This window comes from Rattus norvegicus, chromosome 2 (genome assembly GCF_036323735.1).
Source record: "Rattus norvegicus strain BN/NHsdMcwi chromosome 2, GRCr8, whole genome shotgun sequence".
Classification (NCBI taxonomy): domain Eukaryota; kingdom Metazoa; phylum Chordata; class Mammalia; order Rodentia; family Muridae; genus Rattus; species Rattus norvegicus.
In genome coordinates, this window is record NC_086020.1 from 67,888,040 (window position 1) to 68,176,397 (window position 288,358).

The following is a 288,358-nucleotide window of genomic DNA, read 5'->3' on the forward strand; positions in this document are numbered from 1 at the left end:
CCTTCTGAGAAGGGGTAACAAAATACTCACAGGAGGAAATATGGAGACAAAGTGGCACAGAGACTGAATGAAAGACCATCCAGAGACTACACACCTAGGGATCCATCCCACACACAGTCACCAAACCCAGACACTATTGTGGATGTCAAAAAGTGCATGCTGACAGCAGCCTGATATAGCTGTCCCCTGAGAGGCTCTATTAGAGCCATACAAATATAGAGGTAGATGCTGGCAGAACAGGGTCCCAAGGAGAGGAATTAGAGAAAGGCCTGAAGGAACTGAAAGGGTTTTGCAACCCCATAGAAAAAACAAAAATGTCAACCAACCAGACAGAGCTCCCAGGGAGTAAACCACCAACCAAAGAGTATATGTGGAGGGACTCATGGCTCCATCTGTATATGTAGCAGAGGAAGGCCTTTTAGAACATCATTGGGAGGAGAGGTTCTAGGTTCTGTGAAGGCTTGATGCAATTGTGAAGGGGAATGCCAGGGTAGGGAGATGGGAGGGAGTAGGTGGGTAGGTGAGGGAGTACCCTCATAGAAGCAGAGGGTGATGGAATAGGGGGTTTGTAGAGGGGAAACCTGGAAAGGGGATAATATTTGAAATGTAAATAAAGAAAATATCCAATAATAGACAAAAGAAGAATTGGATATTCTTGATACTGGCTGCTCTCAGCTGCCCTACAGTTTTACTGGATGGAAAGGTAATTTAACCCCTTTGCTGCTGCAACCTTCATGAATCTAAAACCAGAACTACATGGCTAACAATGCCATATTCCATAAACAACATTGTTTAAAATCTGTGATCTCCCATCTCATTAGTTTGTTGTTGCTTTTTAAGAGAGAAAAAAATCTCCTGGGGGTACTCATAATCTTGTCCCACTACAGATCAGGCCTCAGCATCATCTTAACTCTTTCAGCACACAATGGCTCCAACATTAATTGTCTTTGTTTCTTCTCTTCAAACTGATTGTTTTACATAACTTCCCGTCACACTGGCTGTTTATCACTATAGACCTGTTTAAGCGTGATTATTAAAAGCCACTCTTCAAAGTTGACATTACATTGTATTAGAATCCCCAAATGTCAAGAAATGAGCCCATTACTATTTGATTTAGACTCACACAAATTCATAATAAAAGGGTAGAAAGTTGAAAAATTCTTTGACAAAATATCCCCCCAAATAGTGTGTTTATCAGTCAGCAATATTATTCCCTGTTAAACCTCTTGAGCTGGGGCCACTATGGTCCAAATAACTCTTACAAATTTTGCCTTCCAAACTCTTACTAGGATGGCCCATTAATCTCTACTTACCACATTCAAACACCTTGCTAGTTGAAAGACCAAAGTCCATATTCCACTCAAATCCTACAAGGTCAGGCCTGTCACAAAAACAACCATTTCCCTGGCACCAATTTCTGTTCCTGGTTTCTATATTGCTGTGATAAAGCAGCACAGGGAATTTATAAAATAAAGCATTTAATTGGATATAGGACTTTATAGACCCATGATGGCAGAGCAAATGTATGGCTGCATGCCTCCAGTGACACATCTCTCCTAATAAGGCCACAGCTCTTCATATTTCCCAAACAATTCTACCAGTTGGGGACCAAGTATTCACTTCCATGAGGCTATTAGAATATTCTCATTCAAACCACCACACACAGTATTAACAATAAGTGGAGCTGGGTTAAACAATAACCCAAACAATTCTTTAAAATTCCATTTTTTTCAAAAAAATTAAGACAGTAAAATTATATAAGCATCTATTTACATATCAATTACTGTTCATTCAAAAAAGGAACATATTTGATTTCAGTAATATCTTTATATGGTTTCAGGCTTCAATTTATGTTTATGTAGAAATATGTTCTAATATTACAAATGCAAGCAATGTTTTGAGATGTCATTAAATTGTTTGATACTTAAATGACATATTTGACATATTTTCCAGGAAATAATTTACCTCATAATATTAATATGACTTTAAGACCAATATTACAAAATTATTTTCAAGTAATTTGATTATATATTTTATTTTTTCAATGGTGAATATCACACAGTATTTGTTTCACATGACATGACATTTTGTTTTGATACGTATATTTAAATGAATATTGAAATAAGAAGTGTACATCTTCATATATTTAACCTTACTGCATAACCATGTCTACAATCCTATGGTGACAATTCTATGCTTGGTTTCAAGGCAAAATCACATGGATTGGATTCAATTCCATGTTTTGGGTCAAACATCTTGTAAGTGGGTTTATGTCCTTATCTCTTCACTGGGGTTCTGGATTGACTACAAGAGGTGGCCTTTTCATGTTACATATGCCCAATGCTCTGAGTCATAGCTAAGGTTGATCCTATCGATTCCTGGGTGCTTCACTTATCCCAGGTCTCTGTTTCACATGGAAATGAAGCATCCCTACCTCCCCTGCCCCACCAGTTGTACTTTTCCATTCATTCTCATGGCCATTTGCCTGACTCTTCAATCATGTCCTCCTCCTGATCCTGAACGATCCCCTTTCCCTCTTCATCCCCTCTCTCACCCAGTTACCTTTCTCCTTGTAGCTTTTAAGGCTATATTATCAACCCCTTCTAAATAAGTTTCTAGCATTCTACTTGGCACTTCCTTTCTTGTTTAGCTTGTTTGCCTCTATGGAACATAGCATGGGTATCCTGTATTTCAGGGCTAATATCCTTTTAGAAGTGAATACATATCATTGAAGTCCTTTTGGGACCGGGTTTCCTCACTCAGGATGATAGTCTCAAATTCCATCCATTTGCCTGCAAAATTCATGATAACTTTGCTTTTAACAGCTAAACAGTATTTCATAGTATACATATACCTAATTTTCTTTATATGTTCTTCAGTTGAGGGACCTGTAGGTTGTTTCCTTTTTCTGGCTATGACAAAAGCTGTGTTGAAAAGAGTTGAGCAAGTGTCTTTGTAGCACGGCAGAGCATCTTCTGAGTATATGCCCAGGAGTGGTATAGATGGGTCTGGAGCTAGAACTATGCACAGTTTTCTGAAAAAATCATCAAGTTGATTTCCAAAGTGTTTATACAACTTTGCACTCCCATTGGCATTGTTCGTTCCCCTGACTCCACATCCTCAATCAGCATATGCTATCTCTTCAGTTTTTTATCTTTACAATTATGATGTGTTTTGATTTTAACCATAACGATGGAATGTCAGGGTTGTTAATTTGCATTTCCCTGATAACTAAGGACTTTGAAGATTTCTTTTAGTGCTTCTTGGCTATTTAAGATTTCTCTGTTGAGAATTCTGTTTAGCTCTGTACCTCATTTTTATTTGTGTTATTTGAGTTGGTGGTGTCTAGCTTTTTGAACCCTCTGTCAGATATAGGAAATTGATGAAGATATTTTCTCTACCTGTAGGCTGTCATTTTGTTCTATTAACAGAATTTTCCTTACAGAAGCTTTGCAGTTTCATGAGGTCCCTATTATTTGTTGATCTTAGTACCTAAGAATTTTACCATGTTAATTCTCCTAATCCATGATCATGAGAGATTTTTCTATCTTCTGATATCTTCTTCAATTTCCTTCTTCAAAGACTTAAAATCTCTCTCATATAAAACATTTCTCTTGCTCTCATAGAGTTACCCCAAGATATTTTATATTATTCAGGCTATAATGAGAGGAGCTGCTTCTGTGATTTTTTTCTCAGTTGGTTTAGTTTTTCTGTGTAGGAGGACTACTGGTTTGTTGTTGTTTTGGTTTTGTTGTTTAAAATAATGTATCCAGACATTTCACTGAAAGTATTTTTCAGCTTGTAGGAGGTCCCTGTGGAATTTTTAGAGTTGTATACTATCATTTCATCTGAAACACTGAATACTTTGATTTCTTCTTTCCTAATTGTATGTCCTTGATCTCTCTCATTTGTTTTATTGTGCTAGCTAAAATTTCAAGTTCTAAGCTGAAAAAATATGGAGGGAGTATACTACCTTGTCTTGGAGGGGAAATTATTTTGAGTTTCTCTCCATTTAATTTGATATTGGCTTAGGAATGCTGAAAAGTGTCTTTCTTATGTTTTATGTATGTCCCCTATATCCATAATGTTGCCATGAGTTTTGACATAAAGGAGTGATTCATTTTGTCAAAGGATATTTCTGCATCTAATGAGATGATCATGTGGCTTTTTCTTTCATTTTTGTTTATATGGTAAAGTATATTTACTAATTTATATTTGTTGAAATTTTGTTATATTTCTGCGATGAAGTCTACTTAATCTCTGTGAACCATCTTTTTGATATTCTCTTGGATTCAGTGTGCAAATATTTTATTGAGTATGTTTGCATCAATGTTCATGAGGGAAACTTTCTGTAATTCTTTTGGAGGCTTTTTAGGTGACTTGGATATCAGGTTAACTGTGAATTCATATAATTTTATTTCTGATTCTAATTTGTGAAATAAATTGATGGTATTGGTATTAGCTCTTCCTTGAATATCTGGTTGAATTCTGACCTAAAACTCTATGGCCATTGGCTCTCCCTGCCCACTAGGCTTTATAAGTCTATTTAAGTTGTTATATAAGTATATTTAAGTTAATGGGATCTTTATTTAAATTGAGTGAGTGGTATCTGACAAGAAAACTATTCATTTCTTTTTATATTTTCCAATAGTATAATATGTGCTTTAATAGTTTGTCATTATACTTCTCTGCATTTCCTCCCTTTCAGTTGGGGTACTGTTTTTTTTTTCTGTTTTTTTTTTTAATCTTTATTAAATTGGGTGTTTCTCATTTACATTTCTTTTTTGTTATTCTTTCTTTTATTAACTTAAGTATTTCTTATATACATTTCTTTTTTTGTTATTCTTTTTTTATTAACTTAAGTATTTCTTATATACAATTCTTTTTTTTACTCTTTTTTTTTTATTAATTTCAGTATTTCTTATATACATTTCGAGTGTTATTCCCTTTCCCTGTTTCCAGGGAAACATCCCCCTACCCCTCCCCTTCCTTATGGGTGTTCCACTCCCCATCCTCCTCCCATTGCCGCCTTTCCCCAACAATCTAGTTCACTGGGGGTTCAGTCTTAGCAGGACCCAGGGCTTCCCCTTCCACTGGTGTTCTTACTAGGATATTCATTGCTACCTATGAGATCAGAGTCCAGGGTCAGTCCATGTATAGTCTTTAGGTAGTGGCTTAGTCCCATGGTAGCTCTGGTTGCTTGGCGTTGTTGTACATAAGGGGTCTCGAGCCCCATCAAGCTCTTCCAGTTCTTTCTCCGATTCCTTCAACGGGGGTCCTATTCTCAGTTCAGTGGTTTGCTGCTGGCATTCGCCTCTGTGTTTGCTGTACTCTGGCTGTGTCTCTCAGGAGCGATCTACATCCGGTTCCTGTCGGCCTGCACTTCTATGCTTCATCCATCTTGTCTAATTGGATGGCTGTATATGTATGGGCCACATGTGGGGCAGGCTCTGAATGGGTGTTCCTTCTGTGTCTGTTTTAATCTTTGCCTCTCTATTCCCTGCCAAGGGTATTTTTGTTCCCCTTTTAAAGAAGGAGTGAAGCATTCACATTTTGATCATACGCATACGTCTTGAGTTTCATGTGTTCTAGGGATCTAGGGTAATTCAAGCATTTGGGCTAATAGCCACTTATCAATGAGTGCATACCATGTGTGTTTTTCTGTGATTGGGTTACCTCACTCAGGATGATATTTTCCAGTTCCAACCATTTGCCTACGAATTTCATAAAATCATTGTTTTGGATAGCTGAGCATTTTTCCATTGTGTAGATGTACCACATTTTCTGTATCCGTTCGTCTGTTGAAGGGCATTTGGGTTCTTTCCAGGTTCTGGCTATTATAAATAAGGCTGCGATGAACATAGTGGAGCACGTGTCTTTTTTATATGTTGGGGCATCTTTTGGGTATATGCCCAAGAGAGGTATAGCTGGATCCTCAGGCAATTCAATGTCCAATTTTCTGATTTCCAGAATGGTTGTACCAATCTGCAATCCCACCAACAATGGAGGAGTGTTCCTCTTTCTCCACATCCTCGCCAGCATCTGCTGTCACCTGAGTTTTTGATCTTCGCAATTCTCACTGGTATAAGGTGAAATCTCAGGGTTGTTTTGATTTGCATTTCCCTTATGACTAAAGATTTTGAACATTTCTTTAAGTGTTTCTCAGCCATTCGGCATTCCTCAGCTGTGAATGCTTTGTTTAGCTCTGAACCCCATTTTTTAATAGGGTTATTTGTCTCCCTGCGGTCTAACTTCTTGAATTCTTTGTATATTTTGGATATAAGGCCTCTATCTGTTGTAGGATTGGTAAAGATCTTTTCCCAATCTGTTGGTTGCCGTTTTGTCCTAACCACAGTGTCCTTTGCCTTACAGAAGCTTTGCAGTTTTATGAGATCCCATTTGTCGATTCTTGATCTTAGAGCATAAGCCATTGGTGTTTTGTTCAGGAAATGTTTTCCAGTGCCCATGTGTTCCAGATGCTTCCCTAGTTTTTCCTCTATTAGTTTGAGTGTATCTGGTTTGATGTGGAGGTCCTTGATCCACTTGGATTTAAGCTTTGTACAGGGTGATAAGCATGGATCGATCTGCAATCTTCTACATGTTGACCTCCAGTTGAACCAGCACCATTTGCTGAAAATGATATCTTTTTTCCATTGGATGGTTTTGGCTCCTTTGTCAAAAATCAAGTGACCATAGGTGTGTGGGTTCATTTCTGGGTCTTCAATTCTGTTCCATTTGTCTATCTGTCTGTCTCTGTACCAATACCATGCAGTTTTTATCACTATTGCTCTGTAATACTGCTTGAGTTCAGGGACAGTAATTCCCCATGAGGTCCTTTTATTGTTGAGGATAGTTTTAGCTATCCTGGGTTTTTTGTTATTCCAGATGAATTTGCAAATTGTTCTGTCTAACTCTTTGAAGAATTGGATTGGTATTTTGATAGGGATTGCATTGAATCTGTAGATCGCTTTTGGTAAAATGGCCATTTTTACTATATTAATCCTGCCAATCCATGAGCATGGGAGATCTTTCCATCTTCTGAGGTCTTCTTCAATTTCTTTCTTCAGAATCTTGAAGTTCTTATTGTACAAATCTTTTACTTGCTTGGTTAAAGTCACACCTAGGTACTTCATATTATTTCGGTCTATTATGAAGGGTGTTGTTTCCCTAATTTCTTTCTCGGCTTGTTTCTCTTTTGTATAGAGGAAGGCTACTGATTTATTTGCGTTAATTGTATACGCAGCCACTTTTCTGAAGTTGTTGATCAGCTTTAGTAGTTCTCTGGTGGAACTTTTGGGATCACTTAAATATACTATCATATCATCTGCAAATAGTGATATTTTGACCTCTTCTTTTCCGATCTGTATCCCCTTGACCTCCTTTTGTTGTCTGATTGCTCTGGCTAGAACTTCAAGAACTATATTGAATAAGTAGGGAGAGAGTGGGCAGCCTTGGCTAGCCCCTGATTTTAGTGGGATTGCTTCAAGTTTCTCTCCATTTAGTTTAATGTTAGCAACTGGATTGCTGTATATGGCTTTTACTATGTTTAGGTATGGGCCTTGAATTCCTATTCTTTCCAGGACTTTTATCATGAAGGGGTGTTGAATTTTGTCAAATGCTTTCTCAGCATCTAATGAAATAATCATGTGGTTTTGTTCTTTAAGTTTGTTTATATAATGGATCACATTGATGGTTTTCTGTATATTAAACCATCCCTGCATGCCTGGGATGAAGCCTACTTGATTGTGGTGGATGATTGTTTTGATGTGCTCTTGGATTCGGTTTGCCAGAATTTTATTGAGTATTTTTGCGTCGATATTCATAAGGGAAATTGGTCTGAAGCTCTCTTTCTTTGTTGGGTCTTTGTGTGGTTTAGGTATAAGAGTAATTATGGCTTCATAGAAGGAATTCGGTAGTACTCCATCTGTTTCAATTTTGTGGAATAGTTTGGATAATATTGGTATGAGGTCTTCTATGAAGGTCTGATAGAATTCTGCACTAAACCCGTCTGGACCTGGGCTCTTTTTGGTTGGGAGAACTTTAATGACTGCTTCTATTTCCTTAGGAGTTATGGGGTTGTTTATCTGGTTTATCTGTTCCTGATTTAACTTCAGTACCTGGTATCTGTCTAGGAAATTGTCCTTTTTCTGCAGATTTTCAAGTTTTGTTGAATATAGGCTTTTATAATAAGATCTGATGATTTTTTGAATTTCCTCTGAATCTGTACTTATGTCTCCCTTTTCATTTCTGATTTTGTTAATTTGGACGCACTCTCTGTGTCCTCTCGTTAGTCTGGCTAAGGGTTTATCTATCTTGTTGATTTTCTCAAAGAACCAACTTTTGGTTCTGTTGATTCTTTCTATGGTCCTTTTTGTTTCTACTTGGTTAATTTCAGCCCTGAGTTTGGTTATTTCCTGCCTTCTACTCCTCCTGGGTGTATATGCTTCTTTTTGTTCTAGAGCTTTTAGGTGTGCTGTCAAGCTGTTGACATATGGTCTTTCCTGTTTTTTTCTGCAGGCACTCAGTGCTATGAGTTTTCCTCTTAGCACAGCTTTCATTGTGTCCCATAAGTTTGGGTATGTTGTACCTTCATTTTCATTAAATTCTAAAAAGTCTTTAATTTCTTTCTTTATTTCTTCCTTGACCAGGTTATCATTGAGTAGAGCATTGTTCAATTTCCACGTATATGTGGGCATTCTTCCCTTATTGTTATTGAAGACCAGTTTTAGGCCGTGGTGGTCCGATAGCACACATGGGATTATTTCTATCTTTCTGTACCTGTTGAGGCCCGTTTTTTGACCAATTATATGGTCAATTTTGGAGAAAGTACCATGAGGAGCTGAGAAGAAGTTATATCCTTTTGCTTTAGGATAGAATGCTCTATAAATATCTGTTAAGTCCATTTGGCTCATGACTTCTCTTAGTCTGTCTACGTCTCTGTTTAATTTCTGTTTCCATGATCTGTCCATTGATGAGAGTGGTGTGTTGAAATCACCCACTATTATTGTGTGAGGTGCAATGTGTGTTTTGAGCTTAATAAGGTTTCTTTTATGTATGTAGTTGCCCTTGTATTTGGGGCATAGATATTTAGGATTGAGAGTTCATCTTGGTTGATTTTCCCTTTGATGAATATGAAGTGTCCTTCCTTATCTTTTTTGATGACTTTTAGTTGAAAATTGATCTTATTTGATATTAGAATGGCTACTCCTGCTTGCTTCTTCCGACCATTTGCTTGGAAAGTTGATTTCCAGCCTTTCATTCTGAGGTAGTGTCTATCTTTGTCTCTGAGGTGTGTTTCCTGTAGGCAGCAGAATGCAGGGTCCTCGTTGCGTATCAAGTTTGTTAATCTATGTTTTTTTTATTGGGGAGTTGAGGCCATTGATGTTGAGAGATATTAAGGAATAGTGATTATTGCTTCCTGTTATATTCATATTTGGATATGAGGTTATGTTTGTGTGCTTTTCTTCTCTTTGTTTTGTTGCCAAGACGATTAGATTCTTGCTTTTTCTAGGGTATAGCTTGCCTCCTTATGTTGGGCTTTACCATTTATTATCCTTTGTAGTGCTGGATTTGTAGAAAGATATTGTGTAAATTTGGTTTTGTCATGGAATATCTTGGTTTCTCCATCTATGTTAATTGAGAGTTTTGCAGGATACAGTAACCTGGGCTGGCATTTGTGTTCTCTTAGTGTCTGTATGACATCAATCCAGGATCTTCTGGCTTTCACAGTTTCTGGCGAAAAGTCTGGTGTAATTCTGATAGGTCTGCCTTTATATGTTACTTGACCTTTTCCCCTTACTCCTTTTAATATTCTTTCTTTATTTTGTGCGTTTTGACTATTATGTGATGGGAGGTGTTACTTTTCTGGTCCAATCTATTTGTAGTTCGGTAGGCTTCTTGTATGTGTATGGTTATCTCTTTTTTTTAGGTTAGGGAAGTTTTCTTCTATGATTTTGTTGAAGATATTTACTGGTCCTTTGAGGTGGGAGTCTTCACTCTCTTCTATACCTATTATCCTTAGGTTTGATCTTCTCATTGAGTCCTGGATTTCCTGTATGTTTTGGACCAGTAGCTTTTTCCGCTTTACATTATCTTTGACAGTTGAGTCAATGATTTCTATGGAATCTTCTGCTCATGAGATTCTCTCTTTCATCTCTTGTATTCTGTTGGTGAAGCTTGTATCTACAGCTCCTTGTCTCTTCTTTTGGTTTTCTATATCCAGGGTTTTTTCCATGTGTTCTTTCTTGATTGCTTCTATTTCCATTTTTAATTCCTCCAACTGTTTGATTGTGTTTTCCTGGAATTCTTTCAGAGATTTTTGTGAATCTTGTCTATGGGCTTCTACTTGTTTATTTATGTTTTCCTGGAATTCGTTCAGGGATTTTTGCGATTCCTCTCTGTAGGCTTCTACTTGTTTATTAATGTTTTCCTGTGTTTCTCTAAGGGAGTTCTTCACATCTTTCTTGAAGTCCTCCAGCATCATGATCAAAAAGATTTTGAAACTAGATCTTGCTTTTCTGGTGTGTTTGGATATTCCCTGTTTGTTTTGGTGGGAGAATTGGGCTCCGATGATGCCATGTAGTCTTGCTTTCTGTTGCTTGGGTTCCTGTGCTTGCCTCTCGCCATGAGATTATCTCTAGTGTTACTTTGTTCTGCTATTTCTGACAGTGGCTAGACTGTCCTATAAGCCTGTGTGTCAGGAGTGCTGTAGACCTGTTTTCCTGTGTTCTTTCATAACCCGTCCCAGTTATGGGGACAGAGTGTTCTGCTTTCGGGCGTGTAGTTTTTCCTATATACAGGTGTGCAGCTGTTCCTGTGGTCCTGTGTCTGTAGTTCACCAGGCAGGTCACTTGCAGCAGAAAAGTTGGTCTTACCTGTGGTCCCGAGGCTCAATTTTGCTCGTGGGGTATTGCTTATGAGCTCTCCGTGGAGGCAGCAACCAGGAAGATCTGCGCTGCCCTTTCTGTGAGCTTCCGTGCACCAGGTTTCCAGATGGAGTTTGGTGTTTTCCTCTGGCATCAGAGATGTGTGCAGAGTGCAGTCTCTTCTGGTTTCCCAGGCGTGTCTGCCTCTCTGAAGGTTTAGCTCTCCCTCCCACGGGATTTGGGTGCAGAGAACTGTTTATCTGGTAGGTCCCTTCAGGTTCTGGCGGTGTCTCAGACGCAGAGATCCTGCTTCTCCTGGGCCCTCCCCCACGGGAACCCAGAGGCCTTATACAGTTTCCTCTTGGGCCAGGGATGTGGGCAGGGGTGGGCAGTGTTGGTGGTCTCTTCCGCTCTGCAGCCTCAGGAGTGCCCACCTGACCAGGTGGTGAGGTCTCTCTCCCACGGGGTCTGGGAGCAGAGAGCTGCTGCATCTTATTTACATTTCAAATGTTGTTCCCTTTCCTGTTTTCCATGCCAATGTTCCCTAAACCCTCCCCCTCCCTTTCTATATGGGTGTTGCCCTCCCAAACCTCCCCCTATTGCTGCCCTCCCCACAACAATCCCATTCACTGGGGGTGCAGCCTTGGCAGGACCAAGGGCTTCCCCTTCCACTGATGCCCTAACTAAGCTATTCATTGCTACCTATGCATTTGGAGCTCAGGGTCAGTCCTTGTATAGTCTATGGGTAGTGGCTTAGTCCCTGGAAGCTCTGGTTGGTTGGCATTGTTGTTCATATGGAGTCTCAAGCCCCTTCAGCTCTTTCAGTCCTTTCTCTGACTCCTTCAACGGGGGTCCCTGCCCCACATTTGGTCCATACATATACAGCCAGCAAACTAGATAAGATGGATGAAGCAAAGAAGTGCAGGCTGACAGGAACCAGATGTAGATCTCTCCTGAGAGATTCAGCCAGAATATCGTACTGTTTTTAAGTTCTGATTTTGTTAATTTGGATACTCGCTCTTCATCTTTTTGTTAGTTTGAAAAAGAGGTTGTGCATTTTAATTTTCTCAAAACAAAAACAAAAATAATTCCACAACTCTTTATATTATCCATTTCTTTTATTGTTCTCTTCATTTCTAACTTATATATTTCAACCTTTCCTTTGAGTATATCCTTCTTACTACTTTTTGTTCTAAATCTTTTAGATGTACTCCATTTTTTAATGTAAGGACTTAGTACTATAAAATTGTCCTTTTTGCACCAGTTTATTCTGCCCCATATGGTTGAGTATGTTGTGCATTATATTCATTGAATTCTAGAGAGACATTAATTTATTTTTTCATTTCTGTCTTGATCCAATTTTTATTCAGTAAAGAGTTGTTCACTTTCCATGCATTTGTACAATTTATTTTTTTTCTCTTGTTGTTGATACCTTGCTTTATTTCATGGTGGTCTGATAGGGTGCAGGGATGTATTTCAGTTTTCTTGTATCTGTTGACACTTGTTCTTTATCTGAGTATGTATTCAGTTTTGAAGAATCTTCCATGAGGTACATAGAAGCTTATTTAGTGTTTGGGTGAAATGTCTATAAATATCTGTTAGTTCCATTTGGTTTGTAAGATCTGCTGTTGCCAGTTTTCCTCTGTTTAGTTTTGGTGAAAATGACCTGTTTTCAATTTGGGTGTTAAATTATCTCACTATGAGTATGTGAGGATCAACATGTTGTTTTAAGCCATAGAAGTGTTTCTTTTGCAAAAGTGGATGCCCTTGTTTTTAGTGCACAGAAGATCAAGAATCGACAAATGAGATCTCATAAAACTGCAAAGCTTCTGTAAGGCAAAGGACACTGTGGTTAGGACAAAACAGCAACCAACAGATTAGGAAAAGATCTTTACCAATCCTACAACAGATAGAGGCCTTATATCCAAAATGTACAAAGAACTCAAGAAGTTAGACCACAGGGAGACCAATAACCCTATTAAACAATGGGGTTCAGAGCTAAACAAAGAATTCACAGCTGAGGAATGCCGAATGGCTGAGAAACACCTAAAGAAATGTTCAACATCTTTAGTCATAAGGGAAATGCAAATCAAAACAACCCTGAGATTTCACCTCACACCAGTAAGAATGGCTAAGATCAAAAACTCAGGTGACAGCAAATGCTGGAAAGGATGTGGAGAAAGAGGAACACTCCTCCATTGTTGGTGGGATTGCAGACTGGTAAAACCATTCCGGAAATCAGTCTAGAGGTTCCTCAGAAAATTGGACATTGAACTACCTGAGGATCCAGCTATACCTCTCTTGGGCATATACCCAAAAGATGCCCCAACATATAAAAAAGACACCTGCTCCACTATGTTCATTGCAGCCTTATTTATAATAGCCAGAAGCTGGAAAGAACCCAAATGCCCTTCAACAGAGAAATGGATACAGAAAATGTGGTACATCTACACAATGGAATATTACTCAGCTATCAAAAACAATGCCTTTATGAAATTCATAGACAAATGGTTGGAACTGGAAAATATCATCCTGAGTGAGCTAACCCGATCACAGAAAGACATACATGGTATGCACTCATTGATAAGTGGCTTTTAGCCCAAATGCTTGAATTACCCTAGATCCCTAGAACAAACGAAACTCAAGACGGATGATCAAAATGTGAATGCTTCACTCCTTTTTTAAATGAGGAAAAAGAATACCCTTGGCAGGGAAGGGAGAGGCAAAGATTAAAACAGAGACTGAAGGAACACCCATTCAGAGCCTGCCCCACATGTGGCCCATACATATACAGCCACCCATTTAGACAAGATGGATGAAGCAAAGAAGTGCAGGCTGACAGGAGCCAGATGTAGATCTCTCCGGAGAGACACAGCCAGAATACAGCAAATACAGAGGCGAATGCCAGCAGCAAACCACTGAACTGAGAATAGGACCCCCGTTGAAGGAATCAGAGAAAGAACTGGAAGAGCTTGAAGGGGCTCGAGACCCCATATGAAGAACAATGCCAACCAACCAGAGCTTCCAGGGACTAAGCCACTACCTAAAGACTATACATGGACTGACCCTGGACTCTGACCTCATAGGTAGCAATGAATATCCTAGTAAGATCACCAGTGGAAGGGGAAGCCCTGGGTCCTGCTAAGACTGAACCCCTAGTGAACTAGATTGTTGGGGGGGAGGGCAGCAAGGGGGGGCAGGATGGGGAGGGGAACACCCATAAAGAATAGGAGGGGGAGGGATTAGGGGGATGTTTGCCCTGAAACCGGGAAAGGGAATAACATTCGAAATGTAAATAAGAAATGCTCAAGTTAATAAAAAAGAACTGAAACATCATTTGGTAGATTTTCTCTTTGATGAATATGAAATGTCCTTCCCTGATCTTTTTATTAGTTTCGATTTAAAATGTATTTTGTTAGATATTAAATTGGCTACACCTTGTTTTCTAGATCCATTTGTTTGGAATATAAAAGTTTGTAGACATAAACTTTTACCTTGAGGTATTATCTATCCTTGATGTTGAGGTGTATTTATTGGAAACAGCGAATCTTAGTTTTACAACCATTCTGTTATTCTGTCTTTTTAATTAAGGAAATTAATATATTGATATTAAGAGATAAAAATATGCATAGATTGTTGATTTTTATTATTTCATTGTTTAGGATGGTGGTTTTGATGATGAAGGTGGTAGTGGTTGTGGTGGTGATGGTGGTGATGGTGGTGATGTGTGTGTGTGTGTGTGTGTGTTTGTTTACATTCTTTTGGTTTATATGAGATTATTTATTTCCTGTGTTTTCATGGTTGTTGTTAGCATCATTGGGTTGAAGATTTTCTTCTAGCACTTTTTGTAGGACTGGGTTTGTAAGAAGATATGTGTTATTTTTGATTTCATTGTAGAATACTCTATTTTTCTGACACTTAAGATGTCAGAAGATTAAATTTTTTTTTGGCTTTTAGATTTTCCATTTAGATATAATTCTAATCATTCTTCCTTTATATGTTACTTAGTTATTTTTCCATTTCAACATTTCATATATTATTGTTGTTGTTCAGTATATTTTGTATGCTTACCATGACTTTGCTGGCATCTTCTATTTTAGGTTAGGAAATTTCTCTTCTATAATTTTGTTGGAATTATCTCCTTGATGTTTGAGGTAGAATTCTCCTTTCTCTATTCCTATTATTCTTAGGTTTATTTTTTTCACAGTGTCTCAAATTTCCCAGCTATTGTGTGTCAGGATTTTTGATTTTTAAGATTTGACATATTCTTTGACAGATGCATCTATTTTTTATTATATATTCAATGATGCCTCTACTTTTCTAGTCTGTCTCTTATATTTTGTTGGCAGAGTTTGTCTCTTTAGTACTTGGACAAATTACTAAATTTTTCAGTTCCAGAAATCTCTCAGGGTTGAAAAACCCCAGCAGTATGACCACCTTGTGTAAGTCAGCAACAGCCGTTATGCCACCATCAGCTGCCAAAGGATATCCCACTTACACATTTGTCATAAGCTGTGTATTCTCCATAGGTTTAGGTGCTCTACCCCTTTATAGAAAGACATTGCTTTCTCTCTCTGCCTTCCTTCCCCCCCTTTCACTGTCACTCACAGTCAGCCTCCATATACCACACCAGAAAACCTCTCACATGAGATCCCTTGCCAGGTGTAATCTGTTTGTGGCACACCTTGGCCCCTACTTGCCACAAGGTATTTCTGCTTATAAATCCTAGCAATTTTTTTACATTCTTTATTGCTTCTGTTTCTGTTTGCAAGTCTTGACAAGTTTTATTTGTTTCTTTCACCTTTGGTTGTGTTTTTCTGGCTTTCTTTAGGAGTTTATATTCATATACTTCCTTTGTCTATGTTTTTCTGGATTCCATTAATGGATTTATTCATGCCCTCTTTAAGGACCTCTATCATATTCATGTTGCTGGTTTTAAGGTCTTTTTTTTTTCTTATACTTTAGCTATTTTGTTCTATTCAGAACCTCCTGTAATAGCATAGCTGTGCTCTAGTGTAGCGATATTGTTCTTCATGTTTTTGGTTATGTTCTTAAGCAGGCATCTAGACATCTGGGTTTGAGATGATTTTAGTCCTGGTGATGATTTTCTATTTGCTTGTGTTGGATGCGTGTTTGTTCCTTGATTTCTGTTTCCTCTCTGGATTTTCAGAAAGTGTGGTGACTGTCTAGTGCCTGTTTCCCTGCCTTTTACATCTGGTGTGTTCACAGAGAATGCCTACTGGTGTTAGAGGCTGAGATGTGTTGACCTGTTAGGGAGGGAAGTTAAGCAAGCAGGGATGGTCTCCTTGTGATTTGTAGGATATGAGCAGAGGAGGAAGTCTAGAGCTGGTAAGATATTGCAGATTTAGGGAAGAAACTGATGAATTGGGTTTAAGTAAACAAAGAGAGCATAGATGGTGTGTGGTTAGCCCATCTCATTTTCTGGCAGGTGTGCCCTATGGTGGAGCAAACAGCATTTGCTTGAGCTGAGCCTAGAATACAGGAATGAGTGAGGAGAGTGAGCTTAAGGAGCTATGATCTGTGGGATCCATACGAGGTATGTACTAAAGGGTATAGAGACAGGATGCACTTGGTGATCAGTTGCAATGCCAGGGATGAGCCTAAAGCATTGGGTCTAGGGGTCCAGAAAGAGTAGAGGAGATCTTTAGGCAGGGTACCTAATCTTCTGATGTCTGCCTGAGTTGGGGGCTGGGAAACAGCAATGAGTGTTGTGAGGAAGTGTAGGGCATGGACTGGGTCTGTGAAAGGTACGCTGATTCCTGGCCAAAATAGATGGAATCCCATGGGACCATAAAAGGGACAGCAAGAGCATTCCCAGTCTCCTAAGAGATCAGACCCTTCTCACATGGCTACAGTCACCCACAACCTGATGTGTTTGAGACAGATCAGTCATGTAGGGCAATGCCCAAGTCTGTCATCCATAGGTAAGGACATGACCACAGGTCATGTAGGCTCAAGGCAGACCAGAAATAGAAGCAAGACCACTCCCCCAAATATGGAAATATAGATGAGGTCTTCCCTAGTTCTCAGACCAAACTAAAAGGAAGTACCTGCTGTCAGACACTGACCCGTCCAAAACTGTATTTAGGAATCCTTTTCAGAAGAATTAAAGGTGTGCAGGAATTATTCCATTGTCTGAGAGCTTCTATCATAAGAGCTGTAACACCACCGCTTGGGGAAGAGATCTGCCTTCCCAAACTCTCTGTCAGAAGCTCCTGCACCCCTCACTAGCTAGTCAGTCTCCCTCTGGCTCTGCCACGCCCTATGTCCACTCCTGCAGAGCAATACCAGCAGTGGAGATGGTGAAAGCAGTCCACCCTCCTTGTCGAGTTCTCCCCCCTTTGCCTGAACCAGCACACCTAGCCAGACCGGAGATTTCTGTGGAGAGCCTCCAGCACTCAGCTCCACAAGGAAGGCCAGGAAGGGATGATCTGTGGGATCCACAGGATTCAGGGATGCTGCACCTGGTGATCTCCTCCAGTGCTAGAGAGGAGACTGAGAGATTAGGTCTGGAGAACAGGGAGATAGGAGAAGGTCTGTAGGCCTACTACCTGGTCTTCTGACTGGTGTAGTCTGTCATATTTTATTAATCTTAAACAGACTTCAAGTAAATGTCATATTTAAAATATTATTTTCTTATTGTATTTAATATTAATACATTTTATGGAATCATGTTTTAGACACAGTTTAATAAATGTAACCACTGTTCTTTTATTTCAAGATAATATAAATTTCAAACTAATTTAGAAAAATACAATGGATTTTATTTTATTTTTTTGGAATTGTCATATTATAGGACATTAATATATCCACTTAATAGCTATGTAATTATTTGAGATCTTTTTTGGCTGATAAATTATTCAGATACCAGAAAGTATCTGAATATGATTCTGGTACGTGAGTCTGGTACAGATTTGGAAGATTTCAATATAAACCTTTCAAACACAAAGCCAAAAATGCAATTACTGAGGAGTTCATAATCTTCCAAATTATTTAAAAAGTCGTAATTCTCTGTTAATGAGCATAGATTCCTGAGGTGTATTTATTTCTTTTTTTATCAAAATTTTCATTATTACACCTGCTTTTTCAAATAATTGGGTTGTTTCATTTTGAATCATGACAGTTAAAATTGGAATATCATAGGCTAAGAATATCATAGATAATAAAATATTTTCATAGATATATTTGTTCTTTACCTACTAGTATCATGATAAAATATATTATAAGCTCCAATACTGTTAGTTTTTACTCAAATTAAATAATAATTGAACATTTTTATTAAAAATAAGTTGTTTTAAAAAATTCCATACTGAAAAGGTACATATATGCCCAACTCAAACTTAATGTCACCTATTAATATCTAGTTTTTAACTACAATTGAAATCTAGATGGCTGATTGTTCTGCAAAGGAAAATTATTTGAAGAATACGTAGCAACTGTACCTCACACATCCATTGCAGAGAGGATAAGGGAGAAAATGGGTTCCTTTGAAAGATACAATTTTATAGTTTAGTTTATATGTGTTCTATTTTTTAAATCTATTTAGATTTTATTTGTGACAATCCTTGGGTTTATCTCCAAATTAGGTTATGATGGGGGTGATGATTAAAATTAAGTTGAATTCATACCTATAAAATACATTGATAATCATTTGGACGATTAATGATTCTTGCTTATTGTACTCTATGGTAGTTCTTGATATTTGGATTTTTTTCATTTTTCATTTTATTTTAAATTATTATTTGCTTAATAAATGATTATATGAGAATATTTTAAATGTTTCAATTATAGAGCAAAAGTAAATGACTTCTTTATTAAAGTCATCAAAAATTCTGTATGTTTTCTCAGATATTAAAATTTAAATCACTATTAGTATTGAATGATACAATATTGGAATTGAAATTAAAGTATGAGTATATTAGAATGTCTATGCTAATAAACTAAACTTTCAAGAACAACTTGCTAAGAGATGATTGGACCATAGATTTCTATTTGCTGAATCCATGTTCATTATATCTACTCCAAAAGGTTTTATTTGAAGGAAACAGAAGTTGCTCAGTCACTGTCTTACTGCAGGTATTAAGAATGGAAATCATATAGATGTAGTCATATGAAAATATGTAGATATATTAGTATATTTATAATATGAAATTATTTTAATAATTTCAAATGGATGATGTTTTATAAGCTGTCTTATAAAATAATTAATAAAAATGGTATAAATTTTGTTTGCTTTAAACATCTGAGAATTAGACAGCTATGGTGTTAGGACAAGAGCAAAATGGGGAGCCATAAATATGAAGGGGAGGGCTGTAGATAGAAGTTTCAACTCAGAACAGAAGATAAATTAATCCTAATCATTTTAATTGTGACTTTCCACATTTAGGGTGTTATCTACCATGCTGGATAGACATACCAATTCAGATGACAACACTTTCAAAATAACCCACATAGAATTATCCAGAATGTACTTTAATGGCTATGTATCAGGTCACTAACAAGTTATTTTGAAATAAAAACTTAGTCATCCCAGAGGCATGACTGTTGAGTTAACTGTATTAGATGGATTTGTGTGTCAACATGACACAAGCTAGAGTCATTTGAAAGGAAGGACCCTCAATTGAGAAAAAGCCTCTGCAAGATCCAGACATTAACTATTTTCTCAATTTTTGACCAAAAAGGGAGGGTTCAGGCTATGTTGGGTGGTGCCATTCCTGGGATAGTAGACCTGTCTTCTAGAAAAAGGCAGGATGAACAATCCAGGTGAAGCAAGACAGAAGCAGCATCCCTCTATGGACTCTGCATCAGCTCCTGCTTCCAGGTTACTGCCCTGTGTGAGTTCCTATGCTGACATCGTTTTATGATGAACAGAGATATAGAAGTATAAGTTGGATAAAGCCCTTTCTCCCCAGCTTGCTTTATGTTCATGGTGTTTTTGTCAAAGCAATAAAACCCTAACCATGACATTAACCACAGATTGAATGGAAGACCTCACATATTGATGTATAGTTTACATTTAATTTTCCTGTGTCAAGGAAAGGCACATAAAGATACTTTCACAGATGTACTTGTGAGTATTTCAACATACAGGGAATGTGTTTCTTATATGATTATTATGTCTGTTCTATTTTCAGTGATGATTATACTCCATGAGAAATACTTCAGACCAAAAGAGGATAATAATTCATACATTTTTTTATTAAGAAGTGTATGATTGGGCTGGAGAGATGGCCCAGCCATTAAAGGCAAGGCACACAACCAAAAATAAAAGAAGCTTATGATTACATATTTCTGTATGATGTTTATCTCAGTTTGGGTTTCTTTTGCCATGATAAAGCATCATTCCCAAAAAGCAATGTTGGAAAATTTTATTTCATTTTATACTTACAGGTCACAATCCATTAGTGAGGAAAGTGGGAACAGGAATTCAAGGCAGGAACATTTAAGCAGAATGCATAGAGAAATGTTTCTTCCTGGCTTGCTCATCATTGTTTTCTCAGTATGCTTGTTTTAATATCCAGGACAATAAGCTCAGAATTTGTACCACCCACAAGGGGTTTGGCCCTCTAACATAAACCGTTAATATAAAAATCATCTCAGGACTTTCCAGTCATCAATCTATTCTGGCAATTTGTCTATAGAAGTTCCGTTCCCCAAATGGCACTAGTTTATTTCAAGTTGTCATTAAAATAAGCACAATAATATACGCAGTCAGATATGTATATTGATAACAAGCCAAAAGGAATACAGAGAGATTAAAAAGCTGAAATAACTATTACTGCCATCAAGTACCTTCAAACTCTTTGTGTAATAGTACTAAACCTTAGTAATTGGCATCATAAAATAATTTAGCAAATATACATCTATTAAACGCAAATCTATCATTTCTCATTCACACAAAATGCAACACTTTAACTTAAAAATTACTTCCCCAAAAAACTCAGGCTATTTTATACTTTATTTAGAATTTCAAATTTTTGCATCAGGATTAGAGGTACATTTATTTCCATTAATTACAACCTATTTTAATAGTCAATTGAATTATTAATATTCATATTACAGTCTATTCTTATTATAATATTCCTCATTCTAATTAGAATATTCAAATCTTTGGTAATACTCAGTGTTAACATCTCTTTAACAAGTCACTAGGGAAGCACAGTTCCTTAGTGCATTGAGAGTGCATTTTGACATTGGGGTTTTCGTGCTTGTCAGACCTAATATAAGTGTTAATCTCAGTAATCAAAAGTGGTAAGTTATCAAGAACTTTCCTTTTCTCTCAAAAAACTATATGTACAGAATATTGCTTTGTTAAATGCATACTCAGGCAATATACCTAGCTATGAATAAAAGGTTTATTATTTATAAAATCATTACCAGTAATTTACTCCTTAATTAGAACTTGGGAAAATCAGTCTATCTCATGTAAATTTATCCCAAATGCACTGTAAATGCTTATATTAGTGCATGATCATGAAGCTTGGATGAATCTTAAGAGTTGTCCACAAATTGGTACATTAATTTTCTCATAGATTGTAAACCTTATGAGAGTTTCATTTTACACCATGAGAAAGCAATACAAATGATAGATGACCAAAAAAAATGGCATTATTTATTAGTTCATAAGCAAATACTTTACTGATTTTTATTAATGTCAGTGGAGTCACCCACTTAAAGAATTCACTTCATGCTAATACATTATATTTTCCCAATTATTTTCCATAGTAGCAAATTTAGACCCATGGAATGTTGCATTTATGGTTTATGTTCCCAATAAACATCAGATGGAGATTTTAAAAGGACATTATGGAATATAGTCTTCTGAATTACAAGTTTCTTACCAGCACTATGGTGTTACTCTTTGCATAACCATGGTTTTCCCCACACACCTCTCAAACCCTCACTTCCTGTATTAAATTTAGTTTTATATATCTTGACGATGTTGAAGTACATTTCCACTTTTGTATATTATTCCTGACCCAGATTATGTGGTTTAAAGCTTCTCCTATGTGGACATATGGATTAGAAATGTCACCCTTAGGGTTCAGCATTTGACTACTCTGTTAGTGGTGTTTGGAGAGGTTATGGGAACAGTACAACCTTGCTGGAAGCAGTATAACAATGAGGGAGGGTTTTGAGAGACTAAGCTCCATCCCACTTGTGCTGTGCTCTTAGTATCATGTTTTATGTTAAACATATTGCCCAGCCTCCTGTTTCTGTGAATATTCTTGCTTCTTTCTGCCATTTCTATCAGAGCATGATGGGGTCTTATAGCTATTAAATCATAAGCTAACTGTTCCTTTGCTTAAGTTGTTTTGTGGCCTTCATGCAAAGAAAAAGAAACCAATATACTTTCTTAATTATTTTCTTTGCCAAATAGTTTAGGACAGAATCAGTTACCATACATAACGTTTCATACAATCTGCTTTGAAGATTTTTCATCAGTGAAGGACCCGATATTATTGTTATTTATACCCAATAAAATATATCCCTTCCATTTAAATTTCAATATATTACAATGCTATCAGTAGTTATTGTAAAACTACTTATTGGTTTCAATATACCTCCAGTTCTAGAGCATCAGTGCCCCCTTTTTTTTCTTTCTTTCTTTTTTTTTTTTGGTTCTTCCTGGCACCAGGTGTCCAGGTAGTAGACAGATACCTGTGTAGGCGAAATACCCAAAAACGTAAAATAATAATAATGACCATAGAGTTAGCAATCTTTGTCTGCAGGCTTAAAAAGACATTACTAGCTAGTTTCAGCATGATTCCTTCAAGGATTATCTCTGAAATGTACAATAAATTCAGGAATAGTGACATACTTCAATGTTCTGGAAGGCAACCAAGGATAATAGCAAAAGTCTATATTGTTTTGGGTCTCTTAGACTCCAATGTCCCACAATTAAAGGCAGTTCCCCATATCTGGTGCTGAGGGTTTTGTCAGAAAATTTATGTCTCTCAGGTATAACATTATCACTCTAAGTGTAAATCTTAGCAGGAGAGACCATTGGTGAAGATACAGGCTTGGTTGCAGTAGAATACACACAATTGAAAGGATCACGGATGAAAGCAGAGGATTCGTATTCTACAGCAGAGTCAGACAGAGTCCCTAAAGAGAGACCAAGATGCCACTGGTAAAGATGCTAATTGCAGTGCACACACTAACACTGTGATGATGACAAGACTGTAGAGCAACCAAAAGGAACAGTAACAGCTATGGAGGATCCAGCCTAACCTGTGAAATGTGCTGTGCTTAGGAGAAGAGCCTTGAAGGTAGAATGGCCAAAGCCCTTTGAGACCCAGGCTATCACGAGTGAATCTTAAGTGCAGAACACTGAGCTGTAGCTTTGATTTATACTACTCTTTGTTGGCGTTGCGTTACTTTGATTATTGCTATACATCCCAGCTCCCAAAGTAAGATTTTGTTTGTGTATGTTTACTTGTTTGGCTTTTTTTGGGTAGGACATTGCAAGGGCAAAGGACAGCTGTGAAAGGATGGGGAAATGAGTAGGATAGTGGTGCTTGATGTCAAATAAATAAATAATAAAAGTATTTAAAAATTATAACAGTTGCATAATTATCATTATGAAGTAACAGCAAAGTAACTTTTATTTTTTGAGGTCATTATAACATGAGGGTTGCAGTATTAGAAAGTTTAAAAAACACTGAAACGGAGGCCATAGGGAATCACGGGAGATAATAGAATTGGTAGATAGTGAGGTATTCTATGTGAAAACTAATGATATTAAATAGGATGCTATTAAATATTTATGCTATTTAATACTGTGTCATGTTTCTTTTCTTTTTCTTTCAATTATCATTTAGAACACATCATGACTGCTTGATTTTGTCAACAAACTATGTGTTAAGCAAGAAATTTTATGTTCCAAAGAATTTTGAATATTTTCTTAAACCAAACCAAACCAAACAAACAAAATCCTCTACAGTGACCATTGTTGCTGATTTCTGTTTCCTCAGAAAGCACTATCCAGGAAATTCTCTTATTTTGTCTAACACTGAAACCAGAAGCCACATAAGATTACTGAGTATATTAATAAATCAAGCTAAATAGGCTAAGACACTGAATTATATGTTATTTTACTTAAACTAATTTTAAAATAGCTGGATTGTATTTTGGAAAAAAAATACGGATAGTCTATTGTTTCAGTCACTTTGAATATTGTTTTATTATGCCCCTTGCCATTTACTTTCTGGTATATATTCATTCAAGTGTTATTTCTGGATGATGTTTTAGATATTGTAGGCTTTATTTTAGAAAATAACATCCTACATCATATGCTGGTGCTTAACACGAACTTCCAAAGACTACCTCCCTCAGGTCTCACTACTCACTTCTGCATTGAGTATTGTCTTCTTAACTACGAATTCTTTCTGCTGCCTATCTGCTTTGTTGTGATCAACCATTCAGCATGTATAATGTAAGGTTTGTACCTTGAATTTTTAAGGCTATTATCTTGTAAACTTAAGAAATACCAGTCAGGTTATCCACTAATCTTGTCAATATGTGATCACTCTCATTCAATGCAAGGAACATAATTAGTCATTCATGTGCCTAATTGTTCACATTCCTATTATAATGTGTTTGCTATTAGATGTTTCTCCATTAATTGTTTTTCAACAGTATGTCAAAGATTTTCGTAGTGCAGCTGTATAATCTTGATTGCTCAGTATTAAATTGAACATTTATAGCATTTCTGTTTCTGTTAAGACTCAAGAAACACCATGGGAGATGGGTGCAGATAGAACATAAGGAGATAGGTAGGAAGACTGGGAAATGATGCCTTCTGAACACAGATAACGCTGTCATGGGCTCCCAATAGTAGTGGTGGACAGCAATGAACCTACGAAACTGGGTCTATCCTCATTTGTCCATAAATCAGAGGGGACCAACTGCTTTCTGATAAAATTTATGGCTGAAGCTGAGAATCTACAAGGCTACAATAGATTATTTCATACCCAGGGTCCCACAAATGATCCTGTTCAATCTCAAAGGCTTTGGTTAAAAAAATAAAACAGAATATAAACAGCAACATTAATACTCATTAATATTGGAAAGTAACTAGTATGGAAAGAGGTGTCTATCACAGGATTAAGAGGGATTATAGAAGGAGATTATAATAATCAGAATGATTGTTATACGTATATAATTTTTAGTGGAAAACCTCAGTAACAGTTAAAATTATATCTTTGTTGAATTAATCTAAGTTCTAACTACAGTGTGTTACTAAAACAACATAGAATTTTTTTTAAATGGAATAGACATGAAACGCCATAGAAAAAGCAAACCAGATGTGCTTTAATGATAGAGACTAAATAAGTGTGAATGGAAAAGACTACTCAAGAATTACAAGGGGTTGGGGATTTAGTTCAGTGGTAGAGTGCTTGCCTAGCAAGCGCAAGGCCCTGGGTTCGGTCCCCAGCTCCGAAAAAAAAAAAAGGAAAGAAAAGAATTACAAACACAGAAAGAAACAGGTAATGCGCAAATCTATAGGCTTGGGGAGAAGAATCAGTTGTATGGCATGTAACAGGAACAGACAAAAGGTATAATTTCACTCACTGCCATTATTTAACTTAACCCTTCTTTTTAAGTGATTAGTTTATTGTTTGATTGATGAAAGCAGAGGTGGCAGCGAGAGCTGAAAAGTATTTGAAATCCCAAAGATAATGTAGTCCTTGAAAAGAGATGAAAAAAATCATATAGAAAAAGCACTCAACTAATATATGCAAATGTATTTGAATTGCTGAAGCGAATATGCTCTGAACCTCTGTTTCTAACCTCCAGTTATTTATATACAGAAAATTATGAGCACATTAAAATCAGCCCAAAGAAAAAAATCATAGACAGCAGTTCAGTGTCCAAGCTAATTAATACTGGTATTAAGAAAATGATGGTTCAGTGAATATCCAGATCAGTCTATTAAAACAGCTTATGTCCATTAGACTATGATGGCATAAACACCAAGCTGATACATTGTTCCCTTTTCTACACATATCTATCTCTGAGTTTATCATCATTGCCTTCCAAAATACAAACTGCTTCCCAAACCCCACATGCTTAATATTTAATCTCTACCAGATGTTACCAGCTCAAGAATAAGAAAGTTTTGATTAATTTTTATGTCTTCATATTTCAAATCATTTTCCAGCATAAAATATATCTTCACCTCATATAACAATATAAAAATAAATGATATTTGCTGATATAATGATGCACAGTATTAAAGTAATTGATGTTTCAGTTACTATTTGAAAATCAGTTCATATGTTCAAACCCATTATATATTAATAATTCATTTGTAAAACGGTTCCTGATAGGAAGAGGAGAAAAATTAACAGGTGTCAACTGATCATGATAGACAAGGAAGTATTATTGAAGACTTGAACATCTATGAAAAGCAGAGACACATAGTATAACATAGCATTATTTAAAAAAATTCTCTGGAAATGAGCAGAATAAAACAGCAGATATTTCTCGAAATTAGTTATAGAATCAAAATTTAGTAAAGGATACAGAAGTAACTAGCTTCTCTGGTTTTAGGAAATTGTAATGAAGGAAATGTTCGACTCAGGTTGGGGAAACAGTAAGTAATAAAAAGAGTTGAGATTTGTAGAGCACTAAAGCTGTCACAGAAATGCAATTTAACTTTGTGAAAAAATATTCTCCAAAGGATAGTGAAAAAGAATTCTACAAGTGTTCCTGCCACAGATTTCACCAGAGTAAGTTTTCCTTTTTCTGTTCCATTCCACATCTTGTTACAGTAACTCATCATTAATTACTGGTCTCGAATCATAAATAAAAGGGCCACAGAGATATGTACTTTGTGTAATGTCTCATGAGGAAAAGAGACACTAAGTTATAGAATATACGAGTGATCCTGTGGGAAAAATATTGCATATATCAAGTTCCTGTCAATTCTTCAACCACACACTATTATTTTCATTGTACTTAATTTAAAATATATTATAAAATACAATTTTACCCAATTTAATAAAAATTATTCACTATTGAACTAAAGATGTATTTCACCAAATGGAAACCCTTGGTTCCATATTTATTCACATCAATATGAGTGATAAATATATGCTTAATCTATCAATTTATCATTCTCTGTGTGCATGGTTATTAAATATTCACCTTACTAATTAAAGGAAAATGTATCCAGACCAATGTTGATGTAATAATCTATAATTCACATAAGCAGAAAGAATATTCACATAATTATTCTCCTTATCAAAACATTGTGTATTGATTTTATTTGTGAATTTTTATTATTTTTGATTAATATTTTTCCCTGAGTTTTGGATATGCTTTAATATTAATAGCCATACTTATGTTCACAATCTTTTTTTATTATTATCAGCTTTTGCTCTAATATCCACATATATTTTACTATATATTTTGATTTTCTGGGCTAAACGTGGTATGTTATATGCTGATAGGTAACTCATACTGCTTTGCAGAAATGTGCACTTCATCTGTGTGAAGTCCCATTCCTTCTCTGTCATACCTGAGTCAATAACAAATCATCCTTTCTGGAGAAATGCTTTAGGCCAAGGCACATATAAGCATTTTTTCAAATTTCTCTGAACCTATGCATAACTTTCTCACTTTATATATAATGAATGATTTGGTCAAAAGTGTTATCCAGATGTTACTAAAAGCTATTGTGGAAATTTGGAAAGAATTATTGTTAACCATAAAGACAAATAAGCCCAGAAAAGCTACAGCTGTTCTTTCTAATTACAAGTCACTTTATGTCTACAAGGAAGGGTTCACATGTAATTAATATCCTTCCTTATAATAAGATGAAACCTGAGTGAATATTGGGATGCATGGTCTCAGTTTTGTTTTTTGCTAAATAAGACAGTAGAACAACTGTTGTTCTTATGGGGTTGCAAAACCCTTACCCTGTTCTCAGTTCAGTGATTGGCTGTGAGCATCGTCCTGTGTATTTGTCATGCTCTGGCAGAGCCTCTCTGGACACAGCTCCTGTCAGCATGCACTTCTTGGCATCAGCCATATTGTCTGGGTTTGGTGGTTATATGCATATAGGCTGGATCCCCAGGTGGGGCTGTCTATGAATGGCCTTTTCTTCAGTCTCTGCTCATACCTTTGTCTCTGTATTTCCTCCTATTAATATCGAAAAATGACCGAAGCATCCACACTTTGGTCCTCCTTCTTGAGCTTCATGTGGTCTGTGGATTGTATAATTGGATAATCTAAGCTTTTGGGCTACCAACCAGAGCTCCCAGGGACTAAACCACAATCCAAAGAGTAAACATGGACAGACCTGCTACACATGTAGCAGAGAATGGCCTTGTTGTGCACCAATGGAAGAAGCCCTTGGACCTGCCACAGCTCAACCCTCCAGTCTAAGGGAATGTCAGTGTGGGGAGGTTGGAAGGGGTGGGTGGATGGGTGAGGGAACACCTTCATAGAAGAAGGGGGGAGTGGAAAGGGGGCTTATAGACCACTGAGAAAGGGCTAACATTTGAAATATAAATAAAAATAACCCAATTAAAAATAAACAAAATATATGAAAAAACACAGTAGAATAAATCACTGTTTCTGGCCAAATTTCTTTTGATAAAGATTGATATGTTTTAACAGAATACCATAGATATGTCTTTGCTTTTGGTCGCTAATAAAAAAAAAACTCATAAGTTTGTTAATTAGATTATTATTTTATGCTAACAATTGTGTAAATGTTGTCTAAGCCTCCTCTAAACTACAAAGAAGCCCCTAAGTAACAATTATTTGTAATGTTGGAATTCCATTTATAGTGTGACAGCAATATTACAAAACGTCTCAACAAACACTGCAGACAATGGCGATTCAGACAATGGCGATTCAGACAATGCTATTTTGCTGTAGAATGTTATTGTCTATCCCTTCCTACCGGCATGTAAACCATCCCTATTAAGTGTTTGCCATTGTGATATACACTATCTTCCTTTCTGTTGCTGATCTGGGTGTTCTCTTTGAACATTCTTGTTATCTACTCGCTATAATAAAGGTGATGTGGAATTAAGAGGAATTAATAGCCAAAACTGATCAACAACAGAAGAAAGACCTGTAATAGTTCATTGAATTTGTGTTGAACATTTTTCTGAGCAACATATTTGGAAATGCATATTTTCCTAGATTATAAAATTATCTTAAATGAATAGTTTTCCAAGTAGTTACAGAGGTAATATGAGTGATGGGAACCAAGTACAGGACAGTTTTCTTTCTTGGCCTTTATTCTGATACACACAATTAAGATGACTTATAAGTTACTTACAATTAAATTGGAGAAACATGCTTTGTGTAATAATGACATTTGAGACACAAAGGAAAGAAAACACCCATTAAAAGTTTCTGTCTCGAAGTAGAATGAAGAAAGAGGAAGAGAGGAAGGGGGTATACAAAGTTTTAAGTGTAGCTCAGTGGTATAATTCATGACAAACAAGAGTGAGCTCATTGGCTTCATCTCTAGTGTCCCCATCGAATGAATAAAAGCTAGAAAGTATAGTATATTGATGGTGTAATCAAGCAAAATATGCTCATTTCTCCAAATTTCTTCATGTATAAATGAATCTGACCATATTTTCTTGGTTATTTTTGTTTATTTATATTTCAAATGTTATTCCTCCCTCTCTGTGCCCCCCCTCAAACTCCTCACTTCATCACCTTCCCTCTGCCTCCAAAAGGGTGCTCCCCCACCCACCCATCCACCCTTACCCGCTCCACCTTCCTATCTTTCCCTATCAGTGGTGCTGGGGCATCAAGCTGTCACAGAACCCAGGGCTTCCAATGATGCCAGATAAGGCCATCCTCTGACACACATACAGTTGGACTCATGGGTCCCTCTGTGTGCATTCTTTAGTTCATGGTTTAGCCCCTGGGAACCCTAGGAGGTTTGGTTGGTTGATATTGTTTTTCCTCCCATAGGGCTGCAAACTCCTTCAGCTCCTTCAGCTCCTTCAGTCCTTTCTCTAACTCCTCCATTGGGTTCTCCATACTCAGTCCAATGGTTGGCTGAAAGCATCCACACCTGCATTAATAAGGATTTGACAGAGCCTCTCAGGAGACACCTATATCAGGTTCCTGTCAGCAAGCGCTTCCAAACATCAGCAAGTGTCTGGATTGGGTGGTCGCACATGGGATGGATGCCCAGGTGAGGGAGGGGCTAACCACATTACTGAATCAGTTTTAAGTAAGAATAGTTTAATAATTTGTTTTGTTTTGGAGAAGCAGAGACCACATAGACAGAAAGGCCCAGGAACAGAAACATTGTTTTACTATAGAGATATACTTGGGAATAAGAACAGTCAATGTGATAGTTTATATGTGTAGCATCCATTGCTTTATCTTTGTGTATTCTTACAATTGGATTCTCATGGGCTTTAGCCAAACCAAGGTTTTGTTACTATAAGGACAATTTCATTTTCTAGGTATATCAATTATTGGTGTTTGTATAATATAATCTTGTTAATATTTTACCTTAGTAAAAAAAATAATGCCATATCAAAGGAATTAGAAAATATCTTTTTAAATGTTTTATGTAAAATTAAGTTATCACAAAAGATGTTATGACTTCATGGTTGCGTTTTAGGTAAAAGTAATGTTTTTCAGGTGAGGAGGCAGTTCAAGTCAAAAGGCACAAAAAGACCAAGAGTAAAAATGGAACCAAGGAAGAGAAAACCATGAGAAAGACAGGGGAAAGAGCAAAGTGGTAGTGAATGACACATCTGCCCAAAGAGATTTGATACAGTGTCAATTACCTTAAAAAGCCAATTTGACAGAAGCACAGCCTCTATGTGCCTGGTGAGTGAAGTGTAGAGAGCCATTGCCAGACTGCCTGTCCGCTCCTCCAGCTTAATCAGTGGTATTATATAATGGCATCTCAGGGTACTGAAAACCAGAAACCATTTTGACTTAATGACTGTGTGATTGATAAAACCTGCTTGAAACAGAAATGTAATTCTATTGTCAAATGCAGTATCAGCGAGGAGTCTGGCCTGCTTCCTCTGTAGATAGAAGATATGTTATTCTGCCAATTGTCTCACTCTGCACTTCATAATTAAGTACATTGTCACAGGTGCCTTCTATGCTTTTAGATTAAAAAATAATGAAAAGAGGGGCTATTTCTACTTGGCATAAATTGGCATTCAAACCAAGTAATTCTTCCTATCTCTATGTATAAATCATTGACACTTTACTTTTAATGAAAACTTAGTTTAAAATTTTTCCCGTGTTTTATAAAGACTATGGCATTTGTTTTGGTGTCTGATGTTGGTCTATAGTTGATTATGTGTGTTGCGTGCATGCGTGTGTGTGTCTGTGGGGGGGTGTGTGTGTGTGGGTGTGTGTGTTTGTAAGTTGTACCTGTAAAGGCTAGAGATAAATATCAGGCATCTTCCTAAATCACTTTACATCTTATTTTCTCAAAGAGACATGAACTCCGTGTGATTTTGAAGCTCAATGCTTTGGGTGTGCTCACTGGTAAATTATTTCCAAGGACCATCTGGTTTCCATCTCCCTAGACCTGAAATAACACGTGGATACTTCCGTCCTGGCATTAACATTGGTTCAAGTGATCCAAAGTCAAGTCCTCAAGGTTGTGGAGTAAGCACTTTATGGACAAAGCCATCTCTTCCAGCCATTAGTATCATTTTATGCAAAAATATCTTATATATGTACCTGATTTCAGTAAAACTTTAACCATATTGCTGTTCTTATAGTTTCAGAGTATTATGCTAGTCTTTCTCTCTTTTGTTTATTCACTTTACATCTGGATCACAGCCCCCTCATTTCTTCTCAGCCTGACACTTACCAGTCTCTCCAATCATTATCCCCTCCCCTTCTCCTCAGAGAAGAGGAGACCTTTTTTGTACCAACCCTCACTGGGATATGTGTACACAACCAGGCAGTCCATGTAGGGAAGAGGATCCAATGGTAGGTAACAGAGACTGAGATACATCCTGTTCCACTTGTTAGGAGACTTACATGAAGACAAAGCTGTACATTGACTACATTGGGGGTTTAGGCCTAGCTCCTGCATGCTCCCTGGTTGGTATCTCAGGTTCTGTGATAACCTTTGTTCCGAGGTTAGTAGATTCCAAGGTGGGTTTTCTTGTGGAGTCCTTAATCACTGAGACTTGGAACTTCTATTCCCTGCTCTTCCTTAAGACTCCCCATGCTCTGCCTGATGTTTGCCTATCCATCCCTGCTTCTGAGTCAGTACAATGCTGGATGTAGCCTCTCAGGAGACAGTTATATTAGGTTCCTCTCTGCAAGCATAACTTGAGTATCATTAATAGTGTCAGGTGTTGGCTTTCTGAAATGGGATTGGTCTCAAGTTCAGGCAGTCATTGGTTGGCTCTTCCCTAAGTCTCTGCAGAATATTTATCCCTGCACATCTTTTAGGCAAAAAGAAATGGGGTTGAAGGTTATGTGAGTGGATTGATGTCTCCTTACCTCCTCTGGAATTAATGCCTGGCTAAAGCAGGTGACCATTTCAGTCACTGTATCACCTTCTGGTAGGATTATTAGATGGGGTCATCCTATTCAATTTCAATTACACAGTAACTACTGTAAAGCCTAGGACATAAAACAATGATCAGTATCATAAGATATCTCCAGCGGTGCTTTTATATTGGAGAAAATGCACAACTGTCTAATTTGAAATCTCAAATATATTTTGGCCTAAGCAAGTCTAGGCCAATGATACTCTTTGACATGCCAATACAAATGGAGAAATTTCACAAGTTCCCACCCCTAGATAAAGTGTGACTTGGAACTAATGTCTACTAAGGGTCATATGTTTCCCTTAGACCCATGGTACACTAGTCAATTCCAAATAGTCAGCCCTAAACACACATACTGAAACACAGCACAGAATGAACATGGTAAGTTTTCAATATCCGTGGATGTGTGCAGCAATAATGATTAAATATGTAATAATTAATGTCCGAGAAATAAAGGTGATAGAGAACTTGCTTGGCAAAGAGAAAGGGGTATAAATGATAACTGTGTCCTTGTGTACAGTGTACACTCTAACTTGTTTTGATAGTTATTTTCTCTTGCCCTCTATTAATTATATCTACTTTAAATTTTGAGTTTCCTTATATCTTACAAGGGCATTTTTACAGTGTAACATAATACATCTGTGTTACAATATCAATAGTCCGCTGCTACTTCTTCTTAGAATATTGACTGTAGAAACACAATTTCTATTATGAATTCAGGAGCAGTAGAATAAGGATTCTTGTGCATAAACAGAGTAGCTATTATTGGAACTGTTTAAAATCAGTTCTTGCTGTTGCTTGATTTTGTCCTGTTCAATATTACAGTCATTGGAGGTTATGAGGAAAATCAGTTACTTCATTTAATGTAGTAAATGTCTCATAATGATTATCAAAAGCATGATTTTTTTCCATATACTAATTTATTTTCCACCAAACTAATATGTCATTCCATCCTATCTGAGTAAGAGTAGAGGAGAGAAGAATACAAAGATGAAGAGAACATAATTTTAAAGACAATAAAATAAATTTTTTCTTTATTACCTTGTGTATTTCTTATTTACATTTCGAGTGTTATTCCATTTTCCCGGTTTCCAGGCCAACATCCCCCTAACTCCTCCCCTTCCCCTTCTTTATGGGTGTTCCCCTCCCCATCCTCCCCCCATTGCCACCCTCCCCCCAACAGTCACATTCACTGGGGGTTCAGTCTTAGGAGAACCCAGGGCTTCCCCTTACACTGGTGATCTTACTAGGATATTAAATGCTACCTATGAGGTCAGAGTCCAGGGTCAGTCCATGTATAGTCTTTAGGTAGTGGCTTAGTCCCTGGAAGCTCTGGTTGCTTGGCATTGTTGTTCATATGGGGTCTCGAGCCCATTCAAGCTTTCCAATTCGTTCTCTGATTCCTCCAACGGGGGTCCTGTTCTTAGTTCAGTGGTTTGCTGCTGGCATTCGCCTCTGTATTTGCTGTATTCTGGCTGTGTCTCTCAGGAGAGATCTACATCCAGCTCCTGTCTGCCTGCACTTCTTTGCTTCATCCATCTTGTCTAATTGGGTGGCTGTATATGTATGGTCCACTCTGAATGGGTGTTCCTTCTGTGTCTGTTTTAATCTTTGCCTCTCTATTCCCTGCCAAGGGTATTCTTGTTCCCCTTTTAAAGAAGGAGTGAAGCATTCACATTTTGATCATCCGTCTTGAGTTTCATGTGTTCTAGGCATCTAGGGTAATTCACGCATTTGGGCTAATAGCCACTTATCAAGGAGTGCATACCATGTGTGTTTTTCTGTGATTGGGTTACCTCACTCAGGATGATATTTTCCAGTTCCAACCATTTGCCTACGAATTTCATAAACTCGTTGTTTTTGATAGCTGAGTAATATTCCATTGTGTAGATGTACCACATTTTCTGTATCCATTCCTCTGTTGAAGGGCATCTGGGTTCTTTCCATTTTCTGGCTATTATAAATAAGGCTGCGATGAACATAGTGGAGCACGTGTCTTTTTTATATGTTGGGGCATCTTTTGGGTATATGCCCAAGAGAGGTATAGCTGGATCCTCAGGCAGTTCAATGTCCAATTTTCTGAGGAACCTCCAGACTGATTTCCAGAATGGTTGTACCAGTCTGCAATCCCACCAACAATGGAGGAGTGTTCCTCTTTCTCCACATCCTCGCCAGCATCTGCTGTCACCTGAGTTTTTGATATTAGCCATTCTCACTGGTGTGAGGTGAAATCTCAGGGTTGTTTTGATTTGCATTTCCCTTATGACTAAAGATGTTGAACATTTCTTTAGGGGTTTCTCAGCCATTCGGCATTCCTCAGCTGTGAATTCTTTGTTTAGCTCTGAACCCCATTTTTTAATAGGGTTATTTGTCTCCCTGTGGTCTAACTTCTTGAGTCCTTTGTATATTTTGGATATAAGGCCTCTATCTGTTGTAGGATTGGTGAAGATCTTTTCCCAATCTGTTTGTTGCCATTTTGTCCTAACCACAGTGTCCTTTGCCTTACAGAAGCTTTGCAGTTTTATGAGATCCCATTTGTTGATTCTTGATCGTAGAGCATAAGCCATTGGTGTTTTGTTCAGGATAAATTTTAAAATATTTAAGAGACTGTGCTCAAAGGTTTCTTGCAGCAGCAGGTAAAACATTCCTATTTTTCTTGATTAAGAAGAGTATATTCAGAGAAAGTAGAATTTGAGCTAAATCTCAGGCATTGAATATGCATTTTTTTGTGACGTGAATCTGGAGGTCAAATGTTTTACAGAAAAGATTTAAATGAATAGGAAAGTGAACAGAATATGAGGTAAACAAATGTGACATATTTACTTACAATAAAGTTAGAACGACTGACTCAGACTCAGTCAAATGCAGAGCAAAGGAAAGTTCCTAGAATGAGGTATCATAAAATCCTGGTGTAAAGAATAGAAATAGTAGTGTGCCAAATACTTCAAAAGGTGCCAAGATTTTAATCATAATTGCCCTATAGAATAACATATTGAATATTTAATACAAATTAGTGGAACTGTTTTGGGAAAGATGAGGAACTTTGGTTTTATAGGTGTAACATAGGAATGGGTTTTTGTGATTTTAAAAGATACTGCCAGGGCCAGCTGTTGGTTAGAACAATAATATGTAAGTGTATTTGTGTGTGTGTGTGTGTGTGTGTGTGTGTGTGTGTGTGTGTGTGTGTACAGGTGCGTGCATGCTAGTGTGTACGTTTTAATTTGTGTGTGTTTGTGGATATGTATGTGTGTCTGTGTAATACATGCATGTGTATCTATTTAACAAGAATGTTATAATGTGATTACTCACAGTGTAAATGTGCTTTGCTATCTAATTTAAACTTTTGGTAAGTATTAAAACTGAGACCCAAGAAGTCCTATTTTTGTCTATGTACCATTTTCTGAACATATATGGAAAAGTTCTGTGTCATAGATGAAACACAATTTAGAAACCATAGCAATGGGATAGATAGGTAGAAAATAGAGGACATTGGGAAATTAGACTCTTTGAACAAGGAATGTTTAATATTCCCATTAAATACAATATGTTTTTAAGGTAAAATTTGTGGTAAATAAGCTCAGATTCAGGCATGAAATGGCAGTCACATTTTCTAGGCTACATTGCACAAAACATTTTGTTGTATGGATACATATCAAAATGTAAAAGGCTAAAGATTTTATTTATTCAACTGAGTTATTGAAAGACATTAAGAAAGAGATCAAACAGAAATGATCTGCTCTAAAGACGTTAAAATCAAGTCTCCACAGGTTAAATAGATCAGTGAAAGTTAACAAGACACATAGCAACAATCTTCATAAACAGCCTAAATTCTTTTTTTTTTTATTAACTTGAGTATTTCTTATATACATTTCGAGTGTTATTCCCTTTCCCGGTTTCCGGGCAAACAGCCCCCTCCCCCCTCCCCTTCCTTATGGGTGTTCCCCTCCCAACCCTCCCCCCATTGCCGCCCTCCCCCCATAGACTAGTTCACTGGGGGTTCAGTCTTAGCAGGACCCAGGGCTTCCCCTTCCACTGGTGCTCTTACTAGGATATTCATTGCTACCTATGGGGTCAGAGTCCAGGGTCAGTCCATGTATAGTCTTTAGGTAGTGGCTTAGTCCCTGGAAGCTCTGGTTGCTTGGCATTGTTGTACTTTTGGGGTCTCGAGCCCCTTCAAGCTCTTCCAGTTCTTTCTCTGATTCCTTCAATGGGGACCTATTCTCAGTTCAGTGGTTTGCTGCTGGTATTCGCCTCTGTATTTGTTGTATTCTGGTTGTGTCTCTCAGGAGCGATCTACATCCGGCTCCTGTCGGTCTGCACTTCTTTGCTTCATCCATCTTGTCTAATTGGGTGGCTGTATATGTATGGGCCACATGTGGGGCAGGCTCTGAATGGGTGTTCCTTCAGTCTCTGTTTTAATCTTTGCCTCTCCCTTCCCTGCCAAGGGTATTCTTTTTCCTCATTTAAAGAAGGAGTGAAGCATTCACATTTTGATCATCCGTCTTGAGTTTCGTTTGTTCTAGGGATCTAGGGTAATTCAAGCATTTGGGCTAATAGCCACTTATCAATGAGTGCATACCATGTATGTCTTTCTGTGATTGGGTCAGCTCACTCAGGATGATATTTTCCAGTTCCAACCATTTGCCTACGAATTTCATAAACTCGTTGTTTTTGATAGCTGAGTAATATTCCATTGTGTAGATGTACCACATTTTCTGTATCCATTCCTCTGTTGAAGGGCATCTGGGTTCTTTCCATTTTCTGGCTATTATAAATAAGGCTGCGATGAACATAGTGGAGCACGTGTCTCTTTTATATGTTGAGGCATCTTTTGGGTATATGCCCAAGAGAGGTATAGCTGGATCCTCAGGCAGTTCAATGTCCAATTTTCTGAGGAACCTCCAGACTGATTTCCAGAATGGTTTTACCAGTCTGCAATCCCACCAACAATGGAGGAGTGTTCCTCTTTCTCCACATCCTCGCCAGCATCTGCTGTCACCTGAGTTTTTGATCTTAGCCAATCGCACTGGTGTGAGGTGAAATCTCAGGGTTGTTTTGATTTGCATTTCCCTTATGACTAAAGATGTTGAACATTTCTTTAGGTGTTTCTCAGCCATTCGGCATTCCTCAGCTGTGAATTCTTTGTTTAGCTCTGAACCCCATTTTTTAATAGGGTTATTTGTTTCCCTGCGGTCTAACTTCTTGAGTTCTTTGTATATTTTGGATATAAGGCCTCTATCTGTTGTAGGATTGGTAAAGTTCTTTTCCCAATCTGTTGGTTGCCGTTTTGTCCTAACCACAGTGTCCTTTGCCTTACAGAAGCTTTGCAGTTTTATGAGATCCCATTTGTCGATTCTTGATCTTAGAGCATAAGCCATTGGTGTTTTGTTCAGGAAATTTTTTCCAGTGCCCATGTGTTCCAGATGCTTCCCTAACCTAAATTCTTAAAAACACACTCTACACAATGTCTAGTATAAAATAAACTAATGTTGTCATATTGAGGAATAATACTGTAAGATGGCAAATTGAAGGCAATATTGTCAGGGAAATTACTAATATATATATATATATATATCTCATATAAATATATTTTACATGTATTTATTTCAATACATATATTTAACATGCTTGCACACAAAATGGATACATTTATTATATTATATGGTATATATTAATATAGTAAATATATTAAGAGGAGTTGGAGGTGAATGTATTATTAATATGTAATATGCATTTAATAATTTATAAAAATTTAAAAATTAAAACTAAATTGTAAGAGATCTGAACACACAGAAGTGTGGAAAATCCTGAGACCACAAGACAGACTGCCACTTCTGCCCACCTTTGGCCACATCCTTGGCCCAAGAGGAAACTACATAGTGCTTCTGGACACCGGAATATAGGAGGAGTTAGGAGCAGGAACCCATGGTCCTGGTCTGCACCCTGAACTGAACTGAGCCTATCAAACAGCTCCCTGTACCCAAATCCCATGGGGAAGAAAGCTGGACCCTCAGAAGTGCATACACTCTTGAGAATTCAGAGATTACTCTCTGCCCTTATTCCCTAACCAAGAGGAAATCTCCTAGTGCCATCTGTACTGTCTGGGCCTAGAGACCTAGGAGGGGTCAGGGGCAGGAACCTTCCAGTTCCTGCCTGCACTGAAAGCTGAAAGCCAGCCTCCAGGAGCAACTACTTACGTGAGAGCAAAACACTCTGTTCCCAGAACCAGCTGAAAGAAAACAGGAAAACAGGTCTACAGAAGTGCTAACACACAGGCCTACAGTAGGGTCAAGCCACTGTCAGAAATGGGAATATAAGCTAAGACCAGAGACAACCAGATGGCAAGAGGCAAGGACAGGAACCTAAGCAGAACAAATCAAGACTACTGGCATCATCAGAGCCCAGTTCTCCCAACAAAAAAATATTGGATATCCAAAAACACTAGAAAAGCAAAATTAAGATTTAAAATCACAATTTAAGATGAGGATAGAGAACTTTAAAAAGAACATAAATAACTCCCTCAAATAAATACAGGACAACACAAGTAAACAAGTAGAGGCCCTTAAAGAGGAAACAAAAAAATCCCTTAAAGAATTAAAAAAGAAAAAAAAAACCCACAAGCAAACACGTCAAGGAATTGAACAAAACCATACAGGATTTAAACATGAAAATAGAAACAATAAAGAAAGAACACAGGGAGAGAACCCTGAAGATAGAAATCCTAGGAAAGAAATCAGAAGTCATAGATGCAAGCATTACCAACAGAATATAAAAGATAGAAGAGAAAATCTCAGGGGCAGAAGATACCATAGAAAACATCGACACAAACTTCAAAGATAATGTAAAACCCAAAAGATCCATGAAATCCAGGACACAATGAGAAGATTAAACCTAAGGATAACAGGTAAAGAAGAGAGTGAAGACTCCCAATTTAAAGGGCCAGTAATATCTTCAACAAAATTATAAAAGAAAACTTACCTAACCTAAAGAAAGAGATGGCCATAAACATACAAGAAGCCTACAGATCTGCGAATAGATTGGACCAGAAGAGAAATTCCTCCTGTCACATAATATTCAAAACACCAAATGCACAAAACACAGAAAGAATATTAAAAGCAGTAAGGGAAAAAGGTCAAGTAATATATAAAGGCAGACTTATCAGAAGCACACCAGACTTCTCACCAGAGACTATAAAAGCCAGATCCTGGACAGATGTCATACAGACCCTAGGAGAACACAAATGCCATCCCAGGCTTCTGTATCCAGCAAAACTCTCAATTAACATTGAGGGAGAAGCCAAGATATTCCATGACAAAACCAAATTAACACCATATCTTTCTCCAAATCCAGCCCTACACCATATAATAAATGGAACAGCCCAACACAAGGAGGTAAACTACAGCCTAGAAAAAGGAAGAAAGTAATCTACTTGCAACAAAACCAAAAGAAGAGAGACACACAAACATAATTCCAAGTCTAAATATGAAAATAACAGGAAAGAACCATCAATATTCCTTAATACTCTCAACATAAATGGAATAAATTCCTCAATAAAAAGACAAAGACTAACAGACTGGATACAAGAAGAGGACCCAGTAGTTTGCTGTATACAGGAAATATACTTCAGAGACAAAGACAGACACTATCTCAGAGTAAAACACTGGGAAAAAAATTCCCAAGCAAATGGTCCAAAGAAACAAGCTAGCCTAGTCATTCTAAAATTGAATAAAATTTACTTTTGACCAAAATTCATCAAAAAAAATCCACCAAGGTGAGCTCTCAATCCTAAAATTCTATGCTCCAAATGCAAGGGCAACTACATTCATAAAAGACAACTTACTAAAGCTCAAATCATAAATTGTACCTCACACAATAATAGTAGGAGATTTTAACACCCCACTCTCACCAATGGACAGATCATGGAAACAGAAATTATACAGAAACATAGAGAAACTAACAGAAGTTATGAACCAAATAGACCTAACAGATATTGATAGAACACTCCATCCTAAAACAAAAGGATATAGTTTCTTCTCGGCACCTCATGGTATGTTCTCAAAAATTCACCATAAATTGGTTAAAAAACAGGCCTCAACAGATACATAAAGACAGAAATAATCCCATGCATCCTATCAGGTCACCATGGATTAAGTCTGGTCTTGAATAACAACAATAACGACAGAACACCCATAGAATACATGGAAGTTGAACAACACTCCACTCAATGGTAACTTGGTCAATGAAGAAATAACGAAACAAATTAAAGACTTTTTATAATTTAGTGAAAATGAAGCTACAACATACCAAAACTTATGGGAAACAATGAAAGCAGCGCTAAGAGGAAAACTCATAGCTATTAGTGCCTGCAAAAAGAATGAGGAGAGAGCATACATCAGCAGCTTGACAGCACACCTAAAAGCTCTCAAACAAAAAGAAACAAACACACCCAAGAGGAGTAGAAGGCAGGAAAAAAAATCAAACTTAAGGATGAAATCAACCAAGTAGAAACAAAAAATACTATAGAAAAAAATCAACAAAACCAAGAGTGGTTTCTTTGAGAAAATTAACAAGATAAATAAACCCTTAGCTAGACTTACCAGAGATCATAGAGATAGTATCCAAATTAACAAAATCAGAAAAGAAAAGGGAGACAGCAACAGACTCTGGAGAAATCCAAAAATCATCATCCTACTACAAACGACTATATTCAACAAAACTGGGAAATCTGGAGGAAATGGACAATTTTCTAGACAAATAACAGGTACCAAAGTTAAAACAGGAACAGATAAACCATCTAAACAACCCATAACAGTCTCCCAACCAAAAAGAACAAAGGACCAGAAGGGTTTAGTGCATAATTCTATCAGACTTTCCTTGAAGAACTCATATCATTTCTGTCCAAACTTTTCCACAAAATAGAAACACACTGAGCACGACGAAATTCCATCTATGAAGTCACAATTACTCTTATACCTAAACCATACAAAGATGAAACAAGGAAAGAAAACTTCATACCAATTTCCCTTATGAATATCGATGCAAAAATACTCAAAAAAATTCTTGCAAACTGAATCCAAGAACATATCCAAATGATCATCCATCATGATCAAATAGGCTTCAACCAAGGGATGCAGGGATGGTTCAATATATGGAAATCTATCAATGTAATCAACTATATAAACAAACTCAAAAATGAAAACTACGTGATCATTTCATTAGATGCTGGAAAGCATTTGACAAAATTCAACATCCCTTCATGATAAAAGTCCTGGAAAAATCAGGAATTCAAGGCCCATACGTAAACATAGAAAAAGTAATATACAGCAAACCAGTAGGTAACATTAAACTGAATGGAGAGAAACTTGAAGCAATCCCATTCAAATCAGGGACTAGACAAGGCTGCCCACTTTCTTCCTACTTATTCAATATTGTTCTTGAAGTCCTAGCCAGAGTAATCAGACAATAAAAGGAGATCAAATGGATACAAATTGGAAAGGAAGAAGTTAAAAAATCACTATTTGAAGATGATATTATAATATATTTAAGTGACCCCAAAAGTTCCATCAGAGAACTACTAAGCCTGATAAAAAACTTAAGCAAAGTTGGGTATAAAATTAACTGAAACAAATCAGTAGCCTTACTCTACTCAAAGGATAAACAGGATGAGAAAGAAACTAGGGAAATGACACCCTTCACAATAGTCACAAATAATATAAAATACCTCGGTGTGACTCTACCCAAGTAAGTGAAAGATCTGTATACAAGAACTTCAAGTCTCTGAAGAAAGAAGTTGAAGAAGATCTCAGAAGATGAAAAGACTTCCTCATGCATTGGCAGGATTAATATAGTAAAAATGGCCATTTTGCCAAAAGAAATCTACAAATTCAATGCAATCCCCATCAAGATCCCAAGTCAATTCTTCATAGAGATAGAAAGAGAAATTTGCAAATTCATTTGGAATAACAAAAAACTCAGGATGGTGATAGCTATAATCAACAATAAAATAGCTTCTGAGGGAATCAACTCAAACAGTATTACAGAGCAATAGTGATGAAAACTGTATGGTATTGGTACAGAGACAGACAGATAGACCAGTGGAATAGAATTGAAGACCCAGAAATGAACTCACACACTTAGGGTCACTTGATTTTTGACAAAGGAGCCAAAACCATCCAATGGAAGAAAAGATAGCATTTTCAGCAAATTGTGCCAGTTCAACTGGTGGTCAACATGTAGAAAAATGCAAATTGATCCATTCTAATCTCCCTGTACAAAGCTTAAGTCCAAGTTGATCAAGGACCTCCACATCAAACCAGATACACTCAAACTAATAGAAGAGAAAATGAGGAAGAATCTTGAACACATGGGTACTTGGGAAATTTTCCTGGAAAAAACACCAATGGCTTATGCTCTAAGATCAAGAATCTACAAATGGGACCTCATAGAAATGCAAAGCTTCTGTAAGGCAAAGGACACTGTCATTAGGACAAGATGACAACCAACAGATTGGGAAAAGATATTACAAATCTTACATCTAATAGAGGGCTAATATTCAAAATATACAAATAACTCTAGAAATTAGGCTCCACAGAGCCAAATAATCCTATTAAAATGGGGTAGAGAGTTAAACAAAGAATTCTCAGTTGAGGAATATCGAATGGCTGAAAAGCACCTAAAGAAATGTTTAACATCCTTAGCATAAGGGAAATGCAAATCAAAACAACCCTGAGATTTCATCTCCTACCAGTCAGAATGGCTAAGATAAAAATCTCAGGCGACAGCAGATGCTGGCAAGGAGGTGGAGAAAGAGGAACACTTCTCCATTGTTGGTGCTATTGCAAATTGGTACAACCACTCTGGAAATCGGTCTGAAGGTTTTTCAGAAAATTGAACATTCCACTACCTGAGGACCCTGGTATATCTCTCTTGGGCATATATGCAAAAGATGCTCCAACATACAGCAAAGATACATGCTCCTCTATATTCCATAGCAGCCTTATTTATAATAGCCAATTGCTGGGATGAACCTATATGCCCTTCAAATGAGAAATGGATACAGAAAATATGGTATATCTACACAATGGAGTGCTACTCAGCTATCAAAAACAATGAATTCATGAAATTCATAGGCAAATGGAAGGAACAAGAAAATATCATGCTGAGTGAGGAATCCCAATCATAGATAAACACAGATGGCATGCCGTGACTAATAAATTGATATTAGCCCAAAATCTCGAATTACCCAAGATGCAACCCACAGACCACATGAATCTTAAGAAGGATGACCAAAATGAGGCTGTTCCACTCCTTCTTAAAATGGGGAACAAAAGTATTTATAGGAATGGATGTGGAGACAAAGTTTCGAGCAGAGACTGCCGTACATATGGCCCATTTATAAACAGCCACCCAAACTAGGTTAGATTGATGAAGCTAATAAGAGCATGCTGACAGGAAGTGGATATAGATCTTTCCTGAGAGACACACCCAGAACATGTCAAATACAGAGGTGAATGCTAGCAGCAAACCACTGAATTGAGAATGGGACCCCCGTTGGAAGAAGTAGAGAAAGGATTGAATGAGCTAAAGGAGCTTATAACTCCATAAGAACAACTATGCCAATCAACCAGAGCTTCTAGGACTAAACCATTACCCAAAAACTATACATCGACTGACCCATGGCTTCTACTGCTATGTAGCTGAGGATGGTCTTTCTAAGCAACAATGGAAGGAGAAACCCTTGATCCTGCCAAGGTTGGACCCCCAGTGTAAGGGATTGTGTGTGGGAGGGATTGGTATGGTTGGGTGACTGGCGAAGGGAACAGTCTTATTGAAGAAGTGGAGGGAGAGGTGATAGGGGGCTTAAAGACAGGAAACAGGGAAAGGGAATAACATTTGAAATGTAAATAAAGAAATATCCAATAAAAAAGTAAAAAAAAAAACAACTAAATTGCATTCATATGCTATATATAATGTATATTATCAATAACTGATCTGTATAAGATATAGATAAAAGTATTGACTTAATAGATCTAATGTAATACTTAGCCTTGTTCTACATATTATACAATCTATCCTGTTGACCATAATGATATAAATGTAATTTTTTTCATACTAAAGTGTATATTTATTCTCTAAGGAAACCATCAGAAGATTTTAATAAGAACCATAACAAAAAAATCTAATCTAAGTGAGGAAAGGAACTGATAAAAGGGGCAAATACGTAGAGCGCTTACCTAGGAAGCGCAAGGCCCTGGGTTCGGTCCCCAGCTCCGAAAAAAAGAACCAAAAAAAGGGGGGGGCAAATACAAAGGATGCAAAAAGAACCAAAGGAGCAAATGGTACAAGAAATTGAACAACAATAAAGAAGTTTTAGAACCAGCTTTACAACCAGTTGTATTAAAATCAAATGATCTAATCATTACAAGTCAACACAGTTGCCCTTTGATAGCAGATTGCTGATACACAGCTGATAACATCGTAATTATGTATTATCAACACATTGATCAATCATGAGTCTCTGCATGACCCACAGCAAAAATAATCTCTGACAAAAGAGCATCCCGTGTCTATAGGTTGAAAGGTAAATATTTAAAATGTAGACCAAGAGCATGACTATTTAACAAAACAACAGAAGCTTCTCCTTTAGTACCTCAGGCTTCCTCAGGCATCAATCTTGTCCAGGTTTACATAAACAGGAACAGCTTCGCACCCAACTGAAAAACCCATAAGCTTCGCGCCACTATTTCAAAAGGGAGCACACCTTGCCTGCATACTTGCACTATTCAAAGCTCAGGGGACTTTGTATTTTAGGGGTCAAAAAGAATATAATCATTAGAATGTGGTAAGGAAAGTGTGAAATGTTGACTGATTGACCTGGTATGCCTGTTGTACACAAATCAACTCACAACAACTGCTGCTGATCCGAACAAGATTTGCACAAAATCAAGCTAGTTAAACAATTCCAGCAGAACAGAGGTACAGAGGCTGCATCCCTACAGGGAAAGCTCTTGCCACTGTTGGCTTCTGAGGGAGGGTAAGCACTCTCCTTTGAGGTTGCAGCAGCTGGCAGCTTGATCCTATTCCAGCCAATGACTACACACCCATGTGCATGTGGGTGGTACTAATTGGACTCAGGTGGTTTTTGACCAGAAAAACAAATAAAAAGAGGACATGAAGCTGGGTGAGAGATGGGGGTGGCTTCTAAGAGAAGTTGGAAGGAGAAGGTAGCCAGATATGAATAACATGTAGCATACATTGAATAAATATATGGAAAATTTAAAGGCATAAAATATTATTTAACATTTTAATTCAATTTCCTCAATAATTTATGACATAAAATGGATAGTCTCAGTTAATATAATTATAGATAAATAGAAAATGTGGAGACATAACCACATTTAAAGTCAATAACATCAAGAACTATGTGCTACTGCAAAAAAATGTACTGCCATAGAGGACTTGGATGTTTAATATAATTAAAAGCAAAAGAATATGAATGAAATAAAATGCAAATTGAATGCTGATGCCTAACATTGCTGTCATGAGTTTTTCTTTTTGAACCCTAATTCTATATAAGCAAGACAGCATACTTTCATATTGTTTTTTACAGAGACTCCCCAAATAATATTTGAATTTCTTATTTTGGCTTCCTGATTAACAATTTTCTGAGATTCCATTCTTACCATGCAGAGTTAATGATATTTTGAATTATGCATCTCTTCCTTCATTTGTGTTATTGAGTTCATATTTCTTCTAGTCTTAACCAACGTTGCCATTTGTCCTGGTTAATTTTATTCTCAAGTTGATAAAATCTAGGATCACAATTCTCCAGATAAGAAAGGTATATGATTAAATTCATTGTACATTTTCATATTTATTAACTGATGTAAGAGGGACTAGCTGGGTGGATATGGTCTGTAAAAGAAAACTAGTCAGACATGAGCAAGAAAGAAATCCAGTATCTTTCCTCTGTTTTCTGCTGAGGTTCTTGCCCTGACTTCTTCCCTCATTGGTGGACTGTGACTTCAGCAGGCTTAAGCTGGAGTAAATCTTTCCACTCCTCAATTTGCTTTTAGTCATAGTGTTTGCACAGAAAAAGATAAGCAAATTACAATGCAGTTTAATGCAACACCAAATTTGAATATGATCTATCCATGGTATTGTAACTTGGTGTGAACAAATTCTAGCACTGTCCAGGAGACACACTATAAATGTGCACAGTATAATATAAAGTAATATAAGCAGCTAATAGAACTAAAATAAAGTTTAACCTTTTCCTTTGAAGAAACACATCTACCATTTGAAAAGTGTTATCCTGTCTTTATCACCATTTTTTTAAAACTTTTATTGATTATTTTATTTATTTACATTTCAAATGTTATCCCCTTTCCCAGTTTCCCATTCGTAAACCCCCTATTGCACCCCCAACAAACCTGATTCTATGAAACTGCTCCTCCACCCACCTACCCACTCCCACCTCTGCCCAGGCATTCTCTTACTCTGGGGCATCAAGCCTTCACAGAACCAAGGGCCTCTCCTCCCCTGATGCCAGACACGGCCTTCCTCTGATACTTAAGCAGCTAGAGCCATGAGTCCCTGCATATTTACTCTTTGGTTGGTGGTTTAGTCCCTGAGAGAACTGGAGGTTCTGGTTGGTTGACATTGTTGTCCTTCCAATGGGGTTGCAAGCCCCTTCAGCTCCTCAGTTCTTTCTCTAACTCCTCCATTGTGGTCCCAGTGCTCAGTTCAATGGTTGCCTGTGAGCATCTTCCTCTGTATTTGTTGAGCTCTGGCAGAGCTTCTCAGGAGACAGCTATATCAGGCTCCTGTCAGCAAGCACTTCTTGTAATCAATAGTCCCTGGGTTTGGTGGCTGCAAATGGGATGGATCCCCAGGTGGAGCAGTCTCTGGATGGCCTTTCCTATAGTTTCTGCTCCACTCTCTGTCCCTGTCTTAGCCAGGAGCTATGCTGGGTTAATCTTTTTTATTATTTTAATTTTATTTTTCTTGGATATTTTATGTATTTACATTTCAAATGTTATCCCCTTCCCCCCTCCTATACTCCCTCTCACATGCCCCTGCTTCTATGAGGTTGCTCCCACTCCCACCCACCAACTACCACTTCAAAGCCCTGGCATTCCCCTACATTTGGGAAACAATGTTTCACAGAACCAAGGCCTTTTTCCTCCTCTTGATGCTGGGCAATGCCATCCTCTGCTACATCTGTGGCTGGAGCCATGGGTCCCTCCATGTGTACTCATTGGCTAGTGGTTTAGTCCCTGGGTGCTCTGGAGGATCTGGTTGGTTGATATTGTTGTTCTTCTTAAGAGGTTACAAACCCCTTCAGGTCCTTCAGTCCTTTCTCTAACTCTTCATTTGGTTCTCCATGCTCTGTCCAATGGTTAGTTGCAAGCATCTACATCTGTATCAGTGAGGCTCTGGCAGAGCTTCTCAGTAGACATCCATATCTGACTCCTGTCAGCAATAATTTCTTGGCATCAGCAGTGACTGGGTTTGGTAACTGGATATGGAATGGATCTCCAGGTAGGTCAGTCTCCGAATGACCTTGTCATCAGTCCCTGCTCTATCCTTTCCATGTATTTCTCCCTGTGAGTATTCTCTTCTCCCAAGAAAGACTAATGCATCCACATTTCGGTTTTTCTTCTTCTTGAGCTTCATATGATCTGTGAATTTTTTTCTTAGGTATTCCAAGCTTTTGGGCTAAAATCCACTTATCAGTGAGTGCATACCATGTGTGTTCTTTTGTGACTGGGTTACCTCACTCAGGATGATATTTTCTAGCTCCATCCACTTGCCTAAGAATTTCATGAAGTCATTATTTTTAATAGCTGAATAGTACTCCATTTTGTAATTGTACAATGTTTTGAATATCCTCTAACGAAGGTCATCTAGGTTCTTTCCAGCTTCTGGCTATTACAAATAAGGCTGCTTGGAGCATCTTTTGGGTATATCCCCAGGAGAGTTATAACTGGGTCCTCAGGTAGTGCAATATCCAATGCTGTGAGGAACCTCCAGACTGATTTCCAGAGTGGTTGTACCTGCTTGCAATCCCACCAACAATGGAGGAGTCTTCCCTTTGCTCCACATCCTCATCAGCATCTGCTGTCACCTGAGTTTTTTATCTTAGCCATTGTGACTGCTGTGAGGTGGAATGTCAGGGTTCTTTAGATTTACATTTCCCTGATGTCTAAGAATGTTGAACATTTCTTTAGGTGCTCTTCGGCCATTCAATATTCCTTAGCTGAGAATGCTTTGTTCAACTCTGGACCCCATTTTTAATAGGATTATTTGATTCTCTGGAGTCTTACTTCTTGAGTTCTTTGTATATGTTGGATATTAGCCCTATATTGGATGTAGGATTGGTAAACATCTTTTCCTAATTTGTTGGTATTAACTACTGCTGCAATAAACCTGTAAGCACAGTCTCTTAAATTTATTTTAAAATTTGTATATTGTTTTTAAAATTATGTTCTCTTCATTTTTGTATGCTTCTCTCTTCTACTCTTACACAGATAGAATGGAATGACTTATATTAGTTTGGTGGAAAGTAAATTAGTATGTGAAAAGAATCACAATTTCAATAACCATTATGAGACATTTACTACTTTAAATGAAGTAACTCTGATTTTTCTTATACCTTCCAATGACTGAAATATTGAACAGTACAAAATCACGCAACAGCAAGAACCCAATTTGTTGATTGCTCTTTAGTGTCCTTTGCCTTACAGAAGATTTGCAATTTTATGAGGTCCCATTTGTTTATTCTTGATCTTAAAGCATAAGCCATTGGTGTTCTGTTCAGGAAATTTTCCCTTGTGCCTATGTGTTCAAGAATCTTCCTCACTCTCTCTTCTATTAGTTTCAATGTATCTGGTTTTATGTGGTCTTTGATCCACTCGTACTTGAGCTTTGTACAAGGAGATAAGAATGGGTCAGTTTACATTCTTTTACATGCTGACCTCCAGATGAACCAGCATCTTTTGTTGAAAATGTTATCTTTTTTTTTTCTATTGGATAGTTTTAGCTCCATTCTCAAAGATCAAGTGACCATAGGATAAAGGTGGGAGGCCCCATACCTCAACCACAGACCATGCTTGACCTCTGGATTTGGTCTCTAAGATTCACTCTCCCCTTTGCTTGGCATTTCAGCTAATGTCCTCCCTGTTGGGTCCTGGCAACCTCTCACTTTCCTGGCATCTGGGACTTTCTGTGTTATCCCAAGTTCCCAATCTTGTATTGCTACACACCTCTGTTCAATTTCCTGACCCTCTGGACATCTCTGTCTTTTCTAACTCCTGATCCTGTTCCCCCATTTCTTCTTCCCTTCCGCCATTCCTTTCAGGTCTCTCCTACTCTCTATTTCCTGTGAAAATTTTGTTCCCCCTTCTAAGTAGAACTGAAGCATCCACACTTTGGTCTTCCTTCTAATGCTTACATGAATAAAATCAACACAGTGTATCAAAAGCATATTTATATGTGAACATTTATGCCAATTAAAATAAAAAATGCTAAAAATAATAAAAGGTTATTGTTTTATATTTATTATTTTCAGTTACTTATATCCAGATGCTCAGCTGGGCTTGGTAGCTCAAACGTTAAATTCCCAAACTCTAGAGAAAAAAGTACTGGTATTTCTCTGAGTTAGATTGCCTGTATTGTGAGAGCATGTAGTGTGGTAGGGATGTGTGGAGATCAGAGATGAGTTTGGCGAAGGGATGGTGAGTGAATACAATAAAAATGTTATATGACACTTCCAATGAACTAATAAGATTTATCATTAAAACAAACAATTGAGCAGAAAACACATAAAAAAATCAGATTTTTATAGTATGATGTTGTTTCCTCATAGAAACCTCATGTGTTCTCAACACTGTTGAAAGAAACAAAGAATAATCTTGGTATTATACACATATACAAAATATTATACAGAACCAAGAGAAAATACCGCAGTTGGGCATTTCATCAAAAAAAAAGGAAAGATAATGACCAAGCAAGGTTAGTAAGCGCACAGGGACAGAATGGTCACAGACTTTTATTCTAAATCTGGGTTGAACATTTCCTTTCCCCATTAGCTGTGGTCTGACCACAATCTTTAAAAATTAGGTAATTCTAGTAGAAGAATCAGAGAAAAGAAAAGAACAAAATGTGAATATTTTGACCACTTAAATCACTCAAACTCCTAGAATGCAAAAGGGCATTTTTTTTAACATAAGGTTTATAGATATACATGGAATTAAACCACTGACTTAACATTTTTACAAATTGGGAAAAATAACATTAACAGGAAAGTCTAACAGTTGGAGGAGATAAAACCATTGAATTCAGAGTTTTAAACGTTGAGTTCTAAAAAATAATTAAAAGAAAATGTATAGTATTTCACAGAAAAGACTGCTCTTTGATGTTTCTTACATCGATTCCTTCTCTGTTGTGTGAAAGACAGGTTGTGGAAAATAAAAAACCACTTTGGACCACCTAGCTTGCAAGAAACAGAATTTTGAATTATGTACATTAAATTATCAATTTTAGCTTTTCTAAAAATTACAATTCAAAAGCAAAATCAAATATTTGTGCCTGGAAGATGAAAGCTGATATTCTTTACATAATATGGTAAAGCAGTACATCATTAGTTTCAATAATTTCTGTGCTGTATTAATGGCAATTTATTCTTTGTATGTTATCATTCTAAATCTAACTATTCATTTAACAAAATAAATTATCATCTATCGCATTAGGTTTTCTATTGGACTCAAATGACTTAAACTTATATATAATGTAACTAATATCATGTTTGGTATTTAAAGTTGGTATGATTTTGTTTGTATTTATTTTCATATGTGTATATTTATGTGCATGGTACAAATGTATATGAATGTGTTTTTGTGTGTGCACATCTGTGTCTATAAGCACTCCAAATATTGCAATACATGCGGGTCAACACATGTACCCAGATTTTATAGAGGTTTGGGTTCTGAATTTCAGTTATTATTTTCTGGATTGCTTTCCTCCCATCTCCTTAATCTCATAGAATTTGTATTATTTAAAAGTAACATACCAGTTATGATCCAAAAATTGCAATATAAATGTTTTCCATTCCCACTGCATTTTTAGGATCTGAAATTAATATGCAGATATAAGTTTATTGACATGATTTACAAATAGCTAAAATTTTAAAATAAATTTTGACCAATAATACATTTCCTTGTAAAATGTGTTGGTGATATTTGTTACATTAGCTTTTTCTGTTAACCTTTGATGTTGCACAGATTGGTTTAGTTTTTAATCTACAGATAATTAGATGATTACAGATAGTCTGTCTTTTAGGATAAAAGATTTGCACCCATATTTATAAACCAAATGACATTGAAAATTAGAAATCTCTGCTCTCTGAGCTCTGGTAACTATCATCTATGTAATTTGGGTGCTGGTAACGTTACAATGAGTGTCAAGGGCATGCAACAAGAAATACACAAGAGGTAGAATTAAAAGCATGTTCGTGAGAGAAGCCTGGATAGGGGGGGGGAGAAATGGTGTCTGGGAGTTTACCTCAGTTTACAGCCGAGGCAGTTACATTGTCCTGAAGGATTAAAAAAAAAAATAAAAGAGATAGTAGTAATTTTTGACCAAGGAAAAGTTTATGCAAATAAATGCATAAAATTATTTAAAAAATGATCATTGAAATTCTAAGACCTGTGAAGACTGCACGTGAAGATGGGAAAAATGAAACTCCCAGATCACGTGTTCCCTTTCCCCTGAACACAACAGAAGCTGATACTGTCATCAGTTAGATTAAATGGACCGCCTACCTGTAGTTATCCGGCTAGGTTATCTCAGGTGTCTACCTGTTGTTTGCTGTTACAGATATGCTGGCAGCACTCTGATAGACATAATTTTGCAAGAACTGTGATTTACCATAAAAATCACATTCCAAATTTCTGAACAACTAGACTCATGTCACACTACAATGTTTCATCAAGACCAGAGGCCAAGAACCACTGACCTTGTCATTGCAAACTGGCTTATGCTGATACGTGAACTAGACAGGGAACACAAGAGTCAAGAGTTTGTTCTGTTAGTTGGTTTAAAAAGAAATCCTCAGGGCCACTTTCACTTTGCAGGCTAGAAATTATACCTTTAGTGATTTAAAGAAAAACACAGAGCCTATCAAGTTTGTCTGTCAGTGTTTTTCATAGTATGCTGTATGCATGAATCTCTTGTTTGTGTGTGCTATGATATTACCTGGTATTTAAGTTAGAGGTTGGATCTGCTTACTTCAGACATATCTCTAGCTATATGTTTATGTATCCTTTAAAATATGATCATCCTAGTTTAATATAATGCCTTGATATAGTACATATATTTAAACCAAATAAAACTGTGAATTCATTTAGATAATATATATTTGATTATATTATATATTATATATAAATATTTGAGTGGCTCATATCTGTACTCCTAGCAACTGAGATATTGAAGTAAAATTGCTATGAATTTGAAGCCAGTCTCAACTATGTATTGAGACACTATCTAAAAAACAAAACAAAACACATTCATTTAAACTGAAAATGTAAATGTAATGGACTGATTAACAAAGCTCATGTGGTAAAAAATGAAAGGTCAAAGCTAAAATGACCTTTGGCTGAGATCTTGCAATGTGACTGTCACAAATAGGTATTGTACTACCTCATAGTGCTAAACTAGCAAATACTATGGAATAAATAAATCATCATGCTCACAGAGGTAATTACTAACTTATTTGATGAATATTTATTTTCAGGTCTCTTTTTGCAATTTTTTTTACTAATGTGCATTTGGAGGGTCCTTTATAAGATGTGAAATAAAATCTTTAATTTTTTTAAATTAAGTTGTTACATTTTCTAAAATATTGATAAAGTATAAGCAATAAATAGGCCATAGACCAATCTGAGAGTTGATTGTAAGTATTTAATTTAACTCATTTGTAATAGTTTAGAATACTATCAGAAAAAAATATCAAAAGAAAATGCAAAAGTGTTATACTAAGAACACTTACTGAATTGAATTTACAGTTACAGACAATGATAATGATCAGTCATTCCTTTCCTAAATGACGTTTAGAAAACTGAGGAAAAGAGATATTATGGGAGAAGCATAGTAGGTAACATTAATGCTCAAATATAGTTTGAACTTAGATGTTCATTTTAATACTGTGTTCTAAATTATTTCTTGTGGTTATTATTATTTTTAAATACTGAGGATTGAAACCAGAGATTTCTGCCTATCTGAAATATCATTTTTAACCTTATACTGCTTTTAAGTATGAACTTTTTAAATTAATGAATCAACATTTAAATCATAATCATATCTTATCACATTAGCCCACTCCAGATATATATTTTGAACCTACCTTGAGAAATCAGATTTGTGAACTTGATTGTAATGTAGAAAATAAGACACAATGACAGAGAATTCTAGTTCTTTATGGCTATCAGTTCAGTTATCTTGATTATTAAGCTGTGATGGGATAGCAGCATAGACAACTTCTCTGTGAGTGATACTCTAGGCTTTAAGTAATCCTATGGTCAGTGCTAGGACCTTAAACCTTATTATACCCTAGCATGGAAAGGAATAAGACTACTCTAATTTTATAATGTTTGTAGAATTTCTAGTTGTTTCATAGTCAATAAAAACAAATACATAAAAGGAGATCCAGCTCAAGGGGAGGTCCCAAGGCCTGATATTATTACTGAGGCTATGGAGTGATCACAAAAAGGAGCCGATCATGACTGCCCTCCAAACGACCCACCTAGCTGCTGAAAAAGTCAGATGCAGATATTTACAAGAACCCCCATGGACAGAAGCTGCTGCCTACGATGGTTGAATTAGAGAAAAGCTGGAAGAAGCTGAGGAGGAGGACCAGCAGTTTCAATTAACCTGGACTCCCAAGATCTCTCAGACACTAGATCACACACAAGGCAGCATAAACCAGCTGTGAAGAGGCCTCCAACGCACATACAGCAGAGGACTTTCGGGTCTGTGTTCAGTTAGAAAAGATGCGCCTAACCCTCAAGAGACTGGAGGCCCCAAGAAGTTTAGAGGTCTGGTGGGGAAGGTGGGTGGGGATACCCTCATGGAGAATTGGGGAGGAGTGGGGAGGAGATATGAGGTGTGGAACAGTCTGAGGGTGGACTGGGAGGGGAATAAAATCTAGAGTGTAAAAAAAGATTAAATAAAAAAATTATGTCAAAGTGTATATTTAACATAATCCTTGGATGATCATGCTACCACCAGTTCTTATTAAGCAGGAACATATTTTTATTGTTACAATAACACTCCCTATCATGGTAGACCTGGCACAGAAAGGAGACTCCAGTGTTTATAAGTTCCTGATTAGAAACGAGTTTAAGATATTATGGACAAGTTTAAGGAAACAATAGAATCGTGCTCGCTTCGGCAGCACATATACTAAAAAAAAAGGAAACAATAGAATTCGTGACATACCACTTGAACCAATCAGTAAGCAGAGTCATTCTGATGCATTTCCTGAAAAATTTTAAACTCTCGAAGGTCTAATTTCACAGAAAGGGGTTAAAAATTGTAGCATTGATATTAATGTTTTTTGGTGGGGGAGCAAAAGGAATGTATAATTTCCTTGGTTTCTAGTATAATTTGATATTCTTTTTTTCCATCTTTATTAAATTGGGTATTCATTATTTACATTTCAAATGTTATTCCCTTTCCCCATTTCCAGTCTAACATCCCCCTAACCCTCCCCCTCCCACTCTATGTTGGTGTTCCCCTCCCCATTCTGCCCCCATTGCCGCCCTCCCCCCAAGAATCCTGTTCACTGGGGGTCCACCCTTGGCAGGACCAAGGGCTTCCCTTTCCACTGGTGCCCTTACTAGGCTATTCATTGCTACCTATGCAATTGGAGCCCAGGGTCAGTCCATGTGTAGTCTTTGGGTAGTGGCTTAGTCTATGGAAGCTCTGGTTGGTTGGCATTGTTGTTCATATGGGATTTCAAGCCCCTTCAGCCCTTTCAGTCCTTCCTCTGATTCCTTCAACTGGGGTCCCATTCTCAGTTCAGTGGTTTGCTGCTGGCATTCACCTATGTATTTGCCCTATTCTGGCAGTGTCTCTCAGGAGAGATCTAAATCCAGTTCCTGTTAGCCTGCACTTCTTTTTTTTTATTTTTTCATCCATATTATCTAGTTTGGTGGCTGTATAGTATGGTGGCTGTATAATATTTCCAGTTCCATCCATTTGCCTATGAATTTCATAAAGTCATTGTTCCTGATAGCTGAGTAGTATTCCATTGTGTAGATCTACCACATTTTCTGTATCCATTCCTCTGTTGAAGGGCATCTGAGTTCTTTCCAGGTTCTGGCTATTATAAATAAGGCTGTTATGAACATAGTGGAGCATGTGTCTTTGTTATATGTCAGAGCATCATTTGGGTATATGCCCAAGAGAGGTATAGCTGGGTACTCAGGTACTGCAATGTCCAATTTTCTGTGGAAACTACAGACAGATTTCCAGAATGGTTGTAACAGTCTGCAATCCCACCAACAATGGAAGTGTGTTCCTCTTTCTCCACATCCTTGCCAACATCTGTTCTTGCCATTTGATCTTAGCCATTCTGACTGGTGTGAGGTGGAATCTCAGGATTGTTTTGATTTCCATTTCCCTATGACTAAAGATGTTGAACATTTCTTTAGGTGCTTCTCAGACATTCAATATTCCTCAGCTGTGAATTCTTTGTTTAGCTCTGAACCACATTTTTTAATAGGGTTATTTGTCTCCCTGTAGTCTAACTTCATGAGTTCTTCGTATATTTTGGATATAAGGCCTCTGTCTGTTGTAGGATTGGTAAAGATCTTTTCCCAATCTGTTGGTTGCCGTTTTGTCCTAAGCACAGTGTCCTTTGCCTTACAGAAGCTTTGCAGTTTTATGAGATCCCATTTGTCGATTTTTGATCTTAGAGCATTGGTGCTTTGTTCAGGGAATTTTTCTCCATTGACAATGTTTTTGAGATACTTCCCGGCTTTTTCTTCTATTAGTTTGAGTGTATCTAGTTTGATGTGGAGGTCCTTAATCCATTTGGACTTAAGCTTTGTACAGGGTGATAAGCATGGATCGATCTGCATTCTTCTACATGTTGACCTCCAGTTGAACCAGCACCATTTGCTGAAAATGCTATCTTTTTTCCATTGGATGGTTTTGGCTCCTTTGTAAAAAATCAAGTGACCATAGGTGTGTGGGTTCATTTCTGGGTCTTCAATTCTATTCCATTGGTCTATCTGTCTGTCTCTGTACCAATACCATGCAGTTTTTATCACAATTGCTCTGTAATACTACTTGAGTTCACGGTTAGTGATTCCCATGAAGTACTTTTATTGTTGAGGATAGTTTTAGCTATCCTGGATTTTTTGTTATTCCAGATGAATTTGCAAATTGTTCTGTCTAACTCTCAGAAGAATTGGATTGGTATTTTGATGGGGATTGCATTGCATTTGTAGATCGCTTTTGGTAAAATGGCCAGTTTTACTATATTAATCTTGCCAATCCATGAGCATGGGAGATCTTTACATCTTCTGAGTTCTTCAGTTCCTTTCTTCAGAGGCTTTAAGTTCTTATCATACAGATCTTTCACTTTCCTGGTTAAAGTCACACTGAGGTTTTTTTTATTATTTGGGACTAATATGAAGGGTGTCATTTCCCTAATTTCTTTCTCAGCTTGTTTGCCTTTTGTGTAGAGGAAGGCTACTGATTTATTTGAGTTAATTTTATACCCAGCCACTTTACTAAAGGTGTTCATCAGGTGTAGTAGTTCTCTGGTGGAACTTTTGGGATCACTTAAATATACTATCATATCATCTGCAAATCATGATATCTTGACTTCTTACTTTCCAATCTGCATACTTTTGATCTCCTTTTGCTATCTGATTGCTCTGGCTAGGATTTGAGAACTATATTGAATAAGTAGGGAGAGAGTGGGCAACCTTGTCTAATCCCTGATTTTAGTGAGATTGCTTCAAGTTTCTCTCCATTTAGTTAAATGTTAGCTACTGGTTTGCTGTATATGGCTTTTGCTAAGTTTAGGTATGGGCCTTGAATTCCTGTTTTTTCCAAGAATTTTATCATGAAGGGGTGTTGAATTTTGTCAAATGCTTTCTCAGCATCTAATGAAATGATCAAGTGGTTTTTATCTTTCAATTTTTTTATATAGTGGATTAAGTTTATGGTTTTCCATATATTAAACCATCCCTGTACCCCTAGGATGAAGCCTACTTGATCATGATGGATGATTGTTTTGATGTGTTCTTGGATTTGGTTTGCAAGAATTTTATTGAGTATTTTTGCGTCAATATTCATGAGGGAAATTGGTCTGAAATTCTCTTTCTTTGTTGGGTCTTTGTGTGTTTAGGTATAAGAGCAATTGTGATTCCCTAGAAGGAATTTGGTAGCGCTCCATCTGTTTCAATTTTGTAGAAATTGTAGTTTGGATAGTATTGGTATGAGGTCTTCTATGACGGTCTGGTACAATTCTGTACTGAACCCATCCGGACCTGGGCTCTTTTTGGTTGGGAGACTTTTAATGACTGCTTCTATTTCTTTAGGAGTTATGGGGGTGTTTAAATTGTTTATCTATTCCTGGTTTAACTTTTGTTAACTTTTGTACCAGGTATCTGTCTAGGAAATTGTCCATTTCCTCCAGATTTTCAAGTTTATTTAACATAGACTGTTGTAGTAGGATCTGCTGATTTTTTTTGAATTTCCTCTCATTCTGTTGTCATGTCTCCCTTTTCATTTTCGATTTTGTTAATTTGGATACACTCTCTGTGTCCTCTGTTTAGTCTGGCTGAGGGATTATCTATCTTGTTGATTTTCTCAAAGAACCAGCTTTTGGTTCTGTTGGTTCTTTGTATAGTCCTTTTTGTTTCTACTTGGTTGATTTCATCTCTGAGTTTGATTATTTCTTGCCTTCTACTCGTCCATGGATGTATTTGCTTCTTTTTTTTTTTTTTCTAGAGCTTTTATGTGTACTGACAAGCTGCTTATATATGCTCTCTCCTGTTTCTTTCTTTGGGCACTCAGAGCTATGAATATTCCTCTTAGCACAGCTTTCATTGTGTCCCATAAGTTTGGGTATGTTGTACCTTCATTTTCATTAAAGTGTAAGAAGTCTTAAACTTCTTCTTTACTTCTTCCTTGACCAGGATATCACTGAGTACAGCATTGTTCAACTTCCATGTATATGTAGGCGTTCTTTCCTTATTGTTATTGACTAGCTTTAGCCTGCGTTTGTCTGATAGGACGCGTGGGATTATTTTTATCTTTCTATATCTGTTGAGGCCTGTTTTGTGCCCAATTATATGGTCAATTTTGGAGAAAGTACCATGAAGTGGCGAGAAGAAGGTATGTTCTTTTGTTTTAGGATAGAATGTTTTATAAATATCTGTTAAATTCATTTGGTTCATGACTTCTCTTAGTCTGTCTCTGTCTCTGTTTAATTTCTGTTACATGATCTATCCATTGATGAGAGTGGGGTGTTGAAATCTCCTACTATTATTGTGTGAGCGCACTATGTGCTTTGAGCTTCAGTAAGGATTCTTTTATGTATGTAGGTGCCCTTGTATTTATTTATGCATAGTTATTTAGGATTGAGAGTTCATCTTGGTGGATTTTACCTTTGATGAATATAAAGTAACCATTTTTATCTTTTTTGATGACTTTTGTTTGAAAATTGATTGTATTCGATATTAGAATGGCTACGTCCAGCTTGCTTCTTCAGACCATTTGCTTGGAAATCTGTTTTGCAGCCTTTTACTCTGAGGTTGTGTCTGTCTTTGTCTGTGAAGTGTGTTTCCTGTAGGCAGCAAAATGCTGGGTCCTCATTACATATCCAGTTTGTTAATGTGTCTTTTTATTGGGGAATTGAGTCCATTCATGTTGAGAGATATTAAGGAATAATGATTGTTCCTTGCTGTTATCTTAGTGTTTGTGGGTGAGATTATGTTTGTGTACTTGTCTTCTCTTTGTTTTGTTGTAAAACAATTAGTTTCTTGCTTTGTCTAGGGTGTAGCTTGCCTCCTTGTGTTGGGCTTTACCATTCATTATCCTTTGTAGGGCTCGATTTGTAGAAAGATACTGTGTAAATTTGGTTTTGTCATGGAATATCTTGGTTTCTCCATCTATGTTAATTGAGAGTTTTGCTGGATACAGTAACCTGGGCTGGCATTTGTGTTCTCTTAGGGTCTATATGACATCTGTCCAGGATCTTCTGGCTTTCATAGTCTCTGGTGAGAAATCTGGTATAATTCTGATAGGTCTGCGTTTATATGTTACTTGACCTTTTCCCTTTACTGCTTTTAATATTCTTTCTTTGTTCTTTGAATTTGGTGTTTTGAATATTATGTGATGGGAGGAGTTTCTTTTCTAGTCCAATCTATTTGGAGTTCTGTAGGCTTCGTGTATGCTTATGGGCATCTCTTTCTTTAGGTTAGGGAAGTTTTCTTGTATGCTATGATTTTGTTGAAGATATTTACTGGTGCTTTGAGTAGGGAGTCTTCACTCTCTTCTATACCTATTATGCTTAGGTTTGATCTTCTCATTGTGTCCTGGATTTCCTGTATGTTTTGTGCCAGTAGCTTTTTCCGCTTTACATTATCTTTGACAGTTGTGTCGATGATTTCTATGGAATCTTCTGCTCCTGAGATTCTCTCTTCTATCTCTTGTATTCTGTTGGTGATGCTTGTATCTATGGCTCCTTGTCTCTTCCTTTGGTTTTCTATATCCAGGGTTATCTCCCTTTATGCTTTCTTTATTGTTTCTATTTCCTTTTACAATTTCTTCACCTGTTTAATTGTCTTTTCCTGGAATTCTTTCAGGGATTGCTGTGTTTCTTTTCTAAGGGCTTCTACGTTTTACTTGTGTTTTCCTGCATTTCTCTAAGGGAGTTCTTTATGTATTTCTTAAAGTCCTCCATCATCATGATCAAATGTGATTTTAAATCTAGATCTTACTTTTCTGGTGTGTTTGGATATTCAGTGTTTGCTTTGGTGGGAGAATTGGGCTCTGATGATGCCATGTAGTCTTGGTTTCTGTTGCTTGTGTTCCTGCGCTTGCCTCTTGCCATCAGGTTGTCTCTGGTGTTACCTGGTTTTACTCTTTCTGACAGTAGCTTGATATTCCTATAGGCCTGTGTGTCAGGAGTGCTATAGACCTGTTCTGTTTTCTTTCAGCCATTAATGGGAACAAAGTGTTTCTGCTCTCAGGCATGTAGTCATTCCTGTCCACTGGCTTTCAGCTGTCCCTGTGAGCAGAAATCAGAAGTGCCTGTTCCTACTTCTCCTGGTCCATGTGTGCAGGGAGCCCAGATGGTGCTAGGCCTTTTCCTCAAGAGTCATAAATGTGGGCAGAGAGTAGTCTCCTCTGGTTTCCCAGGTGTGTCTGCCCCTCTGAAATTCTAGCTCTCCCTCCCACGGGAGGGTGCATGGAGCTGTTTGACCAGGTCAGTTCAGATCCCGGTGCTGTCTGGACTGCAGGGCTACTGCAGCTTGACTGCCCCCATCTTCCTGTGCCCAGAGGCTCTCTATATACTTTCCTCTTGGGCCAGGGATGTGGGCAATTGTGGGAAGACATGGTAGTCTCTCCTGCCCTGCAGTCTCAGGATTGCCCAAACATCTGGGCAATGAGCTCTCTCTTCCAAGGGGTTTGGGAACAAGGAGCTGTGGGCCAGGATCAGCAAGGTTCGGGCACCAGCTAGAAACAGGAAGTGTCCAGTCCCAGAGGAATTTTGCCTTTGTGTGTCCTGAGTCTACCAGGCAGGTCACTTGTAGCAGAAAAGTTGGTCTTATCTCTGGTTTTGGGCCTGAAGTCGCTCCTTGGGGCTAGGTTTCAGCTCTCCATGAGAGCAGCAACCAGAAGTGGCTGCCCCTAATTCTGGGTCCATGTGCACAGGGGGCCCTGATGGTGCTAGGTGTTTTCCTCTAGAGTCAGAAATGTGGGCAAAGTGTAGTTTCCTCTGGTTTCCCAGGTGAGTCTGCCTCTCTGAAGGTCTAGCTCTCCCTCCCACGGGATTTGGGTGCAGAGACCTGTTTGACTAGGTCCATTTAGATTCAAGTGCGGTGTGGACCACAGGGCTCCTTCAGCTTGACTGCCCCTATCTTCCTGTGCCCAGAGGCCCTATACAGTTTCCTCTTGGACCAGGGATGTGGGCAAAGGTGGGCAGAAGTGGCAGTCTTTCCTGCCCTACAGTCTCAGGATTGCCCACACGTCTGGGCGATGAGCTCTCTCTCCGACGGGATTTGGGAACAGGGACTAATTTGATATTCTTAAATTATGAGTTTGCACATGAAGTGGCGTAGTGTTGTGCAAAGCTTCTGTGAAAAAGCATCTTTGTTTGTTTTTAAGCTTATTTCGTGTGTGTGTGTGTGTGTGTGTGTGTGTGTGTGTGTGTGAGTGTGTGTTTATCCCAGTACACAAAAGCCATTGTACTAGTATAAAGATCAAAGAGATTTTCCACCATGTGGGTATATGGCTACTGTGGATCAAATTTAGGTAGTCAATAGCAAGACCCTTTACCCAACAAACCATCCCTCCAGCCCAAGCATTTTAAATGCAACTGGCAGGTAGTAAGCATGCCTTGAGAGATAACCATTGCCAGATGAAAAGCAACAACAACAAAATCAACCTACAGAATATATATTTCTGAGGTTAATGTTTCAAATTCACAATATTACAGAAAGGTTAATTCATAGTAAGGTGAACCAGTATATCATATTTGAACATAGCAGCCCAAGATGAGGAAGATTACCAGAGCAGGCACAAGTGTGAGAGAAGAACCATTCATTCTCACATTCAGGTTCCACTGAAATGCTAAGCTACTATACACAAAAACCTGGTACAGATCCATGTAGGCCCCATGGTTGTTATTTCAGTCTATGTGAATTCCTATGCACCTGCTTAGTTGATCCACAGGGCTGTGTTCTGATGTCCTCCATCCTCTCTGGTTCTTACCATCTTTCTGCTTCCTCTTTCCTGGGATTGACTGAGCTCTAAGGAGACAGAATTGATGGAAACATTCAATATAGTCTCTCTGTCTCGTCTTTCTCTGTCTCTCCCTGTCTCTCTCTGTCTCTCCTCTGCATGATGTCTGGCTGTGGGTCTCTGCATTTGTTCTGCTCTGCTGTGGATGAAGCCTCTCTGATAATGACTGGATTAGGAACTAATCTACATTTTTCCATGTTTGGATATTAACCCTTAAAAGTCCATTCTTTTCTAAGGAGATAGAAGAGGAGTGGATTTGGAGTGGAAGGGAAGTGGAAAGGAGCTGGGGAGAATAGAAGGAGGGGAAGCTGCAATCAGGGTATATTTTATGCAAAAAGAAACTATTTTCAATAAATGCAAAAGAGGAAAAAGAATAAAATATTTAAACATCTATTTGTGAAGGTGACAATAACCAACCAGATCTCCCAGGGAATAAACCACCATCCAACATGGACTGACCATGGCTCCAACTGAATATGTAGCAGAGGATGGCCTTGTTGGGCACCAATGGGAGGAGAAGCCCTTGATCCTGCTAAGGCTGGACCCCCCAGTGTAGGGGAGTGTCAGTGTAGGGAAGTGGGAAGGGGTGGGTGGATGAGTGGGAAACACCTTTATAGAAGAAGGGGGAGAGGGAGGGAATAGGGGTTTGTAGATGGGAAGCCAGGAAAGGGGATAACATTTGAAATGTAAATTAAAATATCCAATAAAAATAAGGAAGAAAAAAATTAACTTAGCTAATTAACATGTGTAACATATAAAATTACCATTCTCATCCAGGTAATTGGTGGTTTGTTGGGTTCTGGCAAACTTGACTGAAACCAATGATTGTGAGTATTTCACTTTAGGTTTTATTTCAATAATGCAGAAGTGAAGAAAAAAGAAACTGAGCCAGTGTATGAGCAAGAAAATGCAAAAGGAACTATGTACCACTTGGACTAGTGGTGACTCTATCTATGGGATTTATTTATTCTTTTCAGACAAAGCAAACGACTTTACAATAAAATCCTATAATGAGTGCCTACTAAACATTAAAGACTCTTCTTGAAGAGCAAAAGGAAAATAATTAAATAAGCACACAAACAAATAGTAAATGGTACAAATTATGGTATGCATAATACTTGTGCACACAGCTGTTTTCTATTTACATTCATGTCTTCAAGCATTAGAAGCCAATCTGGAGTTATGTCTTACCTTAGATGCAGTACTCTTGTTAGCATTTATGAGGTCTGGTGTTTATTTCATCCTCGGTAACTTAAATGAGAAAGAAAAGAGAAAGAGAAACAGAAACGTTTCATACATTCTCTACGAGATGCTGTGCAGTGGTATTCTTTGGACACGGTAGAGCAGTTGTTTTCTTGAACTCTTCACAGTTGTGATAGAGCAAAGAAGAATGTCACAAGGTCAGAAGACTGGGCCCATTAAACTAACAATTTTAAGAACTGGGGAAAGGCTTAGTAATCACCACCCCTCTTTAAGGATGAGTGGTCACTTAATAGAAATTACTGATGGGATCTTTCCTGGCTCCATATTTTATGCAGGGTTTAGGTTTTTTTTTTTTTACCTTAACCATTCCATTTGTTTACATCTCAAATGATATCCCACATTCCAGTTACCCCTCCACAAGCCACCATTCCACGTCCCCCTTTCCCCCTCTGCTTTGCCTACCCACCCTCTCTTGCCCCACTGCTGTAGCACTCTAGTATCTCCTTACACTGGGGCATCGAAGCTCCACAGGACCAAGGGCCTCCCCTTCCATTGATGTCAGATAAGACCATATTCTACTAAATATGTATCTGGAGCCATGAGTCCCTTCCTGTACACTCCTTGGTTGGTGGTCTAATTCTTGGGAGCACTGGGTGGTCAGGACAGCTGATGTTGTTCTTCCTATTGTGTTGCAATTCCCTTCAGCTCCTCTTGTCCTTCTGCTAGTTCCCTTACAAGGGGCCCTGAGTTCAGTCTGATGGTTGGCTCCAAGCATCCACATCTGCATTGGTCAGTTGCTGGCTGAACCTCCCAAAGAGCAGTCATACCGGTTTCCTGTCAGCAAGTGCCTCTTGACAACAGCAAAGTCTCTAAGCTTGGTGTCAGCAGACAGGATATATCCCCAGGTGGGGCAGTCCCAAGATGGTCCTTCCTTCAGTCTCTGCTCCAGCTTTTTGTCCCTGTTCTTCCTTTGGACAGGAACATTTCTGGGCTTAAAGCTTTGAGATGGGTGTGTTGCCCCATCCCTCCACTGGAGTTGGTCTCTATAGGTTCAATTTCCCCTTTGCTTCAGTCCTGCATTGAAGGAGGAACAGGATGATCCTGGTGGGTTGTGGTGGTGGTGGGGGGATGGGTAGTTGGAGGGAGGGAAAGAAGAGGAGGAGAAAATAAGGGGGACAGGACAGGAGAGAAGTACAGAGGGTCAGGAAATTGAATAAAAATATGTAGTAGTGGGGAATGAACTAGGGAGGGTCCCAGACTCCAAGGAAATGATAGGCTCCCAGGATCTAAAGGGAATGATTTTAGCACAGAAGGGGAGAGTTTAGAGATCTTAAGGGAATGCCTTAAGGTTTCACACCACTCTTTAAGCATAAACAGACATTTAATAATTTGTATTTTTTTTCCTCTTCTGGGGTGTAGTTTCCCGTACCTTGCCCACTTTCCTATAAGCAACCCACTTGAAACACATTAATTTTCAAGATAAACTTCAATAGAACAGTTTCTTTGTTCTTTGCCCTGTCTGCTCACTCTGATAGTGACTGTTACCTATATTTGAATACAAAAGTACTTAGGGATTTGCCGCATATTTTGTATGTGTTTGGACAGTTACAAGTTAGATTCTCTTTTCAGGGCATTTCCACTAAAGAGTGAACGCACTGCTGGGGGTATTAGTATTTTTTTCAAGCCTGGTAATACTTTCATTTTGTGTTTTCTAGGATTAGTAAAAATAGCTTGAAATTAGGTTACAGAATACTCTGTTGGATTGTAGATTTCTCACAAAACAGGTTTTTCCTTACAGCAATATTTCACTGGGGGTGGGGGGCTAAGTTTGCACAAGAGAAGGGATTTAAAAGCTTTATACCTGTGAATATTTACCTTAAACTATGATAAAATATTCTGTTCAGTTCATTTTCCTAGACTTACATCCAATAGTTTATCTCTGTATTAGCAATGTGTTCTCTTTAAATTACAGTTTTACTTAAAGTAATATGTAAACTGGCTGAAGGAACTTGTGAATTTTTCATTTCTTTCTTTCTTTTATTCTTTGCCTCCAGAAAGTAGGCAAGGTCCATGAAGAATTCATTAAGTCGCCGTAAACACCTAAATGAATTGAAATATGGTAATTTATTTTTTCTCCAATTTCATTTTTAGATAACAAGACACTAAAACTCACTTCTTTTACCTGACTTCTACATATTTAGTTCAGTTTATCTACCACACATTTGCAGTGGGACAGTTTCCTGGGGACATGTAGCTTTATGCCTTCTCAATACTTTGTGTCGTTTCTTCAGACATACCTTTTCATAAGGTCTTACATAGGCGACTTCATAGTCTGCACTGCATTCATGAGATGAGCTTTTCTATTGGAAGAAAAATGTAGAAAGTTTTTTCCCCCTCTATTATCTGTTTTTCTTTGAAGCATCAAATAGGATATTGATATTTTTTGGCACTTAAGCTATTTACTTACAGTGACTTAACGAACCATGATAAAGTGAGACATACTCCCACTGTGCATTTCATCCAACTATTACTAAAGTTCTTTTCAGGAGGATTTATCTACTCATCAATACTGTTCTTACTGTGCCATTGCCAGCAGTACTAAAGAGACTTCCCTTCTGAAACAGGTCTACTCTGAGGGTTTACCTTCTCTCAGAGTCCTGCAACATACCTCCAGGGTTTCCACAGATGGCTCATGTAGTTTTGTGAGGTAGCTAGGATCACTATTATTTTTTAACATTGCCCAGGGAGTACAAACACTCTCAATTGTGGATTTAAGTAGAAGAAGGAGTGCTCTTGAAATTTCAAATGGTGTGAAACTATTCCCCTTTACAGAAAAAGAACGTGGCAAGACACCAAGTATTAGGCATTTTTAAATTACCTTTTTTTTTGTGAGAGCTGATTTATGCAATAAGATAAAGATACTGATGAAATTTCCTGGTTATTGATAATACACGTTTTCAGGATTCTTTCTCTTTTGTTATTTAGACTTAGAATTTTGGCATTGCCTTGAAATAGGGATCAGGGCATTGTGCAAGGAGTACTCACTCGCAGAGCAGACTCCTTGAACAGCAGCAAGCGCCACGTGATATACATATTCCGCAGATGATTTATGGGTTACAGACGAGCTGTGACCTTTCCTCTCCCAACTGCAAACAGATTAAACAGAGCTGATTAACCGAGCCTAAAAGCACTGGGTTATTTTCTCTTATGACGGTCTTTAGCAAACGCTCCCTTAGCCCTTCCACTTTATTCACTTGCAAATCGCCCTGCCCAAAGGGGTCTGACCAGCCTATCCTCAAACCTGGTGCCCTGCAGCGCCATCAGCTGCAATATCTTCTTATATGAGGGACGTTTCTTATTAATCAGAAATGCGGAATGGAAGCCAATCAGAGAGTTCCTTTGGTTTCAGATTCCTGCCTGCCTGAGTTAAAAGTGGTGCTGAAAGAGAGGCACAGTGAGATGCATGAAGATTCGGCTGGGAAGACACCGTGAAAAGAGAAGGGAAGGAATGAGACAGAAGCAACAACAGAATCAACCCTGCTGAACTAGGCTAACTCCGTTTCATAGCTAAACAAGGTAAGTGTTATTCATTTGCTGACAAACAGAAGCCAGGCAGTTTTTGCTTTCTTATAAAGTAGGATAGATACTGCTATTCTCCTCTCAAGTATTTTTGATGCTGCTCTGTTCTCTTCTAATATTTGGTAGCAGGTAATATGTTTTATAAAATTTGAAAAAAATATTGAAGTGCTCAGTCTCCAAATATGAAAAGCTTCATCCCCACTCGACTTTTTAAAATTCCTAATGCACACCAACCTATTTTTATAGTCCATTAAATTTGCTTTTGGTTTACCATTGTAAAAATAACACCAAAGTTCAAACGGCAATAGTTCATTGTAGTAGCTTTGAATTCCCCCTTTAAAAAAAAGTGATCATTTATACTCTTATGTATGTGAATTTGAAATGTTCCTCTAGTTTTCTCATAACTTTTGTTAACTACTTTGAGTCAGAAAGGTGAAAATGTAAAAGCACCATAATTCATAATTTAATGTGAATTTTTGTAGATAAGAAATGAGATCCTAGACTTAAAATATGTCTCATACGACAATGACTTTCATGCTTTAAGAGTAACATAATAATTTTACCTGATAATAGACATTACTTTAATGTATGTGGCCGTCAATGCTGGAAACATTCTAAATGTATATACCTGTTGGCTGCAATTGAACCATTTAATAATGTTGAAACTGAATGAAAATTAAAAAAAAGTCTGCCAAAGGGAAAATTTGGCATTTGTAAGCTTGGAATGATATACTGATTTACAAGGAGTAATTTTTGTTCTGCTTTTCCGTGCAGAATCGATATCAGTGTTCACCTTTTAAGTAATTTCTTGAAAGCTCCATGATCTTATGAATAGGCTAGATTGTTTCTTTTTTTCTCTCTCAATGTTGTCTATAATGTCTCCAGGATGATGTAGAATTTAGCCACTTTAAATTGGGTGAAGTTCTCAGAGACTGTTCTGTGTCAAAATGATATAATGAAAGTTACCACCTGTCACAAATAAGTTTGTAATAATTTGTCTGATCTATGCTTTGATGAAAATATAATGGATCATAGATTTGTGAACACTTGCTCTTTTTTGGAGATTTATCAACATTTCATGAGTTATGTTGTCAGAAAGATATTTCTAAGGATCCTTTTTTTTCATAATATACTGAAATCATGTAATCTGAAAAAATATGATTTTTATATATCAACAAAAAGTGATAACTTGAGAATCTTCATTTGGCTTTCTTTTGTGATTTCTGTAAAATTTGATAGATTTTTATGAAATCAATTATCTATCATTCATGTTCTTTATTTGATTTTTTAAAAAATCTCCTGTATTTGGTAAAAGATGAAACATATTTTCAGATTCGCACAGTGATCTCTTGCCTAGGCAATGCTGTGTCAAGTGAGGAATGCATCTGTGTAATCATGAAAGTGAATGACAGTTTCAACAGATATTATAAGAGATAAAAGGACGATCAAATAGCAGGCTGCTCCGTCCTGTTCCACGACAGAACTTGGAAAGAAATGAGCAGCATGTGTTTGTATTCTGTCACCGAATTTATCATCAGATGGGGGCAAGTCTTCTGCAGTGTAGAGAACACAGAATATTAGATTCATTGAGTAGAAGAGACTTAAATGTTAAACAATAACTGATATTTATACACTTTTAAAACTGGGAAAATTTAACTTATTAGTTATAAGCAAACTATTGTAATAATAATGAATGAAGTAATACTTTAGAGAAATCAGACTGCAATATTAGTTTAAAAGTGATGAATCTAACTTCAAGGTAAGGATATCTAACAGTTCTAATAAGGCAATAGTTATATAATATAACACAGTTTTTCAAATGTGAAAAATATTATTTTCTAGTGTCTTACAACAAATTACCTAAAAGATAGTTTGAACTGGTTTATATTTGTTATACCAATAATTATACCACCATTATCTTATATGCACAATTGAAATAAAAATTTATTGGGACAGTTGTGTGTATCCAGGTCCTAATTCAAATTAATAGGAAATTATGCTTTTAAATGATGTGTTCCTTAAATTGTAAATCTATCAGAACCTCTTCTGAATGTCACCTTGCATGGTATGCGGTCACTTTTGCACTTTCTTCTGTTCCTTTCCACACACCACTCATTCCGTACAGTATCCTTTCCATTATATATTCCCCAAGTGAGAGAGATTATTTCAATAGTTTTGCCTGTATGTATTACCTTTCCTTTGGTATCCTATAAGCAGACATTACTTTCTACAGTATATATTCTGATATATAAGAGGGAAGTCAACCTCAGTGTTTTGGCAAGTGCTTAAAATTATGTAATAAAAATTGTGTGACTAACATGACAATTCTAATACTTGCAAGAAAAACATCAAGTGAAATCAAAGTTAATTTAAAGAATACGTGCAAATGTGTCATCAGCAAATGTTGGCAGTGACTTGTTCTCTGTGGAAGGGAGCAGCATTGCTGGGTCATTATCTCCCTTTAAAACAGATGCTTCAGTGTATCTGATTGTTAGTTTGATCTGTTTTCATGAATTTTTCTGTTCACTTCAGTGAACATTTAAGTATACTATAGAATTAAATTGGCACTTGAAAAAGTATGATTCTTTTTAAAATGCAGAACATTTTGAATATTTATACTTCTGAGTTTATGTTTTTTATGTATCTCCCATTTTTCATCATTCCTTCAGAATAAGTGCACAGTGTGTTTATTGGAGTAAGATATTTATGAAAAACTTCATACTTTTCTTCTTGTGTATTTTACTACTGAAAAGAAAGCTACTTAAAGCTGAGCTTTTTGGAGGAAAGAAAGTATTTGATACAAGAATAAAAAAAAGAGAAAGGACTGAAATGAACATTCTCTATCTGATACTGTGCGTATGAGTAGTACCAGTTTTAATTTTGGACAATGAAATATTATCTAATTTGTCTTCTCTTCTCTGTGTCTTTAGTACGTGTTGAAAAAGTAGATTATCTCTTAAATACATCCCACATTGTTGAATAAAGAAATGCTATTTCAATTTCCAGTTTATATAAGAGTTTGGAGCTTTAGATCTAGAATTGATATTTTGACTGCACCCAGGAGAAAACCAACATATAAAAGTATCATTCAAGAGTTAGGTTTAGGAAAGGGTTTAATTACTTAAAAGATACTGGTAATGATATCTGTAGAAATATGGTAATGATGGAAAGTTGATCAGAAAGATGGACAAAGATACGTAGATAGATAAGTAGATAAATTGATGACAGATAAGGCTTGATAATTTATATAGATGATAGATATACATAGGTTATATAGATAGGTTATAAAGATGAGAGATTGACAATAGACATTGTTCTATGTGGTAAATACTAGGAAGATGAGAAAAGATTAGAAATATGATAAATAGATGGGTAATAAATAGACAAAGACAGATCAGACAAACACACTCACACACACACACACACAGAGAGAGAGAGAGACAGAGACAGAGACAGAGACAGAGAGACAGAGAGACAGAGAGACTCTAATGGAATGGATTAACTCTTTTGTGGCTTTAACCCATCCTGGCAAATATGAACTTGAGGGTTACTTTAGTTCTCTTCCTGGAATCACCATTATGTTCATCACTAAAGTATTCCAAGGATTGCATGGGGATAGAAGTCTCCTTTCATTTTTAAACATTCCCATTGCATTTCTAATGTGTTACTGTGCTTATTTCTAAACTTAGCACTCTTAGAGATGGTCTTATAGTTGCATTACAAATACAAAGTGCTCAAATAGATGACTACTGTGGAACCTGACTAAGACATAATACATGAGCACAAGCACCATACACCTCCCCCAACGTAAATGTTCTAATATGGAATTTTAGTACAGCTTTGTTTATTCTTCAGAATTTCATATGCACAATGAACAGTGATCATACCTGTACTGTTTCCATCCTCCAGTCCCCTCATATCTTCCCTAATTATTTTCTTCCCAATTCCACACATCTCGTGGGTTTTTGTTGTTGTTGTTTTTCTTTTTGATTGCACACTAAACGCAATTCATGACGCACATAAGTGTTTGGTCAACACTTCATGGGTTAAAGTGCTTGTTTTGTAAAAACTGATAATATTGGATGAGAAATAATAATACAAAGAGTAATCTAAATTTTAGTGTGGTCTCTGTGTGTGTGTGTGTGTGTGTGTGTGTGTGCGCGTGCATGTGGGTGTTGTGCATGATGTGTGTGTGTTGTGCGTGGTGTGTGTGTATGTGTTTGTTTGTGCATGTGAATATGTGTCTATACTTTTTATTTTATTACACTTTTAGGACAGAAGGTGGAAAATAAAAGAATCAAGTAATTGGATAATATTAAATGTTATTATTTTTATTGAGCAAATTAGTATCAGTCATATGATGAATTAATGCTCTCATTTCTTCGATTTGTATCAATAAAAAATAAGTTCCTTGCATTTTTGGATAAAGAACTTCAAAGTTGTACCATAAATATGCATTTAAATGTTTACTACTTATACTGTTTGGAGATTGATTCTGTATTTGTGAAGAGCAAAGATGATTTAATTTTAGTTTATTGTATTTTCAACTCAAACACGTATTATAAATTTTAATGGAAATGCTAGGTAGCAAGATTTGCTATTTGAAGTTTCAGTTAGAAGTTTAATATGTCCTCAGCTACACTTCAAGAAGGAACTCTGTTTGGTAGAATTTATGTTAAAGTAGAAAGCACCTATAACATTCTCTGATTGCTAAAAGTTCCAACTCAGGGTGGAACTTTATCTTGTATTTTTGACAGAATCTCACAAGGTCATGCTCATCAGGAAACAATGACCTCTGGAAGGACTGCTAACATGGAGAGAGCTATTGCATGTAGTGAAACATGATGCCCTATGTTGTCTAGGCAAATGAACACTGGTAATACATTTATTTAGTAAATAGAAAGATAGAGCTGCCTCAGCCTGCAAAGGTATTTTTCTGAAGTTGACCCTCAGAGCCCATACATTGGAAGGTGAAAACATTCTCATGCATATTGTCCTTTGACCTAGAAACACACGCACACACACACACACACACACACACACACACACAAACACACACACACAAACTAGTGGCTCAATGTTCATCCTCTCAACATCACTCAAATAAATAAGTACATAAACAGCTATTTTACAAAGTAATGACAAAATATGTATTACTTTGTAAAAATGCAATATTAGCCATGATCATTCTTTAAGGGATAACTTTTTTTTTCCCCTAGAATCCTTTATAAGATATGTGTCTGTTCTACAATCTGGATACAGTAGAATTCTATGCAATTGCCAGAAGTGTTTTACCACTTATTCACATCTTGTGTTTTATTACTAATAATCTATAACACATCTAATAAATCAAATTTTAATTTTAAAAGATAAACCATCTAGTACAAATTACATAGTTAAGTCTTTGTGTCTTCAAATGTTTATGTTTTTACAGCTGAGTCTTCATTTAAACTTATATATTTGCACGTATTGGTACTTAATTACATGAACATGTTTGTATGGACCCAAAGTATTTACAAAAGGTTGAAGGAAATAATAAAATTATTTCTATGTGTTCATAACAGTTAATTTATTACTTATAATGATTAGTATGGTAAAATATAAAGCAAATTAACATTTTGGAACAGATCGTTTATAGGTAATAGATCACATAAAGTAATGAAAGTTTCATTAGGATACTTTTATTTTTCCAAAAGTTAAACTGAATTATACTATATGTTGTACATTTAAATAATTTAGTGAATAGTGTGCATTAGACATTTTGAAAAGCTGTGACTAGAAATAATTGTTGTCATTTAATTTTCATGGTTCTTGAGGACTGCAAAATATAATCTCTTTTCCCACACATATGGTGGGTGGGGAAACTATTACATAAAATACAGATTATAATGAAATCAGAAATCCTATTTATATCATGTTAGAGGCTTAGCAAAAAATACCTTAATAATTTCACATTTGTCAGTACAAAACTTTAATATTCCATTGTGGATTTCAAATTAATTGTCTGACCACTTTACCTACTTCAGGATCATCTTAATAGACACTTGACATTTTTTACATTCATAGAGGGAATTGATAATCTAAGAGCACATTTATTTTATATTGAAAATGTACAAAGACTTTAAAATGTTGTATTTCATATAACCATATACACACAAGTACTAATAAAATATCCAAAGAAAATTAATTATCTTATCATTAATATTTATAGACAGTAGCAGTTTATTATATTCTAAAGTAGTATTGACTGAGCTCCTAGTAGAATAAATTAACTTTGTGAAAAAAATTTAAAAAAAAATCTCAGATCTAGTTCATCTGATTCAAATTGGTAAACTTAAATCTTTTTGTCCTGTCTGTATCTGTCTGTCTCTGTGGGTGTCTCTCTCTCTTTTTCTTTCTTTCTTTCTTTCTTTCTTTCTTTCTTTCTTTCTTTCTTTCTTTCTTTCTTTCTTTTTCATTGTGTGTGTGTCTTTAAAAAGTACTTTATTTTTAAAAGATATTTTATTGGATATTTTATTTGTTTTCATTTCAAATATTATTCACTTTTCCAGTTTCCCCTCTGAAAACCTCCCTATCCCATCCTTCCTCCCCCTTCTTCTATGAAGGTGTTCCTCCACCCAACCACCCTCTTCCTCCTTCCCACCTGGACATTCCCCTAAACTGGGGCATTGAGCCTTCATGGGACTAAGGGCCTCTCCTTCCCTTGATGTCCAACAAGACCATCCTCTGCTACAGATACAGCTGGAGTCATGTTTCACTCCTATGTGTAGTCTTGGTTGTTTCATCCCTGGGAGCTCTGGGGTGTCTGGTTGGTTGATATTATTGTTATTCCTGTGGAGTTGCAAACCCCATCAGCTCCTTCAGTCCTTTCTCTCACTTCTCCATTGGAGACCCTATGCTCAGTCCAATGGTTGGCTGAGAGCACGTGCTTCTGTATTTTTCAGGCTCTGGCATAGCCTCTTAGGAGACAGTTGTATCAGGCTCCTGTCAGCAAGCATTTCTTGGCACCCGCAATGTCTGGGGTGGATCCCCAGGTGGGGCAGATACAGAAAATGTGGTACATTTACACAATGGATTACTACTCAGCTATTAAAAAACAATGAATTCATGAAATTCTTAGGTAAATGTATAGAATTGGAAAAAGTTATCTTGAGTGAGGTAACTCAGTTACAAAAGAACCCACATGGTATGCACTCACTGATCACTGGATATTAGACCAAAAACTTGGAATACCCAAGATACAATTCACAGACCACATGAAGCTCAAGATGAAGGAAGACAAAAGTGGGTATGTCTAAGTCCTTCTTAGAAGGGGGAACGAAATACTCAGAGGAGGAAATATGGAGAAAACGTGTGTAGCAGAGACAGAAGGGAAGGCCATTCAGCGATTGTCTTTCTTTTTAAAATAAACTTTTAAAAAGTTTTGTGCTATTTTACTATGCACCTGCCCCTCTGAATGATTCTTTAAACCAGGCTTTAAATTTGTCTCCTTTTTCTCTTACAACTATACTTCAAAATATCCAGATTTTCATATTTCTGACAGTAAGCTCAACCTCAAGAATTAAATAAAAAAACCCTAAAGTTATGTGGATACTTATTTATAAAAGAGTATTCATCTATCTTGTATTAGTTTATTCAGAATTCAGCTGTTTGATGTAAATTTTGACAATGAAGAGAGTTATTAGAGTTTCAAATCAGCATAACTTTGCTTTGTAATGAGTTCTATAATATGCAAATAGTGAATGCCTGTAATGAAGTATTTCTTATAAATATTCATATGTTATGTTCATGTGAACAATTAAAGAAAAAATGTATTCAAGTTGCAAAGACACATCTATTTGTTCTTATATATGTGAATCTTTTTTTTTTTATTAACTTGAGTATTTCTTATATACATTTCGAGTGTTATTCCCTTTCCCGGTTTCCGGGCAAACATCCCCCTCCCCCCTCGCCTTCTTTATGGTTGTTCCCCTCCCCATCCTCCCCCACTTCCCGCCCTCCCCCCAACAGTCTAGTTCACTGGGGGTTCAGTCTTAGCAGGACCCAGGGCTTCCCCTTCCATTGGTGATCTTACTAGAATATTCATTGCTACCTATGAGGTCAGACTCCAGGGTCAGAAGCTTTTTTTTAAATTAATAATACCAAGGTCTATATTTAATCTAAAGATTCAACATATAAAAATAATTGATATATTTTAAGCTTACTCTTATGATTTCAAAGCACCTACTGAGCTTGATTTCCAATAGTAAGTCTGTTACCTAATTTTAATTGAATAAGAAAGTTGTAACATTAAAAATGTCTTATGATTCAAGAAGAATAAGGAAAAACTTGTTTCTGATTTTATTCTTTTGAAGTTTTGAATCTTGGAAAGTTACTTAGATTTTACAAACATTTGTATTCAATAATAAATATGGAAACTTTCTGAAAAAAATGAAAATCAAGAAGATGCATGCTTGCATAGTGGACTGTCAACAAAACTTATGCAAAGGTCTCAATTGAACAGGTGGTTCGCATAGACACTGGCTTCTGTACAGTGTGAGGCAGCAAGCAGAGATGCTACCTCACAGATGGGCACCACACTTTTTATTAATACATGGATCCAGGGAACTACCTTTATAACATAGTCAGAATCTATGAGGGGGCCATAAAACTTTATGTCATGTATTTATGTCTTGAATTATCATTTTTGTCTCTAAAGTTGTTTTGAAACATTAGAAAACTATAAAAATAAAATAGTCACATGGAATTTGAGAAAACTGTACCCTATGTTCAAATTATTTTCACATAATAAATTTGATATATAAGTAAGATTTTGATATCCTAATGGCATATCAGTAATATTTTGCTCATTAAAATATACTTTAGAAAACCGGCTTTGGGAAATAATAATGCAAAATTAAAGCTCTATCTGAATATATCTATCTATCTATCTATCTATCTATCTATCTATCTATCTATCTATCTACCTACCTACCTATAACTAAAATAGATTAGCTCTCCACAAATGTGAACTTTTGTACACAGTGATTAATATTTATTTTTATGTTAATTCCACTTTTGTCCTAATAAAATGTCTTGAGCCCCCCCCCCCACACACACACTTGGATTCCATCAGGCAGAATTATAAGAATGAAAATTTTTACTAATTTTAAGAGGAAAATTCAATTCTCTGAAATATGTTTTTAAGAGGTTCAACAAATAGTATAGAAAACATGTAGAGTCACAGGTCTTTTTATTTAAAATGTGTTAACCTTTGTTTCAGAACACACAGAACAATGAGATATATCAAAGAACACTATAGTGATCCTGGGCAATGCACTGTAACTGCTTCCTCTGATTGGTTTGTCTCCCTGGGGTTTCCTTCCCCCACCAAGTGTAGAAGTGCAGTGGCTGCCTTCTATCCATACCTAGAGTGTTGCATCTTCCCCATTATCATTATTCCCACCCTTCTTTACTTCCACTTCAAAGACGCTATGCATTTAAGGGTAAGCATCTATGCTTTTTAACTCGGCTTTCATTCTGGGAGATGATTCAATAGGTAACAGGAAGTACCATTTCCAACATGAGAATTCATTACATGCCGGGAACTAATGTGATTTTGTCAATATCGCCCACCACCAATTTTAGAAACGCATTTGCTCTCTCCACTGCCCTGCTTTCACTGACTGAGTGGAAAAGAATCTGAGAGGTAGGTAAGTGTTACCAAAGCTACAGAATTTGAGAAGAGATTGCTGAACAAGCGTAGCACTTCTTTAGAAAAGAACAGGTACAGGAGAAATGTCCCCCCAACCTCCACAAAAAGCGTCAACCTGTGGACTGAAAAATCCAAAGCAAAACATAAAAATCAAGAGCTAGAAAATAAAGCCACCCTTATAAACTTAGTGCTCTTAAGGGAGATAGATTGGGGGAAATTAGTTTTCAACATGTTCTCATATTGGCTTTTGGCCTCCAGAGAAACATACTTAATTAATTTTATTTTTCAAGTTTAGAATAAACTGCACCATTGATCCTGTTCTAGTGCTTTAGTATAGAGTGGCAGTAGGTGAGCATTGGCATGGGTGGTGGACGCAAAACTTATCATACACCCACTGTCCTAGTTAGGGCTTCACTGCTGTGAACAGACACCATGTCCAAGGCAAGTCTTATAAAGGACAACACCTTATGGGGCTGGCTTACAGCTTCAGAGGTTCGGTCCATTATCATCAAGGCAAGAACATGGCAGCATCCAGGCAGGCATGGTTCAGGAGGAACTGAGAGTTCTGCATCTTTATCTGAAGGCTGCTAGTAGAATACTAACTTCCTTCCAGACAGCTAGGATGGGGATCTTAAAGCCCACATCCACAGTGACACACCTTCTCCAACAGGGCCACACCTTCTAATAGTGCCACTCCCTGGGCCAAACTTATACAAACGATCACACCCACACTATAAGGATCCTGCATTAACAATTCATTTCCATTATTTGGTCGATTATTAAAATGGGTTTTATATTATTTTATATTACTCATGCGTTGGCTGGTTAATTTATTTGCTCATATTTAGAATTACTCCTCATTAAACTTATGCTGCATGGAAAAAGAACGGTGTAGCAAAGTAGTAATATCTGCTATCCTAAGGTGATAATATCCTAAGGTGATCATGATGGTAGACGCCAATGCTCTAAATACTGTCAAATTTCAGGCATTCCTTTCAGCTAATGATGATGACAAATCTCTACCCAGCCCACCCTCTGTGGGAACCATATGGATATGTGTGTGCACTCTCACACAAAAGCGCACAAACGTAAATGAACACCTTATTTTTAACTGTATAGTTTAGTAAATTTAATAGTATCACATGTCTACTAGATCACATTAAATTCATTCAAACCAAATTTTGTCCAGTGCGCGTTTCCTCTCTATTATAAATATTCTGCATCACGTCAGCTATGCCCTTAGGTTTTTTTAGAACATTCAGGTTACTCTGGGAAATTGTTACTGATAGTGAAAATTGATACATTTATTAGTTGATTCTCATTTAATATATTCATATGGATAGTGACTCTTTTTTTATTAGATTTTTTTTATTTACATTTCAAGTGTTATTCTCTTTCCCTGTTTTCCTGTCCATGAGCCATTTATCCCATGCCCCTCTCCCTTCTTCTATGATGATGTTCTCCCTCCCCAACCACTCCCCCCTTTCCACCTCCCTGCTCTTATATTCTCTACACTGGCGGGGGGCAGGGCCCAGCCTTGGCAGCACCAAGGGCTTCTCCTCCCGTTGGTACCCAACAAGGCCATCCTCTGCTACATATGCAGCTGAAGCCATGGGTCTGTCCATGTTTAGTCTTTGGGTAGTGGTTTAGTCCCCAGGAGCTCTGCTTGGTTGGTATTATTGTTCTTATAGTGATTTTTAATTTTTGAAATATTTCTTTGAAATATTGATATTAATATCATAGCATCTATTCCCCTTTCTTTTTCCTTCCTCTAGAAGTTTCCCATGGAACCCTTACTTTTTTCTTTTCAAACCTTTCTCAGTTTTCTTGAATGTATATTCCTAGGCTCACCATTTATTTTTGGATAACCAGTTGGTGTCTTCTTCCCTTAGGAATACTTCTATTCTCAGTATTCCTTAGTTGCTTGTAGTTATTCCTGTAGGGTGGAGCCGTCTAGTGAATTCCTGTCCAACTTAGCATGTTTATTGTTACCCTTAATCAGTTCACATTTAGACAGTCTTGTTAGTGGGTGTAGCATCTAACATTTTCAGGAGACACAGTCTCATAATAAGCTCTCTGATTCTCTGGCTCCTAGAAACCCTCTGCCTCCTCTTCTGTAATCACCCCTAAGCCATGGGTAAAATAGTTTTACCGTAGATGCAAGTACTAGGACTAGACCATATAACTCTGCATTTTGATCACTTGTGATTTTCTGTAAAGGTCTCCCTTTGTTGCAAGTAGAAGTTTCCTTGGGGAAAGTTTAGGGTTATACTTATCTGCTGCTATACAGACAAATATTTTGAATGTAGCTAGGGGCTATGTTGGTATAGTAAAGTGGTGGTCATAGGTTCTCCTCCAAGGTTCAGGATTTCACTAATTCTGTGTAGGTGGCTAGGTTTTCTTCTTGTTGAGCAGGCCTTAAGTCTAATTAGAGAGCTATTGTGTACAGCCAATATACTATACTTTGCCCTTAGGTTTATTTTGTCATGCTTGCTTTGCTATAGGTTCCTAAGTATCATTAGCTCAACAGGACTGCTTGTTGCTTCCCTTTTGGGATACTTCCATGGATACGGGTAGGCTTTCCAAGAAAGCTACTCCCAAGGGAGGAGGGTTATAAACCATTGCCAGCCCAGTAGTCTCTGGGAATCCTGTATAAGGAACACGAAATATTCATCAACAATGATAAACTCTCCACCCCTATGGGACAACAACTTGCCATAATTACAGCTTGTACTGTTCTGGGATTCTCTTGGATAACCCTACCAAGATCTGAAAACAGCATTTCTCATGACCTCTCTTCTGGCATTTAATAAATAGCTTTTGGCCCATGGTGGGAGTATTTTCAGCTCAGATAAGAAATTTCTATTTGAATTACACATGTGTATTTATGTATCAATTTATATGTGTCATACATATTTTTAGGTAGACAGTTAATATAATTTGTTATGGCATCTTGCACATACACTCACATATGCATATATAACAATGAAAGAACATGTTCTGAAATTTGAACAACAAAGTGTGAGACAGTTGGAAGGAATTGGAGAAAGTAAAAGAAAGAGGGCAATGACAGATTTATTATAATTTCAGAAACAAAAACAAATTATAATGCATTTTATAATTCTTCTGATTTGAGTTCCTGGATATGTGCTTTCTAATATGCTTTGCTATGGTAACAAATAAAGTAGAGGAAAATATGTTAGCTTAGTGACTGTTTCTTTGTACCCACTAATTTGTTTGGTCCATTCAATTGGCTGGTAATTTCCCCTTCTGATTACAAAGTGTCTCTTTTGAAAATATAATAAGGAAGAATTTAAAGTGGTTGGCACTATTTTTTGGCAGCAAAGACATGAAAAACATCAGAGTCAGACACCATAGGTATAAGAGAAATTTGCTGTGTAGATCAAGAGTGAATTTCAGGCATCTTTTTAATAATTTGATGCTTCAGAAAATTTGTGTGAAATTTTGAACATTACAATCATATTTTAGAGTATCCTGAAGAAAGAAATAACTAATACTATCACTATTTTGATGTGATAGTATTTTAGAAATGTTGTGCTAAATTTAATTAGAACTGGTTAACATGCCTTGGAATCCTCTACAAATAGAATAAGGAGACAAGCTAATCCTAAAAACTAACCTAAGGTTTCTGAAACCTTGTTGAAGAGAGTTTTGATGTTATATATTTACACATTTTATCACGTCCTAGGTTGACACTTCATATGATGAAATGTTTGTTTTTATTTTGAGAAGTATGTGTTTTATAAGCTCTTGTTACCTGCAAATTAATTTAAAATGTTTTAGATTACAGTATATTGAGTTAATTTTTAAACTTATCTTTAATCTTTATTTTCAGTCTAGTCATTATCCCTCTCCCAGTCCATCCTCCAACAGTTCTTCACCCCATCGCCAACCAAGAGGATGCTTCTACTCCCCCCTCAACTCCCTATCTTCCACCCCACCCTACCAAACCTGCCCACTCCACGGGGCCTCAAGTCTCTCCAGGGATAGGTGCATCTTCCCACACGGAGGCCAGACAAGGCAGTCCGCTGCTGTATATGTGTCTAGGACCTTTGTCCAGCTAGTATAGGCTGCTTGGTTGGTGGCTCAGTATCTGGCAGATCTCAGGTATGAAGGTTAGTTAAGACTGCTCATCCTCCTACAGGGTAGTCCTCCTTTTCAGCTTCTTCCAGCCTTTCCCTAAATCAACTACAGGGATCCCAAGATCTCAGTTCTCTGTCTGTCTTGTTGGGCCTTTCATAGGGCAGCCAAACTAGGCTCCTGTCTGTAAGCACACCACATCCTCAGTAATAGCATCAGGCCTTCGGGCTTTCCCTTGAGCTGGATCCCAATTTTGGCCTGTCACTGGACCTCCTTTCCCTCAGGTTCTTCTCCATTTTTGTCCCTGCAGTTCTTTTAGACAGTAACAATTCTGGATCAGAGTTTTTGGCTGTGGGATGACAACCCCATCCCTCCACTTGATGCCCTTTCTATTGGAGGTGGATTCTACAAGATCTCTCTCTCTCTCTCTCTCTCTCTCTCTCTCTCTCTCTCTCTCTCTCTGTTTTCTTTCTCTCTCTATTGTTGGGCATTTTTTCTAAGGTCTCTTTCTTTGAGTCCTGAGAGTCTCTCATCTCCCAGGTTTCTTGTACATTCTTGAAAGTTTAAACATGACTTAGTCTTGGGGCTTAGAGATGCAGGTGATCTAGGGAAGTCTTTTAAATCAATGATGGAATATATCATTTTCTCATAATTAACTGTGTCAGATATTTGACTCTCTTTCATAGTTTTTTAATAATTTTAATCTTTTATTCTTTAAGGTTTTTTTTTTCTTTATGGCTAAAAATAAATGGCCTTCTTGACTTGAACATAAAGTGGTTGCCTCTAGTGGTGGTTTGTTTTCAAAAGATTTTAATGAGCTTGTTTATTTTTTTTTTAAACAAAAACATCAGTCATGGTTATATACATAGATCCTTCAAAAAATAACCTTAAATGTAAAATTTTCTAATAATATTAGGATCTCTAGCTTTTGTAGAAATGTTTTAGATTCACATGATGATCTTAAATGAACTATTCAAATTATATAACAGTGTAAACTTATAAAAAAGCATTAATGCTTAATATATATTCAGTATGAGTGCAAGACAGTACAATTTATATAAATGATTTATTAATACTTTTAATATTCTTTCCTCAAATAAGTGGCTCAACTGAAATGTTCATCTTTTTGTGAATGCAATGGGAGATTTTTCCTAAATATTATTCATAGGGAAATGATAATATAAAAAGTAATATTAACTCTGATTGTACCATTATGCCTTTATTTATTCCTGGATTCATGCAAAAGGCTCATTTCAGCTAAGGGAAGGCAGGTAAACAACCCGAGGACCAACATGTCCTCATAGATCTGTGTCTATCTCCATAACTTTATTTGTAATGCTAACTGGAAATCTTAGCACTCTCTAAAATACAGAATTCAGTAAGAGATTAAACTTTGTCTTAGTCAGGGTTTCTATTCCTGCAGAAAACATGATGACCAAGAACCAAGTTTGGGAAGAAAGGGTTTATTCAGCTTACACTTCCATATTGGTTTTCATCTTCAAAGGAAGTCAGGACAGAAACACATAGGGATGGAACCTGGAGTCAGGCACTGATGCAGAGGCCATGGAGGGGTGCTACTTACTGACTTGTTTCCCTGGGTTACTCAGCTTGCTTTCTTACACAACCCAAGACTACCAACTCAGGGATGGCACCACCCACAATGAATGGGCCCTCCCACCCTTGATCACTAATTGAGAGAATGCCTTACAGCTGGATCTCATGGAGGCATTTCCTCAAGGGAGGCTCCTTTCTCTGTGATAACTCCAGCTTGTGTCAGATTGACACAGAAAACCAGCCAGTACAAGCTTTTTTATATAAAAATTTATCTTACATCACAAATTATTTTACATCAAAAATTACATCAAAGTTAACCCTTGTCCACCAAAATGTGTGCCTTTCTGTAAAACCCAAGAGAATAAACAATTTGTTTTTCTAGAATTCTCTCAAATGTCTCCCACTAAAATTTTCCCCTAAATTTGTGTCATTTTCACTTGAATTATAAGTTGAATATTCTTGTAGTTTCCATAAGGAACATTAATACCCATAACTACAGCTCTTCTCTCCTTCATATGATCAGGTTTCTAAGAATGTTCTGTCCTATCACATACTCTAGCACCATACTAGGGTATGTTTTCAACATTTTTTTGCCATTGGCTTTTCATCTCTTTTACTGGCTTTTCTCTTTGATGCCCTCCTTTGATTTGGTATTCCTCCTTTGATTGGTCATTCCAATGCAAATCATGCTCTAGGATTTCAGAGCTTCTGTGCTTACCATTCAACAAACTTCTACACAATGTCTGAATTAGGAATGTAAGCACACAATGAGATCACTGTCAATACCCACCTTTGAGTTCTTGAAGGAACTGTATAGAAATTCAGTTTTAAAGCTATATGACAACAGTGCATTGCAAAAGGTCTCATCTGGATGAAGTGGCACTGTTGTTTTCCAGAAAAAAACGTGTAGCGTTATCTCACTCTGATAGAGAACTAAGTGTACTTTTCTAAAATGTTAGAAAATATAATTTAAAATAGAACTCAATTTACTTATTTAATAATATACCATAAAATTATTTGATATACTTTCCAGGAGTAAATAAAACGTGTTTATCATTTTTGAGTAAGGTGTGCCCTGCTAAATTAATAAGTGATGCATTTTTCAATTGTCAAATGTTTCAACCATGACATTGGCCATAATAGGGTATGTATGAGTTTGGTGAGATGCAAAATTTATAGGCCCTTACTTCCAACATCTCGTGTCCCAAGTTGAGTTAATTCCCCATTGTATTGTCTTAGGAACTGGGAGAATAATTCCTGTGTTTATATTTCAGTCCAAGAATAAAGAGCTGAGGTTTGAAGTCAGAACCTTTAACCACACCTCCTACTTCCCCTTTGGTTTCAGCTTATTTTATCTCCACAATTCTCACTTAATGATAATGAAATATGTATATAACTATGATTCTATAGCATGCAGTCATGATAACATTTATAATAGATACCCAATAGATAACCCATTTATCATGTTAATGCTATATTTAAAATAAGCCTTAAAATTTCTAGTATTATCTATGATAGATTCTGATGTTCTTTTGAAAAAGGTAAAAAAAATACTTTATACATCTGAGAGAGTTCATGCTGAGACTTTGTGTGTTAAGGCAGTTTGTGCCCACAATAAAAGCAGGCTACTGAAGAACATTATATCACCGTGGATACTTGGAATGGGGACAATCATAATCATGAAAACGCATCTGAAATTTGCAAAATGTTGCTTACAGTGGTTTTTAATGACACAGAACCCAAAACATTATCTCTCATCATATTTGAAAACATAACTGGAAATACACAAAAATTCTTTACTTACATTAGTACTGAAGCAACTGTATTCATAGTCTGATTTTATTAAAAATAGACTCACATAATATTTATAATGATACATAGAATTTTAAAATTAAAAAAAGACCTGTAAAAGAAATCTGATCTCTGCATTAGAAGAATAATTTTAAGTAGAAAGAATGATTCAATAAGTCAAGGATTATCTATGCAAGAAGAAACCTGGCATTTGATTTAATTGCCTCATCTTAAACCATGACAAATAGCTAAAAATGATCCTGGCTCTAAAACACCCGGAGTGAATAAAGGTCTCTTTAGAATAGATCAGATGATCAATGGTGCTTTATCAGTTTGAATCTATATTTTTACAGAATCATTTTAATTCATAAATATACACACATAAAACACGGGAAAACATTAATCATGGATAATTCTAATGAACAAAGTACTTCCAGTTTAATCACCATTGCTATTGGACTGGCTTTCTTTGAAAACATTACTGAGAGAATAGAACGAATAATAACACCCTTCCATTTATAATAGAAAGACCTGATTAGCACAAAGCTTTCCTGTGGTTTTTGAAAATCGATGTGGGGTTAGCTAATAGGTTCCTGAATTCTGCAGAGAGGAATACAACTCCACTAGAGTTCATTAAAGAAAGTCAAGGGTGTTCGAGACAGCTTCTGAACACCACTCATCTTTAATGTTTTTTCATTTTAAAATGATAGAAAGAATCAATATATTTAAAGAATTGATTAGCTTGGAGTCATTTCAATGTTTGAAAGGTATCTTAAACTTTCAATCAGTTCTTTATCTAACATCTATCTTCGAGAAAAAGAAAATTTAACAAGAAAGAAACTGAGATTCAAAATATCTGATACTGTTTTTTAGACTCACACACCTTACCTTGTAAAGAACTTACTGAGACAAATGTCCCCATGTCAGAGTTCTCTGAAGTCAATTTGTTTGCTTTTTTTTTCTGTTTGTTTTTGTTTTTCTATTTTCTGACTTCTAGACAACAGAAGTTTCTCACTATTGTTTCCATGAAATCAATACAATTTGGGTTTCTCAAGTTGTTACACTTATTCAGAAAAATATTATTCTATCAAAGGTACCATCCTGTCTTCAGTATTCCATCAACAAGTTTATAGCTATCCTAACCTGGTAAAAATCCAAGTATCATTCACCTAAAATTGATTTAATTTCAAGCATTTATTTAAAATCATTTTCGATAGTATCTATTTCAATGTGTATAATAAACTTATTGACTGAACTCATTATATGTTTCTAGAGCTATAAACTAGCTCTTATTACTATAATAGCATAATTTATTTTTAAGAATATCAAGACATTGATACAGAGAAACATTACAGGGAGTGCTCAGTTCAATGTTAACATTCGCTTTGATAATGAAGATTAATATTAGATTAAGCTAGGTAATTCTAATGTCCACAGATTAATGAGTGACCCACAATTTATAACAGACACAATTTTCTGTGATCTCCTATTTATGACTCTGTCTATTGGCATATTTTATTTCTCTGGTTGTTATTGCATTAGTTTATGTGTTGGATGAAGAAAGTAATCCCAGGCACTTTTCAAAACAGATTCATCTGTTAAAATGGGATGAGGTTGGTGTTCTTGACCCTGTCTTATCAGGTGTGTTTGGGGATAATGAAAACATGAGTGTAGAAGATAAGCTCCCCTAAAGCACACAAGAGCCCTGCCCTCTGCTTCCAAGTGCTGTCTTAAGGAAGCGTAACAATTGAGGTGTCTGATACTCAATTAAACATTTTGCCTTCTCAGGCTATTTACATGAAAATTAATTATTTACAGGCAAATTATCTTTTGTCCTTGAGATTTCCTCCAGGAATTGAAGAATTCTTTCTGATGATCTAAAGGAGGAAATTAATCTATTCACTAATTAAATTAATTCAGTTTTGCGATGCCACTGTCGGTAAAGCACTATAAAGTCAGGTCTTTTTGAAGTCGACCTTTATTTCTGCATTTATCTTAACTGAGTTGAAAGGGAACAAACTTTGCACCTGTGTTAGAACAACTACAAACAGAAGGAACTAGGAGATGACTCAGCAGGGAAAAATGCTTGTTGTATAAACATTCTCAGAACCAAACTAACAGTTGGGTGGGCAGGAAGGAGGACTGCCTGTCACTCAGTACACAAAAGTGAAAACAGTGAATCGCTGGGTCAAGCTACCCACGCAGACTAGCTGAAAGGGTGAGCTCTTGGGGCTCAGTGAGAGGCTTTGTAGGATATAGGTGGAGAGTGATCAAGAAAGCTTTCCTATAACTTAAGGTGTCTACATGCAAGCACATACCTGAACACATAGACACACATACATGCCCACATATCTGCAAACATATACTCAGTCATACACATGCAAACACATACAGACATGCATGTAATGCTATATTTTATTACTGTTTTCTCAGAGATAAAATATATTTGTCTAGCCTTTATTTTGTAAATAATTTAAACCCACACATAGTTTTGGATTAGACAGTAATGGTTACTAATTATAATATAGCATAATAATAATTTAATAATTGAGGAATAAAACCAATTCCCTGACTTAAACATTTTAGACCGATGTACTTAAGCAGAAGGTCCATTATCACACTGTAGATAATAGCTTCTGATGAGAATGTCACCCTTGTATGTTCATCTGCTAGATAGCATGCCAGGACAGAAAAAAAAACTCATAAAATAGGATTCATTGTAGTTTTTAAAATGTGTTAAACATCCTATGATTTATAATGCTACAGGAAAATGGATAAGGTGAATTTTAAAATGAACAAAACCAAAAGTCAAGTTTTATATGAATGTGAAGACTCCAGAATGGGTCAGTATAACCCACAAGTATGTACATCATAATTTCTGTTCCAACTTTGAAATTATCTGTCTGTCTGATTGTGTGTGTGTGTGTGTGTGTATGCTCTCATTTATAATAATGGATGTGAAACTACATTTTACCCCTTATTACATGTTCTTCAGTTTTCCTTTTCATGATTAAAGAACCTAAACTGAGCCCTACAATTATTACTTTAAAAATTCTAGAAATATTATTTCCAATATTCCTTTTTGTCTTTTTACATTTTGTGGGAAAATATTTTTATGTTTGTTGACCAGTTTTAAGAACACAAGGCTATAGCATATTTGCAAAATAATTAGAAATAATAAAAAGTTAAGAAGTCAATTATGCTAGACCCCTGGGAGCTCCCACAGTCTATTTCCAAAATTCTTAATTTTACTTGCTACATTTTCACAGGATGTTTGTTCATATTTCTCAGTGGACCTAGATTTCTAATACAACTTGGATTTCTTTTGTTTCCCTTAATGTTACTAACATGGACTGAATAATAAACCATTAAAGAATTTTCAGAATATAACAATTTGATGTTTATCTTCTAAGTATAAAGTCAACTTTCAATCACACTTATAGTTACATATAGTATTCACATTTTTATTAAATTACAATATAATTAATATTAATTATTTGTTATATAAAATAACTGTGAAGGCATATGTTTTAGAAAATATAAGAAAACCTTTATTCATAAGAGATACTTAGTTATCTTTGTGGTCTGTTAGAGGCAGTTTGTTGTGGTTGTTGCTGTTATGAAAGGAGACTTATAATTAAGGAGAGAACCTATACTTCAAAACCATTGCTTTTACCCATACTAGAAGATGATGGGAATGCTAAAGTGTTAGTTACAGCTCTAAAAAATTTCTTTAGCTGTAAGCACAGACTCATATGTGTTATGGGTACTCAATCACTTCTCTTACCTACTTCATTTGTAATGATGTTGTTAATGATGGATTTTCAGTGGATTAAAATGGCAAAATCATTAGCTAGAGATTATATTGCACCTATGTTATTACCAGCAGATAACGGCATGTAAGTGTTCTAAGTATCACCGCTAAAATCTAAACTGCTTGTGCTTAGTAAGCATGCTCTTCTGAAAAGATTGCTGTAAAAGGCGGTGACTCACTTGCAAATGCTTTTGTTTCAAGTGCTTGGTTGAGTATGTGATTAGAATACTACAAAGAGAAATTAACCTTAGATAATTCTGGGAGTCTTTATTACTGCTCAGGATTCTACATCTTATATTTTAGAATATGTAGTCATTGACAACTTCCTAAGAGGAAAATACTTCAGACTCTTATTATATTTTACAGTTACTGAATGCATTTCATTCTCATCTCTAATGCCTAATGAAGTTTCTGCAGCAACAATGAATGTTACCTGGGTAAATATGCACTGTTTATGACAGCTGAAATGGCTTCCCACACAAAAAGATCAAGATAGAGCATGAGGGGCAAGTAATTTTAGAGAGGCATGGTTATACATTAGGATGCGTTTCTGCCTCTTAGCTTCTTCGAACAGAGGAAATAACTCCCATTATGTATCGATGAATCTATAGCAGGAATGTACCAGTGTTTTTTAAAAATCTTATTGGGTTTTGTAATAGTTCTACATTTTACATTTTAAATATTCTTTAAATAAATTTCATTTTTGTTCAGTATATGTAAAGTTAAATATAATGTGGATAAGTGCCCTACTTGTTCTATGGCGATGTGCAATGGCTCCACGTTGAAGAAGCACAGACTGAACATAAGAAATCGAGCTTTTGATCAATTAAACCTGCCACAAATCAGTTCATAGTTCCACATTAACCTCTTGGAAGATTTTAATGAAACTAATTGTATTATACAGATTTTCATTGATGTTTATTTATTTATTTAACAATCTTGGGAGTATTTGATCTCAGAAAAAGAATAAAAGTAAAACTGAAATGAGGGAAGGTCTTTGTATTATAGTCCACAAATTGGGAGTGAAGTGCTTTAGTCCTCTGCAAAATGTATCAGTGAGTAATTTTTCTCATGAAACTAAGTCGTTTTATTTACCTGCACATAACATACATCTCATCCACCTATACCAATACTTCTGAAAAACTTTTTGTATATTGGAGAATATATATCTATTTTCATAATGCCACTGTAACAATCCTGTGTTGAATGTGATGTTTTCATCATATTCCTTAATCTGCAAGTCCACTGTACTCAAACACACAGACTCATACATTAATGTACATTAAAGCAATCATCTACTAAAATAATTTGATCAATTCTAAAAACTAATACTGCGTTATTTGATTACAGCATTTTTATTATATGGGGGGATAACTGATTGGTTCACTTTTCAAAAGATCACCTCGATCCTCAAACCAGGTATAGGATTTTGCCCCTAGCAACACATAATCTCCACTATGTGGGAGTCAGAATTTTTCATTCTGTGACATAATTTAATGGTTATATTACAATGTTTAAGATCTTACTCATTGAAGAGTTTGTTTTGAAAAATCAGGGCACATCACAAGACTGAGAAGTACTAAACTGGTTAAGAGTTCTTTTAAAGCTTAGTTTTATTTATGAGTTTGGAAAAGAACAATTTGAAATTGCCATTGAACAGTAAGCTCATGTGATCAAGCTAAAGTTCCTTTGCTTTCTTTACACTTTTGGTTCTTAGGTCTACTCAGGTTTTTTTTTTTTTTCACACATACTTCTTTTGTGATGAGGATGGGAATGATGAAGTCTTATTAAATTAGAACAAAAAAATTGATTATTTTTGTCCAAAACTTTTAATTGACAAGTTCTTATTTATGGATAACCCATTTGGGGTGTATCATATTGGTTGGGCCGGCTACAATATAGAATTTATTAGACTGAGTTTTTGTATCTTCTTTCAATACATATTATTATAGTATGTTTAACTGCTCTGAACTTGTGGGTATATGTGATGTGCAATCAATTAGAAATGAGTCCTTCATCAAGTAGGTATGAAGAGTAATCCATTGTTTGATATATATATCAATTAGTGGAAATTTTATAATACCAATGCAGAAATTTGAATCTTTTTTTCATCTTTATTAACTTGAGTAATTATTTACATTTCTTCTTCTTCTTCTTACATTCATATTCTTATTTGCATTTCAATTGTTATTCCCCTTCCCAGTTTCCAGGCCAACATCCCCAACCCCTCCCCCTCCCATTCTATATGGGTGTTACTCCCCATCCTCCTCCCATTACCGCCCTCCCTCCAACAATCACATTCACTGGGGGTTCAGTCTTGGCAGGACCAAGGGCTTCCCCTTCCACCTGTGCTCTTACTTGGCTATTCATTGCTACCTATGCGGTTGGAGTCCAGGGTCAGTCCATGTACAGAAATTTGAATCTTAACTTCAAACAAATAATAAACAAAAATGTATCTTTGTATCAAAATTCCTGTTCCTCATACAAATGTATTTGGGTGTGGAAATAATTCTGTCTTTATTTGAAGAGGTAGACTGGGAAGTGTATTCTGGAAAAAATACATAAAAATATTATGAGTTGCTCACAAGCCTATATTCTCGAACTAATATGATATCCACACAAGTTTCACTGAACAAAAGCCATTGTACTGGTATGAACATGGCTCTAATCATTTACCTATCTGTCCTTTACATGTAGAATAGTGAAAAAGCAAGTAGCTCATTGTTAGAGGAAAATATGGCTCTCTTGTACCATTCTGCTAACAATTGGAAAGTAGTTTCACATTAAAAAAAGAGAAGAAGTAAACCTTTTTCTGGATCTTTTTAGTATTGTCTAATTGTCATGTGCTTTTTGTTCTTGTGATTTCTTATCCTGTTTTTGTCATATAATTTTCTCCTTCCTCCCTCTCGTTTTCAAGTCATTTCTAGGGACCTTTAAATAAACCTCATAAAGGTTACAAACAGGAAGCCATTTGATCTTGGACTTTCATCTTCCAAACCTGCGAGCTCCATCAGCCATTTTCCATTGTTACTTCCCAACACTAAGCATTTTGTCATTGCTGAAAGCCACACATTGAATTAAGATTGTAATGGAGTGTTATCCTCTGAGAGAGTGTGAGATTTGCATGGGACTGAAGAAGAAGAAATGATACATTTTAGAGAAGCTAACTGCATTTAAACTGATTTGAGCATTACCCAATCAATACACATCAAACCAGTAAATTTTGATGTTCATTATTATGTACAGTGTTTTGTTTCTAAAATTCAGTTAAAATGAGTTCGTAAAAGAAAGAGATACAAAATATACTCAGGTATATTAAAATTCTAAAAATGTTTATTTAATCAGACAGTGATTTATGGATTAGGCATCACTGCATTGCAAGTATTTGGTTTCCAGTAAAGAAACAATATGGGATGCATTTTAAATGTATCCAGGAATGTGAAAGGAAGTTTTGAATACTTAAGATGGAATGATAGCATTCTGAGTCCAAATTATTGATGAGTTGAAACTTTCACTTTTATTATTTCTGTTTCATTTCCTAGGATATGACTATTTAATCTAGAGGCCCACATGCTCCAACACTTTAAAACTATTACCTTCACAATTAATTATTATTTTTAGTGAATTAATACAATGTCCTCTCCACTCTTCCTCCCTTTCTTTTTGGAAAAAGGCAGGCCTGCCATGAATATCAACCAAGCTTGGCATATAAAGATGCAGTGATATATTTTTCTGGTCAAATTTAATGACATATAAATTATTATGAAGTTGCCAAATGGCATATGATATGAAATATTATGCTAGAAACTTTGTAGAACTAATTGAAAATATTTCCATGGCAATTGCTATAGTAACATTTGGACTGGCATTAATGCCAAGAAATCTGTGTTATTGATCTGCTAAGGTTGATTCAAAAGTAAAGCTATAGAATGCAAATTGAATTTTGGCATTTTTATGACAGTAGGCTGAAGAAAAGAAAAATTTTACATTTTAATATCTACATACACACGTGTATATAAATTAATACCATAAGAAAATACATTAAAATATCTGTTAAAATTTAATCATGACACTTTATATCAATATTAATTAACATATACAATCCTTTACATATCGCATTATATTTTCATTTCAAAATTTTAAAATAACTATTAGTCATCTAACATATAAATCAAAATACTGAATCCATATGTGACTCTGTATATCACTTGTCTTTTATATTTTTAAAAACATGTTCTGAGGACTGGAGAGATGTCTCAGTGGTTAAGAGCACTGACTGCTCTTCCAGAGGTCCTGAGTTCAAATCCCAGCAACCACATGGTGGCTCCCAACCATCTGTAATGGGATCTGATGTCCTCTTCTGGTGTGTCTGAAGACAACTACAGTGTTCTCATATACATTAAATAAATAAATAAATCTTAAAAAGAAACATGTTCTGAGAGTCCCAAGATGCTATCTACAGATCTGAAAAATTTCTGAACTATTTTGACTCTATTGTGGAAAGAGCCATATGGAGATTCAAAATTCAAAATTTCTTTCTTTAACTGAGCAGTTTTCTCAACTTATGAGAGAATTAGCCGTTAACTCATATTAATATTAAAAACACTCTAATTTTACAAATTAAAGAAAATAATAAACTGAGTCAGGGATATTAGTGTCTAGACAAAGTGTATCCATTTAGCAAGTAGCATCATAAGTCTTCCATATTAATGATACTTATTTATTCTATAACCATATTACAAACTATAATACTGCTTCCTAGTTGAAGCATTTCTCACCTTGTCTTGGTAAAGAATAGAGAACATTAGAATGGATAATAAATAAGAACCCTTAATTAAGTGTCTGTTAGCTTCTTGGCATGTTCTTAATTAAGAAAGAAGAACTGTATAGTTTAAAATAATAACAATATTATTCAGTCATACGATCTGAGAATGAAGTCTGATTTTCATGACTGTTGGGGCGTGCCGTTCCCATTGATAAACTATAGACCATGGGTACATCCAATTCCTAGTCATTTGCATCACAGTAGACTCTCTGCCATGTTCTCATACAAATGCTTCTGCCTTTCTGTGTGTCAACTTCCAAAACCAGGTGGTAAAAATACAGTGGGTCCTGTGTTAATGGAGTTAATCCTCACTTCTGAAGGATTATATTATTTTATTTTATTTTATTTTATTTTATTTTCAAGAAAGGTCAAGAATGCATGTGTCAAAGTTGGAACCAATTATGGCCTTTAAAAATATATAACCCAGCTTACCGATACTTGAATCAGTTTCCAGAGCTGTTGAGAAAATGCTTCTGTCTTTCTGTCACTTCAAGATGTTGGGAGTCTGATACACAGCTCAGTGACAAAGCCTCACACAGAAGGCCTTGGCTTTGAACTTCAGCACAACATAAAACAGAAAATGTTGTCTAAAAACCTCATGGACAGTATTCCAATGTCTGCAATCATGTGATGCACTTTCCTTTGATGTGACTGTGAGTGAATGTGTTTTCTCGGAGTGGAATGTGAACAAGCCAGGAACTCTCCATGTCCTCAGTCTTCTCTTGGGAATCATGAAACTTAAATGATGAAGCATTTTTCTTACCTAGAAATCATTACCTAGAATAACAAAGTTTGCTTCAGCCTCTTTGCCCTACGTTCATCTCATAACAAGTACCCGATTCAAACTTCTCTGTATATTGAGTACATAATATTAAAGCACCCAAAAGGATTTTATTCTAAGCATTCTTGCAAAATTTCTGTTCATGTGGATTGAAAATAAAATTAAATTATACTTTCATAAACATCATGGGTTTAGGGTTTATGTATGACCTCATTATTGATTCTACTGGAAGCATCTCATAATTATGACACTGTATTAAGAAATAATGAGAACAAAGTAGGGCTAGGTGGGTAGTTCAGCAAATGTGCACCCCGCCAAAGTGTGAGTTCCAATGTTGCACATCTCCCTTGCTCAAATGAAGTCAGATGCAGTAGCGTGAATCTGTCATCCCAGAGTGAGGACAACAAGATGGCAGGTGCTGAGGGGAGGATTGCCAGAAGTTTAAGAGGAACAAGTTTGTTGTATGTAGCAGTGAAGAGCAGGAAACTGTGTCCTAAGTAAACTGAAGGTGACAAACAATTCCCAGAGGTTGATTTCTGACCTCCATACATGATACATGAACTATGTCTCTCTCTCTCTCTCTCTCTCTCTCTCTCTCTCTCTCTCTCTCTCTCTCTCTCTCTCTCCTCTCTCTCTCCTCTCTCTCTCCTCTCTCTCTCCTCTCTCTCTTTCCTCTCTCTCTCTCTCCTCTCTCTCTCTCTCTCTCTCTCTCTCTCTCTCACACACACACACACACACACATACACACACACATGCACACAGATATAGACACACACATTGATGTGAACACATACATACATATCACAGATACACCGGGAAAGGGAATAACATTTGAAATATAAATAAAAATATTCAATAAAAGAAAAAATAAGTGAAAATACAAATGATTTTCATCAGCGAACATCTTGGCTTTCCAGCTTTGGAAACTTCCTGGTCAACAATTTAAGTTTTCCAGGTATATTATTTTATAAAACTTTTGCTTAGAAGGCAATTTGGGGCATACATGGGAAATGCAGGTTGAAGTTTTAACATTTTGATATTTTTCAAAGCATATAATTCATTGATCTAGATATAATTTTATTGGTTGTCTGGCTAAAATGTACAGGCTTGAACAAGAGGTATGGATGAGAGTCTGAGAATGATGTGCCTTCTTTGAACACCCTTACTAAAGGATTGAGATGAGAATGCTTGTGTGTAGCTGACTCATTTCTCTTTAGCAGAAGAACAAATTCAGGCAGTACCTAGAGCGTCATGTTCATACAACAATAAGTACAATTGTGATTCTGAAGGAATAGATTGAATACATTTGTGCAAAATACTTTAAAGCCCTACAGTGGTAAAGTACTAATGCTAATTCTATATGTGTTATATAAGCAGATTAAAGAATGTTAAATCCCTTTATTTGCAATTTTTCTCATTATAAAATTGTGGAATACCCAATATAGTTCAATAAGCCTAGAGAGCCCATAATTAATAGACAGAGTAATACCTGTCTACTAGAATTATGGGAATACTTGTAGAAGACTTATGCAGGCTTTAACAGGTCACATATCTTTGGTGCCTCTTGACACATAAAATTTACAGGTGTCAAATGAAGAATCTAAGGGGATTTTAAGATAGTTATCCTACAAAAGAGACCAAAAAGTGTGAGTTTCGCAGAGGTTGAAACGATCCTGAAACCAACAACATTTGCAGCTAATGAGCTCTCAAAGGAAACATTTAAGCTCTCAAACCATGTGAGCATTTCATCCTCTGCCTTCTGGAATGTGCAGTAAGTCAACAAATAAGGATTATTTCAAAAAAGTTTAAGAGACAAATAGAAAAAAATGACAGAGAGGCCACCTCGGTGAGCTCAGGTTACGGGTTAATTATTGACTCCTGGGTTAGGAATATGTGTAAAAATCAAATAAAATTTCAAAATTAATGTTGCCACAAGAAAATCAGGCTGAGTTTTATTACTGGTAAGTAAATTATAGCTAGGATCATGGGAACTGGTTCACATAATAAAGTGCTTGTGGTGCAAACATACGGGCTTGAGTTTGAATTCCTAGAACCCTTTTACAAGCCAGGAAAGGCAACATGCAACTCTTATCCCAGCACTGGGAAAGAAGAGACAGGAGGGTCCATGGGATTTGCTGCACAGAGTGCCTAGATAATTGGTCAGTTCAGGTTTAGTGAGAGACTCTAGCTCATAAAGATATAAATAAGTAAAGGGTGCATAGTGATCAAGAAAAAAATCCAATGTAAGTATCTAGTCTCCATGTGTACAAGACATGCATCCAAACACATAAACATGTATATACAAATATGCTATGGTTATATTGTAACAGGAAATATATGCTATCATGTATATCAAGCACACATTGGTGACTAGGCCGTAATCACATTCTGCATTTTTTTAAATTTAGGCAAAGTATAAAAGTGAATATCATTTCTTTTCCCCTCAAATATGAATTTGTGTACACAGAATATTTAACTTAAATAATGCAGAAATATGTAACATATATTGGAAATATTAAGTAATGGTACTTAAATGCATTTACACTATATTTTATGCCTCACTTTAAAATAAACTTACTTTTTTATTACTTCTTCTGTTTTGGGAGATTATAATATGAATAGAAGATTTTCCTTCTACCTTTTTTATACTTAACTGTTTTTCTAATTAATTAATTTATATATTCCAGATTTTATTCCCCTCCTGGTCCACCCCCTGAGGGTTCCACATCCCATTCCTACTCCCCCCTACACACTAGCCCCTGTCTTCACAAGAATATCCCCACCACCCCCCACCATCCCCACCAGACCTCTAAACTTCCTGGAGCTTCTAGTTTCTTGAGGATTAGGTGCATCTTCTCTGACTGAACCCAGATCCCAGAGTCCTCTGCTTTATATGTGTTGGAGGACTCATCTCAACTGATGTATGCTGTCTGGTTGGTGATCCAGTGTCTAAGAGATCTCAGGGGTCTAAATTAATTGAGACTGCTGGTCCTCCTACAGGGTTGCCCTTCTCTTTACCTTCCACCAGCTTTTCCCTAATTCAACCAGAGGGATCAGCAGCTTCTGTTCATTTGCTGGGTACACATATCTGACTCCTTGAGCTGCTTATTGGGTCTTTTACAGAGTAGTCACGGTAGCTCCTTTTTTGTGAACACCCCATAGCTCTAGCTCTCTTTCCAATTCAATGCTTCTCTGATTTTCACTAAATTTTGTTAAATGCATGTTAAATGTGTGTGTGTGTGTGTGTACACATTTTTCTATGTGAGTAAATAAATCTAAATATAAATGCATTAATTAAAAATGCTCAATCTTTGTAATAATCCATGTATGCTTTCAAGTTGTTTATTCACTGGGAAATACACTTAATTTTGGGAAACAAATATAACTGGATAGACCTTTGGCCATGGCTAAACCATCTCCCTTCTTCCTAGCTTTATTTAGTTAACTATATGTCTTTGTATGGGGTTAAATTCTCATGGTCTCTTCCCCGCTTCTTTTGGCATGTTGATTTATATTTAATTAAAAAAAAATCAAAGAGTTTCTTGACACTGCATCATGTTTTAAAATTTTTGTTTAGCTAATTTGGACAAGAAAATATATATCATGATTCCCACTCTCCTAGAGTCTCTGCTATTTCTTGCATGTGAAGGACATTTACAATTTTGAGAAGTTAACTGGTTTGCCTAATTAGTAGTACTGCACGGCTAATTCTCAGTCGAGGTAATAGTAGTCTGGAGCTAGAAAGACTGCAAAGATTTCAGTTTATTCCTCATCACCAAAATTGGAACAAATATTTTGGAGTGTGTGTGTGCTGCCTTTGTATTAAAACAGTGAGTGGTAGAACAGGCTTGAGTGATGGATAAAACATGACCTAGCCCAACCTGTGCTCCGTGTATCAGCATTTGTTATTCCCTGCCTGTGTGTAAATATGATGAATTTTTAAACAATGAATTTATTTTTTTCATTTGCGTGATTTTATTGCATATTAGAATTGGTTTAATTAAAATATTTATATATGAAATGTATATCCTTATTTTTTTGGACTTTCCTACCTACTACTTCTCTTCAATTTTTTCTAAATTCTCAAACCTCTTTTAATGTCATATATAAAATGTTTTCGTGTGTGTGCATGGAACTAAGGGTCAACAAATGGGACAACATTATCATTATTTTCTTTAGAAATAATACTAATAAGCATGTGTAGCAGGTTTTATTTATCTGTCCACTGGCTGGCATTTACCTAGGTTTATCTTTAATTTAGGAATTGCCAGAGGTGCTGCAGCAGGCAAGAGCATGCAGCATTTTACGTAGTTTGGGTAGGCTGTTCTGTAGGTGTTAAGTCCATTGGAACCAGAAGATCATTTACCTCTGAAGTTTCTTTGTTGACATTTATTTAATCTGTAGTCTGGTGAGAGAGAAATATTGCAATCACCCATTGTCATTGTTTTCGAGTCATTTTGTATTTTTAAATCAAGTTTTGACTTTGGGAAATAGATTTTTTTATGATGTTGAATGCATATGTGTTTAGGATTTACCTGCCATCTTTTTGTCTTGTCTCCTTAAATAACATGAAATGATCATTTTTATGACTATTGACTATTTGAGTTTGAATACTATATTATCAGAAACTCATAGAGAAACCTGCTTTATTTCAAGTTGTTTGCTTGTATGACAAGTCTTTTCATCCAGCTTCCCCAATTAAGGTAGTGATTGTCTTGAGAGAGTAATTTGTTGAAGATAAAGTATGTGGATTCTCTTTTATAATGTGATCTGCTATTTTTGATATTTTTCCTTTGATTAGAGAACAAATTCTGTAACATTCCCATTTTGTTATTGAATGGTGCATGTTGATCCATAACTTTGTGGGATTTATTACGTTATATACTTTATTAACATTGAATATATAATACACTTACCTTTCACATTTCCCCCCTGTAACATTATGCTTGTTATATATTTTTCTACAGGATGTAGGATTCTTTTATCAATCTTTTTGGTACTGGCTTAGCTGATCTTAAATTTTTATAATTAGTATTCATCTCGTAAAATTTACTTTCTCCTTCTATGTGAGGAATAGTTTCCTGGATACAGTAACTTTGAGTTAGCACTTGCTTTCTTTAAGAGCTTGAAATAAGTAGATAACTCCCGCTTGGTTTGAGAGTGTATGTTGAAAAATATAGTATTATGCAAATGGGTCTTGCTTTATATTTCACCTGATCCTTTTCTTTAATTTCCATATTTTTATGTGTCTGCTTACATGCATGCGTGTTTATACAAGTGTATGTTTACTCAGTGTTTCCCCTGTAATCAGTTATACAAAGATACATTGCTATTCTTTTCTACTTGGCATTTCTGCATGATTCCTAAATTAAAATGACCAGTTTCTGTCCCTCGATTTTGGAAATTGTATACATTGATTTCATCATTAAATATGTTTGATACATTTGACCATTTACTCGTGTCCCCAGAATGTCATAAGTACTGAAATAAAGTTATAGCCAATTAACATAATTATTCAAATCTACTATTTTTGTGGGAATAAAGGAACAATAACAGTAATTGATGTATGAAAGTACTTATAATAGTCTAAGGTGCTGTTAATAGGTGATAAGTAGAGGAATACAGATAAAATTAGATTAATAAGACAGCCAATTAACATTAAAACAATGAAGGAGATCAGGAGGGAAATGGCTAGAAGTGAGAAACAATAAGATGAGAACAGATACAGTAGCTTCATATCGAGGTAGAACGAAGAGGGAAATGAAAAAAAAATGCCTTTATACAGCTTAACTATATCACCTCTCCATCCCATTGCTCTTCTTAGAGCCTTTCTAAAATGGACCAATCAAAGAAGCAGGTCAGTATAACATAGTCTAAAAGCTTATAATCATATGTGTAATAGCTCTGACCTTTATCTCACCACCCTCGTGTGGGCAGGCTCAGATTTTCTTCTCAGTGTCCCACCTGAGTTGAGCTGCACACTCTCCATATTGCAGAGAAAAGTGAAGACTGTTTTCAAACTACATTTCTTTTCATCCTTTCCATTTCTGTATGGACATCTTTCCGTAGGAGCAGAATGTTTGTGGTATGAAACTTTCCTTGCTGTTTGTAAGGTTTATCTTGCAGCACGAGGGTTTTGTGTACCCCTAGACAGTGGATGTGTAAGTAGAGGTGGGTTTCAGCCTAGCTACACTGGAAAAGGATGTCAATGAGCTTTCCATTGGTGAGTCTTGGACTGCAACACCTTTTTTCTTTTTATTTCTCAATTTAGATTTTGTTTTCAATACATACTCATGACAGCTCCACCCTTTCCAATCCCTCCACCCTTTTCTTAGTCCCTTGTCATCATATCTTCCTCCTCCCCCTAAGGCACAAGTACATTTCCCTTCAGAAAAGAACATCTCCCTCCACCTGCACCTGGAGATATCAACTGAGCATGGTTAAACAAAATGCAGTAAGACTAAGCATGAACCCCTGTATCAAGGCTGGGTAAGACAACTCTATAAGAGGAAGAGTCCCTAGAGCAGACAAAAGAGTCAGGGAAGGATCCACTTCCATGCTTAGGAGTCTCACAAAAACTGTAGGTTAAGAATCATAACATACATACATAGGACGTAGGTCAGATATGTAGTTTCTTGGATGCTGCTTCAGCCTTTATGAGCTCCTGTGAGCCCTACTTTGTTGATGTCTGGTGTCCCTAAACCCTCTGGATCCTAGGTGCCAAATGGAGATCTCCAATTTGGGATTTTTGTCTGTCTTTGTCTCTCTGTCTGTTTCTGTCTCTCTGGCTTTCTCCGACTCTCTCCCCTTCCCTCCTTCCTTTTTTTCTTCCCTCCCTACCTTCCTCTTTCTCCCCCTAATGTTTCTCTGTGGATCTCTGAAGCCAGCAGACAGAGCAAGCTGTCAAAACCAGAGCCCAACTATCCTTCTACATCAAGCCCTGAATGTTTCAACAGTGCTGTAGACCCTAAAATGAACTTTCTGAAGACTGAGGCCCTGAAGCAGGGTAGGAATAAATCCCTCAAATAAATCCAGGAAAAGTCAAACCAACAATTGGAAGAAACCAGTGAGGCCCTCTTTTTTTTCTATACTTTTAAGAAAGTACTAGAGTTTGTCTCTACCCAGGAGCTTCCAAGAGTCTCACTGTTTGCTATGGCTCAGGCCCAATTCCCATCACACTGAGAACTTGTATCAATTTGTTTACTTTGGTTCAACTTTTTGTATCTGTCTTATATTGTTAATACTTGTTTGTTTTGTAAAGGTAGACAAAATTGTGTGGCTCCAGATGAGATGGAGGTGGGAAGGAATTGGGTGGCATAGGAAGAGAATTCATAATGATCATATATCATATTTAAAAATCTATTTGCAGCTAAAAAAGCAATATCTTTTAAAGTAAATATTAAAATAATTCAGTTCTGCTAAATCAGATCTTCTCTTCTCTAGTAAGGTCTTCTGCAAGGCAAGACTTGGAGAGAGGTGCTTTGAACTTTCCCTCTGTTCTCAGATAGTACTGTGCATAGAAGAAACACCATCATGCTAGCAAAAGTCCTGGAAAATGGCTTTTCTCTATAAGTTTTTGGCAATTATGCTGCACATGTTTAGTGAATATCAGACAAGGCAGAGTTGCACAGAGGCAGGTAGACAGACAGACAGATAAATAAGTACATACGTACATACAATAAAAAACAAGTAAAATGGCTTCTTGTTACCACAGTGGTTGAGATGAGAGAGGATTTTACACTCCCATGTATGGTATCTATTATAAATCTACTAACTCACATATTCTGTGCTGAATGTGCTACTGAAATCTCTGGAGTTTCTTTGTTGTTATTTGTCTTATTTTTCTTTTGTTGTCTATCTCTCCCTAAAAAAGCATATGTGATTGTGCTGTCTCCTTCCCCTCGCTCTCTCTCTCCCTCTCACTTAACTTTTCTGAGGCTTTTAAAAAGCAAGAGCTGCAACCCTCTGCAGGTGCTTTCTGTTCCCAGTGGGAGAAAATCATTCCCTAATTGGGACTGAGCTCCTCTGGATGAACCCAAAGAACCTTCTGTTTCTTTCTCTAACGCTTTCTTTCATTCTTAACTATGCAGACTAGTGTTTTTCCATCACAGCACCCGTCCTAGGATAGCTCTTCTCCAACTATTCCTGGTCTATTCCCTGAAGATTCTAACACTTGGCATGTGGGTGTCACCCGCCATTTTCTGACTTGTGAGTGTTCGGTGAGAAGCAGTTACCAGAGAGTGACTCATGTGGTGGATTCATTAACATGCAGCTGACAGACTCTGATGTTCATTTCTGACGCTGAAATCTGACATGAAACCACAGGCTGAAAAAAAATACATTTATAGCTTTTCTCTGCTGATTAAAACTTTGACACACAAATGTAAGTTCCTCTTTCATTTGCTCGGTAGATGAAATATCATTTAGTAAATGACTTCTAATGCTAATGTTTTCTTCAGAGATGAGGCGCAGTTTGTTTCTGAATGACGGCTACAGATAATTTGGTTAAAATGTAAATTGCCTCAGACATCTAGAAAAAAATGCCTACAAAGCAGGTATTTCACTTTCATTTGCCAAAAGAAAACCCATCTTTAATGGTTTACTAAAATATTCTTTTCCAAAGGATTAGCATGGGTTACTCATCTTTCCCTCATAAGGTTTATTTTACTTTTCCCTTCCATTCTGTACCCTAGTCCTGCTGCTATCTGTCGCCAACAGATTACTCCTCCCATCCACCCCTTTTGTTCTCAGTCTCATCTCCAACCCCAGCCCTGATTGCTACCAGGGAATCTACAGCAACCAGATATGATTGGACTGGAGCAAACACTCCAGCCACCTTGTCTAACTCTTTTCCCTTAATACTACTGCCAATTATTTCCAGGTTTTCACTCATCTTAATAGAATGCTTCAAGAAAACAGACATAATATTCTAGTGAAATATCTGAAAAGGTTTTTAATTAAGGGTATTTTTATTTCAAAAAGTATGTCGATGCTGTGCCACAGGATTAATAAACATGTTTTAACTAAGCCTATTTATCCAGTGTTTAATTTCATAAAAGTTCTATGAAATTTTAGTTCCTTGGTAAAATACCAGCTTTAGGGACTTTCATGTACTTTGATAAATTATACTGAAGTAAAACCACATAGATTCTATTATTTTCCCTAAATCATTCAAATAGATAATAAGGATATGATTTATGTCAAGCAGTATACTCATTCTTTTACCTCCTTAACATCATTGACTATTGTCCTCATTAGTGATTTTTTTTAAACTAAATTGTGTGAATATTTTATCTGTAATTATTTGTCACTAACTAAATGCTATAAACTGTATAAACTCCTTTCAAACATTAATTCTTTTGTTTCCTCAACCTCCGCTCTACTGGTATTATATGATTATTGAAAGTATGATTGCAGTTATATTCCTATGTTTCACAACTAATTATTAAATGTATCAATGGGACATAGCCTCCATCTGGTTTTGTTTAACCTTGAGGTGATTGGTGTTAATGCTCAAGGGCATGGCATAGAATCACCCAGGAGATACATTTGAGGTAAGCTAGGAGTAGGTTATTACTGTGAGTTATTATCTAGTTTATAATATAGGCTCTGGGTATGTGTATTGGTATTGATTTGGTTAATAGAGCTAAGAAGTTCCTGACACAGATAGTGAATCTATCTATTGGATAAGGATACCGAATTGTAGGGAAAGAAGAAAGTAACCTGAGCATGTTCATTCACTGTATTCTGTTTTCTAGTTATGGATACAATGTGTCCAGCTCCTTTAAGTTCCTGATGCCTTAACTTTCTCGCAGTGGTAGACTAAAATATGAACTGTGATCTAAAACAAGTCCTTCTTTCCTAAGTTGCTTTTGTCAGGAAACTTAATTACAGCAACAGAAAAAGCAACTGAGGGAATCACAAAAGGGAGAACTTACTGTAAGTTCAAAAACTCCAGAATCCTTTAGCATTTTGCCTTCTCTCTTTTGTCCCTGTTCACCTACCTTTAGTTACATCTGGTTTACTTCAAATCATCCCCCCAACCCACCCGCAATAAGACCCACTTCCCCCAGCCTCCAACCACAGACTTCTGTTTGCGTGGTCTTCTTCTTGGGAACGCTGGTACCATTTGAAGTTTGGTGAGTTCACCCATCATTTTGCTAAAATGTCACCATAATTGAGAAGTTCTTTATCATATAATAATACTGAAAATAACAAACCTTTGTCTGCACATAATTTAATATTGTAAGATTTAACTCAATTTATTTTCCTAGATTAGGATAAATTTTAATATAGATTCAATTTTATAAAAAATGAGAATTTAAATCATAGTTTTCTAGAACATTTCACCCAATTTTCATATTACTAGTGGTTGTAATAAACGAATACATTCCATACACTTCATGAAATAATATAGAAAGTTACTATAAAGAACCTGGTGCATTAGTGCTTGTATGGTTGATATCTAGTATAATTCTTATGTAAGATTTTTTTCCAGGCTACTACATGTTAGTCATGTCTCATAAAGTTCTTCTTGGCTCAGAAAGTTTCTTGTGCATTCCTTATTAATAAAGACCGTGGCAGTTTTGAGGAGGTCTGGTCTGATAGTGGTAGTGGGTGCTTCTTCATCCCAATTTGTATCATGTTACTTGGAAGCAGGCTGTGCTGCTTATAAGCTGATGTGAGAAACATTACAAAGGGAAAAATGCATTTCTTCACACTATTTGAAGTGTACATGCTTTCACATCATGGATATTGATCTCAGGGTCTCATTGTGGTGTTGTTTGTGATATTACAGAATAGGATTATGCCTCTCACACAACATTCTTTTCATTTCTTGTAGGAGGAAAGTACTCTGCCCCATTGTTACAAAGTTTGAATACAGTTTCTTCCCCATAGTGGCAAAATATAAACATAAATTATTTGGTATATATACTTTTGTTGACACCTCTTTCCATAATTATCAATTGAATCAATCACTCATGTTTATAACTGTAACTTTACAAGTATAAAATATTGTGTTACTTGTTATATCATAAAACAATATTACCCTTTATGTTGTGAAAGATGCTTGGCTTTGGCAATTAGGAATTATTCAGCTTATATATCTTTCATACTCAGAATATCACAGTAGCTTTTGCTTCTTTTGTGTGTGTGTGTGTGTGTGTGTGTGTGTGTGTGTGTGTGTGTGTGTTAAATACTGTTTTATCATACAGGAATATAAGGTGTTAAAATTCATCCTGTGAATTTTTCTTACTTAGTCCTAGAACTGGTAATTTTTCTCCAACAATACTGGGTTATTTTATTCAATTATGGCATTTATTCAAATGTAAGTTCTGTGTTACAAGTTAGTTCATTAGTAACTGTTAATACTCCTTTAGGATATCTCTTTGACAAATCAAAGAATATGCATATTTATGGCTAGAAATATGCAGATATACACACTTCTACATTTTAAAATGACTAATTATATGATCTCTAATGCAGTAAGTAAATTTAAACTTGTTTTGGAACCTCATGTGTTAACCTTGGATTTATTATTTCTTTTTTTGAGTTTCATCAAGATAAAAAGATACAAACCTAAAGATCTTTAACCAATTTAGTTTGCTGTTTAATTCCAGGATACAGAAATCTGATGATGAATTTTGTCAGCCCAACCCCTCTGGGGATGTCTTTATTCAGTAGAGTACAGAGTGTGTGTGCAGTTGTTTACCAATTACAGTCAGAAGCAACACTCACTTTCAAAGATGCATGAGTTTCTTTATCCCTCTCCGCTCTCATCACTGTGATCCTTCATTGCTTGGGTCAGAGATCAGTCCTTTCTTTAGACTGAGTACTCTATGTGCTACACTTCTAGACCTCAACTCTGGAAGTTTTTTTTTCTCTTTTAATTTGAATGTATTAAGGCTCAGTCCTGAAACTCCTTGTGTAAAATGTAATAGGTTGCAAAAAGAGAAAGTGGTTTGCTCCATCGTATTATTTCAGTGAATAGTGTCAGTAAGTAGAGCCTGAGCTGTGACTTACCACCCTGTCTCTTTTCCCCTGCTCAGGAACTACAGGAGTCTTGAAATTATGGAGCTTCGTGAATGTACCTAGTTAGGAACACTGTAGAATCTGAGTAATTACATGCAAAGATTTCTCATTATAAAATCAATTCTTTAGAACTTTCACTTTATATTTATTCAAGGCTTTTAGACTCTTAAAACCCACTTTCATTTGTATCATTAAGTTATAATCTCCTCCATGAGTATTTGGAAAATTTTGTATCTATTCATTTTGTAAAAGGCCTTTAGGATCTGGACGGATGCCTCCATATTTAAAGGTGTTCCCTGTTCTGCAGAAGCTCCAAATTCACTTTCTAAAATCCACATCAGCTCATTCACAACTTTCTGTAATTCTAGATCCATAGGCTAATGTCCTCTTCTGGTCATCATGAGCTTCTCTATGCATGTGGTGCATACAGCCATACTCAGACATACAAGCACTACCCACACATATGGAATAAAATCAATGAGCACTTAAAATTATTATTATGAATAAACATCAAGTAAAATAGACTGCATTTTCTTGGGAAAAATACTTTCAACCACTGTGTCCTTAACTAGAAACAGAATTACTATGCTATAAATGATATTTTTTATCTCCTTTAAACATTGTAAATGATTTCTCTGTAGTGAGTAGGGCAATAGCAGTGAAGGAGAATCCCTGCAGTTGTGCGTCATCCAAGCACTAGAAATTTTAGATTTTTAAAAGTTTTCTACTGAGTAGTTTATGTTTATGTGAAATTTATTATTTGCTAGTCCTTTTAGGATGTTTTAAATCTGTATTTGCCATCTATATTTTATATTTTGAAAGGCAAATTTCACTGTAACTCTTGAATTTTGTTGGTTTCAGCATTTTACTTAGGTATTTTGATCAGATACTTTTTAACCAATAGTTTCCTTCATTCTGTGAATCATCAGGTAATTCTCTTAGAGAAGTTTTCTGTTTTAATAGATCACTTCTTATAATCATTCACATGGATATCATCTGCTGTGATTTCCTTCTAAACTCTGTCAAAATCAAAATCATTGAGATAGTCTCCTCGTCTGCTTTGAAAAATTATGAGTGTTTGAACTTTACATTTCTAAATTAGTACATTTTGAGCAGCTTTTTGGTGGTTTTATGTTTATTGAAAGATTGTGTATGGGTATACTATAGTTCTAGGACCATTTGTTTAAAAGAACACCTTTCCTCTATCAAATTCTCTAGTCAAGATGGAGGTTGTTATCTCATGATTTTATTAAAGTCAAGGTTCATGGAAATCCATTTCCATTTTGGGATGGATATTTTGGGTTTTTTTTGACAAAAGTACAGTAAATACAAACAACCACCCCCCATACACACACCTTGTCATGTACTTGTGATGGCAAAACTGTTATTTGTTTTCAAGCTAGTAATGTATGCCTGTATTCATGTGTTTTCATGATTGAAAAATGTTGGACATGTGTTCCCCTATCAAGTGTAGATCTGTCTCTGGCATGAAGTGAAATTAGGCATTTATAATAGATATCTGCATATTGAAATATATGTGCTACCACAAGGGTTCCTTTAAGCCTCATCTGTGTTAACCTCTTATATTACAGTAATATGCAAAATTAATATTATAATGACTTGGTGAACAACACATGATATATTTATAGCAGAGGGTGCATTTAGCTTTTGGTGTTCTGGATGTCATTCAAGGGAAAATATAAGAATAACTTTTTGCATGTTCTTTAATAAGAGAGGAATGGGAACTTTGCAAATAAGAAGACACTAATAATAATTTATTCTCTTTATCCATGTCCATTTTTGTAGGTAGTGCTGATTCCCTTCATTCTCTGACATTAGCTGTTTAATAGCTACATCATCTGCTAGTCATATTCTGTTTGCTTCCTGATATTTCTAAGTAAATAATATTATTGTTACTACTTTCATATGGAATTGGCAAAGTGGATTCATTGTTTCTCTTCTATTCTAAATCTAGTTTAAATACTACTTTAAGTCTCCAGGTTTCTAAGAAATATCTAACCTAATTTTGCAAAAGGAGATTTGATGGTGACAACTCTCATACTGCATAAAGTACTGGATGATTATACTTCTTTCATTTATTTTTCTTGTTAAGACTTCATCCCAGGGATGCAGGGATGGTTTAATATATGAAAATCCATCAATGTAATTCACTATATATACAAACTCAAAGATAAGAACCACATGATCATTTCATTAGATGCTGAGAAAGCATTTGACAAAATTCAATACCCCTTCATGATAAAAGTCTGGAAAGATCAGGAATTCAAGGCCCATATCTAAACATAGTAAAAGCCATATACAGCAAAGCAGTAGCTAACATCACACTAAAGGGAGAGAAACTTGAAGCAATCCCACTAAAATCAGGGGACTAGACAAGGCTGCCCACTCTCTCCCTACTTATTCAATATAATACTTGAAGTCCTACTCAGAGCAATCAGACAGCGAAAGGAAGTCAAAGGGATATAAATTGGAAGGGAAGAAATCAAAATATTACTATTTGCAGATGATACGATAAAGTACTTAGGCAACCCCAAAAGTTCCACCAGAGAACTACTTAACCTGATAAACAACTTCAGCAATGTGTCACGGTATAAAATTAACTTAAACAAATCAGTAGCCTTCCTCTACTCAAAGGATGAACAGGCTAAGAAAGAAATTAGGGAAATGACATCCTTCACAATACTCCCAAATAACATAAAATAACTTGGTGTGACTTTAGCCAAGCAAGTAAAAGATCTGTATGACAAGAACTTCAAGTCTCTGAAGAAAGAAATTGAGGAAGATAGCAGAAGATGGAAAGATCTTCCATGTTCATGGATTGACAGGATTAATATAGATGGATCTTTTTTCTAAAGATATATTCATTTATCATATGTAAGTACACTGTAGCTGTCTTCAGACACACCAGAAGAGGGCATCGGATCTCTTTACAGATGATTGTGAGCCACCATGTGGTTGCTGGGAATTGAAATCAGGACCTCTGGAAGAGCAGTCAGTGCTCTTAACCACTGAGCCATCTCTCCAGCCCCATATAGATGGATCTTTAAATGGCCATTTTGTTAAAAGCAATCTACAGATTCAATGCAATCCCCATCAAAATTCCTACTCAATTCTTTATAGAGATAGAAAGAGCAATTTGCAAATTCATTTAGAATAACAAAAAACCCAGGATAGCGAAAACTATACTCAACAATAAAAGAACTTCTGGGGGAATCACCATCCCTGACTTCAAGCTGTATTACAGAGCAATAGTCATTAAAATTGTATGGTATTAGTACAGAGACAGGCAGATAGATCAGTGTAACAGAATTGAAGACATAGAAATGACGCCACACACCTATGGTCAGTTGATCTTTGACAAATGAGCTATTTTTCTTGTTAAAATATTTTTAAAATATAAAAGTAGCCTGGACACATGCTTTAGAGAAAAACGTATCAATATATGATGTAAATGTTTTTAAAATATTGAGACTAAGACAAAATAGTAAACAAATACTTAAAAACAAACACAAGTAAAATCATATGTGAGAAACATGAAGAGATCTTGGAAGTAGTTCATTTAAACATGCATCTTATAAAATTTTAATTTTATCATTTTTGTTTTCATATACCAATACAATGTGTTCTTCTAAGAGAAATCCTTATCTAACACAGCTCTTACTCATGTTTGTACAATGTATAAAAACACATGAGAACTGTGGAAGGATTACAGAGGTCAGATATATATCATCATGCATATGAGTATTTGAAAGCACAACAAACTGATATATAATGATGTGGTATTTTGAATGAGAATAACTGTTAAAATTTCATGTATTTCAATATTTGAGCTTCAATTGATAGAACTTTTTAGAAGGATTAGGATGGATGGTCTTATAGGAAGAAATTATGTCACTGGAGTCAGGCTTTACATTAAAACCCAAACCAAAACCAAAACAGAACAAAGCAAAAACCACAGTCTGTCACTGTCATCTCTCTCTGCCTTGTGATTAAGATACAGTATGAATGTCATTCTTCTGGCAATGAGCATCATATCTTCTAACTATGAATGGTGAACCGCAAGTTAAATTCTTTTATATGTCGCCTTAGTTATAATGTTTTTTATAGCAACAGAAAAGTCAGGCATATGAGAAATATTTTTGCATCATCGCTGCAGAAATCTGAAATGTCAATGGGAAAATGTGTGTCTATAACACAAAGTTTCATTTTTAAAAATATTTCTATTTTTATTGTATTTGCCCTTTTTTGTTTAAAATAGATGTTTCATTTACACCCCGACCATAATTTCCTTCCTTCAAATCCTCTAATACCACCCCACCCTGCCCCACCTCCCCTCTCCCTGAGATCCCCTCCACCTGTTTCCTGCTCAGAAAAGAGCAGGTCTCTAAAAGATGGCAGCCACACCACACAAAAACAAGATACAGTAAGACAATGCAAAAACCTTCAGATTGAAGTTGGACAAGGCAGCCCAATAGGAGGAAAAGAGCCTCTAGAGCAGGCAAAAGAGTAAGAGACACACCCTATCCTATTGTTAAGAGTTAGACAAAAATACCTAGCTAGAAGCCTTAACAAATACTCACTTAACCTGCTATAAACCCATGCAGGCCCCATCATTGTCACTTTAGTCTTTGTTAGCCTATGTGAGTTTTGCTTAGTTGATTCAGTGGAAAATATTCTCCTGGTGCCCTCAACACCTGACTTTTATAGTTCTTCCTCCCCTTTTTAGAGGGATTTACTGATCTCCAATGGAAACTTCCAGATGGAAACTTTAGTTTGGACTTTGCATAGTATCTGGCACTGGGATTTTGTAAATACTCTCATCTGCTACTGGAGGAACTATGATTATGACAAGGAACTGCTTTATGAATATAGCAGAATATCATTAGAAATCACTTTATGTTTTTTTTTTTTCTTTTTTGCTTTTGTCAGTCATGTTTGCTTCTACCATATGTGTCTAGGTTATCCCTTCTCTTGTTTTTGGCCATCCAGGCAGTGGAGAACGTGTCCTTGGGCATCAAGTTAAACCAAACCTCTGTTGGCTTGGCGTGGTGGCACATGGCGTTAATTTCAGCGTGGCTTTAATCTCAGTACTCTGGAGTTTAAGGCTAGCCTAATTTTTACAGTTATTTCTACAACATCCAGGGTTACAAGAAGGTAATCCTATCTTGAATATCTAAAAAACAAACCAAATTGAAAAGTTTATTTTTATAGACTAATATTTTAATGTTTCTAAAATTACTTAGCTGATTTGAAATTATATAATGATACTAGCAAATTCAACCACACACACACACACCATGCCATAGGTACATTGTTTATTGTGAAAAATTCACAAGAAAAAGTCTTATATTGTCTCCTTGAAGAGACAGGGTGGAGTGTCCAATTGCTAAGAATGCATCCTGATCTTGTGGAGGACCAGAGTTTACTTCCTAGCACACATATTGGACGGATTACAGTTGCTTTCAAATTCCAGTGCCATGGGTTCTATTGCCCTCTTCTAGACTGAAGGGAAAACAACACTCAAATGTACACATACTCATAGGCAGATACACTTATCCACATGATTAAAAATAAAGTAAGCTTTAACACTTTATTTAGATTAACATTATATAATATGTAAATATATAGGGCCAGAAATACATTTCATTTTAGCTAGGTATTTAACTGGTAAATATTCAATGTAATTTCAGCAAAGCATATTTTTTTCTTGACTCTTAAAGAGACTGGAATTTAAATATAATTAAAGAAATAAGGAAATAATGATAGAACAATATTCAGTTTTTAAACTAATAAGATTCAGGTGAATTGCCTGATTACAAAATCAAAGTTCACCCAAATTTAAAATGCTGTACTTTATAATGCATTTGATGCTAGTTATTTATCAACAAAATTGTGATCAAAATGCAGAGCAGTTAGGGCTGATAGAGATAATTAGGCATAGAAAATTTAGTAATCAGCTTGTTGCTATTGAATAAATAAAGGATGTGAAGAAATTTTAATAAACCCCATGGGACAAGAGATTGCTAACTTTAAAATCAAATGTAGCAGAAAACCTTTTAAACTGTGCACTTTTATCTCAGATCCAAAGAGTGTGCAGGTGTTAAATTGGCCACAGGAGGTTTACAGTAATGTTTCCTAAATGTGAAACAAATACACACAAAAAAAAAGGTTGACTAAAGTAAAGGCATTAAATCAGACAGTGGCAAAGTTCATAAGAAATGTTCTATAATTTATAGCAGCCATATTTGCTGTTAACATTTAATCTCACTTTATGCAAACTTCTGTGAATGTCAGTGAGAACATAACAAATTTTATGACTGATGTTACGAAAACAAAAATAATCTCTGACTGCTCTCAAAATCAATAAAGCTTCTATGGTCAATGTTTACATTTGCCTCTTGTGTTGTTTATGGGTGAGTCATAAGCATTCAATAGGTGATTCGTGCTTTTAAGTAAACAGCGAAAGTATTAGCATTAATCCATCAAGCAGAGAGTTTTACACAATTAAGAAAGTGCCCACCAAATTCTGTACAGGACATAAGGATGCACACATTTCTCACATCATTCACACAAATTATGTTATATCTTAGAGAAGGAGGCCATCATGCAGAATACTGAATGGATGAAATAATAAATACTATGTTTAAGCATGAGAAAAGTCATAAATGTACAGTATAATAGAAAAAAGTATACAAGATGAAATGTTTTATGGCTCAAGCGAATACTTTAGATTTTAAAAGTATATGATAGAGAAATCCAAATAAAATGTCAATGAATGAACCCAAATAATATTTGTCCAGACCACAGTTTTAATATAGGTAAAACTAAGAATTGGGCAAATTTCACATCAAGGCTTTAACTACATGGGTTGATTTTACTTTGTCCTCATTAATTCTGGCTTTGTTTAACTTAACATTCAAAGATCAGGTTAGCAGCAAACTCTTATTTCTGAAAATTCTGGGTACTGGTGTATCCAAGATCAAGTCATCATCTTAAAGGTGCAGAGTGACAAGTGTCTAACTTCCATATAGTTCCATACATAAAATAGCTAAAGAGAACATAATTCCTGCTATGTTCTTATAAAGAGGTAATTTAGCCATGAGTGACTTTGTTCTCTAGCTTAATCATCTAATAATTAATATTAGCTGGCAATAGGTTACTAACATAGGGATTTGAGCGTGGATCAAACATTCAAGCCAGACTGTCACATTATTTTTTTTCCACTTTTATTAATTTGGGTGTTTTTGATTTACATTTCGAATGTTATTCCCTTTCACGATTTGTTGTCCATCAGCCCCCTAACCGCTCCCTGTCCCCTTCTATATGGGTGTTCCCCTCCCCATCCTCCACCAATTACCACCCTACCCTCAACAATCCCGTTCACTGGGGGTTCAGCCTTGGCAGGACCAGGGGCTTCCCCCTCCACTGGTGCACTTACTAGGCTATTCATTGCTACTTATGCAGTTGGAGCCTAGGGTCAGTCCATGTATATTCTTTGGGTAGTGGCTTAGTCCTGGAAGCTCTGGTTGGTTGGCATTGTTGTTCATATGGGGTCTCAAGCCCCTTCAGCTCTTTCTCTAATTTCTTTCTCTAATTCCTTCAACAGGGGTCCCATTTTCAGTTCAGTCGTTTGCTGCTGACATTCTCCTCTGTATTTGACATGTTCTGGCTGTCTCTCAGGAGTGATCTATCTCTGCTTCCTGTCGGCATGAACTTCTTAGCTTCATCAATCTTATCTAGTTTTGGTGGCTCTATACATATAGGCCACATGTGGGGCAGACTCTGAATGGGTGTTCCATCAGTCTCTGCTCTAAACTTTGCTTCCCTATTCGCTCCTATGGATATTTTTGTTCCCTTTTTAAGAAGGAGTGAAAGCATCCTTCTAATCCTTAAATGAACTTTAAAAAATTTTTTGTTTATTGGATATTTTATGCATTTTCATTTCAAATGTTATCCCCTTTCCCTTCTCTCCCATCCACTTCCATCTTCCCCTACTTCCGTGATGACGCTCCCACTCCCACCCACCCACTCTCATCCCAGTGCCCTGGCATTCCCCTACATAGGACCAAGGGCTTTTCCTCCTATTGAGGCTAGACAAGGCCATCCACTGCTACATATGCAGCTGGAGCCATGGGTCCCTCTATGTGTACTCACTGGTTGGAGCTTTAGTCCCTGGGTCCTCTGGGTTGTCTGATTGGTTGGTTGATATTGTTGTTGTTCTTATGTGGTTGCAAACCCCTTTTGCTTCTTCAGTTCTGTCACTAACTCCTCCATTAGGGATTCCGTGCTCAGGGTGATGGTTAGCTATAAAATAAAGTAGCTAAATCCCCAAGCGTCCTTTTCAACTTTACAATCTATAGTCTAAAGGGCACAGCCTCATATATAGGAAAAGAAAAATATGCAAAACACACACACACCCACACCCACACCCACACCCACACCCACCCACACACACACACACACACACACACACACACACGAATGCCCAAGCACGTGTGCACGATTACAAGCATACATACACAGGACTAGCTTCATTGTGACTCTACAAGAATCTCAATCTCAGTGCACCTTCATCTTCAGGAACTTTAGAAAATTTCATAAATGTTCAGAAATTTCATAGGGACATGTGCAATGCTGTAGAGATATAGAAGTTACATCAATAACCATTTTATTTTAAAAGCATAGATAAACAGAAGTGGGGTGTGTTTGTACGTGTGTGTGTGTGTGTGTGTGTGTGTGTGTGTGTGTGTGTGTGTGTGTTTTGATTAAGGTTCACACATATTGTTACAAGGTATTTTTGGTTGTCCTTGATCATTTCAAGTTATATTTCTAGACACCATCATTGTCCTTTATTGAACTGACATAACAAACTTTCCTGATGTATCTCTCCTCATGGAATCTGTTTTCTATGATTTTTTAAAAATCTCTAGTTAACAAGATTCCTCTCTAAATGTTATATTGGAATACTTCAGCAGCTTTGAGTGCAGCAAAAGAAAATGTTAATTTATTTTAAGTCACAGAGTTGCACATTATTCTTCACTGCCTAAATACTGATACATTAAATACTAGATTTTTCCCACTCAAATGTCTACATTCCATCAAAGATATATATCTCCTTTAAAGCATATTTCAGTAAAGAGCAGTATTTTAAGTTCTCCTGAAAGGTTGATCTTCAAAGTTAATGTCAAAATAAAATTTTCACAGTGGGAGTAAATCAGCATAATGTGTGTGTGCATGTATGTATATATGTAAATACATGTATAAATTCCCAAATATAATCTGCTTGGGCTCTGTAAGGTCCATTATATTTATATGTTCAGGGCTGACCATTTGTTATTGAATAACTGATCCATGTGCTCTAACCCAGGAAGACTATTGTCTCTGCACTCAGAAGTGTTCAGGTTTCTGTAATATTTTCCATTTAGTTGAATCCTTGAAACTTTTTCCATGTCCAGTCCACTCCTTGGCATGTTGATTGCTGTCCTTGTTCAGTTCATGCTGAAAGATGGCTGTTGCTTCTGAAACATTTAGGAAATACATTCTCACAACTACTCCCTGGTCCTTCTGGATTTTACCATCTTTCCGTTCCATCTCCTGCAATGTTCCGTGACCTCTGTGTGAAGGAATGTTTTGTAGATTTATCACTTGAGACTGGGCTCCACAACTCTGCATTGTGATTGTTTATGGTCTTCCTTAATGGTCATTTATCTGTTGCAAAGAAAAGTTTTTCTTGATAAGAGGTGAGGGCACTTAGCTGTGAGTATACAGACAAGTATTTAGAAGGTAGTTAGGACTTAAGCTAGATTAGTAAACACATGGTTGTATATATTCTCTATGGTCCATGTAATGTTTTACTAGATATGTATATTTTAACTTCTTTGATTTCAGTTGGGTATTATGATTTACTACTATAATTTCTCTTGTTCCTTTTTTCTGTCTGAACCTCCTTTATACCTCTTCTTGCTTCCTTTGCTTGCCCGGGGTTGTGGGCTAGTTTTCCAGTAACAGGCATAATTTTCCTCTTATTTAGTAATTCTTAAGTCCAAGTAGAGATCTACTGATTGCCACCAAGGTATGTTTCTCATTACTGAGGCCATAGGGTTTATTGTGACTAGGTTAAACATGGGCAAGAAGCTTCAATTAACATTTTGGGAAAAAATAAAATATATTACAAATATTTGAAAACATTTAGTGTGCAAAATTTTTCATGAAAATATGAACAAAACCATAATAGGGTATTAAATCATCCCAGTGAAAATGACTCTTATTAAAAACAGAAAAAATAATAATAGTGATAATCTGGTAAATGCGACCCATTAAATACTGTTAGAAGTTACCTCTGAACTCTACTCACTATTTCATTTGTCTTATTGAAAATCACATTAGTCTTAAAGGATCCCTATTATCTGTTTTTGTTTTTGTTTTTCATGATTTCAGAGTTTCATAAAAACATACTTGCCAATCTGTGTGTAGAAGGATGCTGCGAAGGTGTTCTCATTTTGTTTTCTTCTAGATTTTGGTTCTAAATTTAAGACATTTCAACTATTTTGTGTTGTTCGACTCTAGCTTTTACTATTAGTGAAAAACTAGTTGTTTCCTTGTTTTCTTCAATTCATTCAACTTTTTAAAAAGTTGATTAAAAAGTGACATAGGGTTGTCATGGTTCATAATTAGCCCAAAGTCCTATACCGTCTAACGAAATGTTGAGCCTTCCAGAAATAATCATTACACAAAAAATTAGCTCTACAGACTTGCCTACAGGAAGTCTGTGGAGGCATATTATTTCTCCTTTCTATATAAAAAATGTTCATACAATATATTTTGACAATATTTGCCTTCTGCCATATTCTCCCAAAGGTATGCATGGTACAAAGGCAGGTGTAGTGTTTTTGTACCATGCTGATCATCACCGTTGGTTACAGGCACCATAGCTTGAGTAGGACTCTTGCTTACTTCCCTCCATTTGAAGCTTCCATGGTGCTTTCTGCTGCAATGAAAGCTAGTCACCAGTGAAAGGATTTCACATCAGGTACAGCTCATGGGTCTCCTTGTCCTGCATCTGGGATGCAAGTTGCATTTAGGAAGAGAGACTTATCTTTCACCTCTAAGAGACAATGGTGGGCAACAGCGAAAGCCTATGTCTTTTGGGAGTCTCTTGAACAAGGCTGATCAATAACTCATAAATGAGTTATAAAGTCCAGATTTTTTGTTTTTTTTGTTTTGTTTTGTTTTGCTTTGTTTTGTTTTGATGAAAGGTGGTTTTTGGCAGCTGGATTCGTTAACCCAGATGAGAAAATTCATTTAAATTATATATGCACCTTTATGCATAGACTTACATGCATTGTGGGTTTTTTTTTTTTTGTGTGTGTGTAAACAGTTACTAGTATGATTTATTATGTCTTTTTGATACATTCTTTCTATTATTTTACTATCCTTGCCATTTCTTCTATGTTATTCTCCCTATAGCTTCCCAATTTGAGCCTCAACCTTCAATTTTCTTTTCCCCAATCTTTTAACAGAAAACTTGTACCATATTATTTCCTTTTGGATTTCTCCTCATAGTCCCTATACCCAACAGCACGCTCTTTTTACTTTTCTGGTTTCTGCACTAATTCCTGGTTATATACTCTTCAGAGAACAGATCCGGGAGTCTCATTTGGATTTTACAAATTAACAAAATATAGAGTACCATAGAATTTTTTTATTTTTTTTATTTTTTATTAGATATATTTCTTTCTTTATATTTCAAATGTTATTCACTTTCCCAGTTCCCTGTCCATAAGGCCCCATTCCCTCTCCCTCCCCCATATGGGTATTCCCCCCCATCCACCCCCTTTACTACCCTGTCCCATATTCCCCTGCACTGGGGGTCCAACCTTGGCAGGACCAAGGGCTTTCCCTTCCACTGGTGACCCAACAAGGCTATTCTCTGCTACATATTCAGTTGGAGCCCTGGGTCAGTCCATGTATAGTCTTTCATTAGTGGTTTAGTCCCTGGAAGCTCTGGTTGGTTGGCATTGTTGTTGTTATGGGGTTGCAAGCTCCTTCAACTCTTTCAATATTTCCTCTAATTATAATATTTTAATTTGTTTAGGAGAATGAATGCTATTTTCCATAAAAGAAATTTTTTTCTATGTTTTATAAAATTCTTCTAACAGTATTCAGTGGGCTCCATTTACCAGATTATCACCACTATTATTTTTCCTGTTTTTAATAAAAGCCATTCTCACTAAGATTATTTATTATCTTATTATCATTCTGTTCATATTTTATGAGGAAATTTGTACACTGATTTTTTTCAAATATTTGTAATATATTTTACTTTTTCTTCCAAAAATGTTCTTTCCCATGTATAGTGAGTTAATTTTGGCAATTTAGATTCCTTTCTGTATTACTCATAAATTTGGTCAGTCACCCCTATGGAAAAGGTACAGGAAAGTTTGAAGGAGGCGAAGGGGATAGCAACTCCATAGGAAGACGAACAGGGTCAACTAAGCTGGTCCCCTGGGAGTTCCCAAGACTAAGGCACCAATCACTGAGGATACACAGGTTGGTCTAAGGCACCGAGCATAGATGTAGCAGTGGACTGCCTCATCTGGCATCAGTGAGAAATATTGCACCTAATATTGTACAGACTCATGGAAGATTGTTTGATGCCAGTATTGGGGAACACCCTCTCAGAGGCAAAGGTGAAGGGGGCTGGGGTGAAGAGCTCTTCAAGGAGATCCAGGAGAGGGGCAATATTTGAGATATAAATAAACTACATAATTTTTTATAAAATATGAAAATCCATTGCACATATATTATCTTAATATTCTGTTCTTTCCTGAAAGTTACCTCTGAACTCTTTTCACTATTTCATTTGACTAATTGAAAATAACATTAGTTTAAAGAATCCCTCTTATCTGAGTTTTCATAAAAACGTATTTGCCATGTCTGTGTGTTGAAGGATGCTGTGAAGGTGTTCTCACTTTGTTTTCCTCTAGATTTTGGCCATAAATTTAAGACTTTTCAATTATTTTGAATTGTTTGAATATAACTTTCAGAATTAGTGAAAAACTAGTTGTTTCCTCATTTCCTTAATTTCATTCAGACAATTTCTGAAGTGGAGGGTGGATGGAGAAGTCATTTTGAAAACTGCAAGATAAGGAGAATAAAACAACTTTTTAAAAAGTATCTTAGTTCATTAATATGTACATATAGCTAAATATATCTCACTATTAAGGCTTATAACTTCAAATTAATTAATTTCATAACTTATATTAAAAGTTTAATTTGCAGGATTTTAGTGGTTTGAATTTCCAGGTTTTTTTTATGATTTTAATATTGTTATCTTAAATTGACCTGTTGAATGTGTATTCATTCTCTTCTATATTTTATTCTACAGAACAGACACTGAAATTTTCGTACCACTGAAATTGAAGATAATGAGGACTTACCATTTTCTTCAACTGATTGTCTGGACTTGGATTTTCCAAATGGTTGACAACAGCCCATTACAAGGGAAGGATAACATTCACTTACGGAAAAGGATAGTGAATCTGAAGAAAGATGATGGTAAAATGCTCCATCGCACCAAGCGTGGCTGGATGTGGAATCAGTTCTTCTTGTTAGAAGAGTATACAGGTACAGACACTCAGTATGTAGGAAAGGTAAGAATTTTTCTCTGGGCAATCCAAAAGCTAAAAGAAAACTCATTATACCTAATCTCTACTCTATGCCACTTGTAATTTTCTAAAATATTTGGTGAGTTTGATTGTTGGTAAGGTCATACTATAAATTCTTCCATTGAGACGTGTGAAATCTAATATTCAATTATCTAATATAAACAAATTTTATAGACATCAAAATGTGAAATCATCCAGGTAGGTAAGGCAGTTCATAAATTAAAGGTTTACTTGGATAGATTCTGCCTGACCAAAAATAAATAAATAAATAAATAAATAAATAAATAAATAAATAAAAGAAAGAAAGAAAGAAAGAAAAGAAAAGAAATAAGCAGCAACAAGAAAGTGAATAGTTACACAAGGTCATGATTCACAGTTAACAGACTAGATTTTATTGAAATATACATATATTTCATATGTATATTATATTATGTATATATAATATTGCATGTTTAATAATTATAATAGTATAAAATGTATACATATATAAAAATAAATTATCCTTAAAATTTTAAAATCATGATAAATATTTCATGTCACATGATTAAAAATGCAGTTATTGTATACAATAACATTTATTAAGATTTATTAATGTAGCTACTTTAGAAATCAAAGTAACATGAACTGTGTGAGAATAAAACCAGTTCTTAATGTTTTGCTTCTTAGAGAAGTGAGATTCTAGAGTGTGAAAGTGATGTTAAATGAGGGATACGGAAGGATATTCCTAGTGAGAGTCTTGTGTGACTGTAATGGAGGGAAAGAATGCAGCAGAAAAAAAAAGAAGAAAAATATTATCTTTAGGGTTTTACCTTACAATGTCAATAATAGCATCCTTGAGAGTGATACTGTCCTCTTAAACTGAGCATATAAATGTCTATACTTGACAAAATATACATGCAAACATATATTTACATATTTATGTAACCAATGTATTATGTGTATTTTTTATTATTTATGACTTTAAGGAGAGTACCCATCAGCGTTTAGGAGGAGAGATAAGCAGAAAAATACAACTCTCTTTTGCTGTACTAGATTTTAATTTGATTTATTGTCTACTGCCTATTTCCTTCACCTTTCACCACTTTTAATGTTTTCATTCAGCAGGTCCTATAATTTTTTGACCTTTGTTACTCCCTGTTTATTTTTCCTAGCCAATATCTCCTCATTTTTCTAATAATTCATAACTTAAATACAATAGTAAGGTGTGAATCTAGCCTGAGGGTTAACATCATAAATTATATACAGTCTGACAAACACTCAGATGACATACATTAATTTTTTTCTTCATTCTTGGCATACCAGTACTTAATATTAAGGATCCAAGAATTGACTCATAGACAATAGCAGACAATTAGACTAGATAAAAAAAAGAAAATAACAAATATAACCGATGCAAATCAGTTAGATTCACATAGTTCAAACCAGGAGGACATGTATTCTGAGAAATTGTCAAAACCTTGTTCTACTTCATTTTGTGTGGGCCAATGTACATTTCCAGATAAAGTCTCTGTTAACTGAAGCCTATTATTTCCTTGTTTCTAAGAGCTCTGTTTCATAGCTGCTTGGGTCATATACACTTGCCCAGTCCAGTTCACTCACTGATTCTCTCCTGGCATCCTATTTCTTTTTAGGTTAGTCATATGTCATCCTTCCACATCCCTCATTTAACATCACTTTCACACTCTAGTTAATAGGTATCATCAGGACATGTCAAGTTCAACAAGCAAGTGTTTGTGTCTAAAGACTTGAAATTGCTTTGCAATTCTTTCTTTAGGGGTAGTATATAAAGGACATACAGTTGGGTCACAGGGTCTTCCAGAAATGGTTCACCCCTGTCATTTCACAGATGCAGGAAAATGGTCACAGAACGGGAGATAGTTATAATCCTACAACTATTGCAGCCTGTTTCAAGGATTTGTCCTTTAACTTAAAGTTAAAAGTTTTCCTAAGCAATGTATATTAATTAATTTCTAATTGACCCATTTTTTTCAAAATTGTTTTAATGAACTGCTTAAGACAATACGAACATTAATCTTCCTGTCTATGTATTTGCCTATTTTATTTATTTGGCTTCAAAAGCAGACTCGAGGCAACACATAAACCTCTCTAGAACAATCACATGTTTGTCTAGGGAAGGTTAACATACTAAACAGTCTTTCAACAACTTTCAGTTTTCTAGTGGAAAAATACATGAATTCAAGAAATATGGCAACAATATAACAACCTATATTCCTTTTGAAAAATATATGCCTTATTTAATTTGTCATAGTTCTTATCTTGTATATGCATTTATTGATTACATATTTTTATATTAAATGGGGCTCTCAGCAGTGTAAAAGTAACTTTTATTTGTTCAGGGATGTAATAGCCATTCCTGTGGCTTCCTGCTGAATGAACTCATGATTTCTGGGTTCTATCTGGGTGGCTGGTTCAACTCAGCTGTTCTGGCTCAAATTCTCTACAGCTGACTGACTCCATTTTACTTTTCTCAGCTTCTGACTGAATTGCTCTGCTTGGCCTCAAACCAACTCTAGCAGTATGTTGTAACCTTCTGGCACTTTTTCATTCTCTGGCTAGTTTTGTCTTTAGTAGCAACCTTTTTCTGTATATCTGTCCCAGTAAAAAAGTGCCTCTTCTGCTCCTTCCCTCTCCCTCTCCCCCTCCTTCTCCACCTCTCTCTCTCTCTCTCTCTCTCTCTCTCTCTCTCTCTCTCTCTCTCTCTCTCTCCCTCTGTCTCTCTCCCTCTTTCCCAATGCTCTCTTTAGTCACCTCTCTGACTCATTCTGTCAAATTCTTGTCACTTTGTTTGTCCCACAGTTAGACTTCACTTCAAACATGATTACTTCTTTCTACAAATTAACCTTACCTCCATTGTTAGGGACTAAACTTGTGTACTAAGTGCTTGTCTGTTTCCCAGCCAGATCATGTTGTCATGCAGAGCATATCTGCTTTCCAGCTGGATCAGAGAGACCTAGAAGGTCTTTGGACATGATCCCTTGTCAGAGCAGCCATGTTACTGGATTAAAATTACTCTACAGAGCAGGTTTTATGATTATTGATTTATCAAGTTCTTATTTGTCATTACATCTGCTGCTCCCTTGGCTGTTAATATAAGTACCCAGGGGCATATGCAAAGACTAATTATATCCTTACCTTTAAGCATGGTTAAATTCTTGAATACCCATGAAGAATTGACATTTTGCTAAGAGAATGGACAGAATTTATGACTAAGGTACAATAGTTTCCCCAATTTAACTCATAACTATTCTTTTAGGATTCATCTTATTGGTGACATTAAATCTGATGAATTAGCTACATGGCATCTTTATAACAAAGCAAAATGGGAAAGGTACCATAACTTCTAATACAAAGACATTTTCAGTTTTTTCTTAGTTTTTCAGAGTAGATATCACAAGAAATATGAAAAGAGCTAATTTACAAATGATACAAAATAATACAGTAAACATACATATAAACCTCAAACAAAGCTAAAATTTCAGTTTACATATAAAGAGGTACTTTTACAATAAACCAAATATGAACAGCAGCGATTAAGTGAGCTGTACATATACCTACATAAGCCATGTGCTTTATATGACTTAACCATATATTTAATAAATTTGATGAAGAAATATTGCTATTCATTCAGTCCAAAGCATTATATTTAGTATTTGCCTTCTGCAAGAAAAGGAACATGGTGCATTTGATCTGCTATTATAGGACTTCCTTAGTGGACATAAACAAAACCTATAGATGTCATGGATGATAAGTAAGGAACTGAAGATTGTCTAAGGAAATGATATCCCCATCTTTGGATTATTGAAACAATGTATTGAACCAAGTGTATTCTGTTACTGTTATGACTGCAAGGAGTTATCATTATAGTCCTATGGTTGACTCTAAGGTCATTGCATAACAGAAAAGTCAACATTAAGTGGCTGAAAACTGATTGAAGCCACACTCCCAGTGCTCTCAGAGCATATTTTAGGAAGTTTGGCCAAGCAGAGTTCCTTCTCCTCACCATCGCTTGCTGCATATGCAAGATTGGTTAGGGACTTATCGAATCTTATAGCTTTCACAAATTTTCAATGATTCCTGTTTCATTTGTTGATTTGTTCTGTTTAATCATCTTTACATCCTGAGTCTCCATCCTCTCTACAGGAAGGAAAGGTTTTAGAAGAAATGGAATACTTTCTCTCCAAAATGATTTCTATATCTTATTAAAAATTAAAATAGTAATTAAAAGTAAAATCTAAACAAAATCTAATTGAATTAATTTTTGAAACTCTTTTTATATATCCTTGAATTTAAAATTAAAGTCTTATTTTAAGTATTTTTGTTTGTTTATTTTGTTTTTGTTTTGTCTCTTGTCTTCTGTCTGTCTCTCTATGTCTCTGTCTCTCTCTTTCTCTCTCTCTCTCTCTCTCTCTCTCTCTCTCTCTGTGTGTGTGTGTGCTTGTGTATAACTGGAAAACTGCTTTAACTATTAAGTGTGGTACGAAATAAAGTCCTTATTTTCAACAAACCACACATATAATTTTCATAACATTTTAACTTTTACTGGCTTCAGCCTTTTAACGTATATATATTACTCCAACATCTTCTTGATCTACTTCAAATAATGAAGGTAATGAACTGTACACCTATATTACTTTAGTAGTTCAAAATTTAAAAACAGAAGGGCAGGGAAATGAGAAGAAATTTTATTACCACTGATATTCTATTAATGTGAAAATACCTGAATAAAATGAAGAGTGCACTGTTAAGTGCTAGAAAGAGGAATGAATAGATGACCTCATCCATATCTTAAATAATATTTGTGACTATAATAAACTAATGCTATTTTCACATCCAGCTATAACAATAACACAAGAAATCAACTAGCTATAGTAGCCATCTCTCTAGGTTTATTTAGCTGTGTACAGAGCTATGGGGATAACATCTGGATAGGCATGAAAAAGCACTCACTCTTGCCATACTCATGATATGGTATGCCATTTTGTTATAGAAAACTGGATTTCACTTTTTTTTAAAAAACAGTAATAAGCTAAAATGGAATAATCATACCCCAAAATGGCTGACAACCACCTTTTTGTTGTTGTTGTTGTTGTTGTTGCTGCTGCTGCTGCTGCTGCTGCTGCTGCTGCTGCTGAGATAGGTCTTATTATGTAGCTCTGGGTGCTTTGGAACTTGAACTCGCTATGTAGAACAAGCTGACCTCTAACTCCATGAACATTCCTCTTCTGTCTCTTGAATACAGGCATTAATGGTGTGCGGCCACAGTTGACATCATTTTAAATTCATTCTTTCTTTTTCATCTTGTCTTTATCAGTGAATACTATGTTTGCATTAGCATTTAGAATTTCTCTGCTGTTCTTCAAACACACAGATTTCTGTGAAAAAAATTGTACTTGCTATGCAGAGTTTAATAGCTAATATCATTTTTATGTTAGTTTTTGATGTTAAGCATCAATAATTTCTCAATTGTACATGCATGTGTATCAGTCAACTACAATTCTGAAAATTTGTAACTCCTCTATACAAACTTCATAAATCATTTATTAATGTAGGAAATTAGTTTTAGATATGACAGATATTTATTTATAAGGCTGTGATTTATTTTGGTATACAATTTTATATATTTCTATTAATTATTCCATTTATTTATATCTCAAATGATATCCCACTTCTTGGTTACCCCTCCACTAGCCACCCATCCCACGTCCTCCCTGCTCCCTCCCCTTTGCTTGTATAAGAGCACTTCCCCATCCACCCATACTCTCCTGGTCCACTATTCCAGCATCCTTCTATGCTGGGGCATCAAGCCTCCCCTGGACCCAGGGCCTCCCCTCCAGTTGCTGTCTGGCAAGGTCATAGTCTGCTACATATGTATCTGGAACCATGTATTCCTCCAGGTACACTCCTTGGTTGATGGTGTAGTCTCTGGGAGAACTGGGTGGTCAGGACAGCCTATTTTGTTCTTCCAATGGGGTTGAAATCCCCCTCAGCTCCTCCAGACCTTCTGTAAGCTTCCTCACCAGGTTCCCTGAGCTCAGTCTGATCGTTGGCTCTAAGCATCCACATCTGCATTGCTCAGTTGCTGGCCGGACTTCCTCAGGAACTGACACCCTATATTTGGTATAAATTTTATTACCACTGATATTCTATTAATGTGAAAATACCTGAATAAAATGAAGAGTGCACTGTTAAGTGCTAGAAAGAGGAATGAATAGATGACCTCATCCATATCTTAAATAATATTTGTGACTATAATAAACTAATGCTATTTTCACATCCAGCTATAACAATGACCTGCCAAATGGTATTCAGGGTAAAGAAGACATAATTGACTAGGTGTTTAATTAATCCTACATTGCCCGATGTGACACTAGAGCTTTTTTCTCTAAATTAATAATGCATGCTTATTTGTTTAAGAGCTTGGTGTTTTATATTTTCAAAGAACAACGGTATTTGTTCCAGATAGCCACAAATATTTGATTTTCCCTTGTGCAAATATTTTGTAATCTGTACAGAGGAAAACTTCTTGACCTGTATTAAGCATCACAGGTTTGTCTTGGTGGTGTCCATGGAAACAGAGCTAGGAGATTACAAAAACTCTCACTATGCTTTACATTGAGCTCATGAGGAAACTGGAGACACAGTAGATATTCAGTAGTTAAGTACATAGCAGGATATGTGCACTAAATGATGAATCAAGTTTACTGCTAACATTTCCAAGAATGTGATTATAATATTCTAAGAGTCAGAGGTAGACATTAAAAGCTAAGGCACACAGGTACATTCAAGATTAATGAATATAAATTGTCCAGGTTAGCCAAAAATGCAGAATGCTTCCTTTTTCTTTAAGCAGTAAGTAAATGATTACCAATACTTTTTACAACACATGAATTTCTTTAAAATGTTCTCATATGACCTCTATATTGTTGTTTTTATCCCATAAATATAGTAAACAACCACAGGAATCATTTCAGAAGTGACTTTAGTAAATATTTCACATACGCCTAAAAACAGTTTGCTTGGTAGTACATAACGCTTTCCCATCTCACTCAAGGTGTTTCAGATGCTAGTTTGAAATTTTACAGTTATGCACATTTTAAGTAGCTCTTTACCTCCATTTCCTACAGTTTAAATAAACACATGCTTCAGAATTATGATCTCTTCATCACATACTCTTTTACAAATTGATCACTGCCCAGTCCCACCTTGGGAGTGCCAGTTTCATGCATCCTTCTCCTAGAAAGGTTTTGAGTCTCTTTGCCTCACGCTAATTTACTGACTTTAATGATGATGACAATGCTTGTGTAGTTATATTTGTTATAATTTAGCATTAAGTCTTTCAATATAATTCTAAAATGTTTATACACCGGTTGGAACAAGCATCTCAGAGTTTGTTTTTACTCTCTTATATTTTGACATATTTAATACTTTTTATTGGTTTATGCAATTTTGAGATCTGGAAATCTTTGACTTTACTTGTTTTAATTTTATTTATGGTCTCACTAATTTTCTTTGGTCTTGCTTATCTGAAAAAAAATCTTTATTTAACTTTCAACTTAAATAATATTTTCACCTTCACCTGACATTTTAATTTTCTCATTAGAATTTTAAATTATTATTGTATATTACTGTAATTCTGGGCTAGTAAAAACAAGGTAGTTATAATTCTTAACGTTGCTGTTTATATCTTTGAATGCTCAAAAGTGTTCTATATGGGTATCATTTTAACAATCTTACATTGATATACAGACTGGCTTTTTGTATATATTTTTTGGGATCCAATGACCTATAATGGTATGGTTATTGCTGGAACTATATTACATGGAAAATAACACATGCATTTTTCTTATTAAAATTTATGAGTGTTTGATAATACATTGTTTTCTTTTTCCACTATTATTATTATTATTATTATTATTATTATATTTAATCTTTTTAACAGTCCTGTCATTATCCCCCCCCCAGTCCACCCTCTGACAGTTCCTCATCCCATTCCCCCTCCTACATCTCCACTAAGTTGTCCCTGTCCCCACCCCACCCGACCAGACCTCCCCACTCCCTGGGGTCTCAAGTTTCCTGATGGTTAGGTGCATCTTCTCTTACTGAGGCCAAACCAGGCAGTACTCTGCTGTATATATGTCTGGGGCCTCATATCAGATAGTATATGCTGCCTGGTTGGTGTCTCAGTGTCTGAGAGATCTTGGCAGTCCAGCCTATCAAGCAACTAAAATAAACAGGATACTTGCACACAATTAGGACAGAAGCCAGGGGTGGGGGGTATCTTTATGTTTGAATTAGAGACTCAATGAAGCCCTTGAAGGAGTGTTATCCCATGGGAAGATCCACTGCATTCTTAAAATGTTGTTCTGTAAAGTTGAATTAGTAGCATAAAGATGCTTCAGAGAATATAGGTACAATTATTCAAATATATATCTAGAAAATATTTCTTACTTATATGAAAATAAGGAAAAGTAAACTTAACTAGAATGTAGCTAGTGTAACTATATAGCTAAGACTTTATTGAAGGCTTTATGTAAATTAGTTTCTATATTAAAGAAAATTCCTATTTTTTTGTAATTCTTTACATCTTTGTTTAAGTAGTCTAAGAATAATACAACCTAAATTTTAAGCCTATGTTGTAGATTTCCTTTTACATTTATTAGTGTCTCTACTCTGTATACTTATTTCCTTTGCAATTATAAGTAAGTATTCTGTATAATTTGGAATAATATTTGAAATATGCAAAGTGCTTGAGCAAAATGCTTTATTGTCATATGATATTCCTCATATTTTATAAGAAAAAATGTGGTCTAGTCAAAAGCAAATACATACGGATTTAATTTTTCCTTTTATTTATTAGTTTTCCTGGAAAATGATGTTTTCTCTACCATTTTTTCCAATAAGTCAATATTTTATTAGCACTTATTTAAATTAAGCAAACAGAGTACCAATAACCTTTACTCATTTCCCATAGCACATACTCAGGGGGTCAAACACATTTGTAAGCTTAAAACTTCCAATAGAAAGTATGAAATGCTTTATTTCACTGCAGTGGTAATAAGAAATGATTTCAGGGTTTTTGTCCTTTTGCACAAGTCTTATTGTCATCCTGCTGGTTTGCGTTCATACAGGTGTTACATTGTATGAACCATCACCAGTAGAAATGTCCTCAGTGGTGTTTTATTCTTATGGAGTAAACACCTCTGGACCATCTGTACTCGTCATCTGTGCTTGCTCTGTTGTTGAATGTGCCTTCCTACATGAGGAAAAAAATAAAACTGTGGATCACTGGTGACACAAAAGTATTGAAATGTTTCAATAATCAGTAGTTACAAGAGTAAGGACAGTGTCTGTTGAAAATGAATAGGCAGATGTCACTCCAAAGCACTGAGGCGTTTTCCTGCCTCTTTGAAAAGCAGGAGGCAGAGCAGATAGCAGGTACAACTGAGCTTTGCTCCTTTTCTCAAAGTAGGAAGTCGTCATTTGTTTCACACAGGATGACACTTTCCCAAAAATTGTGTGGGGACAGCGAAAATGACAAAAAAAAAAGGTTTGAACTATACTGTGAAAAATCTCAGCATAACTCACCGTAGATCAGAATGTACCGGAAGAAGTCAATGAGATAGGAAGATAATGACTTTAAGTCCTAGTAAGAGCACCAGTGGAAGGGGAAGCCCTGGGTCCTGCTAAGACTGAACCCCCAGTGAACTAGTCTATGGGGGGAGGGCGGCAATGGTGGGAGGGTTGGGAGGGGAACACCCATAAGGAAGGGGAGGGGGGAGGGGGATGTTTGCCCGGAAACCGGGAAAGGGAATAACACTCGAAATGTATATAAGAAATACTCAAGTTAATAAAAAAAAAAAAATGTAAAAAAAAAAAAAAAAAGAAATACTCAAGTTAATAAAAAAAAAAAAAAAAAAAAAGACCTCTTGGACCAAATTTTCCATTGAAACACATTAACAAAAACCTATCAAGACAAAGACCACATTCTGTTCATATTTTGGCTCAGTTTTTAAAAGCAGAAAATCACTGTAAACACTGTTTGAAACCTCCATATTCATCCATATGTTAAAGCCAAAACTCAAGCAATAACATGAAAAGAAAAAGAATCCAATCTAAGAAATTCTCCTTAACTAACTCTCTCTTAGAAACAGATTTGAAGAAGTGTAGTTCTTTTTTGATGAAATCATTTGAAATGCTTCACAACTGGAAGGGCTATAAATTAACGAGCAATATTCTATATGTAAAGGTATATAGTTAAATCCAATGTCAATAGTGTACCTATAGTTTATCCAGATTATTCCTCTAATACAGAATATTTTAAATAAAAGCCTGTAAAATAACAAAAATATTAATAGGAAGAGATACGGAGACAAAGTTTGGAGCAGAGACTGAAGGAAAGGTCATCCAGAACCTCCCCACCTGGGAATCCAGCCCATACACATACAGTACCAAACCCAGAGAATATTGCTGATTCTAAGAAGTGCATGCTGACAGGACCATGATATAGCTGTCTCCTGAGAGGTGCTGCCAAAGTATGACAAATACAGAGGTGGATGTTTGCAGCCAACCATTGAACCAAGAAAGGGGTTCCCATTGAAGGAGTTAGAGAAAGGATTGAAGGACCTGAGGGAGTTTGCAGCCTTATAAGAACAACAATACCAACCAATGAGAGTTCCCATGGACTAAACCACCATCCAAAGAGTACACATGAATAGACCCATGGCTCCAACTGCATATGTGGCAGAGGATGGCCTTGTTGGGCATCAATGAGTGGGGAAGCCCTTGGTTCTGCCAAGGCTGGACCCACAATGTAAGGGAATGTCAGGCCAGGGAAGCATCAGGCAATGGGTGGATGGGTGAAAGAACATCCTCATAGAAGAAAGGGTGGGGAGGGATTTGGATAGGGGGTTTATGGATGGGAAACCAGGAAAGGAGATAACATTTGAAATGTAAATGAAAAATATCCAATAAAAATAATAGATATAGATATAGATATGTCAAAAATGGAGCACACAAAAGCAAACTACTAAAGATAATAATGCAATTTTGAACTCTAATATCTATACCATACTTTCAAGGCTAAATAGCATACTGTGTTTAAAATCAGGTTTTCCAGTTGTACTCTTGACTGAAGGTCTGTATAAAAAGAATACATATAGTCAATTCAAAGCAATCTGAGGGCTAAATTCAAACATATTCTAAAGCCTTATCAATCAATTTTAAAAGCCCACTAAATAACAATATTCAGCTATTAGATTAAAATAAGATAAAAACTGGTGTTTGTTGTGACCCATCTTCAGTTGCTCATCTTAAAATTAAGACTCTCAAACCAACCCTTCTTTAGTTACAAGTGGTCTCACTCTGCAAATAAAGTGGAGGAACAGCTCTTCCTTGAAAATAATTTTCAATTGCTGGCCCTGGGAAGTAGTATTTTTATTTTTTTATATTTTGCCATTTATTTCTTTTTTATTGGTTATTTTATTTATTTACATTTCAAATTCCTCCATCTCATCCCTCCTCCCCTTTGTCTCTAGAAGGGTGCTTCCTGACCCACCCAACCATTCCTATCTCACCACCCTCAAATTCCCCTATTCTGTGACATCAAGCCTGCATAGGACCAAGGGCCTCCCCTCTGACTGATGCCAGATAAGGTCATACTCTGCTCCATATGAACCTGGGGCCATTTGTCCCTCTATGTGTACTTTTCTGTTGCTGGTTTAGTATCTGGGAGCTCTGGAAAGTCTGCTTGGTTGATATTTTTGTTCTTCCTATGGGGTTGCAATTCCCTTCATTCTTTCCTCTAGCTATTTCATTGTTGTCCCCAAACTCAGTATGATGGTTGGCTGTGAGCATCCTCATCTGTATTGGTCAGGTGCTATCAGAGCATCTCAGAGGATAGCTATACCAAGCTCCTGAGAGCAAGTACTTCGTGGCATCAGCAATAGTGTAAAAGTTTGTGTCTGCAGGTGGGATGGATCCACAGGTGGGGCAGTCTCTGGATCAAGGTTTAAGATCAAGGAGATAAAGGAGGGAAGGGACCTGGGAGTGAGAGAGGAGAGGCTGCGGAAAAGGGGACAGGATCAGGGATGAGGCAGGAGAGAAATACAGAGGGTCAGGAAATTTAACAGAAATATGTAGAAGTGGGGCATGAGGAACTGAGGGAGCCACTAGAAATTCACAGATGCCAGGGAAGCAAGAGTTTCCAACTGTGATGACAGTAAGAAAAATACCCAAAAAAGGGGAGATAGAATCTGTAGACACCATCTCCAGTAGATCAGCACAGAACTCTTTGATGGATGGTGCCACCCACGAATCTCAATTTTTTTAACCCAAAATTGTTACTATCTAACAGAAAGCAGAGACAAAAATGGAGCAGAGACTTAAGGAAAGGCCATCTGGAGAAGTACTTTAATGTCATATACTGAATACATACAATAAAATACTGAACTAAAAGGGGGTTAACAGTTACCTCTGTTGATGAAGTCATTACCTTGCAACCATGAGGAAATAAGCATGATTCCCAAGAGTGCTTGTAAAAAAGTATCTGTAGTCAAGTGTGCTTCCAATACTAGAAAATCAGAGAGACTTATGTCCCTCGTAATAGACTCCAGGTCTCATTAGCTACTTCCAGGACAATAATCAACTGTCCCAAGTAACAACATAGGCAGGAACTACAAAGCATAGTCAGAGGTTGACTTCCAGTGTACCCACAGAGATACACACAGACATACACACACACACAGACACACACACAGACACAAAAATACAAATACACATATTCACAAATATACACACACAAATACTCTCTCTCTCAAACACACACACACACACACACACAAATATATCAAAACATATATTAAACATATATTAAAAATAACATTCCAGGTGAAGATATGCTTATTTTTGATGTTTCTTCTCTTCTTTTCTGTTTCTTTTGTAGTTTATTTTGTCCTACTAATTGATCACCTAAATTCCATGTTGCTTCATATCTATTGGTTCTTTAAGCAAACATGTCTGGAGCTGTTTTTTGATGCTCAACAGTTTCTGGCAACTTAGGCTTTCACCTACCATTCTCTAATTATCTCCCTGTCCTATCAGAGGACTTTCTTTTACAGAATCCCTTATACCTTTCGTCTCTAACACCTTTAATTGGAAACTGCTTGATGACCCATGTCTAAATACTATGAAAAGGCTCTCACTGTTATTTACACTAGACTGTGCCATGTTTAAAATTAAATTATCATACATGCATAGTTCATCCACATATTTCATTTTGTTTTATGATGGTAGATTCTTGTTGATATTAAAAGGGTCAGCAGGCATTGTTGCATTCTGTGAGCCTTCCTCACATCCTTGTAAGTGATGGTGGTATTCTGTGTATATTTTATAGTACATTTTTATTGTAGTACATTGTTCATACATATTTATGTTAGCAGAGCCCACAGTTTTAGAAGAGTGCCTATATTTATGTATATATGCATGAATATAGGATGACATTACTCTTTCTCTCTCTCTCTCTGTGGGGGGTATGTGTATATTTAATAATTAATAGTAAGTCTATGAAAATAAAAGTTAATATTCCTAGATTTATTAAAGTCCATAGCAAAATGAAGATAACACACACACACACACACCACACCACATCACAAAGCATATCACATCACATCATATCACATCATAAAAGAAGGAGAAAACAGAAAGTTGCTGTCAATAATAACAAGATCAATAACAAGATGTGATATAGAAAATAAAATTTAGATGTAAATATCCTCAAATAAATCCTATTGCATAAAATGTATTTCCCCTATGAGGTTTGTTTCAGCTGCAGGAATAATATCACATGACATTAACTCACTGTAAGCATCTCCCTCTGGCTGTGAATTTTATGTTTAATGAATTGTATGCATTAAGAACCCAGTGGATATTACTACTTAAAGCTAGGCTTACTTAACATGTATGTCTCTAAAGTTAAAATACAATAGTGGAGTGGAAATACATTGCTATAGATAGCATGCTTTAGAGTGTAAAAATTGCTCCCTGAAAATGTGTTCAAGGCTACAACCTTTGTCTGCATTCTGTGAGATGTAATAAGAGCAATGAGTGAATCCTAATTTTCTCTCTTGTCATTTCACTTCTGGTAACATCCGCTTCATCTTGACCATGTTCACAGTGAGTAATGCTTGAATCAGAAAGAACACATTCTTTTCTGACTCTCTGGTCAAGGATAGAAATAGAGGCTTCTATTTAGCTTTGCATAAGGCATGAAGGAGGTTGAAAGGAGCAGACGTTTGCATTTATGAAGTCTGAAGAAGAAAAGGTAGCTGAAATGTGTGCCTTGTGATAAGAGTGGTCTCTTCGCTGTCAGGAGTTTTCCTATGATTTTTGTTGCTAGCATTCTTCCCCCTTCTTTGGCTCAGAAAAGTTAGAGGAAATGAAAGTTTCTGTTGGGATTCAATTTAAATTATATGTGGGCATCCACAACCATTCTTACTGGATTTTTTTTCCAGACACTTCTACCACCACAGGGCTTGCAATTTAAAACAAAAACAAAAGACAAAACTAAATTAAACAAATCATCTTATATATATTCATACAAATGTAAAGGGCAAGGTTAGTTTTCAACTATCAAAAACATGTTTTATTTTCCCATATAAATGAAATGTAGTTTATGTATATTTATCGAAGTCCATCCAAAGTAAAGAAATCAAAAGTCAGTGTAACTACCTATGTATTTGTCTATTAGGTGATTTGGGAATTTTCTTTTTTTTTTTCCTTTGATATTTTTTATTTGCATTTCAAATATTCTTCCCTTTCCCGGTATCCTGGCCATAACTCCCCTATTCCATACCCCTCCCCCTTTTTTATAAGAGTGTTCCCCCGTCCCAACAACTTCCCTTTCCCAACTTGTCCATGACATTCCCTTGCACTGGGGGGGAGGGGAGGGTGTCCATTCTTGGCAGAACCAAGGGCTTCTTCTCTCATTGGTGCCCCAAAATGCCATCCTCTGCTACATATACAGCTGGAGTCATGGGTCTCTCCTTGTATAATCTTAGGGTAGTGGTGTGGTCCCTAGGAACTCTGGTTGGCGTTGTTGTTCTTAAGGAGTTGCAAGCCCCTTCAGCTCCATCAATCCTTTCTCTAATTCCTCCAACAGGGACCCCATTCTCAGATCAATGGTTTGCTTTTATCATTTGCCTCTGTATTGGACATGCTCTGGGTGAGCCAATCAAGAGACAACTATATTAGGCTCCTGTCAGCATGGATTTCTTGACTTCATCAATATTATCTAGTTTTGGTGGCTGTATATATATATATATATATATATATATATATATATATATATATATATGGTTTATACCCAGGTGGGGCAGGCTCTGAAGAGCCATTCCTTCAACCTGCTCCAAACATGTCTCCATATCCCCTCCTATGAATATTTTTGTCCCCCCTTTTAAGAAGGACTGAAGCCTCCACACTTTGTTGTCCTTCTTCTTGAGCTTTATGTAGTCTGTAGATTGTATCTTGGGTAATTCCAGCTTTCAGGCTAATATCCACTTATCCGTGAATGTATACCATGTATGATTTTTTGTTATTGGGTTATCTCACTCAGGATATTTTTTAGCCTAACAATTTTATGAAGTCATTGTGTTTGATAATTGAGTAGTACTCCATTGTGTAGATGCACCACATTTTCTGTATCTATTCCTATGCTGAAGGGCATCTGGTTTCTTTCCAGTTTCTGACTATTGTAAATAAGGCTGCTATGAACACAAAAGAGCATGTGTACTTGTTATATGTTGAAACATCTTTTGGGTTTATGCCTACGAGTGGTATAGCTGGGTGCTCAGGTAGTTCAATGTCCAATTTTCTGAGGAACCTCCAGACTGATTTCCAGAGTGCATGTACCAGTTTGCAATCCCACCGAAAACGGAGGAATGTTCTTCTATCTCCACATCCTCGTCAGCATCTGTTGCTTACCTGAGTTTTTGATCTTAGCCATTCTGACTGGTGTGAGGTGGAATCTCAGGGTTGTTTTGATTTGCGTTTCCCTGATGACTAAGGATGTTGAACATTTCTGTAGGTGCTTTTTGACCATTTGATAATCCTCAGCTGAGAATGTTTTGTTTAGCTCTGTACCCCATCTTTTTTATCTTTATTAACTTGAGTATTTCTTATTTACGTTTCGATTATTATTCCCCTTCCCGGTTTCTGGGCCAACATCCCTCTAACCCTTCCCCCTCCCCTTCTATATGGGCTTCCCCGACCCATCCTCCCCCCATTACCACCCTCCCCCCAACAATCACGTTGACTGGGGGTTCAGTCTTGGCAGGACAAAGGGCTTCCCCTTCCACTGGTGCTCTTACTAGGCTATTCATTGCTGCCTATGAGGTTGGAGCCCAGGGTCAGTCCATGTATAGTCTTTGGGTAGTGGCTTAGTCCCTGGAAGCTCTGGTTGGTTGGCATTGTTGTTCATATGAGGTCTCGAGCCCCTTCAAGCTCTTCCAGACCTTTCTCTGATTACTTCAATGGGGGTCCTGATCTCAGTTCAGTGGATTGCTGCTGGCATTCGCCTATGTATTTGCTGCATTCTGGCTGTGTCTCTCAGGTGAGATCTGCATCTGCTTCCTGTCAGCCTGCACTTCTTTGCTTTATCCATCTTATCTAGTTTGGTGGCTGTATATGTATGGGCCACATGTGGGGCAGGCTCTGAATTGGTGTTCCTTCTGCCTCTGTTCTAAACTTTGCCTCCCTATTCCCTGCCAAGAGTTTTCTTGTTCCCCTTTTAAAGAAGGAGTGAAGCATTCGCACTTTGGTCATCCTTCTTGAGTTTCATGTGTTCTGTGCATCTAGGGTAATTCAAGCATTTGGGCTAATAGCCACTTATCAATGAGTGCATACCATGTGTGTTTTTCTGTGATAATGTGCCCCATTTTTAATAGGGTTGTTTGTCTTACTGCAGCCTAACTTCGTGAGTTTTTTTGTATATTTTGAATATTACCCCTCTATCAGATGTAGGATTGGTAAAGATCTTTCCCAATCTGTTGGTTGCCATTTGTCCTTTGCCTTACAGAAGCTTTGCAATTTTATGAGGTCCCGTTTGTCCATTCTGGATCTTAAAGCAGAAGCCATTGGTGTTTTTTCAGGATGTTATCTCGAGTTCCCATGTGTTTGAGGCTTTTTCCCATTTTCTTCTGTTAGTTTGAGTGTAATTGGTTTGATTTGGAGGTACTTGATCCTCCTGGACTTAAGCTTTGTACAGGCAATAAGAATGGTTCGATTTGCATCCTTCAACAAGCTGACCTACAGTTGAACCAGCACCATTTGTTGATAAGGCAATCTTTTTCCTTTGGATTATTTTAGCTCCTCTGTCAAAGATCAAGTGACCATAGATAGAATTTTGGGTTCATTTCTGGATTTTCAATTCTATTTTCATAATCATTTCATCGTTTCTGTTTTCTTTGGTCCAATACACCTGAAAAGGAAGAGAAAACTTGAAGAATATAAGTCTATCATAATAAATAAGTTGCAGTCTATTGGGAAATATACATTATATGGAATGATATGCATGTTCTGTATGAATGTACAGATACATTTAACTGAATTTAACTTGTCTTTTAGGCTAAGTTACTACATAACCAGTCCATAAATTTACTAAATTATTTGTGCTATAAAACTGTATGGTTTCCAAATATTTAGTTGTAAGCATAGAGGAAAAAAGTATTCAGAAAAATTGATACCAATTGTTTTCTTGGCAAATAACAGATGAACATATTTTGGTTTATTTCCCAAAAGTAATATTAAAAATAACAGTGAACTATAATTGTTCTCCAGTCCAACTCTCAGAAATGAGCAATTTGATAATTGTCATAGGGTACTTTAAAATAATCTAGGGAGAGAAAACTGAAAACAGTGGGAGGTGAAATAGTTAATGCCCTGTGTGATTATTATTAAACCGGACTGTATACTATAGGTGAATCCATATAGAAAAAGAAAATTGTAAACATAGGAGCTTGCATTATACATAAAACATCGAAACTAGCAAGAAAACAAATTTCATCTAAACACAAAATTATTGTTTTTAAAAATGGTGAACAGTTATTCACTGTGAAAATAGTCTACTTAATTGTAAGTGATATGAGCAAACCTAAAATATCATCTGGTTGAAAAGTAAAATGAAGATAGTAAAACGGGATAACTTTTAATTTGTTGATGACTAGAGTAGAGATAAATAATTGGTTATTTTAAGCTTTGAGGTATCTTAGAATATATGCTTCATAGCAGTGACAGAAAACATATTGAACCATATTTACTTTGCTTTAATACTTGTACCTCTTTAAATTCGTCTGCTTATTTAGAGGTTAGTGTTGTATTCCCACAAAAGAATAATGATCAAAAATTCTGGAAACCAGAGAGAGATTTTAATTCTGTACTGTGGCTATAAGGAAATAGAATAGAAATATTGATGTCTGTTTTATTTTACCTGTTCAAAATTTATTAAATAGTTGACATATTACCTGCTAATAATATTGTGCCTACACTGATATATATATATGTATATATATATGTATATATATATATAATCAAGATCAGAGCATTCTCATAATTTTTATGTGTGCTTCAAAAATTGTGACTTAGTTTGAGTTAAAACTCTTACTCAGGTATAGTCTGTTGAAAATAATTCTTGAAGTTTATTTAAAAAATTTACTCAGAGAGTATAAATTCCAAAAATGTTTTTATCAAATGTTTTCTAGATTGTATTTATGACAATAATGCACATATGCTTTTATAAGGTGAAACTTTGATTTCTTTGATACTGGGCACATGAATAAACCATGATTCCATTTTGATAATTGCACATTGTGTTGTACATGAGCATAAATATTTCATTCCTACAGAGTAGCATTCATGGTGCCATAAGGTAAGTAAAACCACTGCTGGGGGAGGAAAATAATAACAACCATCCCAAATTCTTCATTTTACAGTAGCAGTTTGACTGCACGATAAACTGTATGAGTGACACAAATGTTATCAAAATAATCAGCCAATTTTAATCATATTTAAAGGTCCAGTCCATTAAATGAAACTCATTCCTGACATTGCTTTAGTGTCCAAGAACCTAAGATTCCCTAGGAGTTGTCCCTAGAGGAAAATCTGCCACTAACATTCTTCTAAAAGGAACATAGTAGTGAATTTACTTCTAATGATATATAGCGGTACCCATAATTTAGTGGATACAAACGTCATCAGAGATGCTTATTCTTGCAAAAGAAGGGAATTAACCAAGAAATCTAAAACAAGATAATGTTCAGAGAGTTGGAGAGTTTGGAGCACTCAGTTTCCTAATGAGATATGTTTATCAAATTTTTCCCCTCAAAGAAAATGGCTCTATATAGAAGAAGAGGAAGGATTGGAAGAGTGGGAGGTAGCAGGTGGCTCCAAACATAAAATATCTTGCAGAGAAAGCAGGAATAAAGCACGTATGCATCCACAGAGAGTGTGAGAGCATCTGGAAGCCTTGTACAAGTTTTCATTAGACAGAATCCCAGTACTGATCAGCTAAAGCTGGCAAAAAACACATCTCACTAACATCCAAATTGCAACTGATACTTATTGGAAGAAGAAAAATTCATTTTCTTCCATGGAGTGACACTGTGTATAATAATCACATTCACAAGCAGGCCCAATATTTAGGAGTTGCTGAACAATACATTAGACTCAGTGGTGTGTGTGTGTGTGTGTGTGTGTGTGTGTGTGTGTGTGTGTGTGTGTGTGCGCGCGTGTGTGTGATATGCAGTTACATGCAGAGGTCATAAGAGAGTATTATATTATTATACCTCCAATAACCCACAGTTACTCAAGTTATGGGTGGTTGTGTGCCATCTCAAGTGTGTGATGGGAACATTATAAGAGATTTTATAAGTGTCACAAGTGGTTTAAATTGCTCTGTGATTTCCCTAGCCCTTTATAAAATATTCACAAAGCAAGTAAAGGAGTTATGCTTAGACCATCCATAATGTAACTCAGCCTCACTGTTACTTTGGTTTAATCTTAGTGAAGCATATCAAACTTTATGAAGTTTAAGTACAATAAGATAATAACGCTCATGTTGTATTAAGATTATGAGATTGTGGTAATATGCAGTGGAAACAATGGGAAACTAATATGTTGTAGATTCAAGGCATTTCACAATTATTCAATTTCAGTGAATTTTAAATCTACTATGGATTAATACATCAAATGATGGGGATGCACATTTCATTAATAATTTTAAATAAAGTGAGACATCCATTAGCATTGATGAGAAAATTTGTTATTTTGCTTTCACTTACAGTAGATAATTGGTTATTATGATGAGAGTATAACAGTCCATTATAAATTATGTAAATTGAATTTTATGAAAACATACATGACACAGTAAACACCTGATACTATGAAATTTTTCAGAATAACTATAATTATACATTTTATTTAGCTTTCTTTCAAACAGAGTAATTTCACTCATTATTGTCACCACAGGAGGGCAGTGCAAAAATCCAAAGACTCATCATCTATTTTCAAAGCATGGAAAAAAAACCATGAAAACACAAAACAGAAAATGTCTTAACATTTTCTCAGTTCTGTTAAAATTCACTAGTCAAATCTACTGTTACTGTTAAGTGAAAAAATATACTATATATGTATTATAGTTAATTGGAAAATATATATTTATAGAAATAAATACACACTACTCAAAGTCATATAATATTTAATTACATAACATCCTTCAAAATAATCAGAACATGTTCCCACAGAGTGTAACTGATCTGGGACTCAACTTAAGTTTGTTTTTTTTTTTTTTTTGTCATCATTGTTGTTTAATTCTGTTGAGATCACTAATAGTCTATTGCCAGGAAAATAAATGAGTAGACTTTTAGAGATAAAAGGCACAAATTAAGGAATAATTATATCAATCATTAAGCTAGAGTTGGGTATGAGAGGATAGGAGGCTGGCAAAAAGAACCAGTGAGAGATCCTGGCTCAAATTATAAAGGTGGGAAGCGACTGCATAAGACACAGAGGTCAACCTCTGACCTCCATGGGTCGGTATCCATGAACATGTGCAAACACCCATACGTGGAGGTTTACACTCTACACACATACATATATTGCAATATACATAACACAACTGAAGAAACAAACTTGATGGTCTTTAAGAGCACTGAAAACAATGGAACATTCTTTTGATTTGTAGGAGTTTGTGTAGCTATGGATATATTTTAAGAATGTGATCATAAGAATTTATTTGTATTTTCTTTTTTCTCCTTTTATTGGATTTTTTTATTTACAATTTAAATGTTTTCCCCTATCCTGATTTACCCTCCAGAAAACCCTCTATCCCATCCCCCGTCCCCTGCTTCTATGAGAGTGCTCCCTTACCCACCCAATCCCTTCCACCTCCCCACCCTGACATTTCCCCTAGGCCTTGATAGGACCAACGTCCTCCCCTTCCAATGATGCCAAGAAGGCCTTCCTCTGCTACATATGGAGCTGGAGCCATAGATCCATCCCTATGTACTCCTGGGATGGTAGTTTAATTTCTAGGAGCTCTGGGAGTCTGGTTGGTTAATATTCTTGTTCTTCCTATGGGGTTGCAAACCCCTTCAACTCCTTCAGTCCTTTCCACAACTCCTCCAATGGGGACACCATTCTCAGTTCAATGGTTGGCTGCAAGCATCTGCCTCTGTGATTGTCAGGCTCTGGCAGAGCCTCTCAGGAGACAGCTATATCAGGCTCCTTTCAGCATGCACTTCCTGGCATGCACAATAGTGTCTGGGTTTGGTGGGTGTATATGGGATGTATCCCCAGGTGGGGCAGTCTCTAGATGGCCTTTCCTTCAGTCTGCTCCACACTTTGTCTTCATATTTCCTTCTGTGAGTATTTTATTCATACTTCTGAGAAGGACTGAAGCAGTCACACTTTGGTCTTCCTTCTTCTTTAGCTTCAGGTGGTCTGTGAATTGTATCTTCAGTATTCTAAACTTTTTGGGCTAAATCTCATAGTACTATATTTCCAGACTAGAAAGAGTGTCACATGTCCTAAATAATAAGCCAGACACAAACCCAAGTGCTTCAATATGATTGTTGGCTTCAGATAGAAAAAAAAAAATTGGAACACCAGAGTTTCAGATATACAGATATATGGAATAAAGAATATGTCAAAAACATAGATTTTGATATGATAAATTCATAAAATGTAATACTACATGTAAGAGTAGAGAGTGCTTAAAAAGAAAGATGAGAGGAGCAACATTAGATGGTTGAGAAGAACAGAGCATTCTCTTACAGTCATTGCTACTGTTTAAGTAGGATTCATGTTTTTCTTCCAAGGGTTCATGTATGGCGGCTTGATCCTCTATATAGAGGTATTAAAATATTTTGGAAACTTTTAATAACTAGCAAGTGCTTAGTGTAAAGTAATTGTTCTTTGAGAATTCTACAGAGTTTACAGTTTTTGGCAAATTCAATTCCTAAAACAAGAGATTGCAATAAAGGCAGAAGACAGGCTTCTACTGAATGATGCACTCTGATCTTCTATCTTTTTGGCTTGAGTCTATCTATGGTATCATCCAACATGATATGGTACAGCCAGCACCCAGTATTGTACTATTTAGAACTTCAGCTAACAGCATGCTAAATTAAATAAACCTCTTTTCTTTGCAAGTAACCCAGCCCCAGATACATCATTAGATTATGAAGTAATGCAGCCACAACATTTTAAGAGTTAATGTGGCACATCTATGCACCAGTAACGCATGCTCTGGAATATCAGATTTGAAGTGAGTTTCAGGGGTATCATGGAGACTAGTTGTCTTTACATATAATTAATAAGGAAAACCATTGTGTAAGTTATTTATGGACAAGGTGTAAATAGATAATTGGAATAGATATTTTTATTAAAGTTTTTTTCAATAACATTATGTGGCATCATATTTGAATTTTTAAAATTCTTTTGATATTATAATATGATTATTTCATTTTACTCAATCTTTTCCTCCCTCCATTTAGTGCCACTGGATCTGTTAAAGGTTTACAGTCTTATTTTTCTTTTATTCCTTACATAAATATTTCTAATAACATAAAAATTAGCTCATATGAATTACTTGTTTATATCAGAAAATTTCATTCATTAAGACAGCATTCAAGATGAGGTATAAAGGAAAAAGCATGAGGAGTGCAATGAAGAACAAGCCATGTGTATTTTATTTTAGTTTTAAATATTTTTGATGTACAATATAGCAATATAATAATGGTCATATTTTCAAATTTACTATTCAATAATTGATTCAAATTATATAATACCCCTATAAAAGTCAGATTATTGCTTCAATATATTTTCTTAAGAAGCATACTTGATGCATTACTGTATATAAACTTTAATGTTTTACAATAAAAACTGAAAGAAAATATGGCAGAATTATAAAAAAGCTTCTATAAATATTGACAATGCAAAAATTACGGAGAAGAAAGCGCAGCAGTACACATGTATTACACTGATACTGCATTGGATATTAAGGATGTTCATGTAAACTATCCCCTAATTACATATTTATTTCATTGATTTTAGCTTTTACAACTTCTTACCACTCAAATTTCAACTTTATTCTTTAATAACCTATACAACTATTTGTTAAGGATGAGACTTTTTATTTAATTAGTGGGATTTACTAGAAAACAACAAATTTATAGAGAATTACCTTTTTCGTTTCCCAGAATATGTGTTAGAGTTGATGGTAGTACAAGCCGAAAGAGAGAGGGGGGGAGGAAGGGAGGGAAGGAGAGAGAAAGAGAGAGAGAGAGAGAGAGAGAGAGAGAGAGAGAGAGAGAGAGAGGTGTTAGAATTTGAAATTAGCATTACTACATCACAAATCTAATTAAAGAAAGATAAAAAATTGTATGCCAAAGTTAAGAAAAATGACTGGATTTTTTTGAGAATTTGGTCTAAGATACATTAATTTTAAATAATAGTTTCTAACACACACACACACATCTGGAGCCAAATGTAAAGAAGAGAAGTACAGTATATGTATAAATCCTTCAGCTGCGATGTGTTCTCCAGCACTCTTCTTAGGTAAGTAAGAAATATGTACCCCCTACTACATTAGGGAACATTTTTGGGATACTTAATATTTCCAAATTGTATCCATAATTCACATAATTTTCCCCAAGGACTGTGTGCTTTACATCTAAGTTCGTTTTAGTCTTCTTTTGTTTTTGAGATTCTAATATATTTGCATAATTAACCCTCCTATTTCCTCTGTCCAGATACTTCCATATACCCTTTACTTGTTCCTTTTCATTTAATTCAGAACATCAAATCAGTTCATATAATATTACTTGTGTTTATGTTTTCAGGACTGCCCACTTTGTATCATTTTGTAACAGATAACCAATCAATCAGCTGTTTTGTTTTTTTAACTTGAGATTTTATTTCTAGTCCCCTCAATGTTACTTAGTTGCCTGTAATGCTTCTTGGACCATGGAGTCTTCTGGACCTGTCCATGTTAGTATGACAATTGCTGTCATGATTGTGCAGATTATATGCAGGAAACCATGTTGGTAAGGCTTGCAGGCATTGTGTCTGACAATTCTAGAAAACAGGAACTCAGAGCAAACACTGTGTGCCTCATGTTCTGACAAACTCCCGTTCTACCTTTAACAATGATCACAGACCTTTAGATGAAGTTGTGTTTTAGATGTGTTAATCAGGATGGGGTTGAGCAAGTCTGTATGCTTGCTTGCTTGTTTTCTTATTGAAAATAAATTTTTCACACAATTTATTCTGGTTATGACTTCACCTTCCCCATCTCCTACCAGATACTACCCACTTCCTCACATATTCAACTCCACCCACCTTCCCGTTATAATACAGGCAAATAGAATTTTAAATTGAGAGAAAGGAAGAAGAAAAGCAAGAAGGAAGGAGGAACACAAAAACCATATGTAAACACACACACACACACACACACACACACACACACACCCCACATAAAAATACAAAGAAAACATATTGTACAAAGAAAAGACCAACAAGAGCATTGTTCCTTTGCTCTGAATTCCTCACTTTAAAATTATGCACCCACAGTCCTCTCTAGGATGTTAATCCTTATATTAATATCTTTTCCATTTATTATTTTTCACACTTATTAGTATTTTCATATCCTTATAGTATTTACGCTTAAACTTGGGAGATCTATTTGCCTCCAGAGCTAGACTAGAATAGTCTCAAAAGTACTCATTTCCTAATCTTTAGTCCTGCATAGATTCAACAGCCTGGGCACACAAGAAGCCCAACTTCCCATTTTGCTTGCAATAGACATACTTCTACCAGTAACGCTAGTCAAACTGAGGGCCAAAGTTTGACTTAGGACAGAAAACCACTTGAAATCCACAATGATCCATTCAATGTCATCAAAATTAGATAGCAGGTATTATTTGTTATAGCAAAATATAAAATATATCTAAAAACAGTGTGATGGTAGAAGAAAAATATCCGTGGAAGATGGTGGTAAAGTATTTGCTTTGCCCTGTTCTCTCACTCCTGAGACTAGATCAGAAGGTCTTGTTCTTCTGAGGATAATGGTAGGAACTGTCACATGAAGCTGAGAACATGTGTGTTTAAACACAAAAAGCTGCCCATGGGATTTTTCTCATTCCACATCTTCAAAATCAAATACTTTTTCTTGCTAAAAATAATTTAATATAAAAAAGGAAGTTATCATTATCCTCGCTCAAGTTTTTTTCCTCAGGCTCTCTACCATTATTTCTTTTCAATATTATGTACACTGAAATATATATTAAATATTATATATATATGCACATACACACACACATATATATACATATATATATGTATATATATATATATATATATCACTCAGTGCTGACAGGATGGCATATGAATAGGCCTGTGTACTGAAGTATGAGTATGTAGATATGAGTGAATATGAGGGATCACTTCCCCGAAGTAAAACGACTCTTCCTCACCAAGGAGCATTACTCAACAGTAACTGGTCAACTAAAGGGTGACTTCATGACATGTCCTTGTTCATGCTGGAATTCTATCTACTTTAGTCTTTGACAGATCTTGTGCCCACAGTCACAGCCAGTGGGTTGTGTCTACATAAGCTCTATGATGTTTACAGGACCCTGTTTGGATGCAGACATGCACTAGCTTTTTCCCTTACAACCTTTACTTCTGTTCTTCTATAGTCATCTCTGAGCCTTGGAGGAAGAGTTGTTTTATAGTTGTCTAATTAAGATTAAACCTATTAACTTTCTTTTTCCATGCATATGGATTTTAGCATATCTTAGAATGCATATGGAGATTGGAAGACAACTTTCTGGAACTGGTTCTTTGCCTCCACTGATTATCAAAAGCAGATTGTGTTTATCATTGATTCATTACACCAGCAAAATAGAGAACTGTTTTAATTTAAGTACAGCATTGTCCTGCTCTTTATTCATAAGGGGTTAACTGGTATTTTTGCTTTATAAATTGATAACAGATATATGTGCTTTAGTATAAATACAGATTGATGTAGGTTATATTGAAAGAAATTATTATTTTTTTATTATTATTTTTATTTTTATTATTATATTGGAGCATGGTTGCACACTTTTTTCTGCCCTTCCTCTTCTAGAACTTATTGTATTTTCTCAATGTTACATCTGTTTCATAATTCACAAACTGGACAGAAAATTTAAATTAATCCTAATAATTTGGAACATGAATTGGGCCAGTAGATTTCAACTAGTATGCTGTCCTGATTCATCCTTGGAGACTCTTAGCCAGGAGATTTTCAGATAATTTCCTCCTATTGATAGAGGTTTTTGAACACATTTAATAATTATTGGATATTAGAGGTTTTGATTTTGTGTCTGTCTATCTGTTTGATTTTTCTGGAGTTCACATTAGTAGACTCAATGACACTGAAGTACAGATTAGGAATCACCTTTCCTGTAATAAGTGCTATTTGCTTATTGCAGTCTATATGACATCTAAGTGGACTACTAAACATAAACTTTTATTATTTTAATTTTATTTTATCTCAGAAAAATGATATTCTATAGAATGTAGAATATTGATATATTTCTCTTTAACTTTTGTTTAATTTCTTTTTAACATTACTTTCATGATTAAATATCTCTCATCAACAAATTTCCCAAATTGTCATTTACCTTCTTAATGACATCCTTATAATGTATACATATTGATTCTGAATGCCAAATATTAACATATTCTTCATCTTGGGTTCCTACCAATGATCAAGAAGCACTTTACTGTCTAGGCCAAGCTACAAATAGTTTGTACTAAAATTGTTTGTACTGCAAAAGATAAGGGCAGAAATGGGTTTCTCTGCCTTCAGTTTTTGACAACTGAAACAAGAAGAAATCCGCCAAGAATAGATTTTTGTAGAAAGGAGACAGTCTGACCTACTCCAGGATTCTGGTCTTCAGTACATCAAGTCATAATGGAGCCTGACTGTGCTGCTTTTTCAGGTGTCTCTCTGTCACTGGTTAAGAAACAATCTATATTTTTAGTATATTTGAAGGGCTACATGGTGGTAAGAATTGCCTTTGCATGATCTGTAACCCTCATGAAGACTCCAGAGGCCCCTGCTAAGTAGCAATGATTGATTAGTGCCATAGCACAATGTATGTTTACTTCTGTCATTGCAAGTTCTCTTATCATAGAAGAACAATGGTTTGTGAGAGATGTCTTGGACTGCTTGTACCATAACATCTTTAAATACTTTATTGGTTATTCCTGCCCCATTTCATTCAAATTCATATTTCAGTCTGATAATAGGAATTATACTGCTGACTCAGAAACTGTCTAAGCAGAAGCCAGTGAAAACCAATCTGCCACTTCAGTAATTGGTTTAAGCCTTGCTGTGATATATTGCTTAATTCCCAGAATTCTGTACTTCACAGTGTTTTCCATCACACAGGACTAAAATATTCCAAAACCCTATTTATATGTTTGAATAGAAAATATAGGAAATGCCCTGTGAAATGGGTAAAGATCATACCCTGTTCATACATAATAATTACATAAAATTACTCAACAGATAAAAGTCACATAACCATCAAAATATCATTAATCATATTCTTCAAATCAGAATGAACACTACCTTGTCCAATTATTAACTGAAAGATGTATGTACCCAAGATAAAATTCCTTGGAATACGTAAGTTAACAAAACAGATTGGGCTTCAGGAGTCATTTATTATTGACTTTCAATTACAATATATTTTTCAGGCAAATAGCCCACTTTTGCTGTTGTGTAACTATACAAAAACATTTTTTTGATAAGGCTACAGAAATGAGAATTTTCTATGAACTCTTCTTCAAGGAATTTTATAATGGAGAACATTACCTGCCTGAAAATGTATGATAGAATAGAATAGGATAGAATAGAATAGGGATGTTGCCAGTCTTTCTTCACTTTTTAATCCACTGAGATTTTTATACAGAATTTTCAAAAAATACAACCATGTCCAACATCAATAATCTAAACAAACACAGTATTTACAAATAAGACACGTCATGATCAGAGACCTTATGAAGAATGAACATCACAATTAACTGTAATTGTACAAAGACTACCAGAAAAAGTCTACTCAGAGATGCATTTTATATTCCGTAAAGGACACCAGACAGCTTTTGTGCTGAAAATTCTATTTTGAGTTTAAATGAAAGCCTTCTTTGTGTGTCATTATCTCTCTTAAACAGGCAGAAACATATACCTATTTCATGTGAGTGTGTGTGTGTGTGTGTGTGTGTGTGTGTGTGTGTGTGTGTGTGTGTGTGTGTATCTGTCTGTGTCTGTGTTTCTGTGGTCTGTGTATATTCATGCATTGCAGGGGTACCTATGTATGAGGGTAATTATATATGCCAAAGGAAAACCTTGGGTGCTTCAGGCACTGTTAGGCCTGAAGAAACGTCATCCTTCACTGGCCTAAAGCTCAATCAAGTAAGTAAGCAGGCCACCCAGAAAGTCTAAAGACTCAATCTATAATTCCACAGACCTGAAAATGTTCAACATAATTAATACCAACTTTCCCCCATTTTATTTCCTTTAGTTTACTAAGAGGTTTGATAAATAAGTTTTGCTCATGTTGATCATGTTCACGTATCCCTTACCCCACTCCTCTCAGAATTATTCTCATTCCCTAGTCCCTTAAATTATGCTGTTTCAGACTAAGTTCAATTTATTGTGTACATATACACTTGGAGATCTGGTCTTCACTCAAGGGTGGTTGACATTACAAGGGGCATGCCTTTAAAAAACACTGATTCACCCCTCTTCCATCAACTTCTTAGCTAGGAGTAGAACTTGAAGTCCATCCTTCCCTCATCTCTGTCTCTCTTAGTCTCTCTCTTTCTTTCTGTGTCTCTCTGTTTCTCTCTGACTTTCTCTCTCTCTCTGTCTCTCTCTGTCTCTCTCTGACTCTCTCTGTCTCTGTCTCTCTGTCTCTCTGTCTCTCTGTCTCTCTCTGTCTCTCTGTCTCTCTGTCTCTCTGTCTCTCTCTCTTTCTCTCTCTCTCTCTCTTTCTCTCTCTCTCTCTCTCTCTCTCTCTCTCTCTCTCTCTCTCTCCCTCTCTCTTTCTCCAAGGTGGACTGTTTCCTGGTCTTAGCCTGTACAGGTCTTATTTATGGTGTCTAAACAGCTGTGAATTCACATTTGCATCCCATCTACCATATCCAAAGACAGGGTTTCCTGTACTCCCCCATGGATTATGGCTCTTACCCTCTTTCTGTCATCTCTATGCAAAAAAAATCTCTCAGTTTTGGTAGGGGGAAGTGTAAATAGATGTCCTATTCAGGGCTGAATAGTACAGAGTCTCTTACTCTCTGTACCTTGACCAGTTGTGGGCCTCTGTGTTAATTGTCATGTACTACAAAAAGAAGCCTCTCTGATTAGGCTTGAGGCATTAATCTACAAGTAAATGTACAAGTCATTAAGAGTCATTTTAGGGGCTGGAGAAATGGTTCTGTGATTCAGATCACTTAGTGCTCCTCCAGAGGTCCTCTCATTACTCACACAGCCCTCTTCTTGTATGTATACATACAAAACTTCCATGGACATAAAATGATTGGATAATGAAATTAAAAGAGACATTTATTAAAAGAATGGAATCAGTTTCAAATCATGTTCACCAACAGAACAAATAGCAATAGATTCTACTTTGGGTTTGTGATACCGCTAGTGACAAGTTCTTAGATCAGTAGCAGGGCCAGGTATGGGTTTCCTCTTATATGTCAGGATTTAAAGCCAATAAGGAAGAGACTGGTTATTCTATGATGTTCATACCACTGTTTGGCATACATTGCCAGACCAGTCATTGGTATAGCTTGCAAGGTTTACAGCTGAGTAAGACTGGTGATTTCTTTTCTCTTTGTGCAGTGTTCATAGGATCCTCATCATTATCAAAGCTAGATGCTAGGGATAAAGCTTCCAGGTCATTATCAGCTTGATTTCTCCGTGTTCTATCACTTACCTGACTGAGTTTTGATGCATTAATCTATGGGTATAAGCACAAGTCATTAAGAGTCACTTTAGGGACTAGAGAGATGGTCTTTTCAGTATCAGAATGATACCTTAAAGCTTTGTAGGGTAGTTAAGAAAGTTGTGGCTCCAACATAGGGCAATTCCATTTAAAATCTTTGTATGTAGTATTTTTACTTATGTATGTGTGTATGCATGCATTTATTTTTAATTTTTTATTGGATATTTTATTTATTTACATTTCAAATATTATACCCTTTCCTGGTTTCTATTAAAATTAATTTATTTACTTTACAACCCTACTAAAACTTCCCCTCCCTCCTTTTCACCCATCCTATCCCCTCCTATTCCCTATCCCTCCCACCTCCTTTTGTCCTCAGAGTAAGGGTGGCCTCCCATGGATATCAGCCAGCCTCAGCTAGGTGTATCTTCTTCTACTGAGGGCAGAAAAGTCAGCCCAGTTAAAGGGAACAGAGTCAAAGGCAGGCACAGAATCACAGACAGTCATTTTTCCTTCTACTAGGGATCCCCAATGAAGATCAAACAACATATCTATTACATATGTGTAAATGGCTTAAGTCCATTCCATGCATGCTCTCTGGTTGGTAGTTCAGGCTCTGTTAGCCCCTGTGAGCCAAGCATAATTGATTCTATAGGTTTTCTTGTGGTGTCCTTGAACTCTCTGGTTCATTCATTACTTTCTTCCCATATTCCACAAGATTCCTTGAGCTCAGCTTAATGTTTGGCTGTGGGTCTCTGCATTTGTTTCCATCAGTTGCTCAGTGAAGCATCTAAGAGGATAGTTGCACCAGGTTCCTGTCTGCAAGTATAGGAGAATGTTGGAAGATACTGTTAATACGCTCTCCAAGCTCTGAGGAAACTGGAGGACTTCCTTTTTCTAACTGATCTTATCTGGACAGTATATCTAAGCACAGGTGCCAGAAATCATTGCCATGGGTATTCTTGAACTCTGAGGGGAGTGGTTTGATTGAAACATTCCATCAAGTGTTGTATGTTGAAAGGTTTCTTACTCTCCTCATAATAGCAGGCTGTGGATGTCTGTATTTGTTCCCATCTGCTGCAGACGTATCTTCTCTGATGAGAAAAGAGCCAAGGAGATATCTCAGCTGGTAAAGGTGCTTGCTTTGCAAGCCTGATATCCAAATAAGTTCAATTCTAGAATCCCATTTGATGGAAAAGGAGTACAGGCTCTTAAATGTTGTCCTATGTTTGCTTGCAAATTCCTGTATTAAATTCACATGCACAAACACATGCACACATATACATTAAAACTAAAAAGATATATATGCATATATACACATGTGTATGTGTCTTTATCTCTATCTCTATATCTATCTATATTTATCTATATATGTATACACACACACACGTGTGTGTGTGTGTGTGTGTGTGTGTGTGTGTGTAATGTATCTTATAGTACAAAAGAGTGATGATGTCACATCACATTTAGGAGAATTTCCTTTAGCTGAGTTGCTTGTCTTCACCTTAGTGCTGAGATTACAAACTTGTGTTAGCACACCCATCTGTTTTTATATAGGTTCTGGGATCCAAATTAACGTCCTCATTGCTTTAAAAAAAATGCTGACCTAACTTTATGTGCTGACCTAACTTTCTAGCCCCTTACCCTTTCACGTCAAATTAGAAATAAGTTTATTTAATTAAATTAAAATCTGTAAGTACCATTACAAAACAAAACAAAACAACAACAAGAAAAAGAAATCCTCTGACTGGGGATGGAGATAGGATTTAACCATTAGCAACACTTACTACACTTACAGAGGACTAGTTTTTGTTCCCAAAAGGACCATCACATCTGCAGGCCACCTATAACTGCAGCTGTAAGAGATGTGATACTCTTATGATTTCTGTTGGTGATACACACAAACTAACGAAGGTCTATACTCATGCATTCAAAAATATTTTAAGAACAGTAGAAAATTTTGATGGCAACAAAATTTTCAAATCCAGACTACATCAAACTAATTCATTTTGCCTTATGAACATGGATATCTTACAGAACCACATTAACATCACTGTTAATGTGCGGCTAGAGAATTTCTTAGCAACACAATGGCCTGGCATCACCTCATGTTTGGAGATGAAAAGTCTGGAGTGATTTAAATTTAGGTGAAAGTGACTGTTCTCATATGTTAGGTGTCCTATTGCTGGAGGATTAGTTTGAAGACACCTTTTCACTTAGTTCAATAAATGAGTACTTATGAAGGACACAGTCTTTGCTATGCACAAATTCTGTTTTCTAACACTATGTATTATATATGCCCAATTTGGGTAAGCATGGTTTGTTTTTATTTGAACAATATGAGACTCTTCCTGAATTGCTTACTAAACTATTTAATAATGTAAAACAAATGAAAAGTTTCCAGTAATTTTTTCAGGTACTTGATTCCAGATGTTTAATCATTTACACCACGTGTGCTTACTGTAAGTTCCTTCTTGAGGAACATCTCAGACAATGGCTGTGAACCTCGTTAGTGTCACTGAAATAATGAAACCTGTATACCTAGAGGGACTCCACTGGCTAATGCACCAATGCATACAAAGTACAGACAGAATGTAATCAGTTTTCTTACATCTTGGTACAGTGTATCAATACTAGGCTTAATAATATTGTTGGGACCCTATTTTCTCTTATTTATCTAGTGTGGCAATGTGTGCTCTCAGTGAGTGTTTTATTATTTAAATAGAAAGCAACATCTAAATCAATAATACAGCTGCTGGAGCTTTGACAAGGAGAGGAATACAGATTTAAAAGATTAGAAAGATATAAATGAATTCATCTTTCAGCCAGTGTCTTTTTCAAATTACATATATACCTGTGCATATGGATGTTTACGAATTTCTGTTATTGCAGTTTCAGAAATAAGACTGCATCCACCCACCTGTGCTTGATGCCATCCATCCTGTAAGCATTAATTTGCTAACTAACCTGTCATAAATTCAATTTTTAAATATATATGTGTATATTAAAATCATTTAGAAGACTCATGTATAATTAAGAAAAATGTTGCTATGTGATTATTATTTTTATTAAGAGAACAGGATAAATAACACCCTTGGGGGAGTAATTTAAGTCCCATTGTGTATATAACCATAGAAAAATTCTATGTTGTAATAAGTACATCATATATGCACATATTTAATTATTTGTTTTAATATGGGCATGCATTTGGTAAGCACATCATATATGCACATATTTAATTATTTGTTTTAATATGGGCATGCATTTGGTACAATTAAAAAAAAACAAATGCCCACATTCCACAGAAGTTTACCTCTCTATACATGCTTCTGAAACCTAGTATTCTTTTATCACTGAATATTTGGAAGCAATAAGTTGACTGTATTTTTTATCTTTTGATAATCTTTCTGAGAATTAAAATTGCTTGTTCTTTATGGATTCACAAAATATTTATTGTGAAATATTTGATTTTTTTCTCCTGATTTTGTGCTGGTTGAATCAAATAATAAATAATTTCAGAACTATTCACATAAATCATTTCAAAGCTTTCTAAACAATTGAACATTTTGGTTTATTTTTCATTTTCTCTACATACCTGCTTTTTTTAATCTATATTTATTTTTCTTTAATTAATAAACTTCAATTTTATGGCAGTTTAAGATTTGCAGAAAAAATACTGAAGAGAAACCTGAGTTTCCATGTAGGTTTTGCAATCTGCTCTTCCGACTTAATATTCTTATTTATAAATTGTTTATATTTGTTCCTTGGTTTTGTTAAGTCATCTGCAAAAGACATCAAATGAAAAGAAACATGTTTGTAGGATTTGAATTATCATTTCATGTATTTCAGTTTCATGTACTACGGTGGGAATGCAGTTATATTTTATGGCTCTAATAATATCCATATATATATATATGTGTGTGTGTGTGTGTATGTGTGTGTGTGTGTGTGTGTGTGTGTAAAATGTCTGAATGTCTTCTTTAATTATAAAAACAGTTTATAATTGAACTAATTACTTTCATTAAATTTGTTATGATACTTATATTAGATAAATATTTTGCAAATATTTTCCAGTGTTTGACATTCATTTAATATTAATAATGTTTTGACAAAGTAGATGTCTTTAATTTTTATGAAGTCTGAATAAGATAATAATATTTTAATCTTGTTATTAAAATGATATAATAAAGTATAAGATGAATTTAGAGGTGTCATATTGTATCTTCTGTAAGTCTATTACATTAGTTTTTTGTACTGACTTTAGAAGATTTATTTATATCCAAGTAAATTACATATGGTTGTCTTTGAACCGTATTTTTAAGACAAGAATTATACATAAAGATTCAAAAGGACTCTTCATTTTTTTGCCATTTTTATTAAATTGGGTATTTCTTATTTACATTTCAAATGTTATGCCATTTCGCGGTTTCCTGTCTATCAGTCCCCTAACCTCTCCCTGTCCACATCTATATGGGTGTTCCCCTTCCCATCCATCCCCAATCACCGCCCCCCCCATCAATCCCCTATAGTGGTGGTCCAACTTAGAACCAAGGGCTTCCCCTTTCACTGGTGCCCTAACAAGGCCATTCACTGCTACATACTCAGTTGAAGCCCAGGGTCAGTTCATGTATAGTCTTTGGGTAGTGATTTAGTGCCTGGAAGCTCTGGTTGCTTGGCATTGTTGTACATATGGGGTCTCGAGCCCCTTCAGCTCTTTCAGTGCTTTCTCTAATTCTTCCAAGTGAGTCCCATTCTCAGTTCAGTGCTTTGGTGCTTGCATTCACCTCTGTTTTTGATATGTTCTGCTTGTGTCTCTCAGGAGAAATCTATATCCTGTTCTTGTCAGCACACACTTCTTAGATCTAGTTTTGATGGCTGTATATATAGGGGCCACATGTAGGGCAAGCTCTGAATGACCCTTCCTTCAGTCTCTGCTCTAAACTTACCTCCTTATGCCCTCCTATGAATATTTTTGTTTCAGTTTTAAAGGAGGACTGAAGCATCCTTCTTGAGTTTCATGTGGTCTGTGCATTGCATCTTGGGTAATTTGAGCATTTGGATTAATATCCGCTTATCAATGAGTGCATACCATGTGTGTTTTTCTGTGATTGGATTACCTCATTCAGGATGATATGTTCTAGTTCATTCCATTTGCATATGAATTTCATGAAGTCATTGTTTTTGATAGCTGAGTAGTACTCCATTGTGTAGATATACTATGTTTTCCATATCCATTTCTCTGTTCTAGGGCATCTGGGTTCTTTCCAGATTCTGGCTATTATAAGTAAGGAGGATATGAGCAGAGTGGAGCATGTGTCTTTGTTGTAGGTTGGAGCATTTTGGGGCATATGCCCAGGAGAGGTATAGCTGGGTCTTCAGGTAGTGCAATGTCCAATTTTCTGAGGAACCTCCAGATTGATTTCCAGAATGGTTGTACCAGTCTGCAATCCCACCAACAATGGATGAGTGTTCCTCTTTCTCCACATCCTTGCTAGCATCTACTGTCACCTGAGTTTTTGATCTTAGCCCTTCTGACTGGTCTGAGGTTGTTTTGATCCTGATGACTAAGGATGTTGAAAATTTCTTTAGGTGCTTTTCAGCCATTCAATATTCTTCAGCTATGAACTCCTTCTGTAGTTCTGTATCCCCATTTTAATAGGGTTATTTGTCTCCCTGCAGTCTAACTTCTTGAGTTCTTTGTATATTTTGGATATTAGCCCTCTATCAGTTGAAGAATTGGTAAAGATATTTTCCCAATCTGTTGGTTGCTGTTTTGTTTTAACAACAGTGTCCGTTGCCTTACAGATGCTTTACAGTTTTATGAGATCCCATTTCTCGATTATTGATCTTAGAACCATTGGTGTTCTGTTCAGGAAATTTTCCCCAATGCACATGTGTTTGAGATTCTTCCCAATTTTTCTTCAATTAGTTTGAGTATATCTGGTTTGATGTGGAGGTCCTTGATCCATTTGGACTTAACCTTTGTACAGGGTGATAAGCATGGATCGATCATCATTCTTCTATATGTTTACCTCCAGTTGAACCAGCACAATTTGCTGAATGCTATCTTTTTTCCATTGGATGGTTTTGGTTCCTTTGTCAAAAATCAAGAGCCCATAGGTGTGTGGGTTCATTTCTGGGTCTTCAATTCTATTCCACTGGTCTATCTGTCTGTCTCTGTACCAATACCATGCAGTTTTTATCACTATTGCTCTGTAATAGTGCTTGAGGTCAGGGATGGTTATTTTTCTGAAAGTCCTTTAATTGTTGAGGATAGTTTTAGCTATCCTGGGTTTTTTATTATTCCTGATGAATTTGCAAATTGTTCTGTTTAACTCTATAAAAGATTGGATTGGAATTTTGATGGGGATTGCATTGAATCTCTAGATTGCTTTTGGCAAAATGACCATTTTTACTATATTAATCATGCCAATCCATAAGCATGGGAGATCTTTCCATCTTCTGAGATCATCTTCAATTTCTTTCTTCAGAGACTTGATGTTCTTATCATACAGATCTTTACTTGCTTGGTTAAAGTTACACTGAGGTATTTTATATAATTTGGGGTGATTACAAAAGTTATCATTTCCCTAGTTTCTTTCTCAACTTGTTTCTCTTTTGTGTAGAGGAAGGCTACTGATTTATTTGAGTTAAATTTGTACCCAGCCACTTTGCTGAAGGTGCTTATCTGGTTTAGTAGTTCTCAAGTGGAACTTTTGGGATAACTTAAATATACTGTCATATCATCTGCAAAAGTGATATTTTGAATTCTTCCTTTCCAATTTTTATCCCTTTGACCTCATTTTGATGTCTGATTGCTCTGGCTAGGACTTCGAGAACTCTATTAAATAAATAGGGAAAGAGTGGGCAGCCTTGTCTAATCCAGGATGTTAGTAGGGTTGCTTCAAGTTTCTCTTCATTTAGTTTAATGCTAGCTACTGGTTGGCTTATATGGTTTTTACTATGTTTAGTTATGGGCCTTGATTTCCTGTACTTTCTAGGACTTTTATCATGAAGGGGTGTTGAATTTTGTCAAATGCTTTCTTAGCATCTAATGAAATATCATATGATTTTTTTTTATTAACTTGAGTATTTCTTATATACATTTCGAGTGTTATTCCCGTTCCCGGTTTCCGGGCAAAAATCCCCCTCGCCCTCCCCACTCCCGTTCCTTATGGATGTTCCCCTCCCAACCCTCCCCCCATTGCCGCCCTCCTCCCCATAGTCTAGTTCACTGGGGGTTCAGTCTTAGCAGGACCCAGGGCTTCCCCTTCCACTGGTGCTCTTACTAGGATATTCATTGCTACCTATGGGGTCAGAGTCCAGGGTCAGTCCATGTATAGTCTTTAGGTAGTGGCTTAGTCCCTGGAAGCTATGGTTGCTTGACATTGTTGTACATATGGGGTCTCGAGCCCCTTCAAGCTCTTCCAGTTCTTTCTCTGATTCCTTCAATGGGGGACCTATTCTCAGTTCAGTGGTTTGCTGCTGGCATTCGCCTCTGTATTTGCTGTATTCTGGCTGTGTCTCTCAGGAGCGATCTACATCCGGCTCCTGTCGGTCTGCACTTCTTAGCTTCATCCATCTTGTCTAATTGGGTGGCTGTATATGTATGGGCCACATGTGGGGCAGGCTCTGAATAGGTGTTCCTTCAGTCTCTGTTTTAATCTTTGCCTCTCCCTTCCCTGCCAAGGGTATTCTTTTTCCTCATTTAAAGAAGGAGTGAAGCATTCACATTTTGATCATCTGTCTTGAGTTTCGTTTGTTCTAGGGATCTAGGGTAATTCAAGCATTTGGGCTAATAGCCACTTATCAATGAGTGCATACCATGTATGTCTTTCTGTGATTGGGTTAGCTCACTCAGGATGATATTTTCCAGTTCCAACCATTTGCCTACGAATTTCATAAACTCGTTGTTTTTGATAGCTGAGTAATATTTCATTGTGTAGGTGTACCACATTTTCTGTATCCATTCCTCTGTTGAAGGGCATCTGGGTTCTTTCCAGTTTCCGGCTATTATAAATAAGGCTGCAATGAACATAGTGGAGCACGTGTCTATTTTATATGTTGAGGCATCTTTTGGGTATACGCCCAAGAGAGGTATAGCTGGATCCTCAGGCAGTACAATGTCCAATTTTCTGAGGAACCTCCAGACTGATTTCCAGAATGGTTGTACCAGTCTGCAATCCCAGCAACAATGGAGGAGTGTTCCTTTTTCTCCACATCCTCGCCAGCATCTGAAGTCACCTGAGTTTTTGATCTTAGCCATTCTCACTGGTGTGAGGTGAAATCTCAGGGTTGTTTTGATTTGCATTTCCCTTATGACTAAAGATGTAGAACATTTCTTTAGGTGTTTCTCAGCCAATCGGCATTTCTCAGCTGTGAATTCTTTGTTTAGCTCTGAACCCCATTTTATAATAGGGTTATTTGTTTCCCTGCGGTCTAACTTCTTGAGTTCTTTGTATATTTTGGATATAAGGCCTCTATCTGTTGTAGAATTGGTAAAGATCTTTTCCCAATCTGTTGGTTGCCATTTTGTCCTAACCACAGTGTCCTTTGCCTTACATAAGCTTTGCAGTTTTATGAGATCCCATTTGTCGATTCTTGATCTTAGAGTGTAAGCCATTGATGTTTTGTTCAGGAAATTTTTTCCAGTGCCCATGTGTTCCAGATGCTTCCCTAGTTTTTCTTCTATTAGTTTGATTGTGTCTGGTTTGATTTGGAGGTCATGATCCGTTGGACTTAAGCTTTGTACAGGGTGATAAGCATGGATCGATCTGCATTCTTCTACATGTTGCGCTCCAGTTGAACCAGCACCATTTGCTGAAAATGCTATCTTTTTTCCATTGGATGGTTTTGGCTCCTTTGTCAAAAATCAAGTGACCATAGGTGTGTGGGTTCATTTCTGGGTCTTCAATTCTATTCCATTGGTCTATCTGTCTGTCTCTGTACCAATACCATGCAGTTTTTATCCCTATTGCTCTGTAATACTGCTTGAGTTCAGGGATAGTGATTCCCCCTGAAGTCCTTTTATTGTTGAGCATAGCTTTAGCTATCCTGGGATTTTTGTTATTCCAGATGAATTTGCAAATTGTTCTGTCTAACTCTTTGAAGAATTAGATTGGTATTTTGATGGGGATTGCATTGAATCTGTAGATCGCTTTTGGTAAAATGGCCATTTTCACTATATTAAACCTGCCAATCCATGAGCATGGGAGATCTTTCCATCTTCTGAGGTCTTCTTCAATTTCTTCCTCAGTGTCTTGAAGTTCTTATTGTACAGATCTTTTACTTGTTTGGTTAAAGTCACACCGAGGTACTTTATATTATTTGGGTCTATTATGAATGGTGTCGTTTCCCTAATTTCTTTCTCGGCTTGTTTCTCTTTTGTATAGAGGAAGGCAACTGATTTATTTGAGTTAATTTTATACCCAGCCACTTTGCTGAAGTTGTTTATCAGCTTTAGTAGTTCTCTGGTGGAACTTTTGGGATCACTTAAATATACTATCATATCATCTGCAAATAGTGATATTTTGACCTCTTCTTTTCCGATCTGTATCCCCTTGACCTCCTTTTGTTGTCTGATTGCTCTGGCTAGAACTTCAAGAACTATATTGAATAAGTAGGGAGAGAGTGGGCAGCCTTGTCTAGTCCCTGATTTTAGTGGGATTGCTTCAAGTTTCTCTCCATTTAGTTTAATGTTAGGAACTGGTTTGCTGTTTATGGCTTTTACTATGTTTAGGTATGGGACTTGAATTCCTATTCTTTCCAGGACTTTTATCATGAAGGGGTGTTGAATTTTGTCAAATGCTTTCTCAGCATCTAATGAAATGATCATGTGGTTCTGTTCTTTCAGTTTGTTTACATAATGGATCACGTTGATGGTTTTCCATATATTAAACCACCCCTGCATGCCTGGGATGAAGCCTACTTGATCATGGTGGATGATTGTTTTGATGTGCTCTTGAATTCGGTTTGCCAGAATTTTGTTGAGTATTTTTGCTTCGATATTCATAAGGGAAATTGGTCTGAAGTTCTCTTTCTTTGTTGTGTCTTTGTGTGGTTTAGGTATATGAGTAATTGTGGCTTCGTAGAAGGTATTCGGTAGTGCTCCATCTGTTTCAATTTTGTGGAATAGTTTGGATAATACTGGTATGAGGTCTTCTATGAAGGTTTGATAGAATTCTCCACTAAACCCATCTGGACCTGGGCTCTTTTTGGTTGGGAGACCTTTAATGACTGCTTCTATTTCCTTAGGAGTTATGGGGTTGTTTAACTGGTTTATCTGTTCCAGATTTAACTTCGATACATGGTATCTGTCTAGGAAATTGTCCATTTCCTGAAGATGTTCAAGTTTTGTTGAATATAGGTTTTTATAGTAAGATCTGATGATTTTTTGAATTTCCTCTGAATCTGTAGTTATGTCTCCCTTTTCATTTCTGATTTTGTTAATTTGGACGCACTGTCTGTGTCCTCGCTTAGTCTGGCTAAGGGTTTATCTATCTTGTTGATTTTCTCAAAGAACCAACTTTTGGTTCTGTTGATTCTTTCTATGGTCCTTTTTGTTTCTACTTGGATAATTTCAGCTCTGAGTTTGATTATTTCCTGCCTTCTACTCCTCCTTGGTGTATTTGCTTCTTTTTGTTCTAGAGCTTTTAGGTGTGCTGTCAAAGCTGCTGACATATGCTCTTTCCTGTTTCTTTCTGCAGGCACTCAGCGCTATGAGTTTTCCTCTTAGCACAGCTTTCATTGTGTCCCATGAGTTTGGGTATGTTGTACCTTCATTTTCATTAAATTCTAAAAAGTTTTTAATTTCTTTCTTTATTTCTTCCTTGTCCAGGTTATCATTGAGTAGAGCATTGTTCAATTTCCATGTATATGTGGGCATTCTTGCCTTATTGTTATTGAAGACCAGTTTTAGGCTGTGGTGGTCCGATAGCACGCATGGGATTATTTCTATCTTTCTGTACCTGTTGAGGCCCGTTTTTTTGACCAATTATATGGTCAATTTTGGAGAAAGTACCATGAGGAGCTGAGAAGAAGGTATATCCTTTTGCTTTAGGATAGAATGTTCTATAAATATCCGTTAAGTCCATTTGGCTCATGACTTCTCTTAGTCTGTCGACATCACTGTTTAATTTCTGTTTCCATGATCTGTCCATTGATGAGAGTGGGGTGTTGAAATCTCCTACTATTATTGTGTGAGATGCAATGTGTGTTTTGAGCTTTAGTAAGGTTTCTTTTACGTATGTAGGTGCCCTTGTATTTGGGGCATAGATATTTAGGATTGAGAGTTCATCTTGGTGGATTTTTCCTTTGATGAATATGAAGTGTCCTTCCTTATCTTTTTTGATGACTTTTAGTTGAAAATTGATTTTATTTGATATTAGAATGGCTACTCCAGCTTGCTTCTTCTGACCATTTGCTTGGAAAGTTGTTTTCCAGCCTTTCACTCTGAGATAGTGTCTGTCTTTGTCTCTGAGGTGTGTTTCCTGTAGGCAGCAGAATGCAGGGTCCTCGTTGCTTATCCAGTTTGTTAATCTAGGTCTTTTTATTGGGGAGTTGAGGCCATTGATGTTGAGAGATATTAAGGAATAGTGATTATTGCTTCCCGTTATATTCATATTTGGATGTGAGGTTATGCTTGTGTGCTTTCACTCTCTTTGTTTTGTTGCCAAGATGATTAGTTTCTTGCTTCTTCTAGGGTATAGCTTGCCTCCTTATGTTGGGCTTTACCATTTATTATCCTTTGTAGTGCTGGATTTGTAGAAAGATATTGTGTAAATTTGGTTTTGTCATGGAATATCTTGGTTTCTCCATCTATGTTAATTGAGAGTTTTGCAGGATGCAGTAACCTGGGCTGGCATTTTTGTTCTCTTAGGGTCTGTATGACATCAGTCCAGGATCTTCTGGCCTTCATATTTTCTGGCGAGAAGTCTGGTGTGATTCTGATAGGTCTGCCTTTATATGTTACTTGACCTTTTTCCCTTACTGCTTTTAATATTCTTTCTTTATTTTGTGCGTTTGGTGTTTTGACAATTATGTGACGGGAGGTGTTTCTTTTCTGGTCCAATCTATTTGGAGTTCTGTAGGCTTCTTGTATGTCTATGGATATCTCTTTTTTTAGGTTAGGGAAGTTTTCTTCTATGATTTTGTTGAAGATATTTACTGGTCCTTTGAGCTGGGAGTCTTCACTCTCTTCTATACCTATTATCCTTAGGTTTGATCTTCTCATTGAGTCCTGGATTTCCTGTATGTTTTGGACCAGTAGCTTTTTCCGCTTTACATTATCTTTGACAGTTGAGTCAATGATTTCTATGGAATCTTCTGCTCCTGAGATTCTCTCTTCCATCTCTTGTATTCTGTTGGTGAAGCTTGTATCTACAGCTCCTTGTCTCTTCTTTTGGTTTTCTATATCCAGGGTTGTTTCCATGTGTTCTTTCTTGATTGCTTCTATTTCCATTTTTAATTCCTTCAACTGTTTGATTGTGTTTTCCTGGAATTCTTTCAGGGATTTTTGCGATTCTTTCAGGGATTTTTGCGATTCCTCTCTGTAGGCTTCTACTTGTTTATTAATGTTTTCCTGTGTTTCCCTAAGGGAGTTCTTCACGTCTTTCTTGAAGTCCTCCAGCATCATGATCAAATATGATTTTGAAACTAGATCTTGCTTTTTTGGTGTGTTTGGATATTCCATGTTTGTTTTGGTGGGAGAATTGGGCTCCGATGATGCCATGTAGTCTTGGTTTTTGTTGCTTGGTTTCCTGGGCTTGCCTCTCGCCATCAGATTATCTCTAGTGTTACTTTGTTCTGCTATTTCTGAGAGTGGCTAGACTGTCCTATAAGCCTGTGTGTCAGGAGTGCTGTAGACCTGTTTTCCTGTCTTTCAGTCAGTTATGGGGACAGAGTGTTCTGCTTTCGGGCGTGTAGTTTTTCCTCTCTACAGGTCTTCAGCTTTTCCTGTGGGTCTGTGTCTTGAGTTCACCAGGCAGCTTTCTTGCACCAGAAAAGTTGGTCTTACCTGTGGTCCCGGGGCTCAAGTTCGCTCGTGGGGTGCTGCCCACGGGCTCTCTGCAGCGGCAGCAACCAGGAAGACCTGTGCCGCCCCTTCCGGGAGCTTCAGTGCACCAGGGTTCCAGAAGGCCTTTGGTGTTTTCCTCTGGCGTCTGAGATGTGTGTACAGAGAGCAGTCTCTTCTGGTTTCCCAGGCTTGTCTGCCTCTCTGAAGGTTTAGCTCTCCCTCCCACGGGATTTGGGTGCAGAGAACTGTTTATCCGGTCTGTTTCCTTCAGGTTCTGGCGGTGTCTCAGGCAGGGGTCCTGCTGCTCCTGGGCCCTCCCCCACGGAAGCCCAGAGGCCTTATACAGTTTCCTCTTGGGCCAGGGATGTGGGCAGGGGTGGGCAGTGTTGGTTGTCTCTTCCGCTCTGCAGCCTCAGGGGTGCGCACCTGACCAGGCAGTCGGGTCTCTCTCCCGCGGTGTCTGGGAGCAGAGAGCTGCTGCGGGCCGGGATCCGCGGGTCTCATATGATTTTTATCTTTCAGTTTTTTTATATAGTACATTATGTTGTTGGTTTTACTTATATTGACCCATCCCTGCATATCTGGTTTGAAGCATACTTTATCATATTGGATGATGGTTTTGGTGTGTTCTTAGATTCAGGTTACAAGAATTGTATTGAATATTTTTGTGTCAATATTCTAAGGGAAATTGGTCTGAAGTTCTCTTTTTTTGTTGGGTCTTTATGTGGTTTATGTATAAGAGTAATTGTGACTTCATAGAAGCAGATTGGTAGTGCTCCCATCTGTTTCAATTTTGTGCAATAACGTGGACAGTAATAGTATGAGGTATTCTATGAAGGTGTGATAGAATTCTGCACTGAACCCATCTGGTTCTGGGGTAGTTTTGGTTGGAAGAATTTCAACTACTTCTTCTATTTCTTTAGGAGTTATGGGGTTGTTTAAATGGTTTATATGTTCCTGATTTAAGTTTAGTTCCTGGTATTTGTCTAGAAAATTGTCCATTTCCTTCAGTTTTTCTAGTTTTTTTAAATATAGGCTTTTTTTAGTAGGATTTGATGTTTTTTTTTAAAATTTCCTCTCCTTCTGTTGTTATTATTATCTCCTTTTTTATTTCTGATTTTGTTAATTTGGACATACTCTCTGTGCCCTCTGGTTAGACTATCTATCTTGTTGATTTTCTCAAAGAAACAACTTTTATTTCTACTGATTTTTTGTATAGTCCTTTTAGTTTCTACTTGGTTGATTTCAGCCCTGAGTTTGATTATTCCTGTCTTCTACTCTTCTTGCGTGTATTTGTTTCTTTTTGTTCTAGAGCTTTTGTGCTATCAAACTGCTGCTGTATGCTTTCTCCTGTTTCTTTCTGCTGGCACTCAGAGCTATGCGTTTTCCTCTTACCACCACTTTCATTGTGTCCCATAAGTTTGGGTATGTCGTATCTTCATTTTCATTAAATTTTAAGAAGTCTTTAATTTCTTTGTTTCTTCCTTCACCAAATTATTTTCGAGTAGAGCGTTGTACAACTTCTATGTATATGTGTGTGTTCTTTCCTTATTGTTGTTACTAAAGACCAGCTTTAGTCCATGGTAATCTGATAGGATTCATGAGATTATTTCTATCTTTTTGTATCTGTTGACGCCTGTTTTTTAGCCAAATATATGGTCAATTTAGGAGGAGGTACCAGGAGATAGTGAGAAGAAGGTATAACCTCCTGTTTAGTATAGAATATTATATAAATTAAGTCCATTTTTTTCATAACTTCTGTTAGTCTCTCTATTTCTCTGATTTCTGTTTCCTTGATCTGTCCATTGATGAAAGTTGGGTGTTGAAATCTCCTACTATTATTGTGCAAGGTGTAATGTGTGCTTTGAATTTTAGTAAGGTTTCTTTTGTGTATGAAGGTGTCCTTGTATTTGGAGCATAGATATTTAAGATTGAGAGTTCACCTTGATGGATTTTTCCTTTAATGAATATGGAGTGTCCTTCCTTATCTTTTTTGATGACTTTTGGTTTTGTCGATTTTATTCGATATTAGAATGGCTACTCCAGCTTGCTTCTTTTGACAATTTGATTGGAAAGTGGTTTTCCAGCCTTTTATTCTGAGGTAGTGTCTGTCTTTGCCTCTGAGGTGTGTTTCCTGTAGGCAGCAAAATTCTGGGTCCTCTTTAAGTATCCAGTTTCTTAATCTGTGTCTTTTTATTAGGGAATTGAATACATTGGTGTTGAGTGATATTAAGGAATAATGATTGTAGCTTCCTGTCATCTTCGTATTTGGAGGTGTAATGGTTATGTTTTTTGTGCTTCTCCTGGTTTTGTTGCAAGGAGATTACTTTCTTGATTTTTCTAGGGTGTAGTTTACCTGCCTTTGTTGGGCTTTGCCATTTATTATCCTTTGTGGGTTTGATTTGTAGAAAGATATTGTGTAAATTTGGTTTTGTCATGGAATATCTTGGTTTCTCCGTGTATGTTAATTGAGAGTTTTGCTGGATATAGTAGCCTGGGCTAGCATTTGTTTTTTCTTATCGTCTGTATGAACTCTGTCAAGGATCTTCTGGCTTTCACAGTCTCTGGTGAGAAATCTAGTGTCATTCTGATAGGTCTGCCTTTGTATGTTACTTGATCTTTTTCCCTTACTGCTTTTAATATTCTCTCTTTTTGTGTGTGCATTTGGTGTTTTGACTATTATGTGATGGGAAGAATTTCTTTTCTGGTCCAATCTATTTGGATTTCTGTAGGTTTCTTGTATGTTTATAGGCATCTCTTTCTTTAGGGTAGGGAAGTTTTCTTTTATAATTTTGTTGAAGATATTTACTGGCCCTTTAAGTTGTGAGTCTTTACTCTCTTCTATACCTATTATCCTTAGGTTTGATGTTCTCATTGTTTCCTGGATTTCCTGTATGTTTTGGGTTAGGAGCATTTTCCCTTTTATATTATTTTTGATGGTTGTTTCAGTGTTCTCTATGGTATCTTCTTCTCCTGAGATTCTCTCTTCTATCTCTTGTATTCTCTTCACGATTCTCTCATCTACAACTCCTGATCTTTCCCTAGATTTTTTATATCCAAGGGTGTCTCCTTTTGTGCTTGCTTTTTTGTTTTTATTTCCATTTTTAACTCCTGGATGGTTTTATTTAATTCCTTTTCCTTTTGCTTGCATTTTCCTGTAATTCTTTTGGTGATTTTTGTTTTTCCTCTTTAAGGGCTTATACTTGTTTATTTGTGTTGTCCTGTATTTCCTTAAGGGAGTTATTTATGACCTTCTTAAAGTACTCCATTATCATGATAAAACATGATTTTAATTCTAAATCTTGCTTTTCTGGTGTGTTTGGATATCCAATATTTGCTTTGGTGGGAGAACTGGCCTCTGATGATGATAAATAGTCTTGGTTTCTGTTGCTTGAATTCCTCTTCTTGCCTCTCGCCATCAGGTTGTCTCTGGTGTTAGCTTGTCTTGCCGTTTCTGATGGCGGCTTGACCTTCCTGTAGGCCTGTGTATCAGCACTCCTGTAGACCTGTTTTCCCATTTTCTTTCAGCGGGTTCTGGGAACAGAGTGTTCTGCTCTCAGGCATGTTGCACTCCTGGAGGCTGACTTTCAACCCTTGGTTAGGGTAGGAACTGTAAGGTTCCTGTCTCTGTCTTCTCCTAGTTCCCCGTGTGCAGGGGGCACAGATGACACTAGTCATTTTCCTCTTGGGTCAGAAATGTGGGCAGCAAATATTCTCCTTTGATTTCTCAGGAGTGTCTGTAATTTTGAGGGCTCAGCTCCCCTCCAAACCCCCACGGGATTTGGATGCAGGGATCTGTTTGACCAGTTTAGTTCATTACAGAGCGCAGACCTGGATTTTGGGTTCCTGCTGCTGACTGCTCCTATATTACAGTTTCCTGAGGCACTACACAGTTTCCTCTTGGGCCAGGGATGTGGGCAAAGATGGACAGAAGTGGCAGTCCGTCCTCCCACTTCTGGGTTGTCCTCACTTCTGGGTATTGAGCTCCCTCCCGCACCCCGGCTTTTCAATGTAGAAAAGAAAAGTCTGTTTCAGAAGGACTTATTCATAATATCTCCCTTTGCAATAGTGATACAGTGGTAGCTCATAGGCACATTAGTTCCCACTGGTGACAGCTTGAGATTCGAAGCTACTTCAGCAAAGTTAGCCATAGTGAACCAACATCTGTGTGCTAAACGCTGACAAAATCTCTTCACCTCGTGCCAAATCAACTTTCTCCATGAGCTTAGTGAGTAATGATTTGGTTGCTGATTGTATTGGCTTGCATTCCTGATGCAACTTAGGGGAGGGAGGAATAATCTTGCCTTATGATTTAAGTTGGCCAGACAAACATGTTGGCCAGGGTATGGTGGCAGAAGTGTGAGACACTTCTGATTGCATTGTGTTTGCAGTCAGGAGTCATAGAAGGTAATGGAGGTTGAGCAAATTTATCAATTATTCAAGGCCCTCTAGTAGTGAATCATTCTTCCTGCAAGGTTTCATATCCTCAAAGTAACAGACTGTTACCAGAACTGATATAATACCTAGTGTTTCAATACATGAAGCTATTGGAAGCAGTCACATATAAACAATGCACTGCTGAAACTAAATAACATCAAGATTATGAGTCATCTCACCCATTTACCTCTTGGGTTTTTAAGTCACTCCTGTGATTATTTACTAAACCTATGTATGACAACAGGTATAATTGTTCAGTTGGAAGATTACCTTTTGTAATAGGAAACTGAGGTGTGATGGGAAAGGTTTACCAATGGATATTAAGCTGTGGTTAAAAGAGAGCAGGAATTAAGATGTGTGAGTGCTTATTAGAATAAATCTGGCTATATTTAAAATATGAAAGAAGATTTTTGAGAACTTTCATTAGGAAAAAATAAAACTGAGCACAAAAAATGCATCTGGTGAGATTGAAATACCATATGATATGTGTTTGTTCAAACCATTGCAGGTTGTCTCATTGATATTCACATTTGGAATTTATGGATAGATGTTCACATGCTTAAAAATGAAAAACTAAGAAAACTTAAAGTTTATATTCATAAAATAATTGTCAACATGCTATTTAGCTATTTTTTCATTGAAATGCTTTACTGGGTACTCAAGAACAATCACTAGCACTAAAATTTACTGCCTCAGTTTAAAATGCTAAGGATATACACACACACACACACATAAATTTTGTTTTAACATAAACACAGAGTTTAACATACAGACACATGAGTACATGTATATAAATACATAAATATATGTTCTAATTTAATATTTGTGGCAGAACACTTTACCTGAGAAGAAAATAAAAATGCTATAATATAGTTATATAAAGAAAATTAAGTAAAATTTGTCTTTTATTCATAGGGATATAAAATAACCCTATGAATATTTTCTTTTTCTTTGTCCTTAATATTTCTAATTTGTAATGCTATATACGTAATATTGCAAGATATATCATTAATAATTAAATTAATAGTGTAATATAATAAGTCAAAGGAGAGTCTAATAGTTCTAGATTCTAGATATTTTTCAAAGTGGAAAATGTGACAAAATATCAACCTTAAATAGGTATATGAAAATGAGCCTAAGAAAATATAGAATCATACCTAGATGATTATAATAATTATACTATGAATTTCTGGATATTTAAATATATCAAATTACCAGAATAAACTTGTTTCTGAAATAAAGAATGTCTGAGTGTATTATAATTGTATAATTGTTTTAAACACAGTGGATATCATAGGGAAGAATAGATAAACAGAAAGTTTTTTTTATTCCATGTATGTGTATTTAATGCTTTTGTTAAGCATATTGCACTTTTAAACTTCTTGTGTTTATTGTAACTACTTATGAATCATTTCTGTTATAGATTTCTTTGAAATGATACAATTGTTCTTTTCCTCACAACAGGACTCCAGCAGCCTTTTTACCAGTCTCTCAGCACAAAAAAACTTTGTCAATATAGAAAACTTTCAGATTTCTTATATATATATATATATATATATATATATATATATATCTAGAAAACTAGAGAAAACATCTTCCTTTTATATATGGTTTCTCATTTCTTTTTGCCTTCATTACAAGAAATTAGTACAATTTATTCCTCTTTTAACTTATTTTACATTTATTTAGATGTTTATTTATTTGTGTATATGTTCATATTTAAGATCAGAGAACAATATGCAGGAAGGAATCTGTCCTTTTTCTTTTAAAATGGTTAAAATTTCAAGTTCCTTAAAATAAAAGAAAGAATAAAACTTAAACTTACTAATACTATATGTATCTTCTAAAAGTACTGTTATGAGATATGGTTAAAGTACTTTATATATTCCCTTGCTAAAATATTTATCTGATGATTTACATTTATGTCTAAAAATATAAAGCATAGTTAACAATATGAGATAGTATAATAAAATCAGAAAACTAAACTTTTAGTTAATTATGCAATTTTTACCAAATTATCAAAATTTTGTACATATTATTTTTTATTTGTCTAATCTTTATTGTAGTATTTCCTTTTACTAAGATGTTTTTTCAAGTTAACTATTTGCAGTAGTTATACGAACAAAATACTTATTTAGTATTTTGAAAGATTACCATTAAAATATTTTTCAAATATGTATATTTCTAAAATGTTATTTAAGTATAGTAGTTTTATTTCATAATCATATATTATTTATAATCTCTAATTGGTGAATTTTATGCATGTACTTGGAAAATATTCTGTTAAAGATATAGAGTACCATGACTTTTGTAAACATATTCTAGGTAACAAGAAATATGTAGGGGTTGGGGATTTAGCTCAGTGGTAGAGCGCTTGCCTAGCAAGTGGAAGGCCCTGGGTTCGGTCCCCAGCTCCGAAAAAAAAAAAAAAAAAAAGAAAGAAAAGAAAAGAAAAAAGAAAAAAAAAGAAATATGTATCAATCTTTCTTTTTTTTAATTTTTTTTAACACTCAAGATTTCATTCCCCTCCAGAACCATCCTCTGACTGTTCCACATCCCATACCTCCTCCTGACCCTCCCCCATATTCATAAGGTTGTACCCACCACCCACAAACTACCAGACCACTAAACTTCCTGAGGCTTCCAGTATTTTGAGGGTTAGGTGCATCTTCTCTAAATCCAGACCTGGGAGTCCTCTGCTGTATATGTGTTGGGGACCTCATCTCAGCTGGTATATGCTGTCTTGTTGGGGATCCAGTGTCTCAGACATCACGACGGTCCAGGTTAATTGAGATTTCTGGTCCTCCTACAGGGTTGCTGTCCTCCTTTGCTTCTTCCAGCTTTTCCCTAATTCAGCCAGAGGAGTCAGCAGTTTCTGTTCAGTGGTTGTGTGCACATATCTGCATCTGATTCTTTCAGCTGCTCGATGGGTCTTTTGGAGGGGATTCATGACAGGTCCCTTTCTGTGACCACCCCATAGCCTCAGTAATGGTGTCAGGTCTTGGGGCCTCCCCTTCAGCTGGATCCCACTTTGGACCTGTCACTGGACCTTCTTTTTCTCAGGCTCTTCTCCATTTAGATCCCTGCATTTCTTTCAAACAGGAAGAATTATGGGTCTGAGATTTGATTATGGGATAGCAAACCCATCCCTCACATGATGCCATGTCTTTCTGCTGGAGGTGGCCTCAACAAGTTCCCTCTCCCCACAGTAGGGCATTTCATCTAGGGACTCCTCATTTGAATTCCTAGAGTCGCTCACCTCCCAGGTCTCTGGTACTTCCTTGAGGTTCCTCCCAACCTCCTTGCTGCTGAGGTCGCCTGTTTCCATTCTTTCTGCTGGCCCTCAGGGCTTCAATTATTTTCCCCCAACCAACACCAGATCATGTTCCCTTCTCCTCTCAACCCCCATTTCCTTTCCCTCCAATGACCCTTTCTCCACTCCCCATCCTCATGGTTGCTTTCTTCTCCCTCCCAAGTGAGACTGAAGCATCCTCACTTGGGCCCTTCACCTTTTTTTACCTTTGTGAGTTCTGTAGACTGTATCTTGTGTATTCTGTACTCCTTTTTTGGGGGGGGCTAATATCCACTTGTTAGTGAGAACATACTGTACATATCCTTTTGGATCTGAGTTACCTCACCCAGAATAATATTTTCTATTTCCCTTCATTTGCATGCAAAACTCAGGATATCCTCATGCTTAGTAGCTGAGTAGTATTCCATTATGTAAATGAACCACATTTTTTTTCTTGTCCATTTTTCTGTCATAGGACATCTGAGTTTTTCCCAGCTTCTGGCTATCACAAATAAGGCTGCTATGAACATAGTGGAATATGTGCCCCTGTGAAATGATGGAGAATCTTTTGGATATATTACCAAGAGTGATCTTTCTGGGTCTTTAGGTTGGTCTGTTTCCAATTTTCTGAGGAACCACCAAATTGATTTTCAGAGTGGTTGTACAAGTTTGCAATTCCACCAGCAATGGAGGAGTTTCCTCTTTCTCCACATCCTCCCCAAAACGTGTTGTCACCTGAAGTTCTGAACTTAACCATTCTGACTGGTGTGAGGTGGAATCTCAGGGTCGTTTTGATTTGCATTTCTCTGATCACTAAGGATTTTGAACATTCTTTAGATGCTTCTCAGCCATTCCAGATTTGCCTGTTGTGCATTCTCTGTTTGGTTCTATACCCCAGTTTTGATTGGGTTGTTTATTTTTTTGGTGGTTAGCTTCATGAGTTCTTTATATATTTTGTTTATGAGCCCTCAAACACATGTGGGGTTAGTGAAGATTTTTCCCCCAATCTGTTGATTGCCGATTTGTCTTATTGACTATGTCCTTAGCCTCACAGAAGATTTCTAGTTTCTCCCTTTGTCAATGAGTTCGAGGCTCTTTTCTAATTTCTCTTCTATTGTTTCAGAGTATTTGGTTTTATGTTGCAGTCCTTGATCTACGTGGACTTTAGCTTTATGCAAAGTGACAGATATGGATCTACTTTCATTTTTTTACATAAAGACAGCCAGTTAACCCAGCACCATTTATTGAAGATGCTTTCTTTTTTCCACTGCATATTTTTGACTTCTTTGTCAAAGATCAAGTGTGTGTGTGTGTGTGTGTGTGTGTGTGTGTGTGTGTGTGTGTGTGTGGTTTTATTCCTGGGTCTTAAATTCTATTACATTAATCAACTTGTCTGTCTCTAGACCAATACCATGCAGCTTTTATCACTATTGCTCTGTAGTAAAACTTGAGGTTGGGAAAGTGATTTCCCCCAGCCTTTCTTTTATTGTTAAGAATTGTTTTCCCTATTCTGGGATTTGTGCCTTTCCACGTGAATCTGAGAATGCTTTCTCCATGTCTTTGAAGAATTCTGTTGGGATTTTGATGGTGACTGCATTGAATTTGTAGATTGCCTTTGATAGGATGGCCATTTTTGCTATGATAATTTTGCCAGTCCTTGAGCAAGGGACATCTCTGCATTTTCTGAGATCTTTGATTTCTTTCTTGAGAGATTTAAAGTTCTCACCTTACTGATATTTCATGTTTGGTTAGAGCTACCTCAAGATATTTTGTATTATCTCTGACTATTGTGAAGGGAGTTGCTTACTAATTTCTTTCTCAGCCTGTTTGTTATCTGTATAAAGGAAGGCTATTGATTTATTTTAGTTAATTTTATATGCGGCCACTTTGCTGAAGTTGTTTATCAACTGGAGAAGTTCTCAGAATTTTGGGGGTTGATTACGTATGCTATCGTATCATCTGCAAATAGTGATGCCTTTAATTCTTCTTTGCCAATTTGTATTCCCTTGATCTGTTTGTGTTGTCTTATTGTTCTAGGTAGCAGTTCCAGTACTATAGTGAATAGAGCATGGAAATCCTTATCTTGCCCCTGATTTTAGTGGGATTGCTTCAATTATCCTTCCATTTAAAATTATATTAGCAGTTGGTTTGCACTAAATTGCTCTTATTATGTTCAGGTATGGGCCTTGAATTCCTGATCTCTCCAATACTTTTAACATGAAGGAGTGTTGTATTGGGTCAAATGCTTTTCTACATCTAAGGAGATAATCATTTGCTTTTTTTTTCTTTGAGTTTGTTTATATTGTAGATTATGTTAATGAATTTTCATATATTAAATCAATCTTGCATCTCTGGGATGAAGCCTACTTCATGATGGTTTTGATGTGTTCTTGGATCCTAATAGCAAAAATATTGAGTATTTTTGCATTGATATTCATATGTGAAATTGGTCTGAAGTTCTCTTTTTTGGTAGGATCCTTGTGTGGTTTAGGTATCATAGTAATTGTGGCTTCATAGGATGAATTAGGCAGTGTTCCTTTTGTTTCTGTTTTATGGGAGAATTTATATCATATCTTCTTTGAATGTCTGGTAGAATTCTGAACTAAATCCATAGTCCCTGGGCTTTGTTTTGGTTGGGAGGTTTGTAATGAAGTCTTCTACTTCCTTATGGGATATGAACTTGTTTAGAAAGGTCACCTCCTCTCGATTTTACTTTGGTATGTCATATCTGTCTAGAAAATCATTCATTTCATCTAGATTTTCCAATTTGTTGAGTATAAGCTTTTGTAGTAGGATCTGATGACATTTTTAATTTCATCTGTTTTTCATCCCTTTTCATTTCTGATTTTGTTAATCTGGATACTGCCTCTGGGCCCTTTATTTATTTTGGCTGGGGGGTTATCTATCTTGTTGATTCTTTCAGAGAACCAACTTTTGGTTTTCCTGATTCTTTGTACTGTTCTTTTTGTTTCTATTTGGTTGATTTCAGCCCTGATTTTGACTATTTCCTAGTGTCTATTCCTCTTGGATGAATTTGCTCCTTTTTTTCCTCAGGTATCCTGTTAAGTTACTAGTGTACGATCTCTTTAGTTTCTATACCAGTGCAATTTGTGCTGTGAATTTTCCTCTTAACACTGCTTGCATGGTGTCCCATAAGTTTGGGTATGATGTGTCAACCTTTTCATTAAATTCCAAGAAGTCTTTAATTTCTTTCTTTATTTCATCTGGACTAAATGTTGGCACAGTGAAATGCTCCTCATTAATAGTACTATATTGGAAATGGTATTTTGGTAACAATCACCATGCATGTTCATCCATTCTAACTGACTCGATCTGAGGAAGTATCCTGAGGAAGGAAACAAAAAACGTGGAGAGGACACACATTTAGTAAGAGGACAACTCAGAAAAGATGGAAGAGTATTATCGTCATCATCATCATCAGTATTATTATTTTCTTATTAATCATTCCATTCATTTACATCTCTAATGATATTTCCGTTTCTTGGTTACCCCTCCACTATCCCCTATTTCACATCCACCCTCCCCCTCCATTTTTCCCTACCCACCTATCCTCTCCTGTCCCACTGTTCCAGCATCCCCTTATGCTGGGACATCCAACCTCCCTGGGACCAAGAGCTTCTCCCTCGTCACTGTCAGGGAAAACCATCCCTTGCTACATATGTATCTGGAGCCCTGGATCCCTCCAGGTACACTCCTTGGTTGGCGGTCTAGACTGTGGGAGAACTCGTTAGTCAGGCTGGCCTATGTTGTTCTTGCAATGGGGCTGCAATCACCCTCAGCTCCTCTAATCCTTCTGCCAGCTCCCTCACTAGGTTCCCTGAACTCAGTGTTATGTTTGGATCCAAACACCCACATCTGCATCTGTCAGTTGCTGGCTGGACTGATGGCAGAGTATAAACATGTAAACATTGTGCATCATTATATATAAAAGTGGATAGAGGTTTTCATGAAAAATAAAAATCTTGGTATGTATGGTTAAGGAAGTTATAAGTAACAAATATAAGTTTTATAACTAAAGGACAGATTATCAGTGCTGTATATGGAAAAATAAAATCATAAAATACTTTTTAGGACTAAAGAATAAAGATTTCTTCTAAAATTAATGTTATCAATTTTAGTTGAAAGAAGTTTCATCCCTAAACAAATTAGAAAGGGAAATTATGCTTCCATCCATCTGAACACATACATGCAAGTGACTAACTCTGGTTTATTGTGCTTTAATTCTGTTTTACTGTGCTTTATTACTTACTTTATATACTGTACCTTTCTGAAAATTTCCCACATGATTGTATTCTTGTTGTAGATTAATAATATTCTTTAGTATCCAAAATATCTGTAGTGGGGCAAGAGTCGAAATAATGTCATAATGAGATTACCATACTGCAGTAGATAAAATATGATGAAGAAAAAAAAGCCTAATTGTAGCCCAACAAATAGAATAGATTTTTATAAATACTTGAGAGAAGAAAGCAACTGTTATATGTGGCATTTATTTCTGGTGGAGTTTAAAGGAACAGAGGAAAAAGATGAAACATATTTCTATGCTTAGTTTGGTTAAAATCATTCAAATGTTAAACACAAAAGGACTGATAAGACAGTGTCAGGCAGTGTAGAATAGAATTTGTGAGTCTATTCTGGAAATCATAGAAGCGAGAGGCCAATTCAGACTCACATTTTATTTGAAATGTGTGCTTTTAACAAGTTTGAAATAAATGACATGAATAGTCTTAGTCTCATTAGTATTAGTCTTATTCTATATAGGGCATCACAGACACTGCCTCACTGAAGACTGTATCCTTGGATCAACATCATAGTCTTTCACATCCATTCTCCTTTCCGCTTCTCACCAAAGAAGACTAAATTGGGAGAGCACTATTTATAAAATAGTTTTGTTTCTTCATTCCATATAAGTCTATTAAAACATGATATTGTAACTGTATCAAAGATAAAATTATTTCCGTCTGAAAAAGTACCCTCTCCTTCAGAGTATACTATTATTGTTGTCAAAATAAAGGTTTTGTTTGATTCACAATGACTGTGATTATATATTACATTTGTTAAAATTCTCACTGATTCATTTTCTAAACAGTATAATTATTGTTTATAATTCATCATTATTATTGTGATATTCGAGAGTCTTCCTAGGGTCATTCTGTTTTATTTTACAAGTGAATTGCAACCCAACCACATGGTTTTTTGAGAAGGTGTCTTTATAGATAAATATTAATTAGAACTACTTTGTTCTTTAAGATACAACACTCATTTTGTATCACTTGAAATTTAAAGTGTTTATAAAGATCATGCCTCACAATCAGAACACAGTAATAGAAAAAGTACTTTCTTAAAACCATATTGAAAATGATTTAACTTTTAAAATTCTTCCTCTGTCTGATTGGTTTCCATTAACACAGAGGCTAGCTTCTCACAGTCTTATGTAGGAAGAGGAGAATAGCTAAAACATAAGAATTAATTCTTTAGTAGTCATTATAGTGAATTATAATGCCTCATTATATCTTTGAGCTTAATTATCTAAATGAAATTAAGATTGATATTTCACACACAGAATGAAGATGAATTTTTTGTCCATTGCAATACAATAGAGGTTTAAATTTTGATAATATTCTAGTCATAACTATATTTTAACCTCTGTGTTTTGAAGCAACTCAAGTATCAATTATTCTACATCCACTATCTCATGGTGGCTAACTATCCATATTTAATATTTTAAGACTACCAAAATCTGAAATGTTTAGTTTCTTCTTGATCTGAGGTATTTGTTCAGATCATTATTGGCATTGTTTAATGGGAAGAAGAAATTAGTACATATCAAAATTGATTTCTTTTTTATTTCATAAAATATTTTATTAACTAGACCTTTTCGTTTATCTTTCAAGGTACTTTGGAAGTCGAGTTTTTTTATTTTAATATTTCCTTTTTACACTCCACATTTTATCCCTCTCTAGGTCCACCCTCTGATTGTTCCACATCCCATATCTCCTCTCCACTTCGTCCCCATGAGGATACCCCCATCCCCACCCCACAAGACCTTGCTACTCCCTGGGCCTCCAGTCTCTTAAGGGTTAGTTGCATCTTCTCTGAATAACCACCCATGTATTTACAGAATTATTCTTTTCTACCCTTTTCAAGCTTCACACTGACCAAGATAAAGGAGACGGAAATTTAAAATACATTTTGACAGGAGATGGAGCTGGCAATCTGTTCGTTATAGATGAGAATACAGGAGATATTCACGCCGCAAAGAAACTGGACAGAGAAGAAAAATCCCTGTACATTCTTCGTGCCAAGGCTATAGACAGAAAGACTGGGAGACAAGTGGAACCAGAATCTGAGTTTATCATTAAAATCCACGACATCAACGACAATGAGCCCAAATTCACAAAAGACCTGTACACAGCCAGTGTTCCTGAAATGTCTGGAGTTGGTACGTACCTGCTAACACTGTGCTCTCAAAGTTTTACTAAAAGTTTTACAGACATGTTATTGTATGTAGCCTATCAGAATCAGAGCTGTAACTAGAAACTCTTATTTTAGTCAATTGGAAACAACTCCTGTCCAGTTATTTCAATTATTAATGTAGCCACGTCTTCTTTTAATTATAATTAAAAAGAGATGTTGTTTGAGTCCAATGAGAGCAACACCTGCTCTGTCCTTCAGAATAAATGTCCTGTAGAATGCTTTGCTGCCTCACCAGGGAGAGGGTTAAGTATGTCAGCAGCTCTTCTCACATTAAAGTGAGAAGGGACTGTTCTATTTGACAAACTGCTCCTTCAGAACTGCCTCATTTAATCATCAAAATAATCTGATTTCTAAGTGTGGGAAATACAACTTCACAGTCAATCCTGTTAATTAGGAATTCAGAAGAATTTAACAACTGAATGAAATTCAGATAACCTGAGGTATCATGCTAGGATTCACATATTTTTTGCTCTATATCTCTATATTTTTCTCTATTGGTCTTTGGCTTTCCGTGCAAACTGGAAACTATATTTTCTCACAGTTCTGAGATTCTTCTAATTTCAAGTACCATTCCTTAATATACAAAATTGCTACTTGTATGTGTTTTAATACAATTAATTTGTCAATGGGTAATACTTATATTCTGTAATAAAAATACATTTCTTTTAAAATATTAGTGAAATAGTATTGAATAAAATATCACATGCAAGATATTCATTTTTCTATATTTGTGATTATTACTTGAACATTATTTCTAAATACATATAATAATAATGCATGTTTGATTGAAGAAACTCCTATTACAAAAACTAAATATTTTATATATCTTCACTGACAATGTGGCATAAATGGTTTTTAATAGTATAACCTGTTTATAGAAAGGCACTGAGAATTTAGGAAGAAGTTACTATTTCTTGTGAGAGGCCTATCTGGGGAAACTGAGGCTCTATTTTCTTTTCAAGTTTTTACTTTTATAATGTAAAATGGATTTGTCCATAAGGACAAGAGGCTTTTGAGATCATAAAGCCCTTTTATAGCATAGCATAGAATAGATTGGATTTCTTCAATGTTGTCCTAATAACTAGACTATTTCTGGATTGATCTATATTTCTTAGGCATTAAGTTATTTTAGATGCATATTATAGTATTTTATGAACTTATGTTTGTGAAGAAAATATATGTAAATTATGTTCTGTGCATAAAGTATTAATTTTAATTGAACAGAATTATGGTTATATCCTATAACTTTTGGAAAGACATTATATTAATATATTAATTTGCAAATTACTTTGGTCATATTTATCTGTTCATAAATTTTTCCATAGTGAGAAATGTAATAAACATGATTAATATGACAGAAATATTTGATTATTAGAAAAAATCTTCATAAGTATTCAGATATTTATGTACTTTAAACTTTTATGATATTACTTCATGGTTTAAATATTTATTTTATTTAATTAAGATTATAATATGAGTACAACATTTTCAATTTGCTGTTCTTTTTCCTTCAAAACATTCCCATATATCTTCCTAGCACTTTTTCAAATTCATGTCTTATTTTTCTATTAATTATTTTATACACACATACCTACACACATAGAACCACAGAGACACAAAAATCAACATATTACACAGATACAAAGACACAAAGACTTACACACACACACATAAACAGACACACAGCCTCAAACACAGAGAAGAAAGAACACACACACACACACACACACACACACACACACACACACACACAGTAATGCATGCTTTAGAACCAATTCTTCAGTCTTTAATTTTTTAACAACAGAATGGAGAATGGGAAAATGGCTCAGAGATAAAGATCATCTTTTCCTCTCACAGAGGGTCCGTATTTGATTCGCAAACCCACATGGTGTTTGTTACTGTAACTCCAGGTCCAGGCCATTTCATCAACTCCCCTGCTCTCTGAGGAAACCAAGAAAGAACACATGGGGTCATAGAAAAATATGCAGGCAAAACATCCGTGTGCATAAAAATAAAAATAAATAAAATAAAATAATAGGATGTTTCTGTATCAAATATATTGATCTCTACAATAAAACATTTGCCTCATTTTCATTTTATAGAGGACAGATTCTTCTCATACAATATATCCTGATATCTCTTATCATGTTCCCCTTTCTCCACTATTTCTGATAAATATTCTTTAATATTTAGTGTACTACTATCCCATCGTTCCATTACATACTTATCATGTATTCACTCAATTCAGGTGTCTTCTTTCTTATAGTAAACATAAGACTTTATTTTATCATTATTTTTTTAATATAAAACAAGTTAAAGACCAAAATAACTGCCTTTAAATGTTACTTTAAAATCTTCCAATAATTCAATTCTTAATAATTATCAAACATTAAGTTTTCATATTTGCATTAATTCTCCATCTGTCTCCTTGCTATTTTGTAATATTTGGGCTTGATAAACATGTTTTTTTTGCCATTCCTAAATATGATTTGTCTTGTATTCTGAAAGAAATCTCCAGTCCTGCGTACTGTAGTAAATTTCAAGCTAGCATTCTGTTTCTTTCCTATGCCAATTGAGATCATTTTTTAAAGGCTCACTGCCTATTGAATCAAGAAGGTAGCCTTAACTAAGCAGTCTGTTGGTAAAATCACAGAGAATGGGTGATCTTTAATCATACTGCCTAGCTCTAATTTCCGTCTTGTCACTTACTGGATCTGCGATATATGGCCTAAAGGCATATGTCCTACATGTGCCGTGAGGATTCAGTTTTAATACAAATGAATTCCTGCCAACTTGCGAAGCCTACTCCAATCATCCTACGGATGGCTTATGTCATGAGGCTATAAACAGGGCTTGGTTTCATGCCATGATATGGAATCGCATGCTACATTTTCATGTCTGAAGATAATTTATACTTCCAAAGAAAACCAAAACTTATGTTTAACATGCAGAGACTAATTTCTCCAATTCTCACTAAAAGGCCTTTGTGGTGGTGGTGGTTTCTGTTCCTACTCCATGCTTGAAACCCTGCTCTTTTCTGATACCCTTAATACACAAATGCTTAGGATGGTGAGAATTAGTCTCAGGGACTCTTAAATTAATGAACGTGGAGAAGGGAAGCAGAGAACAGGTAAGCTTTCCAGGCTAAAGGAGGTCTCACAGACCTGTGTCTTTTCGTCCCTTTATTGAAACATTTAACCAAACTTAAATAAGCTTGGTTTCTTTCCTATGGAGCCTCTGAAGAAGGCCAAAGGAAATAAAACAAATGACCTTACAAATTCTTGAAAAGTGTTAAAATCAGATAAGACATCATTTTAAGCTTTATAATTTAATGATTTAAATGACTTGCATTTTAAGAGAAAATAAAATTGGAAATAAAAGAAATGTGAAAATCACAAATTAACTTATCAGAGAGCTTAATATTTCATCACCGTTGAAGGATTTGCAAGTGACCTTAAATATCTGGCACTGTGTACACAGAAAAATTATAGTTCAATTCCTCTTTCTTCTGTGTGTGCTTAGCCCTGCTGTTTGAACCTAGGCCTTCTAACCTGCTAAGACTCTATGTTGCAATATTACATACTATTTTTTTGCTCCTTCATCATAAGGACTCTGTTTTGTTGTATTTATAATCCCACTTCACTAAGGTAAAGAATAACGGGTTTCAAAATGTTGAATTTGTTTTTTCTCATGTTGACATGAATGTGTTAATTGGATGTTTGATTGTCTTCAGTAAAAACTTTTCTTATCACAATATTACCCTTTATTAATTTTTAATTCATTAAATTCTATCAATCTCTGAGGTAAGAGACATGATGTATTTTCCATATGTAATGCATTCCATAGTGAAGAGTCAATCCAGGATCCCATTCCATTTTTTATTTAAGAAAATAATAACTGAGAAAATGGCTTTTAAAATAGATAATCATTAGAAGAACTGATGTGCCTCTGCTTGTGGTCGGGCTGGATACAGGTACCTCTGTTATACAAGTAACGGCAACTGATGCAGATGACGCCAACTATGGGAACAGTGCCAAAGTGGTCTACAGCATACTACAAGGGCAGCCATATTTTTCAGTGGACCCAGAATCAGGTAAATACATGTATGCCTTCCTCAGTCTATTTCATCCTTTATAATATAGCCTGATACATATTTGTTTAGGCTGTTTTCTGTTTTAAAACCTATCCAATTGTTGTATCCGTTGTACATAGATGCTTTCTTTCTATGGTTATTTTATGAAAATAAAATCAAACAGCCTTATATTAACACAACCTATTCGAGCTTAGCTCTTTTAACTGTTATTTATTGGGTTTAAATTTAAGAGACTACAAGATTTCACAGTGATTTATATAATTTTCAGAATAAGAAAATACTCCAAGCTTAAAGAACATTATGAGTGTAAGAATTAAGAAAAGTCCATCAATCAAAATAGAAAATGCATAAAATCCAAGGTTTTCTGTTTTGTGAATTAAGCTAAATTACTGGTGGGATTCTCATTTTCTTCATTTATCCTCTGTAAAGTGGATATTTCAAAGTATGTCTTGATTTCAAAAGTAAATGCTTTATTTTTTATTCTTTAAAGGCATAATAAAAACTGCATTGCCAGACATGAGCAGAGAAAACAGAGAACAGTATCAAGTTGTTATTCAAGCTAAGGACATGGGCGGCCAGATGGGAGGCCTCTCTGGAACTACCACAGTGAACATCACCCTAACAGATGTCAACAACAACCCTCCTCGGTTTCCACAGAGTAAGACCTGACCGCGTAATGGGAATATTTTCACACACACTGACCTGAACTTCCACAGAACATAGTGTGTGCATTTCTAGTCCCTTTGCTGAGAGCAAATCAATGCACTCATTCTAAAATCAGAGAAAGTTGAAATTTCCCATAAATAAAAAGGGATGATACACATCACCAAGTAGGTATGGAAGTCAATCAGACAACAAAGTTCTTTTGCAACTTAACGTTTTGCTAGCTGTTGATGAGCAAGAACATTTTGCAAACTGATGTCTTCACAGTCACGATTGCTATCCTGCCCTTCTTCTAGTCGCACTGGGTAGGAATGTGGGCGCAAAAGTCTGCCTGTTTATATTCGAAGTCTACACTGTTCACAACTCTTAGCTAATTTATAAACAACATCATAAGCCTTTATTTAATGGACTTTAAAACACAGATTGGATGTTTATCATCTCTGAAAACAGGATCTATATTTAAAGCAATGTATGTGGGATAAATTGGCAGCATTTTAATATCCCTTTGGTTTAATGTAAAAGTAAAGAAACTTGATAATGATACTATCTTATTAATATTGAAGTCACTAGTATGTAACAAGATGTTAAATTTTAGTATTATTTAAGTTACTGAACCTTGAAAATCAGTATATTTCTTCCAGTTGTCATCTAAACTTTACATTCATATTCTCAAAATATAAACTAAGTGTATAATGGATATTCTGTTATCCATTAGGGTATTTCTGTTAGTAATGGGTGCTAACAGAAGATCAGTGTTCATTGTAATAGTGGTTAAATGATGAGGAGTGGACAGTGAACTAAAATGAATACAGATATAGTTACATGAGTTCCTCAAAATAAAATGTGGATTAATTGATATCACAATTTTCTTGTTTAACTGACAAGGACTTAACATTAAAGTTTGGGAATTCCCACAGTAAACTTAAAACCTGCCACTTCTAAGACAGAAATCACTGGAAATGATTAGACTTTGAAGTCAGAGAAACCGTGTTTTGTATTATTTTTTTCACAACACAGAAAGATAATCTTTGGTCTGTCTACCAGAGTTGTTTCTTTATAAGGTCTAAATAGGCCACTACAGAAAATCTTTGGATTTATAAAATTTCCAGCACCCACTTTTAAGTATATTTCTTTAATTATTTTCAATTTTTATATTTACACATTTATAGAGAGTTTGTAAATGTGATACTTGTCAAAACAGAAGAAAACACTGTGTTGTATGTCTGAATCTGTATTAAACATGGAAAAAATGGGACTTAAAGGACATTCCAATTGAAACATATAAGCAGAGCCAACTCTAATAAAGATATTGCTGTTTGAAAATTATTATTCTAAAACTTAGAATAAAAATTAATGTACAATATTTCAAATAACAGAAATTTTATTATTTGAAAAAATATCTCACCTTGACCCATATTTAAGTGTGGATAAAATACATGGTTATAATATCAAAAAGTCATAATCAACCAATAAGGAATTCATTATCACGGTTGTTAGAGCTGATGGTTTGGATTCCTATAGCAGGCTTTTGTGTGCTTTTGAAGTAACATTGGACATTGTTTTAATCTTTCTGGAAATTATATTTCTCCTTTACAAACAGAGAAAATTCACCTTCTATACATTATTTTTCCACTCCACAAATCTATAAATTTTGACAGCATACAATTCAATGTGATGAAAATATCTTTCAATTTAAATCACTTTACTAAGAGGAAAATAGAAAATTTGTGTCATTCTATGCTGAAAGTCAAGGAAGCTATTATTTACTTTGCAGGCACTTATCAGTTTAACTCTCTGGAGTCTGCACCTCTTGGAACTCATCTTGGAAGGATAAAAGCCAATGACCCTGACACAGGGGAGAATGCAGAACTGGAATACAGTATTTCAGAAGGAGAAGGATCAGACATGTTTGATGTGATCACTGACAAAGATACACAGGAAGGGATCATAACTGTCAAGCAGGTCTCTCTTGGCTGTCTTTCTATTTTCACTAAGTGCTCTTTAGTTTATTCTTGCTTTTCAGTGCAGAGAAAAACAACTCTGAATCTACTTTTCATCATCTCCTATTTGCTGTCTATCAACCAAAGGCAGTAGGAAAACTGATTTCAAATAAGTGATATGTTGTTCCTGAGCATTATGCTTCTGCTCAGGCTCAGATGGCAGTGCTTGTAATAGGCAAGAATCAGACTCATAGTAAACTCAAGGGTACTTACTTTGTTTTTCTCCATGGCGTGAACAGTAAGCACCAATCTCTCACTGCTACGGCATACATTTCTCAAAACTTTTAAGTGTGATGGTCTTTGTAAAATAAATGAAAAAAGATGAAGAACCAAGCTAGCATTGACCTTGACATTTCCTACCTGAAGATTAGCAGCCAAGTAGCAGAGGATGCTATGTAAGATGTTCTTGTTTATAGGTGTTTGCTTGATTTTTAGTTGAGTGCTTGAGAATTATCTGCAACAAGATGAAGATTGATACTGCAAACATTCATTGTTTTTTAAGTTTCACTGCATATTTCTTTTAATAAATACTCAAGTTAATGAACTATACAGTTTATTCTACATATATGTTTTAGTCAGTTTTCTGACTTTAATATTTTTCTTAAATAAACTACTATGTAATCAGTATTGATTTGAATAATATTTCACTTACTATGCCTAGAAAAATTGAAGTGAATTACCTAATGGTTGTCAGTTTATTATGCATTCCAGGATAGTTATTTTGTGTAAGTATAAAACAAATGCACTAGTTCATTGTTCAAAATGATTACCCCATAATTAGGATAGTTACTTAGCCATTGTTGTTATTAAATTTTAAAAGGTTATTAAACATTCATATTGTCAATTGCTGCTATGTCTTCAGATATATCCTAACATTTCCTACTTTCCTTTAACTTAGAATTTAGATTTTGAAAAGAAAATGTTGTACACTTTAAGAGTGGATGCAAGTAATACCCATCCTGATCCTCGATTCTTACACCTTGGACCTTTCAAAGACTCAGCCATGGTTAAGATCTCTGTGGAAGATGTAGATGAGCCCCCTGTGTTCAGTAAGCTCTCATACTTGATGGAGGTGGATGAAGACGTAAAGGAGGGGAGCATCATAGGACAAGTCACAGCCTACGACCCCGATGCCATGAACAACATAATAAAGTAAGTACCTGCAAAGCATGTATCTATTTGTTAACATTCAATCCATTTTAAGACTTTATGTAAAAAGTTGAATCATATAATTATGCTCACAGCAATAAATAAATCTGAAAAATCCATTTTTCACCTCTGCTCTCTTCTGAGTCCTTCAAGCCTGAGACACCACGTGAGTCTTACAACTGCATAAGGTAGATGCTATTATGACACTTGACTAAGACAAATGATTCTAAAATACCAGCATTTAAGTAATTACTCTATGGCAGAAAAATTAGTATCTAAATACATGGATGGGATGTTAATTTTAGAGTCAGCCACAAAATATAACCTCTTAATTGTTAATGTTTATTGCCTCTATGCTTAAAATATATATGAATGTAAATTATTTAATAAATACATTTAAAATATAAGGGATTCAGTAAATAGCTAAATACATGATGATTTGTACATATGTACAATAAATATCTAGATATAAAGATCTGAAACTGAAACTTTGTTGTAACTTTTTAATAAATATTTACAAAAATGTTCTGTTAAAGTAGAAAAAAATACTACATATCAAAATTTTGATAGACAACTTTATTGTTCACATATTCACAGAAAAGATATATAAAACATTGGAAAGAGTATAAAGTATTATCTATTAGTAAGGTATAATATTTTCATAACCTGATCAGTTGATTGGCCATTTAAAAGGCTTCTTAACTTTAAGTATTTTTATTAGCTTACCATTAATAATTATACAAATAGATGTGTTTCACTCTCTATGAGTTCATATATGCTTTGCTTACTTAATTCTGAGGGCCTTGTTTTTCTGGCCTCCTTCTGCTCTCTACATGCTGACTGTTACATTTCGTTCAGGATTAAAATTATTATTTAAAAATCATTGTTTTTCATTGCATTACTTCATAATTATTAGAATATTTCATCATCTTTAGATAGTTTTTCAACAATTAAATGCTAACAAGTTTTATTTTTTCTGATTCAACTCCTTAATGATTTTGCCACATAGAATCTCTTTGAAATAATTGTGAAACTCATTCACATTTGAAGATATAATCAGCATCTTATACGCTCTTCAAACAATTAAAATTATAATTTCAAAAAGTTTCAATTACTGTCTGTTCCAAATATAAGTAGACAGCATATCAACGATTCCAAGAAGAGGTATCCAAGTAAATACCATAAATACCCATAATCCATCTCAGGTTTGGGACATGCAGATAGGAGCAGGGTGGGGTTCTTCCTGCATGTGTGGGTTAGGGTATATATGCACATGCATACATGAGGAAACAAGCGGCCGATGTCAAGTGTCTGACTTTTCAATGTGTTTCACACTGGTTCTTAAGATGGTGTCTCTCATTGAATGTGGACTTTGCAAATTTGTTTAGACAAACTGTTCAAAAAGTCCTAGGGATCATATATACGTCCCCAACCCTCATAGAACTGAATTTGGAGCTATGTGCCGGGCTTTTAGTTTGATGATAGGGATTGAATTTTAGTAATCATTCTTGTTTATAAACACTAACAAATGATCCTGGGCCATGTCACAGATATCTGTATTAAATTTTACATATTTAATGCATATTAGTATTGTATGCAGCATAAGATATCATGTGAAATATATTTTTACACATGAAAGGTTTTTAAAACTTTATCTTAAAATTTCTTCTCTGTAGCCAAATTTTGTACTATGTTTAAACAATATTTACTATGATTTAAAATACTAAGAATTTAAGAAAAGAAATAAGTAAATATATTTGAAACATAATTAAGTTAGTGATTCATATAGATGGATGATGAGAAGTCAGTATGTGTGGGATTATATAGAAAATATGAGACATACAATACTTTTTATATTGAAATTATATTTCACTTTTATTTTATTGTATATGAGTTTAGCATGTATATTATTTAGGGTTATCTTGAGCAACAAAAGTGACAGAAAATATATAGGTATATGGGATTGTACATACTCACATATATGTATATACATACATACATAATTACATACATATGGGATTTATTCAGCGTCTTACAAGCTATGGATCAGCTAAGCTAACAATGGTTTCCTATGATAGGAATGCTCAACTATCCGCTAATTTTTCAGTCCAATAATCTAGATATCTCATCTTATCTTCAGTACAAATGGGAATCCCCAAGAAGTAGGTTCAAACGTCAGTGAAGGAACAGACTTGCCAGCTGTGAGGGAAAGCAGAGAAAGAAATAAAGCTTCCTTTTTTGACATCCATTATATGCATGTATACCATAAAGCGTGCCCCAGATTAATGCTTAATCTTTTAATTTCAAATTAAATAATTAAGAAAAATTCCTCACAGCTGTACCCAAGGCTTGGATTTTAGTTAATTTCAGATGTCAAATTGACAAGAAGGAACAGACATGACAGGTTTACCACTTGCCAGTTTGGCAAACAATAATAGATCTTTTTATCATGCTTAATTTCTAGATGAAAATATAACCAAGTGATAACTATATCTAATGTGATTTACTTACCCCATGGGTAGGCACAAATGCAGTATATATTTAATAGCACATTTTTTTTCTTACAGCATTTAGCTATTCAATGTAAAACCTCTAATATATTATAAATTTTATATTGTTTGTCAATGACCCTTCAAGGACATACTTTAATTATCTCAAACTTAAACATTTGGAACACTGATAATTTTTTTAATTGCTATTATTTAAGCAATAGAAAATTGAGAAGAGAAAGTACAAATATCTGCACAAATTCTTAACAAAATATGACAGAAATACCCATGTCAATGATAATCTTTGTTTCTCCAACTGGTCATGTGACCTTAGCTTGTAGTAATAAGAGTTTCCTCTACTACCTTTTTGTTTTTTTTAAATTCCTTCCCCCTTCTTCCTCCTTTAGTTATCCTGCCTGGATTATATAGTTGCTGTTTCCTATTGATCATAATCATAGGACATGACTGCTCTAAGAGCCATCTAGAAGTCCAGACATAATCATTCCTACCTTCATTGTAGAAAAGAATCTAATTTTCCCTTGCTAAACTAGATCATTCACCCTACTAACATTGTTATATCTTTCTTAACTTGTTAGATTAATGGTCCTAGAAGCTCAAAAGCTGCCAGGGTAAAGTCTGACCTTCCAATTCAGTGGAATGGTTGTTGTATCTTGTTGGGCATCAAAGGGAGGAGAAGCCCTTGGTCCTGGACCCCCCAGTGTAGGGGAAAGTCAGGGCAGGGATGTTGGAAGGGGTGAGTGGTTGGGTGGGGGAAATGAGATAACATTTGAAATGTAAATAAAAAAAATCCAATAAAAATTAAATTAAAAAAAGAAACAAATAAAAAGGCAAAAAAAGAAAAAGAAAAGAAAAAACGCGTACACTAGGAGAAATTAAGGTCATGGGAACAGGAAACAAAAACAAAACAAAGCAAAACAAAATAGAGTGGATTACTATGGATTAAAACATGTGGAACTATTCCCTTTTCCTTCCATTGATTTTTGTACCATGGCTCCTTACTATGGGAGAAAGCATACCATAAATTGAACATTGAATTAAAGCATAGACTAACTTTTGGAAAACCCTGTCCCAGCCCTCTAGACTAATGTTACCTAATTGGCACTCTGTGTCTTTAAAAGGCCATTCCATGTTTTTTATCAGGCTAGCTACTTTAGAATGGTGGAGACAATGGTAAGAAGAGTGAATTCTATGACTTTGGTGCAGTGAGTGAATATGAAAGCTTGCACAGTTTTTTAAAAAAAAGTGTCAAAAGTTTGTTTAAATGGTTTACTGAAATATTTGTTTAGAAATTGCTTACTTAAAAAGAAAGTTGGATATTCAGGAGAAGGAAATGCCAGATATCCCATAGTTTAGTGCTGATAAAGTGTAGACTTTAAGTCTTGGGAAACTACAATTCTGAGTAGGTATACTGTGTAAAAACCTAAGTCTCCAAAATGGGAATGCCCAGAAGACATGAGCTTCAGTAATTCAGTAAGACACAAAATGGTAAAAGGGACACCAACACACATATTTGAACAGTTTCTTTGTCATCCATTTTGTTACAGATCATAGTGACATAGATGCCATTTCTTGGTTAGATGAATTAAGTGTTCATGCAACCAGTCTGCCTTCAACCTCTCCTACCTACCTTGTAGCTGGGTCACATGGCTGTACTGAATTGCCAAAGGCAAAATGATCATAGTTATTATAATGTATAGTTATTGCTGCAGCATAGGCAAAGAAATATTCATAGGGATCCAAAATGAGCTGCACAATTTTGGTGATTTTTATGATAGCATGACTCATATGGCCCTTTGCTACTGGTTAATTAATCACTATGTTTACAGGCATGAAGTATACAAGAAGCCCACTACATTTTGATTTACATAAGCAGAAACATTCAAAAAAATGACAGAAAGCTTGTATTGGATCATGAAAAAAAGGAAACTCAGTCATATGAACTAATTTCTAAAGTTGAGCCAGTTTAAAATCCCAGAATCCCTTGAATGAAATGATGAACATGTTTCCCTGAGGAAGGCTTTTGATACAATACCTAAGAGTTTTACTTATGTCCTTTCTCCAGTTTTTCCTGAAAGGTACTACGGCCTTACTCAAAGATAAGTATACACTGGGAAAAAGGAAACAATCAGACTTTGTGGTGTTTATTGGACCTTGGTTCTGAATTGATGCTAATTCCTAGAGACCCAAACAAACATTATGACCCTCCAGTTACAATGAGGCTTATGGAGTTATGAAGTTGTGTGAAATCTGGATCACAGTAGAACCAGTGTGTCTCTAATCAAATCCAGTGGTTATATCCCCAGCCTGAGAAGAGATATGGACAGAGAAAGAGAGAGAGAGAGAGAGAGAGAGAGAGAGAGAGAGAGAGAGAGAGAGAGAGAGTTAGTTCACATATTGGTTCCTGATGAGTGCAATGACACATAATACATCTGGAAAGGTTAAAGAGAAGCCTTTAGTGTTGCTCCTACCTGGAAAAATAATGAATCAAAAACCAATCACATTCTTGGAGGCATACTAAAACATAAGTGTCCTCATCAAGGACTGGGGAGATGTAGAAGTGGTGGTTCCCACAACATCTCCCTTTTACTCTTCTGCCCTGTCTTGTGTGAACATATATTGATAATGGAGAATGACAGTGGACTGTAAAATATTCAATACATCAGTGAGTTCAGTTTTAGTTGCTGTATCAGATATGATGTAACCTGAACAGGATACACAACTGCTGGTACAGGATATACAGCTATTGATTAAGAAAAAAAATTGTACCTGTATATAAAGACCACCAGAATCAGTTTACTTTCAGTTGAAATGCCATCAATACGTCTTTATAGTTTTACCTCAAGGATATATATATATATATTAACTAATCAGGCAAGTAGCATACATTGTTTGTAGGGGTCTTGATGATCAGTTTCTTTTAAAAAACACCACATTGTTTCACTATATTGATGAGATTATGCTGGTTAAGCAAATTAACAGGAGGAAGCAACAACTTTCGAGATTTGGATAACATATATACATATCAGAGGATGGGTAATAATGAAGCAAAATTCAAGGCTTTTCTTTTCATTTTGAAAAGAAACTCTTGTCTCATACTATACATCTTGGCTACAGTTTTCCCTCTTTACACTTCTCCTAGATCCCCCCCCCCAACACCTCCATTCTCCCCCAGATCTACTACTCCTTTATTGCTTCTTCTTTCTCCAAGAGCAAACAGCCAAATAGAACAAAACAACCTGAAATTTTCATCATGGGCTAGGTACTATCTGACCAACCATGTCATAAAGTAGTATGTGTCCAGTTGCAATCCACTATCAAATGGAAATGATATACACATGAGCAATTTCAGAAGGCTCAAGGAAATTATATGAAGAAGTTGCCCACCTATTTATGGTTTTGACTCCCATGACAATGGTGTCTGCTGCCAAGCATGCACTTATAGCTTCATGGGCAATGCCCCATGATCAGTTGACTAAAGAAGTAAAGAATAGGGTCATTCATAACTGGACAACTATAGCCCTTTTCTGAAAAAATTCTGAAAGACACAGGAGAGAGGAAATTTTCACAGTGGGCAAAACTGGCAGTACACATGGTCATAAATTTTGTTCGAATGGAGAAATGCCCAGAGGTCTGATTGTTGATTATCCATGTGCTGTAGCCAATGGATTTACTGGATGGTCAATTATTTGGAAAGAACATGACTAGGAAATTGATGAGTCAGAGGAAGATGGATAGATAGATAGATAGATAGATAGATAGATAGATAGATAGATGATAGATAGATAGATAGATAGATAGATAGATGATAGATAGAGGTAGATAGATAGATAGATAGATAGATAGATAGATAGATAGATAGATAGATAGATAGATAGATAGAGATAGATAAATAGACAGATAGATAGATGAATTTTTCTGACTCATTGAAAGATGTGAAAATACTTGGGTCTATGTAATTGTTCAGCAAAATCTAACATTAGCAGAAGAGGAATTCAAAATCAGCTCATTGAGATGACCTGTTTTGTGGATAGTCAACATCTTCATGAACTTCTTTATAGTCTGTGACCTACAAAGATGCATATACAAACACAAACATATGCATATTCTTACATATTCAAATCACTATCTATATTTTCTTTTAAATTTACATCTCACATTTTTGTTGTTGTTGCTTTCTTTTGTTTTTATGCTAGTTTTTCAATCATGTTTGGTTTAATCCTAGGTCTCTAGGCTTGATTCAAGCATCTGTTTTCCTGGCTGTCTAGTCAATGTCAAGGGTGGGCTCCCTCTCATGGCATGGGTCTAAAGATGGGCTAGTTGTTAGTTGGACACTCACAAAATTACTGTGTAAAGTTTACCCAAGATTACCAAGGACCTGTCTTAGCTTGGAGAAGGATTCTAAAAAAGGGGTTTCTGGGAATGCTGAAAAGAATGACTAATGAGAAATCAAATCCTGTGCCAAAGCTAATGACCTATGTTCTTCTTGATACAGTTTTTCCAGTCTGCTTTTCTATGTTCTGCTTTCTCTCTGGATATCTCTTAATCTATATTCTACCAGCTTGTTATTCTAAGAGATCTCTCTGTCCATGTCCTGCTTGCTTGTATCATTTCTACAAGCAGTTCTCTTTTTTATCCTAAAAATTTCTCTGGAGAGCTCATCTCCTGCAGTAATAAGCCCAGTATTTCATTTTACTATCAATCCAGTCATTTACTCAAGATTTCCTTTTGATTATTGTGATGGTCTATAAATAGTTGGGCTAGGGATTGACACTCTTAGGAGGTGTGGCCTTGTTTGAGAAGGTGTGTTACTGAGGGTGTGGGCTTAACACCCTCACTCTAGCTACCTGTAAGTAAGTCTTTCATTAGCAACCTTCAGATGAAGATGTAGGACTCTCAGCCTCTCCTGAATCAGGCCTGCCTAGTTGCTGCCATACTCCAGCCTTGATGATACTGCACTGAACCTCTGAACCTGTAAGCCAGCCCCAATTAAATGTTATCCTTTATTTTTTTTTCTTTTTTTCTTTTTTTATGGGTGTTCCCCTCCCCATCCTCCCCCCTTGCCGCCCTCCCCCCAAAAATCTAGTTCACTGGGGGTTCAGTCTTAGCAGGACCCAGGGCTTCCCCTTCCACTGGTGCTCTTACTAGGATATTCATTGCTACCTATGAGGTCAGAGTCCAGGGTCAGTCCATTTATAGTCTTTAGGTAGTGGCTTAGTCCCTGGAAGCTCTGGTTGCTTGGCATTGTTGTACATAAGGGATCTCGAGCCCCTTCAAGCTCTTCCAGTTCTTTCTCTGATTCCTTCAATGGGGGTCCTATTCTCAATTCAGTGGTTTGCTGCTGGCATACGCCTCTGTGTTTGCTGTATTCTGGCTGTGTCTCTCGGGAGAGATCTACATCCGGCTCCTGTCGGCCTGCACTTCTTTGCTTCATCCATCTTGTCTAATTGGATGGCTGTATATGCATGGGCCACATGTGGGGCAGGCTCTGAATGGGTGTTCCTTCTGTCTCTGTTTTAATCTTTGCCTCTCTATTCCCTGCCAAGGGTATTCTTGTTCCCCTTTTAAAGAAGGAGTGAAGCATTCACATTTTGATCATCCGTCTTGAGTTTCATTTGTTCTAGGCATCTAGGGTAATTCAAGCATTTGGGCTAATAGCCACTTATCAATGAGTGCATACCATGTGTGTTTTTCTGTGATTGGGTTACCTCACTCAGGATGATATTTTCCAGTTCCGACCATTTGCCTATGAATTTCATAAAGTCATTGTTTTTGACAGCTGAGTAATATTCCATTGTGTAGATGTACCACATTTTCTGTATCCATTCCTCTGTTGAAGGGCATCTGATAAGACTTGCCTTGGTCATGATGTCTGTTCCCAGCAGTAAAACCCTAACTAAGAAAAAGTTATCTTATGAATCAGCCTCCCATCATCCCAGCCCACACTTAGGAGACAGCAAAGAAAACACTTTCTTTTAAGATTCCACAAGAATTCAGAGCTCTGCCTGCCTTTTGAAACATTGAACTTAAGGTAGTTGGGTGGGACCCTGCCCTAAAATCTCCATTGTCACCACACCTGAACCTAACCTTTCTTTGTCCTATGCTGATCCTGAACTGAGGAATGCATCTGCCTTTGCATAAACAAAAAACTTGGCTGGGTGGGATCTACAATCACCCCTCCCTACGTCTCATTATCACCTTCCTTAGTGATTGTCTAATATGTTGGCTCACAGCACAGCTGCTTTTCCCGAAGCCCCTCATATAATTCATACTTCATTCTTATTTTTTGCATAGTTGAGAAATTTTTATTTTCAACTCACCTATTTAGAACTCTTCCCCATAGCCTTAAGGCCTATCCAGAAGGTCCCAATGCTTATCATTTTGCTGAGACATAGCCACACCTTTGACACTTGGAATCCTGCTGCTTCTGTTTATCATGGAGTCATTAACCTTTACAGGGAGATATTACTCCTAAAGAAAGAGCCCTCCATTACAACTAGTACTGGTTCCAGCAAATATGTCAAGTATTACACAAGCAAGCCTTATGCCCACAGCAGCCTTTGACATTTCTGGAGGCTCACACAGGGTGGCCCTGTACCAAGGGCGGAATTATGTCTCTCTGTCCTCACCAAGGCCATGCTGAGCTCAGCACAGGATCATTCTGTATGAAGAGCAAATTGTAGGTTGAAGGTTTTGTGACTAGCTGGATGGCCCAATTCCTCCATTGCAATTCTTGCCTAGTTATAGAAGATGGCTGGTCCAGGCTTCATATTCTCCAATTCTAGGAGTCTTAGGATAACTCTCATAGATTCCTGGGAGTTTCCAGTTTTCTAGGTTTCTAGCTCATTCCACAAATGCTCCCCCTATTCCAGTCATCTTTAACAGTGCTCTCTCCCTCCATCTTCCCCCAAAGTGATCCTTCCTGTTCCTATCTCACCCTCCCTCCTGACTCCCCCCAACCTGTCCAACTGCTATATTTGTTTGATTTCCCTTTTAATTTGATATTTATGTTTTCTCCTAATTGAGAACTATTTTTTTTTTTAGTTACTCTGGGTCTATGGATTGTAGCATAGTTATCCTTGACTTTAAAGCTAATATCCACTTATAAATGAGTACATACCTTGTCTTTCTCTCTGAGTCTGCGTTACTTCACTCAGGATGATCTTTGCTAGTCCCTTCCAAGTTCCCTGCAAGTTTCATTACATTGTTGTCTTTAACAGTGGAGTAACACACCATTTTTTTTTCTTCTTTTTCGGAGCTGGGGACCGAACCCAGGGCCTTGCGCTTGCTAGGCAAGTGCTCTACCACTGAGCTAAATCCCCAGCCCTAACACACCATTTTTTAAATGTACCACGTCTTCATTTTGCATTCTTTGGTTTAGGGACATCTTGGTGGTTTCTAGTTTCTGACTGTTAAGAAGAAAGCTGCTGTGATAATAGTTGATCATGTTTTCTTGTAGTATGGTGGAGGGTTCTTTGCGTTTATGCCCAGATTTATAGTAAATAAAAATATTTTATGCTCTACCCAGTAGTTATCAGTCATAGTTTCACCATTCTATTAAATTCAGTTTTTTAGTAAAATACTGTAGCTTTCTATGTATTCGAAATGAGTAACTCATTATTTATACAGTTATTCTGTTAATAATTTCCAACCTCTAAATCCTTCATACATTTTTGTGTATTCATAATGCACTGCAAGTAATACATTATTCATGAACCTTTGTAATTTTGAATATTTGTAAATATATTTCCTAAATATAGTAACCCCTGTGGATAAAATTTCAAAGGAATGTTTGTGCTAAAAAGAATGACAAGAGACTGTAAATTCTTTCCTCATTGTGCAACTTACAAGTGTAAGTTTCCCATTTTGGTCAAAACTCGAGATATTTTTGCTGGGTGGAGAGTCAAATGTTGCTCCTCTTAAATTCTCAAGAATTATGATGTTCTTTCAATTATATCACCAAACCTACCAAGGAACAAAACTATACCTGCAAACTGAAAGCAGCATAAGCTACCAAAATGCAAAATGTCATGAGACCTTCTTTAGATTTCTAAAGAGCAGGAAGAAAAATTAGCAACCAATCAACAAAGATTAGAGAAGCAAGGCTGAATCCCAAAACAGACAGAATAAAATCAGCATTAGTAACACATTCTGAAGGAAAGTTGAGGAACTATTTCACACCCACAGTACAGCAAAATCTGTGCATCAAACCAACTGACTTAAATACATGTGCTACTGGCCACAGGAATTTTCTGTCCTGGTTAAGAGATGCTGCCACCTCTGCTTCACCCCACTACTTATTCTGGATCTCTCTAATTGTAAGGTTACATATAATTTTATGCACTTTGTAAGAACATCTTGTTGAAATCCACACCTATTTTATGTCCAGCGTTTTAAAGTTTAATGATTTATTTTTTTTAATAGAAGAAATTCAGTTGCTGCTTTCAATTAAAAGTAAGTTGCGAAACAAACTTATTGGCAAAGGATTGAGTTAAGCTCCAGGAAAGGACACAAACATTCCAACTTAAGCTGTCCACAAGTCATAGGAAGATCAATACACAGAGGGTGTCCCAGATTTCTTCTTTTGCTATATTGTGAAAAGAAAATCTAGCCAGATGTGCTGGTTGAAGCTCTAATCCTGAGACACAGCTGGCTATAGCATGAGAATCACTAATATGAAGTCATTTCAAAATACATGGCATATATTATGGAGGCCAGCAATGCCGTGAGAACCTGTCTATCTGAAACTAATCCTGCTGTTCAGAAAATAAGACTATTATTTTTTGTAAATTATTTATATTACTTTTGTGAAACTATTAGTGGTTTCATTAAGCAGTCAACATCCATTTCAACAATGAACATAATGATTTCACTGCATACCGTTGTGAGAAGCACATGTCTGGAAAAAATTTGCTTATGAAGAAGAAAGAAGAAAGGCGTATTCTGCCTACACTGACCAAGCCATTGATAAAATAAGGTAGAATTTGACACGGTGGCACAACCACTGACTGTCATGTCTATAACTGTGTCCTCTATGTATTGTGTATTAAAAGCACAGGACTTTATTAATGCATTTAATGTTTGATTGTACAACATAAAAGGAAAACCATAAATTTTTGAACAGAGAGTTTACAGGTGAGTTGTGTTGTGTACATTTTGATTTTTATGTCACCCATATGAAAGTGTCCTTTCTTTCCAGGTAGCGTTCCCACAGAAGCTTTATGCAAGTGCTCTGTTTCACGTAGTTTTTCAAACTTCAATGAGGTCAATTTGATACAATATTATCAAATTTATAAGCCATTTTCTGGGTCACAGAAATGACTTTTTTCTGTGTTAAGTGCTTAACCCATTTTTTTTCTGGTCATTTGTAGTAATTCAGTGTATTTATTATTAATTGGTAACTAACTAACTCAGAATGTTCTAATTCTGTGTTGAAAATAGAACTTGGCTATTATGTAAAAGAATTTTATCTCTGGGCTTTGACAATTCATGGGACATCATTTTTGCTGAGGGGAATATCTAAAAATAGAGCAGGAAGTTGTCACTGTTAATGATAAAAAGTAAGCTTATTTCCAAATTGTCAAAGTGATTTTCCTCTGTGAATTCATAACCTGAAAAGTATGTCTGCTGAAGTATAACCCAAGTAGAGGACTGGCAGGTGCTCAGAACTACTTTTTGTCCCCAATAAGATATAAGCTATTCAGTCTGTCACTTTTATATTATAATTATTATTTTTCACCGAGAGAGTCCTTATATTAATCTCTAGACAAAAGTTAATGCGCATAAAAGATTTTTTTCTTCATGTTCATCATTACACGTAGTGGGAAAATTACAAGACCATTCATTTTAGACATAATCAGCCAATGGTTAACTACTGGTCTTTCACACAAAAGAGACAAATATACAGGTAAACATTGTTAATTGCATTCTATTCAACACAAATATGTTGTTTATATCATTTTGATTTAATTTGCCTGATCTCACAAATAAGTTTTATTTTTATCTTTCAAGTTAATTTTAATTAACACTTGATAAAATTAAGAAAGTCACAGAAATTTGAAAAAAAAACATTTTTGGATAATGCTTTCTGCCCAGTCATTCTTTGAAAGTGCATATTGATTATTGAGATGATCCATTCAATAATTCAGAGTAACATCTACTATGGATAGAGGTAATCCTAGAACCTGGGAGGTAAGTGTTAGTAAGATAGGAATATTATGCTCTTCCTCAGGTACAGAGAATTCATCGAAAGCCCAGGCTTCCTGATATTCTGTCTCCAAACTGCACTAAAACAACAACAACAACAACAACAACAACAGCAACAACAACAACAAATGGATAAAATAGATAAATAAATATACAACTATGTAATTAGGTTTTACCCTTTTTCCTTCTCAGATGTAAGTGTTCATATTTCTAAGACTCTGAAAAACAGTAATGTGGTAATTCTAGAATTAGTTTAACCATACTGGGCTAAGATAAAATAAGGACATCAAGAAGCACTTAACACTTAAAGTTTACACCATTATCCATTATACTTATGCAATGACTCTAGACACACATAAACATGACCACTGTAAGGGAACTTTTAGAACCTCAAATTGTTTCCATAATAAATCCATTTGGATAAAACAACAAAAAACAAACAAACCCAAGAGACTCAACATCTTACATCTTACTTTTTTCTCAGGTCAATTTAAGAATTTCTTATAACTTTAGGAGATAGAGGATGATACAGTTAATTTCAGAGAGGGCTGAATTTACAAGTCTCTTTCCTGTCAGATACTCTGTTGACCGGCATACAGATATGGACCGAGTTTTCAGTATTCACTCAGAAAATGGCTCTATCTTCACTCTGAAACCCCTGGATCGGGAATCATCCCCTTGGCATAATATCACCGTTACAGCCACAGAGATAAGTAAGTTGTGGGTATATTCATCTAAATACATTTTGCCAAATTAATAAATGACAATAATATACTCTTGTAAAATTATTGCAATATTGGCAATATCTGAAAAGAAGATGAATCAGGATGTTAGTCTTTTTAGTTAATTTTTATTTAAATTAGATGTATTAATATTTTATTCATTTGAAAAGTTTTGTATTCTTTGACAAGGGATTTGCATTTCACCTAGAGTGATAAAAAATTATGCATGAGCTTGTGGACACTGTGTATTTTACTTTGTTTTCTTCCATTGTATTTTCCCCTTTTTAATATGTTTTCTGGACCAAGTAATGAAGTTAAGATACTTGGCATCCATCCACATGGGCTTGAGACTACAGGGAATGGATCAGCCGCTTACTGATGATGGTTGTGGCTTTAAGGCCTCCTTCATGCATGTCCCTGAAACCTCACATGATGTTCTTGTTGCAGATAACCCGAAACAAAGTAGCCAAATAGCTGTCTTCATCAGAATTCTTGATATAAATGATCATGCTCCAGAATTTGCCATGTACTATGAAACATTCGTTTGTGAAAATGCAAAGTCCGGGCAGGTAACTGTATTATTATGAAGTTTATAAACATGAGTCTTTAGGACGGAAGGAAAGAATCACTACTTCACTTGCCTAACATTAGCTGTATGTTCTTACATTCCTTTATGATATTCGACAAAGAACTCTTTAAAATATGAGTTCTTAAAATGATATTTTATCATTACTATAGCACAACAAATACATTTAAAACATGGCAAAAAGATGTAACTAAGCTTATTTTGACTTATATTTACTAATGTCTTAAGAATGTAAATACTCCTTTATTAATAAACAGATACAATTGTGTTTTTCATCATGTTTTGCTATGTTAAGTAGTTCAGAAGAATAAGGATTGATCTAAATGTTTTCTGTGATTTACTATTTTTAGTTTAAATTTAATATTTAAAATATCTCTCGGGGTTGGGGATTTAGCTCAGTGGTAGAGCGCTTGCCTAGCAAGCGCAAGGCCCTGGGTTCGGTCCCCAGCTCCGAAAAAAAGAAAAGAAAAAAAAATATCTCTCAATAAGATAGTTAACAAAGTATGTAGGCATTGATTTTAATCCTCCTATATTTAGGGATATGTTTTATGTTTTGTTTATTTTTTTCTAATAAATAAATAAGACCCTATTAAAGTTCTAATAAAACAGATTGAAAAATCACCAAAACCATGCCATTAGTTGAATTAATAAGCTTTCCTTAAGGAGGGATGATTATCAGAAAGAAGAAGTGAAACACTGAAGAGCCCCATGCACTTCTAGTCAGAGATAATTTTCATTATTGATTAAATGTTAAGTTATATGAAACGTTATTTGATCTATAAAAGTGACTTTTCTGAAAAGGACGTATAAGTTGAAAATTTTAGTTAAATAAAAAAATGTAAACTGAGAGTTACATGACCCAAATAAAATGTCCCTACTTAAAACGATCTTGAATTAAAAAGTATTGTGTCTATTCTTCAGGATGTAATTAATGAATGTGTTTTGGTTTCAGTTGATTCAAACTATAAGTGTCATGGACAAAGATGATCCTCCCCGAGGACACAAGTTCTTTTTTGAGCCAGTGCCAGAATTTCCTCTAAACCCAAACTTCACAATTGTAGACAATAAAGGTAAAGGACATTTATTAAAGTGAACTGCACAATTTTTTAAGAAAGAATTGAAGTTGAATATGAAGCAAGGTATGTTCCCTCTGTCATCCCAGCAACTTGGATATGATCTCAAGAACAACAATTTCAACTTCATTGTCTACATCAATGAGATCAGCTCTAGCCTGGGGTACTTAGTACCATATCTCAAAAACAAACAAACAAACAAACAAACAAACAAAAAACAAAACACCCACACAAAGTAAGGATGTGAGTAAAGAACCAAAAAGGAGGAAAAGGGAGGAAGAGGGTGGGAAGAACATGAATATGAAGATTTTTCCTAATTATATTTTTCCTCTTCAGATAATACAGCAGGAATTATAACTCGAAAAGATGGGTACAGCCGCAACAAAATGAACACCTACCTACTGCCAGTTTTAATCTTTGACAATGATTATCCTATTCAAAGCAGCACTGGCACACTCACGATCCGTGTATGCGCGTGTGATAACCAAGGCAACATGCAGTCCTGCAATGCCGAGGCCCTGATGCTTGCTGCAGGCCTGAGCACAGGGGCTCTCATCGCAATTCTCCTTTGTGTTGTCATCTTGCTTAGTAAGCTGCTCATCTCTCCATTCAGTTCTCCTCTCCCCTTGGTCTTTTCCATCACCCAGGCACTGTGTATGAAACTGAAACTGCACATACTTAACATTTCACTAAAACTATTGTGAATGAGAAAATAATACCAGTCCTATCTCTGGGTTTTTTTTTTTTTTGTGTGTGTGTGCATGTGTGTGTGTGTGTGTGTGTGTGTGTGTGTGTGTGTGTGTGTGAAAGGAATCACTGTGCAAGGCTTTAAAACAAAGATATAATAACATGGGGCAAGAGAGATGGCTTGGCACTTAAGAGCACTGACTGCCCTTCCCGAAGTCCTGAGTTCCATTCCCAGCAACCACATGGTGGCTCACAACCATCTGCAATGGGACTCAATGCCCTCTGCTAGTGTGCCTGAAGAGACCAACATTGTACTCACAAAAAATAAATGAAACTTAAAAAAGGCTGTAATGCCACAAGTGCTACACTCACGGTTCTAAAGACCTTTGATGTAATGATTAATTTCATCTTAACAAATCTGTTCAAGTCGGTAATAGTTAATCCACCAAGTGCAACTCTTGTGTTTGCATGTATGTGTGCACTAATATAGATGTCACACCTAAGCGTGCAATCATATATTTAGACCTGAGGTTAGCATCAGATGTCTTCATCCATTAATATCCAAGTTGTGTATTGGCACTGGACCTCTCACCAAAACTGGAGCTCACAGACTTGTGACACTTGATGGTTAATAGGGCTCTGGGACCCTCTTGTCTCAAATTCCTATACTGGAATTACAGGGCTCTATCATCATGTCTGGCCTCATAGGTGTCTTCTGGGGATTGGAACTAATGGTTTCATTCTTGTGAAATAAGGTAGTTACATATTTTAAGACACATATGAAGTAAACAAACACACTAACAAACTAACAAACAAACTCATCACAGCCTTTAAAGTGTCCTTTGGAGAGCGTGCTCACAGATGGCTCAGTACTTTCCAGTCATGTTTCTGTTAGCACAGCTTTTATTTAAGCCCACACTAACACAGAAAGGATTTAATTCAATTAAACAGTTGTATTACCGCAAACCACTCCAAAACTTATTTCTATAAAATATTCATCCAAAATACTTACACTTAGGGCAGGAGAGCTGGCCAAGTTTATGATCTAATGCTCATGTATGCTGGCTTCTTTTCACTATAAATCCCTTCAAGTTCTCTGGATAAAAATCCCTTTGGCCAGATATCATTGTAGGATTTCACTAGGGGTTTGACAAAGAGGAGTGTAAAGTATTTGTTTTGATTAGCATCCTCTGGCTATTTAGAAAGGGCCAGGAGTATACACTTAAGGCTTCATTTCTATCCTATTGGTGAATCCTTTAAAATTGATTGTGGAACTAAAATCTAGGGCAAGGATTTTGTAAATTTTGATCATAGAGACACCTCTGACACTATGGTGAATTGTATGAATTTAATTATCATAATATCTTAATTAAGAAGAATTTGCTTTGGAACTCAGAGACACAGTATTTTAGCAGTTAGAGGCCCTAGGTTTAATGACAAATTCTATGAAAAACAAAATCAAAACTAAGTAATAAAAATTAGTAACAATAAAATAAGTATTAGGAAAAGAGTGTAAAACCAAAGTAAAGAAATTTCATAAACTTTAAAAATACCTGTCAAATGAAAATATACAAAGTGTTTATGATTTGGTTTTATTGCTTATATATACTGCTCCAGTAGATAAGAGTACAATAAGTACATAATAAATTCTAAACATACATTGTTGAAAATACTGATGCCTTTTCTTAATAGCCTGAACTGTATTACCATACACCAAATATTTATTTTTGACACATTAAATGAAGCAGATATTTCTCCCTTCGCAGAAGAGAGAACAAAATAGATACTAATGTTTCCAAGATTCACTTAATTGAAGGATTACACATTCATAACTAGGGAAGCATTCAGATAGGTTTACTTATTCAGTATTCATGCACAACATATAGGAAGCAAAAATTCACTCATTTAATTTTACATTGCAAAATAACTCCATTTTTTGTTCATTACTATGCACAGTGACTGTTAAATCTATTTCAGTCTCAATTTCTTTATTCTTGTCCTACTAAGATATAGTTTTATATATTCCAAAACAGGAGCATTTCATTTATTTTTAATACCCGCTGGATGAATGTGAATAAAGGTCAAGTCCCCAATCTCTTTTTTGGAGGAATTTATTTGAGATTAACAATGGGCCTGGAGATGGAATACAGTGGTAGAGTGCTTTTTTAATGTGCTCAAAGCCAACACTAAAAAGAAAAATAGAATCATACAATAATGTTAAATCAGAGTTCAACAAAAGCAACGGAAAGTTTGGAGCGATTTCTTTTTCTTATTTTCAATGAATTATGCTGTTCATCAGCCTTCTCGTCTGTCCTGGGAGACAATATCTCAGTGTGCAGCTCGTGCTTACTGCTCCAGGCTCTAAAACACTGGAATTACAAACATGCATAATCAACACTGCCTCAAAAATAATTTTGGCAGAACATTGGATTGTCTATAATAAATGAAATGCAGTTTCCACTTTTCTCTCCTGTTTAAATTAATTTGTGAGAATTTTTCCTGATTTGATTCATTTTTTTCTTATTTAAAAATGTTTGAAATATATTTTACCATAGTGTGATTTATTTGTCTTTTTTCTAAATAAGATGATTGAATGATTTTAGTGTAAATCCAATGATTCAGAGCTCATAGTGATGTTTTAATTTTAATGCATTTTGTAGGAGTTGAGCTGAAGCAGTTGGTAAAATATCTTCATATAAAACACAGATTTAGAAATATAGATTTAGAAAAGCAGTACACAGGGAAAAAGTTGGGCATGCACATCTTTAGCCTTAACTACTCTAAGGGCAATAGTAAGGATGGAGACAGGCTGGAGCTTGAAGGACAGCCAATTTAATCAATTAGTATGTTCCTAGTTCAGCAAGAGTCTTGGACTCACAAATTAGTGTAGAGTGTTACCAAGAAAGACCCAATGTTAATGCTTAAAGTACACACACACACACACACACACACACACACACACACACACACATACAGAGAGAGACAGACAGACAGACAGACAGAGAGACAGAGACAGAGAGAGAGAGACAGAGAGAAAGAGAGGTATACCTGCATAGCATATAACCATCCTATTGTCTTAAGAAAATACGTTGTGAAATATATGCATTAAATTTAACTACTATAATGAGAACCAAGCAATTTTAATATATGGGGAAGTACTTAATTACATTCATAGAAAAGTGCACAAAAATAAAAGGAAAGATATGCAAATAATATAAAAATTGAAGTTTACTCCCAAATTTGAGTATAAGTTTGTTAGTTATGAGCTTCAATAAGAAATATTTTAGATACCCTATAAGTGAGTTCAAGTTAAATGACTTGAAGTTTGAAAATTATATTCAAGTTTTAGAGTCATACTTCATATTTTTCAGAAAACATTGATATTGTTAACCATGCCAGTAAAGAAATTTAAATAAGCCTTTGTGCAATATTTAATAAGACAAAGTCAGTATTTATATATATTTTATATGTGAATTGTGAGTGTGGGTATATAATATGCATATAATAAATGAATTATATTATATTCATCTTTATGAGACATTATTTGCCTACTAACCTTTAATTTTACTATCAAGTGAAATTCACTTTGATGATAACTGAATCATTAATTATCCTTTAAAATTTGAGGTAAATGTATATTTGGTGAGGATAAGATTTCACTTAATTTTACTTGACCAAGTAATTATATATATTTTTTCAATGCCAGCTATCTACAGGCTTCAAATTGTAGATTAGTAACTATTTAATATCTTCATTTCTTTAATTTCTTACATTTTCATTTTATTGTTTTTATTTTATCTCAAATGATACTTTGACTTTCTATCGTTCTAATTGGACCATTACTCCATGTCTCCAGTAGATTATCAAAGTTTCACATACACCGTAAGTATGAGTATTAACACTAATCGTGGAGTCTCACTATCTCTTCTTTTCTTATCAACAGCTCTAATTGTGCTGTTTGCTGCACTGAAGAGGCAACGGAAAAAGGAGCCTCTGATCATTTCAAAGGATGATGTCCGGGACAATATTGTGACCTATAACGACGAAGGTGGTGGAGAAGAAGACACACAGGCTTTTGACATCGGCACATTAAGGAACCCAGAAGCAAGAGAAGATAGTAAACTTAGAAGAGATGTCATGCCTGAAACTATTTTTCAGATAAGGAGGACTGTACCTCTCTGGGAAAATATTGATGTACAAGATTTTATCCACCGGAGATTGAAAGAAAACGACTCAGACCCAAGTGCACCACCTTATGATTCCTTGGCCACTTACGCCTATGAAGGGAATGATTCTGTAGCCAATTCTCTCAGCTCCTTAGAATCTCTCACAGCTGATTGTAACCAGGATTATGACTACCTTAGTGACTGGGGGCCACGGTTCAAAAAACTTGCGGAGATGTATGGGGGTGATGACAGTGACCGGGACTGAGTCCTGTATGACTTGATCAACTTTAGTAGAAATACTGTCTTCAATACCAGATTGAGTGGCCTGTGTTATCCCTTTTTGGAGGAAAAATTAAAAAATAAAAAAACAAACAACTGCAAACAAATACATAAAAGTGTTGTCCTAGTAAGGGTTTGCTTAATCAGTAAGTTTCCGTGAATGAGTATGAATGATATAGATTTTAAAACAGTAATAATAACCTGTTCACACTCTTTGCCTAATAAGCTTGGAAAAATATATCATATTAATAATCAGTAAAAATTCTTGAAAGGCTTTTTGTGCCTTGTCTTAGTATAGGAACTTTATAAATGTTTTCTTAACTGATTGTCAGTCACATATACTATGAAATTAAACATTGTGCAACTGCTTTGTAAATTAAGATGAAAGAAAATATACCCAATGAAATAGGAGTGACTATTACTGCCATATTTATTTAGTGGAAAGATGTCTTTGTGTTGATTCACTCATATTTTTATAAATGTATATTTATATTTTTGTATTTTTATGAAATAAACTAATATTTATAAAGATAAATTTCATTTTATTTACTTCCTCGGAGCAGTTGATCTCACGACAGAAGTGTTTTTATCTTTCTGAGAGTAAAACACGATTTACTCAGGGAAAAGCAGCTGAGCAGTCACTGCATAGGTCACCGATGTAAAGTGGGACATATCTAGGGATGGGATGTGGTATGAATTGTTGGTTTTTTTTCCTGTTTCAATATTTAAATGTGGAAAAATATTTATTGAAGTACTAATGTCTACTCATGATAGAATATGAGATTGATCTGAAATATAAATTATTATATATGTGAATGTGGACAATAAACTAAGTTTTTGCAAGATTTACCAAACAATGAATTGTATTTGAATAATCGAAGTACCAGACATACATGTTTTAAAAATGAGAAAAAGCCCCAAAAATAATTGTCTTAAATGAGACACCATAATTATTAGTGTGTGTCTGTTTGTGTGTGTGAGTGTGTATGCCTGTGTGTGCATGTGTGTGAGTGTGTTTGTGTGCATGTGTGTGTACATGTGTGTATATGTGAGTGTGTGTCTGTGTGTGTTTGTGTGCATGTGTGTGTGCATATGTGTGTGTACATGCATGTGTGTGTGTATGTGTGTGTGCTTATGTGTGTATTTAGTCAGGAAATTGATTAAATGTATTCTCAGTTCCTGGTAACTTGTTGAAAATGTATACTGATCTCTTCAGTTTTAAACTGAACAAAGCCCCATGACTGAGAAGGAAAAGTAAATGCGAACTCAACTCCTTAAGAAACTGCTACCAATTGATGCATTCTGGGGAAAATGGGGTGACACTGGCCATATCAATGACATTCCAGAACAAGCCTCTTGTCCAGGATAATAGGAAGGCTAACATGACTTCATGTATTTTCTATGCTTTTGGTTTTGTTTTGATCTATTTCTTTCGATGCCCTTTATCTTTCTTATTTTGAAGTTTTGTCTGTTTTGTTTTTATTTTCATAAGAGAATGACAAGCACATGAATTTCAGTAAACAGGGTGGTAGAAAGGGTCCGTGAGATTTGGAGAAGGTGAAGAAAATGATCAAACTATTTTGACTTGATAAAATTAATTTAAAATGTATGTTGACAGGCATCACTATGTGTTTTAGTAATATTTTTAATCAATTAGACTAAAGTTCATAGAATTTGACAACATGCTTGAAAGCGCTAAAGATAAGTGGCGGTGGGGCTGGGGATTTAGCTCCGTGGTAGAGCGCTTACCTAGGAAGCGCAAGGCACTGGGTTCGGTCCCCAGCTCCGGAAAAAAAGAACCAAAAAAAAAAAAAAAAGATAAGTGGCAGTATGCTGTTTTAGTAATGATTAGATTGGTACTGTCTATAAAGTGGAAGACAGGTACTTTAAACTCGGAGGTGAAGAGAGGAGACGAATCAGGACGTTTCCCCAGCTAGGAAAGACCCCCAGGCTGATGATATCCTGCTCTCCTGGAGTATCAATCCCAAACAACAATCCACAGGAAGGCTGCACTTCTTTTCTGTACTGGGAATTACATACTTTCTTGAATCAGTCACCATTTCAGTAGCAAATGCCATAGTTCGTAGGGGACAAATTCAATTTGGGCTAGTGTGTGATTTACAGGTTTTAGGTATCAAATACTAGCAACTTTGTAAAAAGGTACTTATGTGTTATTGTGTTGCTATTTATGGAAAGTTTTAAAGAGTGTCTCATTGTATCAGTGAGAGATAATGCTTATGAAGTCTTTAATTTGTTATAATGAATGACATTGTATTTAACCTAGAAAAAGTAATTAAATTTTTTTTCTACTTACTAGATACATTCAGAAACAGAAAACTTTCTTATAATTTAGGTTGGGAAATTTTGCTTTTATATGAGCATGTGTTTCCCTGTTATAAGACATCTTCCAGGGCAGATCAGATGAAAACTAGATAAATGTGCTTGAGTAACATGACATAATAAGGAAATCAATTTATTCTATAGTTCTACAGAACTAAAGTGGCATGTAAATACTGTTCACTGTGTTCCCGAGACTGAAGGCCATGGCTGTTCAAAAGAGAGCTCATGGTGTGGAGCTTGATGGGGGCAAGGATCGAGAAACCAGAAGTTATTTAGCTTGCTGAGGATTACCAGGCTTAGCACAAATTTTAAAACAATCAAACAGAAACATTTCTTTATTTTTCAGACTGTAATATAATTAGATAATTTTCTCCTCTTCCTTTTCTCCTTTGTATCTATATACTCCTCCTTGTTCTTTTTTTCAAACCCATGGCACTTTCAAGTTATATGTTTTGTGTGCCCTAGACTGCCCACTGACTGACCCTACATGCCTTGGGGGTTGGAGATGACGTGGCCAGGAGTAAATGACGTAGACTCCAGGGGCAGGTGAAAGTGCCACAGCAAGTTTGTATGAACCCTGCCATAAGCTCCTGTATTAGTTCTCAGGGGCACCCTTTATACCCTCCACCTATGTCCCATTTGTCCCAAGCAAGCATCTCTTTCAAGCAGCAGTTCCCAATTGCCTGGCCTTGCCTGCTTCATCAATCCTTAGTCTCTCAGGCAGTCTTTTTTGTTTGTTTGTTTGTTTGTTTGTTTTTCCCCATTATTGGATTTTTTCATTTACATTTTAAATGTTATTCCCTTTTCCATTTTCCCAGACATAAGCCCTTTATCCCATCCCCTTCTCCTCCTTCTGCAAGAGTATTCCCCTCCCCATCCAACCCATCCCTCCCCCCATCTTACCCCTATACTGGGATCCAACCTTAGCAGGACCAAGGGCTTCTCCTTCCGTTGGTGCCCAACAAGGCCATCCTCTGCTACATATGCAGCTGGAGCCATGAGTCAGTCCAGGTGTAGTCTTTGGGTCATCCCTAGGAGCTCTGGTTGGTTGGCATTGTTGTTCTTATGGGATTGCAAGCCCCTTCAGCTCTTTCAATCCTTTCTCTAATGCCTCCAATGGGTGGTCCCATTCGCAGTTCAATGGTTTACTTCTAGCATTTGCCTCTGTACTTGACATGCTCTGGCTGTGTTTTCAGGAGACATCTATATCCGGTTTCAGGCAGTCTTCAATTAGTTCCTCATGCAGTAGTCGCCCCTGGGCAGCCTGGGCAAAGGAAGCCGCCACCGTTCCTCCAACAGTTATTCACATACCACACACATACACACACATACACACACATTCCTAAGTATATAACAACATACTTGATCATAAAATATTGCTGTTTACATGTGTGCTTTCAGGGCTGAAGGAAATCTCTGAAGTTCTCAATCATCCTCAAAGAACTCCAGGCAAGGAAGTGATGAAGTGAGCAGGAGAAATAGTCTTCTTTAGGGAGAAATACAATTATCTAACACCAAATTTTCAAGCCTGAATACAATTGTATTCTTTTAAGTGGTGTGCAAGGGAGTCAAACTCAAGGCCTTGTGTATATTATCTTACATCTCCATGTGGATGCAATATATGTTTACATTGATTTTGAAGAGTGTGCATATAATTAACATACTAAACAAATGGTGAATATTTATTTAGATATCTTTCCTTGAACATGAAATCACCAAGTATTCAGAAGTACAGACTCTCACCTTTCTTTTTCTCAAATTTTAGCCTTTTATTGCTCATATGGACCCTCTAAGTTATGATACCTACCTATGTCTTTATTTATAATTTACATTATATGGAATATATACTTTCAAATTTTTTCAGATATAAGTATTCTTATTTTACCTCTAATTATCTCAATAGGTATCCAACTAATCATTTGACATTTTCACTCAGAGTTTTTGGAAGTAATACATTTCTATTTGAATAAATAAATTTCATTCCATACTGCCAAATAGTAAATTACTCTCTTATTAGAAGTACTAGCTAATTAATAATGTTTCTATAATTTTTGTGAACTATAAGTCTGAGTCATCCTGCACAGTTCTCATTCTTTCTTCCATAAGCAATATTTTAGCAAATGTTTTGAATCACCAGTGTTATATACAGAAGCTTTACATTATATCAACTGGTACAACCAAAGTCTAAAATTTTTACCTAAATTACTTAGAAACCTTCAACATGCTCATTGATTTTTAGATTTCACCCTTGCCACTTAATTACTTCAAAACATGATTGTATTAATTGATTTTCTTAACTTCTTTCTCTGGATAAGTCCAAGAGTTGAAATTTTTATTAAAATATTACTATTTGATTTTGACAATAGTGGACTTTATCAAGGCCTCTAAGAATGTAACCAGTTGGATTTCTATCAATATTCTGTCTTTGCTTTCCTTAATTTTTTTTTCTTCACATACTATGGGATCTTTGTATTTCTTTAGAAACGTTGTATATGCTCCTGTTGAATCAGCCAGTTACTGTCCTTGAAATTGTGTTTTCCAAGGCCTCTATGAAAGTAACTGACCTGTCCTTCCTTTCTTATGTCCAAACTCACTTTCTTTGTTAGATAAACTATTTAAAATTGTAACTTCTTTGACTTACTTCTTTTTTTTCAATTACAAACAAAATATATGCTACAACATTTAAGAAGCTGTATAAAATATTCTAATTTAATTCTTGTTTTTTCTTTGTCTTCTAAAATGCTTAAACTATCTCAACAAAAAATCCCTTATTTTTTTCATCAAAACATCATGAGATCTTCATTATTTACTGTTACATTTTGAAAAAATATTAAATATTTGACCAAAGTTGAATATATTCCTCAATATTTAGAAGAGATCTTAATTATATGAATTTCATTTGGTTATACACTATAAATTCATATAATAGTAAAAACAAAACAACATTGAATACAAAAGAGAGAAATACTAAAATTTATGAGAACTTACCTACTGCTGAAACTGAATATTTCATCTAAGCTAAGACTGACAGGACACTTGTTAAACTTTTGGAGCTAAAAATAAAATGCTTTTTAAAATGTCTTTTACAATATTAATAAAAATTATAAATAAATTTATCGCTACATAAAATAATGTAATATTAATATACCAATAATTTCACATATGATATGAGATCCTAAAGTGATTTTGCAGATTTTGACTGAGGATTCTAGATACTATATCAGAGAAAGTTAGCACAAGAAAGAAATGAAGTAGCTTTCATTTTCGAGCTGTAACAGTGATCTTATCTTTATATAGATCCCTATTATTTCATACATAAGAACTAGAAGATAGGACCTATCTTAGTGTTTTACTGTTGTGAACAGACACCATGACCAAGCCAACTCCTTTAAGGATGAGTTTTAATTAGTGCTTTCTTCAGATTCAGAGGTTCAACCCATTATCATCAAGACAGGAGCATGGCAGTACTCAGGCAGGCATGTTATAGAAAGAACTAAGAATTCAATATCTTGTTCTGCATGCTAACAGGAAAAGACTGGCTTCCAGGCAGCTAGGATGAGGGTCTTAAAGCCCATGCTCACAGTGACATACTTCTTCCAACAAGGCCACTCCTACTCTAGTAAGGTTACACACACAAATAGTGCCACTCCCTGGGCCAAGCGCACTCAAACCACCACAGGCTCCAAAAAAGTAAAAGAAACTTTATGATTTAAATAATAACTATTGATCCTAATGTACGTGAACTGGAGACACAGTTTCTTTAAAACTCTGTCATAAATGCCACAGAGTGACATTGCACCTTTTCTAATCCTTTGTCATTGTTTGACAGAATCTTGTGAGATCATACATAGAAACAAAGTTCTAATATAATCACCCTATTGTTAGCATTAAAAATAAGTAGAAGTATTTTTTACCTTTGTAGATTTTAATTGAAAAATTACTAATAAAATTAAGCACATTTTCCTTGAACTATGTCCTATCTAAGATAATTTTATAAGTTTTGCAGAGACTGCCTCACAAGGTGATCCATCCCATATGAAGACACCAAACCCAGTCACTATTGCTGATGTCAAGAAGTGATTGCTGATAGGAGCCTGATATGGATGCCTCCTGAGAGGCTCTGCCAGATCCTTACTGATACAGATTAGGATCCTTGCAGCTAACCATCGGACTGAGCACAGGGACCCCAATTGAGGAGTTAGAGAAAGTACTGAAGGAACTTAAGGGGTTTGCAACCCATAGGAAGAACAATATCAACCAACCAGGCCTTCCCCTCCCCCAGAGCTCCCATGGACTAAACCACCAACCAAAGAATACACATGGAGAGACCCATGTCTCCAGCCGCATATGCAGTAGTGAACGGCAATATCTGGCATTAATTTGAGGAGAAGCCTTTGGTTCTGTGAAGGCTCATTTCCCCAGTGTACGAGAATGCTTTGAGGTGGAAGTAGGTGGGTGGGAGTGGAAATATCCTCATGGAAGCAAGGGTAGAGGAGATGGGAAAGGTGAAAACTCAGGAAGGGGATACCATTTGAAATGAAAATACATAAACTATCCAATATAAATAAAATTTAAAAAAGCTTTTGGTACTTTCCTATGAAAGATTCTTTTAAAATTTTTAATGTCTAAATAAGCAAATAAAAACATTGAAAATTTTTAAACACATAGCATTAAATATTTTAATGAGTAATATGTATGATTTTTTCTTATATTTAATGTCAATGTAAGGAATTATTTATTCTAATATATTCTTGTACATATTTTGGTGCTTCCCAGAATAGTCTTCCTATTAATTCTATATTATTTAGTCAAATATCCACTGTAGAGTTTCAGACTATAAAGCATAGTCTTTTGGGGCCCTAACTTTACATTTTTGACCTTAGTACCATTCTTTTCATAGCAATAGTCTCTTGGGAAGTACAAGCAAATGCCTATTCATCCAACAAAGGGTATCAACAATCTAGCCATGAAAGATTAAATCAAGTGTAGGTGAGTGACTCAGCAAATGTCCTGGGGTCATTTCAGATGGTGTGGATGAACCATTACTCACAGGACCATGGAGGACTTCAGAACGTACTGTATGACATTTTCAGGTAATTAGCAAAAATTCAAAATGTGCTATTCAAATGATCTAATTAATATTTCAAAATGTTTATAATGAGTTAGTGAATGTTAAATCTGTATAAAATAATTCGTTCTACATATGCTACAAATGAAATTTTTGGTAATTTTCCTCTAATAGTATAATTATAAACATCTCAACCAAAACAAAAAGAAAATCCTTGATACTAAATCATGTGCTCTTGTTCTACTCTGTACTCTTAAAAGTTCTAAAGATTACAGTATTAATGCCTTGGGTGCAAAGCTAAAGTTTTTTCCCTGTCTCTTTCTTTCTCTATCTCAAAACATTGTCTGATACACTGAGACTTTATCAATCCCAAGCATGTGCTGAACTATTGAGTAAATGGCCAGACTATAAAAATCTGAATTATTGACTATCTAGCTGATATTACATGCACTGCTATGGTAGACTTAATTTATTTAAGTTTTAAGGCATACTATAAAATTTTAGCCCAATTGCTTAAACAGTATTGATTAGCTTTCAGTAAATAGTAAGCGAAACAGATCGAGATGAAAATTGCAAGTGGCTCAAATGTGTAACAATGATAATGGACATCAGGTTTAAAATTAATATTACACTGAAAACACAGAATCCCATACCATTAGGGATGAAAAGCAAAGAAGTTTCCAGTGTGGTCTGAACTGCCCAAGCTTATCAGATAAGGATCCTACTCTGAGCCAGTGATGTCAGGCTTTTCCATCCACAAAAATCCCCTTGAGGGATGTAAGTAAATCATTATTGCCTTTTCATTTATTTTCATTCTGAATTCAAATAAAGATAAGAGGCTAAGTTACAAGTAAGGGTGGCTTCTAACAAAAAGCATCCATCTATCACACCCTACATTATGCTGTGGACAAGCACGTAACTTCAAACACTGAAGCTACTTCTGGGTACCTCTGAGGAACAAAGTTACAACAGTAGCACCTGTATTAACAGTGACCATAGAGTCCAAGTCAATGACAAAACAAGAGTGAGAAACAAATGCAAAATATCTATATGGATATGGGACCCCCAAATCATAAAATCTTGGTGGAGAATAGACAATTCTGAATGAATGTACTATGGTCATCTTGTTGGTTTTGCAGTGGGACAGGTATAGAGCCTATGATATTTCCAGTATTTTTTTCATTATATTATTGGTTATTTTATTTATTTACAGTTCAAATGTTATCATCCTTCCCAGTTTCCCCTTCACAAACCCCTTATCCCATCCTCCCTCCACCGACATTTATGAGGGTGTTCGTCCACACTCATCCATCCACTCCTGCCTCAACACCCTAGCATTCCCCTACCCTGAGTCATTGAGTGTCCAAATGACCAAGGGACTCCCCTCCCAGTGATGTCCAATAAGACAATCCTCTGCTACATATCCAGCAGGAGCAATGGGTTCCCCCCATGTGTAATGTTTATTTGTTTGTTTAGCCCATGAGAGCATTGGGGGGTCTTGTTGATTGATATTATTATTCCTATGGGGTTGCAAGAAACTAATCTTCTCACAACACATACAAAAGAAGAGAAACATACAAACATAATTCCATCTCTAACAACAAAAATAGCAGGAAGCAACATTGTTCCTTAATATCTCTCAATATCAATGGACTCCCAATAAAAAGACATAGATTTCCATTTTCACAGTCCAACATATTCCAGAGAAATAATGAAGTTATTCCAACATTTTTGAGTCTGCCAAGGTATTATTAAACCTCAGATAAGGAAATATAATAGCCTTTTCTTCATTCTGAAATCTCTTCCTTCATTGAATTTTTAAAAAAATGGATTTTCACTCTTTCTGCTATCCTTAGTACAGCTGGATTCTTCATTGTATACTCTCTTAAGAGCATTCAGATTTAATGTACATATATATATATATAATATATATATAATATATATTCATGTGTGTGTGTAGTGAGAGAAAAATATATAAAGAAAATATTAGTTTATATGACAGTTATATATATTTCTGTGATAAATAGCTAAATGAAAAATAAAAGTATACCAAAAGACACAAATAATACATGTTTTGATGACTGTAAAGTTCAGTACCTTGCCTAAGAAAGAGAGATGGTAAGAAATGGTAATGTGATACAATCTAGGCCATCTGTTTTCAGTTTTCCACCTCAATTAAGTCAAATCTAATAAATCATAAAAGAGAAAAGTTTAAATATAAAGCTTTGATACTTTTTTGAGATTGTATAATTAATTTTAAAAGATTGGGATATAGACAAAAATAAAATATATAGAAATAAAGAATATGAAGATTAGCAAATGGTTGTGTTTTTGACTTTTATATTTTATTATTATATACTAAAATTTAATTAATGAATTCAAATGGAAAGGCCATATATTTGATCCTAGTTGAAAAGAAGTCCAGTAAGACTTTGTCTCTGTGGTTTGGTTGGTTTAATTTGCCTGAATTTAAAAAAGGAATGTTGACAATTTCTGACCATTTTGTCAAAAAGTAACAGTTATATAACAGTTTTCTCCATGATTGAAACATTCCATCCTTAGGGACAGCTATTTAAGAAGGTAATTAACTCAGAATACATGCAGAAAGTCCTTGAAACTTTTCAGATATAGTAGATCCCACCCCCAAGCCACAATAATCAATAAAGCTAATGTGAGTCACTTTCATACAAACCGAACTGCAAAGACCTTTAGAGCAGCTCTTGGACTAGACCAACTGCCTGGATAATGCTGGTGTAGCCAAGCTGTTTGGAAGAAACTTTGACCAAGTCCCCTGCAAGGAACATATTAACCTATTGCTTTTTTCGGGGTTGCAGTATGCTCCATGGTTCTATCTCTATGGGCTCTACCTAGGCTGGAATGGCTTTGGTCATGCAGCTGCCCATGAGTCACTTATGCAGTTGTAAGCAACCCCTTACTCATATTCCTATACGTAACCCCATTGCTCGTAGGTTCACCAAAGTTGGACTTTGGTGTTGGCTATCATTTAGTCTATGTTGGGCTTACCATTGAGGGTGAGTATATCCATCTAGCTTCTTCTCAAGAAAAGTCTGTCAAACAGTAGGTGTTCAAAGGAGACAAGAAAAGTGTAGTCTTGTTTTTGTAATTGGATATTTTACGTATTTACATTTTAAATGTTATCCCCTTTCCCAGTTTGCCCTCTGGAATCCCCCTTCCCCGCCCCCTGCTTCTATGACGGTCCTCCCTCTCCCAACCACCCACTCCCATGAATCTTAAAAATAAAATATTTGTTTAGTATTTGCAATGATATAGGTACAATTTATGGGACTACACGATGCTAAAGGGCATATCAGCAATGTAATTTCCACTTGGCAACCCATTATCAGTCCCCTTTTCCAAGTAGCTACTCATGTTAGTCCTTCTCAAATTTGCCTTCCCCTTTTCTTTTGAGAATGAGAAGCCTCACTATGGATGTCTTACCCCCACTCCCACCCCCCCCTTCCACCCCCACCCCATCCCGAATTAATGCCCTCTTCCTGCAAATTATGTTGCAAAGCACTAGAAACAGCCTCGCCCATTGAGGCTAGACAAAGCTGTCCATTTAGGCGTACAGGCAGGCAGGTAACATGTTCAGGAATAGCTCCCACCCCAGTTGTAGGGGGGACCTGCATAAAGACCAAGCAGTTCAACTGCTGCATATGTGTAGGGGGCCCAGGTTCAGCCCATGTTTGCTCTTTGGTTTGTGATTCAGTCTCTGGCAGCCCCAAAAGGTCCAGATTGGTTGACTCTGTTGGTCTTCCTATGGAGTTCCTTTCCTCTTCAGGTCCCTCAGTCCTATTCCCGACTCTTCCATAAGACTCCAACTAATATTTGGGTGTGGTTTATGCATCTCTTCCGATTGGCTGTTGGGTGGTGCCTCTGAGAGAACAGTTAGGCTAGGTTCCTTTCTGCAAGCATAACAGTATCATTAATAGTGTCAGGGATTAGTTCTTATCCGTGGGATAGGTTTTAATTTTAATTTGTGTATATGTTCAGGAGTGAGATAGCTGGATCTTGAGGTAGAACTATTTCCAGTTTTCTGAGAAATTGCAGAATCAATTTCCAAAGTGGTTGTACAAGTTTGCACTCTCACCAGAAATGAAGAAGTGTTCCTCTAGCTCCATATGTGCTATCTTAGCCATTCTGGTGGGAAGAAGATGGAACTTCAGAGCTGCTTTGACTTGCATTTCCCTGGCAACTAAGTATTTAAACATTTCTTTAGGTGACTCTCAGCCATTCAAGAATCATTTTTTTTTTGAGAATTCTCTTTTTAGCTCTGTAACCCCTTCATAACTAGGATTTTCGCATGGTTAGTGTCTAACTTCTTGACTTCTTCATATATTTTGGATATTAGTCCTCTGTCAGATGTAGTGAAGATCCTTTCCCAATCTGTAGGATGTAATTTTGTCCCAATGGCAGTGTTCTTTGACAAGCAGAAGCTTTTCAGTTTTACAAAGTTCCATTGATCTTAGTGCCACTACCATCAGCCTGCTCTTCAGGAAGTGGTACTGATGAGTTCAATGCTATTCTTCAATTTTTGTTCTCTTAAATTTAGTGGATCTAATTTTACACTGAGTTCTTCGATCTACTCGTACATCAGTTTTGTGCTGGGTGATAAATAGGAATGGCTTTGCATTCCTCTACATGCACACATCCAGGTAAACAAGTACCATTTGTTGAAGGTGCTCTCCTATTCCTATTATATGGTTTTGGCTTCTTTGTCAAAAAAAAAAATCAAGTGGTTATAGGTATGTGTATTCATGTTTATGTCTTTGATTTGATTCTATTAATCAACCTGTCTTCGTGTACCAATATGATACAGTTTTTCATACTATTGCTCTGTAGTATAGCTTGAGATCAGAGATAATGATACCTCCAGAAGTATTTTTATTAATTAGTATTCTTCCCACTATCCTAGGTTTTTTCCCCTTATGTATGAAGTTGTGAATTGTTTTTTTCAAGATCTGTAGAGAATTGTATTGGAATTTTTATGGGGCTTGCATTGAATCTCTAGATTGCATTTTGTAAGGTGGCCATTTTTACTATGTTAATCTTACTGATTCACAAGCATGGGAGATCTTTCCATCATCTGGTATCTTCTTCAATTTCATTCTTCCGAGACTTGAAGTTCTTGCTATACAGGTCTTTACTTTGCAGAGTGAGGGTTACACTAAGGTATTTTATATTATTCGTGGCTATTGTGAATGATACTGTCTTTCTAACATCTTTCTCATACCATTCGCCAATTGTGTAAAAGAGGGCTACTGATTTACTTGAGTTAATTTTGAATTCAGAAACTTTGCTGAAGGTATTTATCAGCTCTAGAAGGGAGTTACCTGATAGGATTTTGGGGGTCATGTGCATATGCTATCATATCATCTGTGAATAATGATACTTTGACTCTTCCTTTCCAGTTTTTATCCTTTTGATAACTTACTTGTCTTATCTATATAAAATTCCAAGTACAATTTGATGAGCTAGAGAGAGTGGACTGTCTCATTTTTTCCCAATTTTAGTGGAATTGCTTTAACTTTCCCTCCATTTAATTTAATATTGGCTATTGATTTGTTGTCTATTGTGTTTATTATATTTGATTATGCATCTTGTATGCCTGATCTCTCCATACATTTAACTTGGATTTTGTCAAAAATATTTTTGACCTCTAAAGAAATGGTGTGTGTTTTACTCTTTCAGTTTGCCTATATGGTGGTATATGACATTGAAGGATTTTTATATATTGAATCACTCCTGCATTTCTGGAAGGAAGCCTATTTTTGATCATAGTGGATGATGTCTCTGTTGTTTTCTTGGATTCCATTTGTGAATATTATTTTGAGTATACTTGCATTAATATTTATATATGAAATTGGTCTGAAATTCTCTTTTTTAGTCTTTTGTGGAATAAGTATCAGGGTGACTGTGGCCTCATAGAATAAGTTTGGCAATTCTCTTTTAATTACTATTTTGTGGAATGGTTTGAGAAATGTTGGCATTAACTCTTCTTTGAAAGTTAGGTAGAATTCTGTACTAAAACCATCTGACCCAGAGCTTTGTTTGGTTGGGAGACTATTAATGACTGCTTCTATTGCCTTAGGGGTATAAGAACTAGTCAGATCGTATACCTAGTCTTGATTAACTTTGGTAATTGGTGTCTATCTAGAAAATTGTCCATTTCATTTACATTTTCCAGTTTCGTTGAGTAAAACTTTTGTAAAAGCCCTAATGATTCTTCGAATTTCCTCAGTGTTTGTTGTCTCCCTTTTCATTTCTGGTATTGTAAATTTGAGTACTGTCTCTCTGCCTTTTAGTTAGTTTGGTTAAGTGTTTGTCTATTTTGTTTGTCTTCTCAAAGAACCAGTTCTTGGTTTTGTTGATTATTTGTATTGTTCTTTGTTTCTTATAAATTGGTGTCAGCCCTGAGTTCGATTATTTCTTTTTATATACTCCTTGGTGTGTGTTTCCTTAATTTTTCCTAGTGCTTTCAGATGTACTTTTAATTCATTAGTATGAGAAATCACTAATTTCCTTATGAGGGTTCATAGTGCTATGACTTCCTCTTAGCATTGCTTTCATAGTGTCCCATAAGTTTAAGTATGTTGTACCCTCATTTACAGTGAATTATAGAAAATCTTTAATCTCTTTCTTTATTTCTTTTCTGACCAAATGCTTATTGAATAGAAAGTTGTTCACTTTCCAAGAATATGTAGGCTTTCTGCTATTTCTGTTGAAATCATTGAAATCCAGTTTTAATTCATGGTGATCTGATAAGACGAATGTGATTATTTCTATCTTCTTGTATCTCTTGAGGCTAACTTTGTGACCAATGATATGGTAAATTTTGGAGACAGTTCTTTGAAATGCTGAGAAAAATTATAATTTTTGTGTTTGGGTAAAATGTTCTATTGATATCTGTTATGTCTATTTGAGTCATAACCTCTGTTATTTTCATTATGTCTCTGTTTAGTTTCTGTTTTAATGACTGTCCATTGGTGAGAGTTAGGTGTTGAAGTCTCCCACTACTGATGTGTGCTTTAGGATTTGGTAATGTTTCTTTTATAAGTGTGGGTGTCCTTGGATTTGGAGCACAGATATTCATAATTGAGATGTCGTCTTGGTAGGTTTTTCCTTTGAAAAGTTTGAAGTGTCCTTCCTAGTTTCTTTTGATTGCTTTCAGTGGAAAGACTATTTTGTTCAACACTACAATGATTATTTCTTAATTCTTGGGTCTATTTGCCTGGAAAGGCTTTTATACATGATTCTTTGTTACTGAGAATTGTTTCTTGTATACAGTAGAGTGATAGATTCTATTTATGTATCCATTTTGTTAGGCTTTGTCTTTTTACTGGGGACTGAGTCCAATGATGTTGAGAGATATTAATGACCAATAATTTTTATTGACCAGTGACTTATTGAACTATGATTTATTGACTAATGACTGTTATTTTGATGGTGGTCATAGTGTTATTGTTGTTGTTGTTGTTAGTGGTGGTGGTGGTGTGTGTGTGTGTGTGTGTGTGTATGTGGTACGTGATGTGTGTGTGCTTGTGTGTGTGTGTGTTTTGTGTGTTTCTCTTCTATTAATTTTAATGGTGTAAAATTATATTTTATATATTTTTGTGTATTCTTGAGTATAGTTAGCCTTATTGGTTTGGAATTTTCCTACTAGTATCCTCTGTAATTAGCAGAGGTATACTGTTTAAAATTGGTTTTGTCATGGAATATCTTGGTTTCTCCATCTATGGTGACTGAAAATTTTGCTGGGTATAGTAGTCTATGATCTCTTAGGTTCTGCAGGACCTCTGAGCAGGCCCTTCTAGTTTTTAAGAATATCAGTTGAAAACTGAGTATAATTCTGACAGGTCGGCCTTTAAATGTTACTTTGCTTTTTTTTCCCCTGACGCTTTTAAAATTCTTTGTTCTATATATTTAATGTATTGATTATTATGTTTCAGGAGGATTTTCTTTCCTAGCCCTATCCCTTGGGGTTCTATAAAGCTTCTTATATATCTGTAAAAATCTCTTTCTTTATGTTAGAGAATTTTTCTTCTAGATTTTGTTGAAGATGTGTTCTGGATCTTTGCCTTGGGAATCTTCTTCTTCTTCTATTCCTATAATTCTCAGGTTTGGTCTTATCATAGTACCCCAAATTTCCTGAAAGTTTTTTTGTCATGAGCTTTTTATATTTTGCATTTTAACCAATATATTAATTTCTTCTATCATATCTTCTTTTTTTTTTCAGGAGCTGAGGACCGAACCCAGGGCCTCGCATACTGAGCTAATCCCCCAACCCACTATTGTATCTTCTATGCCTCATATTCTCTCTTCCACCTCTTGTATTCTGTTGGTGATGCTTAAGTCTATAGTTTCTGTTCTCTTTCACAAGTTGTAACTCGTTAGCTGGACTCTGCTGATGCCATAGTATCATGGGTCTCTTTGCTTGTGTTCTTATGCTATCCTTAGCCTGTTTTACCCTGGTGTTAGCTGGACAATCCTGATGGCAGGAGGGAAAAGGATGAGGTGCCTTGGGAAAAACAATGAAGTTTAGGGAGTCAGTTGGTGTGCCAAAGGTAGATCTTCTTCACAAAAGATTGGTATGGCAATGCTCCAAGCTGATAGTTTTTGGAACCTCTGCAGACCGCAATGGGGTAAAAGTAGTGGGAGATCTTGGGGCTCTGTAGGGTCATCAGGATCTAAAATCAAGCCAAGAGATACAAATGTGCTCAGTGTACCCCTGGCAACTCTTCCTAGACTGTGTCCTGGGTATACAGGACTGTGAAGGGATTGGTGAAGCAGGGTTCAAAACTGGTTAGTCTTGGAGTCTTGAAGCTTTCCACAAGAAAGGAAGATGGTGTTGGGGTCCCTCAATGCTCCTTTGGACTCAAAAGAAAGCCCCAAAGTATAGAATGGCTCTTTCCTCTATAGGCTAATAGATAACTCACCTCTGGAGTCTGTGTCTTAGGTGAGCCCAGGTGGGAAGCCCTATTTTCAATGTACAATCAAATAAGCACAAAACAGAGAATTCCAGAAATATATTGTGGTGGCTGTGTACAAATTATACATACTAACCATACCAGGACAATTTCATAAATATTGTAATATTTTAATTATATGTATGTGTCTCTGTGTTCTCTCTGTATCTCACTCTGTCTTTGTCTATGTCTGTCTCCGTGTCTCTGTGTCTCTCTGTCTCTGTGTCTCTCTGTCTCTCTGTCTCTCTGTCTGTGTGTGTGTGTGTGTGTGTGTGTGTGTGTGTGTGTGTGTGTGTATTGACATTAGCTGTATTCAGTCAACTGTGAGTGGACCTAACCTCTGGAACCAACTTCTAATTCTCTTTTAAACCAGCAAGTGCTCTTAAATACAGTCTTAGGCTGTGTTTTACTGTAAAGAGACACAATGACCAAGGTAATTCATGTAAAAAAACATTTAATTGAAGATTGCTTACAATACTAGAGGTTTAGTTCATTATTATTATTATGGTGGGACATATGACAGCATACAGGTAGACATGTTGCTTCAGGAGGTGGCTAAGAGTTCCACATCTGAATATTCAGGTAGGCATAAAAAGAGAGAAAAACGGGTTTTGGCTTAAGCATTTGAAATCCCAAAGACAATTCTGAGTGTCATACCTTCAATGAGGCTACACCTACTCAAACTGTGCCATACCTCCTAACTCATGTCAACCAGTACCACATCCTAACGATCAAGCATTTTCATATATAAGCCTGTGGTGAACAGTTCTTATTAAAGCCACCACAAAAGTTGAGCTATCTTTTCAGCCTCAGAATTACTCATCTTAAGTTTTTTTTTAATTTTTGCGAATAGAAATATAATCATATCATTTATCACTTACTATTTCTCCTTCTAAACGTTCCCATATACTTTTCCTGAATGTCAGTAGTAATATATATATATATATATATATATATATATATATATATATATATATATATATTATCATCCTGATGTTCTTCCTGTCTTTGACCCTGGAAGAAAGACCCCCCACAGAACCTTACCTTTTAATATGATTTAAGCAGCACAATAGCCAGGCAAGAATCTCCCTTCTTACTAATAACTCTGAGTTAGTACTTACTAAATTCTATGTTCCATCTTGTCTGCTCTTGGCCCAATTTCACACGGGAACAATTCTTGTTTCTTTCCTCTATGTTCATCTCTATCCCATGGTGCTTGCAAGGAAATCTAAAACACACCTATCTCTATTCTTCACAGCTGTTGCCTTCTCACATCTTTAGTCACCAATCAGAATTAACTTGGGGGCTAGGTCCCAATGTCTAAGACCTGACTCCAATTCTTGGAGGCCAGCACATAGCATTAGGATATTAGCAGCATTAGGCCAGCCCACTACAGCTATCTTTCAAATTCATGGCTCCCTTTTTACAAACAACTATAAGAATTGTTTATTCATATAAAAATATATACATACATATATATTACCAGATGTAAACTGTTTAGTCTAGTAAAATCAGAAGCAATACTCCCCCCCCCAAAAAAAATCATTAACATGACTTCCTAATCAAGAGAACAAATACATCCAAACTAGTTATACCAAACTGCATAGGGTAAGGCCATGAAGACTCAACCCTACACACACAGGGAAAACAAATCAGGACACTAAAGTATACTGACAGTGGGAAAAAGTCTTCTCCTAAGAAAAGCAAATTAATTAATTTTATTTATATATCAAGTGGTCAGCAGTGAGAACAAAAGTAATGCACAGACTGACAAGAATAATCCAGAATTGATCAAAATAGAAATAACTTTTAGAACTCTAGGTCAGCTCTTTCATATGCAGGTATGTATCATGGATACAAATAGTAAAACATGGTAGAAATAGATGTAAATATATTCATTCCTTATTTTTTGTGTATGTACAGCAGTATTTTATATGTAGAGTTATCTATATATTTTCTGTATTTGCAACTTCAAATTTTAGCAACTTCAAATTTTAGCATATATATATAATTTTATAATATAATAATATAAATTATATATATATATATATATATATATATATATATATATATATATATATAAATTGAATCCCAAATGGAGTGATCATGTATTTAAACATGTTGACCATATTCTAAATAGTTCTCCATCTCTTGTGTTTAGAAAGATGGCACACAGGTAAAGGTATCCACTTCAAATCCTAGCAATCTGAGTTCTAGCCTAAAGAGACATATGAAAGAGAGAAAGTAATCTACTACAGAAAATTGGCTTCTGGTTTCTGCATATGTGGCCTTGACACAGATGCATATCTAATAAATCAATCATCAATCAATCAATCATAAAAGTTGTTAATCTCTTGTTGTAAACGTATTTTGTTTTATTTATTTATTTTTAATCTTACTTTGCTAGAAATTGAACCCAGGGCTTTAAACATAGCACTAGTAAATGTTCTACCACTGAGTTACTTTCAAGGTAATTATTTTCCTAATGATGGCAACACGATACCATGCTGCACAATTAAAAAAAAAACAAAATGTAGACTACTAACATACCCTTGTTTCAGTTTCTGAAGTGTTGATATTATTTCCTTAATGAACTATGGTGTCTTATCAAGAAATAATCATGTAATATGATCTAGCTTTTACTAGGGTGTTATTTATTAGGTTATATTAACCTAATGAACTGATGGGAATGCTAGTTCTAGTGTCACTAAGACATAGATGTGATCTGAATACAAGAGTTGATTAGACGATTCTAAGTATTGGTTAATAAAATAGTGGGGAAGCTATTTCCATTTCATGGTCTGTAAAATTAGTTCCTTAACCTTCCAGCGATAATGAAAGAGCAAATTCTGCATTTTTCATTATTAATCTACTCTCATACTTATTATCTTGGAATTATATTAAATATTCTCAACCTTTACTCATTAAAACTTCAATGCAATAACCATTAGTTTTGTTCACTGAATAACAAATAATTTAGAAACAATGTCAAGAGTTATTTAAATGCAAATCTTTGTTAAATGTAAGAGTGCTTAGAATATCTAAAAAGGTATGTTTAAAAATATGTTAGTTCAGTTGGAACTAATAGATATAAAGTACTTGCTGTTCGTTCATATATTACATATTAATTATTATGATCTCTTTTCACTTTCAGCATCTTATAGATGCATTCTCCATGCTTGTTCATCTTTTATTTTAGAATAAATATGTGTATCAATAGTCAACAAAAAACTACCAATAGAGCAATATAAGTAAAAAGTATTTATATTTATTTTGGAGAACTCTTTTTGATAAATTTCTGCATATGTTGTGAAAAAACTCTTTGTGCATTGGGACCACAAGGGTGAATATTAGATAATTTGTACATTCTACTTACATTTGATAAAGAAAAAGGTACTTTTACAAGATTCTTTGAAAAGACCAAGAGAAAATGCTGCTAAAGGGAAGTGATCAAAAAGAAAAGCCTGGAGCTAAAAGAGAGACTAGCATCCCTTAGGGACACTATATTTTTAAGTGGATATGAAATTCTATTCTGAAGAAGAAGAAAGAAAGCTTATCTTACCCCCATCAAGGTGGCCCATGAGCAAAAAATATGCAGTTTCTTTAAATGTATCTTAAGATAAAATCCATATGAGGGAAATTCAAGCCCAAGAAAAAAATTAAATTATAATCCACTAAAATCCAAGGTGACAACAGTTTAAGATGATGTACTCTTAGGAAGATGTCCATGTGCCTCCCAAAATTTATGGTCCCTCTAACAATACAGTCTAAAAAGAGTAGCAAGGGAAACATTAAAGAAGAAAAGTAGTTGTTTTCTACTAGTTTATCTTGCCTATCTCATTTAGGTTGCATTTTTGAAAGTTTCCTTTTTTTTTTAAATATTTCAAGTGCCTAACTTTATTAGTTTTCATGAAATAAAAAAAATAGACAAAAGAAGCTATCAGTTCTGCAACTGTTTATGAGACTCATAGATAAAAGTGTATATGCAATGGCTCCATGAGACAGAGAAGCAGAAATGATGCTGCTAAAATTCTAATCAAGTGTTTCTTGACACATCGTTACAGCAAGTTCTTTATTTCTATGTGAAGAAAGCCAAAGAAAAACTAGCTAAACTAACATTTATAGAGATGGTTGACAAGTAGGTGTATAGACAGGTGAGTGATAGCTAGATAGTTACATGCTCACATTTTAATCATGTGAGAAGCTTCTGACAGGCAATCTAAATAGGAGATAAATTTCTCAGTAAAAATCATTGTAAAACATAGTCATATAGGTATATCTTTGAGGAGCAAATGTTTTATCTGCTTTGTCTTTTGGGGTACATTCACACATTTCTTCAGGTCTAAATTATATCTCCATCAACAGTGAGCAGCGGATTTTTTCCCTAAGTTTCTACATTATATCTATTCTTTTGTCTTTCTAATAAAAACCTTTCTCACACCAATGAGATTACCTACTTATTTTCTGGTATAGATATTAATATGCTCTGTAGGCATACATTTTTTTGTGCCTGAGTTTTAATAAGGGTTCAACCTTTCCTCTAGCCCACTACAGAGGTGGAGTGGAAGAGAAAAGTTATTAGGATATGGGTGAAGTAGACTTGTTCAGCAATAGTTCTCAGAGTTGCCAGTTTGATTTCTTTGGGCAGTTCAGTCCAATAGAGAATACCACATACGACTCAGCAGTTACAGACCAGTCCTCTAGGCAGGCAGACACCAGGCATGAAGCAGCAGTTGTAGTTCAATCCTAAAGGAACTGCAAGGCTCACCAACTAGCCTAAGGAGAGGACATGGAATCTCAGGAGCAACTTCTGGACCAGTATCTGTCAATGGCAACAAAGCTTTGTAACCAAACCATTACATGCATGCCATTGGTGAATAATAGTGAGGCAGAGCAAATCAAACCAATGCTCCATGATCATCTCTCACTGTCTGTGGGTTGTTATTTATATTCCTTTCTGATGGTTTCTATGTCCCTGTCCCAGGGATTGGCACTACTAGGAGGTGTGGCCTTGTTGGAGTAGTTGTGGCCTTGTTGGAATAGGTATAGCCTTGATCATGCTTTGGAGGAATGTGGATTTTAGCACTTTGAATTTGGAAAGCAGCGAAATGCTTTAGGTGGGGCTTAATGGGCATAGTAAAAATTTAGAAGACTTTGGAGCTAAGGATGATTTGAATTGTGGGGGGGGGGTCTGCATCAAGTGTTTTCAAAGGAGAAGAATGTTAGTATGCAGCATAGGGACTGTTTTAGTGATATTTTGGTGAAAAACTTGGCTACTTTTTGCCCCTGTTTGGAGAGTTTGCCTGAAGCTAAAATGACAGGACTCATATTAATTGTGTTGGTAAAAGAAGTCTCAGAGACTAGATGTTGTTCTCATGAAGAGCATTTTGAACAAGGATAGAAAGCTTAGAAAGGAAAATTATAAACTGTGTCATTGGAGTATTAAATGGGCAATCAAAGTGAAGCTGCATCCTATTTTAAGGAGATATAGTGATTAAGGAAATAATTATCATAGGGCAAGAACCTACCCAGGTAAATTTGTTGTTTGTGTTGGCAGTTGAACAAGAAATATTTTGGACTTTTAATCTGGATTGAACTATAATCTAGAAATGGAGGGCACACTTCTGATCCAGATCTTGAAGTTAGAAGACACAAGCTTTTGCTCTGTATCTTGAGGAACAGTGGCCATGAAAACCTTAGGCCCAGGCATGGTTGCACACACCTCTAATCCAAGGAGACAAAGCCAAGCAGATATCTGAGTTCAAGGCCATCCTGGAACAGATCATGTACTAGGTAAAGAAAAGCTTAGTTCAGCTGTGGTGGTACACACCATTTGTAGGTTGATGTCATCAGGTGAAGGCAGGTACGGGATAGAGTGAGGCTGGTCATTGGACCAGAAGGAAGGATGGGCAGGAGAAAAGTTTTGGAGATGAAAGGAGTCTGGAGTGAGAGGAGAGAGGGTAGCAACAGAGAGAACATAGCACTGGATGTTAATATTTCTCTCTGCACATGTACAGGTTGTTATGACTATTCTTAAGGAATAGATGTATATAGGGCTTTTTATGTCTATATAAAAAAATCTTATCTAGGTGAGCAGTTAATATCCTTATCAATTGCTTGTAAGTTAATTGTATGGATTTATTGTACATTGTGTGTCTAACACATAAATCTCCTTGTTGGGTTTCAGTTTCCAAAGTAATGATTTCACTGGATAGTTGGGAGTGTGAACAGATACTGTGACAGAAAGCCATGCTAGGCTATAGAATGCTTGGGGCTAGTGTGGCATGGGGCCATGCTAGCATTGTCTGCAGAAGGCTACGTGAGTCTCAGATGTGGTAGCAACCACCAAGGGGACAGTGTGTGAAAGCAATAACAGAGAAAGTGCTAGAGCATGTGGATCCCACGTGGAGTGGGAACTCTCAGGAACCAGGATGTGTACCTTTTATAATTTTACAAGAACAACCATTAACCACAGGAAATGAAGCCACTCAGGTCTCTGAGTTTAAGGCCAATCTACAGAGCAAGTTCCAGGATAGCCAATCTTAGGGAGTGAAAGAGCTGGAAAACAAAAAAAGCTTGTGATAATGTGATAGAACAAGGAGGCCATGTTCCAGCTCCAGCAAACAGCAGAACTTGGAATCTTCAGCCATGTGGCTCTGGCCTTAGAATCAAGTATAGAAGGACTACTGGGACGATTGATACTGCTTCACTGGAGCTAGGTAATTAGCAGTAATTAAAAAGAGATAAACATCCGTGAAGTGAAATCTGTGAAGTGTTTTCTGAGAACCCAAAGATCCCGTATACCAGAGATAGCCAAGGTTGTATCTCATGCTGCAGCTGGAGTTGATAATGTGTAAAAATCAGCTTGGTGGTCCTGGCTTTGAAGGTATGAAGGGGTAACAGAGAGCAGCTGAAGCTTGGCACTGTGAGAGACCAGAGGTTATTGGTGAAAGTGCAGCCTCAGGTGCAGTGGACAGCTCAGGACTCAATGGATCATGCAGAGAAATTGAGGCTTGTCACTATGAAGAGAGCTTATTTAAGGATTTTGGTGAAGTGTGGTTACAGCAGAAGACACCAGCATATTGCAGATGCCAGGACAAAGGGATGATCACCAAGATCACTAGCAGCAGTGGAGTGGAGTCAACCAGATCCTAGAGTGCTACCAAGAGCAAAGCTGTAGAATTGAGACAAGCCTTTGCGATAAGCCCAGAAAATCATGTGTGAATCCCATGCATTAGAACAAGAAAATGAGAAATGAAGGTTGACTTGGAAACCCTAAGATATTAAAGTTGGAGAGCAGTGGGATACCTGAATGGAAAGCTACTAACAGGGTGTAGAAATAGCCCAGGAGATATATCTTTGTTGCATTCAACAAAGATGACAAAGGAATGGAGCTCTGAAGACTGCTTTGACATCAGACATGGAGATTCAGAGTTTGAAGCTGGTTTCCTGGCTTGTTTTGGGGAGTACAGTTAAGTGATTTAATGAATCTCAGTAGAGATTTGAACTTTGGACTTTTAATATTCTTCAGACTGCTATGAACTATAGGGACTAAATGCACTAACTGTACTTTTTTTATTTAGTTATGGCTAGGTTACGCTCCCATAGACTCATGTGTTTGACTATGGGGACCAGACAGTGCAATGTAATGGGTTGTATATGTGTGGCACAGGGAGCAGCACTACTAGGAGGTGTGGCCGTTTTGGACTCGGTGCGTCACTTTGGGCATGGGTTTTAAGAACCTCCCCCTAGCTGCTTGGAAGCCAGATTTTCGATTTTTGTCTTCAGATGAAGATGTAAAAACTCATAGCACCTACTGAATCATGCCTGCCTAGATGCTCCCATGGTCCTGCCTTAATGATAATTGACTGAAACTGAGAATCCATAAGCCACCCCCAAATAAACACTGTTCTTATAAGACTTGCCTTGGTCATGGTGTCTGTTCTCAGCCGTAAAACCCTAACTAAAACAACCTTCATCACAGTTACTTTCATGTGATTGCTACATCAATTCACCCATATCTGCTTCAGGAATACAATCTTTCATTCCTGTGCTCCAGCAGAACATCATTTGACTTAAATGACTTTCCAAAGAAGTGAGAAGTTTCCACTTCAATGCCATTCTCTGGTGACTAATAATTTTGAACTTGTGTTCCATCATTTTGTAGACCATTTGAATTTCTGCTTTTCAACAGTACTTCTTCATGTGTTTTTGTTTCATTTCTATTGTTTATTTAGATATTTCTGTAATACTCATAATTGATAAGACATGGGGTTTAACAATGAATGGCTTGCTAGATGAAATATTATAAGAATATGTTTATCCATATGAATAGTATCTGAGGGAAATATACCAGATATAAAAAAGATAAATACTGCATCTTTACACCCAGGTGTTGCTGATAAATAAAATCAGTCTAGTAAGTGCCATGAACTGTGGCAATAGAGGGATAGAGATGGAGAGAGCTTTCATAAACTCCTAAACCTAGTTACAAAATAAATGTACTGAAGTTGTTACCCACATATTCGGGACTAGAATTGTTTTATACTTTATGAAAATCTCTTTACTAAAATACAGAAGCAGAAACTCTCCGAATCCAAAGTAAACTTATGTAATAATTATGCTAATTTGTTAACTAATGTACAAATGGAGTGAAAAATCCTGCCCCTTATGAATATAAAAAATATGTGAAATGGATATCAGTTTATTAAAGGTTTTATGAGACGGTGAAGTTGCCTCTGCTGATGCTATCTACAAGCATTATATTCATGTATCCAATCATCACAGTGTGTCTGATTATATTAAAATATAATTTAAATTAGGTTCTATATGACCCTGTGCCTTCTCACATGGACATCATATTTCAGTGAGATTGTCTTCTTGATTTATTTGGGAATCTAATGTGAGTTAAACAGTGTTCAGGAGATCAGTGAACATAAGTGACATTCTAGTTAAGGAAATACTGATCAAGTTTTGTTTTAATATCATAATCTCAAATACTGAATGCCTGGCAAATCAACTCATGAAATAGAAACAGAGTTAAACTTAGCCCCACAGTTTGTCATGATCAATATTTCCCTTGCTTTTTGTTGTAATAGCATCATGTGCTATTTCAATACTTGCTAAGATTTTTAAAACTTAACATTAGTAGAAATGGTTTTTAGAATTTTGTTTCTAGAAAGCATATAGGTGTTCTCTAAAGGCAGCTGTGTTCATTCTTTTTTTTTTCTTTTTCATCTTTATTAAATTGGGTATTTCTTATTTACATTTCAAATGTTATTCTCTATCCCGGTTTCCAGGCTAACATCCCCCTAACCCCTCCCCTCCTATTTTACATGGATGTTCCCCTCCCAATCCTCCCCCAATTACCACCCTCCCCCCAAGAATCCTGTTCACTGGGGTTCCACCCTTAGCAGGACCAAGGGCTTCCCCTTCCACTGGTGCTCTTACTAGACTATTTATTGCTACCTATGCAGTTGGAGCCCAGGGTCAGTCCATTATAGTCTTTGGTAGTGGCTTATTTCCTGGAAGCTCTAGTTGGTTGGCATTGTTGTACATATGGGGTCTCAGGCCCCTTCCGCTCTTTCAGTCCTTTCTCTGATTCCTTCAATGGGGGTTCGGTTCTCAGTTCAGTGGTTTGTTGCTGGCATTTGCCTATGTATTTGTCTTATTCTGGCTGTGTCTCTCAGGAGAGATCTACATCCAGTTTCTGTCGGCCTGCACTTCTTTGCTTCATTCTATGCCATTCTCTGATGAGAACAATGGATCAGCCTCATGACATTTCCTTGTTCTAAATGTAATGGGTGCAATTTTTAAGTAATATTCAATATTTTCAACAATTCTTGTGCTTACTTTGGGTGTTTAAGATAGGTAAAATAAAAACGTTAGACATTCCCTCAAAGTCGTCCAGAAATGAAAGTCATGTCTGCTGTGCACTTCATGTGACTGCATTTCATTGACCTATTAGCTCTGGAAGAAGAGATTTGCATAAATCTGAAACTATAACTCATAAAGAATTAAGCAATGGTTCCTTTCGTATTGATCCTTCCTCTTCTTGAGCAAGTCTGATTAGCCCTTTGAGGATAGATGATTATGCTCATTTGGAAAGTTCCTTTGAGTTATAAGAATGCCCACTTACCACAAAACACACACAACTAACAAAACAATGACAATTTAAATATAGTACAGCTAATGTTTGGATTGATTTGATAAAGAATAATGTGTAATATACAGACCAGGCTCCACAGAGTACATCGAGAAGTCAAAAATGTCAGGGTTCCTAAATAAATTCTTCAAAAAATCAGAAAATTGATACTTCAGAGCTTTTATTTTTCTCCATAATCTTTACCAAACACAAATAACCTAAAAGTAGCCCTCACATTACTGGGAAATAATCTCAAAAATTGTTCAGTATTATGTATTACTTTTCAGGTATATCTAATTCAGTAAAATAAAAACCATGCTATAGTCAAGACTTTAAGCATATTTATGTAAAATTTTATCAAAGGACACCTAGGAGATGCACTATTTACCTCTCTTTGTGAATCACAAACACAAAACCAAAGACTCTATTTACATCAATTCTCATGATGTTATTTACATAAGAAGTTCGGAAATGTAATTTATTACCCGTATGCTTAGATTTAAAAAAAAAACAAACAAAACAAAACAAAACAAAACAAATCGTATGATTAATAAGAGTTCTCAAAAGTTTCTACCCTACTTCTAACACATCATCCAAAAGTAGGGGAGAAAAGGTGGTAAATAGGACATGGATGTGGAAATGAATAGAAGCAGTTCTTTGAGACAATTCCAATCTCCATTTGTCAGTATACCAGGTATCTAGTTCAACAGTGTCAGGATACCAAATACGAATCTGCAGTGGTGGGCTAATCTAGCAGAAACAACCAGACCTCTGACAAATTGGCCTGTGTCGGCAGAAGTGGCTAGGACTAGTCTGGGATGTTACAAATTCTTTGTCGTGCCTCTCTGATCAATGTAAAGATCACAAAGACATGAGAACAATTAAGCACTGCCAAGCTTGTTATCTAAGCATGCTTTAACTGTCTATTGAGTACTATTTATACTCTGGCCAAGCATCATGTTTCCTCCCACTGATTTTGCCTCAGAAAAACAACATATGAGTCTGTATCAGTAAAACACCATGTGAATCTGCATCACTGATATATACAGAGACTTCCAAATCAATCACAGTTGAAAATTTTGGGAATTAATTGTGATTGGCTTTTACTATTAATCCATAGCCTTAAATAAATAGTGCAGTGAGGAAATGCTGGTCAATTTGAAAGTATTATTCTGTAAGCACTTAGATAGTAACTTATAATAAATCTACAGAAATACAAAATTATTAAATTATTAAAATCATAGTTAATATATACTCATGAAACGTGATTTTTAATCATCTAGTAGATTTGTGTCTTATTTTTCTTGACACCACTTGATTAGAAAAATAGGAGAAAACAGATAATGTACATAAAATAAATATTTACTTCTATTTCATTGTATAGACATTTTTCTCTTCTTAAACATAATAATAATGACAATAAAAGAACATTCATGACCTGTAAATGTGAGGAAAATTAATATGCTTTGTGATGAAACCAAGTTTTATATAACTGCTAGTACATACTTATATGTGTGAGAGAGTCATATAGTTATACACACACACACACACACAAAAGCACATACACATACATACACACACATGTAAACAGACAAACACAAATACACACACAAACACACATAGACACACAAAAACACACACACGCATAGGCACACTCATGTGCACACACCTCCCATAGGATCATAGACCCCAAACTACTGCAGTGTCCAGGAACTACACTCTACTTACCTCTCTCTCTAGCTTTTTGCATTATATGTCTATATTCAGTATTATCTGATATATACCTGAATGATAATCACTTGAGTGAGGAATTTTTCATTATAATGATACCAATAAATGAATTAACATATTTTAACACATAAAAATCAAAATGTGTTCAAAAGAGTGCGGATCGAAGAACACGGGAAGAGCACCTTGAGAGGGTTGCATAACAGATATTTATATATACAATTAATATCAGCATCCAAATACAGTTATTAAATAGCAACAAAAATGAGTTTATGGTTGGGTGTCACCACATGAAGAACTGTATTAAAGGACAGTATTAGGAACATTGAGAACTAATGGTTTATTTTGTTAGAGGACCAGTGCTCAGACAAATATTTCTCTGTGATTTATGGCCAAAAATAAATAAATGAATAGAATCATTAAAATGAGGAAGATTTCGGAAGAACATTGTGAGCATGAAGGGTGACTGTGCTGTCCCTCTTAAATAATATCTGGGTTGATTTAGAAAAACATGAGAAATGATCAAGGAGAAATAACCTTCCTGAATTTTATATTTAAAGAACTTTTTCTCTAAATCACTTGAATGAATCACCAGTTGGCATTCATTGCCGTCATATACATGTGAGAACAGATGGGTTATAAAAGGGTACGAAGAAAACAAGCACACGTTAGAAGTTAATGAAAGTTAAAATAACAAGAGGATCAACAAGACCTAGTAGATCTTGATGTGTTTACAGCATAGAATATCTCTCAATTGTAATGATTTATCAAAAGATTAATAATGATAACATATCATCAACAACAACAATGACAACAACAACAATAATAATAATAACTACAATACATTTGTCAGTTTCTAAGTGTCATGCTAAGCATTTTGGCACATTGTCTAGTTCTATTCAACAAATAATAAGCAAACAGTCTATTTTATTATTTCTACTTACTCCATCTGTAAATGAACTCAGAGTGGTTAGTTAAACTTTAGAGTGGCAATGGTCAATTTCAATAAGATCCAGTTGGTATGTTTTGCAAGCATCATGCTATGTCAATTACCTTGAGTCACACCTTTGAGGATTAGTATCTTTGTATTAACAAATAGGTAATTATCAAATATTGTGTAAAGTCTTAAACTATACAAGCTTAACATATTTTTTTGTATACCTGATAAAAAGCAGACACTTTGGACAAGAAGAAAATGAAAATAACATCTAATTTCATTGCTTATTTCATCTCAAGGTGCTTATAATTTTATTGTAAAGTACTGAGTAGTACTTAGTGAGTGTGTTGTAAGGCTTTGTTACTACTCTGGAATTCTACAAGCTTGGTGTTATCATTTATGTTATAGAGGTGAAAGAACAGGAGCAGACACATTAAACTAACTTGTTACAGGCCAATAGCTAATGGACAATGACATGGTTACTTTCCCTGTCAGTTGGTATTTAAACTCTTTCCATGTAATTGAAGGAAATAATCAAAAACATTTAATAGAAGGATATCGCAGATTTTAATTTGCTTATTTTAAATTAACTCCAAAACCCACTGTATTCCTCTGTGAAGTCTAAAGAAGGAAATGATAAACGAATATATTACATATATTAATTTATAACCAGAAATAAATTGATTATAATTATTAATCAGGATTATAAAGATAGAGACGTTTTTTTAAGTAGTAAGGACATAGAAATGGTAATCTAAAATTAATATTTAAAAGAGAAATAAATGCTGATCAATTTAAAGGAATTGGATTTTTGCTGGTCTTTCACTTGCAGCTTAATGTTACTATATTCCTCACATTATTATAATAAAAATCAACCAAGCCTTTTAATTTAAAAGTGAGTAATTAACTGTACAAAGAAATAATATAGTTAGTAGAAAAATGAATTCATATTATTAATTATCTCACACATACAAAATAAGAATATATTTTATTTAGGAAACATATCCAATTTGGTCCTAAAGAGAACTGGTTATAGATGATATTTTGGTGAAATTATTCATACTATTTATGAAATTCTGGTTTTGTCCCAAATTAAGTTCTTTCCAGAAAATTTCCACTCTGTTAAGTCTCAACCACAATACTTAGGTGATTTCTGATCAAATAAAAAAGTCACAGTTTTCCATTTAGCACTTATGCTGTATAAATATTTTGAAGCAGTGTTTTACAAATTTAAAACATTATGTAGAACTTAATTCATGTATTTCAAAATTGGGAATTATTATTATCAGCAATAATGAGAAGTCAGTGTTGCACATAACAATTCAGCTTAAGGAATGTGCACACAAAATAAATGTCCTGTCTAAGACAGTGTCTTCACACTGACACCTAATTTTTTAAAAATCTAATGACTAAATATATTAGAATTCCATTGTACAATCAGATCAACCAGTGGAATATATATGCTTCTTCCACTTTCTCTACTACAGTTACAAAGGCAACTAAACCTGATAAACACCTTCAGCAAAGTGGCTGTGTATAAAATTAACTCAAATAAATCAAGAGCCTTCCTCTACACAAGAGAAAAACAAACTGAGAAAGAAATTAGGGACACTACACACTTCATAACAGTCACAAATAATATAAAATACCTCGGTGTGACTTTAACCAAGCAAGTGAAAGATCTGTATGATAAAAACTTCAAGTTTCTGAAGAAAGAAATTGAAGAAGATCTAAGAAGATGGAAAGATCTCCAATTCTCATGGATTGGCAGAGTTAATATAGTAAAAATGGACATTTTACCAAAAGCGATCTACAGATTCAATGGAATCCCCATCAAAACTCCAATCCAATTCTTCATAGAGTTAGACAGAACAATTTGCAAATTAATCTGAAATAACAAAAAATCCAGGATAGCTAAAACTACCCTCAACAATAAAAGGACTTCCAGGGGATCAAGGTCCCTGAACTCAAGCAGTATTACAGAGCAATAATGATAAAAACTGCATGGTATTGGTACAGAGACAGGCAGAAAGACCAGTGAAAAAGAATTGAAAACCCAGCAATGAACCAACACACTTATGGTCACTTGATTTTGACAAAGGAGCCAAAACCATCAAATAGAAAAAAGATAATATTTTCAGTTAATGATGCTTGTTCAACTGGAGGTCAGCATGTAGAAGATTGCAGATCAATCCTTTCTTACCACCCTGTACAAAGTTTAAGTCCAAGTGGATTAAGGCCCTCCATATCAAACCAGATACACTCAAACTAATAGAAGAAAATGTGGGGAAGAATCTCGAACACGTGGGCACTGGAGAAAATTTCCTGAACAAAACACCAATGGCTTATGCTCTAAGATCAAGAATTGACAAATGGGATCTCATAAAGCTACACAGCTTCTATAAGGCAAAGGACACTGTTCTTAGGACAAAACGGCAACCAACATATTGGGAAAAGATCTTTACCAATCCTACAACTGATAGAGGGCTCATTCTAAAACATACAAAGCACTCATGAAGTTAGACTGCAGGGAGACAAATAAGCCTATTAAAATGGGGTTCAGAGCTAAACATAGAATTCACAGCTGAGGAATGTTGAATGGCTGAGAAGCACCTAAAGAAATATTCAACATCTTTAGCCATAAGGGAAATGCAAGTCAAAACAACCCTGAGATTCCACCTCACACCAGACACAATGGCTAAGATCAAAAACTCCAGAGACAGCAGATGCTGGTGAGGATGTGGAGAAAGAGGAATATTCTTCCACTGGTGGTGGGATTGAAGACTGGTACAATCATTCTAGAAATCATTCTGGAGGTTCTTCAGAAAATTGGACATTGCACTACCTGAGGACCCAGCTATACCTCTCTTGGGCATATACCCAAAAGATGCCCCAACATATAACAAAGACACATGCTCCACTATGTTCATAGCATCCTTATTTACAATAGCCAGAAGCTGGAAAGAACCCAGATGCCCTTCAACAGAGGAATGGATACAGAAAATGTGGTACATCTACACAATGGAATACTACTCAATTATCAAAAACAATGACTTTATGAAATTCATAGGCAAATGAATAGAACTGGAAAATATCATCCTGAGTGAGGTAACCCAATCACAGAAAAACACATGTGGTATTTCCTCATTAATAAATTGATATTAGCCCAAATGCTCGAATTACCCAAGATGCACAGAACACATGAAACTCAAGAAGGATGACAAAATTGCCGATGCTTCACTCCTTCTTTAAAAGGGGAACAAGAGGGGCTGGGGATTTAGCTCAGTGGTAGAGCGCTTACCTAGGAAGCGCAAGACCCTGGGTTCAGTCCCCAGCTCCGAAAAAAAGAACCAAAAAAAGGGGGGGGGACAAGAATACCCTTAGAAGGGGATAGAGAGGCAAAGTTTGGAACAGAAACTGAAGGAACACATATTACAGAGCCTGCTCCACATGTGACCCATACATACTCAGCCACAAAACTAGATAAGATGGATGAAGCAAAGTGGTGCAGGCTGACTGGAACCGGATGTATATCTTTCCTGAGAGACAGAGCCAGAATATGGCAATTACATAGGCGAATGTCAGCAAAAAACACTGAACTGAGAACAGGACCCCCGTTGAAGGATTCAGAGAAAGGACTGAAAGAGGTGAAGGGGCTTGAGACCCTATATGAACAACAATGCCAACCAACCAGATCTTCCAAGGACTAAGCCACTACTGAAAGACTGTACATGGACTGATCTTGGGCTCCCAATTCATAAGTAGCAATGAATAGGTTAGTAGGGACACCAGTGGAAGGGAAAGCCTTTGTCCCTGCCAAGGCTAGAACCCCAGTGACCAGGATTTTTGGGGGGAGGGCTTGGGGGGAGGGGAAAACCCATATAGAAGGGGAGGAGGGAGGGGCTAGGGGGATGTTGACCTGGAAACCAGGAAGGGGAATACCATTTGAAATGTAAATAAGAAATATCCAATTTAATAAAGATGGAGAAAAAAAAGGCAATAGATTCATGATGATCCAGAAACATTGTAGGTCTAACATTCTAACTCAGTTGTCTTATGAAGAGAGATGAACGTAGACACCAACACAGCCTTTTGTTGACATGAAATGTGAAAACCATGTCACTGAATATCAGTTTAAAATATGAAATTAATCACAATTACAATATCTGTTTTTATTGTCATGTCAGTTATCTCTACCTAAGCCATTACCTCTCATGGCTTAGTCATGTTCTGTAGACATCAGTGCATAAGCCTGATTTCTTTTCTTGTCTGAAAATTGATGCTTCTGACCTGTCCAGGTAGATTATGTTTTTAGTGTACAGAAGAAGTCTGCTCTTTCTCTGTGTGTCGTGATAAATATCATAGATAGACACTATGAAGGTGGAAAATTTTAGCTCATGGATTCAGAGATTTAGTCCATAGTCACTTGGTTCCATTGTTTATGGGTCCTGGTGACACAGAATATGTTGGATAGGAAAAGGGTGACAAGAAGAAGCCCATACCGGGATGAAGAGGAAGTCCAAAGGAATGAAACCATTGAATCATTTCCAGACAGACAATTCAGAGGCCTGGCACAGCTACCCATTTCATTCAACTATGGTCATCATAATAATTTCAACACTTTTAATAGTCTGCAAACACTACAAATTCATCAGTTGATTAAGCCTTTGATTAGGTCAGTATGCTTGTAACCTGATGGCTTCTGGAAATTCAGTCACATTAAATGTGTGTTGTGGAAATCTACAAATGTCTCGGTTCAATCAAGCTAAAAAGATTTAATAGAATGAAGGAAAAAACTGCAGAAAAATCAAATTACCATGTTATAACTGCCTTATTTCTTCTGCATGGACCACAGGTAATATATACGTGGGAAGTTTTGACTGAAGATTATTTCAAGATGCAGAGAGATAAAATATCATGACAGTTAGAAGGAATTTTACTAGTATAATTTTTATGCCCTTCAAATATATCAAGCAAACCTTTCCCCCTATTAACGAATAAATAAAAACAACAATAAATTGGAATAATTTAATTAAAGGTATTATTGTGCTCATTTCATAGTTCAAAATATAGTTTTGCAAAAAGAAATTAATTTTTTGCCATCAAATAAATCTAAGTGCATGACTTACACAGAGGGAGGTAGGGGAAGAGGAGGAGAAAGGGGAAATGTTTGGAAGGCTGTAGAGTTAGTCAGAGAGCACCAGCAAGTGAGCAGGAAGAAGCCGGAGGAGGAGAGGAGAAATGGGTATCAGGCTGCAACAGTTGCAATTAACTCCTACATTGTAATTGATCAAATGAAACATCCTTCTCTGAGGGAAGTGAGGCACCCTAGTACACACAGAATTCAGGAAGAAAGAATAAGTTGATGAAATTTTGCTAAAATAATAGTTGTTCTGTAATGAACCTCAGACATTTGTTTCCTTAAATTCCATTGGTGCATGTATGACTCCTTCCCAAATCTCATGGAAGTCCTTTTCTTTAAGGAAATTTGAGAAGAACTCAGAGGACTCCAAATTGTTCTCCAAAACAATCTGTTCAATTAGATTGCTTTTTACATCATAATTACTTCAGTCATGTGACAGGCTTTAACTATGGATTCAACTCTAAGAGAGCAATCATTTTATATTTTATTTATTTTAAATTGACCCTGCAATATCAAGTTTGGCAACAATTATATCATAATTCTGATGGCAGAATTCAGTTTAAACATTTTAGTGGATAGTAGTATGTTTAAATGAAAATGACAATTTATGTAAATTTCATACATTATGATAATAAATCACATATTCTGATCCATATTACTCTGTCTCCTTCACCTCCTATTAGTCTACTTTTCCTAAAAAAAAAATTGTTGTAGAAAAATTGTATATTCTAAGAAAAACACTTAAGAGAGAAATTAAAAAAATATAATGAGGAAAACTAAACTGTGAAATTGGGAAAAACATGGATATAAAATGAAGAAAAGAATGTGGAGGAAGTAAGAGGGTTTGAACCTCAAAGCATAGCTAGATATTTTAAAACATATATTTCTTTATTTACATATTTAATACATATGTAAGTATTTTGTTTGTATGTGCATCTGCTTAATAGAGGAGAACATCAGACTCTATGAGATTACAGTTACAGACAGTTGTGAGCAGCCTTGTGGGTGCTTGGATTGAAACTTAGGTCCTCTGAAAGAGTAGCCAGTGCTCTTAACTGTTAAGCCATTTCTTCATCACCTACTAGAACTTTTCTTATATTTAAGTTAAAAAGAAATAAAAGAACACATGACCACATTTTGTTAATTTGTTTAGTATGGGAGTGATGGTGAAGGACTTTAATATCAGCTCTTGGGAGGCAGAGGCAGGCAGATCTCTGCAAGATCCAGGGCAGCCTGGTCTACAGGGTGAGTTCCAGGACAGCCAAAGCTATACAGAGAAACTGTAGCTAAAAAAATTCAAAGCAAAAAAAATATTTAACAATGTGTTTATAATAAGCTGAGTAAGATTAGAAATGAGGTTTGTAAAATTGAGATTGACGAGAAAAGTGTAAGTAACTTTTGTGGGACAGCCATCATGCACTATATAGTGTGATAAGAGATTAATGTGATTGCAGGCTAGTACAACCACTTTCGAAATCAATCTGGCAGTTCTTCAAAAAATTGGAAATAATTCTACTTGAAGACCCAGATGTACCACTCTTGGGCATTTTCTCAAATGACACTCCACTATATCAGAAGGACACATGCTCCACTCTGTTCATAGCAGCCTTAGAATAGACAGAAGCTGGAAACAACCCAGATGTCCTTCAGTGGACACAGAAATTGTGGTACATTTACACAATGGTTATTATTCAGCTGTTTAAAAAGAGGATTTTACAAATTTTGCAGGCAACTGGGTAGAACTAGAAAATATCATCCTGACTGAGGTAACCCAGAACCGAAAGGACACACATATTAGCCCAAAAGGTCGGAATACCCACAGTAGAACTCAGACCATAGGAAGCCTAACAAGAAGGAAGGCCAAAGTGTAGATGCTTCAATGCCACATAGAAAGGGGAACAAAATAATCATGGGAGGCAAAATGAGGGAGGGACCAGAGTAGAAGAATGGAGGGAGAAGAAAAAGGCGGCAAAGGAACAGATATTGGAGGAGAGGTGAGAGAAACGAGATGACAAGGAGAATGAATAGAAATATGTAGCAGTGAGGGGGCGAGAAAGGAGGGAACCAATAGAAAGTCTCATATGCCAGGGATTCATGAGGCTCCCAGAACCCAATGGGGATGATTTTAACAAAAAATACCCAACAGCATGGGGATAGAAACTGAAGAGACCACCTCCAGTAGGTAGACTTGGCCCTCTATTGAGGGATGGGGTCACTCACTGATCTCAAAATTTTTAAGCCAGAATGTCATGAATTTTGTTCTCATGCTAATTATATTACCAAATTATCTGTTTGAAGAGTCCTGCATGCAGAATACTTTTAAACTCCCTTTCTAAGTGGGAACCTGTTGCTGTTAAATTATTTTTAAAAAACAAAACAAAACTGTCTTTTACACCACACTAGTTCTAGCCCCACAGTGCCTCAAGATATCAGGTAGATATCTTAATCTCAAGCAACAGAAAACAAGACTACATGGAGCCATCAGAGCCCAATTCTCCCACCAAAACAAACATGGAATATCCAAACACACCAGAAAAGCAAGATCTAGTTTCAAAATCATATTTGATCATGATGCTAGAGGACTTCAAGAAAGATGTGAAGAACTCCCTTAGAGAACAAGTAGAAGCCTACAGAGAGGAATCACAAAAATGCCTGAAAGAATTCCAGGAAAACATAATTAAACAAGTAGAAGCCCATAGAGAGGAGTCACAAAAATCCCTGAAAGAATTCCAGGAAATCATAAATAAACAAGTAGAAGCCCATAGAGAGGAGTCACAAAAATCGCTGAAAGAATTCCAGGAAAACACAATCAAACAGTTGAAGGAATTAAAAATGGAAATAGAAGCAATCAAGAAAGAACACATGGATTGGACCAGAAAAGAAACAACTCCTGTCACATAATAGTCAAAACACCAAACGCACAAAATAAAGAAAGAATATTAAAAGCAGTAAGGGAAAAAGGTCAAGTAACATATAAAGGCAGACCTATCAGAATCACACCAGACTTTTCGCCAGAAACTATGAAGGCCAGAAGATCCTGGACTGATGTCATACAGACCCTAAGAGAACACAAATGCCAGCCCAGGTTACTGTATCCTGCAAAACTCTCAATTAACATAGATAGACTCAGGAAAACATAAATAAACAAGCAGAAGCCTATAGAGAGGAATCACTAAAATCCCTGAAAGAATTCCGGGAAAACACAATCAAACAGGTGAAGGAATTAAAAATGGAAATAGAAGTAATGAAGAAAGAACACAGGGAAACAACCTTGGATATAGAAAACCAAAGGAAAAGACAAGGAGCCATAGATACAAGTATCACAAACAGAATACAAGAGATAGAAGAGAGAATCTCAGGAGCAGAAGATTCCATAGAAATCATTGACACAACAGTCAAAGATAATGTAAAACAGAAAAAGCTACTGGTCCAAAACATACAGGAAATCCAGAAGTCAATGAGAAGATCAAACCTAAGGATAATAGGTATAGAAGAGAGTGAAGACTCCTAGCTCAAAGGACAAGTAAATATCTTCAACAAAATCATAAAAGAAAAATTCCCTAACCTAAAGAAAGAGATGCCCATGAACATACAAGAAGCCTACAGAACTCCAAATAGATTAGACCAGAAAAGAAAATCCTCCCGTCACATAATAGTCAAAATAGCAAATGCACAAAATAAAGAAAGAATATTAAAAGCCATAAGGAAAAAAGGTCAAGTAACATATAAAGGCAGACCTATCAGAATCACACCAGACTTCTCGCCAGAGACTAAGAAAGCCAGAAGATCCTAGACAGATGTCAAACAGACCCTAAGAGAACAAAATGCCAGCCCAGGTTACTGTATCCAGCAAAACTCTCAATTAACATAGATGGAGAAACCAAGATATTCCATGACAAAAACAAATTTACACAATATCTTTCTACAAATCCAGCACTACAAAGGATAATAAATGGTAAAGCCCAACATAAGGAGGCAAGCTATACCCTAGAAGAAGCAAGAAACTAATCGTCTTGGCAACAAAACAAAGAGAAGAAAAGCACAGAAACATAACCTCACATCCAAATATGAATACAACAGGAAGCAGTAATCACTATTCCTAAATATTTCTCAACATCAATGGCCTCAACTCCCCAATAAAAAGACATAGATTAACAAACTGGATACGCAACGAGGACCCTGCATTCTGCTGCCTACAAGAAACACACCTCAGAAAGAAAGACAGACACTACCTCAGAGTGAAAGGCTGGAGAACAACTTTCCAAGCAAATGGTCAGAAGAAGCAAGCTGGAGTAGCCATTCTAATATCAGATAAAATCAATTTTCAACTAAAAGTCATCAAAAAGATAAGGAAGGACACTTCATATTCATCAAAGGAAAAATCCACCAAGATGAACTCTCAATCCTAACTATCTATGCCCCAAATACAAAGGCACCTACATACGTAAAAGAAACCTTACTAAAGCTCAAAACACACATTGCACCTCACACAATAATAGTAGGAGATTTCAACACCCCACTCTCATCAATGGACAGATCATGGAAACAGAAATTAAACAGAGACGTAGACAGACTAAGTGAAGTCATGAGCCAAATGGACTTAACGGATATTTATAGAACATTCTATCCTAAAGCAAAAGGATATACCTTCTTCTCAGCTCCTCATGGTACTTTCTCCAAAATTGACCATATAATTGGTCAAAAAACAGGCCTCAAAAAAACGGGAACAAGAATACCCTTGGCAGGGAAGAGAGAGGCAAAGATTAAAACAGAGACTGAAGTAACACCCATTCAGAGCCTGCCCCACATGTGGCTCATACATATTCAGCCACCCAATTAGACAAGATGGATGAAGCAAAGATGTGCAGACCGACAGGAGCTGGATGTAGATCGCTCCTGAGAGACACAGCCAGAATACAGCAAATACAGAGGCGAATGCCAGCAGCAAACCACTGAACTGAGAATAGAACCCCTGTTGAAGGAATCAGAGAAAGAACTGGAAGAGCTTGAAGGGGCTCGAGACCCCATATGCCAAGCAACCAGAGCTTCCAGGGACTAAGCCACTACCTAAAGACTATACATGGAGTGACCCTGGACTCTGACCTCATAGGTAGCAATGAATATCCTAGTAAGAGCACCAGTGGAAGGGGAAGCCCTGGGTCCTGCTAGGACTGAACCCCCAGTGAACTAGACTGTTGGGGGGAGGGCGGCAATGGGGGGAGGGTTGGGAGGGGAATACCCATAAGGAAGGGGAGGGGGGAGGAGGATGTTTGCCCGAAACTGGGAAAGGGAATAACACTCAAAATGTATATAAGAAATACTCAAGTTAATAAAAAAAAAAAAAAAGGAGTGAAGCATCAGCATTTTGGTCATCCTTCTTTTTTTTCATGTATTCTATGCATCTAGGGTAAATCGAGCGTTTAGACTAATATCCACTTATCAGTGAGTACAAACCATGTTGGTTTTTCTGACAATGGGTTACCCCACTCAGGATGATATTTTCCAGTTCCATCCATTTGCCTATGAATTTCATAAAGTCATTGTTTTTGATAGCTGAGTAATAGTCCATCGTGTAGATGTACCACGTTTCCTGTATCCATTCCTCTTTTGAAGGGCATCTGGGTTCTTTCCAGCTTCTGGCAATTATAAATAAGGCTGCTATGAACATAGTGGAGCATGTGTCTTTGTTATATGTTGGGGCATTTTATGGGTATATGCCCAAGAGAGGTATAGCTGGATCCTCAGGCAGTTCAATGTCCAATTTTCTGAGGAACCTCCACACTGATTTCCAGAACGGTTGTACCAGTCTGCAATCCCACCACCAGTGGAAGAATATTCCTCTTTCTCCACATCTTCACCAGCATCTGCGGTCGCTGGAGTTTTTGATCTTAGCCATTGTGTATGGTGTGAGGTGGCATCTCAGGGTTGTTTTGATTTGCATTTCCCTTATGACTGAAGATGTTGAACATGAGGTGGACACTCCTGAGACTGCAGAGCAGGAGAGGACACCAATGCTGTCCACTCCTGCTCTTATCCCTGGCCCAAGAGGTAACTGTATTTGGCCTCTGGGAACTAGAAGATAGGGGCACTTGAACAGCAGATCCATCGCAGTCCAGAAACTGCTGGGACCTGAAGGTAACTGGTCAACAGTTCTGTGCACCCAAATCCCTTGGGATGGAAAGGCGGCTAAGGCCCTCCTGGTTGCCGCCCTCAAGGAGAGCTCTAACTCAGCCCCACACGAGCAAACTTGAGCCGTGGGACCACAGGTAAGACCAACTTTTCTGCTCCAAGTGACCTTCCTGGACGACTCAGGACACAGGCCCACAGGAACAGCTGAAGACCAGTAGACAGGGAAGACTACATGCCCAAAAGCAGAACACTCTGTTCCCATAACTGGCTGAAAGAAAACAGGAAAACAGTTGTACAGCATTCCTGACACACAGGTCTATAGGGCAGTCTAGCCACTGTCAGAAAGAGCAGAACAAGGTAACACCAGAGACAACCTGATGGTGAGAGGCAAGCACAGGACCCCAAGCAACAGAAACCAAGACTACATGGCATCATTGGAGCACAATTCTCGCACCAAAGCAAACACTGAATATCCAAACATACCAGAAAAGCAAGATGTAGATTTAAGATGACATTGTTCATAATGCTGGAGGATTTCAAGAAAGACATGAAGAGCTCCCTTAGAGAAACTCAGGAAAACATAAATAAACAAGCAGAAGCCTATAGAGAGGAATCACTAAAATCCCTGAAAGAATTCCGGGAAAACACAATCAAACAGGTGAAGGAATTAAAAATGGAAATAGAAGTAATGAAGAAAGAACACAGGGAAACAACCTTGGATATAGAAAACCAAAGGAAAAGACAAGGAGCCATAGATACAAGTATCACAAACAGAATACAAGAGATAGAAGAGAGAATCTCAGGAGCAGAAGATTCCATAGAAATCATTGACACAACAGTCAAAGATAATGTAAAACAGAAAAAGCTACTGGTCCAAAACATACAGGAAATCCAGAAGTCAATGAGAAGATCAAACCTAAGGATAATAGGTATAGAAGAGAGTAAGACTCCCAGCTCAAAGGACAAGTAAATATCTTCAACAAAATCATAAAAGAAAAATTCCCTAACCTAAAGAAAGAGATGCCCATGAACATACAAGAAGCCTACAGAACTCCAAATAGATTAGACCAGAAAAGAAAATCCTCCCGTCACATAATAGTCAAAATAGCAAATGCACAAAATAAAGAAAGAATATTAAAAGCCATAAGGAAAAAAGGTCAAGTAACATATAAAGGCAGACCTATCAGAATCACACCAGACTTCTCGCCAGAGACTAAGAAAGCCAGAAGATCCTAGACAGATGTCAAACAGACCCTAAGAGAACAAAATGCCAGCCCAGGTTACTGTATCCAGCAAAACTCTCAATTAACATAGATGGAGAAACCAAGATATTCCATGACAAAACCAAATTTATACAATATCTTTCTACAAATCCAGCACTACAAAGGATAATAAATGGTAAAGCCCAACATAAGGAGGCAAACTACACCCTAGAAAAAGCTAGAAACTAATCGTCTTGGCAACAAAACAAAGAGAAGAAAAGTACACAAACATAATCTCACATCCAAATATGAATATAACAGGAACCAATAATCACTATTCCTTAATATCTCTCAACATCAATGGTCTCAACTCTCCAATAAAAAGACATAGATTAACAAACTGCATATGCAATGAGGACCCTGCATTCTGCTGCCTACAGGAAACACACCTCAGAGACAAAGACAGACACTACCTCAGAGTGAATGGCTGGAAAACAACTTTCCAACCAAATGGTCTGAAGATGCAAGCTGGAGTAGCCATGCTAATATCTAATAAAATCTATTTTCAACTGAAAGTTATCAAAAGAGATAAGGAAGGACACTTGATACTCATCAAAGGAAAAATTCACCAAGATGAACTCTCAATCCTAAATATTTATGGTCCATATACAAGGGTACTTACATGTTAAAAAAAGAAACCTTACTAAAGCTCAAAGCACACATTGCACCTCACACAATAATAGTAGAAGATTTCAACACAACACTCTCATCAATGGACAGATCATGGAAACAGAAATTAAACAGAGACTTACGGAGACTAAGAGAAATCATGAACCAAATGGACTTAGATATTTATAGAACATTCTATCCTAAAACAAAAGAATATACCCTCTTCTTACCACCTCATGGTACTATCTCCAAAACTGACCATATGATTGGTCATAAAATAGGCCTCAACAGATACACAAAGATAGAAATAATACCATACGTCCTATCAGAGAACCACGGACTAAAGCTGGTCTACAAAAACAATAAGGGAAAAATGCCCACGTATACATCGAACAATGCAGTGTTCAGTGATAACCTGGTCAAGGAAGAAATATAGAGAGAAATTAAAACTTTGTAGAATTTAATGAAAATGAAGGTACAACATTCCCAAACTTATGGAACACAATGAGAGCCGTGCTAAGAGGAAAACTCATAGCTCTGAGTGCCTTCAGAAAGCAACAGGAGGGAGCATATATCAGCAACTTGACAGCACACCTAAAAGCTCTTGAACAAAATAAAGCAATTCACCCAGGAGGAGAAGAAGGCAGGAAATAATCAAACTGAGAGCAGAAATCAACCAAGTAGAAACAAAGAATCAACAAAATCAAAAGTTGTTTTTTGCGAAAATTAACAAAATATATAAACCCTTAGGTAGACTAAAGAGAGGACACAGAGAATATTTCCAAAAAAAAACAAAATCAGAAATGAAAAGGTGGACATAACTACAGAATCAGGAAATTCAAAAAATCATCAGATCCTACTACAAAAGCCTATTTTCAACAAAACTTGAAAATCTGAAGGAAATAGATAATTTCCTAGACAGATACTAGTTACCGAATTTAAATCAGGAACAGATAAACAATTAAAACAACCCTATAACTCCTAAAGAAATAGAAGCAGTCATTAAAGGTCTCCCAATGAGAAAGTGCCCAGGTCCAGATGGGTTCAGTGCAGAATTCTATCAGCCCTTCATAGAAGACCTCATACCAATACTATCCAAACAATTCCACAAAATTGAAACAGATGGAGCGCTACCAAATTCCTTCTATGAAGCCACAATTACTCTTATACCTAAACCACACAAAGACCCAGAAAAGAAAGAGAATTTCAGACCAATTTCCCTTATGAATATTGGCGCAAAAATACTCAATAAAATTCTGGCAAACCGAATCCAAGAGCACATCAAAACAATCATACACCATGATCAAGTAGGCTTCATCCCGGGCAAGCAGAGATGGTTTAATGCATGGAAAACCATTAACATAATCCATTATATAAACAAACTGGAAGAATAAAAGCACATGATTATTTCAATAGATGCTGAGAAAGCATTTGACAAAATTCATCACCCCTTAATGATAAAAGTCCTGGAAAGAATAGGAATTCAAGGCCCATACCTAAACATATTGAAAGCCATATACAGCACACCAGTAGCTAACATTAAACTAAATGGAGAGAAACTTGAAGCAATCTCATGAAAATCAGGGACTAGACAAGGCTGCCCACTCTTTCCCTACTTATTCCATACAGTTCTAGAAGTTCTTGCTAGAACAATCAGAAAACAAAAAGATCAAGGGGATACAGATTGGAAAAGAAGTCAAAATATCACTATTTGCAGATGATATGATAGTATATTTAAGCAATTCCAAAGGTTTCACCAGAGAACTACTAAACCTGAAAAACACCTTCTGCAAAGTGGCTGTGTAAAAATTAATTCAAATAAATCTGTAGTCTTCTTCTATATAAAATAGAAACAAGCCGAGAAAGAAATTAGAGAAACGAAACCCTTCATAATAGTCCCAAATAATATAAAATAAAATGTAATATAAAATAAAATATCTGTATGATAAGAACTTCAAGCCTCTGAAGAAAGAATCTGAAGATCTCAGAAGATGGAAAGATCTCCCATGCTCATGGATTGGCAGGATTAATATAGTAAAAATGTCCATATTTCCAAAAGCAACCTACAGATTCAATGCAATCTCCATCAAAATTCCAACCCAATTCTTCATAGAGATAGACAGAAAAATTTGCAAATTCATCTGGAATAACAAAACACCCAGGATAGCTAAAACTATCCTCAACAATAAAAGGACTTCTTGGGAAATAACTATCTCTGAACTCAAGCAGTAATATAGAGCAATAGTGATTAAAAACTGGATGGCATTGGTACAGAGACAGACAGATCAACTAGTGGAATAGAATTGAAGACCCAGAAATGAACCCACACACCTATGATCACTTGATTTTTAACAAATGAGGCAAAACCATCTGATGGATAAATGATAGCATTTTCAGCAAATGGTGCTGGTTCAACTGAAGGTTAGCATGTAGAAGAACGCAGATTGATCCATGCTTATCACCCTGTAGAAAACTTAAGTCCAAGTGGATCAAGGACCTCCACATCAAACCAGATACACTCAAACTATTAGAAGAAAAAGTGGGGAAGCATCTCGAACACATGGGCACTGGAGAAAATTTCCTAACCAAACACACATGGCATATGCTCTAAGATCAAGAATCGACAAATGGGATCTCATAAAACTGCAAAACTTCTGTAAGGCAAAGGACACTGATGTTAGGACAAAATGGAAACCAACAGATTCTAAAAATATCTTTACCAATCTTACAGATACAGGGCTTATATCCAAAATTTACAAAGAACTCAGGAAGTTAGACCGCAGGGAGGCAAATAAGCCTATTAAAAAATGGGGTTGAGGGCTAAACACAGAATTCAAAGCTGAGGAATGACGAATGGCTGAGAAACACCTAAAGAAATGTTCAACATCTTTAGCCTTAAGGGAAATGCAAATCAAAACAACCTTGAGATTTCACCTCACATCAATGAGAATGGCTAAGATCAAAAACACAGGTGACATCAAATGCTGGTGAGGATGTGGAGAAATAGGAACACTCCTATATTGTTGGTGGGATTGCAGACTGGTACAACCGTTCTGGAAATCAGTGTGGAGGTTCCTCAGAAAATTGGACATTGAACTGCCTGAGGATCCAGCTATACCTCTCTTGGGCATATACCCATAAAATGCCCCAACATATAACAAAGACACATGCTCCACTATGTTCATAGCAGCCTTATTTATAATAGCCAGAAGCTTGAAAGAACCCAGGTACCCTTCAGCAGAGGAATGGATACAGAAAATGTGGTACATCTACACGATGGACTATTACTCAGCTATCAAAAACAATGACTTTTTGAAATTCTTAGGCAAATGGATGGAACTGGAAAATATCATCCTGAGTGAGGTAACCCAATCACAGAAAAACACACATGGTATGCACGCATTGATAAGTGGTTATTAGCCCAAATGCTTGAATTACCGTAGATGCACAGAACACATGAAACTCAAGATGGATGACCAAAATGCGAATGCTTCACTCCTTCTTTAAAAGGGGTACAAGAATACCCTTGGCAGGGAATAGGGAGGCAAAGTTTAGAACAGAAGCAGAAGGAACACCCATTCAGAGCCTGCCCCACATGTGGCCCATACATATACAGCCACCCAATTAGATAAGATAGATGAAGCAAAGAAGTGTAGGCCTACAGGAACCGGATGTAGATCTCTCCTGAGAGACACACCCAGAATACAGCTAATTCATAGAGGAATGCCAGCAGCTATCCACTGAACTGAGATCGGGACCCCCATTGAAGGAATCAGAGAAAGGACTGGAAGAGCTTGAATGGGCTCAAGATTCCATATGAACAACAATGGCAACCAACTAGAGCTTCTAGGGACTAAGCCACAATCCCAAAGATTATACATGGACTGACCCTGGTTCCAACCTCTTAGGTAGCAATGAATAGCCTAGTAAGGGCACCAGTGGAACGGGCAGCCCTTGGTCCTGTCAGTACTGAACCTCCAGTGAAAGTTATTGTTGGGGGGGGAGTGTGGTAATGGGGGGAGGATGGGGAGAGGAAGCCCATTTTGAAGGGGTGTGGGAGTGGTTAGGGGCATGTTGACCTTGAAACAGGGAAGGGGAATAACAATTGAAATGTAAATACTCAAGTTAATAAAGATAAAAAAAAGAAAAAGAGAAGATGTTGAACATTTCTTTATGTGTTTCTCAGCCATTAGCCATTCCTCAGCTGTAAATTCTTTGTTTAGCTCTGAACCCTATTTTTAATAGGTTTATTTGTCTCCCTGCAGTCTAACTTCGTGAGTTCTTTGTATATTTTGGAATGAGTGCTCTATCAGTTGTAGGATTGGTAAAGATCTTTTCCCAATCTATTGGTTGTCATTTTGTCCTAACAATAGTGTCCTTTGCTTTACAGAAGCTTTGTAGTTTTATGAGATCCCATTAGTCTATTCTTGATCTTAGAGCATAATCCATAGGTATTGTGTTCAGGAAGTTTTCTTCAGTGCCCATGTGTTGGAGATTCTTTCCCACTTTTTCTCTCTTAAACTCAATTCACCACAAGGAAGAACACAAAACACAATAACCTCTGATCCAAATGATAAGTATAATTACCCACCTAAACATACAAAGCCCTATACACAGCCATCCCTTTATAATATTCATAACAACCTGTCAATACTAACAGAATGGAGTCTTTACATCAGCCTCCATGTTCTTCTCTGTCACTTTCTCTCTTGTCTCCTTACATTCCAGTCTCCTCCTCTTCCCTCAAACTTTTCTCCTGTCCATCCTTCTTTCTCATCCAATGAGAGGCCTCATTCTATCATGTACCTGCCTTCAGGTGTATGACATCATCCTGCAGGATCCTTGTACCCAGTTGGTTTTTGACTGGTCAATAAAGTTGTGAGAAGCCAATGGTGGTACTTTTAGGATTTCCGGGAAGGGACCAAGGAAAGAGGAAGAGAGATTTCACTATGACTAGTGTATAGAAGACAGGTCTATGCTAGAAAGGTGCGGGAGGGCAGGATGGCCAACATGTAGGTTGCAAGGGGAAAGGGGCCCCAGGAGGGTTGTCCATCAGGGTCCAGATTAGCAAAGATGAAATATAGAAATAATCAGTATTAACTCAGGTGTATCACAGGGAGTGATATTAGCCACATGAAGTTATGTAGTGGCTTAGAAATTGAACTGTTTAAGATATTGAAATATATATATATATGTATATATATACACACACATATATATATATATATATGTATACATAAACATATATATAAACTCTGGAGATTTTTTAAGTGGATCATACAGCAGCATATCTCTCTCAGTTATCTATATTTCAGAGACTTTCTGAAAAAAAATTTTCTGGAATCTTTTGAGGGGGAAAAGATTCAATCACTGGAAACTTTCTGCAAAGACCTTTACCCTGGAATTTATTTTATTTGTTTATATGTGGTTATGTATGTGCACATTTCCTGTGTGTGTTACACACACATGTACATAAAGGACAGAGGTCGATGCCTTCTTCTAGTCCTCTGTTCCACACTTTTTGAAACAGGGCCATTCATTGAATTGGAGCTCGCAGATTTGGCAAGAATAATTAGCCACCTGGTTTCAGGGATCTTGCTATCTCTGCTTCCCGAGCACCAGAATATATGCATGTTCCACTGCAGCTTTTTATGTGACGCAGGAGAATTTGAATTCACCACTTTTTACTTGCTTTAGAAACTGCACCATCTCCCTACCTCAAGTGCCAGTGTTTAAACTAGCATCCCAAAAGAAATGTTCACTTGCCAAATTAAATTGAACAGTTTAGACTATTTTTTCAATTTTTCCTTTTTGGTAAATTGTGAGCAGTGTGCTTTTAAAAGCCAGTCTTACATAGATGAGGATGATATGTGGTTTCTTTTATTTTTCTTGTAGCAGAGATAACAATAAAACTTGAACTCAAAATGATTGAAGTAACTCTGTCAATTAAACTATTTTAAAACTTAAAAGAATAATTGGTTAAATTTAGACATGATTCAATTTGTTCTTTTTTTTAAATTTATGGATGAATAGTATGGGTTTAAAGTTTGGAGCTGGACTACTCTCATCACTTAATCAGGCAGTTTGTAAACTATAGTTGTTTAAATAACATCCATTTAAATACCAACATCTTACTCTTCCCTAAGCTTTATAAAGGACACGTTGCTATACAGTGTATCTATTTTAAATGCTAGCAACTTTGGTGTTAGTATGACATTCTAAAATAAATTGAGTATGTCCATTCAGGTTAGTTATTTCTCTACACTTACAGCTATCAGACACAAAAATTTCAAGTCTTAAAAGTATGCAGGTGAATGATGATGTTCATGACTACACGTCACTGATTATCTTTCAGTTCTTCTGAGAGACCATGCTGATAGAAATTGAAATATAGAGGTTACAAGATGAGTAGGTTTATTTCACAATAGCAATGTGATGCATATCTTTACTTTAATCTCTAAAAGCCAATCATATTCTACTTGAGGTTGAAATAAATTAATTTCCTTCCCATGTGGTGATGAGCTTATCTGAGTATTATTGAAATTATTGGTCCATTGCATTTCAGGATGAAAATTAATGGAGACAGAATGAAGGAGCACTCAAGGAATGCAGAACTTTACAGATATTTATCCCGGTAAAAATTCCTAAAGTATTGATTTAAGATGTCAAAAGATTTCATCATATCCAGCTTTAAAAAACCCTTAATACATGTACAATTCTGCATAGGTCATCATAAATTCTAACCAAATTTCATTCCAATTCAATATCTTAAATGTGTGCAAACCTAGCAAAGCTATTTCCCTAATGAAATTCAAGAAAAATACTTCAAAAATGTGACCATTAAAGTATCTGATATTATTCTTAACATTTGAAGTTCTTATTAAGAAACTTTACAAACCCATGTTTCATTAATATTTGAGTTATAATTTAGAGAATATTTATAATGAAATTCTTCATTCTAAGATAGAAATATTTTTATGAACAATAATTCTTTAATACTTAAAACAAGCAGGGAAAGTTAATGAACAATTGTAATGTTAAAAAATAAAACCTGCAATGGTGAATTTGTTTAATATTTATCATAAAAATTTATTACAGGACACCTTTGGCCTATTGTACCCTGACTTATGGACATTACCTGCATTATATTAGCATATATCTTAATATTGATGAAATTAAAACTTGTGTGATTGTCCAGGAAACTATATGTATTGATATGAAAATCTATTAAACTTAGAGATTCATTATGTTAAATATATCAGGAAATGAATATATTTAAAAATATCATGGTAAAATATTTAATGTGTAGCATTCACTTTTTGACAAGATAATCATTAGGGAGATCATAAAACTGTCTATTCAGGGTGGCCTTTAGAAATATCTTTCTGGTTGATCTTTATTCAAATTCTTCATCTTTTCTTTATTGACTTTTGGCACTTCCTTTGAACTTGAAAGGGTTTCATTGGAAATGCTTCTGCTTGAATGATTCAATGCATGAAAATGATAAATCTCTTTAAGCCTTTATTTTGCTAATAAATTGTGTATTCACCAAATTTATTCAATCTTATTTGCTTAGATGATTCCATTTATGGTACATGTGTCTCTTGTATTTTGCTTCTACCTCAGGTTTAGTAACACTAACATCAATGCAAAGAGAGAGAGAGACAGAGAGACAGATATAGACAGAGACAGAGAGAGAGAGAGAGAGAGAGAGGTAGATTCCATCATGGTTATTTTACTCCTTTTTGCCCAATATGTATATGAGGTATTTTCTAGAAAACAATATGCACAATCTCAAGATGATATTTTAAAAAATTAAGAATAACTGCACATATGATATAGAACTATCTGTTATTGACGAAATCACTGCTTATCTAACTGCAAACCCTCAAGGAGAGTTAGTGGTGAGAAATGAAATAATCTTTGGAGTAGAAGAGGTATGAGTTAGGACTGACAGAGTTCATCTTTACATCATTATTGCTTATGCTGTATAGATGTAAAAGGAAAAACAATCTTAGATGCATTTATGGGAAGCTCTAAACTTCAGTAGTAAATAGGTCTTAATTTTTCATCCAAATGCCATCACAAGCATTATGTGAAAAGGTCCAGTCCTGCCTGTATTGTAACACAATGCAAGATGTAAATTTAGATGAAGGCAGTGCCATGAGGGAAAGCAAGATACTAGAGGCCCTTTGATTATTTCCTTGAGGTTTTTTTATGAAAAAAATAAGTTAGGAAATTGGAAGAATAATTCAGGAAATAGGATTTAACTGGTGGCCATTGTGATGGGATTTCAAGTGTTTATCTGTTGATTAAATTTGAAAATCTAGAATAAAAATCCTGTGAAATACCAATTGTATAGGATCTCCAGTTTGCTGGATTATTTTTGTAATTAGTAATTGCATAATTGTCTCTCTACTTGGTCAGTATTAATTTGTCTTTTTGTGTTATTTTGTATAGCAATTTTCCTAATCAAAGTATATGATATGCATTAAAATTGACCATAATTACCTCTGTAGAATTAATTTTCAGATTTTTATGAAAATATTTGTTCAGAAATATTAATAATTGTTAGCCTATAGGAATAAAAATGTTAGCAATATTTACTTTTCTTTATACAAATTGATATTTATGTCTTTCTTGAATTCATATCTTAAAACCTATTAAGATGTAATTTATGGGATGGATATTTGATGTGTAATTAGTATATAAAGGCTGAACTCTCAAAATATAATATCTTAAATATTTAAAAGATGTTATAGATATTTATAATATATTACATACTATATATTTAATCATATATACAGATTTATATAATTTCTTTTTCTCTGTCTTTCTGTCTCCCTTACACACTTACACACACACACACAAACACACACATCTGTGTGTGTGTTTACAGGCAGCAAATCACATGTGTATAGGGTGCAGATTTGGTGTTAGGTGTGTTTCTTTATCATTCTCCACATTAACTTTTGAGACAGGCTCTCACACTGAATATGAAGTTAATCCTTTCTACTGACTGTCTGATTCAATTGATGATAGGTGAATAAAGGCAGTGATGCCCATTTTCGTAGAATCTTTCCAAACTCAATATTTCAGAAATGAATCATAGGACCCTGTGAGACTGTCTTCCTTTATGATAATGCTAATCTTATGTGCCAACACTATATAGGAAACTATGTTGAAGTGGGGTAATGACTAAAATAATTTATCAACTTTTCCAGCCATTAACCCTACTTTATGGCTGAAGTATATTTCTGACTTCCTTCCAAATCACAATGTGATTCGAACCATAGAAAAGGTGGTTCAAATGAAGTTTTTGTACAATCTCATTGAATTCATACATGTGCCAGCCCTGTTGTGTCTAGATGGTCTTGATTTCTTGGTGGCCTCCATTCCTCTGGGATCTTAAAGTATTCTTTTGTTCCTTTTATTTATAATAGATTTTATACAATATTTATGAATATTGTTTCCCATGAACAACTCCTCCTAGTTTCCCCCACCTCTCCTGATCCCCAAATTCACATCCTTTCCCTGTCCCCTTAGAAAACAAACAGAATATAATAAAGTAAAATAGGATAAAACAAAAAGAGACAAATTGGAATAGAGCTAAACAAACAAAAGAAAAAGATCCAAAGAAGGACAAGAAACACACATTTATATAGAGGCACACATGTTAATGTATATTCTACTCCAGTTAAAACAGGAAACAGGAAGCCATAATGAATTAAGCCATAATAAATAAAGGCAAATAAAATATTCTGTGACATAAAATTATGAGACAATTAATCTCCAAATAAACCATATAATTTTTATTGTGGTGACCATCTATTGCTGGACATGGAACTCACCCTTACGAGTGGTTTGTTTCCACAGTGAGATGTTCTTGGAGAATGCTAATATTTTTATTTGTAAGTGGTTTTCAATGGAGATAGCTTCTGACGATTGGGATGAAGATGTGTGTTTAATTCTCTCATGAAGATCTGCTACAAGAACTGAGTCTGCTGTAACAGTCTTTTTGCATTTCTTTGTGTATATTTCAAGCTGTTTCTAGTAGATATAGATTCCTTGGTATCCTCCATCCCCTCTGGCTGTTACTCTTTATCTACCTTCTCTTGTAAAAAGTTCTCTGAACCCTGGGAAGAGATATTTGATAGAAACATCCCATTTAGGACCCAATATTTCCAATCTCTCAATATCTATACATTTTCTGTTTCTTGGTCTCCATATTTGATTCTTTTATTGGAGCCCAGCATTGGTTAATTCATAACTATGTTCTTTTATTCTACTTTTGCTTATTAGGAGATCTGTGCATATACTGAGTCCCTCCTCTCTATAAAGTCTGTTTTATCTGATTGCACCTTGTTAATTAAAGACTTAGTAGCTAGCATCCACATACAAGCGAATATATGACATTTTTAGATTTTAAAGTCTGTATTACCTTACATAGGGTGATTAATTTTTTAGATCCACCCATTTTCCTGATAATTTAATTAATTTTCTTAATGGATGAGCAATGTTCTATTTGAAAGCATATCATATTTTTTAATACATTCATCTGTTGAAAGTGAGTAATGCTGAACCTAGTTTCTGGATACTGTGAAAAGATCACCAACAAATATGTTTGAGCAATTGTCCCTGCAGATGTCTTTGCAGAGTCCTTTGTGCACATGACTAAGAGTGGTATAACTGCTTCTAGAGGCAAAGCAATATCCAGCTTCATGAGGATATACTAGAATGTTTTCATGGTGTATGCACAGGGTTTGCTTTTCCAATAGCAATAGATGAGTGTTCACTTTAATATATATATTTGCCAGCCTGAGCTCATTGATTTCAGTGATTTGGACATTATGTCTGGTGTAAAATGGAATCTTAAAGTAGTTTTTTTTTATTTTTTATTTTCAATTTGCTCATGACTAAGCCTGTTGAACAATTATTTATGTACTTCTCAGCTATTTTGAGTTTACTTTATTGAAAATTCTCCATTTAGAATTGGCCCTTTCTCCTCTTATTAATTTATATATTCATTCACTTTACAGTGCAATATCAATATCCTTCCTCTTCTCCTCTCAGTCAGCCCTTTACATAAACATTCCTCATTACTCCCTCTCCTTTCAGAGAAGAGGAAGCCCTTCATGTGTCCCAACTGCTCCCGCACACAGCAAGTCACTGCTGAACAAAGGGTATCTTTTTTATACAGATAAAGTCAGCCCAGGTAGGGGAGGGGAATTTAAAACAGGCAACTGAGTTAGAGACAGCCTCTGATCCAGTTGCTAGGGGACTCTCATGAATAACAAGTTGCCTGTCTGCCTCAGATTTGTAGGAAGCCTACATGAAGCTCATACATGGTCTTTGGTTGGTGGATTAGTCTTTGAGTCACTACTATCTAGGTTGACTGACTCTGTCAGTCTTCTTGTGGTGTCCTTCAACCCTCAAGCTCCTTCAATCATTCCTCTCACTCTCCTACAAGACTCTCTGATCTTTGCCTAGAGTTGGGTTATGCGTCTCTACATCTGTTTTCATCAGCTGGTAGACTAAGCCTCTCTGTAAGGCAAGCAGAACTGAGTATCATTAATAATGATATGGTCTGGCTCTCTTCCATGGGGTGGGTCTCAACTTGGAACGTTCTTTGGTGGACATCCCCACAATTTCTACTCTATAATTACCCCTGCACATCTTGTAAGCAGGACAAACTTTTGAGTTGAAGAGTTTGTAGGTGGCTTGGTGTCCTCTTATGTCCTTTGGAAGTCCCACCTGGTTACATTAGGAGGCCAATTCAGTCTCCATAGTCCTAGATGGTTGGAGTTTCACCAAGGGATACCTCCATAGGCTCCTGGATTATTCCCCATCCAAGATCTCACCTAGCTCCAGAGATGACCCCCTCCCTATCCTCTCCTACTTCGGCTACTTTCCCTACATCGAATCCTCACCCATGTAATCCTCTGCTCCCCCGCTCTCATCCACACACCTCCCTCCATCCACATCCAATGTCCATTTTATTTTCCCTTCTGAGAGAGATTCAAACATCCTCCCTTTGGCCTTCCTCAGTAGTCAGCATGTTTTGGTCTGTGAATTATATTATAATTATATTGCACTTATGGCTAATATTAACTTATAAGTGAGTACATATCATGCATGTTCTTTTGGGTCTGGATTACTTCACTCAGGATGATATTATTTAGTTTAATACAATTGCCTGTAAATTTCATGATTTTTTTTCACTGAATAGGATTCCATTGTGTAAACATAATGTATTATTTTTAGCCATTCTTTTGTTGAGGGACAGCTAGGTTGTTCTCAGTTCATGGCTATTAGAAATAAAGATGCCATGAAAATAATTTGGCAAGTGTTTTTATGGTGTGGTGGGATATATTTTGAGTTTATGCACAAGAGTGGGATGGTTGGAACCTGAGGTAGAGATATTACAAATTTTCTGATAAACTAATAAAGTGATTCCCAAAACTGTTGCAAAAGTTTACACCCCCATCCCAGCAATGGAGCAGTGTTCTGCTTGCTCCACACATTGGCCAGAATGTACTGTCATTTGAGTTTTTTATGTTAGCCATACTGACAGAAATCTGGGTCTGTTGGTATATGGGTTTAATTCTAGGTATTCAATGCTATTGCACTGACCAAATTCTCTGCCTCAACATACATAAGAAAACTGAAATTAGGATGTCTTGTGTCTTATATGATCACCATGGATTAAAGCTAGATTTCAATTACAAAAGACCAAGAAAAATGGTACAAACTCATGGAAACTGAAAAATTCTCTACTCAATGATCACTGAGTCAGAGAAGAAATAAAGAAATTAAAATATAAACAAACTGAAAGATAATACAAAAAACTGAAAGGTAAAAACCACATGATCATTTCATTAGATGCTGAGAAAGCATTGGACAATATTCAACACCCCATCATGATAAAAGTCCTGGAAAGAACAGGAATTCAAGGCCTATACCTATACATAGTAAAAGCCATATACAGCAAACCAGTAGACAACATTAAACTAAATGGAGAGAAACTTGAAGCAATCCCACTAAAATCAGGGACTAGACAAGGCTGCCCACTCTCTCCCTCCTTATTCAATATAGTTCTAAAAGTCCTAGCCAGAGGAATCAGACAACAAAAGGAGATCAAAGGGATACAGATTGGAAAAGAAGAAGTCAAAATATCACTATTTGCAGATAATATGATAGTATATTTAAGTGATCCCAAAAGTTCCACCAGAGAACTACTAGACCTGATAAACACCTTCACCAAAGTGGCTGGGTATAAAATTAACACAAATAAATCAGTAGTCTTCCTCTACATGAAAGGAAAACAAGCTGAGAAATAAAATAGGGAAATAACACCCTTCATAATAGTCCCAAATAATGTAAAATACCTCAGTGTGATTTTAACCAAGCAAGAAAAAGATCTGTATGATAAGAACTACAAGCCTCTGGAGAAAGAAATTGAAGATCTCAGAAGATGGGAAGATCTCCTATGCTCATGGATTGGCATGATTAATATAGTAAAAGTGGCCATTTTTACCAAAAGTGATCTACAGATGCAATGCAATTCCCATCAAAATTCCAATACAATTCTTCATAGTATTAGACAGAACAATTTGAAAATTCATTTGGAATAGCAAAAAAAAAAAAAAAAAAAAAAAAAAACCCAGGATACAGGATACCTAAAACTATCCTCAACAATAAAAGAACTTCCAGGGTAATCACTATCACAGAAGTCAAGGAGTATTACAGAGCAATAGTCATAAAAACTGTATGGTAGTGGTACAAAGACAGGCAGATAGACCAGTGGAATAGAATTGAAGACCCATAAATGAACACACACACCTATGGTCATTTGATTTTTGACAAAGGAACCAAAACCATCAAATAGAAAAAAGATAACCTTTTCAGTAAATGGTGCTGATTCAATTGGAAGTCAGCATGTAGAAGATTGCAGATCAATCCATTCTCACCACCCTGTACAAAGCTTAAGTCCAAGTGGATTAAGGGCCTCCACATCAAACCAGATACACTCAAACTAACAGAAGAAAAAGTGGGGAAGAACCACGAACACATGGGCACTGGAGAAAATTTCCTGAATAAAATACCAATGGATTATGCTCTAAGATCAAGAATCAACAAATGGGATCTCATAAAATTACAAAGCTTCTGTAAGGCAAAAGACACGGTTCTTAGGACAAAATGACAACCAATAGATTGGGAATACATTTATACCAATTCTAAAACTGATAGAGGGCTTATATCCAAAATATACAAAGAACTCAAGAAGTTAGACCGCAGGGAGACAAATAACCCTATTAAAAAATGTGGTTCAGAGCTAAACACAGAACTCACAGCTGAGGAATGCCGAATGGCTGAGAAACACCTAAAGAAATGTTCAACATCTTTAGTCATAAGGGAAATGCAAATCAAAACAACCCTGAGATTTCACCTCACACCAGTGAGAATGGCTAAAATCAAAAACTCAGGTGACAGCAAATGCTGGCGAGGATGTGGAGAAAGAGGTACACTCCTCCATTGTTGGTGGGGTTGGAGACTGGTACAACCATTCTGGAAATCTGTCTGGAGGTTCCGCAGAAAACTGGACATTGCACTACCTGAGGACCCAGCTATACCTCTCTTGGGCATAAACCCAAAAGATGCTCCAACATATAACAAAGCACATACTCCACTATGTTCATAGCAGCCTTATTTATAATAGCCAGAACCTGGGAAGAACCCAGATGCCCTTCACCAGAGGAATGGATACAAAAAATGTGGTACATCTACACAATGGAATACTACTCAGTTATCAAAAACAGTGACTTTATGTAATTCATAGGCAAATGGATGGAACTGGAAAATATCATCCTGAGTGAGGGAACCCAATCACAAAAAAATACACATGGTATGTACTCATTGATAAGTGGATGTTAGCCCAAATTCTCGATTTACCTAAGATGCACAGAACACATGAAACTTAGGAAGGAAGACCAAAATGCAGATGCTTCACCCCTTCCTTATAGGAGAACAAGAATACCCTTAGGAGGGGATAGGGAGGCAAAGTTTAGAACATAGGCTGAAGGAATGGCCATTCAGAGCCTGTCCCACATGTGGCCCATACATATACAGCCACCAAACTAGGTAAGATGGATGAAGCTAAGAAATGCAGGCTGACAGGAACTGGATGTAGATCTCTCCTGAGAGGCAGAGCCAGAATATGGCAAATACATAGGCGAACGCCAGCAGCAATCCACTGAACTGAAAACGGGACCCCCGTTGAAGGAATCAGAGAAAAGACTGAAAGAGCTCGAGGAGCTTGAGACCCCATTTGAACAACAATGCCAACCAACCAGAGCTTCCAGGGACTAAGCCACTACCCAAACACTATACATGGACTGACCCTGGGCTCCAACCCCATAGGTAGCAATGAATAGCCTAGTAAGAGCGCCAGTGGAAGGGGAAGCTCAACTCCCAGTGATCGGGATTCTTGAGGGGGGGCAGTAAAGGGGGGAGGATAGGGAGGGGAACAGCCATATAGAAGGGGAGGTGGAATATTGACCTGAAAACAGGAAAAGAGAATAATATTTGAAATGTAAATAAGAAATACCCAATTTAATAAAGATGTAAAAAATTAAAAATATATGTAATCTTAAAAAAAGAAATTAAAGAATTTCCAGGATTCAATGAAAATGAAAGCAAAAAAATGCAAACTTAATGTACACAATAAAAGAAATACTAATGGGAAAGTTCATAGCATTGAATTGCTTCATAAAGAAAATGGATAGAGTAGAGACTGAAACAAAGGACACATTCCTGAAACTGCCACACTTGGGGATCCAGTCCATATATAGCCACTAAACTCAGGCAATATGCTGATACCTAGAATTGCATGCTGATAGGAGCATGGATATAGCTGTCTCCTGAGAGGCTTTGCCAGAGTCTGACAAATACAGTGGTGGACATTTGCAGTCAACCATTGAACTGAGAATGGAGTCCCAGTGGAAGAATTAGAGAAAGGATTGAAGAAGCTAAAGGGGTTTGCAACCCCATAAGAACAACAATACCAACCAACCAGAGCTCCCAGGGACTACAACACCATCCAAAGACTATACATGGACAGACCCATGGCTCCAGCTGCATATGTAGCAGAGGATGGCCTTGTTGCGCATCAATGGAAAGAGAAGCCCTTATTCCTGCCAAGGCTCAATGCCTCAGTGTAGGGAATCATCAGGGTGGGGAGGAAGTAAGTGGTGGGAGATAAGAGAATACCCTCATAGAAGCAAGGGGAGAGGGAATGGGATAGGAGGTTTATGGGCTGGAAACCAGGAAAGGGAATGGCTTTTGAAATGTAAATAAAAAGATTTAAAAAAAAAAGAAAATTAGAGAGATCTCATTCTAGCTAAAAAGCATAACTGAAAGCTCTAGAAAACAAAAGGAAGCAAACACAACCAAGAGAAATAGATGCCAGAAATAATCAAAGTAAGATTTGAGATTAATAAATTAGAAGCAAACAATACAAAGAATCAAAAACAAAGAACTGATTCTTTTTGAAAATCAAAAAGATAGACAAATAGCCAAATTAACTAAAAAGCAGAGAGATAGTATCCACATTAAAAAAGATGAAAAATGAAAAAGGACATAATAGCAGATACTGTGGAAATCAATAGTTCTATTAGTCTAACTTCAAAAGGCTATGCTCCATAAACTTGTAAAATCCAAATCAAAAGGACAATTTTATACATATATTTATAAAATAAAAACCATAAGCACTAAGAACACCCAATGGACAAGATCAATATGTTCCTTTGGGTAGTGGTTTAGTCTCTAGGAGCTCTGGTTGGTTAGGAGTATTCTTCTTATGGGGTTGCAAGCCTCTCTAGCTCCTTCTATCCTTTCTCTAACTCCTCCAACCAGGACCCCAATCTCAGTTTAATGCTTTCCTGCTAGCATTAGCATCTGTATTTGTCATGCTCTGGCTGAGTCTCTCAGGAGACAGCTATATCAGGCACCTGTCAGCATGCACCTCTTGTCTTCATCAATATTACCTAGTTTCTGTGACAGTATATATATATGGGCTGTATCCCCAGGTGGGGCAAGCTCTGAGTGGCCATTCCTTCAGTATCTGTTCCAAACTTGTCTCCATATCCCATCCTATGAATATTTTTGTTACCCTTTTAAAAAGGACTGAAGCATCTGCACTGTGGTCATCCTTCTTGAGCTTCATGTGGTCTGTGGATTGCATCGTGGGTAGTTCCAGCTTTTGGGCTAATATCCACTTATCAATGAGTCCATACCAAATATGTTTTTCTGTGATTGATTTATCTCAGTCAGGATGATATTTTCTACTTCCACCTATTTGCCTATGAACTTTGTGAAGTCATTGTTTTTGATAGCTGAGTAGTACTCCACTGTGTAGATGTACCACATTTTCTGCATTCTTTCCTCTGTTGAAGGGCATCTGGGTTCTTTCCAGCTTCTGGCTATTATAAGTAAAGCTGTTATGAACATGGTGGAGCATGTGTCTTTGTTGTATGATGGAGCAACCTCTGGGTATATGCCCAGGAGAGTTAAAACTGGGTCCTAAGGTAGTAAAATGTCCAAGTTCTTGAGGAAACTCCAGACTGATTTCGAGTGGCTGTACCAGCTTGCAATCCCACCAACAATGGAGGACTGTTCCTTTTTTCTTCATATCCTCACCAGCTTCTGTTGTTACCTGAGTTGTTTTTTTTGTTTCTGTTTTTTTTTTTTTTTCTTAGTCAATCCAACTGGTATGAGGTGCAATCTCAGGGTTGTTTTGATTTGCATTTCTCAGATTACTAAGGATGTTAAAAATTTTATATACAAAGAACTCACAAAGTTAGACTGCAAAGAGACAAATAAGCCTATTAAAAAATAGGGTGCAGAGCTAAAAAAATTCATAGCTGAGGAATATCGAATGGCTGAGAAGTATCTAAAGAAATGTTCAATATCTTTAGTCATAAGGGAAATGCAAATCAAAACAACCCTGAGATTTCACCTCACACCAGTGAGAATGGCTAAGATCAAAAACTCAAGCGCCAGTTGATGCTGGTAAGGTTGTGGAGAGAGAGGAACACTCCTCCATTGTTGGTGGGATTGGAGACTGGTACAACCATTCTGGAAATCTGTCTGGTGGTTCCTCAGAAAATTGGACATTTCACTACCTGAGGACCCAGCTATACCACTCTTGGGCATAAACCCAAATATGCTCCAAAATACAACAAAGACACATACTCTACTATGTTCATAGCAACCTTATTTATAATAGCCAGAAGCTGGAAACATCCCAGATGCCCTTCAACAGAGGAAAGAATGCAGAAAATGTGGTACATCTAAACAATAGAGTACTACTCAGCTATCAAAAACAATGACTTCATGAACTCCATAGGCAAATGAATGGAACTAGAATTATCCTGAGTGAGGTAACCTAATCACAGAAAAACACAGGCGATACGCCCTCATTGATAACTGGATTTTATCCCAAATGCTCAAATTACCCAAGATGCACAGACCACATGAAACTCAAGAAGGATGACCAAAATGTGGATGCTTCAACTCCTTCTTTAAAAGGGGAAGAAAATACCCATATGAGGGTATAGGGAGCAAAGTTTAGAACAGAGACTGAAGGAATGGCCATTCAGAGCCTGCCCCACATGTGGCTCATACATATACAGCCAACAAAACTAGATAAGATGGATGAATCTAAGAAGTACAGGCTGACAGGAACCAGATATAGGTCTCTCCTGAATGACACAGCCAGAATATGTCAAATACAGAGGCGAATGCCAGCTGCAAACCACTGAACTGAGATTGGGACCCAGTTGAAGGAATCAGAGAAAGGATTGAAAGAGATGAAGGGGCTTGAGATCCCATAACAACAATAATGCCAACCCACCAGAGCTTCCAGGAACTAAGTCACTACCCAAAGATTATACATGTATTGACCTTGGACTCGAAGTCTATAGGTAGCAATGAATAGACTAGTAGGGGCACCAGTGGAAGGGGAAGGCCTTGGTCCAAAAAGGCTGGATCCCCAGTGTAGGAGATTGTTGGAGATGATAATAGGGCTAGATGGTGAGGGGAACACCCATATAGAAGGGGAGGAGGAAGCATTAGGGGGATGATAGCCTGGAAACCAGAAAAGTGAATAATATTTGAAATGTAAATAGGAAATACCCAACTTAATAAAAATGCAAGAAAAAAAAACAAAAAAAAATTCTTTAGGTACTTCTCAGCCGTTTTGATATTCCTCACCTGAGAATTCTTTGTTTAGCCATGCACCCCATTTTAATAGGGTTATTTGGCTCTCTGGAGTTTAACTTTTTGAATTCATTGTATGTTTTGGATACTAGCCCTTTTCCAAATGTAGGATTGGCAAAGATATTTTGCCAATCTGTTGGTTGCTGTTTTGTCCTACTGACAGTATCCTTTGCCTTACAGAAGCTTTGCTGTTTTATAAGGTCTCATTTGTCAATTCTTGATCTTAGAGCAAAAGGCAGTGGTGTTTTGTTCAGGAAATTTTCCCCAGTGCCCATGTGTTCAAGTCTTTTCCCCACTTTTTCTTCTATTAGTTTGAGTGTGTCTGGTTTTATGTGGAGGTTCTTGATCTACTTAGACTTAAACTTTGTATAGGACGATACTACATGCTGACCTTCAGTTGAACCAACACTATCTGTTGAAAGAAAATACTATCATTTTCCACTGGATTGTTTTAGCTCCTTTGTCAAAGATCATTTCTGCATTTTAAGTTCTATTCATTTGATCTACCTTCCTATCTGTGTACCAGCACCATACAATTTTTTTATTGCTATTGCTCTGTAATACACCTTGAGTTCAGGGATGGTGATTCCCCAGAAGTTCTTTTATTGTTGAGTATAGTTTTCACTCTGTTGGGTTTTGGTTCTTCCAAATGAATTTGCAAATTGCTCTTTCTAAATCTATGAAAAATTGAATTGGAATTTTGATGAGGATTGCATTGAATCTGTATGTTGCTTTTGGCAAAATGTCAGCTTTTAGTATATTAATCCTGCCAATCCATAAGCATGGGAGGTCTTCCCATCTTCTGAGATGTTCTTCAATTTTTTTCTTCAGAGACTTGAAGTTCTTAGGGCAGTGTTTTCATAGATACCACTTACCATTTTTTTCCTTTGTGAAATACTAATGTAAATTCATTTATGTGTAGTCTCAGTGACTTCTTTAGGATAATTGAAGTTATGTTTAGATCATAATAACTATGTAAAACTTTAAAATTAGTCAATATACGTACATAGTTTAGCAAATTAACTTGCTTATATATTAAGGGCTACATGTGTTAATACTAACTTCCTTTTTATATCTTGAAATTGAATTGAAAATTATAGTAAGGTAATTTTTCCCCATCTTTATTAACTTGAGTATTTCTTATTTACATTTCGATTGTTATTCCCCTTCACAGTTTCCGGGCCAAAATCCCCCTAACCCCTTTCACTCCCCATCTCCATGGGTGTTCCCATCCTCCATCCATTACCGCCATCCCCCCACAATCATGTTCACTGGGGGTTCAGTCTTGGCAGGACCAAGGGCTTCCCCTTCCACTGGTGCTCTTACTAGGCTATTCATTGCTACCTATAAGGTTGGAGCCCAGGGTCAGTCCATGTATAGTCTTTGGGTAGTGGCTTAGTCCCCGGAAGCTCTAGTTGGTTGGCATTGGGCTCTCGAGCCCCTTCAAGCTCTTCCAGTCCTTTATCTGATTCCTTCAAAGAGAGTCCCATTCTCAGTCCACTAGTTTGCTGCTGGCATTCGCCTATGAATTTGTTGTATTCTGGCTGTGTCTCTCAGGAGAGATCTACATCCAGTTCCTGTCGGCCTGCACTTCTTTGCTTCATCCATATTATCTAATTGGGTGGCAGTATATGTATGGGCCACATGTGGGGTAGGCTCTGAATGGGTGTTCCTTCTGCCTCTGTTCTAAACTTTACCTCCCTATTCCCTCCCAAGGGTATTCTTGTTCCCCTTTTAATGAAGGAGTGAAGCATTCGCATTTTGGTTGTCTTTCTTGAGGTTCATGTATTCTGTGCATCTAGGGTAATTCAAACATTTGAGCTAATAACCACTTATCAATGAGTGTACACCATGTGTGTTTTTCTGTGATTGGGTTACCTCACTCAGGATGATATTTTGCAGTTACATCCATTTGCCTATGAATTTCATAAAGTCATTGTTTTTGATAGCTGAGTAATATTCCATTGTGTATCCATTCTTCTGCTGAAGGGCATTTGGGTTCTTTCCAACTTCTGACAATTATAAATAAGGCTGCTATGAACATAGTGGAGCATGTGTCTTTGTTATATGTTGGGACATCTATTGGGTATATGCCCAAGAGAGGGATAGGTGGGTCTTCAGGTAGTTCAATGTCCAATCTCCAGACTGATTTCCAGAATGGTTGTACCAGTGTGCAATCTTATCAACAATGGAGGAGTGTTCCTCTTTATCCACATCTTTGCCAGCATTTGCTGTCACCTGAGTTTTGATCTTAGCCATTCTCACTGGTATGAGGTGAAATCTTAGGGTTGTTTTGATTTGCATTTCTCTTATGACTAAAGATGTTGAACATTACTTTAGGTGTTTCTCAAGCATTTGGCATTCCTCAGCTGTGAATTCTTTGTTTAACTCTCAACCCCATTTTTTAATAGGGGTATTTCTTTCCCTGCAGTCTAACTTCTTGAGTTCTTTGTATAATTTGGATATAAACCCTCTATCAGTTGTAGGATTGGTAATGATCTTTTCCCAATCTGTTGGCTGCCGTTTTGTCCTAATAACAGTGTCCTTTTCCTTACAGAAGCTTTGCAGTTTTATGGGATCCCATTTGTAGATTTTTGGTCTTAGAGCATAAGCCATTGGTGTTTAGTTCAGGAAATTTTCTCCAGTGCCCATGTTTTCAATATTCTTCCCCACTTTGTCTTCTATTAGATTGAGTGAATCTGCTTTGATGTGGACATCCTTTATCCACTTGGACTTAAGCTTTGTACAGGGTGATAAGCATGGATTGATCTGCATTCTTCTACATGCTGACCTCTAGTTGAAACAGCATCATTTGCTGAAAATGCTATTTTTTCCATTGGATGATTTTGGCTCCTTTGTCACAAATCAAGTGACCATAGGTGTGTGGGTTCGTTTCTTGGTCTTCTTTTCTATTCCACTGGTCTATCTGTCTGTCTCTGTACCAATACCATGCAGTTTTTATCACTATTGCTCTGTAATACTGCGTGAGTTCAGGGATAGTGATTCCCCCAGAAGTCCTTTTATTGTTAGTTTTAGCTATCCTGGGTTTTTTGTTATTCCATATGAATTTGCAAATTGTTCTGTCTAACACTTTGAAGAATTGGATTTGTATTTTGATGGGGATTGCATTGAATCTGTAGATTGCTTTTGGTAAAATGGCCATTTTTACTATATTAATCCTGCCAATCCATGAGCATGGGAGATCTTTCCATCTTCTGAGGTCTTCTTCAATTTCTTTCTTCATTGGCTTGAAGTTCTTATCATACAGATCTTTTACTTGCTTGGTTAAAGTCACACTGAGTTATTTGGGACTATTATGAATGGTGTCATTTCCCTAATTTGTTTCTAGGCTTCTTTCTCTTTTGTGTAGAGGAAGGTTACTGATTTATTTGAGTTAATTTTATACCCAGCCACTTTACAGAAGGTGATTATCAGGTTTAGTAGTTTATGATATACTATCATATCATCTGCAAATAGTAACATTTTGACTTCTTCTTTTCCAATCTGTATCCCTTTGATCTCCTTTTGTTGTTTTATCGCTTTGGCTAGAACTTCAAGAACTATATTGAATAAGTAGGGGGAGAGTGGGTAGCCTTGTCTAGTCCCTGATTTTAGCGGGATTGCTTCAAGTTTCTCTCTATTTAGTTTAATGTTAGCTACTGATTTGCTGTATATGGTTTTTACTATGTTTAGGTATGGAACTTGAATTCCAATTTTTTCCAGGACTTTTATCATGAAGATGAGTTGAATTTTGTCACATGCTTTCTCAGCATCTAATGAAATGATCATGTGGTTTTTTTTTCCTTCAGTTTGTTTATATAATGGATTATGTTGATGGTTTTCCATATATTAATCCATCCCTGCATGCCTAGGATGAAGCCTACTTGATCATGGTGGATGATTGTTTTGATATGCTCTTGGATTCAGTTTACCAGAATTTTATAGAGTTTTTTGTTTCGATATTCATAAGGGAAATTGGTCTGAAATTTTCTTTCTTTGTTGGGTCTTTGTGTAATTCGGGTAATTGTGGCTTCATAGATGGAATTAGGTAGCGCTCCATCTGTTTCAAAGATGATTTGATTGTATAAATAAGTGACTTCCAAAATTCTACCATAAACTGCTACATCTGAAAAACACCTTCAGAAAAATGGTTAGATTAACCAATTATCACACAAAGAAAATTTAACGTACTCTTTGTACAAATGATAAATGGGCTGAGAAAGAATTTATGAAATCAACACTATTCACAATAGTCACAATTAATATAAAATAGCTTGTTTTAATAAACTCAGTAAGTGAAGGACCTGTTAGACAAGAGCAGGACACCTCAGAAAAAAGAAATGGGGAATATATCAGAAGATGGATAGAACTCTCATGATCATGGATTGGTAGACTTGACATAGTAATTATGGTCATTTTGCCAAAAGCAATCAGCAGATTCAATGCAATTCCTATCAGTATTTGCCTTTTCTAAATCAGGTTATTTGTGTTCTTGATATCTGAGTATTTTTGTACTAGTTCTTTATATATTTCAGAGATTATCCCTCTATTATATGTGTATCAAATTTACTAAACCTCTTACTAATGTGTAGTCTGAAACTTTGTCCAAACAACAGTGTCAGCAAAAATAAACCTGAGACACCCTCGGATCCCGGCCCGCAGCAGCTCTCTGCTCCCAGACACCGTGGGAGAGAGACCCGACCGACTGGTCAGGTGGGCACTCCTGAGGCTGCAGAGCGGAAGAGACCAGCAACACTGCCCACCCCTGCCCACGTCCCTGGCCCAAGAGGAAACTGTATAAGGCCTCTGGGTTCCCGTGGGGGAGGGCCCAGGAGCGGCAGGACCGCTGCCTCTGAGACACTGCCGGAACCTGAAGGAAACAGACCGGATAAACTTTTTAGAATTTAATGAAAATGAAGGTACAACATACCCAAACTTATGGGACACAATGAAAGCTGTGCTAAGAGGAAAATTCATAGCGCTGAGTGCCTGCAGAAAGAAACAGGAAAGAGCATATGTCAGCAGGTTGACAGCACACCTAAAAGCTCTAGAACAAAAAGAAGCAAATACACCCAGGAGGAGTAGAAGGCAGGAAATAATCAAACTCAGAGCTGAAATCAACCAAGTAGAAACAAAAAGGACCACAGAAAGAATCAACAGAACCAAAAGTTGGTTCTTTGAGAAAATCAACAAGATAGATAAAGCCTTAGCCAGACTAACGAGAGGACACAGAGAGTGTGTCTAAATTAATAAAATCAGAAATGAAAATGGAGACATAACTACAGATTCAGAGGAAATTCAAAAAATCATCAGATCTTACTATAAAAGCCTATATTCAACAAAACTTGAAAATCTGCAGGAAATGGACAATTTCCTAGACAGATACCAGGTACCGAAGTTAAATCAGGAACAGATAAACCAGTTAAAGAACCCCATAACTCCTAAGGAAATAGAAGCAGTCATTAAAGGTCTCCCAACCAAAAAGAGCCCAGGTCCAGACGGGTTTAGTGTAGAATTCTATCAGACCTTCATAGAAGACCTCATACCAATACTACCCAAACTATTCCACAAAATTGAAACAGATGGAGCCCTACCGAATTCCTTCTATGAAGCCACAATTACTCTTATACCTAAACCACACAAAGACCCAACAAGGAAAGAGAACTTCAGACCAATTTCCCTTATGAATATCGACGCAAAAATACTCAATAAAATTCTGGCAAACCGAATCCAAGAGCACATCAAAACAATCATCCACCATGATCAAGTAGGCTTCATCCCAGGCATGCAGGGATGGTTTAACATAAGGAAAACCATCAACGTGATTCATTATATAAACAAACTGAAAGAACAAAACCACATGATCATTTCATTAGATGCTGAGAAACCATTTGACAAAATTCAACACCCCTTCATGATAAAAGTCCTGGAAAGAATAGGAATTCAAGGCCCATACCTAAACATAGTAAAAGACATATACGGCAAACCAGTTGCTAACATTAAACTAAATGGAGAGAAACTTGAAGCAATCCCACTAAAATCAGGGACTAGACAAGGCTGCCCACTCTCTCCCTACTTATTCAATATAGTTCTTGAAGTTCTAGCCAGAGCAATCAGACAACAAAAGGAGGTCAAGGGGATACAGATCGGAAAAGAAGAAGTCAAAATATCACTATTTGCAGATGATATGATAGTATATTTAAGTGATCCCAAAAGTTCCACCAGAGAACTACTAAAGCTGATAAACAACTTCAGCAAAGTGTCTGGGTATAAAATTAACACAAATAAATCAGTAGCCTTCCTCTACACAAAAGAGAAACAAGCCAAGAAAGAAATTAGGGAAACGACACCCTTCATAATAGACCCAAATAATATAAAGTTCCTCGGTGTGACTTTAACCAAGCAAGTAAAAGATCTGTACAATAAGAACTTCAAGACACTGAAGAAAGAAATTGAAGAAGACCTTAGAAGATGGAAAGATCTCCCATGCTCATGGATTGGCAGGATCAATATAGTAAAAATGGCCATTTTACCAAAAGCGATCTACAGATTCAATGCAATCCCCATCAAAATACAAATCCAATTCTTCAAAGTGTTAGACAGAACAATTTGCAAATTCATATGGAATAACAAAAAACCCAGGATAGCTAAAACTATCCTCAACAATAAAAGGACTTCAGGGGGAATCACTATGCCTGAACTCAAGCAGTATTACAGAGCAATAGTGATAAAAACTGCATGGTATTGGTACAGAGACAGACAGATAGACCAATGGAATAGAATTGAAGACCCAGAAATGAACCCACACACCTATGGTCACTTGATTTTTGACAAAGGAGCCAAAACCATCCAATGGAAAAAAGATAGCATTTTCAGCAAATGGTGCTGGTTCAACTGGAGGTCAATATGTAGAAGACTGCAGATCGATCCATGCTTATCACCTGTACAAAGCTTAAGTCCAAGTGGATCAAGGATCTCCACATCAAACCAGACACACTCAAACTAATAGAAGAAAAACTAGGGAAGCATCTGGAACACATGGGCACTGGAAAAAATTTCCTGAACAAAACACCTATGGCTTATGCTCTAAGATCAAGAATCGACAAATGGGATCTCATAAAACTGCAAAGCTTCTTTAAGGCAAAGGACACTGTGGTTAGGACAAAACGGCAACCAACAGATTGGGAAAAGATCTTTACCAATCCTACAACAGATAGAGGCCTTATATCCAAAATATACAAAGAACTCAAGAAGTTAGACCGCAGGGAGACAAATAACCCTATTAAAAAATGGGGTTCAGAGCTAAACAAACAATTCACAGCTGAGGAATGCCAAATGGCTGAGAAACACCTAAAGAAATGTTCAACATCTTTAGTCATAAGGGAAATGCAAATCAAAACAACCCTGAGATTTCACCTCACACCAGTGAGAATGGCTAAGGTCAAAAACTCAGGTGACAGCAGATGCTGGCGAGGATGCGGAGAAAGAGGAACACTCCTCCATTGTTGGTGGGATGGCAGACTGGTACAACCATTCTGGAAATCAGTCTGGAGGTTCCTCAGAAAATTGGACATTGAACTGCCTGAGGATCCAGCTATATCTCTTTTGGGCATATACCAAAAAGATGCCCCAACATATAAAAAAGACACATGCTCCACTATGTTCATCGCAGTCTTATTTATAATAGCCAGAAGCTGGAAAGAACCCAGATGCCCTTCAACAGAGGAATGGATACAGAAAATGTGGTACATCTACACAATGGATTATTACTCAGCTATCAAAAACAACGGCTTTATGAAATTCGTAGGCAAATGGTTGGAACTGGAAAATATCATTCTGAGTGAGCTAACCCAATCACAGAAAGACATACATGGTATGCACTCATTGATAAGTGGCTATTAGCCCAAATGCTTGAATTACCCTAGATGCCTAGAACAAATGAAACTCAAGACAGATGATCAAAATGTGAATGTTTCACGCCTTCTTTAAAAGGGGAACAAGAATATCCTTGGCAGGGAAGAGAGAGGCAAAGATTAAAACAGAGACTGAAGTAACACCCATTCAGAGCCTGCCCCACATGTAGCCCATACATATACAGCCACCCAATTAGACAAGATGGATGAAGCAAAGAAGTGCAGACCGACAGGAGCCGTATGTAGATCGCTCCTGAGAGACACAGCCAGAATACATCAAATACAGAGGCGAATGCCAGCAGCAAACCACTGAACTGAGAATAGAACCCCCGTTGAAGGAATCAGAGAAAGAACTGGAAGAGCTTGAAGGGGCTCGAGACCCCATATGTACAACAATGCCAAGCAACCAGAGCTTCCAGGGACTAAGCCACTACCTAAAGTCTATACATGGACTGACCCTGGACTCTGACCTCATAGGTAGCAATGAATATCCTAGTAAGAGCACCAGTGGAAGGGGAAGCCCTGAGTCCTGCTAAGACTGAACCCCCAGTGAACTAGACTGTTGGGGGGAGGGCGGCAGTGGGGGGAGGGTTGGAAGGGGGATACCCATAAGGAAGAGGAGGGGGGAGGGCGAGGGGGATTTTTGCCCGGAAACCGGGAAAGGGAATAACACTCGAAATGTATATAAGAAATAATCAAGTTAATAAAAAAATAAACCTGAATAATAAAATATTCCAGATATATCAACATTTCCTATCTCAAATTGTGCTAAAGAACTGTAGCAGGATAAGCAGCCTGTTACTTGTGCTTGCATGCACACATGTACATGGGTACACACACACACACACACACACACACACACACACACACACACACACACACACACAGAAACCTGTTTGAATGATAAGGACCCAGATTTATGTCCATGCATATGGATACCTATTATTTGATGAAAAAACAACACTGAGATACCCTTGGAATAAAGGTAAAGTCACCATCTTCAACATGCAGTGCTAGTAAACCTAGATGATGGCATGTGGAAGAATATACATAGATCTGTACAGATTACCTTGAAGATGACACTACTCCACATTGATCAAAGACCTCAGTATATGGTCAGACATACTGAATCACATAGAACATAAAGCGAGGAGTAGTCTTTCCCTCCTTGCCATTGGGAAAAGATGTTCTTAACAGAATACATTACAGTAACATTGGAACTAAGAACAATAAATGCTCATGAAACAGAAAAAGCTTCTGAATGATAATGAACATCGTCGTTTGGCCCATTAGTTCTTAACAACTGAATGGCAATTCATTGTGTTAATGTTCCACACTTCCATTATTGATTCTTCAAGTCATAGGCTTGTTTCCAAATTCTTGCTATTATGAATTGAATAGCAATGAGCATGGGTGAGAAAATATTTCTGTAGATGTAGAAAACTTTGGGTATATGCCCAAGAGTGGTATAGCTCTATTTTGTGTTAGATAAAATTTAGTTCTTTGAGAACCATTGCAACAATTTCAATAACAATTTGCATTCCCATCAACAATTGAATATATTTTACCATTTTCCAATCCTCATCCATATGACCTTCTCATATATTAGTTACTATAGATTGCCCATAAACATTAAGTTTCCTTACTGCTAAAGTCTAGCAATTTAAATTTCTCATAATCCTTCTGCAAACTGAATTTTCAGAATATACCAAATCAGTTAAATTTAGTCTTTACTGAGATACAGAGTTTAGTCATTTTCATTAAATACATGTCTGTGGGTGTATTTTAAGGTGAAATTTATTAAATGATCTCACAATGAATATGATATTAATAGCATTTCTACATCATCTGCTAAAAGTAAAACTCCTTTTCCATTCTTTTGGTTAGAAAAAAACTCATGGGCATTTCTATATAATCTTCTTTTAATAAATTTGTGGATTTACAGACAATCAGTTTTTTAAATTGCAGGCTGAGACAAGGGAAGGTTGAATTTAAGAGATCTAAAATGAAGTCATGTTCTTTCAGTTATGAGCATTGGTCATCTTTGTGCAGATGAACTCTTAACTTGTTAAGTAATGTCACATCTATTCAGGAAGAAAAAGCCAGAAACACCATTGCTACTACTTTCTGGAGTCTTGAGTGTCCAGTTCACTGATACAATGTTTTGATGGTTCTCTTCTAAATGATTTGATCTATAACTCTCTATGAACAAAGGGCTCGTGCCACAGATCCTATTGATTAGCTTCACAAAGATTTGATTTTCTTTGAAACCTTTTATTTATACCCTGGTCAAAAATTTTCAAAAACTAGATCATATCTCATGTTGGTCCACATACTTAAACATATTAGACAAATAAAATTTAGGATTCTTATTTCCCTGAGACTTAATTACTAGATCATAGCAGGAATGCCTTCATGGATTCATGGATTACTGGTTTTTTCTTAATATCTTTTTTTTTGTTTGCTTGCTTGTTTCGTTTTGTTTATGTTTTCTGTAAATGTGATGTACTATTGGCCCCAAACTCTTTCAAGTATTTTTTTCAATGGGCACAACATGGCCTGCTTTGCTTCTTCAAAGCCTTCATTTTGTTACTTTCACATTCTTTAAAATCTTATTCCCCTGATCAACCTCAAAAGTTGACTTTCATTGAATCATTAAGTAGCTGGGTTAAGAACCTGTGATGATTTTGTCACAAAAAATCTTACATTGTCCTAGAAAGCATTAAGACTTCTTATTTTTTCTTTAAGTACGTAATATAGAATTATTTCTAAGTGAATATACTGTGACCTACTGATCTGCCTACATTATAATTTCACAAAGATGAAGTAATTTAAGTTATAAAATAATTTTTTTAACTTTCTACAATGCCTTTTTCATTATTTTTCTGTTTTTCTTCGGTGTTAATGTGCCAGAGGCAATTCTGGAACCACTTGTTCAGAATCACACAAGCTAAAAGAGCATTCCAGATTTTAGTCTTGAACAGATGGCAGTTGCTCACATGAAAAATACATGTTATGTAAAAAAATCAATTAAATCCAATAAAATATACTTGGATGATATAAACTTGGAGGCAACATTATTCATGTAATTGCAATTTTAGAGTCCTGTTTTGTGATATAATATTCAGTAATGTACTTTAGGTTTGGTTAGAATTATTTATCTTTCTTTATTAAAAGTTTGTCCAATATTATAATTACTGATACCCATTTTGTAGATATCAAATATACATTAGTTTTTTATACTATGATTACTTCTAAACAGCATTAATTATAAAGTTTATGTTAGGGGGACAGATTGATGAAAGGTAAGACTTTTAAGAAATAAATTCTCAAAATCGTAGGTAAATAACTGCACTTTATTCTCTGCACAATTCCTTTGATTTATTGATGTTGCTTATTATAGTAAAGTAATAAGCCTCTGGCAAAGAATACTGCTATTTTGTACCCTTGAAGTATTTACAAATAACTGACACTCCGCTATGGCCATTACACATCAGAGCTTATTTTCCTCCTATATAAAATATATGTGTTATAACTGATTACTTAGACAACCGAAAATCCAGGACTCTCTAGTCTTGATTTCTAATAATAATGAAGTAGAGTCCTTTTTATTTTTAATCCTGGAATGTTGTCAAGGGAGAAATTAAACATCTTAAAACACAAATGTCTAAATCAAAAGGATAAATAGACATGAAGTTTATGTTCCAATTTGCACAATTTTGTTGCTGAGAGATTGTTTCCATGGTGCCTATTCTGCCAAAGTCTCAGAAAACATGATGTCTAAGCTACCTTTATTGGCTCTGAGGGTGTCGGCTATTAACACTTTTGTGTTTCTTTTCAAAACAAAGATTGAAACAAGGACTAAGCTTGAACTAAAGTAAACTCATTAGTGTGTCTGCATCGAATTCTTACTTATTATCACTTAAAAAGAATAATCTGTGCTTTCTTAAGACGCAACAATCACTCATTGATACAGCAACAGTATTTTTCCCTAGAGACCATTAAAAATATTCTTTGCAGGTTAGCAAGAGCTAACAAAAATCAACACCTTGTCTATTTATTAAAAAGCTACATTTTATCTTTCCATCATACCACGTTTAAAAAATAGCATCAATTTCACGAGTCATACAGATCAATCATATAAATTACATTACAATAAATATCTCTATTCAGTAGTTAAACTATCAACTGACTAAATTCTTTACTGACATGCTGGTAGTTTGTGATGTAAAATGTAGATATGTATTCTATTCAATTAGTTTCATTTTTAGTTCTTAAACAGATAATAATCCTTAAAGAAATAGATTGTTTTTGATTGTTTCTCAATTATGTACCTGAAACTTATCTAGGTCTCATAATACCCAATACAGTTATTTGTGCCTCCTTCCAATGAACAACAGGAGGCCTGAAAGAAAAGGCTTTCCATTAGAAATACTTGATGATCTTGCCTACAACTTGGATTTTATTTCAGCAATTTAAGATATTTCACTACCGTCTGTAATCCAAAGGATTGGAAGCCTTCTTTTCGACTCCATGGGCAGCCAGTATGTTATAGTGTATAAACAAAACACACATGCACATGAAGTAAAATAAAAGAACAGTGCAGTTGACTTTTTCTCATCTGTTCTTATAATGTAATTAGAAAAAAATCCGTGAATGTTGTCATCCTTGACTCCTAACTTTATTTTATCTAGATTTATGCTTTTCACAAATATTGAACTACATTGTACCTTTGGTACATCACAGTAAATAGAATTTGGTGTTAAGAGAGAAATTTGTATTCATATAGTATTCAGCAATTAAAACGTAAAATTTTATTTTATACAATATTAATATTTTAAATTATATTTTGAAAACTGAGACTTTAGAGTTACCTTGTGAGATTGGACTTGAATTTCTTTCCTCCATTGATTTTCTTTGTGTGATGATGCAGAATGAACTCCAGGCCTCTTATATACTGGGAAGCAAAGTGCCGATGAGGGAGATTAGTGTGTAATTTTAAAGCATTCAACATTAATTAGATGAAGGTATTTTATTTTATTTTATTTTTATACTTCTTTAAATTTAATAAATCACCATGGGAAACATATTGACTTAGTTTTTATTTCATTTGTTTGGACACTGAGCCTCATTCCCAGTCTTGCTTGTGTGTTTGCCTTGCAGTTTAATCTATCCACCTCTTCCCCCCTCTTGTTTCTTGTGTATTTCTGTCCATTTCATCTACCATTCCTATTACAAAGTATTATTTACCTAGGTTGTTCTAAAACACAAGCTTTGGCTTGTGACATCTTCATAATTTAATTTGAACTCCGATTTTTGCATAACCCTGGCTTTTGGAAGTGAATACCTATGCTTAAAGAGATGGGAATCTCTAAAAGCGTTGGCAAGACAAAACTCCAGATCTCAGAAGGGGAAGCAATGGGAAAATTTGCATCCAGCAAATGTTTCCTGCAGATGTAATCACCTACTTGGCTGCAGGAAAGAACTTGGATTCTCATTGTCATCCCCTTGCACTTGGTAATAAATACTGTATCCAAATGCTTCTCTAAGGAGGGTTTGTCACAAAATTTCCTTTAAAAATTATACTCATCAGGTCTTAGAATATTTCTCTCTGGTACTCTTTGCGTCTCCAGAGAACGGGCTAGAGCAGGAAATTTCAATAAAGGTTCAGTACAAAATAGCCATAGGCTTTAAAAATATCCATGACTCTTGGTTTGTGTCCAATAGAGTAAATGGATTTTCTTTGATCTGTTTTGTGAAACTGTGAGGAAATTTCTATTCCAATAATGAGTAAAATGTATTTTCTCGCTGCTTTATGAGTCTGCCAGAACAAAACCACTGCTTACTAGCTTTGGCAGAGACTACCTTCCATATGTCCCGAGAATACAGGATTGCCTTACAGTTTAATATACATTTCAAGATTGAAGACTATACCTGACATTGTTTAGTCAGCCACAGAGGGACCTGCAATGCTCCCAGACCTAGATCGTGGTTTGCAATCCAGTTGTTCTTAGTACTTGAAAAATCATAAGGTCAGATGCATGAGGCTGAGGTAATAAGCTAACTGTGAATTGTGGAGTAGTCTGGGTTACATAGTACCCGCCATGCCAATTAATAATGAGTTGCCAAACTCTTTTGCAAAATGAATAGATGAACATACATTGGATTACAAATGGAAGAACTTCCCTTCCTCTGCTCTTTTCCCATAACACCAGTCTGAACATTCATTTCTTGCAGAGACAGTTTTGTTCCTCCAACATTTTACAGCCTCCTTCCTCTACTTCCTATTGTAAAAGAAGGTGATGGGCATTTCTAGCTGGCTTGTCACCTTTATGTCAGTATGGCAGACTTCAACATGATCAGGTAAATTAGAGGAAATTAGCGAATATGGAAGAGAGGGAGAAGAGATCAGCGAATTTAGTAAAATGAGATGGTGACCATAAATATACTCAGTGCAGCCTTGTTGGCTGGCTTCCTGTTATTATTTAAAATTCTAGTTTCACCTTCCCTTGGACACTGGAAAATGTGTCCAGAAACTACGAGGAATATCATTACACTCCTGAGCTTTCTCAAGCCAACATTCTATTGGAAGCTGGTAAGATTTGATGTGTGTGCTTTTGAGTTGTTAAGTGTGAAAACTGTAATATACTTGTTTAAATCATGGCTAAAGTTAAGATTTCAGTAAGGGCACATAGGAAAGCATATCCAGAAATTAGATATAACCAGATATTTGACAAAACAGAGAAGAGATAATCATCTCCATACTGTAAAAGGGTCCTGGAACAGATCCTCCTTCCAAAAAGAAAGCATATGTTTGAAAAAAAGTTCCTTCTTGCTTAAAAATATGATTTGATTCTTTTCTCCACACCGTTTTCTTTTTCGAGACTAGTTTGTAGAACACCAAAGATGTAATGTAATTTGATTGGTGAAATGTATTTGTTTAAGTTTAAATGTATTTGTCTAATAGGTAGAGGATATGATAAATTTGTTTTATTTTGAGATAGAACCAATTAGCTAAGTGAAGCATGAGGGGGCAGATATGTAAGGGAAAACTGCGGTTCTCCATGTATTTACCTAAGGACTACTTAAGACCTATATTGACAGCTTATCTGTAATTTGTTGTATCTGTTGGTCTAGATAAAAGAGAAAGGTTTCTTCCTTGCTTTTTTCTCTCACCAGAGTTTTTCCAAGAGTGTTTACGATATATCCTAGTTTAAGGTTCATTCAAAGACCACTTCTCTTGTGTGCTATTTTGGAGAACAGTTATTTGATTGTGGAATACTTACATCTGTGATAATAAACCTGACATTTTGATTTTAAAATTCGAGCCTGCAGAAGATTTAAACAGTGCACTTTTTAAAATTTTAAGTTACCAATTATGCAATACTTCATTATAGAATCTTGGTAAATGGTTGTATATGATAAGATGATAAATTGTTCTTAAGAGAATTAAGAAAAACATTAAAACGATACCATTTTTTAGACTTTGTTTAGGCCTATTTTCCATTCTTTGTATTTCAAGGCAGGAGTTAAAATTATTAATATAATAATTATGATATTCTGGAGGCTCGGGAACACAATAGTTTTATATTATGCATTACTTATATTCAACAAAAATTTTACAGAATTGTATTCTATGTGCTCATTAAGATCCAAAAAACACCATTGACTGATGTTTACAGGTTTCCTTAAATCTTTATCCATTCTAAAATATGTGAACTTACCTTGCAATTATAAAGTAAATTAATAAAAAGTGATATTTTATAATTTCTCTCATGAATCAATTTGAATGTCTTTAGAAGCCTATAGGATATTCAATAAATTGTGATTGTTTTCGCTTTTTATGTAAACCTACACAATAGAGTCAGTGGCTCACTGAAGTATATACACTGTGATGTGAATCTCTTTTATCTATTGCATGAAGAAATTTCACCTTGATATGGTATTTGTTTTGTTAGAAATCAACCCTTCCTTTTCTTCATTTTCACATTGATTTTATTTATTTTTATTGATTATTTTATTTACTTACATTTAAACTGTTATCTCCCTTCCCAGTTTGTCCCCTGCAAACCTCCTATCTCATCTCTTTCACCACTGCTTCTTCGAGATTGTCCCCCCACCCACTGACCCACTCCTCCCTCACCACCTCAGCATTCCCTTACACTGGACTTCAACCATCCACAGGACCAAGGGCCCCCCTCTCCCATTGATGCCTAATAAGGCAATACTCTTCTACATATGAAGCTAGAGTTCCTTTGGGTTCCTCCATAGGTACTTTTAGTTGGTGCTTTAGTCCCTGGAAACTCTGGGCTGGGGATTGGTTGGTTGATATTGTTCTTTCTCTGGGGTTGCAAACCCCATCTCCTCCTTCAGTTCTTCCCCTAATTCCCCCATTGCGGTCACTGTGCTCAATCCGATGGATGAAAGCATCTGTATTGTTCAGTCTTTTGCAGACCCTCTCAGGGAACAGCTCTACCAGGCTCCTACCGGCAAACACTTCTTGGCATCAGCAACAGTATCTGGATTTGTTTTGGCAGAAGGCATGGACAGCTAAGTGGAGCAGTCTCTGGATGCCATTTCCTTCAATCTCTGCTCCACTCTTTGTCTCTGCATTTCCTTTAGACGGGAGCAGTTCTGGCTTAATATTTTTGAGATGGGTGGGTGTCCTCATCCCTCAACTGGGGACTGTACTTAACCACTGGATATGGCCTCTCTCTCCCCTTTGTAGGGATTTTCAGCTAACATCATCCCAGATAGGTCCTAGGATGATGCTTTCCACATAATATAATTGGTCTTTATGTTTCTACCCAATTGTACAAAAGACCACATAACAAGAATGGCAGAGTTTTGACTAAGATTTGTTTATTAATTTTTTCTGTGACATAGGTTTTTCTATTCTTGATAACTCAAGACAAGGGCCCCAATTGATTACCATTGTCCTGATTTCTTTGTCTGCTGCACAGGTGTAGCATTGGGAATTAGCTTGAATATCTTCACAAAATAAACGTCAGTGCTCTAGTTTGCCATTTTCTTTGAATCTTAACTTGAGCCCCTAGCACAGCATAGGAAAAAAAACCCATAAATTTGCTCCAGAGAAAGAAGTCCTTTATTGAGAGTAAAACTATAGGATTATTAAAGACATTCTAACATCTAAAATGCACAAGTATCTTAAAAAAATCTATTTGATATCTTAAGAGATTTTGTGTATTTATCAAGTTTAATAAATATTACAAGAAATCTGAAATATGACGGGGAGTTGTACAAGTAAAGGAAATAAAATAGTGTGCAAGGGAATGCACTTGGCTCTAACCAGCCAGTTAGCAGGATAACAGATAAGCCAGAAATTACTTGGGGCTGGTGAGATGGGTCAGCGTTTAAGAGCAGTGGTTGCTCTCCCAGAGGTCCTGAGTTCAGCAACCACATTGTGATTCATAACCATCTATAAGGGGATGTGATGTCCTCTTCTGGCCTGTGGATGTATATGAAGCAGAGCACTCATACATTCAATAAATTTAAAATTAAAAAGAAAAGAAAATAAAAGAAAGTACTTCATTTTCGGAATAACTGATAAAGGGACCATAGTCCCTCCTTAGTTTTTTTAAGTCCTTATGATAAATGGCAAACAAAATATATAGACTGACTGAGAGTGTACAACCTGTAAAGAGTTTGATGGAAAAAAGGAAGCAGATCATAGGAGACAGACAATTGCAAAGGTGTGAGTAGTACAGAAGCATCTTAGAGAACAGGTAGTTTCTTATTCAGAGCAATTCCTGAATGCTTCAAATTCACGTAGCAACTGTGTTCAGTTTCATTAACATTATTTCCCCTCCACAGAACATGCTACCACAGTGAAATGTTTCCACTATATTAGTGTTATCTTTGTCTTCAAGGAATAGCCTATGTGCTCCTCAACTTTGGTAAATATGTACCTCATGAGAAATTTAACCATAAGTGGTTTATACTCAGAACAACAAAAATCATAGTAACAATGAAGAATCATAAGTATTAGTGGCACTAATATTTAGTGGTATTTCATTTCCATGAATAAAGAAATTATTTTAAAACCTCATTATAGTGAATAGATGCACTATAAGAAAACAAACTGTAAAATGACTTAAATAATGAATCTTCTAAAAATATAAATTTGTAGCATAATTAAAAATGAAAAGTAATAATTGCACATGTTTGTGGGGTAGAATGATGTTTTCATATAAGAACAAGATGTGTAATTAGCCAAAGTAATATTTTAATGTGGAAACAAACTATGCAATTACCTAATCATGGTAATTAGTATATCATCTTAAACAGCTATCATATATGTTGTAAACACTCAAAATCCTGTCTCCTAGATATTTTAAATGTAAATATGAAGTTTTAAATGATGTATTATTGTTCCACTTGTTTTAATTTTTGTTTTTGTGTGTGCATGTTTATGTGTATCTCTGCTCACCTGCTAATGGAATCAAATACCAGCAGGTGTTCAGCACGCTGCAGCTGTACTTATAGGCACTGTGGGCTTTCTGACGAGTGTGCTGTAAGGTATTTTCTAGATTAGGTTCACTGGGTGGGATCAAATGTGAAGTCAATTAACAGAAAGAGTGAGCTGACTTTCTGCATTCACTCTTCTGTCTGCTGTCACTGTATAGAAAGGACTCTGCTGTCACAAGCCTGCCAGGCTGTGACAAACAATACTGAAAATTGTGAGCCAAAATAAACCCTTCTTTTCTGAAGTTGTTTGTGTCGGGTATTTGTTCTAGGCAAGTATGAATTAACTCATACAAATAATAATACTCTAATCTAGAAAATCATTTGTCTTCTGAATTTAGAATGAGTAAGATGGAGACAGTTTGTATTGATTTCAAATTAACAGCATGTAAACTTGTTAGAATCTCCATGTATGGACACATTACTGTATAAACTAATTCAAGCCAGTAAGAGCAGAAAGGAATGAACTAATCATGATATTTCCCACTAGAAGTAGTTGCAGCATGCAGGTATCTACCCTTGCTTTGCACAAAACCCAGAAATTACATTTTGTTATTATGATAGTCTTTGAAAGTTTCAATCATAAAGTCACATTTCCCCCCAAAGTTGTCTTCACTGGTCCTTAGCATGTTACAGTATTAGAGAAAATTAAAGCTATTGATATAAAATATTGTTATTTCAAAAATACCTTATCACCTGTGAAGGCCTCTATTTGATTTCATTTCTGAGAATAAGAACCTGTGTCAGAGCAGTGTGTAGACGGATTTGGTGGATGAGAGAAGAAGGTAATAACTGTTGTGGAAGGTGGGTGCATGCCGGGCTGAGATGCACTGGTGAGCCAAGCTAACCAAGATAGTCTACCTTTTTCTTCCTTAGTATCTTGCAAATAAATGTTAATTCCTTCACTCATTATATTTGTAAATGTAGATAATTTCTTCACATAATAGGGTGTTATTAACCTAGCCCTGATTTTGACATCTACATATGAGACAATTAACCAGGAGAAACTATAAAGAATTGTACTTACAAGCAAAGATAATGGCTATTTTGTATTTTAACTAGTTCATATATACATTGGACATGAAGCAACTCAAATGTATTTTAAATTATTAGTTTAACTAGGTTATTTAATGCATGTTATATATATTTACCACCCTTGCTAAAATTTTTATATACACATAATATTCAATGGTTATATTTGTAAGTAAATAGAAAACACACTTCTTACAATTTTGGTAAATAAGATTTAGGAAAAAATAGAATCTGATTTTCTGAATGAATCATGCATCTTTATTTGTTTTTTCCTCCCTCCTTTACAATCTTCATCTCCTTTCACTTCCTCTCTCATGCCATTCTCTCTCTCTCTTTCTCTCTCTCTCTCTCTCTCTCTCTCTCTCTCTCTCTCTCTCTCTCTCTCTGCACCCATCTCTGTCCTCTCTCCCAATCTTCCTTTCTCATGAAACCTCCATACAGGTATGTGTCACATTTATATTTGAAAATATGTTTAAATGAGTTAGAATTGCTTTATGTAGTGCAGACATACAACATAGTGTCAACATTATCAACATTGTCTTTAATGTGAAAGCAAAGATCAGGATTTTCATAAGAGTCTGTCCTTTGTGAAAAGCTTTCAAAGCGCTGGAATAGTTCCTCACTCCAAATCTCTTACATATCATAATCAAACTGTGAGAGAAACAGGGTCTTGGTAGTTAATACAAAGGTCAACATGCCTACTAGCTAAGAACACATTTATGCAATTTAGAAAAGCATTACATTTATGACAGACACAGGGTGGTAAGATGTGGTATAAAAACATGCATATTATGAAAGTCCATTACCTGAGATAAAGCACAAGAGGCAGTGTAAGACCGAGAAAATACAAAGTGCTTGTATTGTTTATTTTTGACCAAGTTGCAGTATTACTACAACATGTAATAATGTACAACATCATATATTGTATAAAACATATAAACTTCTGGTTTAATTTTACATTGAAATTTAAAGTTTGATTTAGTAGTGTAATCCTTATACACAATCAAAATATGTTTGCATGATGTTATACAACATTGCATTCAATTGTTCTTATAAAAGGAAGAAATCTATAGATTAACACAATGATTAGTTTGCTGAACACATTCATAGCATTGTGAGGGTTTTCAGTTTCACTGATAGAATCATAAGAAATGTTTCAGAAACTCTAATACAAGTGACATGAATAGAACTGGTGATTACAGAAGTTAGTGTTTCTTTATGAAACATTTTAATTTGATTTGGTGAATACATTTTATGGATTACAATCAAAATATTGTTACAGTTATATTTTTCTGTCTTCCTAACTACATGAAGATATGCATGTATAGATATATATATATGTAGGTATAATACATATAGATATATTTATGCATTGTGAATAGTTCTAAACACACACACACACACACACACACACACACAGGCACACACCAGTCCAACTACGTGGAAATACACAAATAAAAATTAAGAAATACAAAGTGCTGTGTATGTTGTTACACCATGTGAACATGGAAATATATTAATAGACATTTTAGTCAGTAAACCATTCTGACCTGACAGTCTTGAATATAAATGACTTAACTTTATCTGTGACTTTATTGTAGAATTCAAAGATAACACTTTCTTGTTTTTTATAATCACATTAATTTATTCTGAATATCACACATAATCACATGCTGGTGGTTACAAAGAAATTGACTCAAGAATATGACTTTAGTCAGTGTGGAAATGTTTTTCATATTTTTTAAAGAAAACATGTTTTATTATTTAGCTTCAGTAAATGACTTTTTAATTCATTAAAATCCCCATGACTATGACTGACCACATTCTC

General features: G+C 36.1%; 1 protein-coding gene across 2 annotated transcripts; it reads left to right on the plus strand.

The window, feature by feature from the left end:
* Nucleotides 1–66,668: 66,668 nt before the first annotated feature.
* Cdh9 (cadherin 9) lies at nt 66,669–206,332 on the plus strand. 2 transcript variants are annotated; one of them, XM_063281444.1, is made up of 12 exons: nt 66,669–67,246; nt 119,251–119,515; nt 177,015–177,309; nt 181,318–181,437; nt 181,928–182,095; nt 183,875–184,062; nt 184,999–185,252; nt 198,539–198,675; nt 199,132–199,253; nt 200,223–200,340; nt 200,680–200,931; nt 204,974–206,332. In XM_063281444.1, the coding sequence occupies exons 2-12, from the start codon at nt 119,291–119,293 to the stop codon at nt 205,459–205,461; spliced, it is 2,367 nt and encodes a 788-aa protein (XP_063137514.1). In that variant the 5' UTR covers nt 66,669–67,246; nt 119,251–119,290; the 3' UTR covers nt 205,462–206,332. The 2 variants fall into 2 exon arrangements, with proteins under 2 accessions (XP_063137514.1, NP_001162101.1); NM_001168630.1 differs by lacking the exon at nt 66,669–67,246 and having other exon boundaries at nt 119,291–119,515; nt 204,974–206,010.
* Nucleotides 206,333–288,358: the final 82,026 nt, after the last annotated feature.

Bases quoted from the DNA above. Each gene is read 5' to 3' on its own strand.
- Cdh9 (XM_063281444.1), top strand. From the start codon at position 119,291: ATGAGGACTTACCATTTTCTTCAACTGATTGTCTGGACTTGGATTTTC. The intron at 182,096-183,874 runs GTAAGACCTGAC...TTTACTTTGCAG, and splicing joins CCCTCCTCGGTTTCCACAGA to GCACTTATCAGTTTAACTCT. The intron at 198,676-199,131 runs GTAAGTTGTGGG...TTCTTGTTGCAG, and splicing joins CGTTACAGCCACAGAGATAA to ATAACCCGAAACAAAGTAGC.